The 288,358-nt window shown below is 37.0% G+C and overlaps 1 non-coding gene and 1 pseudogene across 1 annotated transcript; both read left to right on the top strand.

Moving 5' to 3' along the window:
- Positions 1 to 55,998: 55,998 nt before the first annotated feature.
- LOC138989277 (U6 spliceosomal RNA) lies at positions 55,999 to 56,105 on the top strand. The gene has a single exon (XR_011465516.1). It is a non-coding gene; the product is annotated as a U6 spliceosomal RNA (small nuclear RNA).
- A 186,141-nt stretch (positions 56,106 to 242,246) lies between these two features.
- On the top strand, positions 242,247 to 243,838 carry LOC102273883 (phosphatidylinositide phosphatase SAC2-like; annotated as a pseudogene).
- The last annotated feature ends 44,520 nt before the right edge of the window (positions 243,839 to 288,358 follow it).

The raw sequence follows: 288,358 nt of genomic DNA, 5'->3' as shown, positions 1-288,358 counted from the left end.
TAGGAAGGTAAGTGACTTTCTCCAGGTCTCAGAAAGCTGATAAATGCAAAACTGAGATTTGAACACTCCTCTTCCCCCCATTACTCTGTGTCCTCTTTACCTATGAGCATCATATTTAAAAAACTTCAGACTAGTGTACACTAGATTTTGGCTTCCTATAATTAGGTATGAATGATGAGAATAAAATTATCTAGTAGGAAGAGATTATTAACATAATCAATATGCCTTCCCTTTTCAAGATATTCCAGCCATAATGACTCTCTTTCTCTATATCCTACATTAATATACCAAGTTCATCCTTACCCAGAAGGCTTTGTACTTGCTGTTTTAATTCCCCTCTTCTTGGAAAGTTTTCTCCAGACATTTGCATGGCTGGCACATTTTTCATCTTTGAAATCTTGGTCCAAGTGTCTCCTCAAAGAGGCCCCCTCTGACTACATCTAGGTAAATATTTTATTTCCATTCTACATTGCCATAGTTATTTTCTTTCCCATGTTAGATTATATTATTATCTTCATAGTCATCCTTATAAGTAACTGAAATAATTTTGTTCACTTCTACATTTATTATCCTTTTCCTCAAACCAGAATATAAGCTCTTTGGAGACAGACATTTTTTGTTTGTGTTTTTACCAAAGTTTCATAGAAATTTTTCAAATATTTTTTGACTAATTGTGATTAATTAGAAACTTTTCTCAACATGTGCCCCAATTTGTTTTCCATTTTACTTTCATTTATTTTGGAATAATTTTGGCATGTGATTACTTTTCCCTCTTATTTATAAACTTAGTTTTTAAAGAAATTTATTTTGTTTCTCCATGGCTAAGAAATGCAGGTGTTTAATCACATAAATAAGCTCTGAATAATTAGAGATTTTTTTTCTAAGCTATGTAAACTGTTTCTCTTCATTTTAAAATTAATGGTGGACTCCTTGGGCTAGTTTCTATTGTTGAACTTTTGTTTCAAACTTTTATTCTTAATTTTGTTTTTCCTGTGTCTTTTGTGTTGCTAAATAGGTTATAAGCTACCTGTAATGTTGAGGGACTGAGCACAGGGTTGAGTTACTCAATAAACTCTGCTTAGTTGTTTTATTGCAACTTAAGAAATGAAGAGAAGAAAGTCAAATCAACAAAACATTGTTAATAATGATCATAATATCTTTGTAACAAACTTTTTGGAAGAAGGATTTGATGCCATTTTCTAAAATATTGTTTATGTGTTTTATTGCAAAACTTCCTAAATAAGCTGTCTTCATTAATTGAAAGTTAATTCCCTGTTTTCATGGTTTTAAAGGCGTGGTCTCTGTAGGTGGTTGACCTTTATCACTCAAAGGCTTCCAGAATACCTATGAAAGAAAAGCAACTTGGTATAGAAAGACACTAGAATTACACTTCTATTAGTAAATCTTTAACTTTTTTTTTTTTTTTTTTTTAGCAAAGAAAAGCACACTTAGTAAATGTTTCAACATCCTGGTTGAGTTATCTAATTGGAGTTAAATGTATAAATAGGTAAGCAATACTCTTTCAGGAAAATCTGATAGAAAATTACTCTTTTGCTACAACAGAAAGAAATGTCATTACATTACAGCATTTGTGATATGCTGAATTTATTTGCAGTGTTTATAATAGCTCTCATATATTTTATAGAAGTAAGAGTTTTAGTATGTATTTATCAAATTAAAAACTGCCTTAGATTGTTCATTCTGTTTTCTAAACTTTATCACTGATTATAGATACAAGGTACTTCTATCATTTATTTTAAACACTGTTTATTAACTTGTCTTTAGGCTAGCTAAGATTGCATAGTGCTAAGAAATTAAGTGCTTTGGACAATCAGCAATTTGCATAATTATTGTTTTAGAGATAATTCTGTAGGGAATAGTCTGCTTCTATGAATATTTATAAAGTATCTGATTTATAAGCACAGAGACAATGAGTATAAGGTATTGTTATCTAGTTGTTTGAAGGATAATAAAATGTCCACAGAGAATAAATGTAATATCTTTGATATGGTTCAAATGACTTTATCACTAATCATATAATAGAAAAAAGAAAGAGGGTAATGGGAAATTTTCCATTATTTAGCTTACTCTTGTACTTTCAGGACACAGTCCCTGAAATATTTTGTGTAATAGTTTATGTCTGAGTATACGTATTTATGTATGATGACATATTTGTAACAGGAATATGTATTGGACATCATAATGTAAGTAATGAGAATTAATCTAGATTAATGTTGGCAAATTTACTCAGTAGGTCAGTTGAATCTGACCCACTGCCTATTTTTGTAAGTAAGGTTTTATTGGAACACAATGCTAATTCATTTGTATATTATCTGTGGTAACTTTCATGCTATTACAGCAGATTTGAGCATGGCCTGAGAAGCTATGCCCTTTAGAGAAAAACTCATGCCCCCTGATCTAGATATTATCACATAGATGCAGCTGACCCTCATACTCCAGGGTCCCTATGTTGCTGCATTTTAAAGAATTTTTCTCTGTATTCTTTTCTTCCTAACATAATGTGACTACTAAAGAGAGTCTTTAGTTATTGGCTTAAACAAGATCCAAGGAATCTTTTTGATCCTTATTGTCTACCTGTGTTTATAATCATAAGCATTAAAAGTGGAAATACATAAAACACATTAATACAAAAGCCTGAGATTTTGTCATAAAGTGATCTAAATTCTACCAGTGCTTTTTGAATATCCAGGGCTTACTTAATTAGTATCTTGGGAATTGGGAATAAAAGTTAGCAAACTCTTGGTTATGTGTACTGTGATACTTCAAAGCTACTCCTTCCACTGCAAGAAGAGTAGTTTCCAATATTCTCTTTCCTCACTTATCTGTGTGCGAGTGTTAAGTCGCTTCAGACTCTGTGCGATTTTGGACTGTAGCCTGCCAGGCTCCTCTGTTCATGGGATTCTCCAGGCATGAATACTGGAGTGGATTGCTGTGCCCTCCTGGAGGGGACCTTCCTGACCTAGGGACTGAACCTGTGTTTCTTACAACTCCTGTTTTGGCAGTAGGTTCTTTACCACTATGCCACCTGGGAAGCCCTCCTCACTTATCTACCAAAGACAAATGAGGAAAACAAATTCTAGTTAATATACTTTATATCTTGATTTTAAGGTTTCTAATTTCAATAAAAATAAAATATTGGATCAAATAACTTCCAAGGTTTCTTTATAATTTTAAAATTTTGTGATTTTTAAATTTTTTTCATTTAAATTAAAAAGCTAGTATAAGCATTTATCAAAGAAAAATAAATGCATTCTCTTAAAGAATCAATTTAGTTCATCATTAGTAATTAAAATAGCTCTTTTTCACAAGCTCATTCTCTGTAGTTATAAATCATAAGAAAGGAATTTAAAAGAAGAGCTAAATGAGTTGAGCGATATACCATGTTCATAGATTGGAGCTCAATATTGTTAAGATGTCATTTCTTTACAAATACTATAGATTCAGTAAAATCCTCCCCAGTTTTTTTTGTAGAAATTGGCAAATTGATTCTAAAATTTATATGTTGACAGAGAAAGATAAACATCATATGGTATTCCTTATATGTGGAATCTAATGAATAATAGAAGTGAACTTTTATACAAAACAGAAATAGATCCACAGATATAGAAAACAAATTTATGGATACCAAAGGGGAAGAGGGGTGGTTAAATTAGGAGTTTGGGGTTAACATATATACAAGAAAGACCTGTATAGCATAGAAAACTATACTTAACATTTTGTAATAACTTATAAGGGAAAATGGGTTTTCCTGGTGGCTCAGATGGTGAACAATCCACCTGCAATACGGGAGACCTGGGTTCGATCCCTGGATTGGGAAGATCCCCTGGAGGAGGGCATGGCAACCCACTCTAGTATTCTTGCCTGGAGAACCCCAAGGACAGAGAAGCCTGGCAGGCTCCATGGGGTTGCAAAGAGTCGGACATGACTGAGCAACTAAGCACAGCACAGCACATAAGAGAAAGTAATCTGAAAAAATATGTATGACTGAATCACTTTGATGTATACTGGAAACTAACAACATGAAATTAAAAGACGCTTACTCCTTGGAAGGAAAGTTATGACCAACCTAGATAGCATATTCAAAAGCAGAGACATTACTTTGCCAACAAAGGTCCATCTAGTCAAGGCTATGGTTTTTCCAGTGGTCATGTATGGATGTGAGAGTTGGACTGTGAAGAAGGCTGAGCGCCGAAGAATTGATGCTTTTGAACTGTGGTGTTGGAGAAGACTCTTGAGAGTCCCCTGGACTGCAAGGAGATCCAACCAGTCCATTCTGAAGGAGATCAGCCCTGGGATTTCTTTGGAAGGAATGATGCTAAAGCTGAAACTCCAGTACTTTGGCCACCTCATGCGAAGAGTTGACTCATTGGAAAAGACTCTGATGCTGGGAGGGATTGGGGGCAAGAGGAGAAGGGGACGACAGAGGATGAGATGGCTGGATGGCATCACTGACTCGATGGATGTGAGTCTGAGTGAACTCTGGGAGTTTGTGATGGACAGGGAGGCCTGGCGTGCTGTGATTCATGGGGTCACAAAGAGTCAGACACAACTGAGCGACAGAACTGAACTGAACAACATTATAAGTCAATTGTACTTCAGTTTTTCAAAAAATTCATATGGAAATGGAAAGGATTTAGAATAGTTAAAAAAAATCTTGAAAGAACAATGTTGAAGTACTTATATAAAACCCTTGATTTTAAGAGTTACATTAAAGCTAAAGTAATGAAGATAGGTGTCTATTAGCATAGAAGTAGGTAGGTAGATCAACTGAACAAAATTGAACACAAATATAGCAAATTGTGCATGTCAAGGCTGTATATTGTTACCCTGCTTATTTAACTTATATGCAGAGTACATCATGCAAATGCTGGGCTGGATGAAACACAAGCTGGAATCAAGATTGCTGGGAGAAATATCAATAACCTCAGATATGCAGATGACACCACCCTTCTGGCAGAAAGCGAAGAAGAACTAAAGAGCCTCTTGATGAAATTGAAAGAGGAGAATGAAAAAGTTGGCTTAAAGCTCAACATTCAGAAAGCTAAGATCATGGCATCTGGTCCCATCACTTCACGGTAAATAGTTGGGGAAACAGTGACAGACTTTATTTTCTTAGGCTCCAAAATCACTGCAGATGGTGACTGCAGCCATGAAATTAAAAGACACTTGCTCCTTGGAAGAAAAGTTATGACCAACCTAGACAGCATATTAAAAAGCAGAGACATTACTTTGTCAACAAAGGTCTGTCTAGTCAAATCTATGGTTTTTCCAGTAGTCATGTACAGATGTGAGAATTGGACCATAAAAAAAGAATTGATGGTTTTGAACTGTGGTGTTGAAGACTCTTGAGAGTCCCTTGGACAGCAAGGAGATCCAACCAGTTAATCCTAAAGGAAATCCATCCTGAATATTCATTGGAAAGACTGATGCTGAAGGACTAAAACTCCTATACTTCTGCCACCTGATATGAAGAATAGACTCATTGGAAAAGACCCTAATGCTGAGAAAGATTGAAAATGGGAGGAGAAGGGGATGACAGAGGATGAAATGGTTGGATGGCATCACTGACTCGATGTACATGAGTTTGAACAAGTTCCAGGAGTTGGTGATGGCCAGGGAAGCCTGGTGTACTCAGTCTATGGGGTTGCAAAGAGTCAGACACAACTGAGCTACTGAACTGAACTGATAGTAAGTTGATTTTGAACAAAGCCACCAAAGCAGCTCAATAAAAGAAAAGAAAATGTTTAACAAATGGTTCTACAACAACTAGAAAATGCACCTCTACCCCTTCTTCACAATATAAAAAGAGTTAGTTCAACATGTGCCAAATTTAAGAGCCAAAACATAAAGCTTCTAGAAAAATAACAAAGGAGAATCTCATTGTGTGTTTGACATTTGAAGATTTCTTAACAACCTACACCCACACACATGCACACTCTAACCATAAAAGACAAAATATAGATGTATTGGATTGTACAATAATACAATTTTTCTCTCATCAAAAACAAATAAAATAAAATTGTTAAGGAAATAAAATTCAAACTATAAACTTGGAGACAATATTTGCAACATTTATATCTGTCAAGATAATTGTTCCAGAATCCTACAAGTCAATAATAACTATCAATTCAATAAAAAATGAAGAGATGAGAAAAATACTTCAAAAAGAAGAGAAACAAAGGGCCAATAAGCATAGGAAAGGGGCCTCAGCATAATTGTGGAAATGCAAATTAAAATGGCACCTTCCATAGACAGATAAATTTCTAAAATTAAAAATGACAGTATCAAAGATTGGTGGGAATATGAAAAACTGGAACTCTCATATTGTGGGTGAGTGTTTAAAATAGTATAATTGTTTGGAAATAGTTTGGCAATTTCATATAAAAATTATATACAGACTAACTTGGGATCCCAAAATTTTTTTCCTAGGTATTTACCCAAGAGAAATACAAATGCAACATAGTTTATAGTTGCTTTATTCATAATGGGCAAAAGTCAAAGAAACTCAACTGTTCATTAATGGAACAATGAATAAATAAATCACGGAATATTCATACATACTACTCAGCAATACAATAAATACTACTCAGGAATATAAAGAAGCAAATAACTAAAACAAAAACATAGCTAATCTCAAACTTTTATATTGAATGAAGGAAAGCAGACACAAATAACTATATTTAAATTTATATGAAGTTATAACAGGCAAAACAAAACAGGAAGCAATCTAAACATCCATCAGCTGGTGAATAGATAAAATGTGGCATATCTGTACAATGGACTATGAAATATTATCCATAAAAAAGATGAACATCTGATAAACGCTACAACAGAGAAAGCTAAGTGAAAGAAGCCAGACGCAGAAAGACTACATATTGTATGATTCCATATGTATTAAATTTCCAGAAAAGTCAAATCTGTGCTCATGGAATGCAGATCAATGACTGCATGAACTGGGGAGTAGGGGAACACAAACAGGCATGAGGGAACTTTTTGAGTTGGTGGAAATGCGTAACTGGTTCATGGTGATGGTTGTGGAAGTCTGTAAATGTACTAAAAAAAGCAATGAATTGTATACTTGTAATGGGTGAACTTTATTTATTTTAATAAAGCTATTTCAAAGAGAGAAGAAAGAGCAGACAAAGCTAACATTATGATGATAGAAATCAGAACAGTGGTTGTTTCTGAGTAGTGGAAACTGACTGGAAATTAGGAGGGAATTTTATGGGGTGATGGAAATATTCTGTCTTGATTGGCCTCGTAGTTATACATGGATGGTATTTATTGTCAGAATTTATGGAACTCTACAGTTATGATTTGTGTATTTTTATAATATGTAAATTATACCTCAAATTAAAAGAAAACGTTACTACACGTTTGGAGTTTGTTGAATTGGAAGAATGTAGCAGTGACTTACCCACATTAAATTTTGCCCGTTCTGAAGGTTAAAGGATGCAACCACAGAGGAAGATGCTAATATGTTGATTTTATTTTATGTGAAGTAAGTTCTGGGGCAGAAAAGTGGGCAAGAGCATATAAAGAACATCATGTTTTTTATTTACCATTTTTTCTTTCCTGAAATCAGTTTCATCCTCTTTTGCTTGCTTTTAAGGGCATTGGAGAAGGAAATGGCAACCCACTCCAGTACTCTTGCCTGGAGAATCCCAGGGGCTGGGGAGCCTGGTGGGCTGCTGCCTATGTGGTCGCACAGAGTCGGACACGACTGAAGTGACTTAGCATGCATGCAAGGGTATGACTAGAGATTTATTAGGAAACTTTCTATTGTCAACTAAGCTATTATGTCCATTAGTTGTTTATCTCTGACATCAGTTTTTCACCTCATTATTCTTAAAATCAAGAAAATTAGAATTCACCTAAGTGTACAGGAGATAAACAGTAAATTGTTGACAATGTATTCAGTTCAGTTCAGTTCAGTCGCTCAGTCGTGTCCAACTCTTTGCGACCCCATGAACCGCAGCATGCCTGGCCTACCTGTCCATCACCAACTCCTGGAGTCCATCCAAACCCATGTCCATTGAGTCGGTGATGCTATCCAACCATCTCATCCTCTGTTGTCCCCTTCTCCTCCTGCCCCCAATCCCTCCCGGCATCAGGGTCTTTTCCAATGAGTCAGCTCTTCACATCAGGTGGCCAAAGTACTGGAGTTTCAGCTTCAACATCAGTCCTTCCAAAGCACACTCCTTCAGAATGGACTGGTTGGATCTCCCTGCAGTCCAAGGGACTCTCAAGAGTCTTCTCCAACACCACAGTTCAAAAGCATCAATTCTTCGGCGCTTAGCTTTCTTTATAGTCCAACTCTCACATTCCTACATGACTACTGGAAAAACCATAGCCTTGTCTAGACGGACCTTTGTTGACAAAGTAATGTCTCTGCTTTTTAATATGCTATCTAGGTTGCTCATAACTTTCCTTCCAATGTATTATGGTGTTTTATTGTCATCATTATCTGTTATAACGTTTCTAATACTTGTTAAATTTGTTAAGAGCCAGGGTGGAAGAGAACAGAAAATCTATTTTAGGAAGCCATTTCAGCTTTTCTCAGTCTGATAAGGAATTTAGAATGGTTACTCACTCATTTTCAGGTCATTTATATGAAATTGGCTTCCCTGGTAGCTTAGATGGTAAAGCATCTGCCTACAACACAGGAGACCCTGGGTCAGGAAGATCCCCTGGAGAAGGAAATGGCAATCCACTCCGGTATTCTTACCTGGAAAATGACCTTGCCAGGTCATTTATACTTAACCTTTATTAAATATTTTCAAATCCTAAGCAGGTTTCATGCTAAAAGGCAGAGAAAATTTTTAAATGTGTGGTGAACAGAAAGTGTTGTAGATTTTATTCTTTTCATTTTTTTCCTGCCTTATTTTGTATTTCTCATAGTCCTAATGCTGTTTATCTCTCAGTTTTTTTCTTCCATTCAAGCAAGATCTTCAATAATCTAAGTCCACCCTTCCATTTCTGAACTGTATTTGATGCTAACGTGTACTGACCAGAAATCCTTTCATCTTATGATGGTCCTCAGTCTCACCTCAGGACCTTCTCCTTACCTCCAAACACAGTGGTATCATCCAGTTGCTAAAATTTCCATCTGAAGACTTCAGAGTGGGAACTGCCACTGTGGATGCTTCTCACATGTGCGCTCAAGGACCCAGTGAGCACTACAATGTCTTTGCCATGTGCTCTTCCAAAGCCTAGTTTTAATCTTACTTTTGAATTCCTTCATCCTAGTAGTACTCCACTACTTCTAAGGCAACACAAAGATCTCTTTTTTTCTTGCAAACTCATTTCCTTCAGAAGCGAGACCACTCTCTGTTTCTACCTCCATTTGGCATTTCTTGTCTCCTTTCACCTAGGTTTTTATAAGGACAACCATTTTTCTTCTATCCTGTCAGATTTGGAACTTTGCTTAATCTGAGCTTCCTTCTCTTTGTTACAATTTTTACCTTAATACCAAGAAAAAAATTTTTAAACCTGTTTTTTCAAGTGTTTGTACAGAAGTTCCTATTACCTTCAAAAGCCCTAGCAATTATTTCTATTTACATAATTATGAATTTGGTTTCTCTGTGTGTGTGCGCACGTGTGTGTTTTGTAGATCAATTTGCTCAGTTTCTGTGCTACTACAACCAAACCAGAATCTTAGAAAAGATTTCTAGGCACAAAACTCAAATATCTCTTTTCCCTGGAAACAGTGTCCAAGAAGATGGCATCCTTTATCTACCCCAGAACTCATTCTTACTTTTTCATTCCTTGTTGAATTTCACTTTGGATAAATCTGTACTCTGGATTCTCAACATTAGTGACAATACAAGAGCAATAAGTGGATAAAGATAAATAAGTTTTCATGGGAAGATAATAAAATTAGTTTTCAACATTATTATCCTCCTAAAATTTCACTAAGTAGTTTAAAATACAGGCCTGGAACCTGAGAGAAAAAGTAGAACTAGAAAACGATTGGAAAGTTTTCTGCATAAAGCATTTAAAGCCATAAGAGTAGATGGAAGGACATGTAGATTAGAAATAGTATACATCTGAAATCAGAATACCTGGGTTTATTTCTATATCTGTCACATTTTAGCAGAGGGACTTTGGCAAGTTATCTAACACCTGTGATCCTTAGTTTTCTTATTTCTTAAATGGAGTTTGCCATAGGCTATCTCTAAGTTCTGTTTTAGCTCCAAAATTCTACTATTTTAAGAAATTATTAAACATGAAAGTGCAGAAATAAAATACAGAGAGCCGGTAAGTAGTCAGTGGAATTGAGACTTAAGGCAGATTTCAAAGCTGAGAGCACTTAAGAATGTGCATATTTGAATGACATTATTTGTTTCTTGATTAACACATGAACTTTTTTCTTTCCCCCCTGATGGGTGTTAGGACCCAATTTCCATTAAAATTTTCTCTTTGCAAAGTAAAATGCAGTACTGTAAAGGAGATTACCAATAACTGAGACTAATGATGGTTTAAGTATCAAAATTAGAATAAAACTAATGAATTTTAGGGATGATGTTCCTATGATAAAATAGGAACTGATTACAGCCTGAATGTAGTATGAGAGAAAGCAAAGTCAATTGGTTCCCAGATTGCATACCTATGAGATACTGTATTTGAAGATGTAGCATATGAGGAAATGGAAATTAAGGAGTTTTAATCATATGGGTGTCTTTATGGAGAGGTCAGAACATTTTGCAGACATAAAAATTAATCCTTTTTATATCTTTTAGAGGCAGGTAAGAGAATAGGCATTATTTTCAGCGAGAAACTGAGGGCCAGTGTTAATGGGGTAAGCACATGGCATAGACAGAGGCAGTCAAGTTGTCACATCTAAAAGCATGTTGCTGTGCCACTGCAGCCCTACCACACCACCCTTCTGCTGTGTGTCACTGGGCAAGTTGCTTATTTGGGTTCAATATTTTTTCTATGAAATGGGATTAATAACTATTATTAGTGTGGTTGTTAGGATTAAATAATTTGTGTAAAGTGCTTCTAATGGTGTCTGCCACATAGTAAATGTAATCAATATAGATTACCGCTACCACCATTATCTTAACTACAGCTGCTACTATAATGACAGTGAGCATGATACAGGTGATTATTTGTGTGAAGTGTGTGTATATGTAGAAGGGAATTGATGTTTCTTCATCCTTATTTTGGGTTCCATTCTGTAAGTGTGGTCTGGAGAGAACAGAGGACTACGACAGTCCCCCACAGTTCACACTGTGGTCTCTTATCATGTTAATAGTAATGATACAACAACACCTTCATTTTTTTTAAGTACGAAGGAAACTTATTTGACATTTCACTGATGAGAGATGGAAGCAATAACAAATACTAATAATTTTACCCCATTAATTGTGGATGAAAGTGAAAGAGGAGGGTGAAAAAGTTGGCCTAAAACTCAACATTCAGAAAACTAAGATCATGGCATTTGGTCCCATCACTTCATGAGAAATAGATGGGGAAACAGTGAAAACAGTGTCAGACTTTATTTCTTTGGGCTCCAAAATTGCTGCAGATGGTGATTGCAGCCATGAAATTAAAAGATGCTCACTCCTTGGAAGGAAAGTTATGACCAACCTAGATAGCATATTAAAAAGCAGAGACATTACTTTGCCAACAAAAGTCCATCTAGACAAGGCTATGGTTTTTCCGGTGGTCATGTATGGATGTGAGTTAGACTGTGAAGAAAGCTGAGCGCCGAAGAATTGATGCTTTTGAACTGTGGTGTTGGAGAAGACTCTTGAGAGTCCCTTGGACTGCAAGGAGATCCAACCAGTCCCTTCTAAAGGAAATCAGCCCTGGGTGTTCATTGGAAGGACTGATCCTAAAGCTGAAACTCCAATACTTTGGCCACCTCATGCAAAGAGTTGACTCATTGGAAAAGACCCTGAGGCCGGGAGGGATTGGGGGCAGGAGGAGAAGGGGATGACAGAGGATGAGATGGCTGGATGGCATCACCGACTCGATGGACATGAGTCTGAGTGAACTCCGGCAGTTGGTGATGGACAGGGAGGCCTGGCATGCTGCAGTTCATGGGGTTGCAAAGAGTTGGACACGCCTGAGCGACTGAACTGAACTGAATTGTGGATTGTGTTTTTAATGGATAGTGGTAGCAGGAATTATGTTGGAGAGGCACTGTTTATTTAACAGACATTTCTTCTCATAAAAAGGGTCAATGAAAAGCAGAAGCTTGGGAGATTCTGTTCTATACTATACCAGCCAGATAAAAAATTGCTAAGTAGTATTGCAGAAAAGAGGCATGAACAAAGTTGAGTCAATAGCCTGCTGCATAGTCTTTCAGATTCTAGTTCCACTCACACTACTTCAGGATTTATTTCTCTTTCCTTTTAGGCAAACCTTCTACCCTCCAAAATACTCTCCTTCCTTAGCTCATTAATCTGTATCTTTTTGACCCTTATAATACATGATATAAAATATTCTGTTTGCTTCCCCCACTCAGATCACACACTGAATCACTTCAGCATACATATAATAATTGTATTGTTTTAATTTGCAATAATTAAATTATGTATTTCCTTGGAAACCCTATTTTAGTCTGTTTACACAGTGTGAATAGTTAGTACTATTGAAAGTTCCTTGATGCCAGAGACTGTATCCTCTGTTCCATTGCATCTCCCTAGGGTACCTGTCATAATGTGCAGAAATATTTATTAGCCACCCAGTGATGCTTAAGGAATGTTATTGACTGACAAGACTTTCATCCAATTGAGATAGCAGCAAGACATCTGAGAAATTTCTTAGACACAAGCAGAGAAACAGAAGCTAGAGGTGAATAGATCTGAGTTTTATCCATGTAATGAAAGTAGTTTCACCAGACAAAAGTCCTAGTTTTTCTTAAACCTTTCATGCATGTTAGTGTTCCATGTCTTTAAAGCATTTTCAATGTCTCTTTTGGTATACTCTTAAAAAATTTGTATGCCTGTCTCTCCAAGAAAAATGACCCTAATTGAAAGGTGAAAGAACACCATAATTTATATAATGGCATTATATTTTCTTTCTAATATTCTTCAATTATGGGAAGCTTTAAGATTGTCCCTGTTAGCTAACTATGTCATGTTCTGTAATTTTAAAAAGTGAATTCATCTTACCGTTTTTATCTTCTTGTGACATATCATCATCAAATTTTCAACAATGTGTGTGACTAGCATGTAAAAATCTAAAACCATACATTCTTTGAAAAATATGAAATATACTTAAATTGTAGATATAATTTGGTATATATCTGGGTAAAATGTGGAAAGCATTCTGGGAGACATTTGTATGTAAAAATAAAACAAAAGAAATCGAATTTTTCCCAAACTAATGCTAGAAGTGCCAGAGAAAGAGAGAGGATTATATATGCAATGCAATAAATACTGAAGATACATACTTGCAAGGAAATACTGTGGCACATAATTGACTCAGTAATTCTGTACCGTGAAAAGTAATCAAATGATCTTCACTTAAGACAAATCAAATGGACCATATGTTAGATGTAATCACAACATAAATTTTCATGCAGTATTTAGCATTTAGGGTAATACATATGGTAACATCTATGTATGTGTAATATGTGTATATATGTTTGTTTACACATTTATAATGGAGTCTGATTAAAATATATTGTGGAAATGCTGAGAAACCTTTAAGACAGTAATTTCTTTTTAGAAGATGTTCAAGAAAAGAAAAAACAAGGCTAGTGTTATAAGATGAAATGTACTATTTTATGAAAATTATCATTGATATTAATGCTGTCACCCATGGGATATAGTGTATGAAAGAGGACAAGAGCACTGAATGTCAGCAAAACAACATATTCATAGGTATAAGCTCATGTCTGACATTAAATAAATGTGGTCCACTGTACCAAGCATATCAGGAATTCAGTTTCAATTAATTATATTTCAGGGGCTAATATGTAACTAAGGTTAATGGTCCTTGGGCCTCAATCTATTCAGTTATTTTAGTAGCGCATGCCTTTCACTTCAGGTGCTATTGGTAATACGATATTAAGATAACAATCAGATAACCATAGTTAAAATAAATGAGGGCTTATTTGCCTCAGAGTGATTAGAGTGACTTTTTTCATTTGTTTTCACCTGGCTGCTCTCAAGTATCATTACTTTCATTCCCTTATCCAGGTGAACAAGGCACAAGGTCTAATATCACAAGTAATTTTCGTAGTCCCTGATCACAGCTCATTTTGAAGAAATTGTGTATTGGATTGTTTGTGGAGTCTGAACAAGCCATTGAAATGCAAATAAAAGATCCTTTAATTGGAATAGCTTTATGAATTGCTAGAATAATTTTTGTATCTTTTTAGAAGATATTTTAATAGTCCTTCAAATTTTTTGTACAGTACTACTATGAATGAGGTTTATTATTTTATAGAAGAAAACAAGGTAGTCATACATTTTGTTTTATATACTTGGGTTGAGAAAGAAAATTAGCGTCTCTTTCCTCTCATTCATCAGTGTATTATGTGCAATATTATCAAAACCATGACTAGGAGTAACACAAAGTTGTGTGGATAAAAAGCAAAATTGCAAAAATGCTGGTAAAGGTTTGTTTTTGTTGATACTAATTTCTAAACATCTGGAATCTGCCAAACACGTAGTAGTTTCACAGGCAAGTTAATGTGAGAGGGAAAAATATTGAGGAAAATCTTAAATATCCGAAGGGTGTGCTGATGATACCTGGTTTTGAGATAGCTATGGTTTAGAATTGTTCTGTGTTGTTTTCCAAAGCAAAGAGAAATGAAGGAAATGCTTTAAAATCCTACCCGGTATGTTGGTGGTATGGGATATCTCTTGAGAGTCACATTAAGACAAACACACCTGCGTGCAAACCCCTCTCCCCCAACACACACACGCAGAAGCACTTTCTAAAAACTTAATTTTGAATGAGTGGCCACATGGCAAATATCATGTATATCAAAGTATAAAAGCTGAATATATCTATATTCAATTAACTACCTTAAGACTAACAAAATTAAAACATTTATTGTTCTACCCCAGAAGTTTAGGAACACAATGCGTTAAACTGCAACCCCACAGATTCTGACTTAGTTTGTCTGAGGTGGGACTCAAGAATAAGTAATTGATTCACACTCTCCAGAGGATTCTAGTATGAATACAAGGTTGAGAAGGACTCTTTTGTACCACCGACCCTGAAAGAAAGCAAAGACTTTGGGGAGGGTTGTCCCTCAACTGAGCTCCGGGCTCTGCCAGGCTCTGCCACTGTGTGTCCCTGTGCACATTACTCTAAGCATGCTTTCTCATCAATGATATGGAAAATACAAAGCCACTAGATTTCTAGGTGAATTATATTTAATACTTATAAAACCTTCAGCAAGGCTCAAATATACTTGCTCCTTCCTATCCGTAGGCATTTCATAGAGTCTCTCATCACCCCCAAGTATAAGGTCACTTTCTGTTATAATATTAAGGTAAAATTAGCATTATCTCCTCCAATTTATTATGGAGTAAAATTTTCAGCATTTTGGAGATGATGTTAATGTGTGTAATTATTTCTGGTTGTTTTATACTGCTTTTAAAATTATTCTCTGCCTCACATTTTGCTCTTTGTCTCTGACTCCATTTCTACCCTGTTAACTACAGGACACGGTCCCTATTCCTTTGCTACAGAAAGTATTGTCAGCTGTAGTCGACAAAAGGTTTATTATTCAGCAGACAATTTAAAATTTCATCTCAGTTAACCCTTTTCTTAAAAATCTCTCAACTTTCTGGCTCTAAAAATTGTTATTAGTTGTCTCTTCTACTGGGGGTCTGGCCTCCTTTCAGGTTGCTATGCCCTTTTTGTTTCTCCTTCAAATGCTGTCCACATTTTTTCTAGACTATTTTCCCTTTTCTAGATTATTTTCCCGATCCCCAAATGCCTACTTTATTTTTAGTTCTCTCTTTGGTTAAGTTCTTATTACTCAATTTTTCTCTGAGTAATATTCTTTTGCAGAGAGTACCCAAACAAAATATTTTACTAAATAAAAACTACTTACTTCAAAGAATTTTGCCAATCATTAGGAATAATAATTTTCCTCCATATTGTACAAGATTATACAGTTGTAAAATTATAACTGATTATAATTAGCATTATCTTATATTTCTTTTTATTTTTGTTCTCTAGAATAAGTAGCAGGTTGTTGGGTATAAGTATATAAAACTTTAGTGGTCATAAGAATAGCCTAATCTGTTTGCTAATCTGTAGATTCCTGAGACTTGTCCAGAGACTTTGATTTAGTAGCTTAGCAGTTTAAACTTTAATGGGCATCTCAGATGATTCCAAGATGTTCTGTATGTTTCATAGTGAGTAATATAGGCATGATTCGGCTCAGGTAGAACCTAGTTTATTTGGTTCAGCTAGTAGGACAATCCCCTCGAGAAGGAAATGGCAACCCACTCCAGTATTCTTGCCTGGAAAATCCCATGGACAGGGGAGCCTGGCAAGCTAAAGTCTATGGGGTTGCAAAGAGTCAGACATGACTTAGACACTGAGCACAAGCACACACAAGGTCCAGTAATCACCAGCAGTGATCAGAATAAAGTATAAGAAAAAACAGTAACGTCATCATTAAGATCGTATCTTTTGGTTATCAAAAAGAAACTCTGTTAAAAAGGAACCACTTCACCAGAACACCTGAATGGGATCAGATAGGATTTTAGGGAGTGGCTATTTGTTGACTCTAGACGTGGACCTCACCAGATGGTCAACAAACGAAATAGGATTAATTATATTCTTTGCAGCCAAAGATGGAGTAGCTCTATACAGTCAGCAAAAAAACAAGACCTGGAACTTACTGTAACTCAGATCATAAGCTCCTTATTGCAAAATTCAGGCTCAAATTGAAGAAAGTAGGGGAAATCACTAGACCATTCATGTATGAACTCAATCAAATACCTTATGATTATACAGTGGAGGTGACAAAAGGAATCAAGGGATTAGATTTGGTAGACAGAGTGCCTGAAGAACTATGGATGGATGTTCATAACATTGTACAGGAGGCAGTAACTGAAACCATCCCTAAGAAAAAGAAATGCCAGAAGATAAAGTGGTTGTCTGAGGAGGACTTACAAGTAACTGAGAAGAGTAGAGAAAGGCAAAAGAGAAAGAGAGATATATGCAACTGAATGCAGAGTTCTAAAGAAAAGCAAGGAGAGACAAGAAAGCCATCCTGAGAGAACAGTATAGAGATGCAGAAGAAAACAATAGAATGGGAAAGACTAGAGATCTGTTTAAGGAAATTGGAGATACCAAGGGAATATTTCATGTAAAGATGGACACAATAAAGGACAGAAATAGCAAAGACCTAACAGAATCAGAGGAGATTAAGAAGAGGTGGCAAGAATACACAGAAGAACTATACAAAAAAGGTCTTGATTACTTGGTAACCACGATGATGTGGTCAATTACCTAGAACCAGACATCCTGGAGTATGAAGTCAAGTGAGCCTTAGGAAGCATTACTACAACAAAGCTAGTGGAAGTGATGGAATTCCAGTTCATTTCAAATCCTAAAAGATGATGCACTTAAAGTGCTGGGCTCAATATGCCAGCAAATTTGGAAAACTCAGCTGTAGCCACAAGACTGGAAAAGGTCAATTTTTGTTCCAATCCCAAAGAAAGGCTATGCCAAAAATGTTCAAGTTCAGTTCAGTCACTCAGTCGTGTCCAACTCTTTGCGACCCCATGAATCGCAGCACCCCAGGCCTCCCTGTCCATCACAAACTCCCAGACTTCACTCAGACTCAGGTCCATCGAGTCAGTGATGCCATCCAGCCGTCTCATCCTCTGTCGTCCCCTTCTCCTCCTGCCCCCAGTCCCTCCCAGCATCAGAGTCTTTTCCAATGAGTCAACTCTTCGCATGAGGTGGCCAAAGTACTGGAGTTTCAGCTTTAGCATCATTCCTTCCAAAGAACACCCAGGGCTGATCTCCTTCAGAATGGACTGGTTGGATCTCCTTGCAGTCCAAGGGACTCTCAAGAGTCTTCTCCAACACCATAGTTCAAAATCATCAATTCTTTGGTGCTCAGCTTTTTTTGTAGTCCACCTCTCATATCCATATATGACTACTGGAAAAACCATAGCCTTGACTAGATGGACCTTTGTTGGTAAAGTAAAGTCTCTGCTTTTTAATATGCTGTCTAGGTTGGAGAAGGAAATGGCAACCCACTCCAGTGTTCTTGCCTGGAGAATCCCAGGCATGGCGGAGCCTGGTTGGCTGCCGTCTATGGGGTCGCACAAAGTTGGACACGACTGAAGCAACTTAGCAGCAGCAGGTTGCTCATAACTTTCCTTCCAAAGGAGTAAGCATCTTTTAATTTCATGGCTACAGTTACCATCTGCAGTGATTTTGGAGCCCCCAAAAATAAAGTCAGCCACTGTTTCCCCATCTATTTGCCATGAAGTGATGGGATTGGATGCCATGATCTTAGTTTTCTGAATGTTGAGCTTTAAGCCAACTTTTTCACTCTTTTCTTTCACTTTTATCAAGAGGCTTTTTAGTTCTTCTTCCCTTTCTGCCATAAGGGTGGTGTCATCTGCATATCTGCATATCATGCAAAATCCAGGCTGAATGAAACACAAGCTGGAATCAAGATTGCCGAAAGAAGTATCAACAGCCTCAGATATGCAGATGATACCACTTAAATGGCAGAAAATGAAGAGGAACAAAAGGTGATGAAGGTGAAATAGGAGAGTGGAAAACCTGGCTTAAAATTCAGCATTCAGAAAATGAAGATCATGGCATCTAGTCCCATCACTTCATGGCAAAAAATGGGGTAAAAGTGGAAACAGTGACAGATTTTATTATATTGGGTTCCAAAATCACTGCAGATTGTGACTGCAGCCATGAAATTAAAAAATGCCTGCTCCTTGGAAGAAAATGTATGAGAAACCGAGACAGTGTATTAAAAAACATAGACATCACTTTACTGACAAAACCTATACAGTCAAAACTATGGCTTTTCCAGTAGTCATGTATGGATGTGAGAGTTGGACCATAAAGAAAGCTGAGCGCTGAATAATTGATGCTTTTGAACTGTGGTATTGGAGAAGACTCTTGAGCATTTTTGGACAGCAAGAAGATCAAACCAGTCAATGCTAAAGGAAATCAACCCTGAATATTTATTTGAAGGACTGATGCTGAAGCTGAAGTTCCAATACTTTAGCCACATGATGTGAAGAGCTGACTCATTAGAAAAGACTCTGATGCTGGGAAAGATTGAGGGCAGGAGGAGAAGGGGGTGACTGAATGAGATCATTGGATGGCATCACTGACACAATGGACATGATTCTGCACAAACTCCAGGAGATAGTGAAGTACAGGGAAGCCTGGCATGCTACAGTCCATGGTGTCACAAAGAGTCGAACATGACTTAGGGACTGAACAATAACAATTTGTTCCAGAACGATCTTTGTTCTCTGCCAAATGGTTCAGTACTTGTTTATTTGTTGATTTGTATCCATTCTTCTTCCTTCTTACAAAAGATACACTGAATTGAGGTTGAGGGGAATAACTCCATTCTCAGCCATGCGGTTTGAGTGGAGTGAGATTTATTCCATCTTAGATCTTGCTTAGCCCCCTCTCACAGAAACTAAAGAAAGCCTGCATCCAGCAACAAAGATCCAGCACAGCCAAAGATGAATAAATAAAAATTATGAATAAAAAGAAAGTGGGCTGCTAAAGAGCACTAGCCCCCACAAGTGTCAAGCACTTCTAGATTGGATGGAAACTTCAACTACTTTGCTGTCCATAACAAGAGCAGCCTGAGATGAGGTCAACCCTTAGGTATAGGAAAGACAAAAAATGAATATGCTCCTTAACATGTCATTCAGGGAGTACCTGAGGCTAGCCCTTCTTTGGACTTTGTAGATAAGAGAGCCAATAAATTCTCATGATATTTTCAGTTTTTTTTTTTTTTTTTACAATTTGCAGAATAAATGGTTATCTGATACACCTGAACATTCTCCAGAGAAGTAGAACAAATATATAATTTATAATAAGGTATTGGCATATAGGATTATGGAGGCTGAAAATTCTCATGATCTGTTGTCTGCAGCTGAAACTCAAGAAAGTTTGTGGTGGTCTGAGAACCAGGAGTGTTGAGGGTAGGAAGAGATTGATAATTCAGGTTAGAGGGGGGACAAATCCAACCTTCCTCCACCTTTTGTTCTATTAATATTCAGACCATCAATGGATTGGATGAGGTCCATCCACATTGGGGAGGGCCATCTGCTTTACTCAGTCTACCAATTCAAAGGCTAATCTTTTTTCCAGAAACACCTCACAGACAGATGCAGAAATAATATTTAACTAGATATCTGAGCATCCCTTAGCTCAGTCAAATTGATACAAAAAATTAACCATCACACCTTACAAATGATTTTATAGCGTTACTTAATTTTTTAGGATCTTGAATTTCTTCTGCCTTCCAAGAGAATATCTACTGTGAGCCTCAGAAACAATGTCTATAAAGCATAGTGGATAGTATATGTATATTGTACCCCCTCTGCCACATGGGAGTTAAGTGCTGGTGGTACAGAGATGAATAAGACATAATTTCTGTCCTGAGGACCTCACAGTCTACTTGGGGTCAAGGAATAATTATAGTTCAGAGTGGGAGACGGAGAAGTGAAGTGTGCTTGTTGTCTAGGGGAGCAGAATGCAAGAAGTGATGCTGTGCAAGGGAGGTGGTCAGGGCACAGTTTGCATAAGGGGAGGCACTTGGGCTGGTTCCTTAGGGATGTAGAAGTGGGCTAATATGAGAGGATGGAAGACTGGGGGATACTTGTTTCCTTAGTCTTGAGATAAAGGGAAAGATCAAAGATGCACACCAAATTGGAATATGTCATCAGCCTTGGTGAAGTCAACAGAAGCCTATGGGCCAGTTGGACATAGTGATTTATGAAATTAAGCTTGATCAACGTAAGATACTTTTGGGTTAAGCTTACTTAGTAGCTAATTGCATGTTTAACAGTAAAATCAAAACAAATCATTTTTTGCAGTAGTTGTATTTTTCTATGCCTATAAAATATAAATATGCTGATTGAAAAATTATGAAAATATAAAAAAAGGCAAATAAAGAACATTCAGCTGTAATCACTGTTAACATTTTGATGTACACATTTAAAAAATCATTCTAAACAGACAACCATCCTTCAAAAAATGCAATTAGAGAGTGCATATGACTTTTTACCTGTTTCTTCTCACCTAATATATCATGAAAATGTTCTAAAAATAAATATAAATTAATATTTAAAATAAACATAATATTCTATTATGTGGATATGCCACATTTTTAGAAATAGGTTCATCTCTTCTAGTACATTTGAGAACGTTTTCCCTTTTTTCCCTGTTAAATATAATTCTATAATAAATGGTCTTTCAAAGTCATTTCTGTTCACTTCTTTATTTCTTTAGGAGAAATTACCGGGTTAAAATGTATGCACATTTCAGATGCTGTCCAATTGGTCTGGAAGTTTGTGTCATTTTTTTTCTGTTTTCACTAAGCAATGTGTGAGAGTATAACCTAACCAAATCTTATTCTGACTTAAATTGCTTTTCTTGTAAAGGTAACATTATTCTGCTTAGAATAAAACCATTAGTGCCAATATACTTAGGCTCATTATTAAATTATAAATAAGTTGAGAAGAGATCAATAGATCTGTGCTTCCTAATTTATTCCCTCAAGAATATTAAATGAAAGTGCAAAAGACAGAATTGAGTGTAAATAAATTTAATATAATTTTATATATTTATGTAACACTTTCTCTAAAGAATTAATAGATTTATTTAAGTCAGATATGTTATTGGGTTGTCTTGATACTTAGAAGCTTCACATTTTCATGTTTTTCATTAATGAATAATAAGATCATCCTCAGATTTTTGTACTCAAAGCCGATGTTCTTGGTCCCCGAAGAAATTCACAGAATATGTTTTGCTAACTCAGATAACTTTATCTTTCGCTTGAGTAAACTCTTACTTATTTCAGTGTTCTAAGTTAACCCCTGGTAATATAAAATAATTAAGACAGCTTCTCAAAGTGTACAACTCATTACTAGAGTGTTTCAAACTAAACAAAACCAAAAAAAGCCTGTAGGTTTATGAGTGCTTTCATTATTATTGTTATTCAGTATTCAAAGTTGAAAAGAGAACTATGTTAACTTCCCAAGATTTAATAGTAATTCAAAGTTCTATATTAATATATAAATCAATTCTTTATAGTTATGATGCATCTATTGCTTAGCTGTCAAGAGTACTTGGTGAATGAACCATTTTAAATAGCCATTTTCTGAATAATACAACATTTTCACCTAAGAATAAAAGATATTTCAGAATTACGTATTACCCATTCTTGACTTTTCTAAACAAGCCTTAAATAAGTGTTATATACTATCCTGTTTTATTGTCCTCAGGGCCTTATGAATTTTTTGTTGCCCATGCTAATTGATCTCATATTACTTTCCTGACAACTCTTGAGCCTGCTTTTTATTTTTGTTTTCTCATGCTATTTGTCACATTTTTCTGTCAGTGTACTGCTTCCTCTTTTTTATATTTTGCTAGTGCTAATCTGGCGTAAATAACCATGCCTGTTAAGATTATAAAAAGCAAAAGTAGATGAGAGCTGAAAAAGGACATGACAATATCTTTTTGAGTGAAGAATAAACATTTCCCTCTATAAATATTTGTTTTTATTAATATAATGATCTGTTCAGGAGTATATTTTTCTAATTTCTGACTCTGGCTAAATTTTGAATAGATAAACTATTCCTCTTACTCCAAGTGTCCCTCTTAACCAAAACTAAATGTCAGACAAAGTGAGTTTTAGGAAAGGCACAGAACTGTCCTACCTTCCTCCCATACTGTCATCACATTAAGATGTAACTTTGCCTTAAATTGCATCAACTGTATGCAGATTTCCATGATTTCTGTGCTCTTCCAAGCGACGGCTGATCTCTGCCTATGAGTTTCTTTGAGTTTCTAAGCTCCAGGTTTTATTTTACCCCATTTCACCCACTTTCTTCAATTCTGCTTTGATTTTTCCATTTGGTAAAAATTGGAGCATGTTCCAGGGGCCTTAGTGAATTTTTAGCAACATACTAATTAGAAAATAATTCTGTAAAATTTAGCAGAAATAGGCATAATGTATATTTAGGGATATTTGAGAGTTGTACTATAAAGAAAGCTGAACGCCGAAGAATTGATGCTTTTGAACTGTGGTGTTGGAGAAGACTCTTGAGAGTCCCTTGGACTGCAAGGAGATCCAACCAGTCCATCCTAAAGGAAATCCGTCCTGAATATTCATTGGAAGGACTGATATTGAAGCTGAAACTCCAATACTCTGGCCACCTGATGCGAAGGAGTGACTCATTGGAAAAGATCCTGATGCTGGGAAAGATTGAGGGCAGGAGGAGAAGGGGACGACAGAGGATAAGTAGTTGGATGGCATCACCTACTCGATGGACATGAGTTTGGTTAAACTCCGGGAATTGGTGATGGATAGCGACTTCACTTTCCCTTTTCACTTTCATGCATTGGAGAAGGAAATGGCAACCCACTCCAGTGTTCTTGCCTGGAAAATCCCAGAGACAGGAGAGCCTGGTGGGCTGCCGTCTCTGGGATTGCACTGTCAGACAAGACTAAAGTGACTTAGCAGCAGCAGTAGCAGCAGCAGGGAGGCCTGGCGTACTGCAGTCTATGGGGTCACAAAGAGTTGGACACAACTGAGCAGCTGAACTAACTGACTGTATACATATCTCCAGACGGCTAGAATTACTGGGTTAAATTGGACTTAAAGTTCTCTTTTGAGTTTAGTATGCACTGAAATATTTCTTTGTCTAAATGCGAGTTAGTGGACTGGGCAATGCACTTAAAAATGAGGAAAAGTGCTTATAAGAATCACTGATCATGGATATAAAGTTGAAAAAAGTTAGAAAGTATGTCTAATGATACATTATTATAAAAAATAAGTTAAAAGCCCAATCTCCTAACCGATATTTGGTATTGATTTTTCTTTGTTACCTAGTTTAGGGAACATAATTATGAAATAAATCAAAAGAAACAGCAGCTTTAGGGAGCATTAGAAATGACATTTGGGTACTGTGCATGACATTGAAGCTCCTGAACCCTGAGGCACCCCTTTATTTAATTTAAAGACAATGTGGCTAAAGCTGACTAGATTATTTTCTGGTATGTAAGAAGCTGTTTGTTGTTAGAAAACTTGACTAATTTGCTTCCCATTTTTACTAAGAACAGGATAAATCACACATAATATACATTTTATTCACTTAGAATTCTCTTTGGAATGGTGCCTGTAAGAGGCAGGGGACTCCAAGAGGCTTATGATTCTGTTTTTAAAAGACCAACAAAAAAGAATAAAAAGATATGAGCTTTTCTCAACTAAATGATTATATAGAGGAAAACTTTACTCAACTCTAGATTAATGATGTTACTCATTTTCTTCTCTTTGGCAATGCTGCTGATAGGGAGCAGTGACCTCAGACTTTCTCCTTCCTATTTATCTGCAGATATGTCACTTTTCTGTTTCTGAAAGAAGTGCTTAACATATTATATGAAACTATGACAAAGGTTTTACCACTGCTATTTTAAAAAATACTGTGTACATATCCCTGTGGTTTTGGAGAACTCTTTCATTTCAGTTTTATGGCTTTTTGTGAAAACTACAACAGGAATGCTTGTTTATTTGAAAGTATGAGATGTATATTTTAATGTAAGGAAGGCTGATGGTCATGTTTTCATCACTCTTCTTACCATTCTCTTTCATGAATATCTTTGACAAACTGTACGACAGATTATTTTTCTGTAGGAGTAAAGAAGTTCGGTGGCACCCACTCCAGTATTCTTGCCTGGAAAATCCCATATATGGAGGAGCTTGGTGGGCTGCAGTCCATGGGGTCTCTAAGAGTCGGACACGACTGAGCGACTTCACTTTCACTTTTCACTTTCCTGTATTGGAGAAGGAAATGGCAACCCAGTCCAGTGTTCTTGCTTGGAGAATCCCAGGGACAGGGGAGCCAGGTGGGCTGCCGTCTATGGGGTCGCACAGAGTTGGACACGACTGAAGCGACTTAGCAAAGAAGTTCAACCATTACATAGAACATTAGAGCTATTTAATTAGCGGAGTGTTTAATGTACCAATCGTAAATATATTGGTCATCCTAAATTATTTGAAAGTGGAGATATAAATTAAGAAAATAGAACTTTAAGGGTGATTATGCTCCACTTTTTAAAAGACATCTACCTTGAGCACTTCAGATTCCCTATGCAATGTTTCAGTTCAGTTCAGTTCAGTTCCTCGGTTCTGTCTGACTCTTTGCGACCCCATGTACTGAAGCATGCCAGGCCTCCCTGTCCATCACCAACTCCAGGGGTTTACTCAAACTCATGTCCACTGAGTTGGTGTTACCATCCAGCTATCTCATCCTCTGTCCTCCCCTTCTCCTCCTGCCTTCAATCTATCCCAGCATCAGGGTCTTTTCCAATGAGTCATTCCTTCGCATCAGGTGGCCAAAGCAATGGAGTTTCAGCTTCAGCTCAGTCTTTCCAATGAATATTCAGGATGGATTTCCTTTAGGATGGACTGATTGGATCTCCTTGCAGTCTAAGGGATTCTCAAGAGTCTTTTCCAACACCACAGTTCAAAATCATCAATTCTTCCATGCTCAGCTTTCTCTATGGTCCAACTCTCACATCCGTACATGACTACTGGAAAAACCATAGATTTGACTAGATGGGCCTTTGTTGGCAAAGTATGTCTCTGCTTTTTAATATGCTGTCTAGGTTGGTCATAACTTTTCTTCCAAGGAGCAAGCATCTTTTAATTTCATGGCTGCAGTCACCATCTGCAGTGATTTTGGAGCCTAAGAAAATAAAGTCTGTCACTGTTTCCACTGTTTCCCCATCTATTTGCCATGAAATGATGGGACCAGATGCCATGATCTTTGTTTTCTGAATGTTGAGCTTTAAGCCAACTTTTTCACTCTCCTCTTTCTCTTTCATCAAGAGGCTCTTCAGTTCTTCTTCGCTTTCTGCCATAAGGGTGGTGTCATCTGCATATCTGAGGATATTAATATTTCTCCTGGCAATCTTGATTCCAGCTTGTGCTTCATCCAGCCCAGCATCTGCATGATGTACTCTGCATATAAGTTAAATAAGCACAGTGACAAAATAAGCACACAAGCCTTGACGTACTCCTTGCCCGATCTGGAACCAGTCTGTTGTTCCATTACCAGTTCTGTTTCTTCCTGACCTGCATACAGATTTCTCAAGAGGCAGGTCAGGTGGTCTGGTGTTCCCATTTCTTGATGAATTTTCCACAGTTTGCTGTGATCCACATAGTCAAAGGCTTTTTAGTCAGTAAAGCAGAAGTAGATGTTTTTCTGAAACTCTCTTGCTTTTTCGATGATCCAATGGATGTTGGCAATTTGTCTCTTGTTCCTCTGCCTTTTCTAAATCCAGCTAGAACATCTGGAAGTTCACGGTTCACGTACTGTGAAGCCTGGCTTGGAGAATTTTGAGCATAACTTTACTAGCGTATGAGACGAGTGCAACTGTGTGGTAGTTTGAGCATTCTTTGGCATTGCCTTTCTTTGGGATTGGAATGAAAACTGACCTTTTCCAGTCCTGTGGCCACTGTTGACTTTTCCAAATTTGCTAGCATATTGAGTGCAGCACTTTCACAGCATCCACTTTTAAGATTTGAAATAGCTCAACTGGAATTCCATCACTTCCACTAGATTTGTTCGTAGTGATGCTTTCTAAGGCCCACTTGACTTTTCATTCTAGGATGTCTGGCTCTAGGTGAGTGATCACACCATCGTGATTATCTTGGTCGTGAAGATCTTTTTTGTACAGTTCTTCTGTGTATTCTTGCCACCTCTTCTTAATATCTTCTGCTTCTGTTAGGTCCATACCATTTCTGTCCTTTATTGTGCCCTTTTTTGCATGAAATGTTCCCTTGGTATCTCTAATTTTCTTGAAGAGATCTCTAGACTTTCCCATTGTATTATTTTCCTTGATTTGTTTGCATTGATAGCTGAGGAAGGCTTTCTTATCTCTCCTTGGTATTCTTTGAAACTCTGCATTCAACTGGGTATATCTTTCCTTTTCTCCTTTGCCTTTGACTTCTCTTCTATTCATAGTTATTTGTAAGGCCTCCTCAGAAAACCAAAATTCAAATTGTTATTACTGTATTCAAGATTGAGATCTTGGAGATTTAGTTCCTGTGCAAGAAGTTAGATGCTATTACAGAAAAACATGAGTTTTTATTTTATCCTTTGGAATGATTTTGGGAACACTTACTAAAATATATAGCAATGTCATTATGTTACTATTTGCCATGAAATAAAACTTGTCTAAACTGAATGTTGTATTACAGGTGTCAGATACTGAATTACTTGATTATAAAGGGCTTTACTTAAGGCAATATGACATTACAGACTCCAATAATAGTTCTACAGATGATATCACATGCTTATAAATATTCGTGAAGTATATACAAGTATACATGTATATGCATTTGTTTACCAGGATGCTATGACTATTTTGTGGGTTGTTTAATATTCTCTGTTAAGACATCAAAAGTTATCAGTTAGCTCTTGGTATGAGCTATACATGTTCCAGATTCATGGATGGGAATGAATTGGCACGTACTTATTCCCTCTCCTGGCACATAATAAATTAATATCCACTATTTTCCTGAAACCATGTTGAAAATAAGTGAATGACTGTTACAGGAAAATTAATTTCTGTGTACCTTAGTAACAGATATCCAAAGGTACCGCCTTTGAACATTTATAATGAATAAAGTTGACCTACATGTATTTTTGTTCCAAACTCTTGACCATGCTTGTTACTGAAAAATCTGTACTTATAAAGCTAACAAGTGTCTAGAATAGAGATCTCTTCAAGAAAATTAGAAATACCAAGGGAACATTATATGCAGAGATGGGCACAATACAGGACAGAAATGGTATGGACCTAACAGAAGCAGAAGATTTTAAGAAAAGGTGGCAAGAATACACAGAAGAGCTGTACAAAAAAGATCTTCATGACCAAGATAATCACGATAGTGTGATCACTCACCTAGAGCCAGACATCCTAGAATGAAAAGTCAAGTGGGCCTTAGAAAGCATCACTACGAACAAATCTAGTGGAGGTGATGGAATTCCAGTTGAGCTATTTCATATCCTAAAAGTTGATGCTGTGAAAGTGCTGCACTCAATATGCTAGCAAATTTGGAAAAGTCAACAGTGGCCACAGGACTGGAAAAGGTCAGTTTTCATTCCAATCCCAAAGAAAGGCAATGCCAAAGAATGCTCAAACTAGCGCACAATTGCACTCATCTCACATGCTAGTAAAGTAATCCTCAAAATTCTCCAAGCCAGGCTTCAACAGTATATGAATGGAGAACTTCCAGATGTTCTAGCTGGATTTAGAAAAGGCAGAGGAACCAGAGATCAAATTGCCAACATCCGTTGGATCATCAAAAATGGAAGAGAGTTCCAGAAAAACATCTACTTCTGCTTTATTGACTACGCCAAAGCCTTTGATTGTGTGGATCATAACAAACTATGGAAAACTCTGAAAGAGATGGGAATACCAGACCAGCTTACCTGCCTACTGAGAAATCTGTATGCAGGTCAAGAAGCAACAGTTAGAACCAGACCTTCAACAATGGACTGGTTCCAAATTGAGAAAGGAGTTTGTCAAGGCTGTATATTGTCACCCTGCTTATTTAATTTATATGCAGTGTACATCATGCGAAATGCCAAGCTGGATGAAGCACAAGGTGGAATCAAGATTGCTGGGAGAAATATCAATAACCTCAGATTTGTAGATGGCACCACCCTTATGGCAGAAAGCAAAGAGGAACTGAATCGCCTCTTAATGAAAATGAAAGAGGAAAGTGAAAAATTTGGCTTAAAACTCAACATTCATAAAACGAAGATCATGGCATCCAGTTGATCACTTCATGGCAAATAGATGGGGAAACAATGGAAACAGTGACAGACTTTATTTTCTTGGGTTCAAAAATCACTGCAGATGGTGACTGCAGCCGTGAAATTAAAAGATGTTTGCTCCTTAGAAGAAAAGCTATGAGCAACCTAGACAGCAAATTAAAAAGCAGAGACATTACTTTGTTGACAAAGGTCCATCTAGTCAAAGCTATAGGTTTCTAGTAGTAATGTATGGATGTGAGAGTTGGACTACAAAGAAAGCTGAGCACCAAAGAATTTATGCTTTTGAACTGTGGTGTTGGAGAAGACTCTTGAGGGTCCCTTGGACAGCAAGGAGATCCAACCAGTCCATCCTAAAGGAAATCTGTCTTGAATATTCATTGATAGGACTGATGCTGAAGCTGAAGCTGCAATACTTTGGCCACCTGATGGGAAAAACTGACTCATAGGAGAAAACCCTGATGCTGGGAAAGTTTGAAGGCAGGAGGAGAAAGGGACGACAGAGGATGAGATGGTTGGATGGCATCACCTACTCAGTTGACATGAGTTTGAGTAAGCTCTGGAAGTTGGTGATGGATACCGAAACCTGGCGTGCTGCAGTCCATGGGGTTGGAAAGAGTCAGACACAACTGAGCAACTGAACTGAACTGACTGAACTGAACGAATGACTAAAATATTTTTCAGGTTGAACATTTATTCCTTCAACAGTTTTTTTAAACACCTTTATTTGTGCACAGATTTAAATTTGTACGTAGCCAAGCTGATCTTTTTCTTTATGATTTTCTCTTTTTCCTTTAAACATAGAAAGTGATTTTCCTTAGAGAGTTTAAATAAATATTCACATATGTTTTCTACTAAACTTTCGATAGTGTGACTTTTTACATTTAATCTTCCAGTCATCTGGAACATGTTTCAAATTGGCTAATGATACATCCTTAGTAATTTTAAAGAGTAAGGATTTATATACAATGTCTAGAACTAAGCACTGTGCCAACCTTTTGTCTGGTGCTCAATACATTTTTTTGAATTCACCCTTCTCCCATCCTGTAGCCAACCAGCACATGTATTCAGTCAGTGTTTCAAAGAACAACATCTAACTCATGTCAAAGCATTCACCAAAAAGTACAGGAAAAGGAAATGCGAACAAATGATTATATGTTCATTTCCTTTGGTGGAGCAAGAAGACTGAGAAACTTTCAAAGGAGTGGGATCTTACCCACTTTCTGTGTATATAAGTGTGCAAGTGGCATGATTCATTCAAAATTTTTCATTTTTACATATCTGGTACAATTTTTAGAGCATGTATAATGTTTCTTTCATGCAGTTTCATATCTGAATAATTAACAGTCCACAGTACTACAAATTGGTACCAAATCAACTGAATATCTAATTTCTGGTAATGCTCAGATCATGTCAGTCGGAAAGTTTGCCTGAATGTCCCTGTTGATTTAGGTATGGTTCAGTTTCCTTAAATATTTTTTGTTTGTTTGTTTGTTTGTTCAGTTTCCTTATAGAATAGCGATATAGCCTTGGAACGTGGGACAATGCCTTATGAATTACCTTTGCTCTGAGACAGAAAAATTATAATGAATTATGCCAATACCTTTTTGTTTTTTCACAGTTTTTAGAAATGTATTTGACACCACTAGCACTTGTTTTTATTTTTTATAATTTATGTGTTTTGTTTTTGATGCGCTGGGTCTTTGTTGCTATGTCTGGGCTTTCTTTAGTTGTCGAGAGTGGCGGCTACTCTCTAGTTCGGGTGAGTGGGGCTTCTCATTGTGGTGGCTTTTGTTGTGGAGCACAGGCTCTAGGCACATGGGGATCAGTAGCTGCAGCTTGCTGGCTCTATTGTGTGTGGGCTTCAGTAGCTGTGGCACATGAGCTTAGTTGCTCCACGGCATGGAATCTTCCCAGACCAGGGATCAAGCCGGTGTCCTTTGCACTGGCGGGTGAATTCTTATTCACGGTACCACCAGGGAAATCCAGTGTTTACTAAGCAAACGTGGCCTAAGTTATCATCCTAAGCTAGTTAGCATCCTAAGCTAACTTCTCAAGTTATTATTTGGGCATATCAGAGCATTTAGTACCTTCTCTAATTTGTTCTTCTTTAGTTTGGATGCCAATGTGTGGCCTGAAGAGAAGTTACTGGAGTGGCATAAGTGGGGCCCCAGGTGTTTGTGAATGGTGATCTTCAATACCCAATGGTGATAAAGCTGCAAACTGAATTTGCCTGATTTATGAATAAGATATTGGGGACTGATACTACTGCTGCTGCTGCTGCTGCTAAGTCACTTCAGTCGTGTCCGACTCTCTGTGACCCCATAGACGGCAGCCCACCAGGCTCCCCTGTCCCTGGGATTCTCCAGGCAAGAATACTGGAGTGGGTTGCCATTTCCTTCTCCAACGCACGAAAGTGAAAAGTGAAAGTGAAGTTGCTCAGTCGCGTCCGACCCTCAGCGACCCCATGGACTGCAGCCCTCCAGGCTCCTCCATCCACGGGATTCTCCAGGCAGGAGTACTGGAGTGGGGTGCCATTGCCTTCTCCTAGGGACTCTTAAATCATTGAGAACTGAGTTGATAGATAGATTAAACCTGCGACAACTGGTGTTGCATATTAATGTTATCTAATTTATAACATGATGCTGATGAGGCCTTAGAATATTTGAATTATGTACTACTGACCATTATCTTGACAAATATCAATTGCAGTTTCAGATTGATGGCTAAGCCAAACATAAACCAAACTTGTTAAATCAGATAAAGTTTACATATCTAAGGAAGTGCTTTCCAATTATCTTTACTTCATTGAATGCATAAAAGATGATGTATTTGGTATTCAGGGGTAAAATGGAGGATTATTGTAAAGGCATCTAACAGATGATGTATTTGGTATTCAGGGGTAAAATGGAGGATTTTTGGAAAGGCATCTAACATGAGGTTTGGTAAAGAAAAATTGTTTTCTTTATGTTATATATTTATGATAGAAGAGATAAACATTAAGTGTTTTGAAAAATGAAAATTAAATATATGTAAAACTTTCAAATCTTATCAACATTTAAATAAACTTGACTTGCTTTAGTGAACATATAATTTCTGATTAAGACATTTTAATGCTAATCTCTTCCATATTTGGTAGTCATATATTGCAGATAAGAAACTTCATTTTAAACCTCTTATTTTTACAGCAACCCCAATTTTTCAAAAATTAAAACAAATATTTAAAGAATCACATAGCTATTATTTTTCTTTCAATGGCAAATATAATGGTAAAATTTACTGTGATGAATTCAAATGAATTTCAATTACAATTTTACATTTTTATAGCAAAGATTTCAAAACAACAATCAAGTTCTAATTGCAGAATGCATATGCATATTTTTTTACTTTTAGTCAGTTTGAATGCCCCTACACGGGCACAAGCAGACAGAGGTATTGAATCTATGGGAAGACAGAGACTGGAGTTCCCCCAAATCTCTGTAATTCGAGCACATTTTTGCACTGTGGTCCTTTACTTCTTGGGTGTGAACTCTTCTATCAGTTCCATAGGACTCTTGAGCAAGATGAAGAGTGAAAGTGTCTGCCCCAGGATGTTAATGCAGATATCCAGGTAATAGACCACCTCTCTGGGGAAGCTCTTGATGCTATAAAGGAGTGGTAAATGCACACGGTCACATCTTTTGCTCCCCATCTGTGGGCACCACAAGGTGAGCATGATCCTAATCTCTCACCCTTCTCTGAGGAGTCCTGGAAAATGCTTGAACGTGAACGTGAACGTGAAGTCGCTCAGTCGTGTCCAACTCTGCGACCCAATGGACTGTAGCCTACCAGGCTCCTCTGTCCATGGGATTTTCCAGGCAATAGTACTGGAGTGGATTGCATTTCCTTCTCCAAGGGATCTTCCCAACCCAGGGATCGAACCCTGGTCTCCCGCATCGTAGACAGACACTTTACCGTCTGAGACACGGAAGACACGGAAAATGCTTATTGAAGTCAAAAGTCTGAATGGACCAGCATTTCTGCATATTCCTCTACACCACTGGATGTGTGGTAATGCACTACAATTCACCCTTTGGTAAACTCTGATATAAGTCCTATAGAGGATAGTAGTACAGGAAGAATATCAGCAGCAATCTTCAGTGACAGACTGAGGTATTTCTAGGTCTCCCCAAGTTATTTCACACAATTGCAGATGTTAGATCTGGGCTAATAATGATCAGATCAAAACTTCTGGAAGCTTAAATGTTCCCATTACTGCCCAGCTTTAATTATGAGAGGTTAAAACATTTCAGAATACAACTTTGCTGGGATACGTGCTGTGTTTTCACACCCGGGCTTGGCACATCATTAATCTCAGAATCATAGAGTACAAAATGTACAGTGTACAGTGTACTTGGACCTGAGTATACTCCTTGCCCATCATTTTCAGCCTCCCAATAGGACTAAAATTGAGCCAAAAACATCTCTTTCTGTGGCATTTGAGCAAGTGGCAGTTACCAAGTTTTCTGGAAATTCCTTCCCATATTTCCTGCTGCTGCTGCTGCTGCTAAGTCACTTCAGTCGTGTCCGACTCTGTGCGACCCCATAGACGGCAGCCCACCAGGCTGCCCCGTCCCTGGGATTCTCCAGGCAAGAACACTGGAGTAGGTTGCCATTTCCTTCTCCAATGCATGAAAGTGAAAAGTGAAAGTGAAGTCGCTCAGTCGTATCTGACTCATAGCGACCCCGTGGACTGCAGCCTACCAGGCCTCTCTGTCCATGGGATTTTCCAGGAAAGAGTACTGGAGTGGGGTGCCATTGCCTTCTCTGCATATTTCCTGAGGCAAGGCCAATTGTGCAGCATATGATCTGTCGTTCCTGAAAAATTAAAAATAATAACTGGCTAACATAAAACATTAAGTGTAGGCAGTATTTGATAACATTTCCTAGCCTCTCAGACTAAGAGTGTTTTTCCTCTTGTGGAAACAATGAGAAGACGGGGGAATTTTTAACTATGAAGATTGAGTTATCTTTTTTCTTAACATTTAGATGCATGGATTTATTTTAACTTTATTATTTAAAGGAAGAGAATGTCAAGAAGAATTTAGAAGCAGGCGATTATGTGAGATATACAACACTCTTTCCATGGAAATGGCTACTCACAGGACAATGGGAAACCTCATTCCCTGGGGAGACTTCAAAAAAAAGATTTGTCAGATGTCTTATAAATGTTGGTGTCCTGATTCTGAATGCAGCCAGGAGATGCTTCTGGCATGTGTGAAGTTTTAACATTACTCGTCTATAAAGTTGACTTATGCCCTGGAGCCAACAAGGCACATTTTTCTTCCTCTCTCCTCTGAACTTTCTGGGTTAATTAGAAGCTATCATTATCACTGTTTCAGCAGCTGACATGCTATAAAAAAGAGCTTTAGCAATGGATTAATTGAAATGCAGAGAGCTATTTCAGAAATCTTAAGTCAAGAGAGAATGTACTTCCTGGCCTACTAAGATCATACAAGAATCAGTTCACATACAACAAACGTTATTGGGTACACACACAAATGTCTGCCGGGCTATGTGTCTTGGAAACATTGGGGTTTATCCTTCAGTGTATGGGTTCCTTATTCTGATTCTTACCTCAGAGCCAGGAGTCATAAGGAATTGCCAAAGGGCATCTGACATTTAGCAACCACAGTGCAGAATCTTGTAGAGTTCCTACATCTAAAAGATAGGTCCTTCCTTCATTCTTCCTACCACAGCAGGAGGTGGAGCCTACATTTTGAAAATGTGCTAAGTCTTTGCTCTTCATTGGCAAGTGGTATTTATTTTTGAGACTTCTTTTGCAGGATCTTAGAGCTAGTTCTCACTGTTTGGTGAAAGAAGAACCTAATTCTTATTTTTCCCATTTCAAACTCAGGCTAAATGATTTTTGCCTTTGTTGACTTGAGGTTGTAATTCTGTTTTTTGTCCTGTAATTAAGCTAATATGAAGTCATGTTGTTAAATTTCAAAATTCTGCTTTGTTTAGGATGTAACTTCCTAAAGTTACTTTTAGGAACTTTTAAAAAAAGAGGGTTTTCTATTACAAATATCTACCTTTGAAATAAAAATTCCTAAGCACCCCAGGAATCTCCTTTTGATAGAGTAAATTCAGTGTGAAAGGCTTATCATGGTTCTAGTTCCAGATCAAATGTTTATTTTCTTTTTTGAACTTTCTTTAAACTCTCCAGATAAAATCTTTCCCTCCACTGTGCTCCAGATCTATCCTTTGTTCTTGTTTCTGTCATAATATTTGCCACTTTAAATACCACAGTTATTTGTTTGTGTGTGTTGTTGTCTCAGACTGTGAACTCCTAATGGACAGTTAGGAGTATCTCATTATTCTTTGTATCCCAGGGTCAAGCACCCAGAGAGAAGTAAGTGTTGAACCGATAGAAGAAAGGATGAACAAACAATATGTAATAAACCCTAATCAAAGGGTTTTAGTTACTTAAGTATCAAGAAAACTTTAGAGTTATTAGTTAGTTCCTAAGATTATTGCTCTATTGATGTATCAATATTTGTGGCAAATTAAAGCTCTTATTTGGTTAATGTAAATCTATATGCAAATGAAGATATTTGATCCTAAAAGTATATTTATACTGATATTCTTTTGAAATTCTGCCATTTTGATAATATCTTATTTTGCTAGTTATATTAGATTTAGTGCTTTGAATGATTTTCTGATACGTAAATTAATACTATAATATACTGTCATCATTCTACTTAAATAAGACAGAGCATAGGGCTTGGAATTTGGGATTTGACATATTGTTTTTCTAATATTGAATATATTAAAAGTTGATTACTAACCTTTGCTTTTACGTAATTTGGTAAAAATTACTTCCTTGAGATACTGAAGAAAGAACTTTGAGACATCAATTTTTTAAATTTTATATTGACTTCTTCCTGAAAAGCTGTCATAAATAATTTAAATAATTTCTTTAAATTCATAAATTTAAAGTCATAAATTCCTTTAAATAATTTTAAGGAATTATTCAGAATCCAGGCCAAAAATAATGAAAGCAAGTAATTGTATTTTTTCTTCTCCTACTCTGGTATTTGCTTGTGTATAAGATCTTTGACAGATTTCTAGGTGGTTTAATGAAAGAACTGCCAAATAGTAGGGGCTTAATCACCTGTTGTCATCATGAGATAGGCCAAAGCTTTGTATTTCTTTAGGCAAAGATATTACTAAAAGAGCTCATGTTTCCTTTTTTCTGATATTATCTGTTTAACATATGCCTTTATTTTCCATTTTGTTGAGATAATAGTTAACCAAATCATATATTTAGAATGGAGATTGTAGAATTAAGTCAAACTCATCTCCAATATATGCAAGACTACGAATAAGCAACAAAGGGAGAAGTCTTGATCTTCAAAGTGCTTTCAGGGAGAGATTAAAAAAATAAGATGTAGAAAACGAGCTTATGGTTGCCAAAGTACATGGGAAGTTAAAACTAGGAATTTGGAATTAACATATACACACTACTATATATAAAACTGATAGCCAACAGGGACTTGCTTTTATAGTACAAGGAAATACACTCAATATTTTGTAGTGGTCTATAGGGAAGAAAATTTGAAGAATATATATAACTGAACCACTGTGCTATGTGCCTGAAAACAATATAATATTTTAGATTAACTATATTTCAATAAAAAGAAAAGATGTCTAGGTTGTATTACAGAAAGATGAAAATGACCTACTACTGTATGGATCACAACAAACTGGAAAATTCTTAAAGAGATGGGAATACCACCACCTGACCTGCCTCCTGAGAAATCTGTATGCAGGTCAAGAACCAACAAACAGAACCAGACATCGAACACAGACTGGTTCAAAATTGGGAAAGGAGTATGTCAAGGCTGTATATTGTCACCCTGCCTATTTTACTTATATGCAGAGTACATCACGCAAAATGCCAGGCTGGATGAAGCATAAGCTGAAATTAAGATTGCTGGGAGAAATATCAATAACCTCAGATATACAGATGATGCCACCCTTATGGCCAAAAGTGAAGAGAGAATAAAAAGCCTCTTGATGAAAGTGAAAGAGGAAGTGAAAATTTAGCTGGCTTAAAACTCAACATTCAGAAAACTAAGATCATGGCATCCAGTCCCATCACTTCATGGCAAAAAGATGGGGAAACAATGGAAACAATGACAGACTTTATTTTTGGGAGCTCTAAAATCGCAGCAGATGGTGACTGCAGCCATGAAATTAAAAGACATTTCTCCTTGGAAGTAAAGCTATGACCAACCAAGACAGCATATTAAAAAGCAGAGATATTACTTTGTTGACAAAGTTCCATCTAGTCAAAACTATGTTTTTTCCAGTAGTCGTGTATGGATGTGAGTGTTGGACCGTAAAGAAAGCTGAGTGCCGAAGAATTGATGCTTTTAAACTGTGGTTTTGGAGAAGACGCTTGAGAGTCCCTTGGACTTCAAGGAGATCCAACCAGTCTATCCTAAAGGAGATCCGTCCTCAATACTCAATGGAAGATCTTATGCTAAAGCTGAAGCTCCAATACTTTGGCCACCTGATGAGAAGAACTGACTCATTGGAAAAGATCCTGATGCTGGAAAAGACTGAAGGCAGGAAGAGAAGGGGACAACAGAGGATGAGATGGTTGGATGGCATCATGGACTCAATGGTCATGAGTTTGAGCAAGCTCTGGGAGTTGGTGATGGACAGGTGTTGCAAAGAGGTGGACATGACTGAGCCACTGAGTTGAACTGATTGATGAATCATTTTATAACCTCAGATCAGTCCTCTTTCTGGGAAATCTTTCTCTTTTTTATTTTTTAAAATACTCAAATGAAATTATTATGGTGGAATCTGGAATTTATTCATGATAATTCATTCTTAGGTTCCACATAGTAATAAGGAGCTTTAGGCCTCTTTTTCAGAATACACAGGAAAATCCAAAGACTAGGACTCATTGGCTTGGATAAGGTCATGTGTTATTTCTGAATCAAACCCAAAATCAAGGGAATGAGCTACTTAGACTAGCCAGACCTGAGTTACATGACTCATCCCTAGAATAATAGTAGATTCACTTATAAAAGAGGCACATAATTCAGAGTTGGGGCATAAATGATCCCGCATAGAAAGATGGAATTGTAGAATTTTCCAGGATGACTAGAGAGGCAGTAGACATTGGGTGGAAAATACATTTAATTTCTTCTACAAAGATATAATCATTGTTACAAAGATAGTACATAACATCACACATATTTGATGTTAAATGAGTGTATAGAGAATTCACTTTAGGAGAAAGCAGTACTCATTGCAAACACTTCTGAAAAGACTTAGGCTTTAAATGGGAAGGACACTGCATGATACTAGGTGGATATAATGTGAAGATATTGTGTTAAGTGCTTTTATTATTATTTTTTATTCTAGTCTTGAAAATAAGTAGTACAGTAGATATATTACTTTCCTTTTATACATGACAAGCTAAAGTCCAGAGAAGTTAGGCAACCTAATAATGGTGGTGGTTGGTATTTATTAGTGCTTTTTATGTGGGCTTCCCTGGTGGCTCGGTCAGTAAAGAATCTGTCAGCAATGCAGGAGAACTGGGTTTGATCTCTGGGTCAGGAAGGTCCCTTGAAGAAGGAAATGGCAACCCACTCCAGTATTCTTGCCTAGAGAATTCCATGGACAGAGGAGTCTGGAGGGCTACAGTCCATGGGGTTGCAAGAGTTGGACACAACTGAGCTACTAAACCATCACCACCACCATATGTTAGAAAGTGTGAAAAGAGCTTTAGTTAGTTATATTTATGTAGTATCTTCATTATCATCATCATCATCATCATCAAACCTTATTTAAAAATAAAGAAATGGAGAATTAGGGGCTTAATCCTGGTTAAGTTACTTAACACACATGATAAGTAGCATCCCTGGACTTTGAAAGAATTGAATCATGAATCAGTAGGCTCAACCTATACGCTAAACTGCTCTTTTAAAAAAAAAATTATTTTGCTGTACCAGGTCTTAGTTCCAGCATGCAGGATCTTTAGTTACAGCATGTGGGACCTAGTTTCTCCAAACAGGGATCAAACCCATGCCCCCTGCATTGGGATGGCAGAGTCTTAGCCACTGGACCTCTAGGAAAGTCCCTAAATTGCTCTTTTGAGTGATTACATAACTAGTAAGAGATAGAGCTGGAATTTCTATTTCTGACTTGCCTGACTGGCAAGCTTATGATTATTTTCATCTTTATTGTTGGTAAAATTTAGATAGTTAAATAAGAGAGTATTTAAGTTAAAGTGTTAGGGTTGTAATTACAGTAAACTAAAGTTCCCAATAAATGATCTCAGAAAGAGTCATACAGCTAAAAAGGTAGTTATCAATATATTTCTTAAATGATCTGGCTGTTATTGACTCCCATTTCCCATTTTGATAAACAGAATTTTCCCTTTCATCTGTTCCTTTCCAAGTATTTATTCTAGACCCTCCAAAATTCTAGACAGTTTTTGCTCTGGTTTTTTTTTTTTTTTACCAGAGTTTGGTCCTGCTATGTTTTTGTTTTTTTCCTTAACCCAGCTCTCTCTTTTCTAATCTTTAACCTTGGGTTCTTTATATATTCTTGGAGGACAACTAGCTAATCCAAGAAACCAACATATGACGGAAGATTAATGGAAGTTCTACTTGCTAGAAAATATGTATATTCTCTGTGGTCTTCTTAATCATCTATCCAAGAAAATGATTCTAATGGTAAGAATTTTAAACGTGTTTGGAGAGAGCAATCTTATGTCACAGGGTCTCACTTGCTGAAACCATCAGGCCAACCACATCAGATTTTAGGGGTTATTGCAGTTCTGCTTATGGATTTTTAAATAATAAACTTCAATATTAGAAGTAATCCTGCTTTGCTTCCATCAAAATCATGAACTAAAAGTATCGTGAGAATTTTAGGAAGCAAGAGTACCTCTATCCAAAACATGGATTTTCTCTTTAATGCTATTATCTCAGAAAATAGTTCTCCATGTGCCTTTATTATTCTAATTTAATTGTATTTAAGTCTTTAAAAATTTCCTATCCATGTGTTTCTGTGTAAGTGTGATTAGCCATAAGACGGGACAACTTTTGCTGGACTTTGTTTTTTGTTGCAAAATAAAAAATGCTGATATTAAAATTTTCTCATTCCGTTTTTTTTTGTCATTCAGTGATTCTTTCTCTGAATGGATATAGCAAAGTAAATTTAGATGAGGCTAAGTCAGTTTATTGAGAAGGTCCCCTGGAGAAGGGAATGGCAACCTACTCCAGTATTCTTGCCTGGAGAATTCCACGGACAGAGGAGCTTGGTGGACTATAGCCCATGGGGTCGCTAAGAGTTGGACAGGACTGAGTGACTAACACTTCCACCTTTCAAGCTAGTTTATAAGGGACAGTTTCTAACATAAAAGTCTTTACAATCTATTTGAGGATCTAACACACACAAAAAATATAACAGAAGAGAACTGTACAATTTCAATACCTATATTTTAGCTTAAAAAGGACCCTTAAAATACTTAATCAGTTAGCTTTGACTGGGGTTTCTCAGAGCCTTCTTACAGATCGCTTCCAGAGGTGGAGTTTAGGGAGGGGAGAAGGACGGAGCCCTCTGCAGAGCGTCACGCTCTCCTTATGCTTTAGCCACAGGCACTCTACTTTCACCCGTTTTGTAGAAGATTTAGTTTTAATAAAGATTTTCAGGATTAAAAAAGTATGAGACTCACAGGTCCAATACAATTCCTGTTGTTTCACAGATGAGATAGTTGCCTGAAGCCAAGATAAATTATTGGGCTGCCCTACTCTGAAGAACTTGGAGGGAAGGCTTAAGCTGGTTCTATTAATGTCCTGATATTGCTGTAGTGAGTGCCAGCATTTTAATATCAGATATAAAATGTTTTATGTAAATTAGACTTTAACTTGTTATCTAAGATCTAAAATAATTAGCATTTAATTTTTCACCCTTTTTTCTGGTATCTCATATATAAGTAGTTTTTATATAATTATAACTGTACTATAGATATATATTTTTATTTTTTAACCTATTTTATGATAAATATTTTTTCATGTTGCCATAGATTTTATAAGTTCTACTTGTACAATGTCCTTGTGAGTTGATATAGCTTACTTAATTTAATCATTTCCATATTGTTGGACACTGGGGACATTTTCAATTTCCTTGCAATTTTGTTGCATTTGTGTACCTTTTCTCTCTTTTGGATTATTTTTAAAAATAAGTTGTGAAGAGTGGTTTTACAGTATCAAAGCATATAAACATTTTTTGATTTTTGTTACATTGCTTTCTGAAAGGATTGTGTAATTGTCAATTCACCATAGTCTCCTACCTATAGGAATTACCAATATTTTGAAATTTTGTTAGTTTCTTTAGGTAGTACCACACTGATGTTTTGCTTTGTGTTTTGATTATTAGTGAAGATTGTTATTTTTATTATCAGTATAATATAATAAAAATCACTAAGATGAAATTATTGTATTATCACTATAATTAAAAATATACCTATGTGCAAATTATCATCTGTTGAGTGGATAGTTGGTTTATATCCTTTCCTCTTTTATTTTGAGGTTCTCTTAATTTGGTTCTTTTGAATTGTAAATATTTGTATATTTAAATATAATCTTTTTGATAAAAATATGTTCATAGTCATCATCTAATGTTTTTAACCAGTGATTCTTACATGTTAATTCAATTTATCATTACTGTTGCTGCTTTTAACTCACTTTAACAATTAGCATTAAAATGTTTCTTTTCTCTTGCTAGAAACTGTCTTACTTTGATGAAAATGAGAGTATACTTATAATAAAAGAATTAGCTGCATATCTAATAAGCACAGAACATTAATTTTTGACTAGTTAATTTGAGTAAACAATAAAATTTGTAAAACTCAAATGTTTTAAACTCTGCCCTACAACTCATCATATAATACATATGTATTTTCAGCTACTTTTATTCTATTTTTACTAGCAGATTTCCTCTTTTTAAATCAGTTCACATCATTGACAATTTTAATCTTATACTTTTATCATTTATAATTCTAGTTCTCTGTTGGAATCAGTGAAAATTCCTTATTCTAAGAATATCCCCCAAACAAACAATTCATCTAAATAAAATAAGCAAAAAATAAAAATATTCCTATGCAAATAATCATTAAGCTACATGCTTGAGTTGGTAAAGTTCAAAAGGATTCTTCTTCATTTGAGGAAGAATATTCTTATTTGATAAACAATGAGTATATAAACATGAGGCATTATCTTTTCCTTCTTTTCTTCTCTTAACCCTGCAGACAAAAAAGAGAATGTTTTAAAAATTTGACCCTCATGCACATATTATCCCGGTGGTGTGTGAGAGCGTCCAGAAACATTAAATCCAATTGGGATGTTCAAAACCGTATTTGCTTGCCACTGCAACTGGTACAATGAACTAATTTTTCTGAGGTTACTGGCCCCTAACCTGAATTTCTCTTTAGCTGCTTTCATCAAACGGAGTTAGTCTTTTCCGTTGCTGTGAGGTTAATAGCATTTTCAGATTCTAATCTAGTCTCTGGAAAATTGTCTTTTAAAAAAATTAATCAATAATACTCATTTTTACATCAGTATGTCAAACAAGGCAGAGACTACCACACCAGGCATTTCTGCCACTAACTGTCCTATCCAGTAGATATTCCTACATGACAAAAGTCAATAAACTCACCATGCTTGCAGCGTCGCCATTTGTTCGTGCTTTTAATTCACTCATGTATTAAAGAGAGCCTGAAAGACTCACTGCGCAAAGACATTAAATTCCCCTGAAACAAATACTTTAGGAAAAGTCTTAAATATATTTTCATGTCTGTGTTCTGATTTATTCTCCTTGGGGATACTAGACAGATGCTATCTGAAGACAATTTATGTGTATTGCCGCAAAATAAATAACTGATTAATGTATTTATTTCCAAAGTGACCTGGAGGCCACATCAACACAGGTCTATTTAAATAAGGAATGGGAAAGAGTTGCTTTGAAGATTGAATTAGATAATCATATAAAAGCACAAAGTCCAATGTCAGACACATAATAAATACTTGATGTTAATAATAACGAATGTTATTAATTGTTATTACTTCCATTATATTAAAGAACAATTATAAAGTATAATTGGGACTATGGATAGGGCACTATTAAGCATAACTCTCCATTGTTGGTTTCACCATGTTAATATTGAGTGTAATAAAGGTGATGTAAATGCAAACCAGAAATAGGATGTTTCTTTTTGCAATGAGAACCAGGCTGGCCAGAAATAGATTAAACTGTTAATGTAATTATTCATGGGAGAGATTCTTCATTAAACTTATTATGGAGTAGCACTGTTAGTTCAAATTAAACTGACGTTGAGCCCCTGTTAGGGGTCAGGCACTATCCTATATAGGTACAATATGTAACTTTTAGTTCCTGTCTTTTTAAGGGACTATAATCGGGTATCGGAGAAGGCAATGGCACCCCACTCCAGTACTCTTGCCTGGAAAATGCCATGGATGGAGAGGTCTGGTGGGCTGCAGTTTATGAGGTCGCAAAGAGTCGGAACGACTGAGTGACTTCCCTTTCACATTTCACTTTCATGCATTGGAGAAGGAAATGGCAACCCACTCCAGTGTTCTTGCCTGGAGAATCCCAGGGACGGCAGAGACTGGTGGGCTGCCTCTCTGGGGTCACACAGAGTCGGACACGACTGAAGTGACTTAGCAGCAGCAGCAGTATAATCGGGTATCAGATGTAGAAATGTATATTAATTATATTGCAGTGTAGAAAACGAAATAATATAATATGTGGGATATAGCAGAGGACAAAATAATTAACTATTAGCAAGATTAGGAAAGGCTTCATGGAAGAATATCCAAGGTGGACTTTTGAAAGATGTAAAATTAAGTAGCATGTTTATGATAGGTAGTATATCTGTGAAAAAACTTAAGAGTCCAGAAGAAGCATGATACTTAAGGGAAATTGGTATGTCTACAGTGGTAAGTAGGAGACAGAGATGAGTGAAGAGAAGTGAAGCTGCAATACTAAACAGGCCAGATTTTTTTAAAGGGTTTGTAACTGTTATGGAATTTGAACTTAATTTCAAGGTTAACAGGGAACCGTTGAAGGGTTTGAAGCATGAGATAGACCTGACTGATCATTCTTAAATTTTATAAAGAAGCCTCTAATTCTGAAGTGTGAAGAAGGGATGGTAGAAAGGTGAAAATGAAGGCAGGAGCTTGTGCACTTCATTCACTACAATAGAATCTTATAAAACTAAAAGTGATTAAAAAAAAAAAAGCCTATTTATCAATAGATTAATTGACCAATGGTTTGTGGCAATAGTAATACAATTTTTTCTCCTGTCTTTGGAGGACTACTACGGAGATCTTAGCTGGCTGCATGCTTTATTTTTTCTGATTCCAGGAGAGACGTTAGGAGGCCACTAAATGTTTGAGACAGAGATAATGAGGTTTTAGGTTGAGGCAGGGCAGAGGGTAGAGGAGGTAAACTGAAGATAGACACATAGGTGGCTAAGAGGGCTATGGATGTGGGAGCAAGAAATAGGGAGGGAAAATACAGAGGAGCAGAAATGGGTTAATGAAGACAAATCTCCTGAGAATGACACAAATGATCAACTCATTTGCAAGTATGTTGTTTTTCAGTCATGTCTGACTCTTTGCTGATCCCATGGACTATATATATAGCACACTGGGCTCTTCTGTCCCCTGGAGTTTGCTCAAATTCATGTCCATTGAGTCAGTGATGCTTATGCAAATGATATTTTGTTATTTAACTCAATGCCATTATGTATATAGATTTTTTAATAGATAAATTTTGAGCACACATCACACAAGTGGGGCATTAAAAGACATAAGAATGAGTGGGTAACTTATAAAAGAAAACCTCTCAGTAAAGAAAGTCAGATTGCTTGCTGCTTGCCTTATTTAAAATTAAAGTATTTATTAAAAGAATTATTTATATTTGCCTAATATCTCACAACACTTTCTTGGTCTACCAAATATACTAAAATTCAAGTCATAGAAGGTATAATATGATAATTTTTTGTCATCCTCTGACTTTCCTGATACTCAGATTGTTTAAAAGTATTAACATTTGTTTGTCCAGTTAAAATGTGAGTCCTGTTGCTAAATGCTATGAATTGTAATCTGTTTAATAATTAATTTGATTAATATTTAAATGAAACATTTTCTGATGGAAGGAGCCAATGTCATAAAGAAAAGGAAATTCTTTATGTATAACAAGTTGATGAATGACTCCTTTTGATAGGGAGAAAAAGGGACTGTTCCTTGGCCATAAATGCTTTTCTTAGGTTTTTGACGTGTATCAGGTTTTTGATGTGTATCTGAGAGTAGATTTGAGATCTGTGAGGTGAACGACATTACTGGAACCCTTAGACAGGGAGGTACCACCTCATTTCCTTTGAGGCCTGTTTCTTAAACTGGGAGAAGATAGATCACTAACCCAACAAAGGGGAAATTAACCTCAGGCTAAAGAGTCCAGGGTAAAATACAGTGTGTTCAGTTTGGGAGTCTGTAGGGTTAGACTGAACTGCTAATTGTATAGCTAATATTTAGTCAGGCAAGATATCAATTAAGTATCATGGGAAACATTTAAAGCATATTTAATGTTTCTTTAAATAATAATTACATTCCATTTGAAAAGATTTTCAAAAAGGAAATTAGTTCTGATTATAATACTAACAATCTATACTTTAAAATACATGAGCCAGTGGATTCAAAGAACCAGCAGTCCAGCACAGAACCTGGCAAAGAGATTCATAGATTCATTGAATAAATGAATGACGGCTTAGATACTAGGAAATGGAGTTCCGGCTGCTGAGACTACAACACTGAGCACTACCCCCACCTAGTGGCAGTCTACCGGGAGTGCATGGATAATTACAAAGTGAAAACAGGCCCCTCTGGACGGGAATTATACCTGCTTTGACTTTTTGCTGAGTGACCCCTTACCTACATTAAATTATTCTTTCAACATTATTGAACTTCCTGAGGGAAACAGCCCTATAAAATCCAAATCTCAATTTTCTTTGGAAATGTTGAAGATTTTGTTCCTGACATTCATCAGTCAATGTAGTTTAATGGAAGCTATAGTCTTTTTTTTTTTTTAATTTATTTTTTATTTATTTTTTTAAAAATTAATTAATTTATTTTAATTGGAGGCTAATTACTTACAATATTGTGGTGGTTTTTGCCATACATTAGCATGAATCATCCATGGGTTACATGTGTCCCCCTCTTCCTGAACCCCTCTCTCATCTTCCTCCCCATCCCATCCCTCTGGGTTGTCCCAGAGCACCGAAGCTAGTCTTTTATTTAAGAAAATTGTGCCTGGAAATGAAAAAGAAATAGATCATTTATATATTAAAATATAAATTGCCAATAGATATGAACACATTTTCAGCCTCATTAGTAACAAATACACATTAATACTATTTATCCCTATCAAAATAGCAGATTATAAAAAACAATACTCTGCTGGGAAGGAAGAAATGAAGGTACATTCAGCAATTGTTAGTGGCAGAGTAAATTGAAACTGTCATTTTAAAACTTTATATTAGCAAATAATTTTAAGCTTATAGAAAAGCTGCAAGAATGTGATTTGTGTTAAAAAAAAACAGTTGCACAACTTTTTCCTGGGCTTATCTATTATTGATATTCTACCCAAATCGCTTTAAAATTGTTTTGTGGAACTATTTGAGCTGAACACTTCAGAGTATATTTCCTAAGAATAGCAATGTTCTCTTACATATCTACAATACAGTTATAAAATTTAGTAAATTTAATATTAATGTTATTATTTTATCTGACTTAGCATTCATTTTATAATTTCCCCATTGGCTGCATTGGTTTTTTTTTTTATTGGAGTATAATTGCTTTACAATGTTGTGTTCATTTCTGCTGTATATCAAAGTGAATCAGTTATATGTATACATGTATCCCTTTCCTCTTGAACCTCCTTCCCACACATCCCCCCTCATCCCACCCATCTAGGTCATAACAGAACACCGAGCTGAGCTCCCTGTGCTATACAGCAGGTTCCCACCAACTATTTTACACACGGTAGTGTATATATGTTAATCCTAATCTCCCAATTTGTCCCACTGTCCCCTTCTCCGCTGTGTCCATATGTCCATTCACTATATCTGCATCTCTATTCCTGTCCTGCAAATAGATTCATCTGTACCATTTTTCTAGTTTCCACGTATATACATTAATGTATGATATTTGTTTTTCTCTTTCTGACTTACTTCACTCTGTATGACAGGATCTAGTTCCATCCATATCTCTACAAATGACCCAAATTCACTCCATTTTATGACTAACAGTCCACTGTATATATATCACATCTTTATCCATTCATCTGTTGATGGACATTTAGGTTGCTTCCATGCCCTGGGTATTGTAAATAGTGCTATAGTGAACATTGGCGTGCTTATATCTTTTTGAATTATGATTTTCACTGGGTGTATGCCCAGTAGTCATATTGCTGGGTCATATGGTAGTTCTATTTTTAGTTTTATAAGGAACCTGCATACTGTTCTCCACAGTGGCTATATTAGTTTACATTCCTACCAACAGTGCACTTCCCTTGTAGCTCAGCTGGTAAAGAATCCACCTGCAATACGGGAGACCTAGGTTGGGAAGATCCCTCGAAGAAGGGAAAGGCTACCCACTCCACTATTCTGGCTTGGAGAATTCCATGGACCGTATAATCCATGGGGTTGCAAAGAGTTGGACATGACTGAGTGACTTTCACCAACAGTGCAAGAGAATTCCCTTTTCTCTACCTCCTCTTCGGAATTTATTTTTTGTAGATTTTTTTGATGATGGCCATTCTGACCTGTGTGAGGTGATACCTTGCTGTTTTGATTTGCATTTCTCTAATAATTAGTCATGTTGAGCATCTATTCATGTGCCTCCTGACCATCTGCATTTCTTCTTTGGAGAAATGTCTATTCATGTCTTTTAGAATGATTTCTGCCCCCTTCAGTATGGGATCCTCCGATCAAGACCAAGTATTACATTTAGTTTTCATGTCTCATTAGCTTTCTTTGTTGTTGTTCGGTTGCTCAGTCATGTTTGACTCTGTGACACCATGGACTGCAGCACGCCAAGCTTCCCTGTCCTTCACTATTAGCTTCTTTAATCTGGAATATGTCATAGCCCTTACTTTGTCTTTTATGACTCTGACATCTTTGAAGAATATAAGCTGTCCTTTTTTTTTTTTTAAGAACATTTCTTATGTTGTGTGCCTATTGAATGATCCTCATTATTAGATTCTGTATTCTCAGTTTAAATGTCTTTTATGTGATGCATACTTCTCAGACGATTACATCTGAAGGCACATGATGTCCATCCGACCCTCACTGGTAGTGTTAATTTTGTTTACCTGTGAAGAATGGTCTGATTTTGGGCTTCCCTGGTGGCTCAGTGGTAAAAAATCTGCCTGTCAATGCTGCTGCTGCTGCTAAGTCAGTTCAGTCATGTCTGACTCTGTGCAACCCCATAGACGGCAGCCCACCAGGCTTCCCCGTCCCTGGGATTCTCCAGGCAAGAACAATGGAGTGGGTTGCCATTTCCTTCTCCAATGCATGAAAGTGAAAAGTGAAAGTGAAGTCGCTCAGTCGTGTCCGACTGTTACCCCCTGGACTGCAGCCTTCCAGGCTCCTCCGTCCATGGGATTTTCCAGGCAAGAGTACTGAAGTGGGGTGCCATTGCCTTCTCTGATTCTCAGTTTAAATGTCTTTTATGTGATGCATACTTCTCAGACGATTACATCTGAAGGCACATGATGTCCACCTGACCCTCATTGGTAATGTTAATTTTGTTTACCTGTGAAGAATGGTCTGATTTTGGGCTTCCCTGGTGGCTCAGTGGTAAAAAGTCTGCCTGTCAATGCAGGGGAAATGAATTCAATCCCCGATCCGGGAAAATCCCACATGCTGCAAAGCAACTAGGCCCGAGTCACGAGTGCCACAACTATTAAGCCTGTGCTCTAGAGCCCCGGACCTGCAACAGCTGAGCCCACTTGCCTCAATTACTGAAGGCTGTTCACCATAGAGCCCATGTACCACAACAAGAGAAGACCCCGGGCACCGCAACTAGAGAGGAGCCCCCATTCTCAGCAACTAGAGAAAAGCCCATGCAGCAAGGAAAACCCAACACAGCCAAAAGTAAATAAATAAATAAATTTAAGAAGTTCTTTAGAAAAACTTGCTTTAAAAAAAAAGAATGGTCTGATTTCTACATTGCATAAATATTACGATTTTTTTCTGTGGAGAAACACTTTAAGATCACACAAATATTCTATTCCTCATAAAAATTCCCCTGAGATTTAGCACCTGGTTCTGCCTGTTTTGGGCTTCCCTGGTGGCTCAGAGGTCTGCCTGCAATGTAGGAGACCTGGGTTCGATACCTAGGTCGGGAAGATCCCTTGGAAAAGGAAATGGCAACCCATTCCAGTATTCTTGCCTAGAGAATACCATGGACGCAGGAGCCTGGTGGGCTACAGTCCACGGGGTTGCAAAGAGTTGGACATGACTCAGCGACTTCACTTCACTTCACTTCTGCCTGTTTCAATCTCTATTATGAGGGTTGTAAAATGCTAATTTTCAATTTTTGATTTTTTCCCCCCTGGATAACAAAGAAAGGAAAAGAAGAAAAATTGCATTTGTAAATATATACAAACTTTTGTACTTTAAAAACATGTAGCAATATTTTCTGAAAATCATTCCATATCAGTTCAGTTCATAGTGATCTTCCTCATTCTTTTGCATAGCCACATAGCTCTCAATTTGGAACAATTGTCTCTAACAGGAAAGCATATGAAGAATTTTAAAAGTGTTTATATTTATTGACCAAGTAAGTTCAAATTCAGGAAGGTCTCCAAAGGGAATTCTCAGATATACATTTAAAGGTTAATGCACAAAGATGTTCAATAAAGCATTATTTATAATAGCAGAACTTTACAAATAATGTGAACCTCTTATATTAATGGAATGGTTAATGTCCACGTAATGAAGCTTTATGCACTCATTAAAAAACACTATGCCTTAATTTACTATTGTGTTACCTGAAACAAATAGATCTCAAAATTATATACTTTGATCTCATTCATTTAAAATGCACCAAAAAGAGATTGGCAGGAAATATATTGAAATGATTAAAAAATAATTGCTTCTGAGGGTAATATTTTAGATATTTAATTTTTCCTCCATTTTTATATTATTGATACTCTTCAGATTATATTCAGTGAACATACAATCTTATTAGTTTCCTAAAAATTGTAACCAGTGATCTAGTATTATAAGAAGCGTTTTTCCTTATGGAATTGGACTTTTCTTCACTGGGTTTATTATAGGTCTTTATTATGTCGTATGTTGTATTTCTCTTTTTGCTCTGGGTGCCAGGAACCCAGTTTGAAGGTTAATCATGACATCCTATAAAACTTGATTTCTCTTTCTCGCCTTTTATTGATTTTATAATGTCTGTTTTCTTAATGTTATTATGATGTCTCTTGCTGCAAACTATCTCAAATCCTTTTTTAAAAAGAGGTGGAAGTACAATTAAATAGAATATAATGAAATTCCTGCACAATAATTGTCCAAGAACTTCTGAAATAGATATTATGGATCTACTAGAGATTTAGTTAGAATATTTATTTAGATATTTATTTAGAATATTTAGTTAGAATATTGCATTCCACAGCAATCAAATCCTAGAACTGATGGGCATCTGGTGGGGGTGAGGAGGCATTTACTCAGGCATTTACTTTATTACAGATTTCTGTTTAAGTGTGCTAATCAAGTTATAATTACTAAAAACCATCATCTAGACTAGTAACCATCATCTAGCATCAGGGGGGAAATAACCCTGTTTGTTTTGGTAATCATTGTATTTATAGTGCCTGACACACAGAAGACATTTAATATTTGTAGACTGACTGAATGGATGAAATGTTTTGAGGCATTTCATGATTTGTAAAGCAATATTTTAAAAGAGCATTTTGTTTAATTTTCAAAGTTATTTGTAAGGTATCTATTACAAACTCTGGGGATTAGAATTTAAGGTATCTGCCAAAGGTTCACCTAACCAAAAAGTAGTGAAACCAGTGCTTTACCTACTACAGTTTTCTGTGTATAGGCAGCAGTGTGACTTGGAAGGTGAAATAGTCTCAAGCTGCAGAGCAGCCGGGTCCCATTGAGAGTCTGTGTAACAGGTCAGGTCAGGTCCATGGGACTTCAGAATATGGTATGGAAATGTTGGGGGAGTGTGTCATTTCCTCGGTTCTGTCTTGTCCCATCAAAAATTTGAAGTGACAGATGGACCTGTGTTACAGCCCTTGGACAGACCAGTGTTACGGTCCCGTGTAATTTCCTCAGACAGACCAGTGTTATAGCTCCGAGTTACAGATCAGTTTTCTTTAGAAAGCAAAGGAAAATACGTCCTCGAGGCGCGAGGGCTGGCTGATCCAAAAGACGTGAAGAGAAGAGAAGCCCCTGGCCCAATTATGGCTCTTCTTTTTATGTGTTTTTCTGCTCTCCCTGAGCTTGCACTGTGTAAATTGGGGCAGCTAGGAGGGCTGTTTGTCTTACCTGAAGTCCTCACTCCAGTCCTCGGACCTTCCTTTGTTCTATTTTCTCGGGTTTTTCCCTTCTTTGTCTTTTAGCCATTTTTCTTTCTTTGTCTAGCCACCATTTGGGGCTCCTTTTTCCATTCTAACTACCTAACAGAAACTTAGGCAAAATTATCTTCTTGTATATGTTGGTTGCTTGGAATAAACTGATGTCTTTGAGTCTCAGTTTCCTCATCTGCATAATGAGGACAATTGTGATACTAATTCACAGAGCTGATGTCATGAACATAAGGATACAGAGAATGCATGAGTTTGAAAGCCCAATGGAGGCTGTAAAGTGCAGTGCTCTTGCAGGGTGGTGGCACTGGTATAATTACATATTAGTATTTGGCTTAGTATGTGGCTAACCCAAAGTTTCCCAGAGAAATTCTCCTACCACTGACAGGAGGTACTCAATATACCTGACCAACAAATATAATCTAAACTATATTTTTACTTTTAAAGTGATTTCTGTACTTGGCTCCTCTATCTTATCGGCTGTCACTGTCATCACCAAAAACATAAAAACAACTCCTTAACCCACCGCACCATCCCTATGCATTATATTGAGAAGACAAAAGACTTGCATTGCTTTTGGTATAATACCTGCGAGACCATGGACTTTTAATATAAATACAATATTTAGTGGATATTTGCTAATGCTAGTGCATTCAGTGTTTGTTTCTAAGTGTGTTTCAAGGCATCAGTTATTATCTATAAATTCCTAAACAGTTTAGATCTTTTTTCTATATGGACAACTCACTGTAGCGACAGCACTGTGGAAATTAATTCTGAGGTTCATTACCTGGTGACAGGAAGAATTGTGGAGTTTGGTGGAAGCCTTAATTATTCTTGGCAGGGAAATCCAGCCTATTGAGTTTGGGAGCATCTTTACAAGTGCTGCTTGGTGTTGTAATATATGATGATGGCTATTGCTGTTGTGCTTTTTATATTTTAGGTAAATCTTTAATGTTTGCATTTATACCTTCAGGCAGTTTAATCCTGAAATATTTACATATTCATAAGTAAAAAAGACACAGAAATAAGAAAAGTTTTAAAAATGTTTATATAATATGCATGTAACTACACACACACACACACACACACACAAAAATTCCTTTTCAAAATAAAACCCAAATAAAAAGAATAGCAGGCCAGACATTTTTAAAATGACCTTTTATAGTCTACTCTGAAGAGTTACCTTTTCCTATTATTGAGATTATTTATTTATTTTCAAAATCATGGGATTGAGTCTTTAGAAGTGTATTTTTCTCTGTGATCTCAAAATCACTGCCTAGCAAGCCGCTGTTTCTGCCTGAGTCATGTCTCCCAGTTGTGTGGGAGTAGAAATGATGTTTGAGAACAAATGATTGCAAGTAAATATGAGGGTACCATTCACCAAAATGCAGTCTATTTTTCCAGGATGCCAGAAAGAAAGGGAAAAAAATGTGGAAAGAGTATTGTGAATAAAAATGTAGTTTTAGATGGAATATAGTACATTTAAAAGAAATGTTTACTAAAGAAAACTTTGAGGGCATTGTACTAAGTGAAATAAGTCAGACAGAAAAAGACAAATATCATATGATCTCACTTAGATATTGAATCTAAAGAAAAAACTGAAAAAACTGAGTTAATAAATATAGATAACAGACTGGTGGTTGCTAGAGGTGAGGGGTAGGAGGTGGCTGGGGTTGGTGAAGAGGATCAAACGTATGAACTTCCAGTTATAAAAAAAATGAGTCATTGGTGACTATAGTTAATAATACCAAATTGTGTATTTGAAAGTTATGAAAAGAATAGATTGTAAAAGTTTTCCACAAGGGAAAAAAGAAGATCTTTATAACCATGTTTAGTGATGGATGGGCCTAGTTGCTCAGTTGTTTCTGACTCTTTGCGAACCCATGGACTCTTCAGGTAATAATACTGCAGTGGGTAGCCATTCCCTTTCCAGGGGATCTTCCTGACCCAGGGATTGAACCTGGGTCTCCTGCATTGCAGGCAAATTCTTTACCATCTGAGCCACCAAGGAAGTCCAATAGCTATGCTACAGTAAGGTAAACATTTTGCATATATACACATATTATATATGTAACATATATGTATATTTACCATTCTTTATATTTTCTCATGGAATACATTGAAGTCTAAAAAATTTTTTAAAACTTAAAATTCTACGAATAAATTAATTAAATGATTTATTGAGTCTTAAAAATATCACCTACCTTCGAAATAAGCTGCATGATTTCAGCTTAAATATGCAAAGTCATACACTGCGGATGGCCCTTTGCAGTATCTTTGATGAGCAGAATCATTAACTGATGTTCAGTAAAGCAAGATTCTGTTCCACTTGTCATTCACCACACCTGTAAAATCAGTCTGCAAAAGTATTGGCTATGACCCAAGACTTTTCACTGAACTGCCAGTTCATGTGTGGGAGGTCCTTATGTTTGCCCTTTAATATCCTGGGGCTTAAAGAAGGACAGAAAAAATCTGACTTAATCACCAGGTCTGCAGCAGGGCCACCAATCAGAAGAACTGATATTTTTCAGCTGCTATACTGTTCACAGTTTCCTCTGAGATGTGCATGTTCTCAGAGGTAAAACAGTAAAACAGTTCAGATAGGGTTGGATATCACTGAGTACCTATTGTCTTTTTCCTCTAGGATCTTCTTCAACTCAGAAGAAAATGCTTCAGCTTGGCACCTAATCTGTTTCCCCTCGTTGCCTTCTATCTGGCAAAAAGAATAAAAACACTTCTTAAAATTCTTTGACCAAACTTTGCTTGTGATGAAAGAAGCTTCAGTAACTATTCTTCACTCCAGGGGCCGTTCAGGCTTTCTTCTGAGTGTCTTGATTCCCATGAATAGTCACAAACAGGTTAACTATATTTCCATTGTTTACTGAAGTTCTACCCATCACTTGGTGAATGAGTTTTTCATTACTGGAACACTTACTTATGGTGGATCTACCAGTGCCAAAGTTCAGGCTCCCTGTTGGCCTGTTGCGTTCTACACTCTACCCTTTAATTTATTCTAAACTTTTATTTTCAGACAACAGTCATATTCTAAGAATTTGAATTTTCATTCTATTTTCTAGCAGTTAAAGATTTCCTGATGGCCAATATACACAAAGAAGCAAAGTTAAAATCACTCACTTACTCACTCTTAAGTGTTACTCTACTTGTATGAGTAAGTCAAGAGCAAAAAAATTGGACACTGAGATCTAGGTTTACTTGCCATTCAAACAGCTCACTCTTGCCTGTCTGAGGTCAGACCCTTGCCTCTGTAAATCATGAGTGACCTCATATTCTGGACCTATATGATTGTTTGAAATTGTTGAATCCCCCTTGAAGGATAAACTATGGTTGACCCAGTTTGAGATATTAAAATGTTCTGTGGAACAGTGAAATTGTATTTCAAACTTTTTACAAAGTTTCATTCAATTATTGATTTAAATTAGTAGTTATTGACATTAAATTCCAATGTGTGATGAAGGAAATACTTGAGTTGTAGGTGCCATTGGTTTAAGGGCAATTAAACCTAACTTTTCTTAAGTGTTGTGTTTTGTATAGAATGTGAGCTAGGAAATAAGCAATATGATATTTGTATAATTAAGTGAGGTGTATTTTTTCAACTACCTTCTTCCCATAGAAATATGATAAATAATCATTCTGTGATGATCTGTGAACTCAATATTAACACCCTTAAAAATGCTATTTCAGACCTCTGACTGGCAACTGGGTAATGCATGCTTTTGTGATAATTTTTTGAATGGTCATCATTTAACTCCTATTAATTTATCTTCTTTTCCAAATGCCTTCTTACCAATATTATTTATACTACTAATTCATTCAGTTTTTTTGAATCAATGTAAAATTCAACTTTAATCTCAGTCTTAAATGAAAATGCTTTAATGTAGTTTTTTTTCAGGCCTGGAACTTTTTATTTATGATATCATTAAAAAATCATTTCTCATTTGAGTTAAGTGCTCAATAACTTTTGATGGATGAGTTTCTAGTTGCATTTTTGGTGCACTGGGACAACCCAGAGGGATGGTACAGGAAGGGAGGAGGGAGGAGGGTTCAGGATGGGGAACACGTGTATACCTGTGGCAGATTCATGTTGATATATGGCAAAACCAATACAATATTGTAAAGTTAAAAAATAAAATAAAATAAACAACAATGAAGAATCTAAAAAAAAATAAAAGTACTATGAATATCATTTACTTTTTCATAGGAAAAGTACTATGAAAAAGCTTGCTTAAAACATAACATTGTGCTCGCTTCGGCAGCACAGATACTAAAATTGGAACGATACAGAGAAGATTAGCATGGCCCCTGTGCAAGGATGACATGCAAATTCGTGAAGCATTCCATATTTTTTATAAAACTCCTAGAGGAGAACATAGGCAAAACACTCTCCGACATAAATCACAGCAGGATCCTCTATGACCCACCTCCCAGAATATTGGAAATAAAAGCAAAAATAAACAAATGGGACCTAATTAAACTTAAAAGCTTCTGCACAACAAAGGAAACTATAAGCAAGGTGAAAAGACAGCCTTCAGAATTGGAGAAAATAATAGCAAATGAAGCAACTGACAAACAACTAATCTCAAAAATATACAAGCAACTCCTACAGCTCAATTCCAGAAAAATAAGTGACCTAATCAAAAAATGGGCCAAATAACTAAATAGACATTTCTCCAAAGAAGACATACAGATGGCTAACAAACATGAAAAGATGCTCAACATCACTCATTATCAGAGAAATGCAAATCAAAACCACTATGAGGTACCATTTCACCCCAGTCAGAATGGCTGCGATCCAAAAGTCTACAAGCAATAAATGCTGGAGAGGGTGTGGAGAAAAGGGAACCCTCTTACACTGTTGGTGGGAATGCAAACTAGTATAGCCACTATGGAGAACAGTGTGGAGATTCCTTAAAAAACTGGAAATAGAACTGCCTTATGATCCATCAATCCCACTGCTGGGCATACACACTGAGGAAACCAGAATTGAAAGAGACACGTGTACCCCAGTGTTCATTGCAGCACTGTTTATAACAGCCAGGACATGGAAGCAACCTAGTGTCCATCAGCAGATGAATGGATAAGAAAGCTGTGGTACATATACACAATGGAGTATTACTCAGCCATTAAAAAGAATACATTTGAATCAGTTCTAATGAGGTGGATGAAACTGGAGCCTATTATACAGAGTGAAGTAAGCCAGAAAGAAAAACACCAATACAGTATACTAACGTATATATATGGAATTTAGAAAGATGGTAACAATCACCCTGTATACGAGACAGCAAAAGAGACACTGATGTATAGAACAGTCTTATGGACTCTGTGGGAGAGGGAGAGGGTGGGAAGATTTGGGAGAATGGCATTGAAACATGTATAATATCATATATGAAACCAGTCGCCAGTCCAGGTTCGATACATGATACTGGATGCTTGGGGCTGGTGCACTGGGACGACCCAGAGGGATGGTATGGGGAGGGAGGAGGGGGGAGGGTTCAGGATGGGGAACACATGTATACCTGTGGCGGATTCATTTTGATATATGGCAAAACCAATACAATATTGTAAAGTTAAAAAAATAAAATAAAATAAAAAAAAAAAAAAAAAACCCATAACATTAAAAAAATGAAGATCATCGCATCTGGTCCCATCACTTCCTGACAAAGATGGGGAAACAATGCAAACAGTGACAAGACTTTATTTTCTTGGGCTCCAAAATCACTGCCTATGGTGACTTCAGCTAGGAAATTAAAAAATACTTGCTCCTTGGAAGAAAAGCTATGACAAACCTAAAGAGCATATTAAAAAGCAGAGACATTACTTTGCCAACAAAGGTCTATCTAGTCAAAGCTGTGTTTTTTCCCAGTAGTCCTGTATGGATGTGAGAATTGGAGTATAAAGAAAGCTGAGCACTGAAGAATTGATATTTTTGAACTGTGGTGTTGGAGAAGGCTCTTGAGAGTCCCTTGGACTGCAAGGAGATCCAACCAGTCAGTCCTAAAGGAAATCAGTCCTGAGTATTCACTGGAAAGACTGATGCTGAAGCTCCAATATTTTGGCCACCTGATGTGAAGGAGTGATTCATTGGAAAAGACCCTGATGCTGGCAAAGATTGAAGGCAGGAGGAGAAGGGTACAACAGAGGATGAGAAGGTTGGATGGCATCACCGACTCGATGGACATGAGTCAGAGCAAGCTCTGGGAGTTGGTGATGGATTGATGTGCTGCAGTCCATGGGGTTGCAGAGTTAGAACCGACTGAGTGACTGAATTGAACTGAACTGATGAGAGGCATTATAATAAATCTAATATAGTAATATGTATACTTAATTTTATGAAATTTAAATGCCTATCCACATTTTTGTCTGTTTGTTTTGTTGTTGTTGTTGTTCAGTCTCTCAGTCATATCCAGCATTGTGACTCCACGGACTGCAGAATGCCAGTCTTCCCTGTCCTTTACCATCACCCAGTGTTTGCTCAAACTCATGTCCATTGAGTCAATGATACCATCCAGCCATCTCATCCTCTACTGTACCCTTCTCCTGTCTTCAATATTTCCCAGCATCAGAGTCTTTTCTAATGAGTTGGCTCTTCACATCAGGTGGCCAAAGTGTTGGGGCTTCATCTTTAGCGTCAATCCTTCTGATGAATATTCAGGGTTGATTTCATTAGGATTGACTGGTTTGATCTCCTTGCTTGTCCAAGGGACTCGCAAGAGTCTTCTCCAGCACCACAGTTTGAAAGCATTAATTCTTCTGTGTTCAGCCTTTTTGTGGTCCAACTCTCACATCCATACATGACTACTGGAAAAACCATAGCTTTGACTACATAGATCTTTGTTGGCAAAGTGGTATCTCTGCTTTTCAATACACTATCTAGGTTTGTCATAGCTTTTCTTCCAAGGAGTAAGTGTCTTTTCATTTCATGGTTGCAGTCACCATCGGCAGTTATTTTGGAGCCCAAGAAAATGAAGTCTGTCACCATTTCCATTGTTTCCCCATCTATTTGCCATGAAGTGATAACTAATTAACTAACCAACTGATGGGACCGGATGCCATGATCTTTGTTTTTTGAATGTTGAGTTTTAAGCCAGCTTTTTCATTCTCTTTTTCACCTTCATCAGGAGGCTCTTTAGTTCTTTCTTTCTGCCATTAGGGTTGGTGTCATCTGCACATCTGAGGTTATTAATATTTCTCCCGGCGATCTTGATTCCAGTTTGAACTTCAGCCAGCCAGCATTTCACATGATGTACTCTGCATATAAGTTAAATAAGCAGAGTGACAATATACAGCCTTGTTGTACTCCTTTCCCAATTTTGAACCAGTTGGTGGTTCCATGTCCAGTTCTAACTGTTGCTTTTTGACCTGCATACAGGTTTCTTAGGAGGCAGGTCAGGTGGTCTGGTATTCCCATCTCTTTCAGAATTTTTCCAGTTTGTTGTGATCCACCCAGTCGAAGGCATTAATATAGTCAATGAAGCAGAAGTAGATGTTTTTCTGGAATTCTCTTGCTTTTTCTATGATCCAGTGGATGTTGGCAATTTGATCTCTGATTCCTCTGTCTTTTCTAAATCCAGCTTGACATCTGAAAGTTCTCGGTTCGCATACTGTTGAAGCCTAGCTTGAAGAATTTTGTGCATTACCTTACTAGCATGTGAAATGAGTGAATTGTGCAATTTGAACATTCTTAGGCATTGCCCTTCTTTGGGACTGGAATGAAAATTGATCTTTTCCAGTCCTGTAGCCACTGCTGAGTTTTCCAAATTTGCTGGTGTATTGAGTGTAGCATTTTAACAGCATCCACACTTAGAGACAAAATTTAATGGATGGGGTTCAAGTGGAAATTTTCTCATGAATAGTTCCTGCTTGAGCGGCACCCAATACACTTCCTAAAATCAAATAAAAGGAAATATATCAGATGCTGTTCAGCATAAATATTGAAATAGACAATACAGATATAAATTTTGTCCAACATGTAAGTTGACTTAATTTATTACATTTCAATAAATCCTCAAGTATAAAAAGTATCATTCATTTAAAAATGGTTGCTAATTTTCCTGACTTTTTATGTTTAAAGCTAAAAGAGATAAGCTTCGATTCTATTCATAAAAGTGTGTTTTTTGATGGGTTTTGTATGCTTTTTTGTATCTCAGATCATTTTAGTTTCCATAGAAAATGTACTGATGGCACCAAATGTTATAATTTGAGTCACCTGGCAAGTCTATGCCTGTTGACTATGAATATCACTTAAATTTTGCTTAAAGGGACATGATGTGTTTGTTTTTCTTCCTAAACCCTAATTTATAGAAAAGCATGGTGACTTAATTTCTAAAGTGATCACTTAGGGCTATAGATTCTGAGTATAAATCAGAAAATAACATGATTAGTCTTCTAAGGTTATAGCATCACCATTCATCTGTAAATCAGATAGTTTGGGAGATTATGTTCCGTCATAGACTTAACATTTTCTGTTCATCATCTTCTTTATTATATATTTGTTTGTGTACTATTGAGTGAACAAATTGCTGAGACCAAATTAAGATAAGGTGTATAATAATATATTTCTAATTTAATAATAATAATAACAATTGTAACAGCCGACCTTGAGTGCCTATTGAATGCTAGCATTGTTCTAAGCACTTTATAGGTATTAAATTACTGATGCTCTGAAACAATATAATGAAGTAGAAACTATTGTTATCTCCAGTTTACAGTTAAGAAAACTGAGTCTTAGAGAGATTAGATGATTTGTCTAAATTCACAGAGCTGCTAAATAGTAGAGCTGTTTGTGTCTGAGTCTATTTTCATTTTGTTTTGTTTTTACTTTATATTTTAGATTCCATGTATAAGTGAGATCATGCAGTATTTGTCTTTGTCTCACTTATTTTACTTAGCGTAATATTCTGTGGATTCAACAATGTTGTCACAAATAGTGATATTTCATTTTATTTCGTGTTTTATGGCTGGATAATTTTCCAGCGTGGGCTTCCCTGGTGGCTTGGATGGCAAAGAATCTACTGGCAATGAAGGGGACCCAGGTTTCATCCCTGGGTTGGGAAGATCCCCTGAAGGAAATGGCTACCACTCCAGTATTCTTGCCCAGAGAATTTCATGGACAGAGAAGCCTGGCAGGATATAGTCCTTGGGGTCACAAAGAATAGGACATGACTGAGTGACTAACACTTTCACTTTCACAATATTCCAATATATGTGCACTCTATCTTCTTCATCCTTTGATCTGTTGATGAGACCCTTGGTTGCTTCAATATCTTGGCTATTGTAAATAATGCTTCAGTGAACACTGGAGTGCATATATCTTTTCACATTAATGTATGGTAGAATTTAAAATAAAGCCATTTAGGTCTAGATTGTTTTTGAGATTAGGTTTTACATTACTAATGTAATTTTATTTTTATAGGTCTATTCAGATTGTGTATTTCTTCTTGGAGGGATAGAGAAAAGTGCATCTAATGCATCTAGCCAGAATTGGAAGTACTGTATGCCAACTTGTAACTATTATTTACTTTTTTCTCTTTATAATGGAAATTCAAAGATGTGTACAAATAAGGAGAAGATAGCGTAATGAACTTCATGTAGATATCATAGAGCTTCAACAGTGTTCAATATTCTGCTTTTGTGGTTTCAATGTTTTTCCTTCCAAGATACTTTTTTGGGAAGGTTCAGATAATATAAATCAAATTTTATTTAATTCTAAGTTTTGTATGATAGTCGTTGGCTCTTCATTAAATTGTTACTTTATATTTCTTTGTACAAAGATTCATTTTTTTCTTCCTTGAGATGTTTGTATAGGTTATTAATTGAAACTGATTGCACACACATATAATATTCTGAGCTACTAAAATGCTGTCAAATGTGTTTATTGGATGTGGCATGATGAGACTTTGTTGACTTCAAATAAATGTGGTTAATTAAATGCTAACTCTAATTTTTAAAATGCAGAAATGAACATTTTGTCATTATTTAAATAACTCAGAACATTGGTTTGGGGAAGACTTTAATGTAGAATTATGAACTTGAATTCATGAATTATCTGCTTATGTCTTGGTGTTAGACTTTAAAATGAATGCAAAATTTAAAAATTTGCCTGGCTAGCAAAATTTGAGGCAACTATGTCCTGTTCTAAGCAATAATTTTGGTATGTTGCTAATTTATTGTAAGATACATAATTTAGTTTTTAGAATCTGAAATGCAAAAGCTGATTCAACAGAAGTCTAACACTCTGAAGAGTAATAACCATGAAACATGGCTCTCTTCTGCCACTGATCTCACTGTGGAGACTTGGTGTAGACTCAAAATCCTGCACTGTTTTCTGTTCTCCAGAAGAGAAAATACTAAGCATCTTAGTTTGAAAATAAGTAAGAACAAAAAGTGTTACATATCTAGTATAAGGCATAATCCCTTAGAGTAAGTATAAATGACAGTTTGTCCAAATTAAGTCCAAAGTCTCTAGTGGTATCTGAACTCTATTTATCCCAACAATAATGAGAATTTTGTGTGTGTGCCAGGAGTTGTGAAACTAGCATTTTAGAAGAGTTAACAAACTAGTCCACTGCCCTGAAGATTTTTCATCTAAAAATACAAATATAGAACATGTGTGTGATTTAATGGAGGAGTACTCTAACCTCTGCTTATTCTTGCTTTGTCACTTTGTCCTTCCCTTAAAGTTATGTATTATAGAAGATTAGAGGTGCAGACTTTTTTTTTTTTTTGAAATCTTATCTAGACTAAAATATAAAAAAAATGGGTTAATAGAGTTCTGATAGTATCAGTTCAGTTCAGTCGTTTAGTTGTGTCCGACTCTTTGTGACCCCCTGAACTGCAGCACCCCAGGCCTCCCTGTCCATCACCAACTCCCGGAGTTTACCCAAACTCATGTCCATTGAGTCAGTGATGCCATCTAACCATCTCATCCTCTGTTGTCCCCTTTTCCTCCTGACTTCAATCTTTCCCAACATCAGGGTATTTTCAAATGAGTTAGCTCTTCGTATCAGGTGGCCAAAGAATTAAAGTTTCAGCTTCAACATCAGTCCTACCAAAGAACACCCAGGACTGATTTCCTTTAGGATGGACCGGTTGGATCTCCTTGCAGTCCAAGGGACTCTCAAGAGTCCTCTCCAACATTACAGTTCAAAAGCATCAATTCTTCCGTGCTCAGCTTTCTTTATAGTCCAACTCTCACATCCATACATGACCACTGAAAAACCATAGCCTTGACTAGACGGACCTTTGTTGACAAAGTAATATCTCTGCTTTTTATTATGCTGTCTAGGTTGGTCATAACTTTCCTTCCAAGGAGTAAGCGTCTTTTAATTTCATGGCTGCAATCACCATCTGCAGTGATTTTTGGAGCCCAGAAAAGTAAAGTCAGCCACTGTTTCCACAGTTTCCCCATCTATTTCCCAGGAAGTGATGGGACCAGATGCCATGATCTTAGTTTTCTGAATGTTGAGCTTTAAGCCAACTTTTTTCACTCTCCTCTTTTACTTTCATCAAGAAGCTCTTTAGTTCTTCTTTGCTTTCTGACATAAGGGTGGTGTCATCTGCATATGTGAGGTTATTGATATTTCTCCTGGCAATCTTGATTCCAGCTTGTGCTTCATCCAGCCCAGTGTTTCTCATGATGTACTCTGCATAGAATTTAAATAAGCAGGGTCACAGTATACAGCCTTGACGTACTCCTTTTCCTATTTGGAACCAGTCTGTTGTTCCATGTCCAGTTCTAACTGTTGCTTCCTGACCTGCATACAGGTTTCTCAAGAGGCAGTTCAGCTGGTCTGGTATTCCCATTTTTTTCAAAAATTTCCAGTTTATTGTGATCCACACAGTTAAAGGCTTTGGCATAGTCAGTAAAGCAGAAATAGATGTTTTTCTGGAACTCTCTTGCTTTTTCCATGATCCAGCAGATGTTGGCAATTTGATCTCTGGTTCCTCTGCCTTTTCTAAAACCAACTTGAATAAGATTGTTGAAATAACTGAAGAGTTTCTCTTCTTCCTTAATCTGTATCATAATACCTATTATAGCTATCTTCTATCTTCTGTAGTTTCATAAGTAGCTTTTAGTTCTTGGAGTTATTTAAGTTAGATATTCCTGCTTATTTTTCTTCATAGTCTTCTGTGTTACATCCGTATATATTGTTATTGTGGTATTGTGCTTAGTTGCTCAGTCGTGTCGGACTCTTTTGTGACCCCGTGGACTCTAGCCGACCAGGTTCCTCGATCCATTGGGATTCTCCAGGCAAGAATACTGGAGTGGGTTGCCATGCCCTTTTCCATGGGATCTTCCCAACCTAGTCATCGAATCCAGGTCTCCTGCAAAGCAGGCAGATTCTTTACCATCGGAACCACCAGGGAAGCCCGTCAGTATGTATAGTCTGGTTTATTGTACAAGAGGAAAAGCTCATTTCCTTAATGATATTGGCAAACAGTCTGGAACCTAGAGGCTATGTCAGTATCTTTGGATTCTTGACATATAAGCCCAGAGATGGGCTTATGATGGACTTTTAGTCTCATGTAGGTTTTTAAATTTAGATAGGATGATTTGAAGTGAAAGAGAGGAGGGGCAAATGGTTACTGGGATAGGTATAAGAAACAGAGAATGCAGTGAGAAAAGAGTGAGGTTAAAAAGGTCAGAGACAGAATTAACTGGGAAGACAAACCATGATGCTTAAAAAAAAAGAAAAAGATCCGACTCAATGTCTGCACTTTATAAATTTCATGGGTCTTCCGTAGTAGCTCAGCTGGTAAACAATCTGCCTGCATTGCAGGAGGCCCTGGTTTGATCCCTGGGTTCGCAAAATATTCTGGAGAAGGAATAGGCTACCCAGCCCAGTTTTCTTAGGCTTCCCTGGTGGCTCAGACATAAAGAATCTGCCTACTGTATGGGAGACCTGGGTCAGTCCCTGGGTTGGTTAGAGCCCCAGGAGAAGGGAGCAGCTACCCACACCAGTATAGGGCTTCCCTTGTAGCTCAGTCAGTAAAAAACTTGTTTTCAATAATCTTTCATCTCCAAACAAAACAAAGCACAAATGCCCTAAAATGAACATTCTTTTCAGTGAATTTTTCACTATCAACTGAAGTTGTCTCCCAACTGAACACCTATGTTGTAAATAATAGATATAAATATAGTTTAAATACGAGTTAAAGTCAGCCTCCCAGAGTCTCACTCTGTAGGATCAATGGGAGAGTCCTTCTGAGATCTTTCTCTCCTTGCTAAAACTTCTGTTTTTGCTGTCTCCTCTCTTGTGAGCAGGAATTCAATGGGTTTCTTGTGCCCTCTCCCTGCTCCCAATTGTAGCATCTAGAGCACAGCAGAGAAACAGTGCCTATAAATAAGTAGTGGCCAAATCAAGCTTTTGACCTGATTAAGAAAGTATACTGATGTACTTAATAAGAGAAGGAAGCCATATTTTTCTTTAACCTCTATAATTAATAGCTAAAGTAAATTGGTTTTGCCTTTCATCCTTTCTATTCTTGACTTTCTGTTGAATCTCAAGTAGAACAAAGCCTGCTATGCTTTCATGGGACTTTAAGCTAAAAGGAAAAACATAATTGAAAGGAATATTGTGTGGAAAGTTATTCATCATTACTTTTGGAAACCTCAGATGACTTGACTGATTCAACAGAATTTTCTTTCAGTATTATCTTATTCACAAGGGCTAACAGAATCTTCTCTAGTATCCCAAAATGATTGAACCATGTGTAACCAAGGGACAGCTGTATGCCATGGCAAGCAATAATTGAGTGTTAGCACAGGAGCAACACTTGGTGGCCCTGGGGAGACAAATTTGAGTATGTCCCATATCCATATCCTTAAAGACCTCACAACATAGTTGGAAAAAAGATGTCAAAAAAATAAGTGCCAGAGACTTCCCTGGTGGTCCACACTTCCAATGCAGGACACCCGGGTTCTATCTCTTGTCAGGGAGCTAGATCCCACATGCCACAACTAAAGATCCTATATGCTACAACTAAGACTCAGTGCAGCCGAATAAATAAGACAAAATATAAAAAAAACAAGTGCCAGATTAATGGAAGAAGAGTCAAGTGAAGTAGGACTGCATGGGGAGAGCTATCGCTTCTGTTTAGAAAGGCAGGGTATGGTTTGCAGTGTCCATACATTAGAACTGGACAATAAAGAGATGGGAGATGGTGATTCCAATGGAAGAGCCCCAGAAGACTAGAGAAGGCAGTGGTTGCGGACACAGCCTGAAGGATCTGCTGCGCATCTTCTTAGAGATTTTCCAGCACCAAGAACTGATGTCTCACTCACTTTATGTCTCTAGGGGTTGTTTTTGGGTCCCCAAAGTCAACCAACTGTTATAGTTTTAGTTGGAGATCCCCTTAAACTAATGATACTTCCCACTGAACTGTTCTCTCCATCTAGAATCATTCTATTACAATTACATCACATAAGGGGATATTAGAGAACGTGAATTGAAGTTTACTTTTCTCTGCTCTCTGATTCTGGACAGTTCTGAGCTGACCTGAAAAAGCAAGCAGGCAAAATCATCATGAGTGGAGTGATATAATGCAAATATAGCAATGATCTGACAGGATGTGTCCTTATATTGAATAAGTGCTTTCAGGTCTTACAAAGTAATGTAAATAATATTTATATAAGTAAAATCTCTTTTTTCTTCTTAATAAGCTCACCTAGCATAGTGCTAACATATTCTATTTCTCAAGAAATGTTATGTAGTGACTAACTTAAATATTCTACTTTCAGCTGATAGTGTGAGAGATTTTATTCTTAAATAAATCTAAAGGCTGCTGTATTTTGATATAAAAGAGATAATATGTTTTTAGCTTAAAAAATATCAGATACCCACCTTAACCAAGTGCTCAAGGTTATCATAACTAATTATAATACATGTCAATAACATGAACCCCTGAAGTGATGAATTGAAGAAAATATGCTATCCATTCTGTAATATCTTACAGTTCACAAATTCAAGAGTGTCTGCTGCTGCTAAGTCACATCAGTCATGTCGGACTCTGTGCGACCCCATAGACGGCTGCCCAACAGGCTCCTCTGTTCCTGGGATTCTCCAGGCAAGAACAGTGGAGTGGGTTGCCATTTCTTTCTCCAATGCATGAAAGTGAAAAGTGAAAGTGAGGTCGCTCAGTCATGTCCGACTCTTAGCGACCCCATGGACTGTAGCCTACCAGGCTCCTTCACCCATGGGATTCTCCAGGCAAGAGCACTGGAGTGGGGTGCCATGGTCTGTCTAAAAGACAAGGAAAGATGGAGGAACAATTACAGATTGGAGGAGCCTGGAGTGGAGGTGGGCAGAAAACAACAACTAAAGGGATGTGGGCTTCTGAATAGGATCTTGGAACAGATAAAAAGACATTAGTGAAAAAACTGGTGAAATTTTAATAAGGTCTGTTGTTAATGTTTACTGTACAAATGCCAATGTCCTGGCTTTGGTAACTATACTATGGCTATGTAAGATGTTAACAGTGGTATATATATGGAACTCTTTTGTACTGTTTTTGCAAATTAATTTTAAAATAGCTAGGATAGTTAAAAATTGTATATCTGTAAATTCCATCCAAAGAGATAGCTGGAAATAAAAGCAGATTTATTATTTGTAATGTTAGCAGTATCGGCGATTGTCAGTGGTCATTTCGTTTAGAGGTCTTTGTGTAAATACTAATATTATATAGTTTTGAATAAGTTTTAAAAAAATGTTATTCATGTATATATTCAGAAAATTTTAGAGAGGAATAGGTTTTGATTGGAGTTCTTTCTACACTATACTTTCTGCATGTTATGCTAAGTTTTGGCAACAATGCTTATAGAAGATTGTAGTACAAATAATATTGCTTGTTTTGGTCTATGAAAAAAACAAGTACTTTTTGAGAATTGATACACACAAAGCCTATCAGTCCTTTGCTGCTAAGTCACTTCAGTCGTCAACGACTCTGTGTGACCCCATAGACGGCAGCCCACCAGGCTCCACCGTCCCAGGGATTCTCCAGGCAAGAACACTGGAGTGAGTTGCCGTTTCCTTCTCCAATGCGTGAAAGTGAAAAGGGAAAGTGAAGTCGCTCAGTCCTGTCCGACTCCTAGCGACCCCATGGACTGCAGCCCACTAGGCTCCTCTGTCCATGGGAGTTTCCAGGCAAGAGTACTGGAGTGGGGTGCCAGGGCCTAAAAAAAAAAAAATCTAGCATCCTTTTTTAGCCTCCAAACCAGTATTATTCCTGTCTTCTCTACTGCCCTCCAGAGGTAGACTAGAGAAAACTGATGTCATGAACCCTTGTGTATGGTTCAGAGAAAAAAGTAAAAGGAACTTTGAAATTTCTAAAATTGGTGAGATAAATATAGCTTTCTCAGATACATATTTTACCAAGTATCAGTCTCAATTTTTATCTAGAATTTTCAGCATGTTGTTTTGAGATTCATTGTTATTTTGGAATGTGTAAGCCATATTATCCAAGTGTAGTACCTGCGGCATAGTAGACTGTCTATTCACCAAGGAAATGTTATTAACAGAAGGCTTCAGCATCAGTCTCTTGTCTGTGATCTTTCCTCCTTCATCGTACACAGCCCCTTCCCTCAGGTGCCTCAGACTCTTTGTTCCCATTCCTACTATTAAAACCTGCTTTGTTAACTCCTTTTTTCAGAAATAAATGGTAGTTAGACATTAAATGTTACTTCATCTGTTTTTACTTTTGGGGAAAATATAACACACATGTCCTAATAATAATGGATATTTCTTTAATTTATTTGTTCATTTCTTTAACTTTATGTTATCCTCTGGAGTCCTAGTATTAGGACTTGTGGCATCATATTTGCACAACAATTTTTATTTGTTAACTTAAAAAAGCTCAGAAGTTCTTTTACATTTTTAGACATTTAAATTCTGTTAGCATTACTGAGAACATATCTTCTAGAAATATAAGCTAAAATAAAGTTTAAGTCATTTGTTTGAAAAGTTTATATTTTAATTTTTTCTTAAACAAAAGTTTTCTGAAATATATTTATTCTATGTGTATTCTAAAAGTGTACATGGATTAATAAGTTTGGAATTGATGACTCTTGTAGATTAGAAGTTAACAGAGGCTACCTAGACTTGCTAGTTGACTATTCTATTTTTAAAATAAAGTTTGTAATATTATTTCAAACATTAATATTATTATTGCCATTATTGTTGCCTATGAACACTACAAAACCACCTCCATGGGGAGCTAGGTGGTTTCAATAGCTAATGACTGAACTTTTCACCTCAGGCCTTGGTTTGCATTAAGCTGTGATTTTACGTGATTGACAGCCATTCTATAGTAACCTGCAATGAATTGGGGGTCAAAATCATCCAAATGATGGAGAGAAAATGCCCCCATTAGAAAAAAATAAGAGACAGCCATAAACTAACCAGTGTAGTTGAAACTAATTGGCCTCCTTATTGGCAAAGGATTGAAAGGGCACAGGGACTGAATTAATCTCTTGAATTTGGTGGCAGATCCTTGCAGGTTGAGATTGTGAATTGGCAGGTTAACATAAGGGGAGGCTATATCCCCCTCACATGTGATACTTCTGTTCTGTGAATTTCCATTTTGTGGAGCTGTCAATCTGAGGCTTTTGTGAGCATTAAACTTTCTTTAGAAACAACACTACCAAAAAAAGAATGACCCCCACCTCCTAAACTACCACATAAATCAGCTTGATTAGTAATCTCCATTAAGAGACATTGAGTTTTGAATAGACTGGGTATTGTAGGTCTTGGACAGAATGAAGGACTTGGCAAGACCAAATAGGGAAGTTTGAACAACATCTGCCCTGGCCCTTCCTGACACTTCTGTAAGTTTTAAGCGTATTCACAAATGGCCTAAATTATAGAAGTGCAAATTACAGTTCCCCACCAGTAGTTTTTCACATAACATCAAGGAGTGAATGTATAATATTAGTATTTATTAAAGCCGTAGACATCCCACAAAATATTTTATGTTAGAAGATAACAGTGACAGACCTTTATATATGAGTCTGTTAATGCTAGCTTTCTTTTAGCATACTTCCTTTCCTTTGCAAGTGAAGTTTGATCTTGAATTTTTATTCAAAGCTCTGTGAACCAAAGCCACAGATGGGGTATTGCTGTGTCATTTCCATGGCCTTATACAGAATGTATGCAGCCGTCCCATACTCCCTTAATAGACTTTCAGCTTTTCAATACATCTTCCACTGATGGTGTTTCTGTGGATAAACATAATTTCAAAATGAAACGTGCCAGATGTCCTGCAGTGCACTTAGGTACAACAAGGCATTTAAAAAAAAATTGAGCCTATATTATTTACTCATTTGGAGGGATGTGACTTCTGGGATATACATTGAAAATCCAAAATTTGCTGAATGAGAGAGGAACTATTATAAACAGTTTCCAACTCCCTTGTATCTTAGAATTCCCCCAACACATCTTTTTTTTTCAGACCATAAAGAAATCAGTATTTTATATCCAGGCTTCTCATAATTTCTCCCTCTAGGAGGCATAACTCAATCAAAATCTCTGGTTACTACTGAATAGAAATAGTCTTTTTTATTGAGGTTAAAAATTGCTAGATCAGAGATTTGGAATATATATGTTTTTATTTTTGCTTTATAATAACTAATTTTAAGAATGATTCCTCCCAACATACTTGAGTTTTATATTCCCACCACAAGAAAATATTATTTTCAATTTTTTTTCCTGCTACGGGATTAGAACAGGTGATACAAATGAAAATAAAATACTGATGAGAAATTGTCCAGGACCATTCCAATATCACCATTTGATTCTATCATATCAAGTGCAACTTTACTACATACTCAAATGTTTAATTGACTAGTGATGTGTCATTTAAATTTTTTTGCATATGTACCACTCTCTTCAAAGATTGTAAAATCCTTGATTGTAAGGACCATATTTCCTACATGAAAGATATATAATATTAGCATTTATTTAAGGCATAGATATCCCACAGAATATTTAATATTAAGAAGAAAGGTAACAGTGACAGACATTTATAAATGAGTCTATTTATGCTTGCTTTTTTTAAGCATTAGGAACACAATAGGAGATCTTACTCAATGCCTGTTTAGTTAGTGACTACCTTTATATTAGAACAAGGAAATACATATTACGTTTTCCTGTGAGATATTTTGGTTTCATGTAATAGTGCTTGCTTATAGATTGTGGAGTAGAAGGTAAAACAGCATAGAGTAGCTTAACTTAATCGTGGTATTGCTTTATTATTCTTCAAAGAGTTTTGCATCCATTGTCTCTTTTTTTAAAAGTGAGGTTTCTAAAGGCAGATCAAATAATAGCTGATAAAGCTGAGACACAGACTCTAAAATATTCCACTGGTAAAGGAGATTGTACTAGGCAATATTTTGAAGTTTCTTATCTTCCCAGAAATCATTTAAAAAAAAAGTGTCCTTCAATATTTCATAATTACCTATGAAATGTTTATCCTAAGCAAAAACATCATTCCAGGAACACTGGCAATTGTTTAAAATTCCAAAGGTGTGTTTCTTGAGGCTGTATTCTTTTCTGTATGGGCCTCCTCAGAAAACTAGGTTAGACTTTTAATGATTTCTAAAATCATTTAATAATTTTGTGTATTGTCAATTCACATCCTCCTCCTAACAGTAGCACTTAACTACTCTTCTTAACACAAATATACTGCTTTTAGAAAATGGAGACATGTTTCTGGTTTATTTTGCTACTGAGTTTTTAAGAAAATAAAAACCAATGCTTGTAGTTTTCTGTCTTTGATGGCTGTGTGGTTAATTTTTCTGTCCCACAGTATGTAGCTGTCTCTTTTGGTGCTGCTGTGTGTTTGCAGCCATGCTGTCAACATCCACCAGAGAGCAGAGCAGCTCCAACACCCACATCTTTCATGCTAGAAATAGATGGAGACAGTAACACAGTCAGATCCTTGGCCAAACAACATAGATTGCAGTTCATTTCAAAGGTCAGCGCATATTTAAGCTTGCTTCATTACTGCCACCTTTATGCCTGAGATTTTCATTTTTTTGAAAAAATCAGTTTACCCAGGTTCCTTTAGAGACAGAAAAATGAAAGTGCTGAGTCCTATTTTCATTTGGGGATATCAAGCTTTTTATCAAATTATAGAGGTGGCGTCTCAGAATATTTCATATCTGATCAAGAGGAAAAGCCAAAAATAATTTTCTCTTTATTCAGGAGTCTTTCAGGCAGGAGGACTATTTTATTTTTTACTTAGTATTGTGCTCAAGTCAATCATTTTGAATTCAGAGAGAAAACAGACGTTTAAAAGCAATCTATAATAAAAAAATTTTTGACTTCAATATTTTTATTTACTTTTCTTAATGAAAACACAATTTATCCAACTTTTGATATGTTTTTACCCATCGCCTAATAAAATGTTTACATAATTTAATTTTTAATGCTAATGATGGTGAGCAAGTCAATAATTATAAAAAATTTACTTTCTAGTTAAACATATAAATTTTTTGCCTTTTAAGAATAAAACAACGAGTGTTTATCTTATTTTTAATCGAATCTATGCTCTTAGTATTCATAAGATTCTATATACATAGGAAGAATAGGATATGGTATGTATATTAGGAATATTAATATGGCTAGTACATAATTAAGAATTCTGAATAATTTTGTTACATATATGTATTTTAAAAGACAATTTAATTAAAACACCTAATTTTGGGAAGCAGCTTTATATACTCATCACTCTTGAAAAAATAGAAATTTAGAAGATAGAAGAATATCAGTTTGAGATATGACATTTAAGCCACAGAGAAAATAAACTTTCAAAACAGTGTTTTTACAAAGCCCCTTGACATCAAAATGTGAAAAAAAATATCATAAATTATTTTGTTAATTGTTTGGAATTAAACTTCCTATAAGTGTAAAAAATGGTTAGCTTAACATACGTAGTGAAAACTTTTTCAAACTTAGAGACGTTATGACCATTTTAGGTCATGGAAATTCGTATTTTTTTGTGACACACTGTAGGAAATTAATTATGGAAATATTTCAAAAAGAATTTAAAAGGAGTGCTTTAAGACTAAAGCTTTTATAAAAGAAATGCTCACATATTCAGATTATATAGCTGTAAATATGTATATTTACATATTTTATATATGTAAAACATATATATATATATATATATAAATTTTGATGGTAATTTTAACTAGGTTATTTTAATTTTGGCATTCAAATATTTCTGAAATGAATATTTAAAATGCATTATAACTGTGACTATAAGAGGAAAACCATCTATATTTTAAGTATAATAATTTTGGACTTATACCTATTTTGGCTATTTCATTTCTTTATATGCATCATTAATACTTTGATCTATAACTTACTTTAAAATAATTAAGAAGTCAATATATTTTAAAATCTGATCGTCTGTTGTGTACAGACACGGACCACTTAACTCAGTTCTGTAGGTTGGAGTTATTGCTTTCTCATTTGTTTCAGGAGTAATGTCCTACAAAAAGTATTCAAATGGGATCTAGAAAATATGATAATAAGGCCTTAGGATAAATATAAGAAATGTAAAAGGTGAGGAGGAATGGAACCTCATGTCCCTGGGGCCATGCAGGTGCTATCTTTCAATTTGAAAGATAAGATGAACCCATTTTTTTCCTTCCTCTCAGTTTCTGAAATAAGATGATGATTTTACTTGTAATGTGATTTAAGTGTAGGTTCTTTACTTTTTTCTTAAATGCTATTTAAAACAATACAAGGGAAGAGTAAGTATTTATTACAGATTATACTCATATTTTGAGGAGGGCATGGCAACCCACTCCAGTATTCTTACCTGGAGAATCTCCATGGACAGAGAGGAAACTTGCAGGCTGTAGTCCCTGGGGTTGCAGGGTTGGACTCGACTGAGTGACTAAGCACAGCACAGCACAGCATACTCATATTTTAAAGGAAGGAAAAGCATTACCGACGGCTCCATTATCTAATCAGTAGTGCATTGTCTCATTTAACTTCAGCATCACTTGGGAGCCTGGTGGTGCTAGGCCCATTTTACAGATTAAGAGGCTTAAATATTTAGGAGTTTAGTGATTGCTTTAATTACCTATGCAGGGCTTAGTCCTAGGTCTTCTGACTCCAAATCTAATTTTTTCTCCTGGCTATGTTGCAAATTGTGGGCTAAGACAAAGATCCTTTCCTTAAAGGTTAGCTTTCTTAGAGGTTCATGGATTTGGATTGCCAGCAGATAAAAGCGGATAGACCAAGATTAGCTGTGAGGTGAATGATAATATATAGGTGATTCTTATTTTTAGTTTGTGGGTTAGTTCTGTAGTCAGTTATCTACAGTGAAAAAGAACTCCCCAAACTTAGATTGATTTGTTAATTATTCATCCTAACATCATCATTACTTTTACATAATGTGACTTAAACCTATTTTAGCATATGCTGCTGGTAAATTGGTTGTAAAAATGAGAGTTTTTACCTATAAAAAAATAACAAATGCCATTTTTTAAATAAATAAGGACAATCAATTGTATGCCATATTTAAGACTGATAGCTTTAAATATGTCATGACAGTTTTAAGTGTAAATATATAGTTAGGTTGACTTTTTAAAACGTGTGTTAAAAAAGTTTTGTACATGCAGATGTTATGATATGCTTTCCCACCAAAGATTCAAGTCTCAAATACCAGGGACAAAATAAAAGCAAAAATATCAGGGACTAAGAAATCAGATAAGCATAAGCAATTTTTTCCATTCTTCATTATGGTGTCTACTTCCTTGACCCCCAAACTTAGAATGGTCCTGATTAGAAATGATTAACTCAAAAGCAATATTTCAAAAAGTCTTTTTCTTTTGTACAAATGAGAAATCAGGTTTCAATGATAGCTTACAGGTAGACATGGTCTTTAGCCTTTTTTTAGAATTTGAGTCAGGTTTATACCTAAGAGTAAGTGATCTTTAGCCTCTCTTTAGAATTCAAGTTCCAATTTGAAACCCTTTATATAAGCTATATTTGCAACAGTACAGCAACCAAAGAATACTTTAACTGCAGCTATGGACTGCTTCTTTTCTTTATATGCATTTGCTTCTTAATATGAAGATGCTTAACAGCACAGTAGGAAATTTTAAATTAACTCTCCAGAAGGCCGTTAATGTGGATTGTGATAAAATATATATTTCTAAATGATCTACAAACCCGCTATTCTCCTATCCTCAGAAATTTAAAAATAAATCTTTTCGACTTTAAGCAGAATAATTACTTAATATATAAATAAAGATTAATAAAATGTTTTCCTACAAAATGGACATTGTCTTTCACTAAGTTCTAAGAATGCTAGCATTACAGTTCTTGCTACTAAACCGCTGTTAATAGGAACCTGGAGCCCTCTGTGAAAGACTCTCAAGAAATCTGACACAACCAAGATTTTTTCAAAGGCTTGTGTTTTTTGTTGGTATTTGTGCATATTAAAGAGCTTATACTTTATAATGTAAATATTAGGAGGCAAAATTTGAAAGTGCTAGCATGGTTTTTAAGAAATTAATTATATTTTCTGAATTGATTCTATCTGAATTTTTAAATAGATACTAAAACAGGATCTGATCTATCATTATTAGATCAAAAACAGAAGCCCTTTGCAAAATTCAGATGAAAAATTTAGCAGCATCACATTTTTCTTATATTCTTAAAACTTAAGATGAAAATAAAAGCCAGTGCGCAGAGGCTTCATGAGTTTTATTTAATAAGCCACTAGGAACAGAAAGTGATATATATATATATATATTTAAAGAAGAACATGAGAATGTGTTGGTTCTTTTAGATTTTAATTTGTTTTCAGTTATTTAGATCTTTATTATATTTCTGTAAAATTTGGTATTGATTATTTCAGTTTTCTTCTGAGTTCTTATTTTGTTCTACATAAAAAGTACATTTGTTAAAATCACACTGCAGAGTTTTTCATATCTTTATATGTATCTTGTCTTTTTGTATTTATTTGAATGTGGTATTCTATTTAGGTATCCTGATGTTGCTGTTTGTATATTTAGAATTATAGATGATATACTTTATTTTTTTACATATCCCAATATTATTTTAAAATTAATTTTTTATTATAGTTGCTTTATAATGTTGTTTCACTTTCTACTATTCCCAAGATGTTTTAATGATAGGGACTTGTATATGGTGTCCCATATTTATTTTTTGATGGCAGTTTCACATTTTATATTACATTATTGGATCTGTTAGGCTAATAATCTAAAGCCAATCTATGAGCTTTCAAAGACATGCTAAAAGCAAAATACTGTACTCTTAGCTAGAAGCATGATTTTGTAGGAAAATTTCTGTATTGTTTGTGGTTCATATAAATATATTTTGAGAGAAGTTCTTGTACCAAAGTTCAAGGTCCTGATATTTACATAGTTCCTTTACATAGTGCACTATGTTGATTTGTGAGGAAATGAAGGGAATTTAAATTAAAATTTTAGACCATGAATGTAAAATTGCTGAATATTTGCACATAGTACAGGTCTGGGGGAAGATTTTTTTTTAAGTTATCCATATGGCAGCAGAACTTTTAATAAACAATGGTTCTAACATATATTCTTTATGGAAACAGAAAATGGGATTTATGAGGTGACATTTTGAGTATATTTTGAGTGTATAAAGAAAAATGAAATAAGATTAGCTTTATTTTCCTATTTCCCCCCAGCCTCGTGAAGGTTTAGTGGCTGAATTACCACTTATAATTTGTTTTTTATTCCATGCATGCATTTCATTAACCTATTCCTGGCTCTGTAGCCAGCCTGCAGAGAAAAATTCAGCAGAAGAATTTCTGAGCAGATTGTCTACAACATGCTATGTAGTACATATTTCAGAATCCAAGGACAATTTGACAACTTGTACTGTGCTTTACATTAATAATAATAAAAGTTTCATTTTGTTTAAATTATATCTTAGAAAATTAATGTTATTTTATGTTATTTAATAATGTTTAGGTAAAAATTATGAGATATATCATGACATTCAAAATTTAATGAATAGCTCACTGAAATAATTTTGACTGCTTCAGACACAGGATTAAGGTTGATTAGTACTGAAGTTCAGTTCTGGGATTTTGCCACTAACTCAAAGTACTATTGGAATAGTAACAAACGTTTTTGGTAATATAATTGATTTGTCTCTGAAACAGTTATGAGACTCCTGCAATAAAGGCTGAGAGATATTACAAGCAGGTGCAACTGTACAATCTCTGAATGCAACTGAATGCCCCTTTCATTCTTTAAAAAAGTTTTTAATTTAAGGGAACACTCAATTATGTATGTTAATGCAATGGTGCAATTGGGCATAAATAATTAAAATTGATGTTGAAATGCTTAAATTATTTTTCATGGCAAGGTTACCTTTAAAATTATATTTTGCTCTGATTTAAATTTAAACATTTGCATTCCCCAACAGAGAATGCTCAGAATGGCTCAGAATGTCCCAAGTGAGAGGTTGAGATGAATCTGGACTTTAAAAATAGCAGTGACTCTGAAAAGAAAATGTTTAAAGTTAGAAGGCACTTCAGTTCAACTTTTGTCCAATCATTCTCTTATCTTCTCTAAAATCCAGCATCCTCTGATACTATTTTATAGCTTTTTGTTGTTTGAGCCAGTAGCAATATACTCACTATCCTCTGCAAAAGGCAACCTCCTCTAATGTTGGGATATTTTAAGAAACAAGTAGTTTTTTTTTCTTATTTTGAGCTCAAATATGTCCTACAATAGCTTCTATTTGCTGGTTTGTGTTCTGTGATAAAAAGCTATGAGAATGCCACTCATTCTTTATATAAAAGACCACCAAATCAAGCTATTGCTACATTTCTCTGCTCTATTTTATAGCAAAACTCAAGAAAAGAGTAAGTTCAATTTAACAAATATTGTTGGAGCATCTGACACTACTTTAGGGCCTTAGACTATAAACAAACAAACAAACAAAACATAGATCCCTGCCTTAAGGAATATACTCTTCTAGTTGGGATAATAAAAACAAAAACAAAGCAGTAAATGTGCTAAAGGACTTGAACTCATTGTTTGATTCTTTTTGCTTTTCAGGCTTTTGTCCCTGTCCTTCTTCTGAACCACTCCTGGTTAGAGAACTAGTGCCTCATTCTTTTTTCTCAACCTTCATTGTCTTTTATCTTCTTCACAGGATCTGACACAGCAGATCACTCTCTCTCTCCTTTTTGAAATAATTTCATTATTTTCAAGACACTACTGACTCCTGACATATGTTTCTTAATTCACTGGCCATCCTTTTTATTCTCCTTTACCAGCCTTGCCTCCTTTTCTTGGCCTATAGATGTCCCGGGCTCATTCTACTACCTTTCCCTTGTCTGCCTATATTTACTTCCTGTGTGATCTCACAGTTTCATGGCTTTAATGCCTTCAATATTTTTATGTCTATCAAATTCTATATAATTTAAAGAATCTAAATTCCTATTGATTATAAGATGAATCATTATTTTATTTACTACAAAGGAAGAAAATATATGTTACCAAATATGTGTTACAATGAGTTGTAAGACAGCATTGATTGGAAGGCATGCCCTAATTTCAATTAAAGTATGAAAAAACAGTATATTTTCCACCTGTTCTTAAACTTGCTCTTCCTCTAGTCTTCTTCATATTAATAAATGATACATACATTCATCCAATTGTTTTGCTCAGAACCACAAATATATCTTTGAACTTTGGCATAAATCTCCTAATCAACAAGTTTTCTACCTTCAAACAAATCCCTAAATTTGACCACTTTTCACTACCTCTACTATTACTCTTGTCCAAGACACTTTTATCTCCTGCCAGTATTTCTGAAGCATCATCCTAACCGGCCTCCAGAGTCCACTCTTTAGTTGCTAAGTTGTATCTGACTCTTTTGTAGCCCCTTGAACTGTAACTGCCCAGGTTCCTCTATCCATGGGGTTTTCCAGGCAAGAATGCTGGAGTGGGTTGCCTTTTCCTTCTCCAGGAGACCTTCCCAACCCAGAGATCGACCCACATCTCCTGCATTGGCAGGCAGATTCTTTATCACTGAACAACCTGTCAAAGTTGTGTCTGATTCTTTGTGACTCCATGGACTGCAGCATGCCAGGATTCCCTGTCCTTTACTATCTCCTGGAGTTTGCTCAAATTCATGTCCACTGAGTCAGTGATCCTATATAACCATCTCATCCTCTGCCTCCTCCTCCTCCTTTTGCCTTTTTTCTTTCTCAGCATCTGGGTCTTTTCCAGTGAGTCAGCTCTTCACATCAGGTGGCCAAAGTGTTGCAGCTTCAGCATCAATTCTTTCAATGAAAACACAGGGTTGATTTGCTTTATGGTTGATTGATTTGATCTCCTTGCTGTCCAAGGGACTCTCAAGAGTCTTCTCCAACACCATAGTTCAAGAGCATCAATTCTTTGGTGATCAGTCTTCTTTATGGTTCAATTCTCACATCCATGAATGACTACTGGAAAAACCATTGCTTTTACTATATGGACTTTTGTTGGCAAAGTGATGTCCCTGCTTTTTAATATACTGTCTAGGATTGTCATAGCTTTTCTTCCAAGGAGCAAATGTCTTTTAATTTCATGGCTGCAGTCACTGTGCACAGTAATTTCAGAGCCCAAGAAAAGAAAATCTGTCATTGTTTCCACTTTTTCCCCATTTTTTTGCATGAAGTGTTGGGACTGGATGCCAGTATCTTAGTTTTTTAAATGTTGAGTTTTAATTCAGCTTTTTCACTCTCCTCCTTCACCCTCAACAAGAGGCTCTTCAGTTCCTCTTTACTTTCTGCCATATGGGTGGTATCATCTACATACCTGAGGTTGTTGATATTTCTCCTGGAAGTCTAGATTCCAGCTTGTGATTCATCCAGCCCAGCATTTTGCATGATGTACTCTGCATATAAGTTAAATAAGTGGGGTGACAGTGTACAGCCTTGTCGTACTCCTTTCCCAATTTTGAATCAGGTTGTCATTCCATGTCCAAGTTCTAACTGTTGTTTCTTGACCTACATACAGATTTGTCAGGAGACAAGTAAGGTAGACTGATATTCCTATCTCTTTAAGAATTTTCCACAGTTTGTTGTGATCCACACAGTCAAAGGCTTTAGCATAGTCAATGAAATAGATTTTTTGGGGGATATCCCTTTGCTTTCTCTATGTTGCAACAAATGTTGGCAGTTTGATCTCTGGTTCCATTGCCTTATCTAAACCCAGCTTGTACATCTGGAAGTTTTTAGTTGATGTACTGTTGAAGCTTAGCTTTAAGGATTTTGAGCATTATCTTCCTAGCCTATGAAATAAGCACAATTGTATGATAGTTTGAATATTCTTATGCATTGCCTTTCTTTGGGATTGGAATGAAAACTGACCTTTTCCAGTCCTGTGGTCACTGTTGAGTTTTCCAAATTTGCTGACATATTGAGTGTAGCACTTTACCAGAATAATCTTTTAGTATTTGAAATAGCTCAGCTGCAATTTTGTCACCTCCACTAGCTTTGTTCGTAGTGATGCTTCCTAAGGCCCACTTGACCTCAAATTCTGGGATGTCTGGCTCTAGGTGAGTGACTATAACATCATGGTTATCTGGATCAGTTACACTTTTTAGTTAGACTTGTATAGTTCTTCTGGGTATTCTTGCCACTTCTTAATCTCTTCTGCTTCTGTTAGGTCCTTGCCATTTCTGTCCTTTATTGTGCCCATCTTTGGATGAAATGTTCCCTTGATATCTCCAATTTTCTTGAAGAGATCTCTAGTCTTTCCCATTCTGTTGTTTTGCTCTGTTTCTTTGCATTGTTTACCTAAGAAGTCTTTCTTATCTCTCCTTGTTATTCTTTGCAACTCTGCATTCAGATGGGTGTGTCTTTCCCTTTCTCTCTTGCCTTTCATTTCTCTTCTTTTCTCAGCTGTTTGTAAAGTCTCCTCAGACAACCACCTTGCCTTCGTGCAGTTCTTTTTCTTTGGGATGGTTTTGGTCATCACTTCCTGTACAGTGTTATGAACCTCCATCTGTAGTTCTTCAGGCACTCCCTCTACCAGATCTAATCCCTTGAATCTGTTTGTCACCTCCACTGTATAATCATGGGAATTTGATTTAGGTCATACCTGAATGGTCTAGTGGTATTCCCTACTTTCTTGAATTTAAACCTGAATTTTGTAATGAGGAGCTGATGATCTGAGCCTTAGTCAGCTCCCAGTCTTGTTTTTGCTGACTGTATAGAGCTTCTCCATCTTCAGCTGCAAAGAATACAATCAGTCTGATTTTGGTATTGACCATCTAGTGATGTCCATGTGTAGAGTCGTCTCCTGTGTTGTTGGAAGAGGCTGTTTGCTATGACCAGTGTGTTCTCTTGACAAAACTCTGTTAGCCTTTGCCCTCTTTCATTTTTTACTCCAAGGTTAAATATGCCAGTTATTCCAGGAATCTCTTGACTTCCTACTTTTGCATTCCAATCCCCTATGATGAAAAGGACACCTTTTTTGAACGTTAGTTTTATAAGGTCTTGTAAACTATCATAGTACTGATCAACTTCAACTTCTTCAGCATTAGTAGTTGGGAAATAGACTTGGATTACTGTGATGTTGAATTGTTTGCCTTGGAAATGAACCGAGATCATTCTGTCATTTTTGAGATTGCATTCAAGTACTGCATTTTGGACTCTTTTGTTGACTATGAGGGCTACTTTATTTCTTCTAAGGGAGTCTTTCCCACAGCAGTAGATACAATGGTCATCTGAATTAAATTCGCCCATTCTCATCCATTTTAGTTCACTGATTGCTAAGATGTTGATGTTCACTCTTGTCATCTCCTGCTTGACTACGTCTAGTTTACCTTGATTTATGGATCTAATATTCCAGGTTCTCATGCAGTATTGTTCTTTACAGCCTCAGACTTTACTTTCACCACCACAGTCATCCACAACCTAGCATTGTTTCCACTTTGGCACAGCTTCTTCATTCTTTTTGATTTGTGTTATTTGCTAAGTTATGTCTGACTCTTTGTGACCCCATTGATGGAGCCCACCATGTTCCTTTGTCCATAGAATTCTCCTGGAAAGAATACTGGAGTGAGTAGCCATTCCCTTCTCCAGGGGATCTTCCCTACCCAGGGATTGAACCTGGTCCTCTTGCGTTGCAGCCAGATTCTTTACCACCTGATCCATGAGGGAAGCCTTTTTTTTTTCTTCCTGGAGCTATTAGTAATTGCCTTCTGCTCTTCCCCAGTAGCATATTGGATACCTTCTGCCCTGTGGGGCTCATCTTCTGGTGTCATATCTTTTCATACTGTTCATGGAGTTCTCATGGCAAGAATACTGGAGTAGTTTGCCATTCCCTCTTCTAGTGGACCATGTTTTGTTAGAACTAGAGCTGTCAGCTATGACCTGTCCATCTTGAGAGGCCCTGCACTGCATGGCTCTTAGCTTCACTGAATTATGCAAGCTCCTTCACCTGAGCAAGTCTGTGATCCATAAAGAGGAAGCCACCTGGGAATACCTATTATGCTCAGAATAACATTTTAACCCTTCCCTGGGCTTACAAGGCTTTGAATGGTCATCCCCCTGCCTCTCTTTCAGATTTTATTCCCTATCTCTCTTTACTGGGTTCAGACTTCTACAGACACTGAGGTATTTTTGCTTCTTCCTAGACAGTACACAAGTTTCCCCACTATTTCCAGAACATTAGAACATTTCATTCTTTGACACCCCATTGCATGTGTCTACAGCCCATCTGTCTTCCTTCTCCCCTAGTGGTAACTACTTTTCCTGTTACATTCCTATTTGCACCTTTGGCAGTTTTTTTTTTTTTGGGATTTTACATTTATTCAAAGGAGAGTTTTTTCCCCTTGGTTGCTAGTATTTTGTTGGTTAAATATTGTGCAATATTTCCCCATATATTCTTGGTTAACAGTTTAGAGCTTTTACAGTATATTTTGATACTTGTAGTCTTTGATTTTACCATGGAAGGTTACATTTTCTTTTATGAATTGTATTCTTTGCATATTGTATAAGAGATTCTTTCTTATTCTCTCTCTCTTATACATTCTTTGAAAGTGAAAGTGAAGTTGCTCAGTCGTGTTCGACTCTTTGTGACCCCATGGACCGTAGCCTACCAGGCTCCTCAGTCCATGGAATTTTCCAAGCAAGAGTACTGGAGTGGGGTGCCATTGCCTTCTCCAGGGCATCTTCCTGACCCAGGGATCGAACCCGGATCTCCCACATTGTGAACAGACGCTTTACCATCTGAGCCACCAGGGAAGCCCAAGGGGAAATGGGCTCCTCCGGGATTTATTTTCTTCTAAATGGTTTAAAGCTTTGTCTTCCAAATTTAAGTGGTTAATCAATCTGGAACTTATTTTTGTGTTTAGTGGGGCATTGTATTGCATGTATGCTCAGTTGTGTCTGATGCTTTGTAACCCTATAGACTGTAGCCCACCAGACTCCACTGTCCATGGGATTTTTCCAGGCAAGAATACTGGAGTGAGTTGCCATTTCCTACTCCACGGATCTTCATGACCTAAAGATCAACCCAGGTCTCTTGCGTTGGCAGGTAGGTTCTTTACCACTGCGCCACCTAGGAAGCCCAGTTCAGTCCAGTTCAGTCGCTCAGTCATGGCCGACTCTTTGCAACCCCATGAACCGCAGTACGCCAGGCCTCCTTGTCCATCACCAACTCCTGGAGTTTACCCAAACTCACGTCCATTGAATCGGTGATGCCATCTAACCAGCTCATCCTCTGTTGTCCCCTTCTCCTCCTGCCTTCAATCTTTCCCAACATCAGGGTCATTTCAAATGAGTCAGCTCTTCACATCAGGTGGCCAAAGTATTGGAGTCTTAGCTTCAACAACAGTCCTTCCAATGAACACCCAGGACTGATCTCCTTTAGGATGGACTGGTTGGATCTCCTTGCAGTCCAAGGGACTCTCAAGAATCTTCTGCAACACCACAGTTCAAAAGCATCAATTCTTCTGCTCTCAACTTTCTTTATAGTCCAACTCTCACATCAATACGTGACTACTGGAAAAAAATATATAGTCTTGACTAGATGGACCTTTGTTGACAAAGTAATGTCTCTGCTTTTTAATATGCTGTCTAGGTTGGTTACACCTTTCCTTCCACGTAGTAAGTGTCTTTTAATTTCACAGGTGCAGTCACCATCTACAAGGAAGCCCAGTGGGGGGCAGTAATTAAATTCATTAAAAAATTTTTTCATATGACAACCAACTAATCCAGCAGCATTTATTCAAGTGATTATCCTGTGAAATCAGCTCTATCTCAAATCACTCTTTCTGGACTCTGTGTTCTGATCCATTATTGGTTAATTTGTCTATTTCAATGCCAATAGCACTATGTTATAATCGCAATAGGTTTTACATAATTCTACCTATCTAGTAAAACAAATTCCTTGACTGTGTTCTTTTTCTGGAATGTTTAGGTTATCCTTGATGTTTTGATATTCTGAATACATTTTAGAATCAGATTGTCAAATGCAATGAAAAAAATCTATGTAGATATTTGGTTGGAATTTTATTGACTGTATGGGTCAAGTTTTGAGATGCTTGGCCGTACCACTACTAATTAAATCTCTGGACACTGAATCTTTTTTTTTTTTTTTTTGGTTTATTTATTTTTAAATGGAGGATAATTGCTTTACAATATTGTGTTGATTTCTGCCATACATCAACATGAATGAGCTGTAGTTATAAACATATGTCCCCTCCCTCTTGAACTTCCCTCCAACCTCCCACCGCCACCCCAGCCCACCCCTCTAGGTTTTCTCAGAGCACCAAATTTGAGCTCCCTGCATCATATAGCAAATTTCCACAGGCTATCTCACTTTACATATGGTAATGCATATGTTTCAATGCTACTCTTTCAATTAGTCCCACCCTCTCTTTCCCCCAGTGTGTCCACAAGTCTGTACTCTATGTCTGCATCTTCATTGCTGCCTTGCAAAGAGGTTCATCAGTATCATCTTTCTAGATTCCATATATATGTGCTAATATACAACATTTGTTTTTCTCTGATTTACTTCCTTCTGTATAATAGGCTCTAGGTTCATCCACCTCATTAGAACTGACTCAAATGTGTTCCTTTTTATGACTGAGTGATATTCCCTTGTATATATATACCACAATTTCTTTATTCATTCACCTGTTGATAGACATCTAGGTTGCTTCCATGTCCTTGCTATTGTAATTAGTGCTGCAATTAGGGTTCAGTTCAGTTCAGTTGCTCAGTCGTGTCTGACTTTTTACAACCCCGTGAACTGCAGCACACCAGGCCTCCCTGTCCATCACCAACTCCCAGAGTTCACTCAGACTCACGTCCATCGAGTCAGTGATGCCATCCAACCATCTCATCCTCTGTCATCCCCTTCTCTTCCCGCCTTCAATCTTTCCCAGCATCAGGGTCTTTTCAAATGAGTCAGCTCTTCGCATCAGGTGCCCAAAGTATTGGAGTTTCAGCTTCAACATCAGTCCTTCCAATGAACACCCAGGACTGATCTCCTTTAGGATGGACTGGTTGGATCTCCTTGCAGTCCAAGGGACTCTCAAGAGTCTTCTCCAACATCACAGTTCAAAAGCGATTAGGGTACATGTGTCATTTTCAGTTATGATTTCCTCAGGATTTATGCCCAGTGGTGGGATTATTGGGTCACGTGGTAGCTATATTCTTAGTTTTTTAGGGACTCTCCACACTGTTGTCCATAGTGGTTGTATTAGTTTACATTCCCACCAGTAGTCCTAGAGGGTCCCTTTTCTCCATACTCTCTAAAGCATTTATTGTTTGTGTATTTTTTGATGGTGGCCATTCTGACTGATGTAAGGTGATTCCTTATTGCAGTTTTGATTTGAGTTTCTCTAATAATGAGCTATGTTGAATATATTTTCATTTGTTTATTAGCCATCTGTATGTCTTCTTTGAAGAAATGTCTGCGTAGGTCTCTGCCCACTTCTGATTGGGTTGTTTGTTTTCCTGATATTGAGTTGCATGAGCCACTTGCATATTTTGGTGATTAATCCTTTGTAAGTTGTTTCATTTGCTATTATTTTCTCCCTTTCTGAGAGTTGTCTTTTCACCTTGTTTATAGTTTCCTTCTCTGTGGAAAAGCTTTTAAGTTTAATTAGGTCCCATTTGTTTTTTTTTTTTGTTTTGTTTTTATTTCCATTACTCTAGGAGGTGGGTCATAGAGGATCTTGCTGTGATTTATGTTAAAGAGTGTTCTTCCTATGTTTTCCTCTAAGAGTTTTATAATTTCTGGTCTTAAATTTAGGTCTTTAATCCATTTTGAGTTTATTTTTTATTTTTGTATATGGTATTAGGAAGTGTTCTAATTTCATTCTATTACATGTAGCTGTCTGGTTTTCCCAGCACCACTTATTGAAGGGACTATTTTTTTCTCTATTGTGTATTCTTGGGCACTGAATCTTTAATAATATTGTGTAGTAGACAACATTTCACAAATGCTGTTACAATTCTTGCTTAGGGAACTAAGCATGTCTGGTGTGACTCCATTGGAAGAAGAGTCTTGGAAACTCCTCTTGGAAACTCCTTGGAAACATGCTCCTGGTATTCTCAGGACTTCCCTTTGCTGATTTTACTTCATTTCCTTTTAATGTAATAAATTTTAACCATGGTTATGACTACATGCTCAGTCCTGTGAGTCCTTCAAGTCAATCTTGGGTCTAAGAGACCTGTTTTATTTTTACATCATACTTGGAACTTTTCCATGACTTTGTGTTTAGTGGGTGTCTCTTAAGAACTCAGTGCAGCTAGATTTTGTTATTATTTTTGATTCAATCTGAATATTGTCTTTTATCCAATGAGTTAACTAATTACTGTTAATAATGACTGCTGCTGCTAAGTGCTAAGTCACTTCAGTCATGTCCAACTCTGTGCGACCCCATAGATGGCAGCCCACTAGGCTCCTCTGTCCCTGGGATTCTCCAGGCAAGAATATTGGAGTGGGTTTCCATTTCCTTCTCCAATGCATGAAAGTGAAAAGTGAAAGTGAAGTTGCTCAGTAGTGCCTGACTCTTGGCGACCCCATGGACTGCAGCCTACCAGGCTCTTCTGTCCATGGGATTTTCTAGGCAACAGTACTAGAGTGGGGTGCCATTGCCTTCTCTGAATAATGACTAATATTACAATTTGTTTTTACCATTTTTTATTGATTCATTTTACCTTGCTTACACTTCTTTTTTCCCTCTTCTTCTTGTATTCCTTTAGAATACTAACTTTTTTTCTCATTTAGAATTTCCCCTTTCTCTAGTTTGGAGGTCATAAATTCTATTTCTTTTCTTTTAAAGATTGTCCTTGTAATATGGATGTAGATATATAATTTAAATTGAAATTTAAACAGTATATTTTCTCTCTTCATTAATGCCCAGAGGACCTCAGAAAAATTCAGTATAGTTATCTCCTCCCCTCTCCATTATATGAAGTTTAGTTTCAGTCTTTTTCAAAATAATGAAATTAGGTATCTTTATTATTGTTTTTTGGAGAAGGCAATGGCAACCCACTCCAGTACTCTTGCCTGGAAAATCCCATGGATGGCAGAGCCTGGTAGGTTGCAGTCCATGGGGTCGCTAAGAGTCAGACAGGACTGAGCAACTTCGCTTTCACTTTTCACTTTCATGCATTGGAGAAGGAAATGGCAACCCACTCCAGTGTTCTTGCCTGGAGAATCCCAGGGACAGGGGAGCCTTGTGGGCTGCCGTCTATGGGGTCGAATAGAGTTGGACACGACTGAAGCGACTTAGCAGCAGCAGCAGCATTATTGCTTTTTGGTAGTCATTGATTTTCCATATTTAATTTATCCATATTTAAATTTTCTTTGCTTGTCATTTTTTCTTGCATCTCAGATCTTCTATCTGAATTTATTTTTCTTCTACTCAATGAATGTTCTTTATGCTTTAGTGTGGGTCTGTAGATGCTAAACTTTCTCATCTTAGTCTCTCTAAAAATAGCTATTTTGCTTTTTTTTAATTTTAAAAGAAAAATGTTCTAGGTATATTTCTCCAAGTTGAAGTTGTTTTCTCTGAGCGCTTTGAAAATATTATCTTCTGTTTTCTTCTGGCTTTCATTGTGCTGATGAAAAGTAAGCTGATATTCCTTTTAATTTATCTGCCTTTTCTCTCTGGCTGCTTTTAAGACCTTCTTTTTATCTTAGGTATTCTACATTTCTACTCCAACTGTCTAGGTAAGACTTTATTTTTATCTGTTTTTCTTAAATTCAATAGGCAAATTTAAAAAAAACACTCCCTGTTTTAGAATAGTTTTAAATTGCCAAAGAGTTGTGAAGAAAGTCTAGACAGTTCCCATATACCCCACCCTCAATTTCCCTTTTTAATATTTATTACATTATTATAGTACATTTGTCACAACTAGTGAACCAGTGTAGACGCCTTAACTAAAAACTTCATACTTAGCTTTTATTTAATGACCTTTATCTGTTCCAGGATCCCATGTAGGTAGGATACCACATTACATTCAATTTTTATGTGTCTTTAGGCTCCTCTGGACAGTGACAGTTTCTCAGACGTCCTTTGTTTTTGATGATCTTGACAGTTTTGAAAATACCTACTGGTTAGGTATTTTGTAGACTGTACCTCCACTGGAGTTTGTTTGATGTTTTCTCTTGATTAGACTGGTTATGCATTTCGAGACTAAGACCACAAAAGCAAGTAAAAAGATCATTCTTATAATGCATATTAAGGATCTATTTGATCATCATGATATTATTGGTCATATAACCTGGCTCAGGAGGTGTTTGTCAGATTTATCCACTTTAAAGTTATTCTTTTATCCCTTTTCTGTATTTTACTCTTTGGAAGGAAGTTTTTTTTTTTTTTTTTCTGGGAATAATAGATAATAGTAGCTCTTTGATTTTTTCTTTTAAAACTGTGTTTTGCCATGAGAAGTGAGAAATCATGATATGATGATTTCTTGCCTTTCTCCCCCTTGTCTCCTAATACCCTAATATTTATTTATTTATATATTTATATTCCCCAAGAATATTTAGGGAAGTCTCTATACTTGTTTATGTGGGTCCTGGTTATGGAGCTGAGCATTGGTTTATATAATTCTGTTTATGATCTTAGCAGGGCATCGATATGAGTAATATATGAATCCCTTGTATTCATAGAGAATTCAAGTCATAGAGACTTAGAAAAAAACAATTATGAAGGTTTGCTGCTGCTACTGCTGCTAAGTTGCTTCAGTCATGTCCGACTCTGTGCGACCCCATAGACAGCAGCCCACAAGGCTCCCCCATCCCTGGGATTCTCCAGGCAAGAACACTGGAGTGGGTTGCCATGAAGATTTTAGACAACAGGATAAAAGTGGGCCATCTGTAAATTCTTAGGACTTGGCATATCAGATTTTTAGGATAATGAAGGTAGATAGAGACTCAATCAATTTAAGGAATTGACTTGCACTTGGGTTGGGTTCTGAAGAAGAAATTTGGCTCTATTCATATTTCCAGGAGGATTGTAGCAACTAAAACTTCAATTATCTAATATGATTTTTGGTCATGCATGTGAGCATATCCTTAGAAGATTCCTTGATGGGAAGATTTTGTAGAGAAAAGGGGAGACAGCTTAGCTGCTCCATTGACCTTTTAGCACAGACTGGTAACATTTGTTGCTTTCTATATATGAGATGTTATGCTGCGCTGTTTATGTTTGTTATTCTGTTTTATCCTTGTGAAACTGTAAAGTTAAGTATTTAAAAAATAACTGTTTCACAGATGAACAAGCAAGACTCATATTAAGTAGTTTATTTGAGTTCACAAATCTTTTGCCTCTAAAATTTTGCTCTGTTTAATATGCATGCCAATCCCTTATCTCACAGATTATATACAGAATCAATTCTGGAGGAAATAGGTGCCATGTAGGTCTCTAAAGCAGAAGCTTGGTCAGAGGAGGAACTGTTCTAGTTAATGCAATTCTCTAGTATTTGATTGGAATGCTTTAAATTCCTCCATCTCAACTCAGCATAGACGTATATTTCCTAGGAACTGGGACAAAGCTGAAACCACTGGTGAAGATAAAATAGATTCTGTGTGATTTAAGAGACTGGCAAAGCCAACAGCACCAAAAGCTTGTATAAATGTGGAGAGGGAGTCAGAAATGGTTGATCAAAGTTAGGAAGAATTAATAGCAGAAAAAGTTTAAGGTGGGAAAATTTGAATGTCTCATTCAGTAAATGTTTATTAAGTGACTTTGACACTTTGCTTTGAGATAGGTAAAACCAAGATGGGTATGGCACCTTTCCTGCCCTAAAATAATGTGTATTATACAAATTAACTTAATATGATAGAATGGAATAAATAACAAATAGAAGGACATGTAATCTGTGGAATCATAGAGCAATTATGTGACTGGAACATTAGTGAAAGGCTTAACAAAAGAGGAGACACATAAACAAGCTATTAAAAGATAAGTAAAACTTGCAAGTGGCAGAGCAGGTAACAAATTACATGTGAAAACAATATGGGGAAAAGCAGAGATGTGAGTAGCCCACAGAAGTAAGAAAAATGAGTCAATTCTACCTGGGGAAATGACAGACAGGATAAGACAGACACGATTATTTTTGTCCACTGGGTGCTCATGCTGCCTTCCTATAATTATTGAAATAAACGTATTTTACTCTGAAAAACACCATTGCTCTGTGTCTCAGTCCTGATAGTTTCAATGTGCCTGCTACCCAGGCCTAGAAAATTAGCATATTCCACTCCTGACTGCAATGATCAGTTCAAAAATATGTCTCTTCAGTCCAATAAGATTCTATCTTGGGACTTTGCCTGGAATAATTGGGCAAAGATGTCTTTCTGCTGAGGTTACTTTGCTGTGAGGATGTGCCCCTGCAGCAGCCAGGAGCCACTATAAGTGGAGAGTGTGCCTAAGAATGAAATATTCAAAGAATGTAGAGCCAATAGTCAGTCAGTGTCCTGAACTTGCCCTGAATTTTCAGTTAAAAAGTAAAGTAAGTGAAAGTTGCTCAGTCGCGTCTGACTCTTTGTGACCCCATGAACTATACAGTCCATGAAATTCTCCAGGCCAGAATACTGGAGTGGGTGGCCTTTCCCTTCTCCAGGGGATCTTCCCAGTCCAGGGATTGAACCCAGATCTCCTGTGTTGCAGGCAGATTTTTTATCATCTGAGCCATTATGGAAGCCCAGTGAAATAATAACAGGTCCTATTATAAACATGCTATGCTATATATGTAATTCCACTAAGGTATAGTTATTTGATGAGGCAACATGTCATTCCTAAATTATTCCAGTGTTTTTAAATATAATATCTCACTTATTAAATATATAATAAATGTTTGTAATTTTCAGTTATGTTAGCCAGTTACCAATCCCTCTTTTCACTCTCTCTGGCTCTTTTTGCTGGAGTTTATATGAAATGGACATAAATTGTTTGTTACTGAAAAGGATCCTGGCTAATATATAGGCCTTGGAGGCTCCATCTTGAAACTGTGAGCAAAGTTGAATAAGCAGTTGACTTAGTAGAAGCAGTTGAGTCATGTTGAAACTGGTGAGATATGAGATGAGAAATCTCTGATAATACAAGTTGGCACAGGGCTGAGGAGAGGATTTTTCAGTTCAGTTCAGTCACTCAGTCATGTCCGACTCTGTGACCCCATGAACTGCAGCACACCACGCCTCCCTATCCATCACCAACTCCCGGAGTTCACCCAAACTCATGTCCATTGAGTCAGTCACGCCATCCAACCATCTCATCCTCTTTCATCCCCTTCTCCTCCTGCCCTCAATCTTTCCCAGCATCAGGGTCTTTTCAAATGAATCAGCTCTTCTCATCAAGTGGCCAAAGTATTGGAGTTTCAGCTTCAACATCAGTCCTTCCAATGAACACCCAGGACTGATCTCCTTTAGGATGGACTAGTTGGATCTCGACTCTCAAGTCTTCTGCAACACCACAGTTCAAAAGCATCAATTCTTCTGCTCTCAACTTTCTTTATAGTCCAACTCTCACATCCATACATGACTACTGGAAAAACCATAGCCTTGACTAGATGGACCTTTGTTGACAAAGTAATGTCTCTGCTTTTTAATATGTGTCTAGGTTGATCATAACTTTCCTTCCAAGGAGTAAGCATCTTTTAATTTCATGGATGCCGTCACCATCTGCAAAGATTTTGGAGCCCCTCAAAATAAAGTCAGCTACTGTTTCCCCATCTATTTGCCATGAAGTGATGTTGAGCTTTAAGCCAATTTTTTCACCCTCTTCTTTCACTTTCATCAAGAGGCTCTTTAGTTCTTCTTCACTTTCTGCCATAAGGGTGGTGTCATCTGCATATCTGAGGTTATTGATATTTCTCCCAGCAATCTTGATTCCAGCTTGTGCTTCTTTCAGCCCAGCGTTTCTCATGATGTACTCTGCATAGAAGTTAAATAGGCAGGGTGACAATATACAGAGGAGAGGATTTATATGTCAACAAATGAGAGTCATTTCAGTATTTTTTGAGTAGTAGACTGATGCAGTGAAGATATTAATCTTTGTCTCTTTCCTGGGATTCATTTTTTAGTTTTCTGTTTTTTACCTTCTGTACTCCGGTATTGATTATATATAAAGTAATGCTGATTTTATTTTATTTGTTTTTTTATTTTTTGAATCTATTTATTTTTTAATTGAAGGGTAATTGCTTTACAACATTTTGTTGTTTTCTGTCAAACATCAACATGAATCAGCCATAGGTATACATATGTCCCCTGCCTCTTGAACCTCTCTCCCGTCTCCCTCCATATCCCACCCCTCTAGGTTGATACAGAGCCCTGGTTTGAATTCCCTGAGACATACAGCAAATTCCCATTAGCTATCTATTTTACAAATGGTAATGTAAGTTTCCATGTTACTCTCTCTCACCCTCCCCTCTCCCCTTGTCCATAAGTCTGTTCTTTATGTCTTTTTCTCCATTGCTGCCTTGCAAATAAGTTCATCAGTACCATCTTTCTAGACTCCATATATATGCATTAGTATATGATATTTCTCTTTCTGATTTACAAAAAATTAAAATATTTTAAACTATATGAAATGGAAAATGAAATTGCCAAGCATCCTGCTCAACAGGCTTTAGGTTCATCCACCTCACTGCAGCTAACTCAAATGTGTTCTTTTATATGGCTGAGTAATATTCCATTGCATATATATATATATATACTATAGCTTCTTTATCCATTCATCTAGGACATCTAGATTTTTTCCATGTCCTGCTAAGCTAAGTCACTTCAGTCATGTCTGACTCTGTGCAACCCCATAGGATTTTCTTCCTTATGGGTATATTCTATTGTAGAACCTAACATTTAAATTGATCAAGACCTCAGATTTCAAATATTGTGACTCTCTGAAAAGAGACAAAGAGAATGTCCTAGAGACAGTTAACAGTCTCACTGCTGTTGCTGCTGCTGCTAAGTCGCTTCAGTCGTGTCCGACTCTGTGTGACCCCATGGGTGGCAGCCCAGCAGGCTCCCTCGTCCCTGGGATTCTCCGGGCAAGAACACTGGAGTGGGTTGCCATTTCCTTCTTCAATGCATGAAAGTGAAAAGTGAAAGTGAAGTCGCTCAGTCGTGTCCAACTATTAGCGACCCCATGGACTGCAGCCCACCAGGTTCCTCCATCCATGGGATTTTCCAGGCAGGAGTACTGGAGTGGGGTGCCATTGCCTTCTCCTAACAGTCTCACTAGTTACCTCTAAGTTGAAGCTATCTTTTTCTCATCCAAGTCCATACAGCACTGAACTAATACTTCTCTCATGGCCATAAGCCCAGTGTGACTTTGCTGTTGTTATGTGGACACTTATCTTCAAGCTACCTAAGCCCTCTTCCCCTATCCCAGATTGTAGCATCCTTGGTGGGCAGGTATTTAACATAGTCCATATTTTAGAAGAAATTTTTCACAGTGCCAGTCTATTCTCTTGTGTACAATAGGTAGTTGAATGCTTGTGGGGAAAATTTTCCTTTTAAAAATAGAACCACCATTCATTTCTATTAAAGGAGGTATTAGTATCTAAGCTTAGACAATGGTTATTTGTTAGAAAATTTGGTTACTCTTTGAATGGAAGAAATATCTCACAGAAGAGACTGTTTGGATGTTTTGAATATGCACATGTATTTGTCTTAAGAATAGGAGATACTGTTGGACTTCCCGGGTAGTGCTAGTGGTAAAAAACCTGCTTGCTAATACAGGCGATGCCAGAGATGTGGGTTCAATCCCTGGGTTGGGAAGATCCCCTGGAGAATGAACTGGCATGCCACTCCAGTGTTCTTGCCTGGAAAATTCCATGAGTAGAGAAGCCTGTGGGGCTGCAGTCCACTGGGCTTCAAAGAGTCAGACACGACTGAACGCACATGATCTCTATAGTGCCTTGTAGGATGACACAGTGTTGTCTCCACATATCACAGAAAAGCCTTGGATGTTTCTGGGAGTATAATTGTTCTCACTTTTTTATGTCTCTTGTTCTCTCTATGCTGCACTCAATTTTCTTTTTCAAAAAATTATTACCTACTCCTCTACAGGAGGTAGAGATTAATTTTGCTCTTCCCTTTCCCTCCCACATTCTTTCCCCTTAAGGGTGAGCTAGACTTAGTGACTCATTTTCTAAGAATAAAGTAAGGGAAAATAGTAACTTTACAGTGGAGTATCCTGGCAAGCACTATCTTAGCTAAGTGATAAAAGTTAACATCAACAGTGCTGTCATGTGAATAACATGTACCCTTGATGTGATGTGTTGAGAAGGGCACTTCACTTCTGTCATTTCTTCTTCAAAAATCTGTAACTCCAATATGAATATAAGAATAACAACAGAAAAGGCCAGAATAGGGGACATTTCAGTATCTTTGTCTAGCAGCATTAGACTGCCAAGTTCATGAAAAATAAGGGAAGACTGAGAAACTGTCACAGATCAGAAAAGAATGGGGAGACATAACAAATAAATGTGACGTGTTCCCCTGGATTGCATCCTTGAGCAGACATGGATAAACTGGTGAAAGGCAAATAAAGTCTGGAGTTTAGTTACTAGTAATATACCCATGTCAGCTTTGTTTTCTCAAATGTATCGTACCAGTATAAGATGTTAACTAATGTATGATGGGGAGAACTAGGTGAAGGGTGTATGGGAACTTTCTGTACTATCTTTGCAACTTTTCTGTAAGTCTAAAATTACTCCAAAACACAAATTTCATTTAAATAATTTTATGAAGTATGTAAGTAATTCAAAAAGTTAAGAATGTAACTGACATCATGTACCCATGACCCAAGTTGAGAAAGAAAAATTACAAATATAGTTAAAATCTTCTATGCATACCTCCACAATACTGATATCTTTTTCTTAAGAGGTAACTACTATACTATACTAAATTTGTCTTGGTCTTTTCTGTGCATATCTTTATAGATTTTTTATATATTTGTATGATTCTACTTGTTGTTATTGTTCAGTCACTCAGTTGTATCTGACTCTTTGTGACCCCCGGACTACAGCAAGCCAGGCTTCCCTGTCCTTCACCATGTCCTGGAGCCTGCTCAAACTCATGTCCATTGAACCAGTGAGGCCATTGAACCACCTCATCCCCTGTTGTCCCCTTCTCCTCGTGCCCTCAATCCTTCCCAGCATCAGGGTCTTTTCCAATGAGTTGACTCTTCACATAAGGTGGCCAAAGTATTGGAGCTTCAGCATCAGTCCTTCCAATGAATATTCAGGATTGATTTCCATTAGGATTGACTGGTTTGATCTCCTTGCTGTCCAAGGGATTCTTGAGAGTTTTCTCTAACACCACAGTTCAAAAGCAACAATTCTTCAGCGCTCAGCCTTCTTTATAGTCCAACTCACATCCATACATGACTACTGGAAAAGCCATAGTTTTGATTATATGGACCTTTGTTGGCAAAGTCATGTCTCTGACTTTTTAATACACTCTCTAGGTTTGTCATAGCTTTTCTTGCAAGGAGCAAGCATCTCTACCCACTAGATGTCAGTAGTATCTCTCCCTGGGTTATAACATTAAAAAATGCTTGCAGACGTTGCCAGCTGTCCCGTGGGAGGCAAAACTGCCTCTAGTTGAGAACCACTGAGTTGGAGTGCCACTGTAGACAGCTACTTTCAGTTTCAAGGGGCACTTGTGGTGACATCAGCAAAGTAATGTCTCTGCTTGTTAATACACTGTCTCAGTTTGTCTATATATGATTCTATAGACTATGTTTAATATTATGCTATATATTTTACACTTTAATTAATGATACTATATTGGTGTAAATATGATATATATATATATATATATATATATATATATATATAAAAATTCTTTTGGTTTGCCTTGTTCACCTAGTAATGTGATTTTGAATTTCATCAGTGGAGCCTGATACAATCATTCATTCAGCAATTATGTGCTTCAACTACACACCTAGCAGAGTACTGGGTCGTGAGGATTCAGCAGTAAGTCAAATATTCCCGGAAGACACTGTGCTCAAAGATGAATATATAAAAAGTGTTACTGATAAGGCTACAGTTGAATTAGGGAGTTGTCATACTATGTGCATGCTAAGTCACTTCAGTCATGTCCTACTCTTTGTGACCCTGTGGACTGTAGCCGACCAGGCTCCTCTGTCCATGGGATTCTCTAAGCAAGAATACTGGAGAGGGTTACCATGCCATCCTCCAGGGAATCTTCCCTACCGAGGGATTGAACCCGTATCTCCTGTGGCCTCTGCACTGAAAGCAGATTCTTTACCGCTGAGCTACTAGGGAAGCCCTGTCATGCCCTAATAGGCTGTAATATGGGTATTTGTTTCTAACTTCGGTGTTATTTATGAATACTCCCTGTGTTAGATAACTTTTGATGGCCTGAAGATGTTTTGTTTCATCAACTCAATGCCTTTTAAAATTCTGTGTTAGTTCTCAACAACATTTAACATGTAAGGGATATCTCTTAGTGGGTTTGGATTTTCACCATTTCTTAAAAACCCTGGCCTTGCTGGACTGATTCCCACATGGTTACCATGGGGAGGAGCAGAGTAGCTGCTGCTTTCCAGGTCTTTGCTGTCCACTTTGCTCTTTACTTGACTTCCCTGCTTCTAGAACAATCTGGAAGATTTTTGACATTTGAGCTATACAACAGTTATGTGTAAATTCCTCATTACCCACATACAATCACTTAAATGGTGTCATTGATAGTGTTGATAAATACAGGAGAGTGAAAAGATGTATATGTACTTGAATAATGCTTGAACATTTTTCAACTCTGTATGTGCTTTGGCAGTTCCCCACTTTGTTTTTCTAAAAAGAGTAATATAATTTCTTAGGACTACACAAAACTTTTTACTTTACAAGTTGGTTTAGTTCAGTTCAGTTGCTTAGTCATGTCCGACTCTGCAACCCCACGGACTGTAGCATGCCAGGCTTCCCTGTCTATCACCAACTCCTAGAGCTTGCTCAAACTCATGTCCATCGAGTTGGTGATGCCATCCAACCATCTCATCCTTTGTCATCTCCTTCTCCTCCTGCCTTCAATCTTTCCCAGCATCAGGGTCTTTTCCAGTGAGTCAGTTCTTCTCATCAGGTGGCCAAAGTATTGGCGTTTCAGCTTCAGCATCAGTCCTTCCAATGAATATTCAGGATTGATGTCCTTTAGGATGGACTGGTTGGATCTCCTTGCAGTCCAAGGGACTCTCAAGAGTCTTCTCCAACACCACAGTTCAAAAGCATCAATTTTTCAGTGCTTAGCTTTCTTTATAGTCCAACTCTCACATCCATACAAGACCACTGGAAAACTACATCCTAAAAACTACAAGTTGGTACAGTTTTCTAAATTTCATGCTTTTGCTGTAGTTTATTCCACTGTTTCTTGAGGGACTAATGTGTACAGAACATAGTTCTAAACTGTTGAAGTGATTTAAAGGGATACATAGCTAGGCCCTGCCAAGCTATCTTTTTTTTTTTTTTAGTTTAAATCCTTTTTTAAAAAATTTTATTTTAATTGAAGGCTAATTAGTGTACAATATTGTGGTGTTTTTTTGCCATACATTGACATGAATCAGCCATGGGTGTACATGTGTTCCCCATTCTGAATCTACCTCCCACCTCCCTCCCCATCCCATCCCTCAGGGTCATCCCAGTCCACCAACCCTGAGCACCCTGTCTCATATATTGAACCTGGACTGGTGATCTGTTTCACATATGATAATATACATGTTTCAATGCTATTCTCTCAAATCATCCCACCCTCACCTTCTCCCACAGAGTCCAAAAGTCTGTTCTTTACATCTGTGTCCAAGGATCATTTAGGATGGTAAAACACATCAACAATTAACCTACAATTTAATATATTTATCAAGAGCTTGCTGTGAGCTGGGGATACGTAAAGAAAGAAACATGAGTGAATAAGAAATTGTTTTTGGCGTCAGACGCTTTATTATAATTTAGGATGATAGTTCTCAGAGTCACATCTGTGAATGTGGGAATTTCTGAGTCCATGCACATTTCTGAGAACATGTACAAGTTCAGATTCTGTAATTTTGAGGTCTGGCCATCTCCATTTTTTTTTTTTTTTTGGTGGTGCTGGGTTTCCATTTTTACCAAGTATCCCTGGCAGAGGCTGATTCACCATGAAGCTAACAGGGCAGAGCTCCTCACATCATTGGATCTGTTGATTCTGAAAGTTGCTGTGAGTAATAGAGAAATTTGGGTGGAGATAAAGGATCCAGGTTTCTACCAGGAACCATTTCTATACATACACCATTGATACATTTCCAAAAGTGAGCTCGGTTATCAAGACTCCAACAATTTGTTGTGATTTCTTTTCTTGTTCTAAATAAATATTCACATTTTTATCTAGTTTTGATTTGTAATCTTACATTCTTTTTCCTAAAATGGGCTCATTAAATTATATAAGCTTAGGCTAATAGCCTCAGATAATTAAGATGCATGCTGTCCCTGGGCCAGTCTTTGACAGATGCTAATACAGAGTTTAAGGAATAGAATGGGAAATAGAATATCAACAACTACATGTGATACCTATAAGATATCATAAGGATTGTTCCTATAAGAGTCAACGATAATACAAGAGGTGAATATGGAAACAAAATTTAATTTTGACCAGAAAGTTTAGGCTTTATGCCTTTCAAGTCTGTGACCACTTGATGCCAGTTTGCCATGCAGTGGGAATTGGGGTAATTTCACTCGTGTGCTAATACAGTTCCTTCACAGGGATGTGTTAAATGAGTGTCTAATTGTGGGTATCTATTTTTAAAAAACTGTTTGATTATTGTTAAATTGATGGGAATGTTCCTTTACAATTCACCCCTCAATCATTCTGCTTTAGGTCTCTCCACCATCTGTACTTTTTCAAAGTTGAGTTTCATTTTTGAAAAATTGAGTCTACTGTTTTCCCCACTATACCCACCTCCCTGCCTCTCCCTGTAAGGTTAGACTCTCTCCCTTTCAGAGGCAGCCCTCACTGAAGCCGAAAGCATCTGAACAATCTCAGTTCTCAGTTCTAATGTATACATTAGTCTTTCAGTGAAGTCCATAGCCCAGACAGAGTTGGTGGCCCAGCGAAGATTGCTTCATTCTACATCCTTGTTATTTCTCAAAATTTTCCCAATAGCAGACCTGGAGTGCAGGAAGTACATTTTTATGCACTCTGCCTCCATTTCTCTCATTCCTCTTAACCCCCAGAAAAACCTCGCCTTGAGTTTTAACACACCACAGCCCATGATTCAGACTCTTCCAAATTAAACTCCCCAGCATCACAATTCCTATTGATTATCAATGTGTGACTACTGACTATTGATGAACAAGATTTGTTCAGATTATGCTTTTATGGATGGTGTGAAGTTGTTTTCTAAAGAAGTATAGAAACATTTAGCCCTGTTCCCTTTTCATTTGCCGATAATAACCCAGTCATAGCACAACTCTTTAACAGCAAATGGGTTTTGTTAGGATTCTGCTAAAACCAGAGCCCATGAGGTAATCCCCCATTCTTTTAAAGATATAGGTGCCAGGGTTTCTAATTGTCTTGTATAATTGCCTATTCCAGTTTAGTAGGGATTGGAGTAAGAATGAATGAATGATGAGTCCTGATATTGTGAACTGTGAGTTGTGATATTGTGAATTGTGAGTCCTGATAACAGTATGTTATCTATCATTTTTGAGTACCTTTTGCATGCTAAGCACTTTGATGAATGCTTTAAATACATTATTTTATTCTATTAATATTATGCAGGTATCAGAAAACTCATTATATATATAGATGACAAAACTGAGATTTGATGAGAGTATATTATTGCCCAAAGCCACATAACCATAAAGACAGCTGAAATTTGGATTCAGATTTTGGGTACTCCAAATTCACTGTCTTTTAGAAATTGATGATTATATGTCATATAACATTTAAGGTATACTCCTCCTAGGTCTGTATAGTTTATATCTGTGTACAATTTCTACACACATTCTCAGGGAAAGATATTGATAAAAGACTTAGAATCAGTCAGGACCAGTGAAACCAGGGAAAAGGAATCTTTAGCAATGGGTGTCTTTTAGAAACCAAGGAGATTAGGTGTGGCATTTGAGACAATCCAGGGTGAAGGCTTCCCTGTGGCTCAGTTGGTAAAGAATCTACCTGCAAGGCGGGAGACCTGAGTTCAATCCGTGGGTTGGGAAGATCCCCTGCAGAAGGGAAAGGCTACCCACTCCAGTATTCTGGCCTGGAGAATTTCGTGGATTGTATAGTCCATGGGGTTGCATAGAGTCCGACACGACTGAGCGACTTTCACTTTCACATTTTACTTTTTTCAGGGTGAAGGCAATAAGATTTCTTCATATATGCTCCTCAATTTTGTGTTTCTTATTGACCAGGAAGAAACAAGCTTAGTAGGAGTCCTAATTAAACATAAAACTATCGTTTCTGCTAACGATGTTAACTATGACCTACCAAGGTCACATTTGGGTACAACCTAATTTATTTTGTAACAGAAAATCACAGTGTCCAGTAATATATCCTAGGGTTAACATAAAGTATTTTGTTAGTGATTTCTGTAAATGGCAGTTGTGTCACTCACATTTTGTAAAAGTAACACCATCACATTATTTGACTTACCTGCTAAAATGTCCCAGCACTTTTACCTCATGAGATGTTGGGGCTATTGCAGTATAATTGCCCAAAGAACTATAATCTTTGTCTTCTCATCGGTTCTCTTAATATGGAGTTGCCAGTAGTGTTGATTGTGTCATAGCAGCACCAGGAGAAAATGATACAGTCATTTCTGGTGAAATGGAGATGTCATCAAAGACGGAGCAGATCTTTAGAAACAAAACCACTGGCTGTACTTTTAACGCTATGAAACCTGGGAGCGTGGTTCCTAGCGTGTAGCAGTGCTGCTTCTATCCAGTAGTCATGTCTATGGACCTAGTTCATGCTTCTTTCTCAGTGACTATTTCTTACATCACCTCTCAGACTTCTGATGTAACATAACTTGCTGTGGGTCTGTCTTTTTCTCTCATTATGCTTTGAAAGAATACATTTTATTTTTTCTTAGTACAACATAGGATAACTCCACTAAATAGCAGTTGTCTTTAAGTCAGTCAAGTCAGATAATATTTGGCTTGCTTTTCTAGCCCTTTCTCTGTGGGTGGGGGGATAGTGATATCTCAGGAAAGGCTACCAAGCTATTCTGTATGTTTAATAGTACTGCGGTCTCTTAACAAAATGAAAACTATCCAAGGCCAGACATCCTTTGAGAATGTGGATGTGTATCATTTCTTTCTAGATTGCTGGATAACTGTGTTCAATTTTTTTGTTCTGTTTGAAATTTGAAAAGGCAATATTTACTGTCAGAGGCTTTGAAATCCCTAGATTTCAAGCCAAAAAGGATTCATGGGTGCCCTAGGGAACAGGGGTTTCAACTTTCTCCTCCTACACAGTACCTGATATGTAGTAAGCTCAATGGGGGTGATTCACACTAACTGGAAGGCACCTAGTGTGTTTTCTGCTCACTTCTATATGCTGTAAACACTTCCTTTTGATACTGGTTGAGATTTACATCAAGGCATATGTACATTTATATTTACCCGTCTTTCAGGGATACTGCAGCTCCAAGTGCCCTCTGCACGTGTGATTAAATATTAATTAGGCTTCTAATATAAGCAAGTGAATTCACAGGCCCAAGTGTCACATGAATAATTTATGAGGTACCCGAAGGCTCAGCCTGGAAAGCTGATTGGCCACCTTGGATTTGTATAATTACAAAGTTTCATTATTAACAGTAGAAGCAGTGGAGAGATTTGCCTAGCTTGAGGGACTTTGAAAGCATAAGCTGTCTCATTAGGGTAAAAGGGAATAAGGCAAAATATGCAAACTTGTTAGCAGAAAAAAAAAGGGGGTAAAAACTGAACTTGGCCTTTAAATATAACTCTGGTATGTGTGTATTTAAAAATACATAGTAAAATTAGTATTATGATTGATAAGCATGTTTGCTTTAAATTTTTAGCATACCAAGCAATACTTTAAGCATTTGTTTTAAACTGAAGGCCAGAATCTTTAATATTTTCCTGAGAAAGCCACAGGTAGCCTAATGGGCCCTGTGGAGAAAGGTTTGGAGGTAAAAGACTGAAGACAGTCCAGGGCTCTTGCTAGAATGTGTGTTGTGCATGCAATTAAATCTCAAGGTCAAACAATTTACAGACAATTACTTTTCTAACATCTCCAGAAATGCCTGCTTACACGTCTTTAATTTTAAATGATACTGATATTCCAATTCTCCCCAAAGGTTAATGCTGACTAAATCCAGCTGTGACCTGACACGATGCGACAGCACAGTGCCTAATTATCCTCTGGATAGTCATTTACTTGAAACCATTAAAGGAATAGGCTGAGAGGAAGATTTAGGACCCTGAAAAAATGTTAGCCTGACTTCTTTCTTCTTGAAGATGGGATGGGCTGAAAAATAAAAATAAAATCCTGCTAAATGTTAGCCATTTGCTTTGATGGCAGAAAATTGTTCATCCCACTCTGTTTTTTTACAGGTTAAATTGCTAACTAGTTCATTTTATCCATTGCCTACGGCTGGCGCTAAATGTCAGTGACAAATTTTGTACTTGTCTTGAAGAATGAATTAAGTTATGCACAAAAGCTATAGTGCTCTTTTAAGATGAGTGAATTGCAGAGGGAAAAAAGTTGCTCTTTGGAAAAAGGATTATTTTGATTAAAGGCCTTTTCTATTGTAGCAGAAGACAGGTAGTGGTTTAAGATAATTCCAACAGTTACCACCCACAGAGGCTGCAGTCCTTTAGTAGACATTTCTTTAAGAGCACTTGTGTCAGATTATATACTATGATTATTATCATAAGACCATTAGTGACAGTGAAAGAAATTACTTAAAAAGAAAAAAACCCCAAACAACCCTAGTTTTCATTAACTAGAGTAAAAATAATGGTTTTCTGTTGTGGGATTGCATTCCATCACTGTTACATAAACCTTTCACAGTAAGTTGCAGTGGAAATTAAAGAAGGACACCCATGCTTGCCAAAATGTTACAAAAATAAAAGCCTCAATACTTTAGTAACATATAATAGGAAAATATGACAGCAGCTGGTAGAGACGTTCATCCCTCTTGATTTTAGTTACTTGGCAAATGAGTTCTGACTCATCATCTCTCAATAAAACTAGCTATGAGCAGTTATTGATATTACATTGCAAACTAGTTTATTGTCACTAGTTTTTATAAAAGATTTGTATCAGGCTTTTTTCCTGGTTTCATTTTCCTTTGCAAAAAACACTTGCTTATTTAATATACAAAGTTTATAGTAGTAACTTTGTCATAGTTCTGAATTATTCTACCTAAATTTTAACACTTGATAAACAAAATGAATAAGGTAAGTGTGTAACTTTTAAGTAGAGGGTTAGTAGGTGCATAAAAAAGTTTTGAGTCCTTGGAGGGATATTTCACCTCTTGATCAAATTGATGGGCACTTGCTTGGATGGTGACCAGGATTAACTAGGACAAACTCCAAGAATGTGACTCTGATTAGTTCATAATTTCTCTTCTACTGGTCCAAAATGTTTACTTGAAGGATAAAAGATATACTGATGGTTTCTTTGTGAAGTAGTAAGAATACAGGAGTTTTTAGTTAGACTTGTCCTCTCATCATAAAGGACAATTATAACCATGCTTTGTTATAACACACCATTCTATATACTGCAAACTATTAAAGAGAATTTGATTTTAAAGAAAACTATAGTGATTAAATCTTAGTTGAGGAATTGCTTATTTGGAATCAGTTCTTTTAAATTGAATTTAAATTAATGAAATGAGTTGTCAAATCAGCTTTAACTAAATGATAGATAAATGTAGCTGTTTGAACTTCTGTTAAGACCTAGTATTCCACCTTGGCAAGGAATGGCTTATGTGACTGAATGGATTTCTATTTTACCCTTTAGTCCTCCACTTATTCGCTAACCACTTCGACCTGTTCTGTAATTATGACTGATGTGAATGGTCGCTCAGTGGGAGTTGTCATTATCTTCATTATTCCTAGCAAGAGTTTCAGTCTGATGATGTTAGAGCAAGATACTGAGGAAACAGTCCAGGTCTCAGGTAAAAGCAGGCTCCCAGAATGCTGTTCAGGATAAGTTTTCTTGGTGGAGTGGGAAGTGCTAGCTGAAGTGAAAAATTCTATCTATGTAAGAGTTGTTTCCTAATGCTTTCCTGAGTTTGGGCTCCCACCATGTTTTTGGCTAACTCTGCGGTGGCCAGATGCTCTGTCACCAGGGATTATGTGTCTATGTTTTCCAAGAATGATGTCTCAGGAGTTTGGACTCTAAGTAATGGAGATCATGTGGCAGTTCACCTGTTTGGAATAGACTGTGCTGAACTGATTTTGCCCGACTTTCTTGTCTTCTTTTATATATTTTGTGCATGCGTGCTGAGTCGCTTGAGTCGTGTCTGACTTTGCAACCTCATGGACTGTAGCCCATCAGGCTCCTCTATCCATGGGATTCTCCAGGCAAGAACACTGGAGCAGTTTGCTGTGCCCTTGTCTAGGGGATCTTTCTGCCCCAGGGATCGAACCTGCATCTTTTATGTCTCCTGCTTTGGTATGTGGGTTCTTTACCACTGAGCCACCTGGGAAGCCCTTTTGTATTTTATTGTTTGATAGTTTTTTTTTTTTTTACAGTAAACTTTTAGGTTTAAATAAAAACAGTATTTAGTTTTTAATAAAAATATTTGTCAAGAACTTTGCATCTGTAAAGTTATTCTTCTCTTATATCAACTGCTTGTCATGGGTTTCCATAATTTAAAATTTTTATTAAGAAAATAATAGCAAAGATAACATCAGAGAGCTCAGTTCTTCTATCCTGAGTTCAGAGATGAGTGTTTGCTAGATTTTGTCTTCAAACTGTTCCCAATGTGACTTGTTGGCATTAGTGAGGATATTGGAAAGATTGGAGGGAGGAAGAGGGTGCATTCTCTTCTCCCAATGAAAGTCATCTCTGTTGTCTTCATATAGGAGGGTGAGAATGTACATCTACTACTAGAGAGTATTCAATATTGCAGGAGGTATATAGGGAAGCCTAGAGTATTTTGGCATTTTGCTTTCACAATCAGATTTTTGTATAATCAATCCCACTGGGTTTAAAGGTAAAATCTTATTATGCTTTCTTTTTTTCTTTTTATGAAAACAGTGGAATTGGTTGGGAAAGTAGAAACTTGAAGAGCAGGTCTTCCATCAAAATGTAAACTGAGAGCCAAAGTTGTTTGACTCGTGTATAATTTGGAAATAACAAAATATCTTTTTGTGCTTTAACTGTGAATTCTGTCCAGGAACCTGTTGTCACTAGTCAACTTTTTTAGAAAGTGTGCTTTTTTAGTGTAGGTTGACCTTAAACATTAAAAAAAATTCAGGACAGTATTAACAGATATTCATTCAAAAATAATATTACCATCTGAACTTATTTGGTGGGAACTGTAAATTATAAATTGACTTACTATATGATTTAATCTACATCCCTTTCTTATGAAGATATAAAGTTCTTCAATGCAAATTCAAGTAATTGAGCATTTTTGTTTCCTTTTTTTTTTGGTGATATTGATTTGTACCTAACGTTTTATGTAGTCACATATGCAGCAGTTACAAGTTCAGTAGAGAGAATAGAGTATTGATAGATGACTGGGCATCCATGGGTCATTTTATATTTGATTCTATCTTTGCTTTCAAAGTTCTTATTTATATAATTTGTTGTCTAACCCCAAGAGAGTTCCCTCTCCCTTTTACTGCTCATACTATTTCTTTTTCAGTTATTTCACTTTGACCTTATATTGCTAAATATTACACTAAATGTTCTCCTATGAGAACTATGTACTTTTTTTCCACTTTTAAAATCTTAAATCCTGTTTTCTATCCCTGACTTATTTCTAAACCTGCTATTAACAAATTTAAATTGTACCCTTCCCCTCTCACTATGGGTTTTCACACCACAAAGCTTTTCATAATTGATATAGGGCACATATAGGATGAGTCAAAAATATTGAAAAATGACCTCATTTATGTAACCATAATATACATCTTAACTTCATACAAAATCCATAAATTGCCACTGTCTTTCCACTAACTTGGATATTCTAATTGCCACATGTCATGGTTATGGTATACCATTGTCTGCAATGGAATAGTCATGTGAAATTAATTCATGGCTTCCACCCTGACTCAGCTGGTATAGAACCCTCCTGCCAATGCAGGAGACATATCAGACGTGAATTTGATCCTTGGGTAGGGGAGATCCCCTGGAGAAGGAAATGAAAACCTGCTTTGGTATTCTTGCCTGGAAAATTCCATGGACAGAGGAGCCTGACGGGGCTACATTCCATAGCATGGCAAAAAGTTGGACACAACTGTGTACACACATGGTCATGGTCATGGTTATGTGAAATTAATACTTTTCCTACTTAAAAGCTAGCCAGCTAATTTACTCAGAAGATCCAAGGATACTGTCCAAAAATGTGATCATCATTCTGAACTTGCAACCAATATTGTCCAAATCCTATCTTCTGTTCCCCTCTGGTATGTCTGTCTCTGTTTTGACAGAAGCTGTGATCTTCCATAGTTAGAATCAGGCAGTTTGTCAGGGGATACTAGCTGAGAGACCATAAATAAGTATGGATCATGTGTGTCAACTTAATGTTTATTTTTTTTATTTCTTTGTGGGAAATTAGAACTAACTTGGAGTGTAAATATATTGCTTCAAGAAGACCCAATAGATGAAATAGCTTGTTTTATAGAACAAGCAAGTGACTGGTTATTTGCTTTATAATCCTAAGGATAATGACATTAGCAGCTAAATTTTTGAGTACTTACTGTATATTAAGTATTATATTAAGGATTTCATGAGATGCTCTGTTTAATCACCACATTCAGTATACAAAATATTAATAGTTGTAATTTCTAGTTTGCAGATGAGGAAACTGTCTTTCACTACTATGCAATGTTTATTAAATAAGTGAATCTATTACATCATATTAACTATTTTCTTGCTCTCATTTCAGTTTTTCCTGGGTTTAAGTAGAAATACTTAATAATAAAAGCAAATATGAATTATTTGGAGTGAAAATACGTACACATATTTTTCTCATGAAATTCAAATTATGGCTTTAGTTTTTAGCTTTAATCTCAAATTCCTTGGAATATTTTACTATGCACATTGGAACAGGCATCTGTCTATCAAACATTTGTGATCTTCAACCAAATAAGATCACTAAACACCTGTGGAAATATAATTTAGTGTCATGATTTTATTTGGTGTAGGTAACTTAGAAATAGCCCATGTGTTTGGATTATTATTATTTTTATTTTTATTTTTGCAGGGGTACTGATACCTTAGTAAGTACTGGAGAAAATTCTGATTAACTTCATTTTAGGTGCTGTCTCTTAAACCCTTCCTGGGATCTGATTGAAGTTGACACTGTGGGCACTATATAAACAGTATGTTGCAGTGTTTCTCTCCTTGTGCCCCTACTTCCCTCTCCATCCCAGTAAATCCTTTGAAGGTTTTATTATTCAGGGGTGGGAAGATTGGAGTGAAAGCTACAGAATGATTTAACACTGTGGGAACTTAATCAATAAGAGTGTTGCTGCCGAGGGCTCCCAGGAAAGGGTGTTGTTTTCCATCCAGATGATAATGAGGCCGGGTAGCAGCAACCTCTGGAGGAGGAGTGCTAGGGCAGCGATTCTTTGGTGGTGCTTTTGCTGGTTGCTAATTAATAGTTTTGAGGCCAGTGGGGCACCTTTTGGCCTCTTTGACATTTGCAAGCTTTTCTGTGGCTTGTCCCACATGTCTTTCCACCATCAGGGGTCACTCTCAACTGGATTGGAGTCTGACAAGTCTAATTGGCTCGAATCTATGCAGATTTAAACATCTAGCCCACATGCCAAAAATCTGATGTTTTCTCATGCTGCTTCTGAGTTCCTGGCATTATGGGATTGGTGCATGCCTGAATTATTATGTACCAGCTTATCCTTCTGTTAGCATGTTAAAGAGCAATTAGCTGGATGTGGTGTAAGAAATAGGGGAAAGAACTTCAATGCAGTTCAGTTGTAAATGCCTTTTATACTTAAAAAAAAAAAAAAAAAACTGTCAGACCGTTAAGCATTACTGGTTGGAAAGCAGATTGAATTGTATAGTCAAATTTTTTAAAGGGTGAATAATTTCCTGAGCGTTGATTAAGGAAAAAAAAAAGATCCTTGCTGGGCAAACATACATGGATGGTATAATGTAAATCACCCAAACATTTTTTATTTACTTTCGTTGTCCTATTTCCTTTCCTGATATTACACTTCTCTCATATCCTCAACTTTATTTTTTTTTAAAAGAATTTTAACTTCCTTATAACTGGTTAATGGTCAATTTACTAGATATATTTTCTTGTATATTATGTTTTTTTCATCATTGCCATTTCATAGGATTTTGAATTAATGGCAGGATGCTTGGCTGGGTGCAATCACATTCAACCTGAGTCATTTGCATAAGATAATAAATTCTTGATTTCTTTACTGTTATTTCTAAATTATTTTAATTGAGGAAAACAGAATAATACAATAGCTATGCTTATATATTGTTTATAGTTTATAAAATACTTTTTATCGAGACATGCAGAATAATATTAATTATGCTTATATACTGCTTTATAGTTTATAAAATATTTTTAATGTTTAATCTTGAAAAGACAGTAGGTTAAGATAGGTTAATATCTTTAAATTGTAAATAAATTTATAGATTTATAGAAAAATTAGGTGACTTGCCCAGTGTAACTATGGCCAATGTATCTGAGGCAGAGATGATTTTGATTCCAAGATACTTTCATCACAATATGTATGCCTTAAGGTAATTTGTTCATAGATTATTTCATAAGCATCTTTTTGGACTACAGATAGTGTAATTCTTATAAACTGTGTTATCTTAGTTTTAGAACTATTCAAAGAGTTTATGAGAGATACCAAAAAGTAATGAGTAATTTTACCTATGTGCCATTAAAATTTTTCGTAGCACCAAAATGCTCTAGCAACTGAGCTTTCATTTAATTTCCATTTTCTGAGAAGTCTTTATCATTTTTGATAATTCACCAGAAGACATCAATTTTACCACGCTACATAAGGGAAATATAAAATTAATTAGTCTTTGAAAGCCAGTGCTAACAGTAGTTTAAGATATCAGTTCATTGCTATTTTTATCTTTGTCTCAAACACTTGAGAAACCTGAAACTTATTTTTTTCTCTTTTTTAAAATCATAGAATGATGTTCGTTTTTCCTGACAACTCTTCAGTACTTTAAAACTGGTTATATCTTAATTCCGTTGCTCTGTCTCCTCACTATTTACTTGTATTGTAGTGATAGTTTTGAAAAAATGTTATAAAATAAAGAGAAATGTATATACATGTGTAACATAGTGTGATGGTTTTCCAGTAATTTAGAAATTTTCACTTGTCAGTAAAGTTGAATACTTGGAGCATGGTGAACTTCATTTGTTTCTTGCTTTTGGTTTCTATTTGTGTAGTGTTAGACATTTTAAGGGTCATAGTCATGGATGTTTAGAGATCAAACTAGTAGAAAACTTAGATATCGTTAGTTCAGCTTCTCATTATATATTATGTTGATTTTGTTTTCCTGTTTTTTTCCCCTAGAGAAAATTTGGAATTCATTAATATAAAAAGAAATAGGAGGGTAAGCACTTCAATATATCATCTGTGGAAGTAATTTATTATGACATTGTCTTCCATTTCCTATTAAGAAATATATAAAGATTAATTTTAACAAATTTTAACTTTTGGCCAAGGCATTTTAATGAACAATACTTCAATCTTACTATTTCAGATAAGAGCAAAATATCTGGTTCTTGAAGGGGAAAGGAACTAACACTTTTAAAATATCCACTCTTTGTTAGGTTGGGTGATCAGAAATTCCAATATGCACGGAACAGTTTGGTTTACACTTGTTATGGCCTAATTACTAATACTGCTTCTTTTCACTCTCAACTTGCATGAAATATAGGAATTGGACATGTGTTTTCTATCTCTCTTGTGTAAACATCCTCTAATCAAATTAACTCACCAGAAAATTTGTGTTTCTGGTTTGTATTTGCCATTAATTATAATTGTGTGATTTAGGTCAAATTATTTACCTCTCTGTAAATAAATTCTCTCATTAGCAAAATAGGGACAATATACCTTTCCCATACAATAATAATGACAACAGAACTTCTATGGCTAGTTCTTTTAGAGCATAGCCAGAGAGGCCTATTATCAGACCAAGAAATTATTATTTTAAGGGGGTATCAAACATTGTAAAATGCTTAATGGCTGGGCTTACACAAGACTTTGGTTCAAATCCTGGCTCAAAGCTTAACCAAATATGAATTCTTGGAGAATTATGTCTGGACTGTGGAGGTGTATGTGTGTGTGCATTTTTCTTAAATCTCTGAGAATAAAAGGAAAAGAGCTAATACTTCTTACTCTTTGGCACAGATTTGGTAAATGATAAGTAATTAATAAATGTTAGTTTTTTCTTCTCATTGCTTTACAAAAATAATTGAACAAATAAGCTTAGAGTCTTATGAATATGCCTTACCACTGTTATGTAACACTGATAATAATGTGTTCCATCTGATTTTACCTACTCAAATTACTGTGTTTATATCTCCTTGTTCATTATGTTTAAGCAAGTATAAAGGATTCACATCTTGTCTCAGTGAAAAGAATTGAGTATAGCTAGGAAAGATATTGGGCTTCCCTGGTGGCTCAGAGGTTAAAAGCATCTGGCTGCAATGCGGGAGACCTGGGAAAGATATTAGCCACTTGAGCCAAAATGGATGTGGTTTTGGTAGACTTAAATTCTAGAGGAAAGGATGAGTGCAGAAGTCAATACAACTGTCCAGAAATTAGGGGGAAAAAAGCTAGGCAGAGGACCAAGCTAAGATGGGATAGGTTGGGGTAGAATATGAATTGGGATCTAGCTGTATCTATTTTGGCTTTAACTAGGTCTGATTTTGAGTAAATATCAATCTTCTGTTGGATGTAGGCAAAAATGGAGCTGTAGGAGAAAGGGTTGAGAGGAATGGTAAGCAGAGTTAAGGTAATTTCCGTGTGGGCTTCAACTTAGATGCTTTGGATAAGCCCAAGACTTTGGTTGAAATCATTGGCAAATCTGCCTTGTTATGAGCTAGGAAGGAAAGATGTGGGTGAAATAAATCAAGAGCTGATGTCCTAGTTGGTTTCCTTTTGTCAAATTCATTTAGTAGTTTTTCCACACTAAGTACCAATTTTGTACCTAGGCGCAAATGAGTAGATAATCTCAGAATCGTATTTTATTAGAGGACTAGAGCTCTCTATCAAGCAAGTTTTATACTCTAGTTTCCTCCAGACTCTAACAAAAATATTGAGTGGTTAAGAATTATTAAAACGTATTTTCCATTAAAACATGTATACTTATTTTCCCCTTAAAATTCTACTACTAAAGGACATGCTTATAAATGTATCCAGAATGACTGTTTATTCTATGTTAAATTTTTTCTTCTTTTTGTTACTGAGTCAGAAGGATAAATCTCTCAAACCCACAATCTATTGTGACTACATCTATAAAACTAACAGTGGATGTACATTTTCAAAATTGAAAGTCATTATAAAACAATGTAGGGCCTCTCTAAATCATAGCTAAGAACAGTCATAATGGAAATCTTTTATCTATGTCTGATTCACTAACATGTCATTATTCTGAGAACTAATAACTTTTTCTTGGAGATAGGGCCCCAAATTCAATTTTATAGCTCACAGTCCCAGTAAATAGAAAAATTCTGCCAAACCTGCCTTTATAAATTCTAGTGATTTCATGTTTTTACCATATGTATTGAACTAGAAAAAAGGGAAGTGAGGTTTGATGGGTTTTTACTTGGCCAATAAGCTCTACTATATCTATATGAAAAATTTAAAATTAATATTTTCATATTATCTCAGGGATATATAACTAGCATTAATTATTTCAGTAAAATCCAAAGTACTTGGGAGAAATATTTGCTCCTCTCTTAAATCATAATTCAGCCTCAACTATTTGAATAAGCCATCACTCCTCATTTTCTACTCATGGAGCAGCTGGGCTGCAATAATCAACTTCCACCATCGTGTTGTTAGAAGGGAGTACACTGCTCAGTTCCTAGCAGTGGATCTCTCTGATGCTTCTTAGTTCCAAATAAGGAATTTTCTAAATGAGTTACAGTGCACTGAGAAAAGGAAAACAAAAGATGATTCGCTTCTTTCAAACTGAGAAATTATCTTCTCATGAAGAGGTTCAGATTTTAAAGTTAATATTAACTCCTAATGTTATTTAGTCATGTTTGCCAAGAGTTATTTCATTTTTGTTTAAACAACTTTTATTTTTATTGAATTTATTAATGTTATTTAAAAATTAATTAGTACATTTCATTAATCAGATTTTTAGTTGCTCACGAAAGAATCCCACTGGCTAATTTAAAGCTGAAAAAGAATTTGTTAAAAGGATATTATCCAATTATTTGTTATTCAGTCACTCAGTTGTGTCCGACTCCTTGCATGAACTGCAGCACACTAAGCTTCCCTGTCCTTCAGTATCTCCCAGAGTTTGCTCAAACTCATATCCAGAGTCAATGATGTCATCCAACTATCTTATGCTCTGTCACCCCCTTCTCTTTCTGCCCTCAATCTTTCCCAGCATTTATAGGATATTAAAAGAAATCTCTTAAAAAAAAACTAGAGATTCAAGCTTGTAATTTATACTTATAGGAACAAATACCAAAGTTATTTTGCAGAACAAATGATCTATTGGATAGACATATGGAACCTTGCACCCTTGGCAATACTCTCTCTGGACCTTGGGTTCTGTTTTTAGAATCACTGCCTCTGGAATCTGGATATAGTTGCTGCTGCTACTGTGCCTATCTTCACTAGAACTGATTCTACATGTTCACTGTGGTAGGCTAGTGCTCTGCTGCATGACTTTGCTGAACATCTTACCATTACTGGAGACTAACACAGAGATTTAAATAGTGAAAATTCTAGAACAATGTAGTGGGTTGTCTAGTAGGGTTGTGACCTATTCACTGAAAACATTTAAGTAGTGACATGATGAGCACTTAGGATTATTTTAAGGGGAATTTCTTCTTTCCATAGGTTTTTGAACTAGATCTTGTAAATCATAGTTTAAATTTGGGGAAATTTTTTAGATTATCCCACTTGTCATTTTCCTTACTTTCTTTTTCCTCTATTGATCTGCAAGGACATCTGCTAGAATAGCTGTCTGCAATTGTCTTTTTTTAGATGCTATTACAGGTAGAAAATAGGTTAGTGCATAAGAAGTTTCATTCTATCCATTTTACACTGCAAACAATGACGATTTCTCACTTAATAAACCCAGAAATAAAGATAGAGAAACTATTATTAATGTTATGGAGTACCCATTTAATATGTTAGATTTTACATAAGCATTTACATTGGTTCTTTATGAACTCCAATTCAAATGACAAATTAATTAATATATAGACACATTTGGACAAAAAGAATGGGAGAAATAAAGTACATGAGAAATATTCCCAATATTGGAAGATAGAAAGCAGATGTAAAAGTGTTACCTATTTATTTAACTCAGTAGCAAAAAACCAAACAATCCAATTGAAAAATGGGCAAAAGGAGCTTAAGAGACATTTTTCCAAAGAAGACATACAAATGGGCAACAGATACAAAAAAGTGCTTGATGTCATTAATAATCAGAGAAATGCAAATCAAAACCACAATAATATGTTACCTCAGACCTAGGAGAATGGCTACTGTCAAAAAGACAAGCAACAAGTGTTGGTGAGGTAGTGGAGAAAAGGGAACTCTTGTCATTGTTGGTGGGAAGGTAAATTGGTGCATCCACTATGCAAAACAGTAGAGAGGTTCCTCAAATATTAAAAAGAGAACTAATGTATGATCCAGCAATTCCATTTCTGGGTATGTATCCAAAGGAAATGAAAAAGGTCTTCAGGAGATATCTCCACCCCCATGTTCATTGCAGCACTACCTTAATACCCAAGGCATGAAAACAACCTGAATATCCATCAATAAATAAATGGGTAAAAAGAACAAGGTATAATATATATCAGTGGAATATTTTTCAGCCATTAAAGAAGGAAATCCTGCCATTTGTGACAATGTGGATGGACCTTGAGGGTGTTACGCTTAGTGAAATTAGTTAGGTAGAGAAGGACAGACACTGTATGGTCTCACTTCTATGTGGAATCCAGGAAATCTGAACTCAGAGAAGTAAAGAGAAGAATGATGGTTTCCAGGGACTGGGCAGTGGGATGTTGGTCAAAGTGTACCAACTCCCAACTATAACATGAGTAAGTTCCATGGATTAATGTACGGAATTATAGCATGGTGTCTATAATTAATAATACTATATTATATACTTGAAAGTTTTAAGAAAATAGATTTTAAATGTTATCACTACAGACACACACACACAGACTATAAAAATGAGTGGATGAAGGTGTTAAGTAACTGTAGTAATCATTGTGCAATATCAAATAATCACATTGTACACTTCAAATTTAAATATGTTGTATGTCAACAGTATCTCAATAAAGCTGAAGAAAAAGGGGTACATAACTTAGACACAGCAAGAGAAATAAGATGATTGGTTTTATAGTTTCATAGAAAATTTTAGTGGTTGTAGGCACCAGATGATTCTGAAGTCTGTAATGTGGTATGGGAGCCAAAACGTAAGGGATTATTTTTATATAGTATATGGAATATTTGAGATCCAAGGAAAATGGAAACAAATGACACAAATTATGAAAAGGAAAATTTCTATTTTAATGTTAGGCTCAGAGAATGAGAAAGACCATAAGGAATAAGGAGAAAAAGAATCATATCTTGCTAATAATTCAGTGATCCTTTATGAAGAAAAGTCAGCTCAAGTTTCAGAAGATGAAATATTTCTCTTTAAATTTATATATGCTGCCCAGAAGTCTTTATGTTACCAGAAATTAACAAAAATGGGGGTTCTAGATATTTTAGCAAAACCTTTGAAATTCTGTTGTCTCTGCTGAAAATTAGATAGCATTTGTATATTCATTCATGGTTATTCATCCAAAATTATGTATTTTCCCATGATATAATCAGAGGCTGCTAGTACAGTAGCAAACAAATAGGCACAGTCCCTATGTTCATGGAATTCACAATTTTGAAAACAAAGACTAAATTTGGTCTTATAGCAAGTGTTTATTACTCAGAGGAAAAAAGAATATGCCTAGTAATATGACAGGTATTTTACATTTAATTTCTTAGTTCCATGAGGCTTTATTTTTCATCTGTATTAATAATATATATTGTTTTGGGTTGGTGTAAAGACTAAATATGACAATGGATAGCCTTAGTTTAGTGCCAGCCAATAAATAATCATTCAAAAGCAGTTATACATGTGTATACGGATTCATTTTGATATTTGGCAAAACCAATACAATATTGTAAAGTTTAAAAATAAAATAAAATTAAAAAAAAATAAATAAAAACATGAAAAAAAAACAAAAGCAGTTATATATGCTTAATCTTCTTTTTATTCTTGTGATTATGATGTATGCTTTAGGTCTTAATCTGTAGAGATAAAGAAGTGAAATTCAGAGAGGGCAAGTGACATGCTCAATGTCTCTTGGCTATTAGATGGTAGTGGAATCAAGATCTGAATACAGGTCTGTCTCAAGACTGAATGTTTTATTATAAATATTCTTCTAGTGCATTATATTAAATCTACCTTTTTCAGGTGGCTTACTATAGAGATAGTGTTTGTGAAATAAACTTCATAGAAAAATATTAGGTTTTCAAATAAGTACCTTGTAAATGAGCTACTGGAGTATGATATACTTGCAAACAGTGGTTTATTCAGTTATTATGGAATCAATGTATCCATAGTATCTTAGAAAAATTTAGGTTTACATTCTTAAAACTAGCAAAAGTGTTAAAACTTAGTTGATATTCTGATCTTTTCATTCTGCAGTGTCCAAGTGATATGTGAAGGATCTCTTTACACTAGTAGCAGTAGCTACTGCTACTGCTAAGTCACTTCAGTCGTGTCTGACTCTGTGCGACCCTGTAGACAGCAGCCCACCAGGCCCCCCTGTCCCTGGGATTCTCCAGGCAAGAACACTGGAGTGGGTTGCCATTTCCTTCTCCAGTGCATGAAAGTGAAGAGTGAAAGTGAAGTCGCTCAGTCGTGTCCGACCCTCAGCGACCCCATGGACTGCAGCCTTCCAGGCTCCTCCATCCATGGGATTTTCCAGGCAAGAGTGCTGGAGTGGGGTGCCATTGCCTTCTCCGCTTTACACTATAGAAAGATTTTTAAGTAGGGTGACCATGTGTCTTTTTAACAAAAATTTCAACTATGGTCTGAATGTTTGTATCCCCCCTAAAATTCACATATTAAAATCCTAACCCACAAATTGTGGTATTAGAAGATGGGGCCTTTGGTAAGTGATTAGGTCATATAGGTGGAACCCTCAGTATTGAGATTAGTTCCCATATCCCAGAGAACTAGCTTGTACTTTCTGCATGTGAGGATACAATAAAAAGTCGATGGTCTGCAGCTGGAAGAGGAAGTTCAGCAGAACCTCATCATGCTGGAGCCTGATATTGGAATTTCATCCTTCAGAACGCTAAACAACACATTTCTGTTTATTTAATTTAAGTATAACTTATTTATAATAATATATTAGTTTCTGTTATACAGCAAAGTGATTCCATATTACAAAATGATCATCAGGAAAAGTCTAGTTACCTTTTGACACTACAGAGTTACCGTTGACTACATTTCTGTGACATTTATTTTATAACTGGTAGTTTGTACCCTGTATCTCCTCACCTATTTCACTCATCCACTCACACCACTCCCCACTTGTTTGTTCTCTGTATCTAGGAATCTGTTTCTGCTTTGTCATGTTCTTTTTTTTTTAGACTCCACATATAAGTGAAGTCATATGGTATTTATCTTTCTATGCTGACTTGTTTAACTTAGCATGATACTGTCTGGGTCCATCTGTGTTGTCACAAGTGGCAAGATTTAATCTTTTTTATGACTGAGGAATATTCCATTATAGGTATACACCACACCCTCTGCCTGCATATTTTGGCTATTATAAGTAATGCTGCAATGAACATTGTGTTACGTATATCTTTTTGAATTAGTGTTTTTGCTTTTTTCAGATAAATACCCAGAAGTGAAATTGCTGGATCATATGGGAAGTTCTAATTTTAAGTTTTTGAGGAACTTCCATGATGTGACTGCACCAATTAACAATTCCACCAATGAGGGTTTCCCCTTCTCCACATCCTTGCCAGCACTTGTTTGTAGTCTTTTTGATGAGAGAATTTCTGACAGGTGTGAGGTGATAGCTCACAATGGTTTTGATTTGCCTGTCCCTGATTAGTGATGTTGGCATCTTTTCATATGTCTGTTGGCCATCTGTATGTCTTTCTTGGAAAAATGTTTAGGTCCTCTGCCAATTTTTGAATCATGTTGTTTGCTTGTTTTATTTTTGATGTTGAGTTGTAGGAGTTCTTTTTAAATTATAGATAATAACCACTTACAAAATGAAGCAGGGAAAAGGTTAACAGAGTTTCGCCAAGAGAACGCACTGGTCATAGCAAACAGCCTCTTACGACAACACAAGAGACAACTCTACACATGGACGTCACTAGATGGTCAGTACCAAAATCAGATTATTTTCTTTGCTGCTGAAGATGGAGAAGCTCTATACAGTCAGCAAAAACAAGACCTGGAACTGATTTGTGGCTCAGAGCATGAGCTCTTTATTCCAAAATTCAGACTTAAATGGAAGAAAGTAGGGAAAACCACTAGGCCATTCAGGTATGACCTAAATCAAATCCCTTATGAGTATACAATGAAGGTGACAAATAGATTCAAGGGATTAATTCTGATAGAGTGCCTAAAGGACTATGCGTGGAGGTTTGTAACATTGTACAGGAGGCAGTAACTAAAATTATCCCCTCAAAAAAGAAATGCAACAAGGCAAAATGGTTGTCTGAGGAGGACTTACACAAGAAGAGAAGTGAAAGGCAAAGAAGAAAAGGGAAGATACACCATCTGAATGCAGATTTCCAAAGAACAGCAAATGTGACAAAATGTAGGATTTGTAATGGTTTTTGTCTTAGTGTAAGGCTTTAATTCTGGTTTTAATTTTTATCCTAATTTAGTGTGGTTCAACACTTGGACCATAAAGAAGGCTGAGCACCAAAGAATTGATACTTTTGAACTGTGAGGCTGGAGAAGACTCTAGAGAGTCCGTTGGACAACAAGGAGATTAAACCAGTCAATCCTAAAGGAAATTAATCCTGAATATTCACTGGAGGGCTGAAGCTCCAACACTTTGGCCACCTGATGTGAAGAGCTGACTCATTGGAAAATGTCCTGACACTGGGAAAGATTGAGGGAAAGAGGTGAAGGGGACAAAAGAGGATGAGATGTTTTGGATGGCATCACTGACTCTACAGACATGAGTCTGAGTAAACTCCAGGAGATAGTGAAGGACTGGGAAGCCTGGCATGCTGCAGATCAGTTTGGTTCAGTTCAGTTCAGTTGTGTCCGGCTCTTTGTGACCTTATGGACTGCAGCACGCCAGGCCTCCCTGTCCATCACCAACTCTTGGAGTTTATCCAAACTCATGTCCATTAAGTCAGTGATTTCATCCAACCATCTCATTCTCTCTCATCCCCTTCTCCTCCTGCCCTCAATTCTTTTCCAGCATCAGGGTCTTTTCCAATGAGTCAGCTCTTCACAGCAGGTGGCCAAAGTATCCGAGTTTCAGCTTCAACATCAGTCCTTTCAATGAACACTCAGGACTGATCTCCTTTAGAGTGGACTGGCTGGATCTCCTGGCAGTCCAAGGAACTCTCAAGAGTCTTCTCCAACACCACATTCAAAAGCATCGATTCTTTGGCACTCAGCTTTCTTTATAGTCCAACTCTCACATCCATACATGACTATCAGAAAAACCATAGTCTTGACTAGACAGACGTTTGTTGGCAAAGTAATGTCTCTGCTTTTGAATATGCTATCTAGGTTGGTCATAACTTTTCTTCCAAGGAGTAAGTGTCTTTTAATTTCATGGCATCAGTCACCATCTGCAAAGATTTTGGAATATCTTTTTTGGAATACCCAGAAAATAAAGTCAGCCACTGTTTCCACTGTTTCCCCATCTATTTCCCATGAAGTGATAGGACTGGATGCCATGATCTTCGTTTTCTGAATGTTGGGCTTTAAGCCAACTTTTTCACTCTCCTCTTTCACTTTCATCAAGAGGCTTTTTAGTTCTTCTTTCCTTTCTGCCATAAGGGTGGTATCATCTGCATATCTGAGGTTGTTTATATTTCTCCTGGCAATCTTCATTCCAGCTTGTGCTTCATCCAGCCCGGCATTTCTCATGAGGTACTCTGCATATAAGTTAAATGAGCAGGGTGACAGTATACAGCCTTGACATATTCCTTTCCCAATTTGGAATCAGTCTGTTGTTCCATGTCCAGTTTTAACTGTTGCTTCCTGACCTGCATACAGATTTTTCAAAAGGCAGGTCAGGTGGTCTGGTATTCCCATCTCTTTCAGAATTTTCCACAGTTTATTGTGATCCACACAGTCAAAGGCTTTGGCATAGTCAATAAAGCAGAAATAGATGTTTTTCTGGAACTCTATTCCTTTCTCGATGATCCAGTGAATGTTGGAAATTTGATCTCTGGTTCCTCTGCCTTTTCTAAAACCAGCTTGAACATCAGGAAGTTCACGGTTCACATATTGTTGAAGCCTGGCTTGGAGAATTTTGAGCATTACTTTACTAGCATGTGAGATGAGTGAAACTGTGTGGTAGTTTGAGCATTCTTTGGCATTACCTTTCTTTGGGATTGGAATGAAAACTGACCTTTCCAGTCCTGTGGCCACTGCTGAGTTTTCCAAATTTGCTGACATATTGAGTGCAGCACTTTGACAGCATCATCTTTCAGGATTTGAAATAGCTCAACTGGAATGCCGTCAACTCCACTAACTTTGTTCGTAGTGATGCTTCCTAAGGCCCACTTGACTTCACATTCTAGAATATCTGGCTCTAGGTGAGTGATCACACCATCGTGATTATCTGGGTCATGAAGATATTTTTTGTACAATTCTTCTTTGTATTCTTGCCACTTCTTAATATCTTCTGCTTCGGTTAGGTCCATACCATTTCTGTCTTTCATTGAGCCCATCTTTATGAAATGTTCCCCTGGTATCTCTAATTTTCTTGACGAGATCTCTAGCCTTTCCCATTCTATTTTTTCTTCTATTTCTTTCCATTGATCACTGAGGAAGGCTTTCTTATCGCTACTTGCTATTCTTTGGAACTCTGCATTCAAATGGGTATATCTTTCCTTTTCTCCTTTGCTTTTCACTTCTCTTCTTTTCATAGCTATTTGTAAGGCCTCCTCAGACAGCCATTTTGCTTTTTTTTGCATTTCTTTTTCTTGGGGATGGTCTTGCTCCCTGTCTCCTGTACAGTATTATGACCCTCCATCCATAGTTCAACAGGCACTTTGTCTATCAGATCTAGTCCCTTAAATCTGTTTGTCGCTTCTACTGTATAATCATAAGGGATTTGATTTAGGTCATACCTGAATGGTCTAGTGGTTTTCTCCATTTTCTTCAATTTAAGTCTGAATTTGGCAATAAGGAGTTCATGATCTCAGCCACAGTCAACTCCCAGTTTTGTTTTTGCTGACTGTATAGAGCTTCTCCATCTTTGGCTGCAAAGAATATAATCAATCTGATTTTGGTGTTGACCATCTGGTGATGTCCATGTGTAGAGTCTTCGCTCGTGTTGTTGAAAGAGGGTGTTTGCTATGACCAGTGCGTACTCTTGGCAAAACTCTATTAGCCTTTGTCCTGATTTATTTTGTACTCCAAGGTCAAACTTTCCTGTTACTCCAGGTGTTTCTTGACTTCCTGCTTTTGCATTCCAGCCCCCTCTAATGAAAAGGACATCTTTTTTTGAGTGTTAGTTCTACAAGGTCTTGTAGGTCTTCATAGAACTGTTCAACTTCAGCTTTTTCAGCATTACTGGTTGGGGAATAGACTTGGATTACTGTAATATTGAATGGTTTGCCTTGGAAATGACCAGAGATCATTCTGTCATTTTTGAGATTGCATCCAAGTACTGCATTTTGGATTCTTGTTGACTATGATGGTTATTCCATTTCTTCTAAGGGATTCCTGTCCACAGTAGTAGATGTAATGATCATGTGAGTTAAACTCACCCATTCCAGTCCGTTTTAGTTCACTGATTCCTAGAATGTTGATATTCACTCTTGCCATCTCTTGTTTGACCACTTCCAATTTGCCTTGATTCATGGACCTAACATTCCAGGTTCCTATGCAATATTGCTCTTTACAGCATTGGACCTTGCTTCTATTACCAATCACATCCACAGCTGGGTGTTGTTTTTGCTTTAGCTCCATCTCTTCATTATATCTAGAGTTATTTCTCCACTGATCTCCGGTAGCATTTTGGGCACCTACTGACCTGGGGAGTTCTTTCAGTGTCCTATCTTTTTGCCTTTTCACACTGTTCATGGGGTTCTCAAGGCAAGAATACTGAAGTGGTTTGCCATTCCCTCTCCAGTGGACCACATTTTGTCAGACCTCTCCATCATGACCTGTCCATCTTGGGAGGCCCTACATGGCATGGCTTAGTTAATTGAGTTAGACAAAGCTGTGGTCCATATGATCAGATTGGCTAGTGTTCTATGACTGTGGTTTCAGTCTGTCTGCCCTCTGATGCTCTCTCTCAGCACCTACTGTCTTACTGGGGTTTCTCTTACCTTGGAAGTGGGGTATCTCTTCAAGGAGGCTCCTGCAAAGCACACCCTGTGTTCCTTACCTTGGACATGGGGTATGTCCTCATGGCCGCTGCTCCTGATTTTGAACTTGGGGTATCTCCTCTTGGGCCACAGCTCCTGACCTTGGACGTGGGGTATCTCCCCTGGGTTGCTCCCGGCTCCAGGGCCATACAGCCGCAGCTCAAGCGCCGTGCTGTCACTGTTCGCCACTCCAGTGCCATGCAGCCACGTTGCCGCTCCAGCATATATAAAGGTTTCTTTATACAAACCTTATCTGATGTATGTTTTGCAAATATTTTCACCCATTTTGTAAATTGCCTTTTCATTTTGTTGATATTTTTTGTTGTGCAGAAGTTGCATTTATTATTTTTGCTTTTGTTACTTATGCTTTTGGTGTTACATCAACAAAGTCATTGCACATTCCAATGTCATTAAGCTTTTCTCCTATGTTTTCTTTTAGAAGTTTTATAGTTTCACATGTTATGTTTAGGTCTTTAATTCATTTTGAATTAATTTTTGCATATTATGTAAGTATAGATCCATCTTAATACTTTTTTGCATGTGGTTATCCAGTTTTCTTATCGTTAGTTGTTGATGAGACTATCCGTTGTGTAGTCTTGACACTGTTGCTGAAAATCAGTTCACCATATATGAGAAAGTTATTCTGTGATTTCTATTCTTTTCCATTGGCCTGTGTGTCTTCCTTTATGTTGATACCATACTGTTTTGATTACTGCAGCTTTGTAGTATGTTTTGAAATTAGCATGGGTGAGGCCTCTAAATTTTTTCTTCTTCCTCAAGTTGTTTTGGATATTTGAGGATCTTTGAGATGATACATAAATTTTAAGATGATTTTTAAAATTTCTGCATAAAATATTGTTATTGAGATTTTCATAGGGATTACATTGATTTTGCAGGTTGCTTTGGGTAGTAATTTAACAATAGTAAGTCTTGTAGTCCTTGAACATGGGATGCTTTCCATTTATTTGTATTGTCCTTAATCTCATTCAGTAATGTTTTCTAGTTTCTAGTGTATAAGTTTGTCACCTCTTTGGTAAAGCTTATTCCTATTTTATTATTTTGGATGCTATTTAAAGTGCTTCCTTATTTCTTTTCAGATATTTCTTTTTAAGGGTAGAAAGAGGTAATTGATGGTTGAGTGTTGGTTTTGTATTTTGGAACTTTGCTGAATTTGTTTATTTTTTCTAACAGAGTGTTCTAATTGTGTGGAAACCCTATGTGCATGTGTGCTAAGTTGCTTCAGTCATGTCCAACTCTTGCAACCCTAATGTCTGTATCCCACCATGCTCCTCTGTCCATGGGATTCTCTAGCAAGAATACTTGAGTGGATTGCCATGTTCTCTTCCAGGGGATCTTCCTGTCCCAGGGATTGAACCTGCATTTCTTATGTCTCCAGCATTGGGAGGTGAAATTGTTACCACTAGCCTGACTGGGAAACCCTAATGTTTTCTAAATATAAATTACTTTCATCTGTAAAGAGAGTAATTTTCTGTTTTATTTCCAATTCAGACGCCTTTTAGTATCTTTTGTTGCTTAAATGCTCTGGCTAAGAATTTTATTACTATATAGAATTAAAGTGGAAGAGTGAGTGCACTCGTCCTGTCCTTAGAGATAAAGTTTTCAATTTTTCACTATTGAGGTATGATTTGGAATTCTTATACATGACATTTATTATGTTGAGTTTCCTTCTATCCTTCATTTATTCAGTGCTTTTCTTTATAATGAAAGAGTGTTAAGTTTTGTAAGATGATTTTTCTGCATCAATTGAGATGATTGTGTAATTTTTGTCCTTTGATCTGTTAATATGTTGTATTACATTTATTGCTTTTAATTTCTTGAACCATCCTTGCATGCCAACAATAAATCATATTTTTTTCATGGTGTATAATCCTTTTAATATGCTACTGAAATCAGTTTGTTAGTATTTTTGCATTAATATTCAGCTGGGATATTGGTCTGTTTTTGTTTTCTTGTAGTATCTTTGTCTGGCTTTGATATCAGAGTAATATTGTCCTTACACAATGAGTTTGGAAGTTTTCTCCCTCTTCAATTTTTCAGAAAATGTTGGGAAGAATTGCTATTAATTCTTTAAATATTTGATAGAATTTTGTAGTGAATTCATCTGTCCCTGAACTTTTCTTTGCTGGGAGATTTTTGATTACTGATTCAATATCCTTATGGTTATAGGTCTGTTCAGATTTTCTATTACTTCATGATTGAGTCTTGGAAGGTTGTATATTTCTGGGAATTTATACATGTATTCTTGATTACTCAATTTGTTGATCTATAGTTATGCATAGTTGTCTCTATAACCATTTTTATTTATGTGAAATCAATTTTAATTTTTTCTTTTTCATTTTTTCTCTTTTTTTGATTCCCAGCTAAGAGTTTGTTGATTTAGTTGATCTCTTGAAAACAACTCTTAGCTTTGTTGAATTTTAAAATTATTTTTCTATTCATCATTTTATTTTTCTTCTGATCTTTTCCCTCTCTTCTGTTAACTTAGAGTCTGGTTTGTTCTTTTTCTTCCCTAGTTCCTTGATATGTAATTAGGCTGTTGATTTGACATCTTTCCTCTTTTGATTATACTTACATTTTATGCTATTGTCATTTAAAATTTTAACCAGGATTAAAGTTACTTTTGGAGAAGGAAATGGCAGCCCACTCCAGTATTCTTGCCTGGGAAATCCCATAGACAGAAAAGCCTGGCAGGCTATAGTCCATGGGGTCACAAAGAGTTGGACACGACTAAAAACAACAAACTTCCTTTATGCACCACCATTACAGTATTATGACTTCCCTCGTGGCTCAGATGGTAAAGCATCTGCCTATAATGTGGGAGACCCGGGTTCGATCACTGGGTTGGGAAGATCCTCTGGAGAAGGAAGTGGCAACCCACTCCAGTACTTTTGCCTGGAAAATCCCATGGATGGAGGAACGTGGTAGGCTACAGTCCGTGGGGTCGCAAAGAGTCAGACATGACTGAGCGACTTCACTTCACTTTATTACAATATTATGGTATTCTTTATTTGTTTATTCACATTTGTGAATGTGAATATGTGTTATGTGAATGTGAAATGTGTTATATTCACATTTACTGGTGAGCTTTATATTTTTCATGTGTGCATTCATATTACTGTCTAGTGCCATTTTGTTGCAATTTGCATGGCTTTTTCTTTTTTTAGTATTTCTTATAAGGCAGGCTTATAGTGAAAGTGAAGTCACTCAGTCGTGTCCAACTCTTTGTGACCCCGTGGACTATATGTAGCCCACCAAGCTCCTCTATCCATGGGATTCTCCAGGCAAGAATACTGGAGTGGGTTGCCATTTCCTTCTCCAGGGGATCTTCCCGACCCAGGGATCGAACCCAGGTCTCCCGCATTATAGGGTTTCCCTATAAGCTTATAGGGCTTCCCAGGTGGCATAGTGATAAAGAATCTGTCTGCCAATGCAGAAGATGCAAGAGATGCTATTCAATCTCTTGGTTGGGAAGATCCCCTGGAGGAGGAAATGGCAACCCACTCCAATATTCTTGCCTGGAAAATTCCATGGAAAGAGTGGTGGGCTGCAGTCCATGGGGTTGCAAAGATTTGAACATGACTGAGTGCTTGCATACACAAACACATAGACACACACACATACACACTCATAATGCAGGCTTAGTGATGATGAAATACCTCAGTGATGATGAAATGCCTCAGCTTTTGTTTATTCAGTGATGTCTTTGTTTCTCCCTCATTTTTAAAGGACAATGTTGCTGGCTATAGTATTCCTGATTGACATTTAACTTATTTCAGCACTTTATATGTACCCCCCTACTCCCTTTGGTTGGTAAGGTTTCTGCTATTATTTGGTGATAATTTTATGGGAACTATTGTACAAGTTATTTTTCCCTTTTTCTTTTAAGATTCTCTGTTCATCTTTGACTTTTGACAGTGTCTAGGTGTGGGTATCTCTGGGTTCATCCTGGTTACAGGCTTTTGAACTTCCTGAATTTGAATGTCTATTTCCTGCTTCAGATTTGGAGAATTTTTGCTATTATTTCTTCAGATAATCACTCTGCCCACCAGAGTTTTGTCTCTGTTTCTCTTCCTTCTGAAATTCTTATAATGCATATATTGATTTATTTTATGGTATCACAAAAATCCTTTAAAATTTCTTCATTAAAAAATTTTTTTTCTCCTATGGTTTAATAATTTTAAAAGATCTGACCTTGAGTTCACACAGTCTTTCTTCTTCTTGAGAAAGTTTTCTATTGAACTCCTGTAGTGATTTTTTCAATCCAATTGTTATGTTTTTCAGTTCCAGAATTTCTGTTTCAGTTTTCTAATAGTTTCTATCTCATAATATTCTCATTTTGTTCATGCATCAGTTTTCTGATTTTGTTTAGTTGTCTGTGTCCTTTTATAGATCATTGAACTTCTTTAAGATAATTATTTTGGATCCTTTGTCAAGTAAGTCATAGATCTTCATTTATTTGGAGTTGGTTTCTGAAAATTTATTTTGTTCCTTTGATTCAGTAATGTTCACCTGTTTCCTTGTGTCAGTTGTATTTTTCTGCTGAGATTCGTGCATCTGTATGAAAAGCCATGTCCCCAGTATATATAAACTGGCTTAATATAGAGAGATATCTTCAATAATCAGTCCACCTAAAGATTCCTGGGGTTATCTAAAACTTTTTTGGAGGGCTGCCACTCCTCTAGACTTATGCATGTAATTTCCTTGTTAGAGCTATCTGCCAGTTTCTTTTTCCCTAGCTCATAATATCTTGCTCTCTCTGATGCCTGTCTGTGATACTGCAGGTTCTCTGGCTCTATAGCAACAAGATAACCCACTCTCCTTTTGCTTTGGTAGCTCTTGGGCTTCAAATTATGCCAGCTCCATGCCATCTCCCCCAAACAGGTAAGACAGATAGCACGGGGGGGATATGTCACTCTTTGGGCTCCTTCTCCTGTTTGTCCTGAGCTGTGATGTTCTCTACTGTGGTACTGCAGGTGCAGCAGCAAGCCACTCCTCTCCACTCTTTTACTTTCAACAGCTTCTGGGCAGCTTGCAAGCAGAAATCAGTCTGTTAAATAGCCCTCACCAAAGCTAGATCATGTCCTTGAAGAAGAAACTGTGAATCAAGCTGAGCTATGCTGGCACAAGAAGGGGCTATCATATAAATTGAAATGGCTCTTCTTACCTGTTTCAATGTGTCTCGTCTCAGCCCTGTGCTCACCTGGGGTACTACAAATTCTTATTTTGTTTCTAGAGTTCTCATAAAAATGTTTTGGTACATATAGTAATTCAATGTCTCTGTGGGCAAATGAAGGCTGGTGCTTCCTATTCCACTATGTTTCTGATGTCACTCCAGTTATAATGAGAATTTTTATATTAGTTTATGATAGATTTCTACAAAACATTTGATGCAAATAAACTCTCTTAGTTATTTTCCACACCAAAATTGGGTGAAAGAATTCATATGTAACTCACAGTTTTTACTTAATAATTAGTTTGCCATTTAGTTTATGCAGATAGAATATCTGGTTAGTGAGAATTTCTTTAAACTTGATTATTCTAGCTCTATTTGATTTTGAACTTTAATAAAATGAATACTCAAGAGTTATCCATGAAAGATGATTGGTTTTTAAGATTTATAGCCTCTAAATGTCAGAATGAAAAAAAGGATCGTTGTACAAATGTGAAGGAGCAAATATTCATCAACAGGGGGGAAAGAAGATCTTGATTTAGGATTTAAAGATTACTAAGGTTAGTTAAAATTGCTAGAGTTCAACAGCTATTGGAATATTGCTCAAGCAAATAGGGATTTTATACTAGTTATAGGAAAAAGAAAAGAAGGTTATGGAGAAAATCTAAAAATGTAGGATATCTTCAAATATGAACTTATTCTAAAAAATGTGGGTTCTACAGTGACTGAGAAAAAGACTACATGGTTTGACTAATGTATTTCACCTTTAATTTATGCCCTGTTATGCATTTGTGGCCCCTTCACGAATCACTGTCTTGGTGAAGGGGCTTGTGTAACTCAATGAAGCTATGAGACATGCTGTGTAGGGCCACCCAAGACCGATGGGTCATAGTGGAGACTTCTGACAAAATGCTATCCACTGGAGGAAGGAATGGCAAACTACTTCTGTATAGTTGCTGTGAGAACCCCATGAACTGTATATAAAAAGGCAAAAAGGGATGACACAAAAAGATAAGCCCCCCCCTCCCTCCCCGGGTCAGAAGCAAAGCAGAAATGATGCTCAGTTGTGGATGTGTCTGGTGTTGAAAGTAAAATCTGATGCAGCAAAGAACAGTATTGCATAGGAACCTGGAATGTTAGATTGATGAATCAAGGTAAATTGGATGTGGTGAAGCAAGAGATGGCAAGAATGAGCATTGACATCTAAGGAATCAGTGAACTAAAATGGATGGGAATGGGTGAATTTAATTCAGATGACCATTATATCTACTACTGTGAGCAAGAATCCCATAGAAGAAAGGGAGTAATCCTCATAAACAACTAGAGAGTCTGAAATTCAGTGCTTGGATGCAACCTCAAAATTGACAGAACGATCTTGGTTCATTTCCAAGGCAAACCAGTCAACATCACAGTAATTCAAGTCTATGCCCCTACCACTGATGCTGAAGAAGCTGATCAGCTCTGTGAGGACCTAGAATACATCCTACAACTAATGCCAAAAAAGAGATGTTCTATTCATCATTGGGGATTGGAATGCAAAAGTACGAAGTCAGGAGACACCTGGAGTAACAGACAAGTTTGGCTTTGGAGTACAAAATGAAGCAGGGCAAAGACTAACAGAGTTTTTCCAAAAGAACATACTGGCCATAGCAAACACCCTCTTCCAACACCACAAAAGACAACTCTACACATGGGCATGACCAGATAGCCAATACCAAAAGCAGATTGACTAATGCTTTGCAGCTGAAGATGGAGAAGCTCTATACAGTCAGCAAAAACAAAACTGGTAGCTCACTGTGGCTCACATCATCAGCTTCTCAAAGCAAATTCAGGCTTAATCTAAAGAAACCAAGGAAAACCACTAAGCCAGTCAGGTACAACTTAAATCCAATCCCCTATGAATATGTAATGGAGGTGACGAATAGATTCAAGGATTTAGATCTAGTAAACATGTGTCTGAAGAGCTATGGATGAAGGTCTGTAATATTGTATAGGAGACAGCGAACAAATCCATCCCAAAGAAAAAGAAAAGCAAGAAGGCAAAGTGGTAATCTGAGGAGGCTTTACAAATAGCTGAAGAAAGAGAAGTGAAAAGCAAGGGAGAAAGGGAAAGTTACACTCAACTAAACATAGAGTTCCACAGAAGAGCAAGGAGAGACAAGAAGGCCTTGTTCAATGAACAGTGCAGAGAAGTAGAAGAAAGCAACAGAAGGGGAAAGACTAGAGATCTCTTCAGGAAAATTGGAAATATCACGGGAATATTTCACCCAAAGATGGGCACAATAAAGGACAGAAATGATAGAGACCTAGTAGAAGCAGAAGAGATCAAGAAGAGATGGAAAGAATAAATGGAAGAACTATACAAAAAAGATCTTAATGAACTGGATAACCACAAATGGTGTGGTCAGCCACTCAGAACCAGACATTCTGGAGTGTGAAGTCAAGTGCTTAAGAAGCACTGCTGTCCATAAAGCTAGTGGATGCAATGGAATTCCAGTAGAGCTATTTAAAATCCTAAAAGATGATGCTATCAAAGTGCTGCATTCAGTATGCCAGCAAATCTGGAAGACCCAGCAGTGGCTATAGGACTGGAAAAGGTCAGTCTTCATCCCTGTCCCCAAGAAGGGCAATACTAAAGAAGGTTCAAACTACCAGACGGTTGCTCTCATCTCCCATGCTAGTAGGGTCATGCTCAAAACCTTGCATTCTAGGCTCAGCATTACATGAACCAAGAAATTCCAGACATCCAAGCTGGGTTTAGAAAAGGCAGAGGAACTAGAGATCAAATTGCCTATATTCGCTGGATCATAAAGAAAGGGAATTCCAGAAAAGCATCTACCTCTGTTTCATTGACTATGTTAAAGCCTTTGACTGTGTGGATCATAACAAACTGTGGACAGAGATGGGAATACCAGACCATCTTACCTGTCTCCTGAGAAACCTGTATGCGTGTCAAGAAGCAAAAGTTAGAACCCTATATGGAACAACTGACTGGTTCAGGATTGAGAGAGGAGTACAACAAGGCTGTTTGTTGTCACCCTATTTATTTAACTCATGCTAAATGCCAAGATGGATAACATATAAGCTGGAATCCACATTGCTGGGAGATATATCAACAACCTCAGATATATGGATGATACCACTCTAATGGTATAAAGTGAAGAGGAACTAAAGAACCTCATGATGAAGGTGAAGGAGGAGAGTGAAAAAGCTGGCTTAAAACTAAATATTAAAAGAAACAAAAACTAAGATCATGGCATCCTGCCCCATCACTTTATGGCAAATAGATTTCCCCTTCTTGGGTTCCAAAATCACTGCAGATGGTGACTGCAGCCATGAAATCAAAAGACATTTGATTCTTGGCAGGAAAGTTATGACAAACCTAGACAGTGTGTTGAAAAGCAGACATCACTTTGGCGACAAATGTCCATATAGTCAAAACTTTAGTCTTTCTAGTGGTCACATACAGTTGTGGGAGCTGGACTGTAAAGAAGACAGAGCATCAAAGAATTTATGCTTTTGAAATGTGGTGCTGGAAGACTTCTGAGAGTACCTTGGATAGCAAGGAAATCAAATTAGTCAGTCTTAAAGGAAACCACCACTGAATACTCACTGGAAGGATTGATGGCTGAAGTTCCAATATTTTGGTGACCTGATGCAAACAGCCAACTCATAAAAGACCCTGATGCTGGGAAAGATTGAGGGCAGAAGGAGAAGAGGGCATCAGAGGATGAGATGGCTGGATGGCATCACTGTTGAAATGACATGAACTTAGGCAAACTCTTGGAGATGGTAATGGAGAGTTGGACACAACTGGGCAACTGAACAATGAACAATGCTTGTGTGGCAATTAGAAGGTCAATATTTCACTGCTTTTGAAGTGAAGGTCATTTCACTGAAGGTCATTAAAAGATCAATGGAGAAAAAAATAGAATATGATATTTAGAATGAGTTCTAGAGATAAGAACAGAACAAGATAACTCTTTGTATGTTTAATGAAGTTACATTTTAGAATCGAATTTTGAGTTAAATTGAGCAAAGTAATGATATTATATTTATCTGTAATTATTAAATAAATGTTGGCTCTAATTTTTCAAAGCACTCCCCTGTAGAGTGAATTATAATCTCAGCTCCCCTGGGGAGTAATTTAGTCTTTTCTTCAAATATTTCTAAGGGGTTTCTATGTAAAAATCTGTAAGCATATTCTGGTATCATTCCAGGTACATGGAATGGATTAGCAGATTATAAAAAATATCTTCCCAAATGGGTTGTGCATGATAATCTATTTTGGTTTGAGAAGGTAAAAATAGAATTTCCTCAGAATTTTTTTTTAATTAAAAAAACTTATTTGTATGTGCATACATTTAAAAAATTACCTATAATAACACATTAGAGTATAGAATTATTTTAAAAATTAATAAGTATATTGGGAAACATTTTACAAATAAAAGATTGTATTCAATTCAGGTCTGTTGAGATACAAGGAATTGAACTTTTAGGTTCCATCATGGCAATGCCTTTTTTTAGCAGCCTTATTGAGGCATAATTTACATAACATAAAATTAACTCTTTGTAAGTATATAAATCAAAGTGAATTTATTGAGTTGTATATAGATCACAATAAGCCAGTCAGAGTATTTCCATCTCTTCCCAAATTTCTTATGTCCATGTGCAGATAATCTCTATTCCCTTTGTTTTCTGTTTCTATAAATTTACCTTTTTGTATGTTTCATATTTCTTATATTTCATATAAGTTGAATCATCTACTATGTAGTCTTTTGCACCCGACGTCTCTTATTTATCTTTATGTTTTTTAGGTTTACCCATATAGTTGTATGTATCCATAGTTCAGTCCTTTTTAATTGCTTAATAATATATAGATAATACCACATTTTATTCATTTGCTCCTTAGTTTATGGACATTTTGATTGTTTCCAGTTTGGGGCTGCTATGAATAAAATTGCTATGAGTATTTGCCTAGAAATACTTCTGGAAATGTGTGTTTTCATTTTCTTGGTTAGATTCCTAGGAGTGGAATTGCTGGGTAGTATGTTAATTTTATGTTTAACTATCTAAGAGTTTGAGTTTTTTCACATCCTTCCTAACACTTTGTGTTTTCTATTGCTTAGATTATAGCTCTTCTAGTAGGTGAATTTGTATGTGTCCGACTCTTTGGTACCCCATGGACTGTAGCCTGCCAGGCTCCTCCATCTCTGGAATTCTCCAGGCAAGAATACTGGAGTGGGTAGCCATTCCCTTCTCCAGAGGATCTTACTGACTCAGTAGATGGATGTGTGCTGTGTGCTTAGTCACTCAGTTGTGTCCAACTCTTTGTGACCTCATGGACTGTAGCCTGCCAGGCTTCTCTGTCCATGTTGGATTCTCCAAACAAGAATACTGGAGTGGGTTGCCATGCCCTCCTCCAAGGGATTCTTCCTAACCCAGGGACTGAACCCAGGTCTCCCGCACTGCAGGCGGATTCTTTATTGTCTGAACCACCAGGGAAGCCCCCAGTAGGTGAATAGTGGTATCTAGTTGAGGTTTTAACTTGAGTTTCCATGATGAAACTCAATATTATTGAACATATTTTTGCACATTTATTAGCTGAGCACTGAAGAATTGACGCTTTTGAACTGTGGTGTTGGAGAAGACTCTTGAGAGTCCCTTGGACTGCAAGGAGATCCAACCAGTCCATTCTGAAGGAGACCAGCCCTGGGATTTCTTTGGAAGGAATGATGTTGAAGCTGAGACTCCAATACTTTGGTCACCTGATGTGAAGAGCTGACTCATTGGAAAAGACCCTGATTCTGGGAAGGATTGAGGGCAGGAGGAGAAGGGGACAACAGAGGATGAGATGGTTGGATGGCATTACCGACCCGATGGACATGGGTTTGGGTAGACTCTGGGAGTTGGTGATGGAGAGGGAGGCCTGGCGTGCTGCGGTTCATGGGGTTGCAAAGAGTCAGACACAACTGAGCGAATGAACTGATTAGCCATTCACATATCTTCCTTGAAATGTCTTTTTAAGTGGTTTGTTTATTTTTGAATTGTTTGCTATTTTTGAATGGTAAGCATTTTATGTATTCTAGATAAAAATTCTTCACAGAAATATGATCTGAATATACTTTTTTGTGGCTTCTCTTTTTATTGTATTAATTAATACAATACAAAATGTGTTTTGAATCTGAAAAAAAATTAATTTTAAGAAAGTCCAGTTTATCAACTTTTCTTTTATGGATTGTGCTTTTGTTGTCATGTCTAAGAACACTTTGCCTAATGTACACAGATTTTATTATATGTTTTCTTCTAAAGAGTTTATGGCATTAGCTCTTATGTTTAGGGTTCTAATCCATTTTGAGATCATTTGTGTGTGTTGTGAGGTAAGAGCCTAAGTTTATTTTTGACTTAAGAATATTCAGTTAATGGTACCATATGTTGAGAAGACTTTGGCTATTGAAATGTTTTGGAATTTTAATTGAAAATCATTTGGTCACAAATATGTAATTGTTTCTGGATTCTCCATTCTATTTCACTGACCTAAATGTCTGTTTATACTGATATCATATTGTCTTTTTTTTTTTAATTTTATTTTATTTTAAAAATTTACATAATTGTATTAGTTTTGCCATTGTAGCTTTGTAGTATATTTTTAAATCAGACAATCTAAGTCAGTTTTTGTATAAAACTTGTTTTGTCTATTCCACATCCTTTGCATTTCATTATAAATTTAAGAATTAGCCTGTAAGCCTACAAAATTGATTTCTTGAATTTCAATGGCAGTTGGGTTGAATCTATAGATCATTGTGATGAGAATTGCCATTTTACCAATATGAAGTTTTCCAACTTTAAACATGGAATGTCTCCCTATTTGTCTGTTCTTCAATTTCTCCAAGCAACGCTTTGTTTTGTTTCATATAATAGGTTTTTTAAAAAGATCAGTTTTAAATTCATGGCAAAATTGAACAGAAGGTAGAGATATCTCCTTGTCCCAACACAAGTAGCATCTCATGCTATGAACAGAGTGGTGCATTTGTTACAATTGATGAACCTACATTGACACATTATTATTACCCATAGCTCATGGTTTACACTATAGACTTCTCTTGGTATCGTATATTCTCTACTTTGAACAAATGTACAGTGACATGTATCCACCATTATAGTATCATAGAATAGTTTCACTGCCCTAAAAATCCTCTCTGCTCTGCCTGTTCATCTTTCACTGTCCTCTGATCCCTGGTAAATGCTGATCCTTTTACTGTCTCCATGTTTTTTTTTTCAGAATGTCAGATAGTTGGTGTCATACAGTATGCAGCCTTTTTAGATTGGCTTCTTTCATTAGAAATATGCACTGAAAGTTCCTCCATGTCTTTTCATGGCTTCATAGTTCATTTATTTTCAGCACTGAATAAAATCATTGTCTGGATGCACTACAATTTATTTATCCATTTATCTGCTGAAGGACTGCTTGGTGGCTTTAAGGCTTAGACAGTTAGAAAACTTCTATAACCATCTTTGTGGAGTTTTTTTTTTTTTTTAGTGGACATACATTTTCATTTCCTTCAGGTAAATATATCTGGGAGTGTGATTGCTGGATTGCATGGTAAAAATATGTTTACTTTTTAAAGAAACCACCAAATTGTCTTCCTAAGTAGCGAAGCCATTTTGCCTTCCCACCAGCAATGAGTGAGAGTTGTTGCTTCAGAATTCCACCAACAGTTGGTGTTGTGAGTGTTTTGACTATTCTAAAGGTGTGTAGTTGTAGCTCATTCTTGTTTTAATTTGCATTTACCTGGTGATATATAACATAGAGTATCTTTTCACATGTTTATTTGCCATCTGTATATTTTCTTTGGTTCAGTTCAGTTCAGTCGCTCAGTCGTGTCTAACTCTTTGCGACCCTATGAATCGCAGTACGCCAGGCGTCCCTGTCCATCACCAACTCATGGAGTTCACTCAGACTCATGTCCATTGAGTCAGTGATGCCATCCAGCCATCTCATCCTCTGTCGTCCCCTTCTCCTCCTGCCCCCAATCCCTCCCAGCATCAGAGTCTTTTCCAATGAGTCAACTCTTCGCATGAGGTGGCCAAAGTACTGGAGTTTCAGCTTTAGCATCATTCCTTCCAAAGAACACCCAGGGCTGATCTCCTTTAGAATGGACTGGTTGGATTTCCTTGCAGTCCAAGGGACTCTCAAGAGTCTTCTCCAACACCACAGTTCAAAAGCATCAATTCTTTGGTGCTCAGCTTTCTTCACAGTCCAGCTCTCACATCCATACATGACCACTGGAAAAACCACAGCCTTGACTAGACGGACCTTTGTTGGCAAAGTAATGTCTCTGCTTTTCAACATGCTATCTAGGTTGGTCATAACTTTTCTTCCAAGGAGTAAGCGTCTTTTAATTTCATGGCTGCAGTCACCATGAGAGTGAAAAAGTTGGCTTAATGCTCAACATTCAGAAAAGGAAGATCATGGCATCTGGTCCCATCACTTCATGGGAAATAGATGGGGAAACAGTGGAAACAGTGTCAGATGTTATTTTTTTGGGCTTCAAAATCACTGCAGATGGTGACTGCAGCCATGAAGTATTTTCTTTGGTTAGGTATCTGTTAAAATCTTTGATCCACTTTTTGAGTTTTTCTTATTGTTGAACTCTAAGAATTCTTTGTATATTTAAATAGTCTTTTATCAAATACATCTTTTACAAAATTTTCTCTCAGCATGTGGTCTGTCTTTTTATTCTCTTGATGGTGCCTTTCACAGAGTAGACACTTAATTTTAATAAAGTCCAGTTTATGAATTCTTTATTTTGTGGATTGTGCATTTGGTGTTGTATCTAAAAAGTCAGTTTTCAATCTTAGGTCTTCTAGATTTTCTCTTATGTTATCTTTTAGGCATTTTATAGTTTTATATTTAGTCTGTGATCTATTTTGGCTTAACTTTTGTATTTTATGAAGATTATAATGTCTGCCCAGATTTTTTTTTTAATGTGGATATCCACATGTTCCAGCCCCATATATTGAAAAGACTGTCTTTGCTCCACTCTACTGTCTTTACTCTTTTGTCAAGATCAGTTGACTATATTTACATGTTAAGGATTGGTATTGTTTCTTTATTGAATATGTTAGAATTAATCAGTGAAGCCATTTTTTATATTTAAAAAATAAATTCAGTAATGACTTCACATTAAATTTAGAATAAATTGAAAATAAATTAGAAAGGAATTTCCAGTTCTTTACCATGATCTATAAGGACAAATGTATAAGGACCTTGTCTAATCTGACCTCATCATATAATGCTTTCTTATTTGTATACTATGCTCTAACTACATGAATCTTTTTATGTATCTTGAACATTCTGCTGCTGCTGCTAAGTCACTTCAGTCGTGTCCAACTCTGTGTGACCCCATAGACGTCAACCCACCAGGCTCTCCTGCCCCTGGGATTCTCCAGGCAAGAACACTGGAGTGGGTTGCCATTTCCTTCTCCAATGCATGAAAGTGAAAAAGTGAAAGTGAAGTCGCTCAGTCATGTCCGACTCTTAGTGACCCCATGGACTGCAGCCTACCAGGCTCCTCCATCCATGGGATTTTCCAGGCAAGAGTACTGGAGTGGGGTGCCATTGCCTTCTCCGCTTGAACACTCTAGTACCTAGGAAATTTTCAATATATATTTGAGTCATTTAATACCACTTTCCATTTAATAAATTTCCAAAGTACATAATTTACCTTAAAAGTAATTTGAGATATAGCAATTTTGAAATCAGCAATAGAACTTCCTTCTGTTGCTATTTCTTTCTCATCAGTTGTATCTTAGCTCAAATGTAACTGCCTCATAGCATTCTCAGTCCAGTCACCTTCATTGTTATTCCTGTGACTCTTGTCTTCTTATTTTTTTCCAGAATTGCTGACTATTTGAAATTCTTATTTATTTGTATCTCTAGCAGTTATTTTTTGCCTCTTCTCCCTTAAACATAAACTCTTTGAAAAATTCCTGGTCTTTCTCACTCGCTACTTTCTCCCTTAACCTAGCACAGTGTCTGCCGCTTAGTCAAATCTCAATCATTTTATTTGTGTAATAAATGAATCATATTATTTGTGTAATAAGTGAATACACACTTGTTATCAGAGTCTTATTTGAATTTTGGAAAGAATTAGATAGTATGCTCTTCTCTGATAACCCTTAATTAAAATATTTAAGAATATATAAAAACAATCTGATAAATAGAAATCATTAGAGATCTATTTTATTTGGTAAACAGCATTTACAAAAGTGCAGTTCTGGTGTTTTCAGCATTCTATTGCTCATATGAGGAATAAGAAAGCATAGAATTGGTTGAGATCTTCAGATTCAATCCCTTCCTCCCATGATGAAACTAGGTAAACGTGTATTTCCCTGTGCTAATTTTAAAGATCTCAAGAGATAAATACTTCACAAATTATTCTTGTGGCCTGTAGCAACCCTTAAGCGCTTTGAAGCTAGGTTTTCTTTCTTATTTATTTAATTTTTTAGTTTTTTCACTTGTCTAAATATGTCAACCTTTAATGGAAGACACAGGGCTGAATCTCATCTTCAAATGAAAAGATTACCTTGAAGTTTTTAGCTAACTTAAAATCTAGATGAAATTGTGTGATATACACTTACAGAATTTCATTTAGAAATTTAGTTTCCAGGAAAGCAGTAATTAATAAATGTGGGTTTTTTTCCTGTTCCCACATCATGAAATTATTGTATTCAAATTTATCTCAGTGAACTCAGTAATTGACCACTTCAGTATCTTTATCAACATTTCAACCTATTTTTTAAAAAATAGATTTATTTCATTCCTTTTACTTGCCTTCTCCTTTTTTTTTTTTATTTTATTTTATTTTTTTTTATTCTTCCAATTTTATTTTATTTTTAAACTTTACATAATTGTATTAGTTTTGAATCCGCCACAGGTATACATGTGTTCCCCCATCCCGAACCCTCCTCCCTCCTCCCTCCCCCCATACCATCCCTCTGGGCCGTCCCAGTGCACCAGCCCCAAGCATCCAGCATCATGCATCGAACCTGGACTGGCAACTCGTTTCCTACATGATATTTTACATGTTTCATTGCCATTCTCCCAAATCTTCCCACCCTCTCCCTCCCCCACAGAGTCCATAAGACTGTTCTATACATCAGTGTCTCTTTTGCTGTCTCGCATACACGGGTTATTGTTACCATCTTTCTAAATTCCATATATATGCGTTAGTATACTGTATTTATGTTTTTCCTTCTGGCTTACTTCACTCTGTATAATAGGCTCCAGTTTCATCCACCTCATTAGAACTGATTCAAATGTATTCTTTTAATGGCTGAGTAATACTCCATTGTGTATATGTACCACAGCTTTCTTATCCATTCATCTGCTGATGGACATCTAGGTTGCTTCCATGTCTTGGCTAATAAACAGTGCTGCGATGAACATTGGGGTACACGTTTCTTTCCTTCTGGTTTCCTCAGTGTGTATGCCTAGCAATCATAAGGCAGTTTATTTCCAGTTTTTTAACACTGTTCTCCATAGTGGCTGTACTAGTTTGCATTCCCACCAACAGTGTAGGAGGGTTCCTTTTCTCCACACCCTCTCCAGCATTTATTATTTGTAGCTTTTTGGATCGAGCCATTCTGACTGGTGTGAAATGGTACCTCATAGTGGTTTTGATTTGCATTTCTCTGATAATGAGTGATGTTGAGCATCTTTTCATGTGTTTGTTAGCCATCTGTAAGAAATGTCTATTTAGTTCTTTTGGCCCATTTTTTGATTGGGTCGTTTGAGCTGTAGGAGTTGCTTGTATATTTTTTGAAGTTGTTTGTCAGTTGCTTCATTTGCTATTATTTTCTCCCATTCTGTGTCTTTTCACCTTGCTAATAGTTTCCTTTGATGTGCAGAAGCTTTTAAGGTTAATTAGGTCCCATTTGTTTATTTTTTGCTTTTATTTCCAATATTTGGGAGGTGGGTCAAGAGATCCTGCTGTGATTTGTAATAGTGTTTTGCCTATGTTCTCCTCTAGGAGTTTTATAGTTTCTGGTCTTACGTTTAGATCTTTAATCCATTTTGAGTTTATTTTTGTGTATGGTGTTAGAAAGTGGTCCAGTTTCATTCTTTTTACAAGTGGTTGACCAGATTTCCCAGCACCACTTGTTAAAGAGATTGTCTTTAATCCATTGTATATTCTTGCCTCCTTTGTCAAGATAAGGTGTCTATATGTGGGGATTTATCTCTGGGCTTTCTATTTTATTCCATTGATCAATATTTCTGTCTTTGTGCCAGTACCATACTGTCTTGATAACTGTGGCTTTGTAGTAGAGCCTGAAGTCAGGTAGGTTGATTCCTCCAGTTCCATTCTTCTTTCTCAAGATCATATTCAATTTCCATACAAATTGTGAAATTATTTGTTCTAGCTCTGTGAAGAATACTGTTGGTAGCTTGATAGGGATTGCATTGAATCTATAAATTGCTTTGGGTAGTATACTCATTTTCACTATATTGATTCTTCCAATCCATGAACATGGTATATTTCTCCATCTATTAGTGTCCTCTTTGATTTCTTTCACCAGTGTTTTATAGTTTTTCTATATATAGGTCTTTAGTTTCTTTGACCATGCCATAAGGCATGGGGGATCTTAGATCCCCAATTAGGGGTCAAACCCACTCCCTCTACATTGGAAACACAAAGTCCAATGGACCACCAGGGAAGTCTTTCAACCTATCTTTTGAGTCATTTAATAGACCTTTCCAATTAACAAATTTCCAAAGTATATAATCTTACCTTAATAGTGGTTTGAGATACAGCAGTTTTGAAATCAGCATACAATAGTCTCTAAATTCTATTCAAGCTACCAGTAATTCTTTATATAACATTATAAAAGTTTTTATTTCTACTCATTTTGCTGTATATTTGTTAATGCACTGCTTTATATATGTGAATATTGCTTTTGTTTTTGTAATATGATCTTTGTGTGTGCATGTTAGTCACTCAGTTGTGTCTGACTCATGTGACCCCATGGACTGTGTTAGCCCACCAGGCTTCTCTGTCCATGGAATTCTCCAGGCAAGAATACTGGAGTGGATTGCTATGCCCTCCTCCAGGGGATCTTACTGAACTAGGGGTTGAACCTAGCTCACTTGCATTGCAGAAGGACTGTTTACCACCTGAGCCACAAGGGGAGTCTCTAATGTGATCTTTAAGAAGCTTGTTTTCATGGCCATAAACCTGTTAAAATTAGGAGATCTCAATCCACATAGAATTATTGAATCTGCATTTAAAGTTTTGTATCTTTTATTGTTTTTGTTTGTTTAATCACTCTTATGAGTTGACATATTTAAGCATCCCAAATTAGAAAAGATTATAGGCTAATGCATTTTCCTCAAACAACATTTTTGTTATTTGAATAAATATTAAATGTGTCCTTTAATGCCAAAGATTTTGAAAGTGCTCAAATATAGTGCAATTTTCTTTTTCTTTAATGAGATCAGTTGAGTGAAAAATAATGTTTTGAATTTTGCCAGATAGGGATTTTACAGAACTTTTTCTTGTCCTCTAGTTTTCAAACTTCCAGAAATAGAATTTGTTGCCTCTCAGTTTAGTGTAGATTTTTCTCTCCTACCTGCATTTGAAATCTGTTCATAAATAATCACTTTATTTTATCTGATTACTTATTAATATTTTTCTATTAACCATTGTCATAAAGAAAGATTCCTAATTGGCAGTACATTTTTGAAGTAAATTTGAACACTTTGTGCTTTGTGAGAATGTAGGGTCTGTGAATGTTGATATATTTTAAGAAATTGAATGACAGTAGGTCAGTGATTTAACTATTTTAACAATAAAGTGTGTATTTGACCTATTATGGTTAGTGTTGTAGTTTTAAATGTGTGACTAGAATTTTAGTAAAAAGAGGAAATTTAAATAGCTTTATAATTATAAAATATTATTGTTAACAAATCTTTAAGATGGATAGGTCCTATGTAATGCCCATACTGTAAGTTATTGTGCAGTGATTAAAAACATCACATTGGAGCAAGATTGATGTGTTTAAATCCTGATTCTTTCTTTTACAAGCTATGTGATTTCTGAGAAAGTTGTCTAGCCTTTGTGTGTCCCAATATCCTCATATATAAAGTGAGGGTGATAAAAATAGTACTTCTTAGAATTATTGTAAGGATTAGATAAAGTAATTTGACAAATAGAAAATGTCTGCTGCATACTCAACATTATGTGTTAGCTGTTTTTATCATCAATTAATGACAGTAAAATGTCCAGCAGAAGAACATAGTCTTAACACCAGCCCATCCTCAGATGGTAAAGAATCTGCCTGCAATGCACGAGACCCAGGTTCAATCCCTGGGTTGGGAAGATCCCTGGAGAAGGGAATGGCAACTCACTCCAGTATTCTTGTGTGGAGAATCCCATGGATAGAGGAGCCTGGCAGGCTGCAGTCCATAGGGTTGCAAAGAGTTGGACGCTACTGAGCCACTAACACACACACTATTAATTAACTGTCTTTAGATGAGAAATTCTTTCCTGCCAGTTAGACATTTATCATTCATTGACAGCTATATTTGATGGAAATCCAGTTAGCTACAAATTAGACTGAATGTGATAAGGACACCAGTGTTTATTGATCATGTGCTTAGCATTGTGCTAAGAATTCCTTAATCTGTTTTTATTTAACTCCAGACTCTTCTAAATAGACATTACAATTCTGAGTTATCCAACTAAGCTTTAGCTAGTTTAGACTGGTGATTCTCAGATCTGAATGTGCTGATGTGTTACTTAGGGGTCTTGCTCAAGTGCAGATTCTCAATCTGTATGTTTGTGGTTGGCCTGAGGGTCTATATTTCTAACAAGCTCCTAGGTTTTGCCACTACTACTTATCTCTGAATACACTCTGAGTAGCAGCAGCCTTTAGATCATAAGGAAATATCCCATGCAATATTTAGTAATATGCATCTGAAGGTTAAAGTAATTCAGAGCATGCTGTGACCATTGCTTAGAATCTGTACTGATTATTGCTGGCTTCTGTATTTAGGGCTTCCCTTGTGGCTTAGCAGGGAAGGAATCACCTGCAATGTGGGAGACCTGGGTTCTTTCCCTGGGTTGGGAAGATCCCCTGGAGAAGGGAAAGGCTACCTACTCCAGTATTCTGGCCTGGAGAATTCCATGGACTGTATAGTCCATGGGGTTGCAAAGAGTAGGACACCAGTGAGTGACTTTCACTTTCACTTCACTTTCACATTCCTTCTGCATTTAACTTGTGTGCTGAGTTTAATTTGTGGTGGACTTATTACCTTATAGGAGGTTTGTGGTCATATAGATGGTAGCTAGTTTTTAACCTGTGTGTACTCATGTGTATTCTTTAGAAAGCCTTGTTTTTGGTGTCTCAAGGAATCCATTTTCAGGGGTTGGTGTCATAATCTTTGTTTTGACCTAGTGTACTAGAGATCTCTTCAAGAAAATTAGAGATACCAAGGGAACATTTCCTGCAAAGATGGGCTCGATAAAGGACAGAAATGGTATGGACCTAACAGAAGCAAAAGATATTAAGAAGAGGTGGCAAGAATACATAGAAGAACTGTACAAAAAAGATCTTCATGACCCAGCTAATCACGATGGTGTGATCACTGACCTAGAGCCAGACATCCTGGAATGTGAAGTCAAGTGTGCCTTAGAAAGCATCACTACTAACAAAGCTAGTGGAGGTGATGGCATTTCAGTTGAGCTATTTCAAATCCTGAAAGATGATGCTGTGAAAGTGCTGCACTCAATATGCCAGCAAATTTGGAAAACTCAGCAGTGGCCACAGGACTGGAAAGGTCAGTTTTCATTCCAATCCCAAAGAAAGGCAATGCCAAAGAATGCTCAAACTGCAGCACAATTGCACTCATCTCACATGCTAGTAAAGTAATGCTCAAAATTTTCCAAGCCAGGCTTTAGCAATACGTGAAGCATGAACTTCCAGATGTTCAAGCTGGTTTTAGAAAAGACAGAGGAACCAGAGATCAAATTGCCAACATCCGCTGAATCATTGAAAAAGCAAGAGAGTTCCAGAAAAACATCTATTTCTGCTTTATTGACTATGCCAAAGCCTTTGTCTGTGTGGATCACAATAAACTGTGGAAAATTCTGAAAGAGATGGGAATACCAGACCACCTGACCTGCCTCTTGAGAAATCTGTATGCAGGTCAGGAAGCAACAGTTAGAACTGGACAAGGAACAACAGACTGGTTCCAAATAGGAAAAGGAGTACGTCGAGGCTGTATATTGTCACCCTGCTTATTTAACTTCTATGCAGAGTACATCATGAGAAACCCTGGGCTGCAAGAAGCACAAGCTGGAATCAAGATTGCTGGGAGAAATATCAATAACCTCAGATTTGCAGATGACACCACCCTTATGGCAGAAAGTGAAGAGGAACTCAAAAGCCTCTTGATGAAAGTGAAAGTGGAGAGTGAAAAAGTTGGCTTAAAGCTCAACATTCACAAAACGAAGATCATGGCATCCGGTCCCATCACTTCATGGGAAATAGATGGGGAAACAGTGGAAACAGTGTCAGACTTTATTTTTGGGGGCTCCAAAATCATGACAGATGGTGATTGCAGCCATGAAATTAAAAGACGCTTACTCCTTGGAAGAAAAGTTATGACCAACCTAGATAGCGTGTTGAAAAGCAGAGCCATTATTTTGCCAACAAAGGTCCGTCTAGCCAAGGCTATGGTTTTTCCAGTGGTCAGGTATGGATGTGAGAGCTGGACTGTGAAGAAAGCTGAGCACCGAAGAATTGATGCTTTTGAACTGTGGTGTTGAAGAAGACTCTTGAGAGTCCCTTGGACTGCAAGGAGATCCAACCAGTCCATTTTGAAGGAGATCAGCCCTGGGTGTTCTTTGGAAGGAATGATGCTAAGGCTGAAACTCCAGTGCTTTGGCCACCTCATGTGAAGAGTTGACTCATTGGAAAAGACTCTGATGCTGAGAGGGGTTGGGGGTAGGGGGAGAAGGGGACGACAGAGGATGAGATGGCTGGATGGCATCACTGCCTCAATGGACGTGAATCTGAGTGAACTCCAGGAGTTGGTGATGGACAGGGAGGCCTGGCATGCTGGGATTCATGGGGTCGCAAAGAGTCGGACACGACTGAGCAACTGGACTGAACTGAACTGAACACATAGTTTCACTATAGGGGTGGGGGGTGGGGTGAGAAGTGGGGAAGGAAAGCCTCAGGTGAGCTCTGACTGGAGATTGTTGGCATAAGGAAATTGGATGTTGACTAACTAGAAGTGAGCCATCTTGGATGATTGGTTTGGAGTGCGTATTTGACTTTCTCTAGTGACCCTGAGTTGAAAGGGTGGCAAAAATACGGAAACTGGAAGGTACTGAATGAATCCTGACTTTTAGGCCAGTTGTTATAGAGGTTTTGCTTCTCAAGATAGTTGCTCTAGAGTTTATGGATCAGAGTACTATTGTCTTACATGATCTTGCTATTATCTTCTTGTATATGCAGATCCTCAATACTACCAAATTTCCCACATTGTTAACAATTTTGCCAAAACGATAGTATAGTATCACAACCAGGTTATTGACATTGTTACTATCTACTGATCTTAGATTTCTCCAGTTTTGCTTGTACTTGTGTATATGTGTACATTTAGTTCTACACAGTATTATCATGTTTATAGGTTCATGTATCTACACCATAGAAAAGATACGATAGTTCCATTACCACAAGGATCTCTTGTGTTGCCCTTTTATGACACCAACTTCTCTCCCATCTCTAATCCCTTGCAATCACTAATCAGTTCTTCATTTGTAAAATTTTGTCATTTCAGAAATGTTATATAATATAAACAGAATTATACAGTATGTGACCTTTTGGAATTGCCTTTTTTTTTTTTTTTTTGCTCACTTTAATCCTCTGGAGATTTCTTGTTTGCTTTAAAAACTATTTTAATTACTCATATAATACATGAATAAATTCTAGTGAAACATTAAAATTGTAAAAATAAGTTTAAAGGAACCTTTAACTAAAAACACTCTAAAGCCTAGGCTCCGTCCTTGAGATAATTAAATGTTTATTTAGTCATTCTCTTATTGAAGTCATATGTATAAATTTGCATACATATATACACACACCCCAAATTCTGGCACTATAAAAAAGCTACAATGGACATCCTTGTACATGCCTTTTTATTTATGTCTGCCAGTTTTTCTGTGTGTTTGACAACTAAAAATGGGATTGTTGGGTAATAGCAAGTGTACCCAAGATTGAGTAGATATTGCCAAATTTTCTTTAAACTTGCTATACCAGTTATGTACCAAATAGTGGTACCCCGAAATAACTATTCCCTCAGACTGTGTGTGTGTGTTAGTCGCTCAGTCGTGTCTGACTATATTCGACCCCATGGTCTGTAGCCCACCAGGCTCCTCTGTCCATGGAGATTCTTCAGGCAAGAATACTGGAGTGGATTGCCATGCCTTCCTCCAGGGGATCTTCCCAACTCAGGGATTGAACCCAGGTCTCCTGCACTGCAGGCGCACTCTTCACTGTCTGACCCACAAGGGAAGCCTCTCCCTCAGATTACCCAATGTCCAGAGAAATATAAATTAAAACAAAACTGAGATACATTCTTCACTCATACGATTGGGAAAGAAATATAAATTCTAAGTCTATCCCTCAGATTATCCAATGTCCAATAGATTTAGAACTTAAATTTCTTTTCCAATCTTATGAGTGAAGAATGTATCTCAGTTTTGTTTTAGTTTATATTTCCCTGGTTAATAATGAGGCTATTTGAAAAAAAATTATTGTAGTTATTTGTACTATATATAATTCCTGTTTTGTGCTGTTCTCTTCATGTTCTTGTTCCATTTTTTTTATTAGGCTAATTTTGTTTTTCTTCTTGATTTAAAAGAGTTTTTAAAAACAATTTATTCTGGAGGTAATCAGTTTGTTGTTTATACACAAATGATTGTATTCTATTGCTGATCTTAGAATTGCATATGTTGACTACTTGACATTTTAAATTTGATGTTCTGTTTATCTCCTTATCTCTTTTTTGTGTCTTTTTGGGGAAGGTCTTCCTACTTCTCATTGGTAAACTTTCTGTTTTCTCAAAGTGTCAGGGTATTTTGTGTTTCACAAGCTTTGGGACAGGTTTTCCAACCTTAATGTTCTAGTTCAAGCCTACCATGATTCCTGTCTTAGCTAGGGTGTCTTCATGATCTTTTTTAGCTGAAGTGTTTGTCTTGGTTTTGACTGCCTCTCAGAGATTACATTGGAGTAGGAAATGGCAACACACTCTAGTATTCTTGTCTGGAAAAATCCCGTGGACAGAGGAACCTGGTGGGCTACAGTCCATGGAGTCGCAAAGAGTCAGACGTGACTGAAGTGACTTAGCCCAAGCATGCAGCAAGAGGTTATATATATATTTGTTGTCAAAAGATCAAGTTACCTTATATTCTATGCCAGTCTCATTTCTTTATGATTCACATGGACAGTTCTGCTTTCAGAAAAGCCTGGTAACATTGAAAATATATATAATTCCAAATTCAGAATTTTAAAGATATAGAATATATGAATGGTAAATTCTTGAGTAAGATCAATTCCCAAATATCCATATAGATTTAAATTTCTAAGATCAATAAACCCAAATATGATGATTCAATATGTAGTTGATTTTGAACTATTCTCTTAAAGCCAACTTGCTATCTGTTTTTGGTAGGAATGAAAGATTGCATGATTTTTACCATAAATGTAACTTAAGGAAAAATTTGCCCAATGGCTCTTGTCTAACTGTCTGGGGTCAGAGGGAAAACCTTTGGAAATTTCCAACTTTGGCAGATCCCCAGAGTTTAATAACATGAAAGTTTTAATTTCCTAATAAAAGTTTAAAATTATTTAAATTCCCAAATAGATTATGTCATCTGAAGAGACAGAATAATGGCAAAAGGGAATATAATAACCTTGAGAATTTTAAATATTGATTTTGGAAACACTTCACACTGAAATCACTCAATATAATAATTAGTTGATCCAGTTTTTCTTCCTATTGTATTTATAATTCTTGTGGAGGTATTTTAAAGCATAATAGGTTGCCAGCAGGAGTTTAAATAGTAAACATAAAGAATGGATGTTATTATAATAATTTATTTGAAAATTTTCTTCCAACTCTATTTCCATATTCAGTAAGTGTTTATGTGTGCACTTATAGTTATATTCCGGAGAAGGCAATGGCATCCCACTCCAGTACTCCTGCCTGGAAAATCCCATGGACAGAGGAGCCTGGTGGGCTGCAGTCTATGGGGTCTCTAAGAGTTGGACACGACTGAGTGACTTCACTTTCACTTTTCACTTTCATGCATTGGAGAAGGAAATGGCCACCCACTCCAGTGTTCTTGCCTGGAGAATCCCAGGGACGGGGGAGCCTGGTGGGCTGCCGTCTAAGGGGTCGCACAGAGTTGGACATGACTGAAGTGACTTAGCAGCAGCAGCAGCATAGTTATATTCATCACCATACCTTTTATCTAGATTTGTTTACTGATTTCAGATCCAAGTAAAACTGGCTGCTGACACATTTTTGCTGAGAGATCATAAATTTGTTATACTCCAGTTTTTCTGTTTCTGAATTCTCTATAATTTGGTCAATGGTGTCATCCGCTATTCATTCAAATAAGAAATTTTTGGTTATATTTGGATTCTCTTTCTCACCTCCTATATCTAATTGGTTGCCAAGTCCCTTTGATCCCACTTCCTAATTTCCAAAATATTAATCATCTTTTCGGACTTCCCTGGTGGCTCAGATGGTAAAGCATCTGTCTATAATGTGGGAGACTCGGGTTTGATCCCTGGGTTGGGAAGATCCCCTGGAGAAGGAAGTGGCAATCCACTCCAGTACTATTACCTGGAAAATCCCATGGACAGAGGAGCCTGGTAGGCTACAGTCCTTGGGGTCGCAAAGAGTCGGATATGACTGAGCAACTTCACTTAATCATCTTTTCTCTGTCTCTTCTGTTACTACTGCTATAGCTTTGAACTAGCCTCCCACCCTATACTCTCATTCCCACCCTCACCCATCTTGTCTGTCTTCTACTTTATTTTAGTCCAGGTTTTCCCATAAAGATCCTGAGACCAGGATTCTTGTGCAGGTGTTTATTTTAGGAAGTGATCCTAAAGGACAAGAAGGAATACCTGAAAAGAGTGACATAAGGAAGAAAGGAATCATGATCTAGGAGTGTGTTATTAAGCTGAGTTTTTCTGTGGGTATTTAGTGCTCCATCCTGCTAGAGAATCCTAAGGAATCTCATAGAAAATATCTCAGATTTATATATCCAAAGCATAAAAAGGGGAGCATTTATCCCTTGTTTTCCATCTCCCATTGCTCAAGAGTTGCTTGTGCAGGTGTTAATTCCTGCATTTCCAAGTTTAGTTGAATAGATGCCAACATGGGGTCACAGTGGAGGAGTTTGGTTGCACGAACCCAGGGCTGGCTTCATGTGGATGTGATCTGTCAGTGTTCTGTGCAGCCACTGGGGCCCATACTTTGAAGATCCTAATGATTTTGCTTAATGCTGTGCTCTCACTGTTTTGATAATCATAATTATTTATGAACAAGAGGCCTCATGTTTTCATTTTCTACTAGGCTTTGCAGATTATCTAGCCAGTCTTGCTAGCACACAGTGGCCCTGACCGGAGGGGCTTCTGGGTCACACCTGAAGGCACTTGGCTGCCACAGCAAAGGTTGTAGTAAAAAAGTTAGCTAGGAGGATGTGAAGTGAGGCCTAAACAGGTAGCTAGTATGTATTTGTGTCTATTGTATATCTAAGTGTCTATGTTTATACTCATGATGTACTAAGCAGGATGATCCTGCAAAACCTGCGAAGGAAAGTATAAAACTTGTTCTTCCAAATCTATCCAGGGTATGTAAGCCTGTGGCTTCTCTGCTTAGAGAAGTCCCTGAGGGCAACCCTGCAGGCTGGATTCAGGCCTGATGACCATATTGTGCTGGTCATTCTGTTTAAATATAAGAATGAGGTCATGTATGTGTGTTAGTCACTCAATCGTGTCCAACTCTGTGTAATCTCGTGGACTGTAGCCCACCAGGCTCTTCTGTCTATGGAATTCTCCAGGCAAGAATGCTGAAGTGAGTTGCCATTTCCTTCTCCAGGGGATCTTCCCGACACAGGGATCGAACCTGGGTCTCCTGCATTGTAGGCAGATTCTTTACCATCTGAGCCACCAGGGAAGCCCTGGTGAGGATTTTTGAATAAGCTATTCCCCTGCACCTCCCAGTTTTTACTTTTAGTGCTTTTCTCAACATCAGCTGGGATGAGAGTCCACCAATGTAGGGAAGCCCATTCAGATAAGTAGGTTGGGAAGAACACCACTTTTGAATGCTGATTTCTTCTTCTCCTATGTGGTGACTGCTGCTTCCACCCTGGGTTTTGAGGAAAGAAGGGAAATGCATTAACAAAAAGTGGTTTAAGCTATTTCCAGTAAATTTGTCCTTCCTGTAACATCTTCCTTCTACCTTATATGCATTATAATGACCCAAAGGAAAAGTCGAAAAGAGGTCTCTGTGTGGGTGTATCATCTGAAGGGCTCTCTCTGGAAGCAGTGACAGATTTTCTTTTCTTTGGGTCCAAAATCACTGTGGATCTTGACTGCAGCCATGAAATTGAAAGATACTTGCTGCTTGGAAGAAAAGCTATGACAAAACTAGATAGTATATTAAAAAGCAGAGACATCACTTTGCCGACAAAGGGGCATATAGTCAAAGCTATGGTTTATCCAGTCGTCATGTACGGATGTGAGAGTTGGACCTTAAAGAAAGTTGAATGCCAAAGAATTGATGATTTTGAACTGTAGTACTGGAGAAGACTCTTGAGAATCCCTTGGACAGCAAGGACATCAAACCAGTCAATCCTAAAGGAAATCAATCCTGAATATTCATTGGAAGGACTGATGCTGAAGCTGAAGCTCCGATACTTTGGCCACCTGATGTGAAGAGCTGACTCATTGGAAAAGACCCTGATGCTGGGAAGGATTGAGGGTAGGAGGAGAAGGGGATGACAGAGTATGAGATAGTTGGATGTCATCACTGACTCAATGGACATGAGCAAACTCTGGGATGTGGTGAAGGACAGGGAAGCCTGGGGTGCTGCTGTTCATGGGGTTGCAAAGAGTTGGACACGACTTAGTGACTGAACAACAACAACTATGTATTTAGATATATACCAATGGGGCAAATACAAATGTTTCTATGTGTGTAGACATATAAATAAAAATTGGAATTATTCGAGGAGCTGCTGGTTCAAGATGGCAGAGTAGAAGGACGTGTGCTCATCTGTGAGAGCACCAAAAGTACAATCATGTTGTACAAAAATGTTGAACAATCATCAGCAGGAGGACACTGCAACCCATCAAAAAAAGATACCCCATGTCCAAAGATAAAGAAGAAGCTGCGGCAAGATGGTAGAAGGAGCACAATCACAATAAAATCAAATCCCATACCTGCCAGGTGGGTGATCCACAAACCAGAGAATAATAATACCAAAGAAGTTTTCCCACTGTTGTGAAGGTTCTGAGCCCCACGTCAGACTTCCCAGCCTGGGGCTCTAATAAAGGGACTTGGAATCCCCAGGGAATCTGACCTTGAAGGCCAGTGGGCTTTGATTATAGGACTTCCACAGGACTGGTGGAAACAGAGACTCCAGCCTTGGAGGGCACAAACAAAATCTTGCATACACCAAGACTCAGAGGAAAAGAGCAGTGACCCCACAGGAGACTGAACCAAAGCTACCTGCTAGTGTTGGAGGGTCATTGTGGAGGCGTGGGTTTGCAGGGGCTCACGCCATGATGGGCACACTGGCCGCAGCAGTCCTGGAAGGTCCCCATTAGTGTAAGCCCTCTTGGAGGTAGCCATTAACCCTACTATATGGCACGATATACTTAAAGTGATGATAGGGAGCAATCAACAACCAAGAATACTCTACCCAGCAAGACTCTCCTTCAGATATCATGTAGAAATCAAAATCTTTCCAGACAAGAAAAAGGTAAGAGAATTCAGCACCACGAAACCAGGTTTGCAACAAATGCTAAAGGAACTTCTGTAGGCAAGAAACACAAGAGAAAGAAAAGACCTGCAGGAAATGAACCCCCCCAAATTAAGAAAATGGTAATAGGATCCTACATACCAATAATTACCTTAAATGTAAATGGATTAAATGCACCAACCAAAAGACATAGACTGCTGAGTGGATGAAAATATGTGTATGTATGCACTTCCACATACCACATCACTCTGCTTGACCCCTCCCCCAATTGTTTGTAATTATTTTATATGGTTAGGTTAATCATGTTCTTATTATGGCTTGCAATTGTAATTATATTTTATTTTTTGTCTGGCTATTGATTGTGAAAACTGATAAACATCTTTTACTATTGTGAGTATGTAACTATTACTCAATACCATTGTATCATGATTGGTCAACAGAAAAATAACAGACTTCTACATCACCAAAACTACCATTTAATAGAAAAACTTGTGATCACTTTTTAAAATCCAGATGCATATCGGAATTATCTTTGAATTTTTTGAAAAATACAAATAACTGGGTATTGCTTTTTACCTCCAAACTCTAGATATGTTTCTAATGAGCAGCCATGTTTAAAAAAAACTGGAATGTATGATAATTTTTTACTTTTGTCTAGTTTATTTTACTTTTTCTATTTCATATTCAGTGCTCCCATTTTATTTAGCTTATGTTTCCCAATTTCTCCATATCTTTTTTTTTGATATTCTTTTTCAAGGCTTTATCAGGTGTAGTAGAAAAGCTTTTGTAGACATATATATAAATAGTATGTATATGTATTTCAGAAAACATGAATTTTTGCCTAACTAAAAAATCTATGACATTTTGATTCCACAAGTTTGACTTAGTATGACTATAATGCTAGATTTTTAATTAAAAAAATAGGTTTGCAACAAGGAACAGAACTTTACTGTATAGCACAGGGAACTATAGTTAATATCTTATAATAACCTACAATGAAAAATATTCTCCAAAATAATATATGTGTATACATATAACTGAATCACCTTGCTGTGTACCTGAAACATTGTAAGTCAACTATACTTCAAAAAATATATATGTTAAGAAAAACCAAATCAGAAAAAAATTGGAATGATTCAAGTATGGATATGAGATGTTATTATTATTATTTTTTGTTGTTTTTCCTTTTCCAAAGAGGCATACAGCTACACTTAGCTGAACACTGGATTTTTATTTGTGCCGCCATCTAAATTAACTTATTGTGATGATTTCCAAGAAAACTGATGAAAAATTAATTTTGAAAAATTTGGATACATTTTCATCATCATTATGTTCAACTGCAGTGAAGAAGTCCTTTGAAAATGAAGTGTTCTAAATTAATATGCTTTAAAAGTACAGATATCAAAAACCAAGTGAGCAAAACATCCAGCCTTTCAAACTTGGTATGTGAATGTGTCCATTTTTAGTAAGGAAAATGAGGTCAGCATCACTTGGGGACTTTCAGAAGAAGCCAGTGTACTGTATCAATTAGTGACTGTTTTCGGGCCACAGTGACACAGTTCTTCATCCTGCTGCCAGGTGGCGCTGTGCGGCAGTAGGTGCAGTAGGTGCACGGCGTAAAAGGTTTGCTCCTAACTGGACTACTTAATTGCACTGCTGACACTGGTAACTGATTCTATTAGAAGTGTGAAAGTAAACTTTTTTTTTTCTTTTAACAAACATCTAAATCATCTCTATATAGCTGTCCTTAAACGGGTCTTATTCTTCCTTTCAGTGGGAAACTTCTGTGTTTAGAGAATGCATCTTAAAAGACTGGTTAAAAGACTCATGATTTCCAGAATGCACTAATGTCTTTCATTATAACTGGTGCCTCATGCCTTATAAATACTCTGCTTTGAATATAAATAAAGCAGTATTAAAAATAAAACTTTTGTTGCCAATAGAGAGCTTTTTACTTTGAAATAGTCAGAATAGAAGGAATTTGAAGGTGATGAATAGAGGAAATACAGCATTAGTTTAACATGTGTAAGCACATACTTAAAATCATTTTTTGAAAAGAAAAAGACCTCCTATAGCATTTTTTTTCTTTAGAATAAGTGTATTTTGCCTGTTTCTCCCCTCAAGGACAATTATCATCCTCAAAATGGTCAACTTTCTGCCCTTTATTTTTTTCATTTTCAGCATGATGTAATTTGGTGCTTTCTTCTTTGTTATTATAATAATCTGACTTCAAAATCACTGTCAGATTAATTTTCAGAAAGGAAGTTTTCAAGACTAGTGCAGGTGGTATATCTCAGATCCAAGGTTATTTTAAATGTTGGGCTTCTCTTTTTACCACTGCAAATTTAAATCATCAAATTGTGTAAATGTATAAGGTAAATGTGTTTTTTGAATATGAAGCACCTATCGGAAATATGAGTCAGTGTTAGCGTTTAGATTTTTTAAGAAATAGTGTATAAAAGATGTGAGCAATTTTCAATCTCTGGATAAAAGACTTTTTTTCTGTTGCCAACTTTTTTGTCTTTTCATGTTAATCATCTGGGTACTAGAGTGATTAACAGTTTAACTTTTGGATGTATTTTGATTGTATTGATATTTGTGAAGCTCTATAGTTTATAGAGGAAATTTCCAAAGAGGGGCTTATATATTGATAATTATTCAATTTTCCATGAAAAATTTATTATGATAATATAGAGAAATCAGAGTAATATAAATCCCAGATTGTGAATTAGTTTCATAGTATTTGTAAAGGGAAATATTTTAGTTGAATGTTATTTCAGAGGATCATATTTCTTATAGTAGTTCTTGTTGAAAATTCACACTGTATTAGCAGTAAAATCAAATAGAGGTTGGACAGGAGGTGTGGCTTCAAGCAGACTTTAATGAATAATATCAAATTCTAATTCAAGAAGAATGTGCAGAAATAAAGTATGCTTATTGCAGAGTTACTGAAAACAGTGTAAATTATTAGAATAGAAATTAAAAAGGAGTTAAATAAAGTGGCATAGCCCTATGATTTGCCACTTAAAAATAGGTTTTCAATAATCTATAATGTTATGGACATATACTCACCATTTATAATTGGGAGTGAGGGTAGCATATAATGTAATTTATATGAAATAATTGTAAAATGTGTGTTTAAATATTTAAAGATTTTTTTCACCAAATATTAAAAATAATTCTTTCTGGATAGTAGGATTATGACTATTTTTTTCTCTTTTTGTACTCTGAAAATTTTCTTCACTACTTGTATTATTTTTATAATATGAAAAAATGCATTTGACTTTAAAACAGAAACTTACATAAAGATCTTACAACAGTATTAATTAATGTTAAAAGGTGGTAACATAAACACTTTATTGTCTAAATTTTAGATTCTTGCCTTTATTACTATTATCTCCCCATTGTTCCCAAACCAAGGGCTAAATTTTTCATGATGCAATATCTAGCTCATCCTATTTTCTATAATGGGACTTAAAAAAAAAATCTCTTTAGTTGTAATAACCCTTGATTGTTTCTATAAGTAAATGTCTTATATCTAGTCTTAGAGGAAAGTTTAATTCTATAAGTATATATCTTATACTTTGTCTTAGATGAAAGCTTAATTTTGTCTTTGTCATAAGCACGGCTTATGACATATAAGGTAAAGAAGATATATATATATATATATATATATATATGTATGTAAAGAAGAGATGATAGATGGCATGAATAAATGTGGCTAAAGAAATCCCATCATACAATGGTTTCTAGGCTTGGTTATATGACTGATTGAGGTCATTTATTGAGCAGTTACTGTGTGCCAGGCATTGTGATAATAGCATTTTAAGCACTTTATCTTGATTCACATAACAAACTCTATGCTGAGTATTGTTATTTCCATTTTACAGACAAGTAACTGAGGCTCAGAAAGCTAGTGGTTTATCCACAGTCGCAGGGCTAGTTAACTGCAGAGACGCGGTCTTTTAAATCTGAAGTCTTTTCTCTCCTGTCTAAATGTGAATCAATTGGTACTTAACCACACAGATAGATTACTTTTTAAAATCGAAGTATTTCTACAAGATTAGATGGGGTTCAAAGTTTTCCTGATAAAGAATTACTTTTAATATTTCCAAAATCTTATGTTTGTATTTGGGGCCAAACAAGAAAGGGTCTAAGAAGTGGGTAGTGGAAACAGCTTGGAAATTGAAGAGATATACCTTTTAAATTGGGGCTTCCCTGGTGCCTCAGAAGGTAAAGTATCTGCCTGCAGTGCAGGAGACCCAGGTTTGATCTCTGGATTAGGAAGATCCCCTGGAGAGGGTAAAGACTACCCACTCCAGTATTCTTGCCTGGAGAATTCCATGGACAGAGGAGCCTGGTGAGGTGCAGTCCACGGTGTCACAAAGAGTTGGACCCACCGAGCAACTAATATGCATACACACATCTTTTAAATTGCTGGTAGGTGGGAAGTGATTGTGTCTGGGACTTCTTGGTTCTCCAAGGTACAATAAAAAAATAATAATTTGTAATTCTAAGTGTAAAATTTTCTGGCCAAATTATATGGTAATTAGCCTTATAATTGAAAAATATGTGTAAGATTGTTTTTAAAGAGAGCCTATATAACAGCAGTGTGAAAAATTTGTTACAACTGGGAAAGGGCAGAATGACTTATTTGTTGCAAAAAGACCAATAACAATGGAAGGAAACAATTGTCAGGTTAGGAAAACAATTCATCACAGTGAAATAAAGAAATGTAATGAAAGGAGAAATAATACAATCTCATGATGGAAACACAGACTCTATATTTGAAAATATTTTGCTGAGCGCACTCTGTTACTAGAAACAGATGAAGTGAGCAACCTCACGGGGCTTTTCTAATTTTTGGGATTTCATAACAGAGCACTTTGAAGGTACCTTGCTTAGGACATTTCTGGATTTACATTCTACCACATGATGAACCGCTCAATCATTTTGGTTAAAATCATTTCCTTATTATTGCACGAGCCATCTCGTTATTGAATGGAACAAACCCTATGTGCTCCACAAAGCTCAAAACTGGAGCTTGACTGTAATGATTTTCTAAGTTCATTCTGTAATCAGTGGTGTAGTGCTTCATATTCATACCCATAAATATGAAAGGTCTTGGTGATTCCACATGTGACCAATATTATATGCCATTGAAATTTTGTAATTTACTTTTTTAAATTACAAAAAATGACCAGAATGATATAGAAACCATAGAAGGCAGATTTCTTTTTTATTAGTACTTTCCCTCCTCCTCTACCCCAATCTCAATACAGCACCCAGTTTAGGACAAAGACAAAACGAAAGTGTATCTTGAATATGCATCACAGGTTCCAAAAATGAAAAGAAATTGGATTTGGATAGCACTTACTCAATAGACAGATATGATACATGGTAAGAAGGTGCACTGTCTGCCCTGTGATAGATTAAACTACTTTGTAGGAAAATTACTGTGAGCCAGTCACCACCACCACCGTGGCTAAATCTTTAATAAAATTCTCTTCCATATTCAGGAGTGAGGTATGAAGTACACAATAAGCAGAGTGAAGTAGAGTGCCATTTATCAAACACCGGCCAGGTCTGTAATCTTCTGTTTTATCCTTTCTTTGTACTTTATTTGCCTTTATTGTTGCAAAGAGGGATATTCACCCAGAGCAGTGGGCATGAAGCCCTGATAAACCTCCTCTTTCCCGTCTTTCCCTCTCACTTACTCCTTCTTGTCAGCCTTGTCAGTATAATTTGTTTATTTCCTTCTAGGTGGTCTTTTGCTTGTTTGGCATTCTTTTCTCTCTTCCTTTTCTCTGCCTTTCTCTGAAGTGTGAATTCAGGCTATGGGAAATGACACCAAAACTACAGAGAAATGCAGTGGGAATGCTAACAGCTACCGTGAAGGACTGTCCAGGATATATTTGGTAATAATTTTGAATGCCTTTTGGCAAGATATCAGTCTTAAAATGTTGTAGGCAGCCCCTGGGTGGCAGTGCACAGTCAGTCCTGGTGCCAAAAAAAGAATTTTCAGAGTAAAGATTTGTGTATGTATACTAAATAGATACGTGTCTACATGTGATGTGTATATATGATATATATATATGTATGTGTATATGATATATATGTGATAGATGTGCATATATAATGTATATATATATACATTATGTCTGTGTATATATATATGTATACATGATGCATATTTATCCATCTGCTTCCAAACTAACAAATTTTAAAAATGACTTTCTCTTTGAAAGATCTTCATTCTAATTTATCCTATGTTTATTAGGCACAGTAATGATAATATTGCTAAAAATAACTTGTGTCTTTTAAAAAATCTTGTGCTAAAATGATTCTGGGTATCCTAGCCATGTGATGATGTCTGAATTATCTTTAAAATCATGCAGCTGTGAGTACACATGCAGTGGAAGAGACTGGAAGATAGTGAGAGTATGGATGAAGAAGTTTTGTGCCCCTTAGTCTGCACACTACCAGTCTATGTGGCAGTCTTGGGGGTAAATTATTTTTAATACCATTATAACCCTCTTTATTGTTTGAATAGCAGTTTTATGACAAAACATTTATATTCAGACTGCCTTTGTACTTGTCTAAAAGAAAGCAATCATGGAGAGTGATAAGGCAACAATGGTAATGATAACTCCTTTTATTAAGATGTACAGAATTTAAATGGGTGTGCTAAAATAGACTGACAATACTCTCTACCTGAACCTGGAATAGAGATGGGCATGGTTCTTGTGGCAGAGATGTCTTTGCTATTTAGGGGCAGATGACAGTGTGTCCTTTGTTATCATTTCTTCCTTTTAGTTAAATGTACTTGATAAGTGGGTGTAGGGGTAGCAGTAGCAAACACAGAAATAGTCTATGTTCAGATTGACTATTATCATAATTTTTTCAGAGCATGATACAATGCAACTACACCTCTGAATAAACTATATGACTCAAGTATTAGTTTTTAGAAAAATTGTGATTATTTGCTCCTATCTAGCATTTGTCTATTTCTCTGTCTCACGAGAATCTACCTCTCATGAAATATGGATAATTTACTCTGTGAAAGAGAGGTGTCTGGGGAGGAGAAGGGACCTTGTATCTCAAAACAATTGAGCAGCAAGAGGTCATTCTATCTACTTGATACAAATGTTTTCCATGTGTGTTTACGGTTTCTTCAGTTTTCCTTGTTCCTAATGTTCCAACCATGTGTAAAAAAAGTAAAGCTTCATCTGGTCCAGGTATATTCCTTTGTTTTTTATTTTTAAGTATTTTGTAGCATTAAAATAATGGATGTAACAATAAAAAAGGTTGATATTGTGCAATTGCCTTGTGCTGTACATAAAACCAAAACTATACAATGTGGGATAGAAATAGTATCTTCTCTTCACAAGGTATCCCTCAGGTCTCTTAAAATCAGCCATACATTGCCAAAGTCTATATTTTGTCTTCCTTTGCCCCTTCTCTTCTTCAGCAAAGTTAATAACTTCTACATAAGGGAAAAATCCATTTATTTATGTCCCACCTTGATTCAAAAGAAATTAAGGTGGCTTACAGAGATACATAATGTAAATTTAAAACTAAGCAAGGGAAATCAGCCAAGGGAAAGCCAGAGAAGGGAAGGGTAGAGAATAGAGTGTAACTAAGGCAATGGCACCCCACTCCAGTACTCTTGCCTGGAAAATCCCATGGACGGAGGAGCCTGGTAGGCTGCAGTCCATGGGGTCGAGAAGAGTTGGACACGACTGAGCGACTTCACTTTCACTTTTCACTTTCATGCATTGGAGAAGGAAATGGCAACCCACTCCAGTATTCTTGCCTGGAGAATCCCAGGGATGGGGGAGCCTGGTGGGCTGCCGTCTATGGTGTCGCACAGAGTCAGACACTACTGAAGCGACTTAGCAGCAGCAGCAGCAACAGCAGCAGCATGGCACCAAATGCCCACAGTGAAGCTCTATTTACTGAATAGACATGGGTCACACATATAGGCCTCAGCTCTCTAACATCTAACACAAAGATGGAAACAATTCTAAGATGCACATGTTCAGTATCAAGAGAATAAAGTGATTTTTTAGGAGATAAGCTACTATTCCAGGCACATAGTCTCATGGAGAATTTATCTCTTAGATATTCATAGACAGAACATTGTATAATTCAGGGAAATATGTCCCTTAACCATAGCTTCTGGTAAACACACACATTAGTGTGATGAAAGCTAGTTATGTAGCATTTTGGTAAGGCAAGTCAGTGGAAGTCTAAGGTTGTTCATTCATTCACTAGTCATCCTATGCATCATCTGGCACTGCAGCAGGTGGAAAATGGTTGTGAGCAAGACGTGTATTCCTTGTCCTCATCAAACTTAGAATCTTTCCCCAATTGTCATTGACAAATTAGTTATATGTGTATTGTGAGAAGTCATGCATGTGGTCAGTAGAAGGTTCAGCTAATGCCTGATGGTCTAACCTAATCCAGGGATGTAGTGAATGTGAAAGTGTTAGTCATGTCTGGCTCTTTGTGACCCATAGACTGTAGCCCACCAGGCTCCTCTGTCCATAGGATTCTCCAGGCAAGAATACTGGAGTGGAAGCCATTTCCTTCTCCAGGGGATCTTCCCAACCCAGGGATCGAACCTGGGTCTCCTGCTTTGCAGGCAGATTCTTTACCGCCTGAGCCATCAGGGAAGTCCATCCAGGGATAGTTCGTTACAAATACTGGGACTCTGAAAAATTTGGGCAGTTTAGTACAGATGAGATTTCTATGAATGCAGTTTTTAATTTGTGAGAAGTAGTTGTGGGTTCAAAATTGTACTTGCCGATAAGAGTCTGAAAAGTGCTTTTATTCTGTGTTGCCAGTTGCGAGCAAAGCCACATACCTCAGGGATCAGTTGACCTCTGATTAGAAAGACAAGGCAAATTGAATTTCATATCTAGTTCTGTTCTATTTGCTTATAAGAAGGAAAAGAGAATATATATATATATGCCATTTTTTTATATGTGCAATGAGAAGTCATGCATGTGGTCAGTAGGAGATCTATATACATATATAATGGCTGCTTAATTCTTCCGTTTTGAGTTCCTTTTCTTTGGCAATATGCATAGTATTTTCACTAAACTTTATTTTTTGAATATAAATCATATATTAACCTGTGCCTTTAGAATTTTTAAACACAGTTTCTATAAATAGTCACTTCTCACAGCATGTTTCATAAAATAAATTTTTTAGAAAACATAGTTATATACCAGGAAAATGCATACATATATTTGGAAAATAGCATTTTATGACATCAAAGAAATAGTTTATTATTTCACTAATAATATAATTGGACTGTAAATGCTCCTGTTGTATTCTGTTTAGCTTGTTATTAATTAATAGTATTCAGCATAGTTTCAATTTAACATATGAAGATACAACATTTCAGGCAATCTATCTTGTTAATTCTGTGTGTCTCTAAGAATGGTCTTGTTTTTCCAGATCCATAATTAGCTCCTTTCAGGTGATTCGTTTGTTCCAATTTTGGAACTGTTTATGGAAGACACTGGCCCTTCAGTCACATTAAGTGCCCCCTCTTTTTGCTACATTCTCCTATCTTTTTTTACTCGAAAGTAATGGAATAAATCAATTATATCCATTATATTGATCTGAGTTTAGAGGGGTTTAGAGGAGCTCTGTGTAGGATAACAGAACCTATATCCTATATATTACCATTATAGAGGAACCAGGATTTTCTTCTTTAAAGTGGATATTTCTGTAAGAAATGGGGCTAGGAGATAGGCAACAGTTTCGTATCTTTTCTGGATAATCCAGAAATCTTATGACCTTTAGAATTTTCCTAGGGAAAAAGCCTTCAAGCTGTTCTCCATCTCTACCTTACCAAGCCCAACCAACCACAAAGTAAACTGTGAGAAACACAGGGAATACATCCCCCTTCCTCCTTCCCACAGAAATGGTAACATTCTTTTTTATACCTTTACACACTGATTCTGGGAGAACTAACTAATTTAGCTCTGTTTGCCCCTAAGAAAAAAAGGTATTTTTGCTCTGGGCTGTTATCAGTTCAGTTCAGTCGCTCAGTCGTGTCCTACTCTTTGTGACCCCATGAACTGCAGCACTCCAGGCCTCCCTGTCCATCACCAACTCCCGGAGTCCACCCAAACCCATGTCCATTGAGTTGGTGATGCCGTACAAACATCTCATCCTCTTTCATCCCCTTCTCCTCCTACCCTCAATCTTTCCCAGCATCAGGGTCTTTTCAAATGAGTCAGCTCTTCACATCACGTGGCCAAAGTACTGGAGTTTCAGCTTCAACATCAGTCCTTCCAATGAACACCCAAGACTGATCTCCTTTAGGATGGACTGGTTGGATCTCCTTGCAGTCCAAGGGACTCTCAAGAGTCTTCTCCAACACCACAGTTCAAAAGCATCAATTCTTCAGCTCTCAACTTTCTTTATAGTCCAACTCTCACATCCATACATGACCACTGGAAAAACCATAGCCTTGACCTGATGGACCTTTGTTGGCGAAGTAATGTCTCTGCTTTTTAATATGCTGTCTAGGTTGGTCATAATTTTCCTTCCAAGGAGTAAGTGTCTTTTAATTTCATGGCTGAAATAACCATCTGCAGTGATTTTGGAACCCAGAAAAATAAAGTCAGCCACTGTTTCCACTGTTTCCCCATCTATTTCCCATGAAGTGATGGGACTGGATGCCATGATCTTAGTTTTCTGAATGTTGAGATTTAAGCCAACTTTTTCACTCTCCTTTTTCACTTTCATCAAGAGGCCCTTTAGTTCTTCTTTCTGCCATAAGTGTGGTGTCATCTGCATATCTGAGGTTATTGATATTTCTCCCGGCAATCTTGATTCCAGCTTGTGCTTCCTCCAGCCCAGCATTTCTCATGATGTACTCTGCATAAAAGTTAAATAAGCAGGGTGACAACATACAGCCTTGACATACTCCTTTTCCTATTTGGGCATTTTACTTGACGTTTTTTCCTATTTTCCTATTAGGCCATTCTAGTTGACGTTTATTGTTAAATGTATGTCTTTTTTGCGGTTTAGAAACAGTGGAATGAAAATGCATTCAAGAGTTTTGGACATGCATTTAGATTAACTAAAGATGCACATGCAGAATATGAAGCAAAACTTGAAAGCTTTAAGTACATCTATTGGCTGTAGCTGCTGTCAGTTCTCCATGGGCCTTTGGTTTTTAGCTTTCATAAAACTATTGTATACAATGTGCAAATGGAATCCACAGCTACCTGAAGCTTGTGTCAGTTCTTAAAAATGAAAGACATCTGTACTCTGTGGCATAATGTAGTTTCTTTGAACATTAGGGATTCTTGTCTAAACTCATGTATAATTAGTGATACTGTAGAACTAAATAGATTTTCTTTTGGTGGCAGGTTCCTTTCAGGTACATAATGACAGAAATAGATTTGTTCCTTCAGATCTTTTTATTTCCTCTTTAACTTCCTTGCAAGAAGGTTTTTTTGTTTGTTTGTTTGTTTGTTTTTTGCACAATATAATATATTCCTGCTAGATTCCATTGAGGAAGACAAGTGTTAACCATGTTAAGACACTGAGAAATGATAAACTTAAGTTAGGAACAAGAAAATAGAAAAATAAAATGAGAAGTAAAAAGAAAGGAAAAGGAACTAAGAAAGTAGTAAAGAGAAAAGGAAGAGAAAGAAGAAATTGCTCCCAATGTAATTAAAAGGCTAAAGTTTCAATATGACATTGTATGTCTAAAAAGATAAATTTCTCCATGGACATACGTTTCAATTTGTGAGAAAGCAGATGATCTTAAAAACATTAAAAACACTCATCTTGTACCTGTGATGGATTCATTTTGATGTTTGGCAGAACTAATACAATTGTGTGGAGTTTGAAAATAAAATAAAATTAAAAAAAAAAAAACATTATAGTTGGAAAAAAACCAAAAACAACAATAAGCACCTAAGGGGAAAACAAGGATTCATTTGGAAATGTAAACAGTTAACTTTCATCAAACCAAATAAAATAAAGAGAAATTTGGAAAAAAAAAAATAAAAACACTCATCTTTCATTAAGAAAGGCTGCCATACCAAGTGGGATTTAGTAATTTTTTATTTAAAATAGAAAGTTCATAGAATAAGAAGTGATTGGAACAGCAATGCTCTAAGGAGGAAGAAAAGATGCTTTTTTTTTTTTTTTTGAGAAGTAGCCATAGTTGTTACTTTTTAGTTATCCTTTTCTTCCCTAAATATAACTGTGGAGATGTAAGGGATTAGTTGCATAGATAAGCACTGAAGAGTGCAGAAATCTCCGCTTTCTCTGTTTTTTTATTTTGTTTTTTGTTTTTTAAGATGATAGAAGTTTCTTTGGTAGCCAGAAAAACAGTTCTTACTGTTAACCAAAAACTGTGTTACAAACTCAGTAAACGGTTAGGGAATTGTCAAGTAGCAGGTAAGTATTGACATTAATACATCAATTCCTGTTCTTGACCTGTGTCTTTTCTAGTTAAAATGATATCTGCATGCCTTTTCTGTATACTGTTACTTTCTGTGTACATATTGGGTTATGATATCAGCAGTCAAGAGGTGGTGTTACGATAGGCAACATGACAGCATGCTATTTGATCCCCAGGAATACTCTGCATTCTTAAATGCTACACTGAAAAGTTTAATCCCAACAGTTTTGGAAGATTAATTTGTCCGTTGCATGTAATATACTAGCAGTACCAATTCTGGGTGGCTGTGTGGTGGGGATTAACAATGCAGTACGCTGCTGTGGCTCCCCAAAAATGACACACTATTCAGCAAAGGTTTTACAGCAAATTCTTTGCTTTTTTCCTCAGTAAGATGCTTAGGTAGAGCTATTAATGGTTATGAGAGAATAGGTAAAAGTTTGGCAATACACACTCACTGATATTTAACTCAATTCTAATCATAGAATCTTAGAACTGGCAATATTCTTAAAGGTCATTGACTTGCAGCCCTATATTGTAGAGATGAAAAACTGAGTCTTAAAATGCAATTCCCAAGACTCCAAATTATTGGAAGAGTAAATAGTAGAAATCATGTCTTAAAAATTAAACTTTGCTCCCTTTTCTTTCTGGGTTTTGACATCTTTAGTGATGTATTCCCCCCACTTATATATTACTTTATTTGGTTTAGATTGAGTAAAGACATAAAGGTCATAATTCCCTCATTCACAAAATTATTCTTTGACTACGTGTGTAATTAACTTTTTTAGTATTTGTCTAACGTACAACAATTTCTCAGGAGGTAATTCCTAAAAATGAACTTTTGTTTATTTTCACATATTTAAAGTTTACAGAATTGTAGAGATGAAGGTGAAACTCTGATGCATCATTCAGTCCAGCTTTCTTATTTTATAAATGAGGAAACTGAGGCCCAGAGAGATTTCATTTCTTGAGCCAGGTTCACAACCAGCTAAAGCCTGAGCAGAGACTAAAACGCCAGGTCTCAGAACCCAGCCCATCGCCCTTTCTGCATTACATTCACTCTGCTTATATTTTATAAAAAAATTGAATTATGAGCTATTTCAAGCATGGAGAAGAGACAAAAGAGAATAAAAACTAATGCCTATTAATCCTACACTAGTGTCTTTAATATAATGTTTTGCTTTATTTGCTTCAGACTACTTTGTCTCTTTAAAGTGTAATCAGATATGATTTAGCTCTCTCAATTTAGATAAGATTTTGTATCCCTCCCCCTCTCTCTTCCTTCCAGTTTTCTTTTAATCTGTAATTTTACAACTTTTGTTTAGGAAAATTTCAAACATGGAAAAGAAAGAATCTTATGGTGGTCACCATATACATAACTGACATCTAGGTGCTGTGTGTGTATGTGTGTGTGTGTGTGTTCAGTCACTCAGTCATGTCTGACTCTTTGTGGCCCCATGGACTCCAGCCTGTCAGGCCTGTCCATGGACTTTTTCTAGGCAAGAATACTGGTGTGGGTTGCTCCATTTCCAGCTTCAGAGGATCTTCCTGATCCAGGGGTCAAACTTGCATCTTTTACATCCCCTGTGTTGGTAACGCAGGTTCTTTACCACTAGCGCCACCTGGGAAGTCCCATCTAGATGCTACTATTACCATTTTACTATTGCTTTGTCCCACATCTCAAAAAAGGAAGAGAGTTCCAGAAAAACATCTATTTCTGCTTTATTGACTATGCCAAAGCCTTTGACTGTGTGCATCACAAGAAACTGTGGAAAATTCTGAAAGAGATGGGAATACCAGACCGCCTGACCTGCCTCTTGAGAAACCTGTATGCAGGTCAGGAAACAAAAGTTAGAAATAGACATGGAACAACAGACTGGTTCCAAATAGGAAAAGGAGTGCATCAGGGCTGTATATTGTCACCCTGCTTATTTAACTTCTATGCAGAGTACATCATGAGAAACGCTGGGCTGGAAGAAGCACAAGCTGGAATCAAGATTGCCGGGAGAAGTATCAATAACCTCAGATATGCAGACGACACCACCCTTATGGCAGAAAGTGAAGAGGAACTCAAAAGCCTCTTGATGAAAGTGAAAGTGGAGAGTGAAGAAGCTGGCTTAAAGCTCAACATTCAGAAAACGAAGATCATGGCATCCGGTTCCACCACTTCATGGCAAATAGATGGGGAAACAGTGGAAACAGTATCAGACTTTATTTTTTTTGGCTCCAAAATCACTGCAGATGGTGACTGCAGCCATGAAATTAAAAGACACTTACTCCTTGGAAGAAAAGTTATGACCAACCTAGATAACATATTGAAAAGCAGAGACATTACTTTGCCAACAAAGGTCTGTCTAGTCAAGGCTATGGTTTTTCCAGTGGTCATGTATGGATGTGAGAGTTGGACTGTGAAGGAAGCTGAGCGCTGAAGAATTGATGCTTATGAACTGTGGTGTTGGAGAAGACTCTTGAGAGCCCCTTGGACTGCAAGGAGATCCAACCAGTCCATTCTGAAGGAGATCAGCCCTGAGTGTTCTTTGGAAGGAATGATGCTAAAGCTGAAACTCCAGTACTTTGGTCACCTCATGCAAAGAGTTGACTCACTGGAAAAGACTCTGATGCTGGGAGGGATTGGGGGCAGAAGGAGAAGGGGATGACAGAGGATGAGATGGCTGGATGGCATCACCGACTCGATGGACGTGAGTCTAAGTGAACTCCAGGAGATGGTGATGGACAGGGAGGCCTGGCGTGCTGCAATTCATGGGGTCGCAAAGAGTTCGATACAACTGAGCGACTGAACTGAACTGCCCCACATCTATCCATCTATCCTACACTCTTCATTTATTTTTTTGATGCCTTTTAAATGAAAGTACAGACATCAGTACATTTTCCCCTGAACACCTATCATGTATATCATTAATTAGTGTTCAATACTTATTTACATTCTTTCTTTTGATGTACAATTTACATAGAATGAAATGCACAGTTCTTAAGTGTACTTCCTTTGAGTTTTGACATTTGCATCTATCTGTGTAACCAACCATCTGCATGATCATGCTGTAAAATACTATCATCACCCTGGAAAATTCCCTTAAGTCCCTTCTCAGTAGTCCCTGCCCTAAGCAACTTTTAACAGGTACTGTTCTGATACTTTCCACCTCAGATTAGTTTTACTGTTCGGTAAGGAAATATAAATGGAGTCACATAGTATGTCTTGTTTTGTGTAAAACTTTTTTATTCAGCATAATATTTTGAGGATACAGCCATACTGTTGGGTGTATCAATAGTTCCTTTTATTGCCAAGTAGTATTCCATTATATATGCTGGGAGGGATTGGGGGCAAGAGGAGAAGGGGACGACAGAGGATGAGATGGCTGGATGGCATCACTGACTCGATGGACATGAGTCTCAGTGAACTCTGGGAGTTGGTGATGGACAGGGAGGCCTGGCATGCTGCGATTCATGGGGTCGCAAAGAGTCGGACACGACTGAGCAACTGATCTGATCTGATCTGATTCCATTATATGAATGAATCTTGGTTTACTCATATGCTCCCCTTTTTGCAGAATATTGGTTTTCTATTTTTGTTTTCTGTTTAAATAAAACTGCTATGGTGGCCAGTCCAGCCTTATGCTTACAGTTTTAATGATATATCTTTTGTTGTTGTATTGCTGTTCATCCTGCTGACTCTGCCAGTTGTATTGCTGATCCTGTTCGTGTTGCCAATTGTCTTGCTGTTCACACTGTTTTCATTGTCTGCTGAACCCAGAGTAGGCAAGCCATGAGCTAAGAGGCTGGAAGAAGACTTGAGGAACTGTAGGAACTGCAGACATGTTTATTCTCTCCTGGCTGGCATGGCAGCCATAACACAGCCTCTCTCCTGCTGACGCAGCAGCAGTAGCAGCAACCATAACATAACCACAGCGCAGCCATAACAGAGCCATAACATAACCTCATATAACATAACCATGAAGTTGCTCCATTGTAGCCTCAGTGCAGCAGCAGCCAGGGCTTTCATGGTGAAGCTCATACAGGTGCACCACACACCAGCCATGACCAAGCACATACCTCATGACACGCATGCACAGTGCTATAAGTGATCTCAGCTGTTACATAATCATTATTTACAAAACGCGGGGCAAGAATGAGAGGCCATGGGGCAAGAGAGTCTGACCACGCCATCTTGGCTAATTTGCTCTTTCCCTATAGTCACCTATTTAATTTTAAACTATCTGTGTCTTAATATCTGAAATACATCTCATATAGATTGCATAGACTTGTGTCTTGCTTTAAAAAATTATATTCTATCTTTAGTATCTAATTGTAATTATTAATATGCTTACCTTTAATGTAATTCTTGATGTCTTTGTATTTAGGTTATTAAAAAATTAAAAAAAATTTGTTTTCTGTTTTTCCTCTGATTTTCATTCCTCTGTTTTTCTCTTGCTGTCTTTTTTTTTTTAATTTTATTTTATTTTTAAACTTTACAATATTGTATTAGTTTTGCCAAATATCGAAATGAATCTGCCACAGGTATACCTGTGTTCCCCATCCTGAACCCTCCTCCCTCCTCCCTCCCCATACCCTCCCTCTGGGTCGTCCCAGTGCACTAGCCCCAAGCATCCAGTATCCTGCATCGAACCTGGACTGGCGACTCTTTTCATACATGATATTATACATGTTTCAATGCCAGTCTCCCAAATCTCCCCACCCTCTCCCTCTCCCACTGAGTCCATAAGACTGATCTGTACATCAGTGTCTCTTTTGCTGTCTCGTACACAGGGTTATTGTTACCATCTTTCTAAATTCCATATATATGCGTTATTATACTGTATTGGTGTTTTTCTTTCTGGCTTACTTCACTCTGTATAATAGGCTCCAGTTTCATCCACCTCATTAGAACTGATTCAAATTTGAAGTATAGAAATGATTTTAGATTCTCTCTCTTTCTATATGCTGCTGCTGCTGCTGCTGCTGAGTTGCTTCAGTCGTGTCCAACTCTGTGCAACCCCATGGATTGCAGCCTCAGGCTTCTCTGTCCATGGGATTCTCCAGGCAAGAACACTGGAGTGGGTTGCCATTTCCTTCTCCAATGCATGAAAGTGGAAAGTGAAAATGAAGTCGCTCAGTCGTGTCCAACTCTTAGCGACCCCATGGACTGCAGCCTACCAGGCTCCTCCATCCATGGGACTTTCCAGGCAAGAGTACTGGAATGGGGTGCCATTGCCTTCTCCCCTCTTTCTATATATATATATATATACACACATATACATATGTGTGTGTGTATATATATATATATATATATATATATATGCTGCTGCTGCTGCTGCTAAGTCACTTCAGTCGTGTCCGACTCTGTGCGACCCGAGACAGCAACCCATCAGGCTCCACTGTCCCTGGGATTCTCCAGGCAAGAACACTAGAGTGGGTTGCCATTTCCTTCTCCAAAGCATGAAAGTGAAAAGTGAAAGTGAAGTCGCTCAGTAGTGCCCGACTCTTAGTGACCCCATGGACTGCAGCCTACCAGGCTCCTCTGTCCATGGGATTCTCTAGGCAAGAGTACTGCAGTGGGGTGCCATTGCTTTCTCTGATATATATGTATACATATATATATATATAAATATACACACACATATATATTTAATGGTTACCGTAAGGATTATTGGGCTTCCCTGGTGGCTCAGTAGTAAAAGAATCTACCTACCAATTCAGGAGACGTGGGTTCAATCCCTAGGTCAGGAAGATCCTGGAGAAGGAAATGGCACCCCACTCCAGTATTCTTGCTTGGGAAATCCCATAGACAGAGGAGCCTGGCGAGCTCCTCTGGGGTTGCAAAAGAGTCAAGCACGAATTAGTGACTAAACAACAACAAAAATAGAGATTATAATATGCATCATTATTTTTTCACAGTTTTATTAGGGTTAATATTGTATTACTTTAAGTAAAATGTAGAAATTTTGCAACGGTGTAAGCCCATTTACTACTTCCCTATATATATATATGTGTGTGTGTGTGTGTGTGTGTATACATATACATCCAACATACGTATATATGGTTGGATGCAGGCCCTAACTCTGTGAGTAGATTGCCCACATCTTGTTAATAATAGATCTGGTTTGAAGTCTTTTCTAGGTTATAGACTTTCACCAGCCATTTTCACCTTGAGATGTTCTTGAGCGCCTCTCTGATTTGGTTAAGGAAAGACCATGCATATATATATGTATATATACAGTACAAAGGAATACATATATATATACACACACACACACACATATGATTTGCTGTGCTAAGTCACTTCAGTTGTGTCTGACTCTGTGCCACCTTATGGACTGCAGCCTTTCAGGCTCCTCTGTCTGTGGGATTCTCTAGGCAAGAATACTGCAGTGGGTTGCCATGCTCTCCTCCAGGGGATCTTCTTGATCCAGGGATCAAACTCACAGTTCCTGCACCTCCTGCATTGCAGGTGGGTTCTTTACCACAGAGCCACCAGGGAATGTGTGTAATTCTTTTGCCTTATACTACTCAATTTGTAAAGCAGGAAAAATATGATGCAAATCATTTTTGAAAACTCAATTTTGTTTAAAGACAGTGGAGACTAAGAAGAAATTATGGATGGAATGATACAAATGAAATAAAAATTAAGACTATGAAGTAGCATAATATTTTAATAACCTATAATAATAGAAACATAAAATATTTTCTCAAAAATTATGGGAAAATCATATATGAAGTCAGAGACAAAACATTTATATATATATAATCTTAAATCTAATATGCTTAAAAATGCAAAAGGTACATGACACAAACTTTTTTGAGTAACTGATTTATTGAAAGAATAATCAAATATCAAATGAATATTTTCGAATCTGCATCAAGATTCTTTTCTTCCTAGCATGTAGGACTGAGACTGGGTAGAGAATCAAGCCAGTCATGTAGCTTTTTGACCAATGCTTTTGTCTCTTTGTAGTCAGGCAGGAGCACAGGAAGATCTTTGCCCTTTGGGGACTCCAAGACTGATGATGACTATTCTATAACCAGCTCAGTTAGTAAAACTAAAATTAACTGGGTAGCAGTACTTTAGTTATGTTGGGAGGGAACCTGCAGTGGGTTCAGCCACTTTATTCAACTCTTTTTGTGAAGTTAGAAGTTGACTGGCCTCGTGTAGAAAATCAATAAGGTATTTATAAACCTTCATGAAAGAAAAGATTTTTGAAAGAGGAATATGTTGGTTACATGGAGAGACGACCCTGTGTGAAGGTGGGAAGGGCTGGAGTAAGCGGATTAAGCAGCAGTGACTACAGGGAACACACACTAGTATTTTTGATTTATGTTAGCGTTCATGTAGTGAGCACTATCTGGAGAATAGCAATGCTTTTAAAACCCTATTGATAAAGCCTTGCACACACATGGCAGCATTGAGAAGTTGCTGGAGTGTATTGTGCTGAAGGGTTCTGTTTGGGGATAGCTGGTGATCCTTTTATTTCTTAAGGGATGCCTGGTCTAGTTTCTATAGTTTGGATGGATAATATTTTGGATTAAACTTTCTGCTCACACACAGAGTGATCAGTGAGTTTTTCTGTTTAAAATTCTTGCCCAGTCAAATTCACTGTTGTCTTAAAATTCTAGAGTTTGAATGTTTACCTCTCTTCTTCCTTGCGTTTCTCACTTCCACATGATTATTTATGGTGATTACAGTTGTCAAGGACATACTAAGTTATCAAATACATGATAACTCATTTATTTTAACTTTGGTCAAAATTTAGTTAACATTTTAACTCATCTGTGTTTGACAAACACTTTCATACCTTGTAATTTTGGTTTTCTTAATTCCAATGAAATACATTTATTGTTGGATTCAGAAAAATGATACAGTACAAAGGAATATAGGTATGCAGCTATTTTATGAATGCATGCCTCTCTATTGAAGAATGTTTATCATTATACGAATTAAGTATATTTTCTCAAAGTACAAACATGTTGGTATGAGACACTGCACAAGTGGATGGGCCTTTAGGCTACATCTGCCCCTCAAAGCTTGCTTGTTGTATCTTATATGATTTTCACTGCTAAAGCTGCTTTTAATTTGTAAATGTGAAATGGGCTGGATCAAAGTCTTGGAAGATTCAAGGAATCTAATCCAATTTGATGGAGAGCAAAACACAATTTAAAATCTAAATAATTCCCAAACTTAAGAAGCTGCTTTCTGATCTACTTTCTTTTCCAATCATCACAAAGTGAGACTCCTGCTGTAATTCTCTGTTCCCAAGATAGGCATCTCTTCTCTGCATCTCTTTGGAAGTCTTAAAAAAATCACCCTTGCACTGGTTCATTTGATTTAGTGGCCTGGAAATTTGTAAATGAGGTTGTCTGTTAAAGGTGACCTCCTGCAGTGTCTTTGGCAGCATGGGGTGTTCTGGAGCAGGGAGCAACAATGGCAGGAAACCCCCTCAAAGAGCGCTGGTGCTGACATGATTGGGTAGAGCAGCAAAGGCTGATTTCTTTAGACTGAAGCTCTCCTGCCCCAGGCATCTCCCTCTGACTGTCACCCCATTAATGCACAGCAATTGCTAGGCAGTCTCCAAGTCATCACCTTCTGAAAAACAACAGATGGGTTAACTGGCTTGAGGTTACTCAATGAGTCAGGAGCAGATCTGGGGTTAAGTCCCCAGTCTCTTCCTACCCAGCCTGGTGCACTACCAAATATATAGGTTGTGGTTCCATAAGCATTTCTAATGCTTGGGGAACAAGCTCATTAAAACAGTTCTAAACTGATTAAATAAGGTTTATAACCAGTTTCTTTTGCTTCCCTCCTTCCTTTCTTCCCTCTCTTCCTCCCTTTCTTTTAAAAAATATTCTGAATTTATCATGTACCCCTTACTGTTCAAATGTGCAAGGATGAGTCCTAATTATACTGTGTACCTCTCTGTGTAGCCGCCTTATAGCAAATGATAATCTTCCCACATCTCATCACATTTTATCATTAAAAATGTAAAATCTACAATTAAAATGTTGCAAGGTTTACCCTGAGTTTTAGATGAGGAGAAGATTTTTTTCTTAAATGACTGTTCTGATTCCATATGTGAGTTGCCACATTTAAGTAGCAGCTACTCTTTGATTATACATGGGGGAGAAGGGAAATCACATTTATTTGATATCTGCACACAACAGAAGAAGATAGTGTATGTGACAAGTGCAAACTATAGAATTTACAATGAAAGTTTTACCCAAAGGCACTTGAAAGAGCAAAATTAGCCACAGAGTTTAATACTTTCTTCTGACCGGTTACCAAAATGAATTAAGGACATGGGAAAGAGAAAAAAGTTAAAAAAATGGAATTAATTTTGTAAACAATTTGGAAAGATAGATAACAGACTGGATTATGAATGACAGTCTTTAAAAACAGTGGGTTTAGTCTTTTTTTAAAAAGTGGTTTCTGGACCTGGACTCTTGATAAAGTTTGGTTGTTGTTCAGTAGCTCAGTCATGTCTGACTCTTTGTGACCCCATGGACTGCAGCATGTCAGGCTTTAGCAATGCTGTAAGCTTTCTCCCCAGAAACATGCATATGCGCTCATTATATACAATTTTGAATACAATTTTAGGTAATTCTTGAACTCCCTTAAAGCCTATTCAAGGTCACAGGTTAAGAATTCTTATACCTAAAAAGAGCACTTAAGGAAAAAAAGCTAGAATAGAAATTTAAAAACAAACTATCTCTAAGTAATATTGAACTTAAACTAAGGACTTTTAGCTAGATCATGGACATCTGACTCATTTTCTCATATATCACCTTACTTATCCTTAAAGCAACAAGCTGTTACTTTGAGATTCCCTAATCCTCTTATGCTGTTGCTCTATAAAACAGTGCTTTTAATTAGCATCATCACAGAATTAAGCAGCAAAAGGAATTATAAGAAGTTATTTTGAATTTATAATATAACCCTTGGTCATTAGATTAGGACAGATTTAAATCATTCTAAAAAATGAAATTACTATTAAAAATTTCCAAAGAAAATTCTATACCTATACTCAATAATGTCAATTTTCCTGTAAGATAAAGAATTTTTTTCTTTTTATTTGACCTAAATACTTCATATTTCAGATTAAATAGTTATTTTCTTACCAGCTGGTCAACAACTTCTGTGTAATACTACTTGGAGAAGTACCTTATTTTTTTAATCAACTAAAATATGTAGATAATAGGTTGTTTTGATTGTATATTTAGTCTTGATCATCTCCTGAAAGATTTTGCTGTGATTTAAACTCGTTGAATTTCAGCTTACGAACCAGAGTTTCTTTGGAACAAGCAAAACATGTTAAAATAGCAATTACTCTCGTAATTGCAAATAGCTGAAAGTTCCTGGATTTTTGATGCTCTTATTCTAGGTTTGATTTTCAATATGTTTTTGATTGCTTCCCTCAAATTCTTTGCATTTTCTTGTAGTTTTGTTTTTTTAAACCATGTTTATAGTTTTAAGCTCATCAGGAAAAGAAATGGAAAGTCAGTTGGCAGATGAAATAGGAAGGAAGCAAAAGAAAAAATTTCCAGTTTCTTAAGATGCCATATCCTTTTGAAAGGATGAGTATTTTCCTGATAAATTTATGTTTATTTCCTATTAATATGGTAATTAAACTTGCTTGTGGATTATTCCAAACCCAGGCTGAGTTATGGTTAAAGGAGCTAAGCTTTCATCAATGAAAGGAATCAGTTTGGTTTTTGTATGCACTCTACCTCTTTCCTTGCTAAAAAGGGCTGGAAGAAGTTTTTCGTATGTCCATGATATTCTTGTTACTAAGACATTGATCCTATCAAGTGTTCAAGTACAAAATATTCCTCAGTGGGAACTGTGTCCTCAGCGTGTCCAAAGGTTAGTCAGGGTTCATGTGTGCTCGGTCGCTCAGTCCTGTGCGACCCCATGCGACCCCATGCATGTCCAGAGCATGCACTCTGCGACCCCATGCACTATTGCCTGGCGGGCTCCTCTGTCCATGGGATTCTTCAGGCAGGAATACTGGAGTGGGTACCATTTCCTCCTCCACGGTGGCATATACTCTATTCAAAGGCTTTTTCTCCATCCTTTTCTGTTTCCTAATCATGACCTTATATATTGAATTCATGTCCTTAAGCACAACTCCTTTTCCTTGAGACAGTGTGTTTTTAATTCAAGGATCTTTTAAAATTGCTTTAGCAAGACATTAATAAAAAATGGGAATTCTCTGAGTCATTTCTGTACATTTCTCTTCTCATAATTTAACACTTCTTTTTATGTTACTTTTTTCATTTTTGTTTTTTTATTTTAACATTTCATACTTAGTGGTGACACAAGACCACAGTCTCACAAACACACATGATACACATAATACAACAATATTAGAAATCAATAGTGTGTGTTTTACTGTATATTCTACCTAAAATATACAATAGGGCACCTTACATAAATCATTTATTCCCAGTCATGATTGATGACCTCATAACTCACGAGTGACGGGGCAAAGCCGAGCCCCAAACGAGTTATGAAATGTCATCAATAACAAGTGGAAACAAATGATTTATCCAATGTCACAGCTCATTGTATGTTCAGTTTATGCAACAGCAGTTAATGATAAAAACACCCCAAATGGGTGCAGCTTGTATTTTATCTGCAATGTATGCACATACTCTTCCTATACTATTTTACACTAGGTTAGTGCTTATTGGCCATGAAGAAAAGGATCAAGGTTGAAATAGGAATGTGGGTTGATAGAGAAGATATGATCTTTATATATATAAATCCTTTTGGATTCTCTTTCCTCTTGACTAGGTTTCCCCCCTTATTTTTAAAAATATAGATCCTTTTCTAGAAAGGAAAACATTGAAAAGAATCTGCAGCTATGAGCTCAGCTTGTTTCTTTTTCAGTTGACATTCTAGGAGAGAAAAGTTAGAGTGATTTTTTAAATGTAAAAGATGTTGTATGATTTTAATACTAATTTTTTCCCATGTGGTGTTTCCTGCATATACAGTTTAGAAGTTTCATATTTCCATATTTGAATGCAGTAAGAATCTAGTCAGGAGAAGGAACTGACAATCCACTCCAGTATTCTTGCCTGGAGAAGCCCATGGACAGAGGAGCCTGGTGGGCTGCTGTCCATGGGGTCGCACAGAGTCAGGCACGACTGAAGTGACTTAGCATGCATGCATGCATTGAAGAAGGAAATGGCAACCCACTCCAGTATTCTTGCCTGGAGAATTCCAGGGACAGAGGAGTCTGGTGGGCTGCCCGTATATGGGGTCACACAGAGTCGGACACGACTGAAGCGACTTAGCAGCAACAGCAAGAATCTATTTATTTTTATTTTGTAAGCTTATCCCATATATCCTGTATATATTTGGAAATTCTGTGTGTTTCTTAGGGCTTCCCTGGTGGCTCAGATTTTAAAGAATCTGCCTGCAGTGCAGGAGACTCAGGTTCGATCCCTGGGTCAGGAAGATCCCCCAGAGAAGGGAATGGCTATCCACTCCAATATTCTTGCCTGAAGAATTCTATGGACAGAGGAGCCTGGTGGGCTATTGTCCATGGGGTCTCAAAGAGTCAGACACAACTGAATATGTTTCGTATAGAAACCTATTACAATGTTAGAGAGAAGTTATATTATCATTGCAAATTAAGAGATTTGTTTCACTGAGGTTAGGGATATTAGTGTTTGCCAGAAGCCTGTATTTGAGGCTAATTTTGTATGGTTCACATTCCGAACTCTAATAATAGCTTTTATGAAAAAAATGACATTTAAAGAGAACGTCAGATTCATTCTTTTGAACTGAATTAAAAGTTTGTCTCTTATGGCACTGTCCTTTAATGTGTATAATTCTGACTTGCTAAGAACCCCCAAATCTTGTTCGAACATTATCAAGTGAATTGAAGAGACCATAATATGGGTAGCTTGCTGTGATGGTTATTGTGCAAAGTTAAGCAAATCTAGCCTCTACTTGAAATGAATAATTAGAAAAAGGTAAAGGAGCACTTAGGCATGAAAATTTCTTGGTGAGTCTTAGCAGTTATGAAAAATGCATACGTTTGTAGACATTTTAGTAAAGCAAATGTGTGTCAAACACTATACCCTGCTTTTGATTCTTTTGGAATGTATCTCTAAAATATATTATAAACTGCCTACTTCTTCAAATATCTACTCTCATCATTTAGTCTAAGCAAATATCTTTTCTCTCCTGAACTGTCTACCATGGACACTTCCAAACTGATTCTGTATTTCTTCTTGTCTCCCATCATCATATTTTGCATATATGTAGTGCCCTGAATGAGCTTCTAAAAATGCAGCACTCCCTGCTATAGCTCTTCGATGTGTATGAAATACATTTAGAATAAATCCAAAAGCATCTATTTGGATTTCTATTTCATGTATAACCCAATCCCTGTGTAACTCTCCAGCCTCAACATGTTCCACCTTCCCTTTCACTTTAGTCATATATCCTTTTTCAGACCAAAGGGTCTGGCTGAGCTTCTGCTTTGGGATCTTTTCCTGTCCTATTCTGTTTGGAATTTGCCTCTCTCTTAGCTATTGCTTGTTCATGACTCAGGTCTTTCCTAAAATGTCTTTCCCAAAGAAGTCTTCCCTGAATCTTCATCTATGCCCCCAATATAATCTGTCATTCTACTTTTTCCTTCACAATGTCTATCACAATTTTAATTAAACATTTATCTCTGTGATTATATGTTCAATTTATAACTCCCCTCCTTATGTAGGCTTTCAGCTCTATAAAAGAGATAAAAAGGAAGGCATGTATATTTTATTCATTGCTTATCTGCAGTATTTAGTACAGTGCTAGGCATCTAATAAATCCTTAATAAAAATTTTTTGAAAGAAGCTAAGTTGCCATCTAGTCAAGGCTATGGTTTTTCCAGTGGTCATATATGGATGTGAGAGTTGGACTGTGAAGAAAGCTGAGCACTGAAGAATTGATGCTTTTGAACTGTGGTGTTGGAGAACACTCTTGAGCGTCCCTTGGACTGCAAGGAGATCCAACCAGTCCATTCTAAAGGAGATCAGTCCTGGGTGTTCATTGGAAGGAATGATGATGCTAAAGCTGAAACTCCAGTACTTTGGCCACCTCATGCGAAGAGTTGACTCATTGGAAAAGACTCTGATGCTGGGAGGGATTGGGGGCAGGAGGAGAAGGGGACGACAGAGGATGAGATGGCTGGATGGCATCACTGACTCGATGGACGTGAGTCTGAGTGAACTCTGGGAGTTGGTGATGGACAGAGAGGCCTGGTGTGCTGCAATTCATGGGGTCGCAAAGAGTTGGACACGACTGAGCGACTGAACTGAACTGAAGTTGAAAATAACCTAATTGAAAAAGTTACTAGCTTCATTTGAGTAATTTCTTATTCATTGATCACCTACCACATGAAGTCTATAAAACCTAGTATTGTAGAGATTTACTAAAGGATTTTTACCTTTGGAAAATGCATACTACATATTAGTACCCAAAACCAATTCAATTATTTATTGAATGTATATATGAGTAGAGGAGAAGCAGAGCTGATCCTAGAAGCTTATTTGACATTGGTGAATTTGAGCCTTAATTTAAAAATTGGAGGAAAAGAGTCGTGAGAGGGAATAGACTGAACATTGTTATTTCCTATGTTATACCATGCATAGTATTATGAAACACAAATTATGACTAAGTTTATACTTGGCAGTGGACTGATGTATCTTTCTAAAATTCATATGTTGGAGCCTTGTGCTCTAATGTGGTAGTATTTGGAGATGGGGCCTTTGGGAGTTGATTAGGTTTAGATGAAGTCATCAGATTAGGGTCCTCATGGATTGCTATTAAAAGAAGAGACTCCAGAGAGCTTGCTCTCTCACTCTTTTACACACACACACACACACACACACACACACAGGGAGGGCCTTGTGAACACACACCAAGAAAGTAGATGTCTGCAAGCCAAGAAGAGAACTCTCATTAGAATTCAACCATGCTGGCACCCTAGTCTCACATTTCCAGCCTTTAGAACTGTGAGAAAATACATTTCTGTTGCTTAAGAATGGTCTAAGTATTTTGGTATGAGTCCAAACTGGCTAAGACACATTTCTTACCTGAGGGTCTGCTTTTCCTGATTTGAACATTTCTTGATTTGAAAAATCTAAAACTAAAATACAGCTGAGAGGCTATAAAAATGAGAGTGGTTACTTATCAGCAGTGTACCTGGTCGAACTGTGCAACGATGGCATAATCATAGGATGATGGAATAGAAACCGCTTAGATATTTTATTTGCTGTATATTGAAAATGGGTGATACTAATAATTATGATGCAATCTTATACTCTAACAATAGTTGATACACTCTATCAATTCTATCAATGATATTTGAAGTCAGAGAGATCATAAATCTTTTTTTTTTTTTTTTTTTGCTTTTTGGACTGGTTAGCCTTCAACTAGAGTTATGACTTTGTTCTGAGGACCATATTAATAATCCAGGGCACTGATTTGTATCAGAATTTATTGGGAGAAAATTAAAAATTAAAATTTCCAAGTCTACCCCAGAATTACTGGATCATAATCTATGTGAGTGGGGCCTAGAATTTGTTTTTAAGAAAACAAACTCTGAGACCCAGGGAAACATTGAACCATAGCATATTCAAGAACACCTAGGGTTGTAAGAGGCATACAATTATGTCTTAGCAGGAAGATTTGAAGGATTTGGAGATGTTTAGTCTGGAATGTATAAACCACTATGTTTGTTCAATATTTGAAATTTTGTCAGAAAGAAGAATAATATGACTTCATCTCTATCACTCAGAGGGCAAGATTTGGATCAACGTATAGAAAATTCAGGTAGTCTGGTTTAGCCTGAACATGAAGCTTTACTAATTTATAGTGTTGTTCAAAGAATAAGTCGCACTGGTAATTACTGAGATCTCTCTAACTGGAGATATTTAAGTTAAAGCTGGGTAACATCTAATGGAAAAATGTGAAAACCTTCCCAATACATTCTTCCCTCCCAAAGGGGGCGATAGTAGAGTAGATATCAGAGTTTGCCGTCGTTTGAATGACAGAATATATTTTTAAAAAATATCTCCTCTGTACTCTGTAACTACCTTATACGACATAATTAAACTCATGCATGTTCTACGTCTCTTGGTTCTAGAAATTTCTACAGTTAATTATTCCTTTGTCTCAAGGGTTTGAAGATCTCTGATCAAATGAAGGTATCTTATGGGAAGGTAACAGCATAAGCAAATTTCAATTTCCAACTTCAATGGAAATTGCTGAGGGAATATTATACAGAAAAATTTGTGAAACTAAAGAATGGAAATGGATGAATTAAGAACATGAGCTCTGTCCAACCAGTGAAGGTCTGCCAAAATGGGGTTCCAACCTTCTAGAGGATGGAGAGTTGGGTTAGGACACTGACTACCTCAGAGAAAGCAGTATCATATGTGAAAGGGAATTTGATAAAGCACTCATAGCTAAATCTCTAGGCCTCATTTTCTTGCTTAGAGCAGTTTATGATCCTTGCTTTATTCATACTCAGTGATTAGGTAACCCTTTTTCTTTTGCATGTCTCAAACTCTAATCAAACTCTAACCTCTGATTAAAGCTTTTTTCTAATTCTATTACATGTCACAAAGTATAGCTGGTGATGGAATTAGGTGATACCCTTTTAAACTAGATTGGGAATTATTGGTGTCCTCACCTGCAACAGGATATTTGTGGAATAGCATCCAAATCTGGGTTTCCCAAATATCACTCATTGAACCTGTCATATATTACAGGAGTTTGAGATTGGGTAGCAATCTCAAAATCACAAATTGCAGAGATTTGTGATAACTGTCTCTTTCTTGTAGTTGGGCAACTTTTCCTAATGACAGCATGGCAGAGAAAATGGCACCCTTCTTTCCAGGTGCAGAGAGACACCTGAATCCAAAACATATGCACAAAACTGCAAAATCAGAGCAAAGAGCTTCTGTGCTTTTGTCTCTCTACTGGCCATTCAGGCTGCCCACACGTAATCTTTGTCCATTAAAATCATGGTGGTTGTTCAGTTGCTAAGTCACGTCCAACTCTTTGAGACCCCATGGACTGCAGCACACCAGGCTTCCCTGTCCTTCACTGTTTCCTGGAGTTTGTTCAAACTCATTTCAAGTCATACTTTAACTTTAATTTAGGTTCTTTTTTAACCCAAAGGAGAATGTTTGGAGGATGAGAGGAAAAATAAATAGAAAATAGGATTATATCCCTTGTGTCATCTTGGGTGTGGCTCTGAGGACTTTCTCTTGTACAATAAAATGATTTAGTGGTTTGTTTATTTATGACTGATTTCTTGTCTTATTTTAACATGTTGTTGTTCAGTCACTCAGTTGTGTCTGCCTCTTCACAACCCCATGGACTGCAGCACGCCAGGCTTCCCTGTCCTTCACCATCTCTCAGAGCTTGCTCAAATCATATTCATCGAGTCAGTGAAGGCATCCAATCATCTCGTCCTTTGTTGTCCCCTTCTCCTGCCCTCAATCTTTCCCAGCATCAGAGTCTTTTCTAATGAGTCAGCTCTTCGCATCAGGTGGCCAAAGTACTAAAGCTTCAGCTTCAGCAATAGTCCTTCCAATGAATATCCAGGATTGATTTCTTTTAGGATTGACTGGTTTGACTTCCTTGGAGTCTAAGGGACTCTCAGGAGTCTTATCCAACACCACAATTCAAAAGCATCAATTCTTTGTTGCTTAGCCTTCTTTATGGTTCATATCTCACATCCATACATGACTACTGTAAAAACCATAGCTTTGACTAGATGGACCTTTGTTGGCAAAGTAATGTCTCTACTTTTTATATGCTGTCTAAGTTGATCATAGCTTTTCTTCCAAGGAGTGAGCATCTTTTAATTTCATAGCTTAGTCACCATCTGCAGTGTTTTTGGAGCCCAAGAAAATAAAGTCTCTCACTGTTTCCATTGTTTCCCCATCTATTTGCCATGAAGTGATGGGACTGGATGCCATGATCTTAGTTTTTTGAATGTTGAGTTTTAAGCTAGCTTTTTCACTCTCCTCTTTCACTTTTATCAAAAGGCTCTTTAGTTCCTCCCTGTTTTCTGCCATAAGGGTGGTGTCATCTGCATATCTGAGATTATTGATATTTCTCCCTTCAATCTTGATTCCAGCTTGTGCTTCATCCAACCTGACATTTTGCATGATGGACTCTGTATATAAGTTAAACAATAAATACAATTATATATACATATACTATATATATACAATATACAATAATATATAAACAATATACAGCCTTGACGTACTCTTTTCCCAATTTTAAATCAGTCCGTTCAATGTTTGGTTCTAATTTTTGTTTCTTGACCTGCATACAGGTTTCTCAGGAAGCAGGGAAGGTGGTCTGGTATTCCACCTCTTGAAGAATTTTCTGCAGTTTGTTGTGATCCACACAGTCAAAGGCTTTAGCGTAGTCAATGAAGCAGAAGTAGAAGAAGATGGCTTTAATTTATAATGAGGTAAGATACAAGAATAATACAACAAAAACTAAAAATTGGGACAAGATGAAATATAAGTCAAATACAATAGTGATTCAAAATCCTGGTCAAAACCAGAATCTTTTGTTTTCTTTTCATTACATATGGCTAAGCCCTACCCCAGATCATTTACTAAACTCTTTGGAATCTGAGCCAGGGTCATGTGTAGTTTTAAAAGGTAAATTTGATGCATAGCGAGAATTAAGAACAGATTTCTTAAGTCAGATGTTCAGCTAGGTAGTTCTAGCTCAGGGTCTCTCATGCAGCCAGGAAATCAGAGGAGTCTAGTTCTATGATGGCTCGCTCTCATGGCTATTGGCAGAAGGCCTTAGCTCCCTGTCAAATGAGCTTCACCATAGACTGGGTTTTCTTATAACATGGTAGCTGGCTCCCTCTGAGCAAGTGATATAAGAGAAGAAGAAAGTAGGAGCCACCATGTCTTTTGTTACCTAGCTTTGCAATGACAGTCTGCTGGTAAAACAGAGTAACCTTGGTGCAATGTGAGAGGATGCTATACAAGGCTGTGAATATAAGGAGGCAGAGGTAACTGAGTGGTTATCATCTTGCAAGGTGGTTACTGTCTTACAGGTGGTTACCATCCTGCAGGGTGGTTACCACATCTACTGTGACTCATAACATCTCTCAATCCATAAATCAGGAAACAGTTATTGGGATTTTGCTAGCTATCAAGAATGTTTATTCCTACTATCTACTAATGGAATTGAGAAATAGCTACAGAGTGAGTCTGTAGATATACTGGACTGAATTAGATGTAGACTTGAGCCAAAACTTCATTTGTCACGTGACTATCATGAGCCTCTTCTCTGATTAGAGGATTGCAGTGCCCCTCCCCCCATATTGATTTTAGCTCAGTTTAGTTCGGCTCAGTTGTGTCTGACTCTTTGTGACCCCATGGACTGCAGCACACAAGGCCTCCTGTCCATCACCAACTCCCATAGTTTACTCAAACTCATGTCCATTGAGTCGGTGATGCCATCCAACCATCTCATCCTCTGTCGTCTCCTTCTCCTCCCACCTTCAATCTTTCCCAGCATCAGGGTCTTTTCATATGAGTCAGTTCTTTGCATCAGGTGGCCAAAGTATTGGAGTTTCAGCTTCAGCATCAGTCCTTCCAGTGAATATTCAGGACTGATTTCCTTTAGGATTTCCTTTAGGATGGACTCAGAGCCCACGTTAAAAATCTTCAAGAGGTCTTAGTGTTTCTCTTTGCTCAGTGTATGGTCACTGTAGTAAATGGCTGCAGGTACTTTGAGGAAAACTGGGAGGTGAAACATTGTAGGTTCTTCCATATCAGTACCTGGCCTTCTAAGTGATAGGTTTTAGTTTTCTATTAGGCTGACTCAGTCAGGCCTCTCTTCACCATACCTAGAGGTTTTCATTATACAGAAAAAATAAGACTGTTTATTAGTTGTAGGAACCCTGTGGTTAATTAGTTGTTATCAAAGTTCACTCTATGGTCCCTCTAGCTCTCATACCTATAATGGTATCTGTATTCTCCTTGCCTCATGTAGTTAATTCTCTGCCACCCCTCAGATTTTATCATGTACACTGAAATTAAGGAACCCATTTTATTGGCAATGTGTTCCGCCTTACCCCCTGCCTTCAGAGGACAGTTATGACAATGTTTTCTGAGGATATCGGTGCTCCTTTGACAATTTATTTAATGTTTTTGTAAAGGTAGTGTGGTCTGGCCTGGGAGAAATTAGAGGTAGTCACATGTGATCAATTCCTTCTAACTTAAAAAAAAAATCTTTCATTCCTTCTGTCATCTAGCAAGATGAAATCTAGCAAGCAACCCAAATTATTTTAGGTCACCATTGTATTTAGGTATCAGATAAGTAACTGATGACAGGCTGGCATTTAATTTGGATCTGGATGTGGCATGGGCAGTATTGCCTTCCCTTTACAAGTTAGTAGACTCAAGTGGGGTCAGTACCAGTTCTTAATGCAAGATGAATCCTGTTAACTCAGTAGGCTGATGGGATTTGGGGGGTGTTGTATGTCAGTGATACTTCAAAGATCCCAATTGTCACCTTTCTCAATTGTTACCAAAATTTTGAGGTTCTGTTCTTTTTAAAGCTAGCTTCTATGTTAACATAAGAAATACAAGGCTTTGTTGTAATTTAGCAACTAAAGAATCTTATTTTGATTTTTAACTAATCAATCCTGTGACAATAGGAATGAGAGACTTTTCTTAAGGCAGTCAGAGAAACTCTTTGTTTCCTTCTTATGGCTTAAATAAAGACTTTATGTTAGACTCTGCTATTTTTCTTCTTAAAAGTTTTCCATGTAGTTATGAGCAACTGATCTACCTGACCCTCATTGTATTCTTATGCTCATCATACACTGTTTCAGAAACTGCCACTTATTTTATAATAGTTGTGCCTTTGATAAGTTCTTCATTCCAAGTGACCATAGGTGGTAACTGAGGTATCTGTTTTATTGCTGGAGATCATGATTTACCAATATTGAACTCTTTTCAGCAGGCAGGTTCTTACTTCTTTTAAGCAAACTTAGATGTCTATCTTTGAATGTTTTAGCTACAATTATTTCTGATAGCAATCTGTATTAGTCAAGGATCAAGTTGCTGATAGCAGAAACCACTTTAGCTATGCTAAGCAAAAATAAATACAAGGTATTAGGTACTTACAAATGTTGAAATTCTGGAAGGATTAGAAGCTAGACCAAGCTTCCAGGGAGACTCCCAGAATGATGTTGCAGAACAGTTCTGCCACTTTAATTTAGTTTAAATCAGGAAGCTGAGACACCAAGTTTATTGCCAGAACTGTAGACTCCAGAGTCACATTACAGCTACTAGATCTGACCCAGAAAAATTTGTTATCTTTTGTGTTAAGCCTCTGTCCCATTTAAGTAAGCACTGAATTCAGGTATCACGCATCTAATTGGTAACAGTTAATTTGTATCTGATATTCTAGATTTGAGGGAATGCAGAAAATGAGAGCTCTCCAGCCTTTATAATACAAAATTTATTTCTTAGAAATTCATGATAAGATATCAAAGAATGTTAGTTATTTTGTTGTTACAAGTAAAGTTCATCATATGTCTTCTGAATGCCCTGTACTGTTTAGGGTAGACTTTCATTTTGTGTTCTCCTTATTCATGGTCTTCTTTGCAGAAAATGATTGTTATGCACATGGATTTTATATCCAATTGCTCTGTTAACAGGCGTTTTGAGATTTTTGTACCTAGTGTACTCATCGTACTGCAACTCTCACGTAGCTTCCATTAGTGAATAGTTGAACAAGAATTTGAGTTGTTATTTCACAGGTTCTTGTAACAAATTGTACAATTTTTGTTGCTTCTCCGTTTTAAAACCTATATTAGGAATTTAGAAAGATGGTAACAATAACCCGGTGTACGAGACAGCAAAAGAGACACTGATGTATAGAACAGTCTTATGGACTCTGTGGGAGAGGGAGAGGGTGGGAAGATTTGGGAGAATGGCAATGAAACATGTAAAATATCATGTAGGAAACGAGTTGCCAGTCCAGGTTCGATGCACGATGCTGGATGATTGGGGCTGGTGCACTGGGACGGCCCAGAGGGATGGTATGGGGAGGGAGGAGGGAGGAGGGTTCGGGATGGGGAACACATGTATACCTGTGGCGGATTCATTTTGATATTTGGCAAAACTAATACAATTATGTAAAGTTTAAAAATAAAATAAAATTAGAAAAATAAATAAATAAATAAAATGTATGGTAAAAAAAAAAAACCTATATTAGTATTCTGAAGATAATAAAAGATCAGAAAAATATAGTGAATAAGAAAAATGCATTATGATTTGAAGCCTCAAGAAAATGTAATGATATATTCAAAGTATCCTTAGTTTGATATTTGTCTCTGGTCAGTCACAACTTCCTAATTCTTGCTTGGTCTCATAAAGTTTGCCTTGTTTGTTATTAATGTATGTGAAAGAATAAACCGTGCCAGGATTCAGAGATACTTAGGGAAGTAATAATGAAAGTTCATTGATTGTAAATGCTGATTCCAAACCATAATCCTTCTGTAGTGGCCTACATATTGACAAAGCTGTATGGATGTGAAGGAAAAAATAGTTCTAAAAGTGTTGACATTTCATACAAGGTTAGGACTGGAGGGGATCTTATAGATCATATAGTTTAACCTTCTCATTTCATACCTGGAGAGACTGAGAAACAGAGCTGAAGTAAATTGTCCAGAGTCATAAAGTTGGTTAATTTTCAGGCCCCAAATGCAAATCAGTCTGCTTTGAAGTTCAGTCCAGTCCAGGACTTTAGCTACTATAAAATGCCTTTTCTTTTGAATATTCTTAGTATTCATTAGCTAGCTACTCTTGATCCATGTTTCTTTCAAAGGAAATTAAAATGGTTAAATTAGTTTCAGTGTTAAAATCCATTCATTTACAGAAATATTACTGATCTTTTTCTGCTTTTTAAAGGAAGATTTTGAAGATGGCTTGTAAATGTTGTTTGCAGAATAGTTTGCTCTTCAGTAGTCATATATCAACACTTTCTTTTCTAGAGAATTTTTTGTTTATTGCCCAATAGTTGATTTTTGTATTCAGTGGAGTGGAGCAGTGGTGGCATCCAGTGATTAATTAGTTCAAAAAGTGTTAGTTCCCCAAGGATAGCCTGTTAGATTCTTTCCAGGTCATTAAAAAAAAAAAGAAATCTATTGCTCAAGTTTACAGGTGGTGGCACACTGAATTTAGATTCATCATAAGGCACACAATGAATCTGCCACTTGTGTAAGTCTCATTACTAATCCTCTGTTAAGATAATCTTGAGCAATAATCTAAGTTTCCATTTGACAACAGAGATATGAGCACTGGCCTCTTTGATTCTGTATTACATTAAATATTCTTTGCACTTTCTTCTTAGATTCTTGTTGTAGCCTGCACCATTTGGTCAAAAAATGGTTTGGCTTAACGTCCCTGGTGAACTAATTTCAATTTCTTTGTGAATCCTAAATAATTGTGCTAAGTTAATTGAGTGAAATCTGCAAATGGTTGGCATTAGTCCTTGGTAGGACTGTAGACATCACTAGATCAAGTCACCATTCAATTTAATCCCTGAAGTTCTCAACAATTTTTGTATTGGATTAAATTATAAAGTGTACATTGTTCTTTAAAATATTATTATGTTGTTTTCATCCTTGAAAATTACTGCTTGATCTTGGTACTGAAATGGTAAATTAGACACATCTAGTGAAGCTAAGAGATTCTTGGCAGAATCTTGATGGAAAGATAGGGAACATTTATGGAAATGTAGCTAGAGCCTGGGGTAAAGGTATTATCTGATACATTTCATAACAGCTTTGGCCTTTTCTAGGTTTTAGAGCCATTAAAACCTAAGGGCAAAATTTTACTTGTCTCAATATAGGAGGAGCAAGTGTTTGGACTCATTATTAAGATACACTATTATAAGTACTACCTTCCAGGGTACGGTAGTTGAAACAACACATTTTCCTTAAGTACCTGCCATATGCCTAATGTTGTGCAGGGTGCTCCAGGGAACCAAGAGAAGCAGAAATGGGCAAGGCCATGGTGGCCTGCCAGGATAAATTAATACTGGATCTTCTTAATTTAACCTCTTATTAACCATTTTTTCCTTGGCAATAGGAAGAGCTACTTTGTAGTGCTGAGCTGTAAGATACACTCCAAACAATTATGAATGCTAATGTTCTGGTTCTCAAAAGCTCAGAAAGTGACTATCAGTGAAAGCAAAATGAAGCCTTTATCATATTTTCCTTTTTTTTTTTTTTAACTATCTAAAAGAAAGCTCATGGGTAGAATGTCACTTTTAATCCTTTACTGTGTCTATTATGGATTTATTGAGCTTCTTTAATTGCAATCTTGAATGTGTCAAGTAAATAGATTAAAGATTGGCAGTATTAATTTTTAAGTGCTTTACTGTTTCTAAATGTTTGAGAACTTTTTTCCTTCTCCTCCTTGGAAAACAAAGGCAATGGCTCAGTGTTTTAATTTGGCTTTATTTTTCCACTTAAACTCTGGTTAGTTGTTGTAAATATAGTGCAAATTAACTTAATAAAAATCTACTTTTGTACTAAAAAATGAACTGAAAGTCTATCAGTGATCTTGATAGTTAATGCTTGCATTTCCAGGTTGAGAAAGTTTACAAAACTTATCCAAAAATTATGATTTTTTCCTCTCATTACTCAGAGTCATAATTATTACCATAGGCTATTTGAAAAATCATCAATCAGGATTCAGCTCTGTGCTGTGAACTTAAATTGCTTATTTACTGACTTGTATATTAATACTGCCTTTTTCACCCAGAAGAAAACTGTCTTATGCCATAGAAACTAGTAATGAATTGACTACCCTGCAACCCTAACCTACATAATGAAGTAAAATATTTTATTAGTTAACTCCTCCATCGTTTCTCCTCCCTGTCTTTCAGTGGGCAGTTTTCACCAGGAGGTAGAGCAAACTATTCCAATATTTGGCGGGTATTCAGTTCTCAGGTAAAGGCTATTGCTATCCTTTCCTCCTATTCTTCACAGCCTCACTCAGAGGATTTCAGTTAGAACTACTAAATGACCAAAACCATTAAAATATGCAGAACAATGATGTTTTTTTTAGTTTAGTTTTTTTCTTTAGAATAGCAAAAGCAAACAAACAATTCTAGAAACTTCAAGGTTTATTCTGGCTCCTGAGTCCTTGAGGCAGCATGACAGATATTCATCTGCATATGGCTAAGGTTTGCTCTCTTAAAGTGGCACCTAGGGGCCTGGCAGGCTCCAGTTCATGGGATCTCAAGGAGTTGTACATGACTGAGCTACTGAGTACACACAGCGCCAGGTTAAATGATAAAGAAGTTGCTTCTGAGTCCAAGAAGCTGCTTTTGTGACAGCTGGTGGATGATATTCTTTTGACCACCATGAAAGCAGTCTGAGAATTTCTGTTGCTGACTTCATATCTAATCCTTTGAAAAGATACAATGTTCTCTGAGAAGTTAATTGATAAACATGGTAAGTTTGGTGAATTGGTTGCTTGGCAAATGGATCTTCAGGTAAATTGCCACAGAAAATTTATTTCAGGTTATTTAATTTTTGTTTTTTTTAATATAAATTTATTTATTTTAATTGGAGGCTAATTACTATACAATATTGTATTGGTTTTGCCATACATCAACATGAATCCGCCATGGGTGCACACTAATATAGAGTCAGCATCACCGATGCAATGAACCTGAATTTGGGCAAACTCTAGGAGATGGTGAGGGACAGGGAGACCTGGCATGCTGCAGTCCATGGGATCGCAAAGAGCCCAGACTGGGAGACTGAGCAACAGCAGCAATAACAATATAGAGTTAGACTAAGCCACAAAGTTTGCTAACTTCTTGCCCTAATATAATAATAAACTTGTCTTTAGGGTTCCATCTGTCATGCTCTCCTACCAGTTCACTCTGTGTCTTACAGCCAGAGTAATATTTCTAAAAACATCAATCAGATGTACTGTTCTCCTTTAAACCTTTTAGTAACTCCTCTTTGAACCTGCTCAGATCACTAGGCACCTGCTCCCACACTTCTCGTGCCCCAGTCACTTCACTTCTCCCCAGACTCTCCTTTCTTAGAGCTTGCACACATGTCTTAGCAATTCGCTCAGAAATCTCCCCACCATTTTCTCTGGTTCAGATCAGATCAGATCAGATCAGTCACTCAGTCGTGTCCGACTCTTTGTGACCCCATGAATCGCAGCACGCCAGGTCTCCCTGTCCATCACCAACTCCCGGAGTTCACTGAGACTCACGTCCATCGAGTCAGTGATGCCATCCAGCCGTCTCATCTTCTGTCGTCCCCTTCTCCTCCTGCCCCCAATCCCTCCCAGCATCAGAGTCTTTTCCAATGAGTCAACTCTTCGCATGAGGTGGCCAAAGTACTGGAGTTTCAGCTTCAACATCAGTCCTTCCAATGAACACTCAGGACTGATCTCCTTTAGGATGGACTGGTTGGATCTCCTTGCAGTCCAAGGGACTCTCAAGAGTCTTCTCCAACACCACAGTTCAAAAGCATCAATTCTTCAGCGTTCAGCTTTCTTCATAGTCCAACTCTCACATCCATACATGACCACTGGAAAAACCATAGCCTTGACCTGATGGACCTTTGTAAGCAAAGTAATGTCTCTACTTTTTAATATGCTGTCTAGGTTGGTTATGACTTTCCTTCCAAGGAGTAAGCATCTTTTAATTTCATGGCTACAACCACCATGTGCAGTGATTCTGGAGCCCAGAAAAATAAAGTCAGCCACTGTTTCCACTGTTTCCCCATCTATTTGCCATGAAGTGATGGGACCAGATGCCATGCTCTTAGTTTTCTGTTATAATAAAATTATTTGAATAATTGTTATCTGTCTTCCCCACTAAAATGCAAGCTTCAGGAGGATAGGTATTAACAGCTATCTGGTTCAGTACTGTACACTGGTATTTCTTCAGTAATAGAAACATTCTCTAATATTCTGCATTATTCAGTATGGTAGCCATGAATGACATGTGGCTATTGAGCCCTTGTAGTGTAGTTAGCATGACTGAAGACGTTTTAGCTTTGTTTAATTCTAATCTATTAAAATTAAAATTTAGATAGTTATGTATGGTTAGTAACTTTGAACAGCATAGATCCCACTCACCATTGTATTTCAAGTTGCTAACATAGCACCTGGCATAGTAGGTATTCAGATAATATTTGTTAAATTAGCAATTTACTGGGGTTTGTATTGTTAATCTTATTTTTGGATAATAAAATGGAAGGATAGGGAGACTCTGACTATCATTCACAAATACATATATACATACATTAATTCACACTTTATCTAATGCTTGCTTCCAGTGAGATATGATTCTGTGGTTTGGTAACTCTCTTATTCACCAAGACTCTGTTTAATTATAAGTTCTGGTGTGTAATTATCTATTATTTGATTTATGTTTTTATTTTTATTTATTTTTAAAATTTATTTTATTTTATTTTAACTTTACAATATTGTATTGGTTTTGCCATATATCAACATGAATCCGAACCCTCCTCCCTCCTCCCTCCCCATACCATCCCTCTGGGTCATCCCAGTGCACCAGCCCCAAGCATCCAGTATCGTGCATCAAACCTGGACTGGTGACTCATTTCATATATGATATTATACATGTTTCAGTGCCATTCTCCCAAATCATCTCACCCTCGCCCTCTCCCACAGAGTCCAAAAGACTGTTCTATACATCAGCGTCTCTTTTGCTGTCTCATATACAGGGTTATTGTTACCATCTTTCTAAATTCCATATATATGCGTTAGTACACTGTATTGGTCTTTTTCTTTCTGGCTTACTTCACTCTGTATAATAGGGTCCAGTTTCATCCACCTCATTAGAACTGATTCAAATGTATTCTTTTTAATGGCTGAGTAATACTCCATTGTGTGTATGTACCACAGCTTTCTTATCCATTCATCTGCTGATGGACATCTAGGTTGCTTCCATGTCCTGGCTATTATAAACAGTGCTGTGATGAACAATGGGGTACACGTGTCTCTTTCAATTCTGATTTCCTCAGTGTGTATGCCCAGCAGTGGGATTGCTGGATCATAAGGATGATTTATGTTTTTAAATCTCAAATTTCTAAGTCTCCGTTTCCTCTTCTGTTAAATCGGGAACATAATAATTACTATCCTTTCACATTAACGTCTAAATGAGATAATGCATGTTTTACAAAATATATGAATGTTTGTAATGCTGAATATGCTATATGGGGCTTCCTTGAAGGCTCAGATGGTAAAAAATCTGCCTGCCAATGCAGGAGACTTGGGTTCGATCCCTGGGCCAGGAAGATCCCCTGGAGAAGGAATTGGCTACCCACTCCAGTATTCCTGCCTGGAAAATTCCATGGACAGAAGAGTCTGGCGGGCTACAGTCCATGGGGTTGCAAAGAGTTGGACATGACTGAGGAACTAACACGTTCACATGGTATATATACTATCTTTATAATAAGAAGATATTTAAAATTATGTAAAATTTGTATGACTACCAAATGGCATTATCTTGCCTTTTAACCTGTGAATGTGCCCACTTCTCTATCTGACTTTGATATCAGAATTGAAATACCCCCAAGTATTGATTCTTTGAGATTAAAAACCTGTCCTTAGTGTCAAGGAAACTTTCCTTGTTGAAGTATATGTCCTACTAGTACAATTAGGTGAAATAAGAATAGGCAATAAACTTTCTCAAATCTTGGAAAGTTTTCTTTAGGTCATGACAACATGAATCATGAATAATACCTAGTGTGTATAATTCAGTGTTTATGTATTTTGCATTTTGCCTACGAACTCTTAAGTGCTTCACATATATTAAAACAATTCCTGTTTCTTTATAACTCTATAACCAAAGATTAGAGACAATTTTGCTTTGAACAGACAGGAATTCTGTTATTCTGAAAGAGTAACAAATGTCAGGTCTTGTAGATTTTGAATAAAACTTGAACTAGAATTCAAATTTCTTCTTTATCTTGGTTTGGTACCAGATTATATTTTCAAGGAAAGACCCCGAGTAAAACTTGGCATCAGAATGTTGTTTTTCAGCATATGAAGAGTAATACCTGATATAATTATGTAAAAGCTATTAGTATTTGAAAACTCAAATTTATAGTTTTCAAGTGGCAGGGGATATGTTTATAGCTAAGAAAGTTAGTATGATCGCTGCTGTGTTAGTACATGTATGATTTCATAGTTTTACTTACTTATTGTTGCAAAAGGGATACAAATTAATTTCATGCTCTGTTTCTCAAATAGTTTTTAATGCTGTGAGCAAATGCCATCATGCCAGCCAAATAGTAGTTCTCCAAATTTAACACTGGTAAATATGAAAGGTTTAGAACTTAGATATTCAAGTCATATGACAATAGCTTTTTTTCTGAGAAGTTCCCTGGATTTAAATTTCTCCTCAATATTTAATACATTGCTCACGAACTATGTTGTATACCCATAACTAATGTAGTATTGTAAGTCGACTATACTTCAATTAAAAAAAAAGATTTCTCATGAAGACTTGCCCAAGAAAACTAGTCGATTTCTCTCCTGTTACTTAGCATCGAGAATATGAAAAAGAGAAGGGAATATGTTAAAGCCCATGTATAGAACTGTTCTTAGACTATACTGTACTTCAGGTGAATTTGAAATAGTGCACTCAAAATTTCCCAAGTGGGAGTATTAAAAATATGCACAATTATTTAGTTAAAGCATAAGTATAAAAATTATACTATTATTTTTTAACTAGAGAAAACTTTATTATAAGGTAATGAGTTTGAACTCATATTTAAAACACAGATATTAAAATTTAATTTCTGCCAATTTACAGATGGGCAGGTCTATTTGTAAATGATCTCATCCCTAACAAACAATTAGCTTAATGGATATTAATGTCTGCGTGACTTCCAAAATAAAATCTGAAAACCAGCCACAGTGATTTCGCATTTGAGTGCTTTTAGCTAGTACAATGCATTTCCTAATTGTTTATTTCAATGTTGTATTCAGAGAGAACATAACTTCTTTGTATATGATATATTTTCAAGTGCTGATGCATTTGAATAGCAGGAATTAAAAAGGTGCTTTGAAGTTGTAGGTTTATTTACAAACTAATATTATTTAACATTAATGAAAATCCTACATTTAAATCACACATTGCAATGTCTTCTTGTTATGAAGGCAGTGCCTAGAGCTACAATAAAGTCCAGATAACTGACAGATAGCCTTAAAACTTGGACATATATAAGTTAGAAAATTATTTTTTATAAAAATACTCAATTTTTGGCAGTTGTAGAGGGAATCTGAGTTGTACGACAGGAGATAGAGTGCAGAATCAGAAACAGCTGTTTATTGAGAGCCAAGGTATGTAGGTTCCTGTCCCAGTCAATAAACTAGTTGTTTTTTAGTGGCTCAGTTGTATCCAACTCTTTCAACCCCATGGACTGCAGTGCATCGGGCTTCTCTAGTTAGTACGTGTATGATTTCATAGTTTTGTTGTTGCAAAAGGGATATAAATTAATTTCATGCTCTGTTTCTCAAATAGTTTACTATCTCCCGGAGGTTGCTCAGACTCATGTCCATTGAGTTAGTGACACTATCTAACTGTCTCATCTTCTGTCTCACCTTTCTCTTCCTGCCCTTAATCTTTCCCAGCAACAGGATCTTTTCCAATGAGTCAGTTCTTCACATCAGGTGGCCAAAGTAGTGGAGCTTCAGCTTCAGCTTCAGCATCATCCTTCCAGTGAATATGCAGGGTTGATTTCCTTTAGGATTGACTTGTTTGATCTCTTTGCTGTCCAAGACACTCTTAAGAGTCTTCTCCAGCACCACAATTTGAAACCACCAATTCTTCAGTGCTCAGCCTTATTAATGGTTCATCTCTCACATCTGTACATGACTGATGGGAAAAGCCGTCAGTTCAGTTCAGTTCAGTCGCTCAGTCGTGTCCGACTCTTTGCGATCCCATGAATCGCAGCACACCAGGCCTTCCTGTCCATCACCATCTCCCGGAGTTCACTCAAAGTCACGTCCATTGAGTCGGTGATGCCATCCAGCCATCTCATCCTCTGTCATCCCTTTCTCCTCCTGCCCCCAATCCCTCCCATCATCAGAGTCTTTTCCAATGAGTCAACTCTTTGCATGAGGTGGCCAAAGTACTGGAGTTTCAGCTTTAGCATCATTTCTTCCAAAGAAATCACAGGGCTGATCTCCTTCAGAATGGACTGGTTGGATTTCCTTGCAGTCCAAGGGACTCTCAAGAGTCTTCTCCAACACCACAGTTCAAAAGCATCAATTCTTCTGTGCTCAGCTTTCTTCACAGTCCAACTCTCAGATCCATACATGACCATTGGAAAAACCATAGCCTTGACTAGACGGACCTTTGTTGGCAAAGTAATGTCTCTGCTTTTCAATACGCTATCTAGATTGGTCATAACTTTTCTTCCAAGGAGTAAGCGTCTTTTAATTTCATGGCTGCAATCACCATCTGCCGTGATTTTGGAGCCCCAAAAAATAAAGTCTGACACTGTTTCCACTGTTTCCCCATCTATTTCCCATGAAGTGATGGGACCAGATGCCATGATCTTAGTTTTATAAATGTTGAGCTTTAAGCCAACTTTTTCACTCTCCTCTTCCCACTTTCATCAAGAGGCTTTTGAGTTCCTCTTCACTTTCTGCCATAAGGATGGCGTCATCTGCATATCTGAGGTTATTGATATTTCTCCTGGCAATCTTGATTCCATGTTGTGCTTCTTGCAGTCCAGCATTTCTCATAATGTACTCTGCATATAAGTTAAATAAGCAGGATGACAATATACAGCCTTGACGTACTCCTTTTCCTATTTGGAACCAGTCTGTTGTTCCATGCCCAGTTCTAACTGTTGCTTCCTGACCTGCACATATGTTTCTTAAGAGACAGGTCAGGTGGCCTGGTATTCCCGTTTCTTTCAGAATTTTCCACAGTTTATTGTGATCCGCATAGTCAAAGGCTTTGGGAAAAGCCATAGCTTTGACTATATGCACTTTTGTTGGCAAAGTGATATCTCTGTTTTTTAATATGCTGTCTGGGGTTGTCATAGTTTTCCTTCCAAAAGGCATGCATTTTTTATTTATTTATTTATTTTTTAAATTTGATTTTATTTTTAAACTTTACAATATTGTATTAGTTTTGCCAAATATCGAAATGAATCCGCCACAGGTATACCCGTGTTCCCCATCCTGAACCCTCCTCCCTCCTCCCTCCCCTCCCCTCCCTCTGGGTCGTCCCAGTGCACCAGCCCCAAGCATCCAGTACCGTGCATCGAACCTGGACTGGCAACTCGTTTCATACATGATATTATACATGTTTCAATGCGTTTCTCCCAAATCTCCCCACCCTCTCCCTCTCCTACAGAGTCCATAAGACTGATCTATACATCGGTGTCTCTTTTGCTGTCTCGTACACAGGGTTATTGTTACCATCTTTCTAAATTCCATATATATGCGTTATTATACTGTATTGGTGTTTTTCTTTCTGGCTTACTTCACTCTGTATAATAGGTTCCAGTTTCATCCATCTCATTAGAACTGATTCAAATGTATTTTTTTTAATGGCTGAGTAATACTCCATTGTGTATATTACCAGAGCTTTCTTATCCATTCATCTGCTGATGGGCATCTACGTTGCTTCCATGTCCTGGCTATTATAACCAGTGCTGCGATGAACATTGGGGTACATGTGTCTCTTTCCCTTCTGGTTTCCTCAGTGTGTATGCCCAGCAGTGGGGTTGCTGGATCATACGGCAGTTCTATTTCCAGTTTTTTAAGGAATCTCCACACTGTTCTCCATAGTGGCTGTACTAGTTTGCATTCCCACCAACAGTGTAAGAGAGTTCCCTTTTCTCCACACCCTCTCCAGCATTTATTGCTTGTAGACTTATGGATTGCAGCCATTCTGACTGGCGTGAAATGGTATCTCATTGTGGTTTTGATTTGCATTTCTCTGATAATGAGTGATGTTGAGCATCTTTTCATGTGTTTGTTAGCCATCTGTATGTCTTCTTTGGAGAAATGTCTATTTAGTTCTTTGGCCCATTTTTTGATTGGGTCGTTTATTTTTCTGGAGTTGAGCTGTAGGAGTTGCTTGTATATTTTTGAGATTAGTTGTTTGTCAGTTGCTTCATTTGCTATTATTTTCTCCCATTCTGAAGGCTGCCTTTTCACCTTGCTAATAGTTTCCTTTGTTGTGCAGAAGCTTTTAAGTTTAATTAGGTCCCATTTGTTTATTTTTGCTTTTATTTCCAATATTCTGGGAGGTGGATCATAGAGGATCCTGCTGTGATGTATGTCGGAGAGTGTTTTGCCTATGTTCTCCTCTAGGAGTTTTATAGTTTCTGGTCTTACGTTGAGATCTTTAATCCATTTTGAGTTTATTTTTGTGTATGGTGTTAGAAAGTGTTCTAGTTTCATTCTTTTACAAGTGGTTGACCAGCTTTCCCAGCACCACTTGTTAAAGAGATTGTCTTTAATCCATTGTATGTTCTTGCCTCCTTTGTCAAAGATAAGGTGTCCATATGTGCGTGGATTTATCTCTGGGCTTTCTATTTTGTTCCATTGATCAATATTTCTGTCTTTGTGCCAGTACCATACTGTCTTGATAACTGTGGCTTTGTAGTAGAGCCTGAAGTCAGGTAGGTTGATTCCTCCCGTTCCATTCTTCTTTCTCAAGATCGCTTTGGCTATTCGAGGTTTTTTGTATTTCCATACAAATTGTGAAATTGTTTGTTCTAGCTCTGTGAAGAATACCGTTGGTAGCTTGATAGGGATTACATTGAATCTATAAATTGCTTTGGGTAGTACCCTCATTTTCACTATATTGATTCTTCCAATCCATGAACATGGTATATTTCTCCATCTATTAGTGTCCTCTTTGATTTCTTTCACCAGTGTTTTATAGTTTTCTATATATAGGTCTTTAGTTTCTTTAGGTAGATATATTCCTAAGTATTTTATTCTTTCCATTGCAATGGTGAATGGTATTGTTTCCTTAATTTCTTTTTCAGTTTTCTCATTATTAGTGTATAGGAATGCAAGGGATTTCTGTGTGTTGATTTTATATCCTGCAACTTTGCTATAATCATTGATTAGTTCTAGTAATTTTCTGGTGGATTCTTTAGGGTTTTTTATGTAGAGGATCATGTCATCTGCAAACAGTGAGAGTTTTACTTCTTCTTTTCCAATTTGGATTCCTTTTATTTCTTTTTCTGCTCTGATTGCTGTGGCCAAAACTTCCAAAACTATGTTGAATAGTAATGGTGAAAGTGGGCACCCTTGTCTTGTTCCTGACTTTAGAGGAAATGGTTTCAATTTTTCACCATTGAGGATAATGTTTGCTGTGTGTTTGTCATATATAGCTTTTATTATGTTGAGGTATGTGCCTTCTATTCCTGCTTTCTGGAGAGTTCTTATCATAAATGAACATTGAATTTTGTCAAAGGCTTTCTCTGCATCTATTGAGATAATCATATGGTTTTTATTTTTCAATTTGTTAATGTGGTGTATAACATTGATTGATTTGCGGATATTGAAGAACCCTTGCATCCCTGGGATAAAGCCCACTTGGTCATGGTGTATGATCTTTTTAATGTGTTGTTGGATTCTGATTGCTAGAATTTTGTTAAGGATTTTTGCATCTATGTTCATGAGTGATATTGGCCTGTAGTTTTCTTTTTTTGTGGGATCTTTGTCAGGTTTTGGTATTAGGGTGATGGTGGCCTCATAGAATGAGTTTGGAAGTTTACCTTCCTCTGCAATTTTCTGGAAGAGTTTGAGCAGGATAGGTGTTAGCTGTTCTCTAAATTTTTGGTAGAATTCAGCTGTGAAGCCATCTAGACCTGGGCTTTTGTTTGCTGGAAGATTTTTGATTACAGTTTCAATTTCAGTGCTTGTGATGGGTCTGTTAAGATTTTCTATTTCTTCCTGGTCCAGTTTTGGAAAGTTGTACTTTTCTAAGAATTTGTCCATTTATTCCACATTGTCCATTTTATAGGCATATAATTGTTGATAGTAGTCTCTTATGATCCTTTGTATTTCTGTGTTGTCTGTTGTGATCTCTCCATTTTCATTTCTAATTTTATTGATTTGATTTTTCTCCCTTTGTTTCTTGATGAGTCTGGCTAATGGTTTGTCAATTTTATTTATCCTTTCAAAGAACCAGCTTTTGGCTTTGTTGATTTTTGCTATGGTCTCTTTTGTTTCTTTTGCATTTATTTCTGCCCTAATTTTTAAGATTTCTTTCCTTCTACTAACCCTGGGGTTCTTCATTTCTTCCTTTTCTAGTTGCTTTAGGTGTAGGGTTAGGTTATTTATTTGACTTTTTTCTTGTTTCTTGAGGTAAGGCATGCATTTTTTAAAGTTCATGGCTACAGTCACTGTCCACAGTGATTTTAATAAAATAAAATTTTATTTTAAAATAAAATCTGTTACTGTTTCCACTTTTCCCCATTCTATTTGCTCTGAAGTGATGGAACCAAATGCCATGACCTTAGTTTTTTGAATGTTGAGTTTTAAGCCAACTTTTTTACTCTCCCCTTTCACTTTCACTAAGAGGATTTTTAGTTCCTCTTTGCTTTCTTCCATTAGAGTGGTATCATCTGCATATTTGAGGTTGTTGATATTTCTCATGGTAATCTTGATTCCATCTTGTAATTCATCCAGCCTTTTCACATGATGTACTCTGCAGATAAGTTAAATAAGCAGGGTGACAATATATAGCCCTGACATACTTCTTTCTCAATTTTGAACCAGTCCATTGTTCCGTATCTGTTTAATTCATTGCGCCATAGTTTAATTGTTGTTTCATGGCCTACATACAGGTTTCTCAGGAGACAGGTAAGGTATCTAGGGGAAATCATTGCCCCCTTTGGGGCTTCACTTTCTCATTTGTCAAATAACAGCTTCTGACTACTTGAGTACTAAGTTTCATTTTCTTTAAATTCTGAATACTAAAACCTGAAGAGTGAAGAAAAAGAACACAATTCTACATATGAATCATAGGACTAGATTGCCTATGACATTTTTATTTTATTTTTATTCATGTGTGTGTGCTCAGTTACTCAGTTGTGTCCAACTCTGCAACCTCCTGGTTGCTGCCAAGATCCTCTGTCCATGGGATTGTCCATGTAAGAATACGGGAGTGAGTTGTCATTTCCTACTCCATACTTATTTTTATTCATAAAAAAGTTTAATAATTTTTATTTACAGGGTTATTGGGTTTTAGATTCAAATCTAAACTATCCTGTATCTCTTTCATAGAATTCTCTCCTTTTTTAGAGCCATATATTGTGCTGTCTTGAGCCCCATATTGAAGTCGAAGGTGTAACCCTTCTCTATGCTTGCTCACACAATATAGGATAGTGATGACTAGATTGATGTATTGAGCTTACTTTCCTAGACATGATGCCATACTTGACTAGGGTGAACATATAATTTATCATTCAAATTGGCACAGTTTTGAGATTGAAAAGGACCAGTATTAACAATTACATTTTGACAGTCACTATTAACCAGGACTGTGAGGGAAGCATTTAAGGGCTGTGAAGGGGATGATTTTAATGTGCTGTATGTAGCTTTGCATGCTCTCCTTTACTTATTATCCACCTTTTTTGAGGCAGAGAAAGAAAAAATTTAGGTTTGAATAAAGGTAACAGTTTGATTCAAATAGGTAAATTGCAGGTTTTGCTTTTCATATGTAAATCAGCATGAATTACCAAATAGGAGGGCTCAAATTTAGCCAGAAATTCTGAAAAAGACAATTATTCAAAATCCAACAAACCCACGGAAATATGCAGTTCAGTACCTCATCTTGCTTACCTTTCCATGAAAGGTCAAAAGTACCTCCTACTGTGATATGTCGGCAACCCCTGAAAGATTGATTAAATTTCTATATAATATGGAATTGCTGAATCTAGTGAACCATAGCTTATGTAATTTGTATTATACTTTATCAGTCACCTTTAAAAGTGTTTAAGAATGAAAGTTTCCCTTGTAGACAATGGAAACCTGAGAAATACTTTCTTTATAGTAACTTTAGATGTTTGTTTGACTTTAATAAGTCAAACAACGTGTAGACTTCTTTTTCCATTTTGGCCATGTGGGATGTGAGATTTTAGTTCCCTGAACAAGGATGAAACCTGTGCCCCCTAGAGTGGAAGTGTGTAGCCATAACCACTGGACCAGCAGGGAAGTTCCTGTGTGGACTTCTTAAAGGGTGGATTTCTTAAAGGGATTCAAATGTAAAACTTCCCTTATTTTTAAATGAAATATCTGCAGATAAACCAGATGAATTTTATATTACATGGGAAAAAATGGGAAAAATAATCTTTTCATATATGGTGAAAAATTGGCTAAATATAAATTTGAGAACTTCCTTTGCTGACTCTCAATTCAAAAGGTAAAGTACGGGTGGAAGTTACAGAAACTTGTCTACTCTTGGAAAAATGGGTTGCCATTTCCTTCTCCAAAGGAGCTTCCCCACCCAGGGATCAAACCCGCATCTCTTGCAGCCCCTGCATTGGCAGACAGATTCTTTACCGGTAGCACCACATGGGAAGCCCTGAGTTACGCTTGTTGTTGTTCATCTGCTCAGTGCGTCCACTCTTTTATGACCCCATGGACTGTAGCCCACCAGGCTCCTCTGTCCTTGGGATTTTCCAGGCAAGTATACTGGAGTGGGTTGCCATTTCCTTCTCTAGGGCATCTTCACAATCCAGGGATGGAACACACATCTTCTGGGTCTCCTGCACTGGCAGGCAGATTCTTTACCACTATTGCCTCCTGGGAAGCCCTGGAGTTATGCTTAAATAGGCCCTATTCTTTCAGCAGGGGAGTTGAGAAAACCCTAGATTAGGATTTTAGAGTTGAAGTATATTCCATTCCCGGGCATATGGATAATTTCTTCTTTCTTCTTCTCTGTTCTTTACCCCTATTACCCTCCCCTCCCCTTCTAATTCTTAACTCATTTAAAAACTTGACACATGGAAATGCTCAAGTAGTCTATGCTCTCCAAATAAGTCTAAATGGTAGATCATTCTAGATGTCCAGTGAAAGATCATGGGCAGATTAGGATGACTCTATGTCCTCTGAATAGCAGAGTCCATGCTTTCAAGAGCTCCTTGAAAGCTGTAGAGCTGCTACTGGAGATCCCTGGGACAGAACTCTACAGTAAAAGAGATACCCCCTGAAAATATATGGACAATATTTCAATTGCTGGAAATAAAATCTTCACTCAACATGGTCTTCAAAGTCTTATTTATTCACTCCATTGTGCTTTCCAGCCCCATTTCTATCATATCCCTCTTATTTACTACTCTAGATGTCTATATCTCTAACTGTCATGCTCCTTTTAACCTGAAGCCTTCTAAAGATTCTAAATAAAAATCCTCTATGTCTGATTTCCCTGCCACTCCCCGCCTCCCATCTGCAGCTCTCTTCTGGTTAAATTATACTTATTTCTAAGATCTTAGATCAAACATCCCTTCCCCATAAAGGGGAAGATACTCCTTCTCTGACTAGGTCAACTCTATGTGCTATATACTTATACTTGTGTTTCTATTGATGCAAAAACAAACAAACAAACAAACAAAAAACACCACAAATTTAGTTACTTAAAGTTACACAAGTTTATTATCTCACAGTTTTCCTATGTTAGGAGTGTGCACATGGTTTAGCTGAATCTTTGCTCCTGTGTCACAAGACTAAAATCAAGAGATTGGCTGGGCTGCTATTCTTATTTGGGACCTAGGATCCTCTTCTAGGCTCACTGGCTGTTGGTAGAATTCATTACCCTGAGGTTGTATGACTGAGGCTCCTTTTCTTGTTAGCTATTGACCAGCGACTGCTGTAAGCTCCCAGAGGCAGTCTGCAGTTCTCCGGCACACAACTCTCATAGGGAGGTCGTAACATGGCTGGTTTCTTTCTTCCAGGGCAACAGGAATGGATATTTCTGATGCTTCACCTTCTTTTAAAGACTCCTCTAATTAGGCCAGGCCCACTCAGACACACATAGTTAATCTCTTTTTTATGAACCCAAGTTGACTAGTAACTTTAACATAAGAGTGATTCCCATTATATTTACACATTCAGACCATAATATGCTCAAAGGGAGCTTATTATAAGGGCATATGCACTAGGGGAATTTAGGGGATCATTTTAGAATGCTGCCAAACTTAATACTCTCTCATGACATATGTCTCCTCTCTTTTAGCACAAAATGCTTTCAGTTGTACGTTTGTTTCTATGACCCTTTGATTAATGTCAGTCCTCCAAAGTAGCATGTAAGCTTTGTAGGAAGAGGGAGTACCATTTTTGGGGAGCTTCTCTTTGCTTATATTATGTGTGCTGTGCTTAGTTGCTCAGTCATATCTGACTCTTTGTGACTTATGGACTGTAGCCCTCCAGACTCCTAGTCCATGGGATTCTCCAGGCAAGAATACTGGAGTGGGTTGCCATGCCCTCCTCCAGAAGATCTTCCCAACCCAGGTCTCCCACATTTACCATCTTAGCCACCAGGGAAAGGGATTCTGCCAGGCCAAGTAGCCTTGGATTATTAGCATAATGTTCAACATACTATAGGTACTCAACAAATGTTTAAATAATTGAGTGACTTTTGTTAATTGAATAAATGAAAGACTGAATGAAAATTTTTCTGTGATTATCTGGCACAAGGTAGTCATTCTTAGACCTATTCATTACCTGATGTCTATGCACTGAAAGATGGCTGCTATTTAATAGGATCAGTGCAGTTCAGCTCAGTTGTGTCTGGCTCTTTGCAACTCCATGGACAGCAGCATGCCAGGCCTCCCTCTTGATCACCAACTCCTGGAGTTGACTCATACTCACGTCATTGAGTTGGTGATGCCATCCAACCATCTCATCCTCTGTCATCCCCTTCTCCTCCCACCTTCAATCTTTTCCAGCATCAGGGTCTTTTCCAATAAGTCAGTTCTTCGCATCAGGTGGCCAAAGTATTGGAGTTTCAGCTTCAAAATCAGTCCTTCCAATGAATATTCAGGACTGATTTCCTTTAGGATGGACTGGTTGGATCTCCTTGCAGTCCAAGGGACTCTCAAGAGTGTTCCAAACACCACAGTTCAAAAGCATCAGTTCCTCGGCACTCAGCTTTCTTGATAGTCCAACTCTCACATCCATATGTGACTACTGGAAAAACCATAGCCTTGACTAGATGAACCTTTGTTGGCAAAATAATGTCTCTGCCTTTTAATAGGCTATCTAGGTTGGTCATAACTTTTTTTTCAAGGAGCAAATGTCTTTTAATTTCATGGCCGCAGTCACCATCTGCAGTGATTTTGGAGCCCAAGAAAATAAAATTTGCCATTGTTTCCATTGTTTCCCCATTTTTGCCATGAAGTGATGGGACTGGATGCTATGATCTTAGTTTTCTGAATGTTGAGCTTTAAGCCAACTTTTCCACTCCCCTCTTTCACTTTAGTCAAGAGGTTCTTTAGTTCTTCTTCACTTTCTGCCATAAGGGTGGTGTCATCTGCATATCTGAGGTTATTGATATTTCTCCCGGCAATCTTGATTCCAGCTTGTGCTTCTTCCAGCCCAGCGTTTCTCATGCTGTATTCTGCATATAAGTTAAATAAGCAGGATATTTAATAGGATAATAGATCTCTAACCTGAGGTTATTAGAGAGACTGACTTTAAAAGAAGTAGCTTCTAGGTTCCCAAGCCTGAGAAAAATTTATTTATGTTGCAAAATTGCCTGGCATTATGTATAGAGATTTCCTTTTAGAATCACTTTCAGAAACTGAACTTTTATCAACTCTTACCAAGGAACCAAAATTACCTACAGTACATCTAGAACTAGATACTCAGGCATGAGGTAAGGAAGAAGTGGATGGGTAGAGCTGGCATGGTGAGACACAGCCCCAGATATTAGAACTGGACCTTGTAAGGACCTTGGGACACAAAATAATTTAGGAGGTGAGTTAGTAGGTATGGGGCCTAAACACAGCAGAATCAACAGTAAGCTGACTTAGTATTGAGTTACTGGCTCAACTTTCTATAACTCCTCTCTAATTTGGAATAGGTAAGTTGATAAGGTGAAGTTGCTCAGTCATGTCCGACTCTTTGGGACCCCATGGACTGTAGCCTACCAGACTCTTCCATCCGTGGGATTTTCCAGGCAAGAATACTGGAGTGGGTTGCCATTTCCTGCTCCAGAGGATCTTCCCAACCCAGGGATCGAACCCAGGTCTCCCACATTGTAGACAGACACTTTACCGTCTGAGCCACCAGGGAAGTCATTTGGAATACTGGAATTTGGAATAGACTGAGACTTAAATACTGAATTGGAGCTACCTCTGCCAGTGGCATTAGAGAGACTTCAACTGTGGCAATGGATTTTCTACCAGGCATACATTATTCAGTTACTCAGAAGATAGTATCCCACCATCTTGGAAGCATTCTGAGGTGCCCAGGGAAGATGGGCTATTTTCCTCCTAAAGTGCACAGAAGGAAGGCCAGGACCGAAGGGCTACACAGATTGGGTGAAACATACAGTTAACAGAGATGAAAATCTAAGGTCGACGAGATACTTCAGTCAACCTCTTTCAGAGCCATGGAGAAAATGCTTCCTTGGATGCTTTCCGGGTTCCTTTATGACATCTTAGTCCTTGGACCTGACCAGATTTCTTGCCCACCCACCTAGTTTGACTTACTTTCTCATACTTCTGTAGTATGCCTTGTGTTCCAACCACCTAGTTAGAAGCTCTTTTTGCCAGTAAATGATAAATAGATTCTGTAAGTTGGAGAAGATAATTATGGTAAGGAAAGAGACTTTTTCTCAGGTTTTGAATAAATTCAAGCCTGTGGGAAAGTTGGAAGAAGAAAACAACAAACACCCTTGGAACTTTCATCTGGACTCAGTAATTATTAATATTTTGCCATATTTGCTATTTATGTTTACTTATAGGTATTTGCATATATATGTGTATATATATATATATATATATATATATATATATATGAACAATTTGAAAGTTATTTGTAGATTTTCCATCCCTAAATGCTATAGGCTTTGTCTTGTGAACATACATTCTCCTACCTGATCATGGTACTATTATTATGTTGAAGAAGTTTTATATTGATGCAATAAAAGTATCTAATATATAGTCTATATTCAAATTTCCCAGTTGCCTCAGTAATATGCTTTATAGATGATTTTTATAGTGAGTTTTTAAATATCCAATTTTGTGAGGCATTTAAAAATAAAACTAGGAACATAAGATTTCTAGGGTACCTTGGGAAAATGTGTAGGGTGTTTGTTCAATCTTCTCAAAAAAGTAATTGTTCCATCTTTCCCCTGATAGGAAAGCACAATTATCATTCAAGAATATGTCAGCAAGTTTGGATACAGAGTAATGGCTTTTACTTAACAGAGTTAGAATGAATTTTCACCTTTAGTTAAAAGTGAGTCTTTGCTTATTGGATGCTAGCTTTCATATTTAAATTGCATTTGTACTTGATCTTTTGGCCAAAGCAGCAAGAGACCAGTTAAAAAAATCTACTCCTCTTAATTTAAAGGTGGTGATTAAAGGAGATTCAGAGCTTTGAAACTGTTGTGAGTATTCTACTTAAGAAAATAAACACTAATTGAAAGGACTAATCAAAAGCTCATCATCCTGAAGGGCACTTGGATGATTCACAAGTGTGCAGCTTAGGTAGACAAGGTGCTTTTATGAGGACCTTATCATTCTAAGTACTGGGACTTTAAGATGTGTATTAGATGAGTCCTATAGTGAGTGACTGCTTATGATGAGAACATATATCTGCCATTAGCTTCATTCATAATTTTGCACATAGTTTATAGAAATAATTTACCCTTAATCAGTAATAGAAATTTATATATTTCCTTCAAGAAAGTCTTTCCTTTGCCAATCTGCAGTCTATGTACATTTAATTTTATCACATAATCTCTACAAATATTTGGGCAAATATTTAATCATTTCTAATACAGGGGTGCTCTTTAAAAATACATGAATAATCAAACATTGTCCTCTTTATTACACTCACATAGGGGTTTTACCTTCTTTAGTAGAGATACCTTCAGAGGTTAAAGCATTACTCCAGGGTGCTCACAAAAAGCCAGAGGTGAAAAATGCACTTGAGGGTTGTTTTTCTGATAATTCTAGATGATTCAGACAATTTCCTAAAGAGTAAAGTGAAAGTGAAAGTCGCTCAGCTATGTCTGAGGTACTTGCAACCCTATGGACTATATAGTCCCTGGAATTCTCCAGGCCAGAATACTGAAGTGTAGCCTTTCCCTTCTCCAGGGGATCTTCTCATCCCAGGGAGCAAACCTAAGTCTCCCATATCGCAGGCAGATACCAGCTGAGCCACAAGGGAAGCCCCTTAAAGAGTAAAACTTCCTGTAAATGGAATTTTCTCTTTATCAAGATGATAAATCAATACTTGTTGGTTCTAATGAGGAACTGGTGATAAAGGAATTCTAACACCTATTATCTGATGAGAAGATCACTGTTGGGTTGATAGTAGGAAGCTTATTTCTGAGATTACTCCTCCCAGTGGAATTTTGTTGGCCGGTACCTGAGCATGTGTAAAACCAGGTAAAGTGAGCAAGGCTGGAAAGCATTTGAGTGTTATAGTCCAAAGAGTATGATGTAGATATTTAAAATTATTATGAAAAAATTCATAATTAGTGTGCATATAGATGTTGCAAAATTTGCAGGAAGAATTCAGTTTTCTTCACTGAATGCTAAATCATTCATTTTTAACTGCTTCTATATTGCCTTCTGTTTGGCACTCACATTTGCCTTTTCTCTATTATCATATTGCATTCAATATGAGGATGAAATTTTGTTACTTTTGTCAAATTTGAAAATTTTTCGATCATTAAAAGTCCCTATAGACAAAGATATGGTTTCTCCATCAGTCATGTACAGATGTGAGAGCTGGACCTTAAAGAAGGCTGATTGCTGAAGAATTGATGCATTCGAACTGCGGTGTTGAAGAAGACTCTTGAGAGTCCCTTGGAGTGCAAGGAAATCAAACCAGTTAATCCTAAAGGAAATCAACCTTGAATATTCATTGAAGGACTGATGCTGAAGCTGAAGCTCCAGTACTTTGGCCACGTGATAACAAGAGCCAACTCAATGGAAAAGATTTTGATGCTGGGAAAGAGTGAAGGCAGGAGGAGAAGGGGATGGTGGAAGATGAGATGGTTGGATGGCATCACTGACTCAATGGACATGAGTTTGAGTAAACTCCGGAAGATGGTGAAGGACAGGGAAGCCTGGAGTGCTGCAGTCCATGGGATCCCAAAGAGTTGGACACAACTGAGTGACTGAACAACAACAAATACTTTTTAAAAGGTATTGCTCCACTCAGTTCCTTAATAGGAAAGGAGTCCAGAGTGGGGATTCATCTTCAAATCTCATTATGGTAAACTTTAATCAAATTCTTTCATCTTATCACATTCTTCTTTCTTTTGGCCATACCACATGGCTTATGGGATTTTAGTTTCCCAACCAGGGATTGAATTTGGCCCTCCACAGTAACAGCGTAGAGTCCTAAACACTGGATCACCAGGAAATTCCCTCATTTTATCAATTCTTTATATTTGATCCTTAGCCAAAAGGCTGGGAAGTGATTCAAATTCTTTTTAATGATTTCTAAACTGGATATAGAAATTTTTGTCATTATATATCTTGTAAAAATATATCTCATAAGGTTTTCTGACTAAGAACCATTATTTCCAGTTTTCTTATCTATCTGTAGGGAGGTGTAAACCTTCTAAGTCTCTGCTGCTAGTGTTCGTTCTATGCTCACCTGTTACCATGTCTCCCAATGAGCACACTCCATAGAAAATGGATTTATTAGAGGATATATCACTGACTCTTTCCCAAATAATTGTCTTCAGAAATCCAAATAGGACACCAAAGTTATTTAAGTAGAGCTTTAGAAAGCACTTCCAAGACTGCCATGACATTAATATCAACTCATCTGTTAAGTTGAACTACATGAAGCTGCTGTTTTGTGCATAAAAAGAATACTTTATTATCCAATTGGCACACTGAAAGGAGGAACTATTAATAATTAAGATAGGTATAACTGATACTATCCAAGCAAAGGAAAATATATGGTCACCCAGTAATAGCAGTACCTACTCTGCAGAGTTCTTGTGAGATTTCAATGGCAAATGTGTGTAAAATACTCAGCTGTTATGTGGGAAACATTAAATAAGTGATATCTGTTTATATTGTTATTTTTCATACTTTCTACTTGGGCCAACAAAGCAATGAAATCATAATGACTTGCTTATTCTTTTTCTCTCACTCTTTTTTCTTAGCTAATGCTACCTCTAGCAATGAAAGGAAAAAAAAAACTTTATTTAGTTATTTCTACTATAGTTATTCTCCCCCCAAATAAGAGAAATTTGTTTTAAAATAAAAAAGATATATCAGACACCCTATTCTGTATCCTCCACACACCCAGCTCCCAATCTTGATAGTGATTTCCACCAGAAGCTACTTATACTGAGTAGACTATGTCATAGCTCTTAGGCTTTTTGGGGCAGAAAAAATTAATAGCTGATTTATTAGATTACTAATTTCTTGAAATTAGTGGTTTTTCTATTATTTATTCCTTATGCTTATCTTAGTACCTAGCACATAGTAAGAACTATTAATAGCATCTTCAATATATATTATATAATATCAATGAATATTTGTTCAATTAATGAAAGTATGAATAAATGCATCTTGGCAGCTGAAGATCAACATTATGGGTCATCAGCCTCTAGTGTTACTCTGTATCCAGTACTCTGTTATGACAAGGAACTTTCCTAAGCTCCAGGTAGAACTTGTAAGATCGTAGGATCAAGGAAATCACGGATTTCTTAGCTGCAGTTGGTGCCAAGTCTGGAACTGTTGGCTACTTAGATTCGTTTCCTGATGTAATTGATTGTAAAAGAAAAAATAAATAAAAATAATCTGCCAATTATCTCAGTAAGGCTTCCTACTGCATATCCAACAAATTTGAAACATGGAAGTGTCTTGTGCAGCTTTAAGTGCTGAATGTGATATCAAATTTATTTATTAGTATTCAACATCTTCGTTCAAATATTATTGAGAATTGCATACTTGTTTTATATGTGAGAATTTGTTTTGCAAATCTGTTGCACATTTGTTTTACATGTGAGAATGTGAGTAATCGTATTTACCATTTCTATAGTATAGAATTCTAAAGGCCTCATGTTAACCCAGTCATCCTGGCACTTACTGTCACTTTAGAGCTGGTCTTGGGTCACTATGTAGGTGTATTTGTCTTTTCCTATCATTCTTCTTGTCATGAGTACAGGTTAGTTAAAATGAAGTTTGCAGATGGCCTGGGCTTCCCTTGTGGTTCAGCTGGTAAAGAATATGCCTGCAATGAGGGAGACCTGGGTTTGATCCCTGGCTTGGGAAGATCCCCTGGAGAAGGGAAAGGCTACCCACTCCAGTATTCTGGCCTGGAGAATTCCACAGACTGTATAGTCCATGGGGTCACAGGGAGTCGGACATGACTGAGCAACTTTCACTTTCACTTTCTATTAATATTAAAAATTTGAAAATCAGGAAAAATATATGTTGCATCATTTGCAACTTTTTCCTCCTTCAGGGATTGCATGTTGTTTTAGTTGCATGGCTGTTCAGACCTGGGGACCCCTTCTTCACTCCAGCAAATTTGATTTCTTCCACATGGATAAACCACCTATCACATATGAGGGTCTAAGTTGCTACCCTTGAAACGTACAGATTGATAAAAGCCTATACCTTTTGCTGGTTGGGTTTCCAAGCAGAGTGATCAAAAATGCATGGGTGAGCACCCATGGCACTTGGATCAGGGAACTACATGACAGGGAGGCCTCGCCCATTCCTGAGCTCTAGCTGAATCAGAGACTAGTATGATATTGGTAACTGCCTCCTGGAGCCAAAGAAACAAGAAAGGCTCTTTGTGCTCACAGTCCTTTCTTTCTTTCCCTCACTTGCATATGTAAAACTGTTTATCCATCTTAGTAGTTCTTAGAGAAAAGAGAGACTGGAAATTCACATTTTAAAATTTATCAAATAAATGATGATGTATATTAACATAATAAAGTTTTCTCCAACTTCAGATTCTCAGGCTAAGGAAATGAGTTAACAAAATCATTTACTGTCTGTTACTTAAAAATTATGACATTTGTGTATATACTATGAAAATGGTGTAGCATAGGAAAACATAAATAGTCAAAATGTCATAAGCATATCCAAGGGAAGGGTTACATGAGATGAATGTAAACCAATAGTACTATGGAACTGATAAAATATAGCAACACTTAAGGTCAGGTAGCAAATCTGTGCTCAGTAAAAGCAAGTCTCTTCTGAGAGGATGGGTGGGTATCATACATGGCTGATGGAGATTTGTGCATTTTTTTTCTGGTATGAACCATCTTTTCCAAGTGCTGAGGAATTCAGTGCTGTCTTCATACAGGTGGCATAATATGCTGCACTCATTTTACACTGAAAAAGTTTTGCTTAGGCAGAAACAGGAATAGTATTACATATCACCGAATTAATCATCCACAGGTAGTTTCTATTGGTAAAGACAGTTTAGTGTACAAGCCACCAGAGTTATAGAAAAGCCAATACTGCATATTGGATACTGTTATTAATCTCTCTGTTTGACTTAGGGACCAAAACAAAGAAATACCTCTAAGGCTGTGTAGGTTCTAATTCCTGCTTCAGCTTCCTGCATTCTTTGACACTATAGCCATTTCCTCACTATTTCATTTTCCACATGTATAAGATTAGGGAGCAATATTGGATAATTGCAAAGCAAATATAAATATTGCATTCATGGTAAATCATCTTTTAGAAGTATGTGAACAAGATTAATACTAATTTAAACATTTGATCAATAAAAAATGATGGATGCTGTTTTCTATTGTTTTGTTCATTGTTACAAGTAAAGGGCAATTACATGCCAAGAATAGTAGAAAAAATACGACTGCGTTAGACATATTACTGGTTTAAGCAGTGAGATTTCTTATTAAGGAAAGATACTAGAATGCTTTATGAAGTTTATGAACTTGTAATTTGCTCCTGTAATTAGATGAGACTGTCAGACCCATCCTTCTACAATGTCATAATTGAGGGGCTTCTGCCTACGATAGAGTGTTCAATCAGATATACATGTACTTAATGTACTAACTATTTTAAAGATTGGCTGTGGCTTATGTAAAATAAGAACAATCGTTAGAACATTTTAAAGGCTTCCTGCCACAAATTGCTTTTGCAATTTTCATTTCACTTTTAACTATAAAGTTAAGGCATCTTTAGTTATTTTTATTTTAAATTGCTCCTGCTGCTGTTCTCCTCCCAGGAAGTAGCCACTATTCTTTTTCCTTTCTCCTGGCCATTGTAATCTTTCTTACTTGAATAAAAACAAAGTGGTTTATTTTTAAAAAAGAGTTTTTAAATCCTCCCTTGCAGTTGTGTGGAAAATGCCTTACTATTATCAAATTGAAAAGGGGATAATGTGGTGCAGTGACAAGTGAGTTTTATCAATGAGTGTTTTCCTTGGTGTTCTCGTTTTCCAGAAATTCTTTCTGCTGCATCCTTTTAACATCTGTGGCTGCAAAAGGTAATTCTGAAAACAAAGTAGCTGTAGAAAGGCAGGTGATTGATCAAGGCAAAAATTAAAATTGGGTACCAGTGGCATAATTTCTTACTTTTTAGGCCCACAGGAGTCCTGATACAAATTAATTGTTTCTGTGATTCTTAGACCTTCATCAATCAGATGTAAATTATACCATGCATGATTGGCTGCCTTTCCATTCTCAAGTTCCCCATAGAGAGCTTTGGCTGCCAACTGCTACAGAGGCACAGGGGAGCAGCAGCCTGCCCATGGCCGCTCTGGGATAACAAACAGAGCAATGGAAGTGACTTAACCACAAAAGCATGCCTGAGGATGCAGCCTGTACCTTTCCAGGGTAATTTTTGTTTAGAGCACCAGAGACATTTTTTCAAGCCAGGTATAATGTTACCAGCCTTATGTGGCCAAGGTTTGATCTTTACACATGGTTTCAGATCAATTTAAGAAGAATGTTAGAGCACCTTGCAGACAGCAGGATTGAACATGAAATTAATCTCAAGATTGATTAGGGAAAAACAAATATATAATGCTCTCAAAAACAGGTTTCCTAAGATACTTTATGCACCTTTAGAGGCAGCAGTAATAATAATAGCTGAAACTTAATTAAAGGAACATAAAACACCTCAGCAAGGAGACCTTGTGACCACATTTGTAGCTGAGGACTGAATTTAGCCTCAAGAAATATGAGATCTACTTTTCATCTCATAGCAACTTACCATTTCAAAAACTCATATTAAAGAGGTGCTTAGAAGCCACAGAGTTGCCTTACTCCATATGTAAAGAAAGAAGGGTTTGAAAATGTTGAAGGGCACCTTTTCAAAGAAACATCACAATTAAAATTTTAAACATACATTGGAAAATGAGAAAATTGGAATGACCTGGATACATGAAATGTAGATTTTTCTTCTTAAAGCATTCATTCAGATCCTCTTGGACTTGTTTTCACTGTAAATTATTTGTGTTTTGAATTATATATATATATATTTCACACACACACACATATCTGACAAATGCTATTTGAAGAGGAAAGTGAATTGACTCTCAGGGGCCCTTGGAATCAAGGACTAAGATTGCATGGATTCAAATCTTGGCTGGGCCTGTGTGTGACTTTGACAAATTACTTAATCTCTTCAGTCTTTGATTTCTTTATCTATAAAATGGACATAATAGCAGTTTATATTTCAGTAGATTGTGCAGAATAAATGAACTGATTTATTTCTATCCGTGCCTGATGCTTAGTAAATGTTATTGATAAAGGCATGTTAATTATCATTATTATTTTTTATGTATCATCTCTAACTCATTTAAACCATTAAAAAAGTGAAAATTTCCTTTTTAAGAAATCAATTCTTAGTTGAAATTGTGAATATCTTCTTAGATAGGAATACCTTGTAGGTTTCTAGGAACATATATAACTATAAAATACAATTTCTGCTTCTGTAGCTTATATCCACTTGCTATCAAGGAATTCTTCTCTGATCATATTTTCAACTCTCATTTGTGGTTAATAATGTTTATTTCACAATGTTTGAGAATTATAGAAATAAAAATTTGAATGAGATGACATCTGAAATGCTGAGCAGAATTTGGCTCACAGTAGGTTCCAAATAATTATTAGCCTTTTAGATACACACTTGCCTTCTGTATAGGAAAGGGAATCAATGTTTAATGTTCCAAACAAAAAAACCCTAGTTTTTTTTTTTTTTTTTTAAACCATCCCATTGAAGCTTGAGATATTCCTATAAACTACATGAGAATTTCTTCTTAAATTTTTCTCTTTTTTACCCATGATAATTCTCTCCCAAGCACTCTGGGGCCACTACTTGAAGATACTTGAGTGGTGGTATCCACTACAGTCTCTTACTGGGACCTTACAATGTGTCAGTAGAGATAACTGGACTCTGAGAAAGGCAGTAGAATATGTAACATGCCTCCTGTGTGCTTGGGAAATCTTGCTATTATTGGCTAGTTGTTGGGAAACAAGCACCTATGTTGCAAAATCTCACTTGGCAAGGAATTACATGTGTCTTCATAGGGCTAATGGCCGCCTCCAACCTAGAGCCAACAAGAAAATGAAACTCTCAGTCCTACAACTGAAGGAAACTGAATGTTGCCCCGAAACATGTGATCAGGGAAACAGATTCTTCCCCAGACCAGTTGCCAGAGGAGAACACAGACTTATGAGACCAAACAGAGGATTCAGTTAAGCCATTCTCAGACTTTATACCCACTGAAATTGAGAGATAATAAACGTGCTTTTTTTAAAAAGTCACTAATTTTGTGGTAATTTTCCACATAGCAATAGATAACCAATACAAATTTTTTAAAACTTTAATCTTAAGACAGAGTCTGTTTCAAAGGAAAGTGGCTTTTAGTTTAGCACCAAGGATTTATTGGATTGAAAATTTCCAAGGTGTACCAGGCACATACACATCTGTAGAAAGTACCATGGACTGTAGCCCACCAGGCTTCTCTGTCCATGGAATTTTCCAGGCAAGAAAATACTAGAGCTGGTTGCCATTTCCTTCTACAGGGGATCTTCCCAACCCAGGGATCAAACCTGGGTCTCTGGCATTGCAGGCATATCTTTACCAACTGAGCCACTAGGGAAGTATCTATACCTAAAAAGATGAATTTGAATCCTCATTCTGTCACTAAACTATTTGTTTAGATATATAGAGTCTCTCTGAGACTCAATTTCATTGGCCATAAATTGGTAAAAATACCATTTTTTTTTTAAATTATTCTAAGGATTTTCTGAGTTAGCCAACAAAAAATGTTTAGCATAGTACAAAATAACAGATGCTCAGTAAATAACTGTTGTTTACTAATAGTATCTTGGACTACCTTGTATCCTTAAGTTTTGCAGAATGCCAACATGTAGGGAATCAAGATAGGTGTGAAAACGGTAACCATTGAATCAGATCAGATCAGATCAGTTGCTCAGTTGTGTCTGACTCTTTGCGACCCCATGAATCGCAGCACGCCAGGCCTCCCTGTCCATCACCAACTCCCAGAGTTCACTGAGACTCACGTCCATCGAGTCAGTGATGCCATCCAGCCATCTTATCCTCTGTCATCCCCTTCTCCTCTTGCCCCCAATCCCTTGCAGCATCAGAGTCTTTTCCAATGAGTCAACTCTTCGCATGAGGTGACCAAAGTACTGGAGTTTCAGCTTTAGCATCATTCCTTCCAAAGAAATCCCAGAACTGATCTCCTTTAGAATGGACTGGTTGGATCTCCTTGCAGTCCAAGAGACTCTCAAGAGTCTTCTCCAACACCACTGTTCAAAAGCATCAATTGTTTGGAGCTCAGCCTTCTTCACAGTCCAACTCTCACATCCATACCTGACCACAGGAAAAACCATAGCCTTGACTAGACGAACCTTTGTTGGCAAAGTAACATCTCTGCTTTTAAATTTTTTGATCATGAAGAATTTTTGCTTTATAATGAAGAGATTTGATCCATTGATGTTTAACATACTGGCACCATGTAATTATTCTAGAAATGGTTGTATTTAAATGTGAAAAGCATAGTATTGTTAAGGAAACTTTGCTGTGTGAAAATCAAAACCATGATGGAAAAAAAAGACAAAGATGGTTAATGCCTGTTTACAATATTCATCAAAAACTTAACATTCTTTTTGAAAGACTCATCTGTTCTTTCCCTTCTATACCAGACACTGCTTCAGATCAACTTTTACAAGAACTTCTGACTTTTCTTTATTTCGTTCACAAATAATGCAGCATAACTTTTGTACATTCTACGTTTGAAATGCCAGGGGATTTGGTTTTCACTTATCCCCGAAATAAGCATTTTAAAAGTCTTTAAATGGCCTTTTCTTTGGATTCTAATGTAACTAATTAAAGGTCCTTTCTTTTAAGAAATAAGGTCAAATTTGTTAATCATAATAATAATAATTAGTTGCTGAGTTGTGTCCTACTCTTTGTGACCCCATGGACTGTAGCCTGCCAGGCTCCTCTGTCCATGGAATTCTCCAGACAAATCTCCAGGGCATCTTCCCAACTAGAGATCAAACCTGGGCCCCTTCATTGTAGGCAGATTCTTTACCTTCTGAGCTACCAGTCAGCCAATAAAATATCTAGTCAGTTACTTCTTCATTTACCCATCAATATTGTTGAGTATCTACCTCCTGCCACATACAATCCCAAAATCTAGGAATATGGTCATAAAATACTCAAAACCATAACTTGTACCAGTGTCTTAGAATTTAAGCACTTTGAATTTAGCAGTAGTACATGCAAGATGAAATGCCTTTGATTGGCTTGCAGAAAGCACTAAGATGAGACATTCAGAGCTGCAAGAAGCATCTCTGGATGTTGGTTTCATTTACTAATTTTCCTGAAAATCAGAGCTGTGTGTGTTAGTCACTCAGTTGTGCCTGACTCTTTGTGACGCTATGGACTGAAGCCCACTAGGCTCCTCTGTCCATGAGATTTTCTAGGCAAGGATACTGGTGTAGGTTGCCATTTCCTTCTCCAGGGGATCTTCCCAATCCAGGGATCAAACCCAGATCTCCTGCCCTGCAGGCAGATTATTTACCGAATGTTTAGAATTTAAGCACGTTGATTTCAACAGTAGGACATGTAAGATGAAATGCCTTTGATTGGCTTGCAGAAAGCACTAAGATGAAACATTCAGAGATGCAAGAAGCATCTCTGCATATTGGCTTCATTTATTAATTTTCCTGAAAATCAAAGCTGTGTAGGATAACGTAATAAAATATAAACAAGTTGTACTATGCAAATAAATATGTATACAAATACTTAATTGACAGTAACAACTAGATTTTATTAATTAAGATTTTGCTGTAAAAATTCTTTGTTCTTCTCATTTCCAAATAAATATTAGCCACCCTTGCAAGGTGTCATGATAATCAGTCTTTAAGTTCTGCGTGTTTTTGGTCTTTAGGCACATGAACCCATTTAATTTTGAGTTAGGGTTACAAGAAAGGTAAAACTCCATACCCATAAAATGTACATTTACTGCATATTGGTATGTAAGTATATGTGAATAGAAACAGAGATGCATCACACATATTTCTACAGAGTAGATGGCCAGAGGGGTAAGTGGATTCAAAGAGGACTGAAGGACATTGTGGTAGATTGTATATTCTCAAAATTATCCATTCCCTTTCCTACTGGCCCCTTCCTGCTAGAGAATTTACTTTTCTACTGCATTGATGTTAAGGCTTAGTTTGGGGCTTCCCTGGTAAACACCTCAGACAGTAAAGAATCTGCCTGCAATGTGGGAGACGTGGGTTCAGTCCCTGGGTTGGAAAGGTCCTCTGGAAGAGGGCACCCACTCCAGTATTCTTGCCTGGGGAATCCCCATGGACAGAGGCGCCTGGTGGGCTACAGTCATCTGGTTGCAAAGAGTCAAACACGACTAAGCACAGCACGGCACGGCACAGCAACAAGTTAGTTTTGGATTTGCTTTGGTAAATGTAATGTGTTGAAAATGATGTGAATCACCTGCTTCCTAACTAAAGCTTTAATAGCCATTGTGCATTTCTGCATTACCCTTTTCCCGCTGTGTGTTTCAGTTAGCAGTTATTCTTTCAAAGCGGGCCTTTCAATGAAGAGGTTATTGAGCAGAGCTGTAGCCAACCCACAAATGATAAATAATGTGAGCAAAAATAAAATTTTGTTGTTTGAAGTTATTGAAATTTGAGGTTTTATTTTTTGGTTACTTCAGCCTAACTTAGTCTAAGCTAGAGTTTCCAGACAACTACAATAGTTGAAACTGAATAGTTTCTGTGGGCCAAGAATGGTATCTGTTACTTTCATACTTGTTTCACATAAACTTCACAATAATTGCATGGTGTAGAAATGACCACATTCCAATTCACAACTGGGGAAACTGCAGATCATCAAATTAGCTCAGGGTTGACTAATAAGATATATGGAATATGAATAGGAGCATAAGTCTGGCTCATTTCTGAGTTTCACCCACAAAGTCCTGTCTCATGGACCGTTAGAATTAGATATCATATGGTGCAATATGTTCATTTTACTAAAAAGTCATCTCAGATCCTCAGTTGTCATATAGATATAAAACTGAAACTTAAAACATTAATCACTATGAGCTAGAAATCAAACCTATAGTATCACAGTTTAGTTCTCCTTTGTGGGTGTTACACACACATATGTAAAATTGTACTTTGTAAATATGGAAAATAGAGTACATATGTCTTTTTTATATTAGAACAATAAACCTTTAGATTAAGAATTAATTTGTAACATTATTTTTACCAATATGATAGTATAGTACATAAATAAATAATGAAAAAATCTGAGTTATTATTTTATATGCTATAAATATAGAGCAATTTTGATTTATATTTTGTGGACTCGATTATGATATAATGTCATCTACTCTGATTTTCCTTTTACTTAGGAGTATAAAAATAAATAGGATTATTCCATTTCTTAAGCAGACTTGAAATTTGATCTTTAGTTTCTTCCTTACTTTGTCATTAAAATAGGACATTCTATTTTCATCCAGTTAAAAATATAGTTCTACCATATTTAGAAAAATAGTTTAGCTTTATTAAATGAAATATATAATTGTAATTTTTCTGTTATAAATATCTGCTTAAAAACAAAAGTTAAAAAATTCCATTTATAAAATCTTGCATTAGCAAACCATGTAAATATATAAATGTGCCATAAAGCCTATTAATAGACATTTTGTTTACATATTTTTATCTCAATTATCTATGCCCATAGGACTCATTCAATCAATTTTTCACTAAGTAGTTTTCAAAATATAATTACTCTTATGGGTAGGCCTATGAACAGCAGTGTCATTTATACTATAGTTCACTAATTGCACTTCGAAGCCATTATAATGAATTATACCCGTACATTCTTCAAGAAGATCAGTTAATGCTAATCATTTGTATCACATATATCACTTAGGAGAGATCTATCCATAAAAGTCTTTCATTTACAGCCTCATTTCTTTTTAATTCTCTTGTAATGCAAGTTATAGGTGTAAATACATACAGCATGTGTTTCCTTTACTTGTGAGCCTATGGACTTTCATCCTAAGCATTGAAATCTAGAGATAACTAATATTTTATGTGAGGAACAAAATTATTTACATTGAGATTACATTGAGATCCTATGTAATAATTATTCTTATGTAAGTCATGGCTACATATAGTGACCTCTATTTAGATCAGATTTCAAAAGCTTAAATAAAATCTCATTTCTGCTAAATTTTTTTATTATCCTTTTCAGTGTTCCCAGATCATATTTTTACATTTCTTTCTGTGTTCAACAAAGCTGATATTTAATGTGTCTCAGTTGAAAATAAGTGACAAGAATTTTTTTTGTTTTTAAACATACATATGATGGGAATATTTTACAGATAATGAAGATATATACTAGATAATAAGCATGTTGTTTTATCATAAAATAATGATAAAATCATTTGTAGACCCGGTATCATAACAGAAGATAACATAAATACATTGACTAAACTGTCAAAAAAAACCTTTAAAATATAATTTTTTCCCTAAAATGTACCTATAAGTGGTATTTCTGTAATTACTATAGAAGTTGAGAAAGATTTTTATGGGAATAATTTTTGTAATTGTCACATGTATTATAATGAAAAAGTAAGTATACTTTGAACACTGTAGAAGCTGATTCATTATGAAGTATTAATTTTTTATTCAAAATAATTTTTAGAAATAATATAATTTCATCTTCAAAAAAATTTATGTTGTCTGTTGTCATAATTTGAATTTATGACTTCATCTTATAAAATCAGGAGTATAAGAGAAAACAAATGGCTTTGGTGAGACTTTATGAGCTATAGTAAAAGCTGACAATAACATTTGGCTGATACTGTGTAAAGTTCAGATACCATACAAGATTTTATTTAGTCCTCACCCAAATTATGCTAGTGTTCCCATTTTATAAATAATGAAACTGAGGCTCAGAGAAGTAACTTGCCTATTATTACACAGTTGTAAGAGATAGCACTGGGCTTTAAAACCATTAGTCCTGTTCCAGGATTGTAATCTCTGTGCTATAGTGAATTTTGGTGCATGCTTGAATATTGAGATGTGGCTATAGCAGATACAAAGCCTACTCATAATACTCCATTTTGCTGTACAGAGTTTTACCAATATACAAACACATCTGTTTGTGTTTGCCTGACATTTATTACACTTATACAGAGGGAATGGACCAACTTTCTTTATCAACTCTTATAAACACCCAGCACTAAGAAAATATTTAGCAATGTTGTCTTTAAATATCTTGTCCTTTAAGAAAAATGAACACCTTGAAGTGTTACTTTCCAGTTGATATGCTTAATCATACAGTAAAATCTCACTTTAAAATGTATCAACCGTGGTTTTAAACCAGATTAGTGCCCCCCAATACCTTATTCTAGTAAAAGACCAAGAATAGAAATTCTGTCTTCTAACACCAGCATTATATTTTATTTCCTTGAATTTCTGTTGCTATTACCTTATTTTTTAAATATTGGGATTTAAGATATATGTTGGGTTGTTTTGTTTTGGTTTGGTTTGAAATTCAGAGAACTATTTTATTCAACAAATAGAATGCTTGACATGGAACTCAGGATTTCAGTTTCCAAAAATGCAGTTACAGGGTCTAGATTTATCCTTTCATCTTAACTGAAACATTGAACAAAATGTATGAAACAACGTTTTCACAAATTTTGGCAACAGTCAGCACAGGATAATGATTCTTGAAAGAGGGGGAAACATCAAAGAGAACGCTGTGATTTTCTCAGCTTATTGATTGGAGACTATTTCCAGGCTGCAGACCAGGTAAGAACAATCCAAATCCTACTGGTCTTGCTGAGCTGAGGAGACAGCTCAGCAAGAGTCAGGGAGCCCAAGATAGCTATAAATAGTGGGGCAAAATACAGCACAAGGAAAATGTATTGAGTACTGTTCTATGTAGGTAGGTGAGAGGTAGCAACCTGAAGACAGAGAAAGAACCACTAGGAAGGAGCAGGCAGAACAATTTTGAGACTCAGCTCACATAGGTCTGGGAATAGTTTGCATCCCTTCCAGCCTGAATGGAAAGAATCCTAACATGTGAGGTATGTTGAGTAGAGTCTTCACAATACTGCTACTGCTAAGTCACTCTGTCGTGTCCAACTCTGTGCGACCCCAGAGACGGCAGCCCACCAGGCTCCGCCATCCCTTGGATTCTCCAGGCAAGAACACTGGAGCGGGTTGCCATTTCCTTCTCCAATGCATGAAAGTGAAAAGTGAAAGTGAAGTTGCTCAGTCGTGTCCGACTCCTAGTGACCCCATGGACTGCAGCCCACCAGACTTCTCCATCCATGGGATTTTCCAGGCAAGAGTACTGGAGTGGGGTGCCATTGTCTTCACAATAGTATTGCCTTAATAGTGGGTCCAAATTGGCCCTAAGCTAATGGCTTTGCAGAACCCATACTATACAAAACTGAAAAGCAAGACTCAAAGAATCAATCTGATTTGAAATACTTTGTGTCCTGGAACAAAGCTCACCTACATTTAAAGGACTAGAATAAAATCTGGAGCCCAGAAAAGTAAAATGCAAGATGTCTTGTTTCCAGAGAAAACTTATTAAGCATGCAAAGGAACAGGAAATGATGACCAATAACTGGAAGAAAATTAATCAACAAAAGCGGACTAAGAAATGATAGATATGGTAAAAAATAGTAGACAAGGTTTTTAAAATATTATGAATAAAATTTGTATGTTTAAAAAGGTAAAGGAAAGCATGAACATGACAAATAGATAAAATGATTATATAAAAAAGACCCAAACTTCTAGATGAAAATTTTAACATCTGAAAAAAAATACTCTAGCAGGAATTAACAGTAGAATGGACACTAGAGAAGAAAGATCTATTGCTTGAAAATAGCAATAGAAACCATCTAAAGTTAAACACTTTAACATGGAACAACAGACTGGCTCCAAATAGGAAAAGGAGTATGTCAAGGCTGTACATTGTCACCCTGCTTATTTAACTTATATGCAGAGTACATCATGAGAAACACTGGGCTGGATGAAGCACAAGCTAGAGTCAAGATTGCCGGGAGAAACATCAATAACCTCAGATATGCAGATGATACCACCCTTATGGCAGAAAGTGAAGAACTAAAGAGCCTATTGGTGAAGATGAAAGAGGAGAGTGAAAAGTGGCTTAAAACTCAATATTCAGAAAACTAAGATCATGGCATCCAGTCCCATCACTTCATGGCAAATGGGGAAACAGTGGAAACAGTGAGAGACTTTATTTTCTTGGGCTCCAAAATCACTGCAGATGGTGATTGCAGCCATGAAATTAAAAGATGCTTGCTTGTCAGTCCAGGCTTGATGCATGAAACAGGGCACTGTGGGCCGGTGCACTGGGACGACCCTGGGATGGGATGGGTAAGGAGGTGGGAGGGGAGTTCAGGATAGGGGACACATGAACATCCATTGCTGATTCATGTCAATATATGGCAAAGACCACTACAATACTGTAAAGTAATTAGCCTGTAATTAAAATAAATAAATTAATTAAAAAAAAGATGCTTAGTCCTTGGAAGGAAAGTTATGACCAACGTAGATAGCACATTCAAAAGCAGAGACATTACTTTGCCAACAAAAGTCCGTCTAGTCAAAGCTATGGTTTTTCTTGTAGTCATGTATGGATGTAAGAGTTGGACTACAAAGAAAGCTGAGTGCCAAAGAATTGATGCTCTTGAACTGTGGTGTTGGAGAAGATTCTTGAGAGTCCCTTGGACTGCAAGGAGATCCAACCAGTCCATTCTAAAGGAAGTCAGTCCTGAATATTCATTGGAAGGACTGATGTTGAAGCTGAAAGTCCAATTCTTTGGCCACCTGATGTGAAGAACTGACTCATTTGAAAAGATTCTGATGCTAGGAAATATTGAAGGCAGGAAGAAAAGGGGATGACAGAGGATGAGATGGTTGGATGGCATCACTGACCCAATGGACATAAGTTTGAATAAACTCTGGGGGTTGGTGATGGACAGGGAGGCCTGATATGCTGTAGTCCATGGGCTTGCAAAGAGTCGGACACGACTGAACGACAACTGAACTGAACTGAACTGAAAGTGAAACACAGGAAAGAAAAAGACTGAAAAAAGTAGCAGAATATTAATACATATGGGACAACACCATGTAGTCTAATATACATGTAACTGGACCCTCCAAAGTAGAGAGATTGTAGCAGGAAATGGCAACCCACTCCAGTATTCTTGCCTGGAGAATCCCAGGGACACAGGAGCCTAGTGGGCTGCCGTCTATGGGGTTGCACAGAGTTGAACACAAATGAAGTGATTTAGCAGCAACAAGTAGAGAGATAATAGGGCTCAAAAATATTTGAAGGCATGATCATCAAAGTTTTTATAAAAATATTAAACCCACAGACCTCAGAAACTCATTGAAGCCAAAATAGAATATTTGAAATATGAAATGCATGGACATTTGGAGAAGGCAATGGCACCCCACTCCAGTACTCTTGCCTGGAAAATCTCATCGATGGAGGAGCCTGGTAGGCTGCAGTCCATGGGGTCGCTAAGAGTCGGACACGACTGAGGGACTTCACTTTCACTTTTCACTTTCACGCATTGGAGAAGGAAATGGCAACGCACTCCAGTATTCTTGCCTGGAGAATCCCAAGGATGGCGGAGCCTCGTGGGCTGCCATCATGGGGTCACACAGAGTCGGATACGACTGAAGTGACTTAACAGCAGCAGCAGCAGCAGACTTTGTAATAAATTATGATCTCTTTATTCTAACGAGTTATTTGCATTCTATTCCCATTCTGAAGTCCAGTGAGGAACCTGAAGTCCAGAATGTCGATTTTCCCACAGTCCACAGTTTGTCTCTCAGGTCCTGGTGGTCAGAGGGCATCCCTCCTTATCCTGGGCTCAATTGTATGAGGTTTTGAGGTGCTGATTGGTAGACCACTATAGCCTTTCAGTATGGTGCCTACAGATTCCAGAGGTCAAGAATATGTAGCTCTACATAGTTTGGGAGAATTTCTACATGTATTATGACCTTTTGCATGGAGAACTGACACTGTTCATACAGGATGCTGAGTGCTAATGAACAATTAAGAATTGGGGGATAAAATTATTTATAAGTAATATTTGACTTGGAGTCTATGAGGGAAAAATAATAGAATAAGTAGGTGATGAAGAAAACTGGGATTGTTGTTTGTTATGGATGATAGAGAAGAAAACAATTTGAGAGCAATCAGTTAATTGAGGAATTACATTAAAATCAACAAAACAAATGATAACAACAGTATGTAAAGATAAATTGGTATATAAAGTTCAAAATCTTTGTAACTAGGAACCAAAAATAAAGGGATGATTAACTTAGGCAGCTGTTTTTATAGCGGTGTTTTCCCCATCCTTTTACTATTCAGTTTTCTAACATCTCCTGTCTAAACTGCATAGCATTATCACTTCTCTCTTCTAATCTCTCTCTTGCTGCTTAAAATTATCAGTCTCTTGTATCAAAATGTGGCTTCTTACCTTCGATCCACTAATTGGCTTTATTGCCCTCAAACCCTTCTCCTTCTTGCCTTCTCTGTACTGTCTGATGACTGAAAAAAGAATCTATTCATTCCATTTTTTCCACACTTCTTCCTCCCATTTATTCTCCTTTCCTTTGGATATTTAGAGCTGGAGAGTGCAAAGTTTCTATCTCAAAGAGAAATTTTAGTTGTTTCAAGTATTGGTCTTATGAGACCCCTCATTAAATGTTGACTATATAACATAACTTTTGGAACAAGGATGTTATGCCATGAGTTGTTGAGATTTATGGGATATAGGAATTCTACTTCTATTTATTTATTTACTTTTGTGTGTGTAAGAGTCAAAATTCTAGAAACTTAAATAAAACCTCCAGTATTTTTCTTTTCCAATCACCTTAACACACCAACTTTTCCTAAAATCAGGATTTTAAAATGTGGTGTTCACAATGGGTATGTGTATAAAACTTCAAACAAAAATCACATCTTTATTTTCACCCATATGGAATGAGACTTAGTATTTCCTTATGAAATTTGGCAAAAAGCCACAGTAGTGTTAGTAGTACTTACGACTTTAGCATTAATAGAAATCATTGATATTTTCATATATAATTATGCCTAACTCAAAAATTATTTACCCTCATCACTGTTTTCAATTGATGTTATTAGAATTATGGCTAGATATTGTTATTTAATGAAGTAATAAAAAATAAAACTTAATCTTTTAATAGATAAGTTTTTGGCACTGATATTGATGATGGTTTCATGAAAGTATACTTATCCCAGACACATTGAGTTGTATGCATTAACTATCTATAGCTTTTTGTATGTCAGTCATATCTCAAAGCAGTTAAAAGACTGTTTTGATATCAAAATTTTAATATATTTGGTTTTCTATGTATGTATTTCCCTTCATGAATTGAAAAACACTGAGGAGGAGGAAATGGCACAAAACAAACTGAATCTCCTCTACTAGGTACAATAAAACTCCTGTCCTAGATAATGTACAACATGAAGAAAGTAGGGAAGACCACTAGACCATTCAGTGGTTTTGATTTATGGCCTAAATCAAATCCCTTACAATTATACAGTGAAAGTGACAATTAGATTCAAGGGATTAGATCTGATAGAGAGAGTGCCTAAGGAACTATGGATGGACGTTCCTGACATTGTACAGGAGGCAGTGATCAAGACCATCCCCAAGAAAAAGAAATGCAAAAAGGCAAAATGGTTGTCTGAGGAGGCCTTACAAATAGCTGTGAAAAGAAGAGAAGTGAAAGGCTAAGGAGAAAAGGAAAGATATACCCATTTGGATGCAGAATTCTAAAGAATAGCAAGGAGAGATAAGAAAGCCTTCCTCGGTGATCAGTGCAAAGAAATAGAGGAATTCAATAGAATGGGAAAGACTAGAGATCTCGTCAAGAAAATTAGAGATACCAAGGGAACATTTCATGCAAAGATGGGCTCAATAAAGGACAGAAATGGTATGGACCTAACAGAAGCAGAAGATATTAAGAGGAGGTGACAAGAATACACAGGCCAACTGTACAAAAAAGATCTTCACTACCTAGATAATCATGATGGTGTGATCACTCACCTAGACCCAGACATCCTGGAATGTGAAGTCAAGTGGGTGTTAGGAAGCTTCACTATGAACAAAGCTAGTGGAGGTGATAGAATTCTAGCTGAGTTATTTCAAGTCCTAAAAAATGCTGTGAAAGTGCTGCACTCAATATGCCAGCAAATTTGGAAAACTCAGCAGTGGCCACAGGACTGGAAAAGGTCAGTTTTCATTCCAATCCCAAAGAAAGTCAATGCCAAAGAATGCTCAAACTACTGCCCAATTGCACTCATCTCACATGCTAGCAAAGTAATACTTAAAATTCTACAAGCCAGGCTTCAATAGTACGTGAACCGTGAACTTCCAGATGTTCAAGCTGGATTTAGATAAGGCAGAGGAACCAGAGATCAAATTGCCTACATCTGTTGGGTAATTGAAAAAGCAAGAGATTTCCAGAAAAACATCAGCTTTATTAACTATGCCAAAGCCTTTGACTGTGTGGATCATAACAAACTGTGGAAAATTCTGAAAGAGATGGGAATGCCAGACCACCTGACCTGCCTCCTGAGCAGGTCAGGAAGCAACAGTTAGAACTGGACATGGAACAACAGACTGGTTCCAAATTGGGAAAGGAGTATGTCAAGGCTGTATATTGTCACCCTGCTTATTTAACTTATATTCAGAGTACATCATGAGAAATGCTGGTCTGGATGAAGCAAAAGCTGGAATCAAGATTGCTGGAGAAATATCAATAACCTCACATATGCAGATGATATGGCAGAAAGTGAAGAAGAACTAAAGAGCCTCTTGATGAAAGTGAAAGAGGAGAGTGAAAAAGTTGGCTTAAAACTCAACATTTAGAAAACAAAGATCATGGCATCTGGTCCCATCATTCATGGCAAATAGATGGGGAAACAATGAAAACAGTTAGAACCTATTTTGGGGGCTCCAAAATCACTGCAGATTGTGACTGCAGCTATGAAATTAAAAGATGCTTGCTCCTTGGAAGAAAAGCTATGACCAACCTAGACAGCATCTTAAAAAGTAGAGACATTACTTTACCAACAAAGGTTCATCTAGTCAAAGCTATGGCTTTTCTGGTAGCCATGTATGGATGTGAGAGTTGGACTATGAAGAAATCTGAGAGCCAAAGAATTGATGCTTTTGAATTGTGGTGTTGGAGAAAACTTTTGAGAGTCCCTTGGACTGCAAGGAGATCTATCCAGTCTATCCTAAAGGAAATCAGTCCTGAATATTCATTGGAAGGACTGATGCTAAAGCTGAAACTCTAATACTTTGGCCACCTGATGGGAAGAACTGACTCATTTGAAAAGACCCTGATGCTGGGAAAGATTGAAGGCGGGAGGAGAAGGGTACGACAGGGGATGAGATGGTTGGATGGCATCACTGATCCAATGGATATGAGTTTGAGTAAACTCAGGGAGTTGGTGATGGACAGGAAAGCCTGGCATGCTGCAGTCCATGCGGTCTTAAAGAATCAGACATGACTGAGCAACTAAACTGACTGATCATTAGGAAGAAAGGCCTGTTTTGGTTTACCTGAGGCACAAGTGCCTGAGGCTACAAGTAATCTAGTGATTTTCTTCTAAGGTGGTCCCATTCAGTGCCTCCTATAAAAGTATTTCCTCAGTTTAATATTATTTTTTATTGGAGGGAGACTGACAAAACAGCTTTCTGCTGCACTGTACTGACAGAGATCCAAATTGGGAGACAGAAGCAGAACATTCAAGTCTGGGCTCAAACTCTGGGTAGGTTATCTTTTCTACACTTAATGTTTTCATCCTTAGAAATAAAGGAATGTTTTTTTTAATATATTTAAGAGGCCTTTTCTTTTTAAATCATGTGAATCTTCTCAAGAATACTGCTGCTAATCATGCTTTTGAGCATTTAGAGAAACTTCTTTATGATCAGGATGAATCTGCCCGGATGACTCCATCCTGTTCTAGTCCTCCCCTTCCTTGAAGAATGTACCTATATAGTCTGTCACATTGTCTCTGTATGACTATAGGTAAGTGGCTTGATTTCATCTATTCATCCAATCTCTGCCTTTGAAAATAATAATAATATTAATAATAATGACAATAGCAGTAATAACCTCCAAGAACAGTAAGGAATAAAATATCATATGTCATACACCTGGAATGGGATCTGGCACATTAGAAGGTGTTTAGTCAACCTTAGACCTCAGTTCTTCTTGGAACAAAGGAAAACTAAATATTTCACTGAAGATTGGACCCCAGTACTTTTAAACTTTCACATTGTTCTGTTTAATATTGAACTAGCAGGCTTGAGTGAGTGGATTATGTGTATGTTAACATTTGTCCATAATGGAAGCCACAAGTTCCTGCTTAGAATCTATCTCTTAGTGATTCAATTAAAAGAATCATTAGCTTCTCATCCTTTAGCATCTCTTCTTTTTGTTCTCTCTCTTGAACTTCTGGAGTTTAAAAATGCTACTACTATTTTTTTTTTTTACACGGTCTTAATTTTTTAAAAGACTTTGACTATGTGGATCACAATAAACTGTGGAAAATTCTGAAAGAGATGGGAATACCAGACCACCTGACCTGCCTCTTAGGAAACCTATATGCAGATCAGGAAGCAACAGTTAGAACTGGACATGGAACAACAGACTGGTTCCAAATAGGAAAAGGAGTACGTCAAGGCTGTATATTGTCACCCTGCTTATTTAACTTACATGCAGAGTACATCATGAGAAACGCTGGACTGGAAGAAGCACAAGCTGGAATCAAGATTGCCAGGAGAAATATCAATAACCTCAGATATGCAGGTGACACCACTCTTATGGCAGAAAGTGAAGAGGAACTCAAAAGCCTCTTGATGAAAGTGAAAGAGGAGAGTGAAAAAGTCGGCTTAAAGCTCAACATTCACAAAATGAAGATCATGGCATCTGGTCCTATCACTTCATGGGAAATAGATGGGGAAACAGTGGAAACAGTGGCTGACTTTATTTTTTTGATTTTTCCAAAATCACTGCAGATGGTGACTGCAGCCATGAAGTTAAAAGACACTTACTCCTTGGAACGAAAGTTATGACCAACCTAAAGAGCATATTAAAAAGCAGAGACATTACTTTGCCAACAAAGGTCCATCTAGTCAAGGCTATGGTTTTTCCAGTGGTCATGTATGGATGTGAGAGTTGGACTGTGAAGAAAGCTGAGTGCCGAAGAATTGATGCTTTTGCACTGTGGTGATGGAGAAGACTCTTGAGAGTCCCCTGGACTGCAAGGAGATCCAACCAGTCCATTCTAAAGATCAGCCCTGGGAGTTCATTGGAAGGACTGATGCTAAGGCTGAAACTCCAATACTTTGGCCACCTCATGCAAAGAGTTGACTTATTGGAAAAGACTCTGATGCTGGGAGGGATTGGGGGCAGGAGGAGAAGGGGACGACAGAGGATGAGATGGTTGGATGGAATTACCAACTCGATGGACATGAGTTTGAGTAAACTCCAGGAGTTGGTGATGGATAGGGAGGCCTGGCGTGCTGTGATTCATGGGTTCACAAAGAGTCAGACATGACTGAACAACTGAACTAAACTGAGCTGAAGTGAATTGTTTAAAAAATGATAGCTCCTGATAATGTCATTCAGTATGATGAATAACATGGTATGGGAATTGTCCCTCAAAACTCTATTTCTTTGGTGCTGGTAGAATATTATATTCATACACGTATATATTATATACATGGACCTGTGTGTGTGTGTTCTTAGTCTCTCAGTAGAGTCCAACTCTTTGCAATCCAGTGCACTGTAGCCCACCAAGCTTCTCTGTCCATGGAATTCTCTGGGGAAAAATACTGGAATGGGTAGCCATTCCCTTCTCCAGGGGATCTTCCTAACCCAGGATCAAACCCGGGTCTCCTGCATTACAGGTTGAATCTTTACCATATGAGCCACCAGGGAAGCCCTCCATACACCTATGTATGTGTGTGTGTGTGTGTGTGTGTGTGTGTGTGTGTATATGTATATGTATATATATATATATATATATGTTCTAATTAAACTTTCTTCAACTTGCAATCAAAAATAAAATAATTTCATTTTATCAGAATACACACTGAAAGCATTCATGACAGTTGTTACTGAACCACACTTGATTCTGCTCACTCAGTGAGCAGAAAAGCCAATCCACTGACACGGATTTGTGGTGAAGAAACATAGTGTTTACTGCAGGGCACCAAGTAAGGAGAACAGGCAACTCATTCTCAAAAGACCTGAATTCCCCAGGGCTTTCAGGGAAGAGTTTTTAAAGACAGTGTGAGGGAGAGGGTCATAGGGTACATGATCAGCTTGTACATAATTCTTTGGTTGATGGTGAGGTAATGGGGTAAGGTTTCAGGAATTTCAATCAACAGCCTTCTAGTTCTAGCCCATCTGGGGTCTACATATTGGTGGTCAACATGCAGTCAACTTCCTCCTCCTGGCGGGGGTTTTAGTAGCTACAGAGCAACTCATGAATATTGCTCAGGATTTTATTTGTAGTCCTTGAGAAGGAACTTAAAAAGTCCTTGACCTTGTTTTATGGCTAAACTATTATTATTTTGTCTTACTTGACTGCTTTTCTTTGTTTCTGTCTTTTTTCTCTTCTCTGATTAAATCTGCTGTTTGGAACTCAGGGAAGGCCTAGGAGGCTAAAGCTTTTCTACAAATAAAAGAAAGATGGGAGACATTGGTGGTAGAGACTCTATCCTCAGGAAGACCCTGTAAGGTTCTACTTTGTTTAACAACCTAAAAATGTAAAAATGCCTGTAGTGAATTTCCTTACCTTACTGTTTGTCAGACTATATCCTAAGCAGATGATGTAATCTAATTGTATTGGCCTACAAATATATAGGATGTGAGAGTTGGACTGTGAAGAAGGCTGAGCGCCGAAGAATTGATGCTTTTGAACTCTGGTGTTGGAGAAGACTCTTGAGAGTCCCTTGGACTGCAAAGAGATCCAACCAGTCCATTTGAAAGAGATCAGCCCTGGGATTTCTTTGGAAGAAATGATGCTAAAGCTGAAACTCCAGTACTTTGGCCACCTCATGTGAAGAGTTGACTCATTGGAAAAGACTCCAATGCTGGGAGGGATTGGGGGCAAGAGGAGAAGGGGATGACAGAGGATGAGATGGCTAGATGGCATCACTGACTCGATGGACGTGAGTCTCAGTGAACTCCGGGAGTTGGTGATGGACAGGAAGGCCTGGCTGCTGCGATTCATGGGGTCGCAAAGAGTCGGACACGACTGAGCGACTTATCTGATCTGATCTGATCTGAGAAATATATAGAATTTTATTTTAATATTTGAAAGGTCAGTACCTTTGGAACTTAAAATTTTTCCTGTCTTCTCTGCTGAAAGCTCATTATCAAGGGATTAAAAGATACCTTTAATAAAAAGTAGAATTTTATAAACTTAAATTTAGTTATGCTTTTCCATATATAGTTAAATTATTTCAATGAATACTCCCTAAATATATGGGAAAGCAATATATACTTTATTGAATGAGAAGTTAAATTTATAATAACATTCTTGATGTGGACATAGATTTCTTTTGAGGCAATTTTTGAACTTTAACTATCATTGAACATTATATATTTTTATCACTTCCAACCTTATTCTAATATTTTATTGCTTTACTTCAACCTGAAAATGGTCAAGTTCTTGAATAGTATTCTACTAGCTACAGAATGAAACCCTGTTATTTTCTGAATTCAGCTTGGATTTTTTAGAACTTTGTTATCAGATGAATTGTAATAAAAAATTAAAAATTACCCATTATATTCATGGCTCTGTGCTGATCATTTAAGGGAAGATTTTTTTCAAAAGGAATTCTTTCTTTTATTTAGCTTCTAACTTGAGAATATAAATGTATTCCAATAAATAAATATCAGAATTACAAAGTAGCACATCAATGAGTTTAAAACAAAGAAGTAAAAATATGTAATTAATGTTATTAAGATCTGGGACCAAATGAGCTTTTTAGTAATGGGAAAGATTTCACTGGGAGTTATGAAGAATCTCCTTGCTTTTTGTTTAAATGGAGAATAAAAATTGCTCAGAGCAGGAGAAACATACTGCTAAGGGTCACTTAATAGCTAATGCTAGAGCTGAGAATATAACTCAAATATTTTGACTCTTAGTTTAATGTCAGATTTCCTGGGAGTCTGTGTAAACTGGACATATATTTCGATGTTGGGTCAACCCATATAAAATTACTTGTAAAATGATCATGTGAAAGAGACTGGCCAAATCACATTAAGCTCTGAGAAGGAAGAAATTTGAAATTTCTTTAATATAGATAGGCTTATTTAGCACTTCTGTTATAAGAGAGATACAACAATAATAATGCCACTATTATAATGCCATTTTTGTAATAATAGCACTTCTGTTATAAAACACCATTATTATAGAAATGCTGTTATAAGAAAAGCTCTGTTATTTAGAATTGCTTCTGCAATAAAACTGCTAAAAAGTCTTCTTATATTATAGAAAATTATTGCAAATTTTTCTTCCTTTGCAATGAAATTTTCATTCCAAATCTTATTTGATTCTCCTGTAAAATGGCTCTCAGATTTTATTCTGATAACTCTGCGGTCTGGGCCAGATTGCTGTTTAGGACAGGAAATTGCTTGACAGCCAAAGTCGCTTGGTCAAATAAGTCCACTTTCTGTTTGTCAGTTTCTACGAGGTCAAGTGCATCTTCTTTGCTTTTTCATTCTCAAATACTATATTCTTTTACTGTCTTTCTCAAAATACTATCTGCTACCTTTATATAGAGGGTTCAGGTAGTTTTGCTTCACTGAAGTTAGATAGCTACAATCTTGCCTTTGCATTAGTTCCATCAAACTAAACAAAAAGAGTGTAATCGATTAGAACAATAATAATTTAAAGTTTAAATTATAACTCACTTATAATTTATAATGAACAGGGTGAATTTTAATAACCCTACATGCTGCAGATATGAAGTAGGAACTGATGGAAAGGCACGTTTATAAATATAGAGATGCATTAAAATACATATGCTGTTTACTTGCTCAGTCATGTCTAACTCTTTGTGACCCCACGGACAGTAGCCCACCAGGCTCCTCTGTCCATGGGATTCTCCAGGCAAAATACATATATCTCTTACTAAGTATTGAATTACTATGTGATTGCTTATGTTAGGGCTGTTGGTTTTTAGAAAATTATTTATAGGACTTGGTAAAGACCAGCTAGAGTTTTCTTACAGTAAACACTATATCACATAAAATCATGGGCTTTAAGGAATCTTCATGATTATGTCAGTGGTTTCCACACACTTAAAAATCAGAAAATACATTTTAAAAATGAAATTTTATTCAGAATCCCCAGCATCTAAACAGATAAATGATGTTTTACTAGCCTAAAGTATCATCTATGTTTACAATATTTTCTTATTATAAAATCAGTCAGTGAATCTTTTTTGACCTGATGACCATACATTCGAAATTGGAAGATATGTGTGCTGTTCCTCTCCTCTGGCTGCCTTGATATATAATTTAGTTCTGTATTTTGACTTGGTTGCGCAGTATCAGACTATACTAAGACAGATAGATAAGTAGTTGCAAATGATAATTTTCCCATAAAAGAGTGCCTTGAAATGTTTCATTTTCTTAATTGAATAGATAAAGAAATTTGAAAGAGTAGAGGGAAGGATTTTTGGTTTCAAGAATGAATATAACTATACCTCAAAACAGATCACAATCTTTACCCAGTCAGAGAATCAGCACCTAGAACTTAGAGTCCTAAAATTATCTCTATGTTTTCAGGACACACTTTATTATATATTCTCTTGTTATTGTACAGCCAACTGACGGCTATCAGAGAGTGTGTGCTATCTGACACACCATGGCAGCGTCTAGCAAGTAGCTGAATGTGTAGCACACATGTGCTAGGGAAAACACCTGTCAGAAAGATACACAAATGGGATAACTAGTAGCAGAGGAGAACGCACTGGTTCATACATAATATTTATACTTATATTTCAGTTTGTTTTTGAAGTTAAAGTTGTGAAAATAAATGAACAAGTGTTTTCAAGATTAAATTTGAATCATAAGGGCAAGGTAACTGTTAAAACACCAAGTTCTTCAATTAAGTATTTCTAAATTATTAGCCAAATCCAATGATCCATTCAATATTTTTTTACTAAATAGTTACCAGTACCTTCATTAACATCCCTGTGTGTTAGCACAGAGTTTCACAACTCTGACCATGAAAAATATTTGTTTTTACAGTGAGATGAATCATGTTTTCCTGAAACTTCTAACATACTTCAAGTTCTATTCCTTGGGATTAGACTGAACAAATTTGCATTTTGCCTTTAGGTATTAGAGGATGATTTTTATTTGATTTTTTCCATCTGAATGCCTAATATTCTTAGTTCCTTTAATTGATTTTCACATAACTTGCTTTGATTGCCCTTCCTTGTTTCCTCTCTTCCAAATGAATTCCATAAGCCTATAGGCCCTTTAAGAAACCATTCTTAGACCTGAATATAGACTTAGATGTTGTTTGACTTCATAGAGATTTGTGACTAATTATTACCCTACTCTCTCTGGATATGGAAAACAAAATAAAAGTTTTAATAAACTAATAAGATTCTATTAATTATGCTAGCATGCATGTGTGCCAAATCACTTCAGTCCTAGCCAATTCTGCAACCCCATTGACTGCAGCCTGCCAGTCTCACTGTCCATGGGATTCTCCAGGAAAGAATACTGGAGTGGGCTGCCATGCCCTCCTCTAGGGGATCTTCCTGACCCAGGGATTGAACCTGCGTCTCCTATGACTCCTGCTTCGCAGGTGGACTCTTGACTGCTAAGCCAGCAGGGAAGCCCATGTTATTTACAACATATGATATTATTGCCAAAAAATTTCACAGTTTTTCCCCCAAAAATATGTGTATTTTGATGTTTATCAAAGCAAATTTCCTGAATTTGCTTTTAGGAACTGGAATGGAAGATTTTGAATTTAATTCAAATAAATATAACAGACTCATTCTACCCTATAATTTTTATTTTTGGTTCTGTCATCCACTGTATTTCTTTTAAAAAATATTTATTGTATTTATTATTTATTTATTTGCCTGCTCTGCATCTTAGAGGTGGCATTAATAGCTCCACCACCTATGCGTGACTCAGCAGTATTGCCTTGCTTCCATGGCTGCCTGGCTTTCCTCCACAGGCATTTCCCACCACAATCTCCTCTCTCTTGTCTCCCTCTGTCTGTCTCTCTGCAGTCAACAGCAGCCCTCACCCTGGGATTGCTCCACAATCCCTATGCTCCAGCTCCTAGCTGCTGCACCTTCTAGGGGACCTGCATCCCTGTCCTGGATACGTATGGCTGTCACAGGACTGTCTGATTCTTATTCCATTTAGGCTGCCGCAGATCAGCTACTTCACTCTCAGCCTTAAATGTTTCTCCTCTGACCCAGACAATTGCCCTGATGTGGGGATTGGACCCCTACTTCAGTTCCCCCACCAGCTGAGGGCAGGTCCAGTCCTACTAACACTCCTGTTTCCCCCCTTCATCCTACTGAGTTTGTGTGGTTCTATATATTCTTTTCCACTGATCAGGTGCTTCTGTCTGCTCTCAGCTGGTGTTCTGCTTGCACTTCTGTGTCTGAAGGTGTGTTCCTGATGTATCCGTGGAGAGATGTACTCCACATCCACCTACTGCTCTGCCATCTTGTTTCCCTTGCTGTGCATCTTAGTTGCAGCATGAAGGATCTCCAGTCTTCACTGTGCATGCAGATCCCTTGGTTGTGGCATGCAGACTCTTAGTGGTGGTGTGTGGGATCTGATTTCCCGACTAGGGATTCACCAGAGGCTCCCTGCACTGGGAACACAGAATTTTAGCCACTTGACCACTGGGAAGTCCCATCCATTGTATTTCTTTATGCGGCCTTGTGATCTGAAACTGTGAGAAAATTATCTAGTTTTGTTTAAGGGCTGAAGGAGAATTTTAAAAATCACTAAGGATAACTCTTAAGTATCACTGTTTTTAAAGATAGGTACATTATATCTATCACATTTCTAAAACCATTCCACTTTAGTAACTTTATCATTAATTTTTAAAATTATACTCATGTTATTTATCCAACATACTCACAGTCTATAGTTTAATTCTGGAATTTTACTTGGGATTGATGTTTAACTTACACTGTATTTGATTGCAGAAATCTCTTGACCTGTTTTTTTTTTTTTTTTTTTAACTACTTTTTCCCTGTTGGATTACTGCAACACTTCTAATTTTTTGATGCTAATGAAGTAAAAAAATAGTGGCTGGTGAATTTTGGTGGGTCTAGGAAATGGCTTACTACAGTCTGCCAGTAGTTCAGGAAGTAGAATTTGGCTTAGTGAGTTTGCCAAAATCCTATTTCTGTTGTTTACATTTGTGCATACTGTGAATGGGTCTGTTTCTCAGAAGTGAACTTCCACTAACCAAACTCACCAGGGACATGTACAAACAAAACTGTCACCCTATCAATTTATAATGATATGCAACCTCATGGGAGACAAAAGTATCCTGAATATAGATTGATGTAACTTTGACATTTTACTCAGAGGGTTAGCTTGTTAGGCATGAAATTAAATCTAGTATTCAATTGCAGGAAACAGTTGCAGCAGTTTCCTTAATTTAGATAACTTAGGTTAGGAATGAATTGTTCAAGTCTGTGAGCCAGAATATCCTTTTTCTTCTCTTCTAGACTCAAACTCTGGTTATTCTTGTTCCAGGCATACTAATCTCTTTTGGATTGACAAGTCTTTCTTTGGGTATATTAATTCATTCAATCAAGCCTTGTTATCTGATAGCCTTTCCTGTTCTTTAGATGACTTTTGATCTCTGATTCATTCTAATATATGTCTAATATATGTTACAATTCTACAGGAAATATTACTTATTTCCAAGTGGAAGAAACAGCAAACATCTGTATAAGTTGGTGGCTGGCTTTTGAATCTGGCATAGTATAGGTGGGATTTTATCATCTGATGTGTGTGTGTGCGTGTGTGACCTGTAAATACTTTTTAAAGGCAATATTTCCATTAGAAGTCTGGATTTTTGACTGATTTTAGAAGTCTTGATTTTATTTTTCATTTTTAAGAGCTCCCAGGTAAAACCCAAAGCCTCTCATCCCATCAACAGACTGTAACCGAGTGGTGCTGCTCACTGTGGACAGAGCCTGTGCTCCCAAATTCACTAGTTCCCTGCTAGCTACCTCACTGCTTTATACTACCTGAATGACCCATAGAGGCACTTGAGTTGTGAAACTTGAATGGTGTCTCTAGTACCATTTTCTTCCTCACTCCTTCCCAAGAACACCTTCCAGCCTTTAGCCATTTCCTTAAATATTGCCAACTGAAGTTCAGAAATCTCACTTGCAAGCTCTCTTAATACCCTGAGATTAATGTGTCAAGATAAAGACATTTGGACTCATTGGGGATGGCTAGATATGTTTTTACAGTCTCTTTAATTATGATTTTTCTTTCCATTTTCTATTCAGTAATATTAATGATATATCTCAATTTAACAATATCAAGCAGTGTGTCTATTCGTTGTTTAATCACTGTTTAAATCAATGTTCCATAACAATAGTGAAATGTTTAACTCAATGCAAACATTTGCTATTATAAATAATTGTAGTAATCATTTTGTACTTTATTTTGTATAAATTTGTTAATAATAAAATATATAATATTGCTTTATATTGCCTAATAAAAATTTGAGAGGAAATATGACAATATTGCTAGAAATCTTATGTTGCAGGCAATACATATGAAAAAAAAAACTAGATTAAAAAAATCACTTGCTGTGACTAAGGGAGACAAAGGAATGAAATAAACAGAGCAGGTCTACCTAACAATGTTTTGTTGTGATTTTGCAAGGATAGAGAAACCAAAAATGGAGAAATGCTCTATGGCTTAGCATAAAGATGGGCTTGGCTCTCAAAGAGCTGATTTCAAATGCCGACCGGTTTAGCCTCGAGAACCTGGGCAAGACTTTTCTGAATTGAACCTCAGTTTCATCAACTATAGAAATAAAATTAAGAAAAGAAGAGTTTTTTCCTTACTTTTTAAATCTCCTGTCTTCAGCACCTTTGGGGGTTCTAGAGAAGATGGAGCATGAGTACATTCAGCTTGTAATCTCTGTGTATCCCATAGGCATCTGTCCTTAAATTTCAAGGCATCCTTTTTAATACCTACATTTATTTGTTTTTTATTATGCATTTACCTTTACATTTACGATATCTTCTTTTGTTGGTTTCTTTTTGCTAATAGGTGTAATGGAGCCTCAAAATAACTTTTTGTTAGCAGGATATAAAAATTATAAGTCCAGAGATAGGTACTTTATATTTTGCTTCAGTTTTGATCAATTTAGTGCTGGGAAGTTGAGGAAAAAAAGGTTTCCAATACTACGTGATCTTGAAACACTTAATCTGAAGAATGATTTGTAACACCTTAGCAGAGAAATTCTGTTGAGTAATATAAGACATACTTTTATTGGAGACAAACAGAATGGCTAAATACAGAAAAATATTACACTTAAGTATATTGAATGGTTTTGGTATTTTTTCAGTAATATAATAATGTTGATTTGTTACACAAAGACTGTAACTGTGTATTTGTCTGTGAGTGGATTTCCTTGGAGCAGTTTAGGAAATGTGTTACTTTCTTATCTGCTAGTGACTTACCCTGACTATAGTCTTCAGCCCCTAAATACCTTGTAATTCCTCCTAAATCAAAAGTGTAAAATAACTGTTTTTTATTTTGGAAATACAGGGTAGTTTTGGTCATATAAACCTGGGTTCAAAACCTGAGTATAGTACTTATTAACTCCCAATTATTGAGTAAATTATATAAAACTCTTGGCCTTGGTTTCATCATCTGTAATATAAGGAAAATAATATTTATCCTAGGGAATGTTGTGAGAACAATGTGAAGTTATAAATATTGTCACTTACAATTTATTCTGTGAATATTAGTTTTTCTCTCCCTCTCTCCTTGCTTTCCTTTCTTCCTTCTCTATCAAATGCTGCTGTTGTTGTTTAGTTGCTAAGTCGTGTTCAATTCTTTTGTGACCCCATGGACTGTAGCCTGCCAGGCTCCTCTATCCATGGAAGTTCCCAGGCAAGAATACTGGAATGAGTTGTTGTTTACTTCTCCAGGAGATCTTTCCCAACCCAGGGATCAAACCCTACATTGGCAGATGGCTTCTCTACCACTGAGTCACCAGGGAAGCCCATATCAAATGCACTTTAATACATACATCATATGTATTTCTATGATATTATTTGCTTTTAAAAGTTCAACCCAATATTTTTAGAGCACCTCTCTGTGTTGGGCTTCCCTGGTGGCTTAGTTGGTAAAGAATATGCCTGCAATGCGGGAGACCTGTGTTCGATTCCTGAGTTGGGAAGATCCCCTGGAGAAGGGAAAGGCTACCCACTCCAGTATTCTGGCCTGGAGAATTCCATGGACTGTACAGTCCATGAGATCACAAAGAATTAGACATGACTGAGCGACTTTCACTCACACACACACTGTGTTAAAGCACTTTGTTAGATACTGGGATTCAGAGATGAGGAAGAAGATAATGCTTTTGTTTTCAAAGTGATAAAAGTTGAAATATAAGTAAGCCAACAATTATGATACAGTGTGACATGTTCCACTTTTAGTAGGAAGTGCTGTAGGGACTCAGGTCAGTCTGGAAGATCAGGAAGGCTGTCTGTATGAGTATGCACTTCAGCTTTCACTTAACTAGGAGAAGGAATGATCCAGGCAGATAAGGAAGCAGTTCAGGCTGAGGCCTAAGAGGATCTAGGCTGAGTTCAGGCTAAGGCATGTTTAGGAACCTGCAAATAGACAGATGAGGCTGTAACTCATGGAATGGAAAGGCCCATGAAGGGAGCAGCAAATGTGATAGTAGAGGCAGAGACGAGACAATAAGAGGCCTTGTGTGCCATATTTAGAGATTACACTATCTTTTACCTGATCTTCAGTGGCACCCCACTCCAGTACTCTTGCCTGGAAAATCCCAAGGACGGAGGAGCCTGGTGGGCTTGCAGTCCATGGGGTCGCTAGCAGTCGGACACAACTGAGCGACTTCATTTTCACTTTTCACTTTCATGCATTGGAGAAGGAAGTGGCAACCCACTCCAGTGTTCTTGCCTGGAGAACCCTAGGGATGGGGGAGCCTGGTGGGCTATGTGGTCGCACAGAGTCGGACACGACTGAAGTGACTTAGCAGCAGTACCTGATCTTCAGAATTATAATTTTGAATGGCTGCATAATATACACATCATTCATATATTCTACTGCTTGGCTTTTTTCCTCTCTAACCAATAACCTTATGGTTCTGGCTGTTAACCTTGGCTACATATTTGAATCACCCATGGTGAGGTTTAAAGTTGAATGAAACCTCGACCCATGATTGGGAGATTCTGATTTAATTGTGTTGGTTTGGCTGGGGGATGTGATATCTTTGAGTGACTACTGCCTCAAGTAATTTCAGTTTTCTCTTTGGACAATTCAACATTTGTTCTTGTTAGGGGTTTCATCATTCATTCTTTCCTATATATTACTTCAGGAGTTGCTTGAAGGATCTTCCTTATAAAATCATCTCGAGCTTCGATTAGTTGACGAACGGAGGGGACAGACTGACTGACTGACTAGATGCCCCGCTCCCACCGGCCTCCTAGGACGGCTCAGAAGCAGGCGAACGCCACAGGCAATGCCGCTGGCAACGCTGCCCTGCCCAGCCCAAGCCCGAAGGCGGCAGCCTGGCGATCTCTTTCAAGATTTTTCTCCTTTTTTGCAGAACTTATGGTTAAAGTTCCTGTGGGGTTGTATTTTTCCGCAAATTGCTGCTTTTCCAAAGCTTCCTGTTAATGTCCCCCGATGACAGTGGCTTTTACGCGAGTACTGTCGCGGTGGTGGGGCTGCATGTGGCGCTGGCGGTGTTTGTGTTCATCTTGTGAAAGGAGGGGCTGCCTGACGGGCAGGAAGAGAAAAACGAGTAGCGCAGCCCTTCCCTCCGAGCTGCAGTCATGGGGCGGGGTGCACCGAAAGGTTTTCTTTCTTTTGTCTCTGTTTAAAAAAAAAAAAGTGGGGGTTAGGTTTTGTTTATTTCTGTTTAAGTGGGGCAGAGGGTGGTGTGGAGGGAAATTAAGTATTTACTGCAGCTTATACTTAGGTAAAAATGTGGGTGGGGGGAGGGCCAACATCTTTATCCATTGTCTGTGACGTGCCAAGTGCTTTTCGTTCTAGACATAATGCTTTTGACTGAGATCATGTTTGACCAATGTAAATATTAGTGTCAAAATAGAAGCTATGATAAAGTAGCACTACTTAGTAGGTGTGGAAATTTTCTTCATATTAAACTATGTGTCGTGATGTAATTTCTATGGCTTGGCTCAAGCGACAGTTTAAGAGCAGCCTCATTGATGTGGATTTGCTGTTACTGCTTTCTAACTCTGCCTACTACGTGGTCTATTATGATGATGAAGTTGACAAAGTAAACCAGTATCAAGGACTAAGTCTAGAAGACCTGGAAAAAATAGAAATAGGTCCCGAACCCACTCTTTTTGGTAAAGCCAAAGTTCTCCTGCATGCGATTGCACTACAGATATAAAGAAGCAAGTGGCTATTTCCACACACTGAAAGCTATAATGCGTAACCCAGAAGAGGATGGAAAAGATACCCTTCAGTGCATTGAGGAGATGCTGCAGATCACCAAGCAAGCCATGGGATTAGATGTACCTATAATAGAGAAAAAGCTTGAGAGGAAGAGCAGTAAACCTCATGAAAACATCATTGGCATCAGATCTCAAAACCAAGGCTCTTCGGCCCAGGGAAAACAATTTTTAATGAGCAAAATTTCATCTCTAAATCAAAAAGTGAAACAGACCAAATCCAGTGTAAACATTGGTAATCTATGGAAGCTAAGAAACTTCACAAAACTTGAAATGAGAGTTAACTTTCTAAAACCAAACTTAAAAGTAAATCTTTGGAAATCACATAGTAGTCTTGAAACCATGGAAAATACAAGTGTGATGGATAATAAAGCCCAGGCAGAGTCAGAAAGGGAAAAGTCTTCAGATAATGACTCGTATCACTCTGATGAATTTCTTACAAATTCCAAGTCTGATGAAGACAGGCAGCTAACTCTTCAGAGAATGTAGTGCCAACAGACTATGTTCTTCCTAGTTGTGGTATCATTGCTTCAGCACCTCGATTAGGCAGTCGATCCCAGTCTATTAGCAGCACTGGTATCAGCATTCATGTTCCTTCAGAGGTTACTATTGCTCAGAAAGTGGGCTTGGAAAAGGCCCTGAGTCTTCTTTGAAGAAAAGTCCTTCCCCTGGCAACATACACGCATTGACTGGCTTTGCCAAGCCTGTGGATGTGTACTGCTACAGATTTGTTCAAGATGCACACAACAACAACAACAACAAAAAAAGATGCACACAACAAAATGACCCACCTATCAGAAACCAGATCTGTTTCTCAACAGGCTAGTGAGGAAGGAAATCAAATGACCAATCAAGTTTCTAGCAAAGAAACTCAGTTTGAATCCATAGAACAGATACCTTCTCCACCTTTTCAATTAGATGTGTCTTTTCCTACAGCAGGCCCACAGTTTTTGTCAGTTGAACCAGTGCATTCAGTTGTATCTCAAAAGAACCCTGGCTCTGAGTCTGGCATGCTTGAACTTGAGAGAGAGCTTCATGTAACTCCTTCTCCTTCTCAGAGCCGTAGCAGCAGAGCAGTCTCTCCTTTTGCAAAGATTTGAAGTTCTATGGTCCAGTGGTCCAGTTTGCTAACATTACCCAAGCTGGATTAACCCAAGGGATAAACTTTGCAGTGGCAAAAGTTCAGAAGAGCCCTGAAGATCCTGAAGTAGTTAATGAAGTCCAGCAAAATGAACTTAAAAATATGTTTACACAATGCCAGACTCGAATAACTGAGATTTAGTTTTTAGTCACACAGAATCCTGTGGCTTTTATTCAACCCCCCAAAAAAGAGGTGTCACAGAGCCTGTACTGTATGTGAATCTAGGGATCACAAATTTTTTTCTTTTTAATATAAATTTATTTATTTTAATTGGAGGTTAATTAGTTTACAATATTGTATTGGTTTTGCCATACATCAACATGAATCCGCCACGGGTATACACGTGTTCCCCATCCTGAACCCCCGTCCCTCCTCCCTCCCTGTACAATCCCTCTGGGTTGTCCCAGTGCACCAGCACCAAGCATCCAGTTATCATGCATTGAACCTGGACTGGCGATTCGTTTCATGTATGGTATTATACATGTTTCAATGCCATTCTCCCAAATCATCCCACAGCAACAGAGACACAAATTCTAATTACGTTAATTTGGAAAGGTTTTAAAAGACCGAACCTAAGCAGATTTCCAAATTTGAGATCTAGGACAATGGAAGTGCATCATCCTAGAATAGGACCTAAGTAGCTTATACACTACAGAGCAGTTTGTCTCTTCACAAGTAATTCAGGAATAGATTACCTTGGGACATAATAATCTGAACCTTTTTGGAGTGGGGTGGATGGGCAGAATGTATGAAGTAGACTCAAAGAGTGGACATGGGTCCTTTTAGATGAGTAGCATTTTTCATAATTGTTACTGTTCTGTCAGCTTATTTCTGTGTGTTAACCTCTACAAGGTCAATTCTTAGTTTAGTGACTCTTCAGTGTTACTAGTATGGAGAATCATTTTAATATAAAAACTGTTGGTTTAATTTTTGATGGCTTAACCATTCCCTATGGAGTTAACAAGGCTAAGGGCACTGGGGTCAAGGAATGTATGCCCATTTGATCCTAATTTTCCCCACATTCTATTTAAATTTAAAATATTCCTCCCTTGTATACCCCAAAGTCTAGGAGCATTAAGACCTGCCTGCCATGAAACCTGAGATATCAGGTGTGAATACCATCACCTATTAATTTTGTTCTCTTTTCAGAAATGTTAAAAATATACACACTGGATACTGGTAAAGCTTGAAAGAAGTTTTCAAGTTGTAACTTTTTGCAGGGTATAGTCCATAACATCTTGTATAGGCTCTCAAAACTACTGAAAATTTTAGTCTGAAGCATGACTGTAACATTGACCATATGGAACCAAGGCCCTGTCTGTAAGCGCCCATGCAGTAAGAGAGTTGTACATCTTAATCCAAACAAGTTCTGCTTTGTCTGGTATCTTTAGAGCCTTACTCTGTTGAAGTGATTCTCAGCTAAATATTATGTCTGTTGTAACTTTGATAAGTATTCCACTTGTTTTATTTATTAGTGCTATCTTTTTTTGAAGTGTCAGATGTTGTGACTATTTAAAATAAAATATAATCTAAAGTGAAAAAAAAAAAAAAACCATCTCATATGTAACAAAATTCCAACAAAGTTAAGACCCAGAGCAATGACCTTAAGATTAGGAAGTAAAGACTAGAGGGGCAAAGCAAGAGTTTTGAAGTACAAAAGTTGAAATAAGGTAGGGTTAGTATAATAATTCTTATTATGAAGAAACAAAGTTTTACTTATACTTTGCTGCTGCTGCTGCTGCTAAATCGATTCAGTCGTGTCCGACTCTGTGCGACCCCATAGACGGCAGCCCACCAGGCTCCTCCGTCCCTGGGATTCTCCAGGCAACATCACTGGAGTGGGTTGCCATTTCCTTCTCCAATGCATGCAAGTGAAAAGTGAAAGTGAAGTCGCTCAGTCGTGTCTGACTCTTGGCGACCCCATGGACTGCAGCCTACCAGGCTCCTCTCTCCATGGGATTTTCCAGGCAAGAGTACTGGAGTGGGGTGCCATTGCCTTCTCCGGTACTTATCCTTTAGCCCTAGCTAATATTTCTCATCTGGGCACTACATTAGATGGTGAATGCTATAGTGAATGCCCACATACACAAGTGTTTTCATGTCTTTTGGGTAGTATTTATAGCAGAATTACTGGATGAAGAGCCTTATAAATCTAAAATGTATTGGTTTACATTGTCACCAGTAACAAAAGAAAACCCCCCAGAACCCTAGAAGTGAGGTAGCATGCTATTGTGAGTTTTCTCAGTATCTCAGATTTCCAACTGGAGACAATATACATCTAACACAACAGACTAGTTACACAGGTTGGGTATCTTGGAGATAAAAGAGCATAGAAATCGGAATTTCTTTGGAGAATGAGTTGTTTGTATGCTTCCCCAGTGAGGAAGAGAGTGGATACTTCTCCATGTCTTAAGAAGATGGAGGAACTTCAAGAGAACTGTTCAGAGAAACTGTTCAGAACTGTTCAGAGAAAGTGCTCTGTGTTCCCTGATGTTTAAAGGACACAGGGATTGGTGCCTAACCTGAGTCTAAGAAGTCCAAAAGTGACAGCTTGGGACCACCAGGGGAGAGGAGCTGGCTGTATTACCCCAAAGGGGACAAAGGTGCTTGAGTTTTTCTTGGTCTGGGTGGTCTAGGGAGAGAACTCAACTATATCATCTTGAAAAGGACCCTGTTCTGGGAGACTGCTTCCAGGAGCAGCAAGTCTTCTGGAGGAGGGGAAACTTTCCTGTATTTAGACAATGGGTAGTATGAAGCCTCAGAAACAAGGGACTGAGCTGTTTTAAAAGCCAATAGTAAAGAAGTTGTTTTAAAAGCCGATAGTAAGAAGACTTCTACATAGAAGAAATCTGGAAGTTCCCTGAAATATCCCTATCAAGCTACCAACAGTATTCTTCACAGAGCTAGAACAAATAATTTCACAATTTGTATGGAAATACAAAAAACCTCGAATAGCCAAAGTGATCTTGAGAAAGAAGAATGGAACTGGAGGAATCAACCTACCTGACTTCAGGCTGTACTACAAAGCCACAGTTATCAAGACAGTATGGTACTGGCACAAAGACAGAAATATAGATCAATGGAACAACATAGAAAGCCCAGAGATAAATCCACGCACATATGGACACCTTATCTTTGACAAAGGAGGCAAGAATATACAATGGATTAAAGACAATCTCTTTAACAAGTGGTGCTGGGAAAACTGGTCAACCACTTGTAAAAGAATGAAACTAGAACACTTTCTAACACCATACACAAAAATAAACTCAAAATGGATTAAAGATCTCAACATAAGACCAGAAACTATAAAACTCCTAGAGGAGAACATAGGCAAAACACTCTCTGACATACATAACAGCAGGATCTTCTATGACCCACCTCCCAGAATATCGGAAATAAAAGCAAAAATAAACAAATGTGACCTAATTAACCTTAAAAGCTTCTGCACATCAAAGGAAACTATCAGCAAGGTGAAAAGACAGCCTTCAGAATGGGAGAAAATAATAGCAAATGAAGCAACTGACAAACAACTAATCTCAAAAATATACAAGCAACTCCTACAGCTCAACTCCAGAAAAATAAATGAGCCAATCAAAAAATGGGCCAAAGAACGAAATAGACATTTCTCCAAAGAAGACATACAGATGGCTAACAAACACATGAAAAGATGCTCAACATCACTCATTATCAGAGAAATGCAAATCAAAACCACTATGAGGTACCATTTCACATCAGTCAGAATGGCTGCGATCCAAAAGTCTACAAATAATAAATGTTGGAGAGGGTGTGGAGAAAAGGGAACCCTCTTACACTGTTGGTGGGAATGCAAACTAGTACAGCCACTATGGAGAACAGTGTGGAGATTCCTTAAAAAACTGGAAATAGAACTGCCTTATGATCCAGCAATCCCACTGCTGGGCATACACACTGAGGAAACCAGAAGGGAAAGAGACACGTGTACCCCAATGTTCATCGCAGCACTGTTTATAATAGCCAGGACATGGAAGCAACCTAGATGTCCATCAGCAGATGAATGGATAAGAAATCAGTGGTACATATACACAATGGAGTATTACTCAGCCATTAAAAAGAATACATTTGAATCAGTTCTAATGAGGTGGATGAAACTGGAGCCTATTATACAGAGTGAAGTAAGCCAGAAGGAAAAACACCAATACAGTATACTAACGCATATATATGGAATTTAGAAAGATGATAACAATAACCCTGTGTACGAGACAGCAAAAGAGACACTGATGTATGGAACAGTCTTATGGACTCTGTGGGAGAGGGAGAGGGTGGGAAGATTTGGGAGAATGGCATTGAAACATGTAAAATATCACGTATGAAACGAGATGCCAGTCCAGGTTCAATGCACGATACTGGATGCTTGGGGCTGGTGCACTGGGACGACCTGGAGGGATGGTATGGGGAGGGAGGAGGGAGGAGGGTTCAGGAGGGGGAGCACATGTATACCTGTGATGGATTCATTTTGATGTTTGGCAAAACTAATACAATTACGTAAAGTTTAAAAATAAAATAAAATTTTAAAAAAAAATAAATAAAAGCCAATAGTAAAGAAGTTGTTTTAAAAGCCGATAGTAAGAAGACTTCTACATAGAAGAAATCTGGAAGTTCCCTGAAATGTGAGGGAGTAAACAAACAAGCTGTGTTGTTAGACACAGCTCATAATCCATAATATACTGTCCCTTTCCCATAATCCACCTTCCCCAGACCCAACTTTAGAGAGAGCAAAATGGCACCTAGAGCAAAATATTCACCTAGTGAATAAAAAGTAAAGAAGCTGCCTACTTTCTTAGAAATTTCTGAAACTAGGACGGACCCAAACAGAATTTCATTAGTTGATGCTTTGGAGTTTTGATATTAGACCAGACTGAGCTTTTACTTTGTGCAAGTTATTGCAAGTAGTTTTCAGACCACATTAGTCAGAGACAGTAGTGAGAAAGAGTAAGTTGGTTATTGCCTGCATGTGTGCCTGCTAAGTCAATTCAGTCATGTCCAACTCTCTGTGATCCTATGAACTATACCTTGCCAGGCTCCACTGTCCATGGGATTCTCTGGAGTAGATTGCTATGCCCTCCTCCAGGGGATCTTCCTGACACAGGGATCGCATCCAGGTCTCCCAGATTGAAGGCAGATTCTTTACTGTCTGAGCCACCAGGGAACCTACTATATTTATGGCTAAAATCCAGTACTCTTTCAATAAAAACCATTACACCATTTTCTTCTACATGTGCTTTTTATTTGTATTACTATTTTTCATTAATTGGAAGTTTTATGTGATTTTGAACTAAAATCTGTTGATCTTTCCATCATTATTTCTCCTTTGTGTCAAAGCTAAAAAGGTTACTCTTTCAGTTATCCTATTCTCTTTTCTTCTCATTTTCCAGCAGTTGCATTAAAAAAATTAGCTATTACATCTCACTGTGTGTATTTTGGTATGTAGTGATTGTTATTCAGTCACTAAGTCGTGGCTGACTCTTTGTGACCCCAAGGACTGGAGCACACCAGGCTTCCCTGTCGATCACTATATCCCAGAGTTTGCTCAAACTCATGTCCATTGAGTTGATGATGCTTTATAACCATCTCATCCTCTGTCATTTCCTTCTCCTTTTGCCTTCAACCTTTCCCAGCATCAGGGTCTTTTCCAATGAATTGGCTCTTTGCATTACATGGGCCAAAGTGTTGGGAGTTTCAGCTTGGGAATGGCAAACAACTCCAGGATTCTTTGCCGTGAGAACCCCATGGAAAATATGTAGTGAAATGTTTATTAAATTCAAGTTATCCTGAATTACTATCCATGTCTGAAACTTGAGTAAATTTTATTTATTCACTTTTTGCTTAAATGTGGACCTGAATGATTTTTCACTTCTCAGAAAATTGGAGGCATACTTAGAAGTTTATTTCATTCTTGAATCTAAGGCTGAAAATAGCATAAGAAATTGTTTTGGACAGTGGGAATGAGTTTAGTGTACTCCAGGTATCATTTGATACAATTGGCCACTTTTTCTTTTTAAAAACTGACCCTTCTCTTGCAAGAAGCTCAAGAGGCTACTCTCTTCATTTTCTTCTACCTCTTTTCCCATTTGTTTGGCCAATTTTCCATTTCAGTCCTAGCACTAAATATGAGAATTTCTCTGAATTTGGTTTTGAATCTGCATTCCTTTTCTACACTTTATTCTCAGACAACTCAAACACTCAAACAGTTCAGTTCAGTTCAGTCGCTCTGTCATGTCCGACTCTTTGTGACCCCATGAACCGCAGCATGCCAGGCCTCCCTGTCCATCGCCAACTCCCGGAGTTTACCCAAATTCATGTTCATTGAGTCAATGATGCCATCCAACCATCTCATCCTCTGTCGTCCCCTTCTCCTCCTGCCCTCAATTTTTCCCAGCATCAGGGTCTTTTCCAATGAGTCAGCTCTTTGCATCAGGTGGCCAAAGTATTGGAGTTTCAGCTTCAACATCAGTCCTACCAATGAACACCCAGGACTGATCTCCTTTAGGATGGACTGGTTGGATCCCTTTGCAGTCCAAGGGACTCTCAAGAGTCTTCTCTAACACCACAGTTCAAAAGCATCAATTCTTCAGCACTCAGCTTTCTTTATAGTCCAACTCTCACATCCATACATGACTATTGGAAAACCATAGCCTTGACTAGAGGGACCTTAGTTGACAAAGTAATGTCTCTGCTTTTTAATATGGTGTCTAGGTTGGTCATAACTTTCCTTCCAAGGAGTAAGCATCTTTTAATTTCATGGCTGCAATCACCATCTGCAATGATTTTGAAGCCCCCCAAAATAAAGTCAGCCACTGTTTCCACTGTTTCCCCATCTATTTGCCATGAAGTGATGGGACTGGATGCCATGATCTTAGTTTTCTGAATGTTGTGCTTTAAGCCAACTTTTTCACTCTCCTCTTTCACTTTCATCAAGAGGCTTAGTTCTTCTTCCCTTTCTGCCATAAAGGTGGTGTCATCTGCATATCTGAGGTTATTGATATTTCTCTTGGCAATCTTGATTCCAGCTTGTGCTTCATCCAGCCCAGCATTTTGCATGATGTACTCTGCATATAAGTTAAATAAGCAGGGTGACAATATACAGCCTTGACGTACTCCTTTTCCTATTTGGAACCAGTCTGTTGTTCCATGTCCAGTTCTAACTGTTGCTTTCTGACCTGCATACAGGTTTCTCAAGAGGTAGGTCAGATGATCTGGTATTCCCATCTCTTTCAGAATTTTCCACAGTTTATTGTGATCCACACAGTCAAGGGCTTTGGCATAGTTAATAAAGTAGAAATAGATATTTTTCTGGAACTCTCTTGCTTTTTTGATGATCCAGCGGATGTTAGCAATTTGATCTCTGTTTCCTCTGCCTTTTCTAAAACCAGCTTGAACATCTGGAAGTTCATGGTTTACGTATTGCTGAAGCCTGGCTTGGAGAATTTTAAGCATTACTTTACTAGCATGTGAGATGAGTGCAATTGTGCAGTAGTTTGAGCATTCTTTGGCACTGCCTTTCTTTGGGATTGTAATGAAAACTAACCTTTTCCAGTCCAGTGGCCACTTCTGAGTTTTCCAAATTTGCTGGCATATTGAGTGCAGCACTTTCACAGCATCAACTTTTAGGATATGAAATAGCTCAACTGGAATTCCATCACCTCCACTAGCTTTGTTAATAGTGATGCTTCCTAAGGCCCACTTGACTTCACATTCCAGGATGTCTGGCTCTAGGTGAGTGATCACACCATTGTGATTATCTGGGTCATGAAAATCTTTTTTGTACAGTGCTTCTGTATATTCTTGCCACCTCTTCGTAATATCTTCTGCTTCTGTTAGGTCCCTACCATTTCTGTCCTTTATTGAGCCCATTTTGCATGAAATGTTCTCTTGTTATCTCTAATTTTCTTGAAGAGATCTCTAGTCTTTCTCATTCTATTGTTTTCCTCTATCTCTTTGCATTGATCGCTGAGGAAGGCTTTCTTATCTCTGCTTGCTAGTCTTTGGAACTCTGCATTCAAATGGATATATCTTTCCTTTTCTCCTTTGCTTTTCACTTCCCTTCTTTTTATAGCTATTTGTAAGGCCTCCTCAGACAGCCATTTTGCTTTCTGCATTTCTTTTTCTTTGGGATGGTCTTGATTCCTAATAATTTAATGTATGTATTGGTAGTACTTAAATTTAAATCTTTAACCATGACAACTTCTCTGTTTTCTAAATTCATATGTTCAACTTTCCCTCATTATGGGAGAAATGGATAAAATTATCTAAGCAAGTTGCTAACTCATTCTTGACTTTTTTCTTTACACTCTCTTCTTATATCAAATTTATTAACAAAGCAACCAATCCTATATTTTTCTCTACATGTCTATTTTTGCTGCTGTACTCCAAGTGGCTAATTGCTCTAGGACATTTGTAACATCGTAAAAGACCCCTCTGTGGTTTTTCCTGTGGTCACGTATGGATGTGAGAGTTGGACTATAAAGAAAACTGAGCGCCGAAGAATTGATGCTTTGGAACTGTGGTGTTGGAGAAGACTCTTGAGAGTCCCTTGGACTGCAAGGAGATCCAACCAGGCCATCCTAAAGGAGATCAGTCCCGGGTGTTCATTGGAAGAACTGATGTTGAAGCTGAAACTCCAATACTTTGGCCACCTGATGTGAAGAGCTGACTCATTTAAAAAGACCCTGATGCTGGGAAGGATTGAGGGCAGGAGGAGAAGGAGACGACAGAGGATGAGATGGTTGGGTGGCATTGCCGACTCAATGGACATGGGTTTGGGTGGACTCCTGGAGTTGGTGATGGACAGGGAGGCCTGGTGTGCTGTGGTTCATGGCGTTGCAAAGAGTCAGACACGACTGAGTGAATGAACTGAGCTGAACTGAAAAGACCCCTCTTGTCTTATGGGAGTCTATTCTTTTTTTCATGTCATTTAGCACAATAGAAGTTATTTATTGGTTTCTTTGTAAACTTTCCTTTCCACTATATTGTAAGATTACAAGGAAAACTTGACTGAAAAAAAAGCATAAGAGCTGTTGACTGAAAAAAAAGCATATAGTAAGAGCTGTGAATTCAGTTTTATTTGGGTACACACTGAAGACTATAGCCCAGGAGAAAGCCTCTTAGATAGTGCTAATGAACTGCTCTGAAGAGATAAGGGTAGGTGAGGTCTACCTAAATATATAAGCTAAATATATATATTTAGCTTCCCAGGTGGTGGTAGTGGTAAAGAAACTGTCTGCCCATGAAGGAGACATTAGAGACACGAGTTCCATCCCTGAGTCAGGAAGATCCCCTGGAGGAGGGCATGGCAACCTACTCCAGTATTTCTTGCCTGAAAAATCCCATGGACAGAGGAGCCTGGCTGGCTGCCATCCATAGGGTCGCAAAGAGTTGGGCACGAATAACATACACACACACGCGCACGCACAAACGCATATAATTTGGTGAAGGAGGCACATGCTGTCAGACATATATGTCTCAGTAGAAGGTTGCTGCTAGTCATGAGGAGCAGATGCCTCTGTGAATGGTTTGAGTGATTTTCTAGGTATGAGAAGATATAAGAATTAGGTTCATAAAATTTTCTCCTGGAAATGTCTATCTGAAGGCCTGTTCTATAAGGTGTTAGAGCACAGAATGCCTCATTCTGACCTCCGCCCTGAACTCCTTTCAGGTTGTGTTAAAGGTCAGTGGTTGCAGTGGCTAAAAACCTAATCCTTGTGGTGCCAGACGGGAAGTGACATATTTCAGTTGTAAAGGCAGGAAGAACCATGTTTGATTTGTTGTTCATGCCTTCAGTGTCTAGCACATTGCCTAGTACACAATAAGCTCCTTATAAAGAAAAGACAATTCCATTAACAATCATGCTGTATTAAATTTGTTTTCCTTTTTCATACAGTTTTATAATCTTACTGTGGGTAAGACCCTTAAACTCTTTAGGACAGGTTTTTAAAAGAAGTTTGTCTATGGAAAATGCAGTATTAGGTAATCAAAAGATATAAAATTCTTTGCTCTTGCTATTGCCTAATTATTTGGTCAGGTACTTGATTTAGTAACTAAAAATAAACTTTATTTTCAGTTTTATTATTTTATTGATTATGTATTTACATGTTTCCATGCTCTTAACATATGGAAATCCACTTACTTAATATAATATTATTCATTATTGATTGCCTTCTTTTCCTGCACATTAGCATTTTGTAGATCTATTTTATCCTCTGCATTATAGTGTCTCTTTTCTTTTCTTTATGATGCTAGTTCTTGCTTGTTTCCTACCACTGTTTCTACTGGATACCATCTGTTGATTTGAACCAACAGCAATCTCTGTTGAAAAATCTTCTAAGGATTCCTGACTTAAACTTCTTTTCCTTTTTATGGCTGTAAACCTTTAAACTTTGCAGCTAACACTGTGTGTGATAATAATTACAATCCTATTTTTGTCTACTTCCTTTTACTTTCTGTATTTTCTTTGGATTAAGTCATGTGTTTTGAAATAATAATATTGCCTGTTACTAACAGTGTCTTAAAAATGCACTTTAATGTAATCATTATACAGTGATTATTATTGATTTCATAAATTTATAATTCATTCAATAATATTTATTGTTTATCTACTATGCATTAGGCCATGATGTTAAATAGGTATTTGTTATTCATATTGACATCAGATCATAGGGATATTGTTTTAATTAATTTTTTAAGCTTTTATCAATTCCATTAAGTTCAAATAATTGGAATTAACTTATGGGATTGTAGTAATTTCCTTATTTAAATTTCAATTTTCATATAGATTTTTGTTTTCCAGCACTATGCACCAACCACTGAGCTATGATTTTTGTACAGAGAGGTTTTCAGTTGATAATTCTTAGTTAACAATACTTGCTGAGTCCTTACTGTATGTTCTGCATTGAGCAATAAAGCAATCATAGCTCTTTCCTCATGGAAACACATTTCTGAAGAAGACAATTTTCTAGTAAACAAATAAATATGAATTATAAATTCTGATAAATGATGTGGAGAAAGTAATGTGTATTGAGAAACAATAGCAAGGAAGAATTACTTTTGTTGATTTAGCTCAATATGTTCAACCTCTTGCCTCAGTTATGGGCAGACAGGTTTCTCTTTCTGTTGTATTTTTTTTGTTGTGTGTTAACATGTGGTGCCTCAAACTTAACATCTTCTCCCTCTCCTCTTTCCTCTTCTCTTCCTCCTTATTCTTCACCTCTTCTTTCTCTTTCTTCTTCCTATTGCCTACTGAAAATTCACTTTCTGCCATAAGATGTGGAGGGAACTTATAAATGGTAATTCCATACATTTAAATCGCAGGGTAACTATTCATATTATTGTGCACATTTTACTAATAAGAGAACTGAGTCTTTAAATAGTGAAGTAGCTTTTTTTGATCACTTAATAACAAATCTTCAAGCAGAGATTCTAACTCAGGTTTTCTGATTCCAAAGTTCATGTTCTTTATTCTGTGATGCCATCTTCCCAGTACTTATGTGCCCACTCTGTGTTAAGATTATATGCATTTCTTTGTGTAATTTTATAATAACTCTGTTAAGTAGACATTACCTTCATTTTACACATGTAACTCAGACACATTAAATAACTGTCCCAGTGTCACATAGACTGAGAAGAAACTGAAGTAGGATATGAGCCCAGATCCTTCAGAATCTAAAGATTATGTGCTTTGTTGTTCACTATGTACCATCATTTCCTATGATAACACAAGAGTGTGTTGCTTTTTTTTTTAATCTTGCCTAATAAGACCTTGTGCTATAGAGGAAGTCTTAAGCCTCTATGAGATGAGCTCTCAGTAATTGTACATTAAATGAAAGATTCTATAGGTAGCTTATTTAATGTTATTAAAATTGTAAGAAATGTGATTATAATGATTTTATTCATTTTGCAGCTAATGATTCACCCTGTCCTTGTTTTCAGGCTATAGTGTTTAAAACAATTTGCTTCAGCCAGGCCTGTAACTCTGTAGATGCTGTCATCCTGTCAAAACACACTCCAGCTTCCTCTATGAAATTAAGTTCAAATGAGAGAGGTGATTTTCATATCACATTTATTCATTAATCCATCCAGCAGATATATGAGTATCTATTAGGTGTCTGGAACAATACTAGGCACTATGAATGGCAGGGAGAGACTCACATGGATCTTGCCTTATGGACAACTCAGTGATGGAGAGATACAAAAACCAAATAGTAACACAGATAAACATAAAATTACAAACTGAAATAAATATGCTGCATTCAATGCTAAAAATGTGTATCTGTCACTAAAGAGGTAGGCCTGATATTGTGGGAGCAGTGAATTTACGGGGGCCTATCAGGAAGCATTCCCTTTGAGATAGGATAAGAAGTTTTAAACTCCATATTTTTATGCCTTTAGTACCTGGGAAGGAGTGTAGACAGTATATTACTAGAAAGTGCTACCATTAGTTGTTCTTGCATACTCTTGGAATTTAGCATATACTATAAAATATAGTTTTTCTTCTCATTGAGGCACTTATCAGGCCACAAAGAGCCTCCTGTAATTGGCGTGTCTCATACTTCTCTCTTTTCTCTCAGAGTGCCACTAAAGTTTCTCTACCCATTCATCTTCTTGCTAGGGTCCCAGATCTGTCCTATAGATCCTGAATGCCTCTGGGGATGGCTTTATGGGAGAAAGGAGGAAATAATTCCAGGTAACTTGAACAGAATAGATGATCTTCTTGATTGTGAGAGACAGAGAACAGCACACTCAAGAAACCAGGGAGGGAAGAAGGGATAATTACTATGGCAGGAGCACAGGGAAAGAGTAATTTGAAAAGAGGTTGTAGAAAAGGTGTAAGTCAGACAAAGATTTGAACTTAGAGTTCAGCAAGTGCCTCAAGTGGGAAAGGAATAAAGAATGTTGGGCTGATTTTACTACATTTGTCTTTCTCTAGAATCTTAGACCACTCAATGTTGTCTGTTTTGGTTAGTCCCACACTCCAATTGTTTTTCTCCTTATCTCTGAGACTGAAGAAAGCTCTTGAATATCAGGATATCACTTTTTTTTTTTTTTTCTCTGCCTTTATGGCCTGTGCTGAAAATCTGTAGATTCCTGAGGGAAAAATGAGTGAAGTATGTCTTCACTCAATCAAACAATCAAACAAATGTCCTCAAATTCTAGCTTCTATGGTTACTTTTTTTTATACTTTTAAAGCTTAAAAAAAATTTTTTTTTTATTGCTCCAAAGAAGCATTTATTAGACTGACATTTGGCTTCTAAACTGAAACACTAGAAGCCAGAAGCACATTCCATGGTATCATGAGCCTTAATACCAAAACCTGATAGATACATTATTGTAATTATAGTTTAATTCACTCATTGTAAAGAAAATATTATCCAGCAAAATATAAAAAGGACAAGATATCAGGACTAAGTAGAGTTTATTCTAGGAATGCAAGGTTGATTTAAATTTTCAAAGTTATTTAAAGAAATTCACTACATTAAAAAATGGAGAAAATCACATGACTAACTCAGTAAACAGAAATCTGTGAAATAATTTAACATTCATAATATATACTCTAAGCAAACTTGGAGAACTTCCTCAATCTCATATAGTATATATTGAAAAATTATAGGAAAATCATACCCTAATGGTGAAATGTTAAAATACTTTTGTTTGAGATTGAGTGATAAAAATGCTTATTTCCTCACATCTATTCAATGTTGTAATATTTTATTTGTAGTACTGAATGAAAAAGAAAAATAAAGAAATAAGAAATAAAAATTTAAGGAATAAATAAAAAGTTTCATGTTTAATGTGTTATGATTGGGTATATATCAGAAAAAGGTCTATGAAAATATTTTTAGGATTAATAGATACATTATAAAGATTACAGAATATCAGATTAATATAAGATTAATATTGTACTTCTATGTACCAATAAAATGCAACAATCTCTACATAACATAAAATATTAAATAACTAGACACATATCTCACAACTGTAGAAGACCTATACAGTAAACTAGAAACTATTGAGAATTGCTAAAGTAGACCTAAATAAATGGAGGACTATGATATTTTTGAAAGATTCTATATTGTAAAGATATTAATTCTTCCCAAGTTTGTTTGTGGACTCAGTGCAATTCAGTTCAAAATCCCAACACATAATCTGTGGGACTTGAAAAGCTCATTCTAAAATCTACATGTAAATACAAATTGTCAAAATAGATAAGGTAGTCTTGATGAAGAAGAACAAAGTGCCAAGACTTGCTCTACCAGATATCTTAGTTTACTATCAAGCTGTAGGAATTAAGACTGTGTAACAAGAATAACAAGGATGACAACACCCTTATGGCAGAAAGTGAAGAGGAACTAAGGAGCCTCTTGATGAAAGTGAAAGAAGAGAGTGAAAAAGCTGGATTAAAACTCATCATTCACAAAACGAAGATCATGGCATCCAGTCCCATCAGTTCATGGCAAATAGATGGGGAAACAGTGGAAACAATGAGAGACTTTATTTTCTTGGGCTCCAAAATCACTGCAGATGGTGATTGCAGTATGAAATTAAAATATGTTTGGCAAAGAGAAGCTATGACAAGCTAGACAGACTATTAAAAACAGAGACATTGCTGAAAAGGTCTGTCTAGTCAAAGCTATGGTTTTCCCGTAGTCATGTAGGGATGTGAGAGTTGCACCATAAAGAAAGCCGCTGCTGCTGCTGCTGTCGCTTCAGTCATGTCCTACTCTGTGCGACCCCATAGACGGCAGCCCACCAGGCTCCCCCATCCCTGGGATTCTCCAGGCAAGAACACTGGAGTGGGCTGCCATTTCCTTCTCCAATGCATGAAAGTGAAAAGTGAAAGAGAAGCTGCTCAGTTGTGTCTGACTCACAGCGACCCCAGGGATAGCAGCCTACCAGGCTCCTCCATCCATGGGATTTTCCAGGCAAAAGTACTGGAGTGGGTTGCCATTGCCTTCTCCAAAGAAAGCTGAGCGCCGAAGAATTGACACTTTTGGTTGGATGATATCACCAATGGCATCATCAATGGGCATGAGTTAGAGCAAGCTCCAGGAGTTGGTGATGAACAGGTAAGCCTGATGTGCTGCAGTCCGTGTGGTCGCAAAGACATGGACACAACTGAGTGACTGAACTGATGAGTAGATATTGATGAAGGTATAAAATAAAAAAAAAAGATGGCTGCCTTTTCACCTTGCTAATAGTTTCCTTTGTTGTGCAGAAACTTTTAAGTTTAATTAGGTCCCATTTGTTTATTTTTGCTTTTATTTCCAATATTCTGGGAGGTGGGTCATAGAGGATAACCCTGTGTACGAGACAGCAAAAGAGACACTGATGTATAGATCAGTCTTATGGACTCTGTTGCAGAGGGAGAGGGTGGAGAGATTTGGGAGAATGGCATTGAAACATGTATAATATCATGTATGAAACGAGTCGCCAGTCCAGGTTTGATGCACGATACTGGATGCTTGGGGCTGGTGCACTGGGACGACCCAGAGGGAGGGTATGGGGAGGGAGGAGGGAGGAGGGTTCAGGATGGGGAGCACGGGTATACCTGTGGCGGATTCATTTCGATGTTTGGCAAAACTAATACAATATTGTAAAGTTTAAAAATAAAATAAAATTAAAAAAAAAGAAACAAACAAACAAACAAAAAGATGGTCATTTTTAGAGAACAGCAAAAGAAGTACGATTGGGAGTTGGCATGTGGGGGATTTCTAAGTGCTGGTAATATATTATTATAAACTAAATGTCTAGGCAAATAATTGTAGAACATTCCAAACATAAAGACAGAGAAAAAAATTGGATGAACTTACAAATACTTACTACCTAGTTTTAAAATTAGCAGCTTATTATCTTATATAATTTCTACTATCCTGTACTCCTACCTACAATATGGATAAATGGGCCAAATCCCATACATCATATCATTTCAATGTGTAAATATTTTTATGTATCTGTAAGAGATAAGGGGTGTTCCCTGGTGGTGCAGATGGTAAAGAATCTGCCTGCAGTTCAGGAGACCTGGGTTTGATCCCTGGGTTGGGAAGATCCCCCGCACAAGGGAATGGCTACCCATTCCAGTATTCTTGCCTGGAGAATTCTACAGACAGAGGAGCTTAGTGGGCTATATAGAGTACTACAAACACATTTGCAATACCCTTATCACATGAAGAAATTTAATTTTTTCACATCATAAGTTATCCAATCAATATTTAGGTTTCTCTGATATTCTCAGTTTTTTTTAAACACTTGGTTTGCTAAGATCAGGACTCTCAGAAAAATCAACCTATTTTATTTGGTTGTTATGCCTCTTGAGAGGTGTGACTCCACATTCTAGATTGTTGGAAGAATCCCATTTCAATAGCATTCCCTTTCACTGTCTAAAATATCCTGGTTTGGTTGAAAAAGTATACGGTCACTCTACAATTTAGTCTTTTTTTTTCTTTTAATCTTTAAGCACCTAGCCCCTCTCTTTTCTTTTTCTTACTTGTTTTTTTGTTTTAGTTGTTGGAAGAAACTGAGATATTTACCCTATAGTATTTTCTGTATCTTGATATTTGCTAAATACATCTCCCTGGTGTTGTCCAATATGCTCCTCTGTCCTCTGTATTTCCTGAAACCTGCAAGGTAGAACTAGAAACTTGATTTGTATTGAGTTTCATGAGGGTAGTGGAGAAGAATAGTTCATGGGTGATTTTGTTTACTTTTGGTAGAAAGAATATAGCATCTAGTTGTTTCTCTTTCAGGAAGGTTAGCAGCCATTGAAATTCATTGAGTAGATGTATTATTTCAAAAAGAGTTTTCCAAATGGTAATATTAAGATTCTGTTTCTTGATCTAGAAGTTACTTGAGGGGATTTGCTTTATAATAATTTACTCAGCCATTTATGGACTTTTCTGTATATGTTTTCTTTCATGAAAATAATTAAAAAATGTGTTTAACTACATATATGCATCACTATGGGGGGATCAACAGATGAAATTGGAGATATATTTCTTAAATTATAATTGTTAAATTAATATGTTCACATATTAAGCAGAAATTCATTGCAAAAAGTAAATTTCCTCAATAGTCTGAGTATTGAAGATAAGATTTACATTATAATGGTAAATGATATATTATTTAATTGTTTAAAAGAATGTCTTAACATTCTCTGTTGGACTGATGTAGGACATGTGGTAAAAGTGAGATGTGATGATGGTGGACAGAAAGAAGGCTGGATATATCTTCATGAGGGTTAAATCAGTTCTTGAGAAGAGACACATGTCTTTTAAATAACATCTATTGATGAAGATTATAGTCTTTAATGAATAATTACAAGATATATCATCTTAAAAATAACTTGTTTGGGCTTCTTTACATCAAGGAATCATAAATGTCTATTCAGTTTTATGATTACAGAGTTATTTATGTCTTCATTACTCTGTATTCTATTTGATTCTAGATACCGTCTCTCAGGATAGATTGACCAAAGAAATACAGCTAGATTTAAAAATATACAAAAGTAATAAAGTCCCTCCCAGCTGGTCCTGGGTGTTTATTGGAAGGACTGATGTTGAAGCTGAAACTCCAATACTTTGGCCACCTGATGCGAAGAGCTGACTTATTTGAAAAGACCCTGATGCTGGGAAAGATTGAGGGCAGGAGAAGGGGATGATGGAGGATGGGATGGTTGGATGACATCACCGACTCGATGGACATGGGTTTGGGTGGACTCCGGGAGTTGTTGATGGACAGGGAGGCCTGGCGTGCTGCAGTTGATGCGGTTGCAAAGAGTCGGACATGACTGAGCGACTGAACTGAACTGAACTAGAGGTGAAAGAGGAAAAATTTAATCTCATTGGTTCCTGGGAAAATATGCCATTGTTTTCTTTGTTGCTCTGATTTATATTTGGGTTATATTGTTTACTAGTAGCCAACAAATTTCAGAACCTCTGGTATGTTGATTGGTATTTATTGGGTACCTTGCATTTTATTTATGATCTTCTTTCTGTAGTCTTACTGATGACACATCTATTTCCCAACTCTCACTATACTTTGGTTTCCATTACTTCAGTGATATTTCTTATTGGTGGTGGTAGAACATGGAAGTTAAAAGACTGAATTCTGAATACAGAATGAGTTAAATCACTTCTGGCTTTGTGACCTTTGGCTAGTTTCCCAACTTCCTTGTGTCATTTCTGTCACCTGTAGAATGAGAATTATAGTATGTTCCATCTGTTTGTTGTAATGATGAATACATATAACACCTTTGGCATTAGGAAATTTGCAGCAAATCGCAATTATCACCTTGTGCTTCAGCAACTTATTTACTTAGTTCCATAAATGGATCTACCATTCAGATCTTAAACCATAAAAATATCTACTCTGTTTATAACATTCTTGCTTTTAAAATGCTGTTTTTCTCATTCTCTCATTAATTTCTTGAATTCTCTCATGCTCTTTTGCTCCAGTTCCTTGAAATATCCTTATATCCTAATTCCAGTGGTTTCCAAATTTCTGAAACTCATGGGCCAGAAAAAAATTGAGAGACCAATATAAGATTTTCAATTTATTGCCAACTAAGGATGCTAAAATAACCCACACCATCGTAAGTTGAAATTATGAAATTATTTATGTAATTTAAAAAATATTTGTCTTTCCTGATAAACCATATATTCTCATATACTAGACACTCATCAATATCTACCCTTGTCACTCTGATTAGGCAGGATTTAGTGCTGAGCTTGTGATATATGATTGAATAAGCAAAGACTTTTTAAAATCAATAAATGAGACCTCTATTATTTAAAAAAAGATATTTTAGCAAAAACTGAAAGTCCATATACCAAGTATATGAAAAATATTCAGTGACAAAATATCAACATTAAAATGATGTGTTTGTTGATACAAATTGTCAATTTGTTGATCTATATTCGGTAGTAAAATACAAAATGATGCTTACATTTCTAATTTTTTCTGATAATTTGTTCTTTATGCTACAATTAATACCAATATTCTAGATTCAGAGAAGTGTGTTACAATTTCTCACAGTTCAGAAAATTTTGGCTAGGATCTGGCTGCTGCTGCTGCTGCTAAGTCGCTTCAGTCCTATCCGACTCTGTGCGACCCCAAGACGGCAGCCCACCAGGCTCCCCGTCCCTGGGATTCTCCAGGCAAGAACACTGGAGTGGGTTGCCATTTTCTTCTCCAATGCATGAAAGTGAAAAGTGAAAGTGAAGTCGCTCAGTCGTGTCCGACTCCTAGCGACCCCATGGACTGCAACCTACCAGGCCCCTCAGTCCATGTGATTTTCCAGGCAAGAGTACTGGAGTGGGATGCCATTGCCTTCTCCTAAGATCTGGCTGGGTCAGGTCAATCATCAGGTCAATATCTCAGGCTACTAATTTTCAGTTCAGTTCATATCAGTTCAGTTCAGTCGCTCAGTCGTGTCTGACTCTTTGTAACCCCATGAATCGCAGCATGCCAGGCCTCCCTGTCCATCACCAACTCCCAGAGTTCACTCAGACTCACGTCCATCGAGTTGGTGATGCCATCCAACCATCTCATCCTCTGTCATCCCCTTCTCCTCCTGCCCCCAATCCCTCCCAGCATCAGTGTCTTTTCCAATGAGTCAAGTCTTCGCATGAGGTGGCCAAAGTACTGGAGTTTCAGCTTTAGCATCATTCCTTCCAAAGAAATCCCAGGGCTGATCTCCTTTAGAATGGACTGGTTGGATCTCCTTGCAGTCCAAGGGACTCTCAAGAGTCTTCTCCAACACCACAGTTCAAAAGCATCAATTCTTCAGCGCTCAGCCTTCTTCACAGTCCAACTCTCACATCCATACCTGACCACAGGAAAAACCATAGCCTTGACTAGACAGACCTTTGTTGGCAAAGTAATGTCTCTGCTTTTCAATATGCTATCTAGGTTGGTCATAACTTTCCTTCCAAGGAGTAAGCATCTTTTAATTTCATGGCTGCAGTCACCATCTGCAGTGATTTTGGACCCCAAAGAAATAAAGTCTGACACTGTTTCCACTGTTTCCCCATCTATTTGCCATGAAGTTATGGGACCAGATGCCTTGATCTTCGTTTTCTGAATGTTGAGCTTTAAGCCAACTTTTTCACTCTCCTCTTTCACTTTCATCAAAAGGCTTTTTAGTTCTTATTCGCTTTCTGCCATAAGGGTGGTGTGTCATCTGCATATCTGAGGTTATTGATATTTCTCCCGGCAATCTTGATTCCAGCTTGTGCTTCTTCCAGCCCAGTGTTTCTCATGATGTACTCTGCATGACTTAAATATTTGTTTGACACTATATAGTAGGATTTTATAGGGATTTTGAATTTCTCTTAATAAAATTTGAATGCCCCTTACTTTAGTATCTTTGTTAGTTATCTTGATGTATTCTTCTTTGAGTTCCCTCAAAATAAAACTTCACTTACACATGAACATTAATGAATAAAGTAGAATTTAAGAAAATCAAGTCAAATTCTTTTCATCCTCATAGCCACTGTGATCCTTTCTTCCAAGTGTTCTCTGACCTTCCTGGACTCTGCCTCCAGTAACATCTTCTTTGATTATTTCTGAGTGTTTTTTTTCCCTCTTTATCTTTCCTAATCCAGAAAAAATAAAGGGGTGCAAGTTGACTCCCTTAAGTAGATTGAATAGGTATAGTTTTTAAAATAAAGTAATCCTGGACTGGGTGTCCCAAACAAGTGTTTCAAAGTTTCAGAGGAAATGTAGACATTGGTGTAGAGGAGTAAGAGAAGTTGTAAAGTTCCACATGATCACCGGCTTGTTAGAGTTCCCATTGGCTCCAAGAAAAACATCAAAGTCATTAATCTAGTAAATATTTACTGGGCATCTTGGTGTCTTTTTTGTGCAGGAATTCTGTGAAGTATTGTTATTAAATTGTGGAGGAATTGGCAGAGGGTAACAGTAGGATAAGCAGACAATCTCAATTCAAATTTGATTATATTTATATCAGTACCATTGTGATTCTCATCAAATAATTGCTCTGAGCTATAAATTCTTCATCTGTAAAATGGAAATAAAATAATACTTACCTCCAAGGCTGTTAGGATTCAGTACTCGCTTCAATGCTTAACACATGGTAGTTATTCTATTGAGCATAATACCCCATTTCCATCACCTCTAGTCTCCATACCCTTTCCATAGCTAGGTAAGCTAGATAGCTAGTGGGAACTTAGTGTTCTATATAGCACAGGGAGCTCAACTGGGTGCTCTGTGATTACCTAGATGGGTGGGATTTGGAGGGAGGGAGTCCAGGATGGGGAGATGTATGTATACATATAACTGATTCACTTCGTTGTATAGCAGAAACGAACAGAACATTGTAAAGCAATTTTACTCCATTTTTTAAAAAGAGAAAGAGAGAGAGAGTAGGAAGAAGACATAACTCACTTGTCAAAGGAAAAGAAAGTTGAAATCTGGCATTCTTTCTTTGAGGCACAGAATTTTTTTTTCCCCCAAATTCTTATTATTACACATGCAATCCTCCACCACCCTTATCATCATCACATTGTGATCAACTCTGTTCCTAGTTTCTGTCCCAATTACTGGACAGTCCTACATTGTTTTTAATTGATTTGTGTCTTGCCAGACTTAACTCTTACTGCTACTGCTAAGTCACTTCAGTCGTGTCCGACTCTGTGTGACCCCATAGATGGCAGTCCACCAGGCTCCCCCGTCCCTGGGATTCTCCAGGCAAGAACACTGGAGTGGGTTGCCATTTCCTTCTCCAATGCATGAAAGTGAAAAGTGAAAGCGAAGTCGCTCAGTCATGAACGACTCTTCGTGACCCCATGGACTGCAGCCTAACAGGCTCCTCCATCCATGGGATTTTCCAGGCAAGAGTACTGGAGTGGGGTGCTATCGCCTTCTCCGAGCAAACAAATGTGATATCTGGATAGAGACTTGCCACAGGAATTTCACACACATCGTGTGCTCTGTATTTTGCTGCCACATGTACTCAGTTGCTGCAGTTGTGTCCAGCTCTCTGGGACCCCACGGACTGCAGCCCACCAGGCTCCTCTGTCCTTGGGATTTTCCAAGCAAGAATACAGGAGTGGCTTTCCATTTCCCTTCTCCAGGGGATCTTCCCAACCCAGGGATCAAACTGATGTCTTTTATGTCTCCTGCATTGAAAATGGCAGGCAAGTTCTTAATTTTTTTGTAAGAAGGAAACACCAACATTAGCATGGCATTTAAGAACAATGGATGACAGTCACAAATTTTCTTTCATTTTTTCCCAAAATAAAGGGTAAGAGGATCATTAGCTATATATATCTATTTATCTATTAACTCCATATATTTATATATATGGAGTGCAAGGGTGGGGACGGTCTTCAAGTTCACAAAGATCAAAGAGACTTGTAGAATATCACTTTAGAAGTTTAAACTGACTTGGTTAAAAAGAGACTGGCGTCCACTCAGGAGATCTATGAAGATATCCTAGGAAACTTGTGGATTTAACACTTCCCTTCTCTAGCCATCAGTGGGTTATTTTTTTAAGGACTCCTGGCTATATGCAATATTATTTACACTTCCCCATTGAATTTTAGAAGGAATTTTTGTCAAGAAGCAGGTTAAAAAGGAGAGGGCAGTGAAAAGAAAGATTCCACACTTCCACTTCCACTGAGCCATCATTGGTGTGTCTATGTGTATATGTTTTTATTGCTATAATTTTAAAAAACTTTCATTATCTTAAAAAGGGTATTGATTGACTTGTCTTAGAGCTGCATAACTTTGGAAATATATGAACATATGGTAAGAAATGTTAAAAGTTACTGCTTTTAAAATTGGGGAGGACTCAATATTATCTGTTAAAGTAAATAAATTAAGTAGAGTTTAAATAAGATATGTTAATGTAGAGGATGGTAAAGATGTGATAATAGGCTTGTAATCTTAAAAATTACATGTATAAACCCTCTGTGCCCATGCTTATGTATTATTTCTGTTTTCAGAAGTTGATTTATTTACTGAGAAAACTATGTAGCTCTTTGTGCAGTCAACTCCAGTTACAATTATATAATTTCAAATCCAAAAGTTATCTTTTACTGTCTTTCAGTTGTGATTTTTCTTCCTGTTCATTGGCCTAAATAAACTTATTTAGAAATATTTTTTCTTGTCTATAAGAAAATGTAAACAGTATCCTAAAATAGCACACAAATAAGTGATGACTATTATGGATAATTTAGGTACAGACAGAGGGACTGACAAGTGTAAGGAAGTCTGTTGACCCAAGGTGACTCTGCTGACTTCTGAAAAACCTTGGGCTGATAGGAACAGCTTCAGGTAATTTACTTATCTTAAAGAGTCAGACATGACTGAAGAGGCTTAGCACGTATACACAACATATTTACTGTTCTACCACCTCAAATCATCTCTCGCATACTTGGGAAACAGGCTTATTAGCTTTGATTGTGACATGTCTTCAGTTAGCTAGACCTAATCCCAAAGAAAGGCAATGCCAAAGAATGCTCAAACTACCGCACAATTGCACTCATCTCACACGCTAGTAAAGTAATGCTCAAAATTCTCCAAGCCAGGCTTCAGCAATATGTGAACCATGAACTTCCAGATGTTCAAGCTGGTTTTAGAACAGACAACACAGAAATACAAAGGATCATAAGAGACTACTATCAACAATTATATGCCAATAAAATGGACAACGTGGAAGAAATGGACAAATTCTTAGAAAAGTACAACTTTCCAAAACTCGACCAGGAAGAAATAGAAAATCTTAACAGACCCATCACAAGCACTGAAATTGAAACTGTAATCAAAAATCTTCCAGCAAACAAAAGCTCCGGTCCAGACGGCTTCACAGCTGAATTCTACCAAAAATTTAGAGAAGAGCTAACACCTATCCTGCTCAAACTCTTCCAAAAAATTGCAGAGGAAGGTAAACTTCCAAACTCATTCTATGAGGCCACCATCACCCTAATACCAAACCTGACAAAGATCCCACAAAAAAAGAAAACTACAGGCCAATATCACTGATGAACATAGATGCAAAAATCCTTAACAAAATTCTAGCCATCAGAATCCAACAACACATTAAAGAGATCATACACCATGATCAAGTGGGCTTTATCCCAGGGATGCAAGGATTCTTCAATATCCGCAAATCAATCAATGTAATACACCACATTAACAAATTGAAAAATAAAAACCATATGATTATCTCAATAGATGCAGAGAAAGCCTTTGACAAAATTCAACACCCATTTATGATAAAAACTCTCCAGAAAGCAGGAATAGAAGGAACATACCTCAACATAATAAAAGCTATATATGACAAACCCACAGCTAACATTATCCTCAATGGTGAAAAATTGAAAGCATTTCCTCTAAAGTCAGGAACAAGACAAGGGTGCCCACTTTCACCATTACTATTCAACATAGTTTTGGAAGTTTTGGCCACAGCAATCAGAGCAGAAAAGAAATAAAAGGAATCAAAATTGGAAAAGAAGAAGTAAAACTCTCACTATTTGCAGATGACATGATCCTCTACATAGAAAACCCGAAAGACTCCACCAGAAAATTACTAGAAATAATCAATGACTATAGTAAAGTTGCAGGATATAAAATCAACACACAGAAATCCCTTGCATTCCTATACACTAATAATGAGAAAACAGAAAGAGACATTAAGGAAACAATTCCATTCACCATTGCAACGGAAAGAATAAAATACTTAGGAATATATCTACCTAAAGAAACTAAAGACCTCTATATAGAAAACTATAAAACACTGGTGAAAGAAATCAAAGAGGACACTAATAGATGGAGAAATATACCATGTTCATGGATTGGAAGAATCAATGTAGTAAAAATGAGTATATTACCCAAAGCAATTTATAGATTCAACGCAATCCCTATCAAGCTACCAACAGTATTCTTCACAGAGCTAGAACAAATAATTTCACAATTTGTATGGAAATACAAAAAACCTCGAATAGCCAAAGCGATCTTGAGAAAGAAGAATGGAACGGGAGGAATCAACCTACCTGACTTCAGGCTCTATTACAAAGCCACAGTTATCAAGACAGTATGGTACTGGCACAAAGACAGAAATATAGATCAATGGAACAACATAGAAAGCCCAGAGATAAATCCACGCACATATGGACACCTTATCTTTGACAAAGGAGGCAAGAATATACAATGGATTAAAGACAATCTCTTTAACAAGTGGTGCTGGGAAATCTGGTCAACCACTTGTAAAACAATGAAACTAGACCACTTTCTAACACCATACACAAAAATAAACTCAAAATGGATTAAAGATCTCAACATAAGACCAGAAACTATAAAACTCCTAGAGGAGAACATAGGCAAAACACTCTCTGACATACATCACAGCAGGATCCTCTATGACCCACCTCCCAGAATATTGGAAATAAAATAAAAAATAAACAAACGGGACCTAATTAACCTTAAAAGCTTCTGCACATCAAAGGAAACTATTAGCGAGGTGAAAAGACAGCCTTCAGAATGGGAGAAAATCATAGCAAATGAAGCAACTGACAAACAACTAATCTCAAAAATATACAAGCAACTCCTACAGCTCAACTCCAGAAAAATAAACGACCCAATCAAAAAATGGGCCAAAGAACTAAATAGACATTTCTCCAAAGAAGACATACAGATGGCTAACAAACACATGAAAAGATGCTCAACATCACTCATTATCAGAGAAATGCAAATCAAAACCACTATGAGGCACCATTTCACACCAGTCAGAATGGCTGCGATCCAAAAGTCTACAAGCAATAAATGCTGGAGAGGGTGTGGAGAAAAGGGAACCCTCTTACACTGTTGGTGGGAATGCAAACTAGTACAGCCACTATGGAGAACAGTGTGGAGATTCCTTAAAAAACTGGAAATAGAACTGCCTTATGATCCATCAATCCCACTGCTGGGCATACACACTGAGGAAACCAGAAGGGAAAGAGACACGTGTACCCCAATGTTCATCGCAGCACTGTTTATAATAGCCAGGACATGGAAGCAACCTAGATGTCCATCAGCAGATGAATGGATAAGAAATCAGTGGTACATATACACAATGGAGTATTACTCAGCCATTAAAAAGAATACATTTGAATCAGTTCTAATGAGGTGGATGAAACTGGAGCCTATTATACAGAGTGAAGTAAGCCAGAAGGAAAAACATAAATACAGTATACTAACTCATATATATGGAATTTAGAAAGATGGTAACAATAAGCCTGTGTACGAGACAGCAAAAGAGACACTGATGTATAGAACAGTCTTATGGACTCTGTGGGAGAGGGAGAGGGTGGGAAGATTTGGGAGAATGACATTGAAACATGTCAAATATCATGTAAGAAACGAGTTGCCAGTCCAGGTTCGATGCACGATACTGGATGCTTGGGGCTAGTGCACTGGGACGACCCAGAGGGATGGTGCGGGAGGGAGGAGGAGGGAGGAGGGTTCAGGATGGGGAACGATGTGTATACCTGTGGCGGATTCATTTTGATATTTGGCAAAACTAATACAATTGTGTAAAATTTAAAAATAAAATAAAATTTAAAAAAAAAAAGAAAAGGCAGAGGACCAGAGATCAAATTGCCAACATCTGCTGGATCATGGAAAAAGCAAAAGAGTTCCAGAAAAGCATCTATTTCTGCTTTATTGACTATGCCAAAGCCTTTGACTGTGTGGATCACAAGAAACTGGAAAATTCTGAAATATATGGGAATACCAGACCACCTGATCTGCCTCTTGAGAAATGTGTATGCATGTCAGGAAGCAACAGTTAGAACTGGACATGGAACAACAGACTGGTTCCAAATAGGAAAAGGAGTTCGTCAAGGCTGTATATTGTCACCCTGTTTATTTAACTTATATGCAGAGTATATCATGACAAACGCTGGACTGGTAGAAATATAAGCTGGAATCAAGATTGCTGGGAGAAATATCAATAACCTCAAATATGCAGATGCCACCACCCTTCACCAGAAAGTGAAGAGGAACTCAAAAGCCTCTTGATGAAAGTGAAAGAAGAGAGTGAAAAAGTTGGCTTAAAGCTCAACATTCAGAAAACTAAGATCATGGCATCCGGTCCCATCACTTCATGGGAAATAGATGGGGAAACAGTGGAAACAGTGTCAGACTTTATTTCTTTGGGGTCCAAAATCACTGCAGATGGTGACTGCAGCCATGAAATTAAAAGATGCTTACTCCTTGGAAGGAAAGTTATGACCAACCTAGATAGCATATTGAAAAGCAGAGACATTACTTTGACAACAAAGGTCTGTCTAGTCAAAGCTATGGTTTTTCCAGTGGTCATGTATGGATGTGAGAGTTGGACTGTGAAGAAGGCTGAGCGCTGAAGAATTGATGCTTTTGAACTGTGGTGTTGGAGAAGACTCTTGAGAGTCCCTTGGACTGCTAGGAGATCCAACCAGTCCATTCTGAAGGAGATCAGCCCTGGGATTTCTTTGGAAGGAATGATGCTAAAGCTGAAACTCCAGTATTTTGGCCACCTCATGCGAAGAGTTGACTCATTGGAAAAGACACTGATGCTGGGAGAGACTGGGGGCAGGAGAAAGGGATGACAGAGGATGAGATGGCTGGATGGCATCACTGTCTCGATGGACGAGAGTCTGAGTGAACTCTGGGAGTTAGTGATGGACAGGGAGGCCTGGCGTGCTGCGATTCATGGGGTCACAAAGAGTCGGACACGACTGAGCAACTGATCTGATCTGATCTAATAGCAGTCTGAGTACTGAGAGAACTGTTCTAGATGTTTTTGTGAATCATTTTAAAAAGTTGAGGTGAAACCCACATAACATAAAAATAACCATTTTAAATTGTGTAGTTCAGTGGCAGTCCACAGTATTGTGCAAATATCAGCTTTATCTTATTCCCAAACTGTTCCGTCACTTCAAAAGAATACACTGTTTGCCCATAAAGAGTTGGGATCATTCTGCTACTGCCCAGGAACCATTAATCTACTTTCTGTCTATAGATTTACCTATTCTCGATATTTCTTATAAATAGAATCATACAAAATATGACCTTTCGTATCTGGCTTCTTTCTCTTTGCATAATTTTAAAGTTAATCCCCACTGTCACCTTATCAGTACTTCATTCTTTCCATGGCTGGGTAGTATTTCATTTTGTCTGTGTGCCATATTTTGTTTACCCAGTCTTCAGTTGATTGACATTTAGTTTGTTTCCGCCTTTTGGCTACTGTGAATAGTGCTACTATCAACATTTATTTACATACATGTGTTGTATTGTATGTGTTTATCAGCTATATGATTTGCAAATATTTTCTCCTATTCTGTAGGTTGCCATTTCACTTTCTTGATGGTGTTCTTCTATGCCCAAAAGTTTTTAACTTTGATGAAATCCAACTTATCTATTTTTTTATTTTGTTACTTGTGCTTTTGGTATAATATCAGTTGATGCAGGAAAAGGATTTTACAAAACCCAATACCTTTAATGATATGGTAAATACATTCAAAAATAGTGAATAGATGAAAATTTGATGGTAAATAAACAAGATAAAGGGCATTTATTAGAAATACATAGTCAAACTTATACCCAAAGCTAAAAGACTTAAAATTTTCCATCTAAGGTCAAGAACAAGATTCAGATGCCCACTTTCACCTTTTCTATTCAGCACTGTATTAGAAACTCTAGCCATAGTAATTAGACAAGGAAAAACAATGTCCAAATTTAAAAGGAAAGAGCAAAATTATTTTTGCTTACAAATATCATGATCCTACATATAGAAAATCCTAAATAACCTTCAAAAAGTCTATCAGAGCTAATAAACCTGCAAAGTGAGTAAGAGTGGTTTTTAAGTATGTGTGAATTTTGAGTTAATGGGGACTAAGATGAAAACAATGACTCTCACATTTCTAAACACATGGGTTGGTGACTGTGCTAGATTTAATCTTTACATCTCCATCATGAAGTAGGTACTAGTGTTCCAAATTTTGGGCTTCCCAGGTGGCACTAGTGGTGAAGAACCCACCTGTTAATGCAGGAGACATAAGAGACATGGTTTGATCTCTGGGTCAGGAAGATCCCCTGGAGGAGGACATGGCAACTCACTCTAGTATTCTTGTCTGGAGAATCTCCATGGACAGAAGAGCCTGATGGGCTACAATCCATAGTGTTGCAGAGTCAGATATGACTGAAGCAACTTAGCACACATATGTTCCCATTTCACCTTTAAAAATCAGGCTGCAACTCAACTGATGGTAACTCTTCAAAGCTTGTCTTAACTATTATGTTTATTATGTTATATGGTCTTAAGATGTTCTTTCTGTGAATGAATTAAAGTTCTAGTTATAAAATTCATGAAATGTTTGAATGAATCTTCACAAAAAGCCAACACCTTGTCCTAAATTCTATTCCTCTTGAAATGAAAACTGAGACTAATAGAAACAAATTACAGAGTTAACTTTTTAGATATACAAAAACTGGTTTCAGAAAACAATGCTTTTTTTTTTTAATGAAATCTTGAAACATAGCAAAGTTCATAAAAAATGGACTTGACTCTCTTGGTACACTCAGAGTTTAAAATTCTCAAAGTTGCTCCTGTTTTTACACAGAATCTGGAGATGTTAATTTTTTGTTTTGGCTTCTAAATGTCCTTTGTGTGTACCCTGTGGAATCCGGTTCATCTCCAATCTGTCAGATAGCGTCAGAAGTGGTTTTGAGTCCTTATGTCCTGAGCCTGTGAACAAAATATGTGAGTACGCTGAAATAATAAGGTCAAATTTACTGCTGTCAAGGGCCATCTGAAGTGATTTTATAATGGTTCTTCCGGAATGAATTTACCCTGTAGTTTCAGGTGAAGTAAGGAAGGACAATGTTTTGTTAAGTTTAGAAACTTTCTTTATTGAAATTGTCTCATGTGTGTAGGTTCGAATTAAATCCAAGTGATTTAACTCGGTGAGAAGCAGAGATTTTTTTTTCTGTATAGTTATTAAACGGCTTAAATATTACCAGATGATAGACCATATCTTTATTCACAAATGAAATTTTACCATAGCAGACTAGCATCCTTTTCATTTAGGTTTTAAGATGATAACATGTTAAAGATCTCTTCTTTTTGCCCGTAAGGTAGGTTTCTATTATCTCAAAAGAAACCCCAAACTTGGAAAGATTCACTAATTAAGCTAGTGGTTACATCCAAAATTTAAAACTTTCAGTGACTCAGGGAACTACTTTTAGTATTATTGTATATATCTGTACCATGTGAACATTTGTTTAAATGATTATTTTTACTTTTGAGGTCGGTTAATTTGGAGAAGTAAAATGATTATTTATTCTGGGGAGAATATTAGGATTTATGTGTTTTTTTTTTTTATTTCTAGAGATTTAGATGGTGACTTCAGATGTAAGTTTGTAAATTTAGAGCCAATTGCATTTTCATTTCTTTGAGATGAGCATTTGTTTTTTTTGTTGCAAACTGGAAGGGGGCTGAATAATAAGCTAGTCAAATTTATTTCATTGGGTAAATGGCACCATTTGACTAATTCCATGTAAAATTAAAGAGATTATGTTTGAAAATAAGGGGGTTACTTACTGTTTTTTACTAAATAACTTTGTTTCACTTCTTAGCTGAACACCCAGCTTATTATACATTCCTGGCCTACTATGTAACTTTTTGTTTTTATCCTCCTTTATTTAACCAAAGTACAAGACCAGTTTCCCACAATAGCCAGGCTTCTTAATGAATTTGAGTTCATAAGCTAGTATGACTGAAGAGCATTGGAAACATTTGAGTTGAGGCTAGAATAAGGTGAAGTAGATTCATTTTATACTTGTAGACTCTACCTGTAGGAATGAAAATGTAATTAAAGAACCATCACCAAATAGCCAAGTTGAGGAAGTTTCTCATGAAATTGTGTTCAGTTTATATGGCTTATATTTTATTACACATACCAATTAGGGATTCTTTCAGGGAATAGGTAGCCATTCAAATTAGCCCAAGTTAAAGTTTTATTATAAGACATCTAGTGCATCTCAGGGGACCTAACAGTTATGGCAAGACTTTTAATTTCTAGCCACTTTTAATTTTAGGAGAAGGTTATACATGATAGCTCATTCTCCTATTTTGCTGCACAGTTTTTATGAGATAGGCAGATTTATGACATTTCTTTCAGTGATTAGAATCAGGTACAAAATAGCACCTTCAATAGGCAACAATCCTTTCTACATAATCTAGCTATCACTGAAGAGGTATGTCAGTGTATATCAAGAGCTTTCAAATAAATCAATTAGCAAAACTTTGTTAGTGGAATTGGTTTAAATTATTTCTTCTCTTAGGGTTTCCTGTAACCATGCTTTAAATATTTAAAAGTGATGAAATCTTCTTTCAGATCAGTCATTGAACTCATTGAGTCACTTTTTTTTTCAACCTCCAAATCTTCCCTCTTTGATAATTTGTATATTTATTCCTCAGCCATCACCCTTTTCCATGTTAATGCATCAGATATATTGAGTTTACTTTCTGCAAACAGGCACATCTGTGTTAAGTGAATCAGTTCCCTGTCAGGTTTTTCAGACGTTATTTTTTCTTGCAAATATCCCTCCTAGAGCCCTCACCATCATCCTGGGACATTCTTTTTATTTTTTCCTGTCTCTTTCTTTTCTGATTCTCTTTCTTGTTATACTGCAAACTTTTCAGTGAAGTTCATTATCTAGAAGATTCCTGAAGAGAATACATAGGAGGTAAATATTTTGTAGTCTTGAATATACCAGAATTTTCTTATTCTATAAATATACTTGATTTCTGCTTATATTCTGTAAGTACATTGGCTAGCTATTGAATTTTATTTTAGAAATAATTTCCCATCAAAACTTTCAGATCTTCCTTCATTATCTTTTAGTTTTCCTATTTCTATCCAGAAACCTGACTCCATTCAGATTCTAGAGTATATGTTTTGGTTTCTCTCTTTCACGCTAGAAGATTTCTCCATGTGATCGGTTATCCTTGGCAATCCTATACTTAAGAATAAGAGACCCCATAATTATTTGGAAAACCATTATTATAGGGATGTATTAATTGGTGAGGTTTATTATAATGTGATAAGATGGCTTTTTAATTGAAAGACCCTAAATCTCATATATGCACATGCTTTCTCAGGGTTTTTGTTTCTCTAGAGAAAACTTCACCAATTTTATGCTTGGAAGGTTAAAACCTAGTGGTCTGTGTTCTGGGAAGCAAACCAGAAAATGACCTGCGGGTCTCAGCATTCAGCACAGGGATTTGCGTGTCGTCATCTATTATTCAGTAGAATATCTCACACTATCTTCTGAGAATGTCTAGCACTGTCTTCTGCTGTACAAACTTCTACAGAGTGCACACTTCAGATCTCCTGTTGGGGTCAGGGAAAGGATCTACCATCTAAGTTTTTAAAAGATGAATTTTCAGCTAATTCTCTTGTGTTATGAATATGCCCTTTCCCTGCCATATTAAAGTCTCACATTCAGAGATACCTGATATTTTCATATCCTAAGACTTTCTGTGCTTTTGAGGTAAAATTGGGAGCTTCCTATTGGCTTCTTTCAACTCAGGTTGAGGTTTCAGCTTTATCTGCTTTCTAAGTAGTTACCATTCATCCATCTATCTTCCAACACTTCAGAAATATTTTTGATATTGCTTATCTGGTAACTTTTCTCCTATTCTTTTCATCCTTACAGATTTGTAAGTTTAAAATTCACTTACTGTCAGTTTAGTGTTGCTTTGTAAAGGTGAGGAGTAAATAAATATATGCATCCTCTGTCATGCTTAATCAAAAGTTCATAAAATATCTTAAAGCAGATATGCAAAAGATAGGATACCTCCATGCTGTGACATTAATACTATTTAGAATATTATCAATTTATCACTACAATAGCTGCAAGTAAAAGACAGCATAAATACTCTAGTAGAGGCCTGCCTTTCTTGGCTCTCATGCTGTTTTCTCAGTAGAAGAGCTAATTCACCTGAAACCTTTACAGAGCCTCCTGTCTGAGTTCTCCAAGTGCACTTCACAGATCCTTCTGTTTTAACACTTGCTGCATTTCCCTCTATCTGTTTGTTTATCTTTTTCTCACTAAGCTTCAGCTTCTTGAAGGCAAATATTAACCCTCATTCATCTCTGTAATCCCTGGGCTGAGCACACTGCTGAGTATGTAGTAGGTGCTCCACACATCTTTACTGAAAAATGCTGAATGAATACGCTAATAATTTACCTACATCTCCAAGAAATTCTTAACATCTCTTGCATGCGTGTGTGCTAAGTCGCTTCAGTCTTACCTGACTTTTTGCGACCCTATGGACCATAGCCCACCAGGCCCCTCTGTCCATGGGATTCTCCAAGCAGGAATACTAGAGTGGATTGCCATGCCCTCCTCCATGGGATCTTCCCCACCCAAGGATTGAACCCACGTCTCTTTTGTCTCCTGTATTGGAAAGCAGGTTCTTTACCACTAGTGCCACCTGAGAAGCCCCTTAATATCTCATATCTAAAGTAAATACTCTCCAGTTTTTTCCCTCTTCTCTGCTTCCTAGCTCTCCCATTCCCAACAAGCAAAATTTACTTTTACTCATCACTTGAACTAAGTATAGATATATTTCATATATTTCTATTACTTAATTTTTACAATTTAACTGAGGCTGTTTAGTCACTTGAGGTGTTTTACTTTCGAAACAGGGCTCCCTGGTGGCTCAGACGAAAATCTGTGTGCAATGCAGGAGACCCTGATTCAATCCCTGGGTCAGGAAGATCCCCTGGAGAAGGGAATGGCAACTTACTCCAGTATTCTTGCCTAGAGAATTCCATGGACAGAGGAGCCTGGCAGGCTATAGTCTATGGGGTTGCAAAGAGTCGGACATGACTGAGAGACTAACACTTTCACTTTCACAACAATTTTCTCCAGAATTAAGCAATATTGTTTTTTTATTTGTTGGTCATTTATGGACATTTATCCAGATCTATTTGCCTCTTAGGATAATGAGGGATGGTATGAGTTGGTGGCCAACCTTGGACACAATGGTTAATTTAATTCAAGAGTTATTTACTGCTCATGTGTTATCTATAGGACATTGTACTTAGTACTATTTGTAAGTCAAAATGAATAAGAAAAGATTCCTGACTTTAATAAGCTTACATTAGTGTTGATATATATATATTTATGTACATACATACATGCACAATGGAATATTAGTTAGCCATAAAAAGAATGAAATAATTCCATTTGCAGCAACATGGATGGACCTAGAGATTATTATAATAAGTCAGATAAAAACAAATATTAATACCATATGATAACACTTATATGGGAATCTAATAAAATAATACAGATAAACATACTTACAAAACAGAATAGACTCACAGACATAGAAAATAAACATGGTTACCAAAGGGAAAAAGGAAGCAGAGATGAATTGGGAATTTGAGATTAATACACAAACCCTACTATATATAAAATAGACAACAAGGACCTACTGTATAGCACAGGCAGCTATATTATATATCTTGTAATAATATATAATGGAAAAGAATCTGAAAAAGAATATATATGTGTGTGTATAAACATATATTCAGATATAGATTAAAAATATAGAATGATGCCCATTAAAAGGGTAAAAAATAATGAGTGCTAGGAAATTCAAAAGAGGCAGAGCTTACAAATGTATGGAATCATGAAGGGTGTTTTGGGGGTAAGTAAAATTTCAAATGTCCTTTATATAATGACAGAAATGAAAGACTCAAGTGGAAAGGGATGAGAAAGTAGACTATGAGGTAGAAAAAACAATAACTATATGTGTTTAGAAATAGGAAGTAAATAGTTTATTTGGCTAGAGAGTAGAGTAGAAGATACGTACGGATATAAGGAAGGGAGAGCTAGAAAATGGAGGCTAAGATATTTTGCAAAGGACTTTACTGTCAGGCTAAAGTTTTTACTCGGTGGAGTAGCCAATCTGGAGACACTGAAGGTTTTAAGTTAGGGAACAGTATTATTTGAATTATGATATAAAAATGTTAATGAAGCAGATATACCAGAAGAGAAATGAGAAAATGACAGCCCCATTTCATGGCTACTTTTGTAGTCTGGGGAGAACAAAAAAATGAGCTTCTGAAAACAGACAATAAGAATAGAACATAACTTTTTATATGTTCATTACTGTCTATTTGTATTACTCTTTAGTTGTTTACTTATACATTCTTTGTCCCCTTCCACTAGAATATAATATCTCAAGAGCAAGGAGATCTTGTCTATTCCCTTGAGCCCTGATCACCAATGTCTGAAGTAGGGCCTGCAATATCTTAGTTGTTCAAGAAAGGCTTCTTGAAGGAATTAAGGAGTCATACAAAGAAAAAAGAGAAAAAAACATGAATATGTCCATCTCAGGTGCACAAATTAAGTGAAATATATTTAAAGTCAGATAATCCCAACTAATGAAAATAGAGTGAATTCTATTTAGAAGAAAAAATGGTCAGATCCAATTAAAAAATCCCAGTTGTATGCTATCTAAAGATTCATACTTAAAACATAGACAGAGCAAAGATTAAAGTAAAAGTATTTATCCCAGATAAATACTAACCAGAAGAAATCTAGTATAATTATATCACTTTTGGGCAAAATATGTATAAATTAATATAAAGTTAAATGGAATATTAAAACATATGTTTATGGATTTAGAAATAACACATGTGCATGCTTAGTAGCTCAGTCGTGTCCAACTCTTTGTGACCCTATGGACTTTATAGCCTGCCAGGCTTCACTGTCCGTGGGATTTTCCAGGCAAGAATACTGGAGTGGGTTGCCATTTCCTCCTCCAAGGGAACTTCCTGACCCAGGGATCAAACCTGTGTTTCCTGTAGCTCTTAAGTAATATTATTTTAAAAATAGAAGGCATAAGTGTACAGAATTATATAGAAGATTGACAAACTCACAATCCAAAAAGATTTTAACATATTTCTCTCAGTAACTAACACTAGCTTCATTTAGTATATATAGTATTTACATAGAAGTTTCTTTTTAAGCACTAATGGAATACTTAGACTGAGTGGGGAAAACCATAGAATTACAGATTGGAAGAATAGCATTAAGCTAAAGAACAAAGATGAAAAAGAAAATTGCTGATACACAGAGAGCATGAGCGTTGAGTGGAAATGAGGGTAGGAGAGGGGAGAGACATACATATAGGTGGCTGACTGCACGAGCATCAAGGTTTCTAGTTGGAAAGGAGCACCATCAGACTATGGGGAAGACCATTTTGATGAGAATGTGGAGGAGTGGAGAATGGAATGTAGAATGTGGAACACATAGGAAAGCTAGGATAAAGGAGACTTAGTTGGGAAACCATTGTTGAGGTCCTGAATTAAGTCAGTATCAGCAGAAATTGAGAGGAAGATGCAGCTTTGGTCAAAGTTATGGAAATATAATTGTCAGAACAAGTGACTTATTGAGGGAGGAAATATCAGTATGGCTCCAAGATTCTGAGATGGGTGGATGTTCATGCCATTAGCAAAAACAGGATTTATAACAGGGGGACAGGTTTTATAGGGGACATTCTTGTGATACTTGAGGTTTAGAATATATTTTTACTTAAAATTAACTTTGTAATTTTAAATTGTATGTGATAGTACAACCATGGAAAATTTCATACTCTTCTATTGAGATTTTTTTCTCATGTAACCAGGTAATATGGTATCTATGAATTATGAGTGTAAAAGTCACTGGAGATATCTTTGTCTAGAATTGACAGATCTGAGCTTAAGTCCTGGTTTTGTTGTTGCTCTGTGACCTTGTTTATATCTTATGTGCTAGGTTTGTGATTTTGTCATTTTGTTAACTTTTTGGATGGGGTAGATTTTCCAGTTTATTCCTTAAAACCTTCATCTCTAAAAACCATCCCATTTTAGTTGGCCTCAAATATGCATGATATGAACCAGTGAATATATTATCTATATTGGATTCAGTGCAGTTCACCAATATTTGATGGACTGAATGACATATTTCAAAATTTCTTGCTTCATGTTTTGTATTCTTTTCCTATTTCTAAGAACTAATCTTTGAAAAGTCAAACACTTGACAATAATTATAGTGTTGATGATGACGATGATAAAAACCAAGAGCTTCTTGTGGCTTAATTAAGCATTTGAAATGCAATTCTTAAAATGACATCACATTGCCATATTTTATATTTGAGAAATTGAAAGTCTGAGAAGTTAAGTAATTTTTTAGGGGTCACATAGCAAATAAAAAAGGGAGGCTGGAAAGTATTTCCATGTCTCTGATTTCAATGTTTGTATTTCTAATAATTGTATGAAATGCTATGGGGTATTTGACTTGGATTTGATTAATCAAAAATGTTATTTATAAAGTACCTTCCTGTATTGAGAATGTCTGCGGCTTTGGATTTCTTAGACAACACTGTATTTCTTGCAAATTATGCAATAATCTTGCAGCTCATGGACAGCAAGGAGTTGTGTCTATTGTAGAAGATAAAAATGTGTTTGAAACACTTATCCTCTTTCATAAATATGTTTTGTTTTTGTCTTTTCATCAATACAGTTATTTGAGAAGATTTAGTAATGACTTTTTATAGTTTTCCTTTTATCTATTATTGTTATTTAGGTGGTAAACTGTAGCAATATAATATTCCTTGGAAATTTCTCATTAGGAGATAAACGGAATTATATGTTAATTCTTAGAACTGAAACAAATTGAAGTCACTGATGACTGTTTTATAGTGTTCAATCACATATTGTCTTCATAAAAGTTAACCATGACTATATGTTTTCTAAGGTGCTTGAAGAATTTGATGACATAATTACCACTAAATGATAGGTTATCTAATAATGACCTTAGTGGATGTCATAGCTGTGTTGGGCTGTGTGCCAAAAAAGGATCGGCTTCTGAGAATCCAATTGCACATTTTTGATTTTGTTAAATTAAAAATAATCTACAAATTGTCCTTAGCCCTTTCCATGTTCTGGGAAAGGCTCCAAAGTTTCTGTCAGATCATATGGTGTACTTTTTGCTTAATATTAATATTATTGTAGTAGCAACAATAATAAGAGCTTACACTGGCTATGTACCATGTGCCAGGAATTGTGCCAAGTTGTTTGCACATTATACTTAGTCCCCAGGCAGCATTTGTGTGCTAGATACAGTTATCCCTACTTTACAAATGAGGATCCTGAGGCTCAGAGAAGTTACATAACTTGCCCAAGGTCACCCAGACAGTATATACCAGAGCTGAGATTTGATCACATATTCTGCTAAAATGTGTTCAAAGACTCTGTGAGTGGAATTTGCAGTTTCAGAGAACAGTGGTGGCACACTGAATGCCTGTTTGTTTCTGTGGCCTGACACCTGAGTCATCACTCACGACAGCTTGATGCACACTTTCTGATTCCAAGTGTCAGCTGAGAATGGCTGATGCAATGGCCTCATAGCACTCAAATTTGTTGGAAAATTCCATGTTGATCTTTATTTAAAAAAAAAAAACAAACCCAGTTGCCTAAGCTTCCCAGATTAGTTTTTTCAGTTATGGGAGATAATTTGAGTGTTGGGGAGTCGGCATGCCTGAGGTGTGAAGATGATGATGTACTTCCTGTAGGCATGAAAGCGCTCAGAAACAAAGCACGGCCATGGAACTGTCACTTGTTGTTCTTCCTACTCAGGCTTTTAAAAAAGAAACTAAGGTCAATTAACTGGGAAGCTTAGCCTCACTTAGCTCGTCTTTCTTTGCATAGGATTTTAGCCTTTTAAATCATTTTTCTCTTCTCTCCCTCCCCACCCCCTATCTATTTTGAACACATTCTTGGATTTCTCATGCTGGGCCTAAGGAGCAGACTGCTTATATTCAAGAATGATTTGGAGGGGATAAAGTGTGCAAGATTTTGAATTCTTGCCATAAGTCCCTGGCAGACAGCCAGACAGCCTCAGAGGAATAAGGCTAATGAAGGGAGGGTAAAGAAGATCCGGGAGCGCGGCTGGTAATGCAGTATTCATTTAATTGGGAGCAGGTACCGGTGCAAACTTCTCCATTTTAATTGGAAAAAGGGAAGGGGATTGTTAAGGAAGAAGGAAAAAAGAATGCATAAAGTTTTCGAGCTGAGGAGCCAAAGGCAGCCCTGTGTACGCCAGAGAAAGAACTCAATTTAGGGCAATTTGCTCTGCAAGCTGGGCTGCAGCCTCCCCTGGGAATAGGGATGAGGAAGAAAATGAAACCAAAAGAGAACTTGATAAAATCACCTAGCACAGACAATCTCAGTAGAATAGGTTTTACTGAGTTAAATCTGCCCCAATCAATATGATTCTTTTCATATAAGTTACAAATAAAAAGCCACAAGATTACAATAAAAATCGAGACTGGAGCGCTGCTGATGTTGCACCTGGGAGTCTTAAGAACTTGTTATAGAATATATGTTTTTGCAACTCTGATGTTTGTTTTTCTTTTCACCCTGGTCATGCGAATCAACTCTTTGCTTTCCCTCCCCATCTATCCAGTTTAATATATTGTTTTCAAAAACATTGGAGGCAACTCTTTCTGCTTAATTTCTCTTGCACTGGAGGTTGGTGATCGGTGGTTTCTTTTTGTCTGGATATGTGTTCAATTTAACATGGGCCTGATTTCTCATGCAAATAATAAAGAGATTTCTTCCCATTGTACATTTTTCTGATATAGAATTTATAATGTTAATGTATTAGTAGAACAATACAACAGAGGAAAGTCTTCATATAAGAGGAAAGCAATTTTTTTTGATGTATATAACAGACTATTAAGCATTCTGTAAATTCATGTTTAAAACTATCAGTTCTTAATAATCTCTGACTGTGTTTTATAAATAGGAGTTTTAAGCAGCCGATGATTTTCCTGTATTGGGTTAAAATTTTGATCCTCAGTAAATACGGAGGCAAAACACTAAGCAAAACATTTTGGTCTTTTTGCTAATGTGGTTGGACTAATCAATGAACTTGGAGAGAAGGGTCTTTATTTTAGTACATAAAAGCATACTTTAAAGATAAATAGAGTTTATTTAGAACTTAAGTTTGTTTAAGCTCAATTTTTGTCATTAAATTTCTTAAGATGATTCACAATGGGCAATATAAACAAGATCATGTTGCCTCATTTAGATTCTATCTTATATATAATCAGACATATACTCAGTATTGGCAAACCTGATGAAAGGAGAGGGGACTATGAACATTATCTCTGATAATTTTCCTGGTTGATTGGAAATTTTTTGCTGTCAAATTCTAGCAGAATATAGCCTCCTTATAGAAGAGAAGAGATTTTCTAGACAGAGGAAATAGTATCACACCTTAAAATGTTCCTGAATAAAAGAATCAACCTATATACCAAAAATATTTATTGAGGACCTCTCTGTCCTAGGTACTGTGGAAGATACAAAAATGAAAATAACACAGATCCTGTCAAAAGACTTATTTTGTAAATGGAAAAGCCAGACAAAGCTCAAATGAAAAATCAAACAATAGAAGAAAAGATATTCCCAAACAATAGATAATTGACGAAGTCTCAATTAAAATTATTTTTTTCAGTTTGAAATGCATGATATATGAGTATGGGCAATTTGTGGTATGTTTTTAAAGGATCAGTAGATCCAGGTAGTTTATGAAAATCTGTGAAGGATTTCTAGGACTGATGGTGGCTGAGATGACCTAGTTTGTATTTAAAAGGGCCAGAGAGGGAGTGAGAGGCTATACTAAGTTCATGAAGTGATATACTTTGATTAAAGATCAGGGGCTGGAAAAAAAGAAAGATTAGCGCATGTGTTTGGGAGAACACACTGATCATAGCAGATTCTTAGAGAAAATTAATGGGAATTTGTTGAAGCCATATTTTGGAAGACTGTGATTAGAAAGCTTCCTTTATCTTACAGTACAGAAATGTCTACAGATTTTTGTTTTTTCTTTTTAGATGAAAAGATTATCTGGGAAAAGCTGATCCAGTGGCCGCATGTGGTAAAATTAATGGGATAAGACCTCACATGTGCTCACAATCCCATTTTTTCCCCCATGTGACCAAATAGTTTTTCTCTCCAGTGTTATTCTCCATTCAAAATCTCCACCCATTAAGAAGCTTTACAAAGCTGCACCTCCTGACTGGGCTAGCAGTAGCCCTTTTGTCTTTCCTGGGTATGGTTGCCCACAAAGCTTCTGGCCTTCAGAGTGCTATAGAAGTGCAGAGTGGAGGGGAAACATTAGAGAGAGAGATTTTTCCCCCCAACTCAGGATTTCACTTGTGACAAGTAACACGAAGACTCTCATGAAAACATTCAAGTATATTCTGTCTTTTAAGCCCTCTAAGAACAACAGTAAATCTCATAAGATGGTTCTATCACATCCTCACCTTTAGCTCTGGAACCTCAGGTCCTCATACCTGGATGGGTTAGGCAGGGAGCAGATGCCATTTCCTTCATTATTCTCATCTCCCCTCATTCTGTAGTGTGAGGCTCCAAATAAAAGTTTCTTTCCTTTCTCAGTTATGAAACAAACATCCACACAGATCAATGGTTACAAATAGAGACTGGTGTGTGTTTGATATGAGTAGGTGGGTGCAGATGACACCACACTTATGGCAAAAAGCAAAGTAGACTAAAGAGCCTCTTGATGAAAGTGAAAGAGGAGAGTGAAAAAGTTGGCCTAAAACTCAACATTCAGAAAGCTAAGATCATGACATCTGGTCCCAACACTTCATGGCAAATAGATGGGGAAACAATGGAAACAGTGAGAGACTTTATTTTTCTGGGCTCCAAAATCACTGCAGATGGTGACTGCAGCCATGAAATTAAAAGACACTTGCTCCTTGGAAGACAAGTTATGACCAACATAGCATATTAAAAAGCAGAGACATTACTTTGCTGACAGAGGTCCGACTAACCAAAGCTATGGTTTTTCCAGTAGTCATGTATGGATGTGAGAGTTGGACTATAAAGAAAGCTGAATGCTGAAGAATTGATGCTTTTGAACTGTGGTGTTGGAGAAGACTCTTGAGAGTCCCTTGGACTGCAAAGAGATCCAACCTGTCCATCCTAAAGGAAATCAGTCCTAAATATTCATTGGAAAGACTGATGCTAAAGCTGAAGGTCCAATATTTGGCCACCTGATGCAAAGAACTGACTCATTTGAAAAGACCCTGATGCTGGGAAATACTGAAGGCGGAAGGAGAAGGGGACGATAGGATGAGATGGTTTTATGGCATCACCAACTCAATGGACTTGTATTTGAGTCAACTCTGGGAGTTGGTGATGGACAGGGAGGCCTGGCATACTGCAGTTCACGGGCTTGCAAAGAGTCGGACATAACTGAGCAACTGAACTGGACTGAATGAGGTGGGTGAAGGAGTCTGCTCTATGGCTCAGCCACTCAAGATACTCTGTTTTTCATTCCAATCCCGAAAAAGGCAATGCCAAAGAATACTCAAACTACCGCACAATTGCACTCATCTCACACGCTAATAAAGTAATGCTCAAAATTCTCCAAGCCAGGCTTCAGCAATATATGAACTGTGAACTTCCTGATATTCAAACTGGTTTTAGAAAAGGCAGAGGAATCAGAGATCAAATTGCCAACATCCACTGGATCATGGAAAAAGCAAGAGAGTTCCAGAAAAGCATCTATTTCTGCTTTATTGACTATGCCAAAGCCTTTGACTGTGTGGATCACAATAAACTGTGGAAAATTCTGAAAGAGTTGGAAATACCAGACCACTTGATCTGCCTCTTGAGAAATTTGTATGCAGGTCAGGAAGCAACAGTTAGAACTGGACATGGAACAACAGACTGGTTCCAAATAGGAAAAGGAGTACGTCAAGGCTGTATATTGTCACCCTGTTTATTTAACTTCTATGCAGAGTACATCATGAGAAACGCTGGACTGGAAGAAACACAAGCTGTAATCAAGATTGCTGGGAGAAATATCAATAACCTCAGATATGCAGATGACACCACCCTTATGGCAGAAAATGAAGAGGAACTAAAAAGCCTCTTGATGAAAGTGAAAGTGGAGAGTGGAAAAGTTGGCTTAAAGCTCAACATTCAGAAAACGAAGATCAAGGCATCTGGTCCCATCACTTCATGGGAAATAGATGGGGAAACAGTGGAAACAGTGTCAGACTTTATTTTTCTGGGCTCCAAAATCACTACAGATTGTGATTGCAGCCATGAAATTAAAAGACACTTACTCCTTGGAAGGAAAGTTATGACCAATCTATATAGCATATTCAAAAGCAGAGACATTATTTTGCCAACAAAGGTCCGTCTAGTCAAGGCTATGGTTTTTCCTGTGGTCATGTATGGATGTAAGAGTTGGACTGTGAAGAAGGCTGAGTGCTGAAGAATTGATGCTTTTGAACTGTGGTGTTGGAGAAGACTCTTGAGAGTCCCTTGGACTGCAAGGAGATCCAACCAGTCCATTCTGAAGGAGATCAGCCCTGGGATTTCTTTGGAAGGAATGATGCTAAAGCTGAAACTCCAGTAATTTGGCCACCTCATGCAAAGAGTTAACTCATTGGAAAAGACACTGATGCTGGGAGAGATTGGGGGCAGGAGGAGAAGGGGACGACAGAGGATGAGATGGCTGGATGACATCACTGACTCGATGGACATGAGTCTGAGTGAACTCTGGGAGTTGGTGCTGGACAGGGAGGCCTGGCGTGCTGCGATTCATAGGGTCGCAAAGAGTTGGACACAACTGAGCGACTGATCTGATTTGATCTGATCTGATATGTGCTGTGTTTTAACCTCTGAAAAAATAGCAAATTTGCCTTCTCATGCCCACTGTTCTGTATCTGCACCTTTGCCCACTGGAGCACATTGAAAAGAGAAGCAAATTATTAAAATAATTTGAGGGTTGAACGGACTTTTTATCACTGCTGCTCTTTTCTGTAGGATAATATACTGTTAGCACCTTTTTTTGTTATATTTAGGGTAAAGCGACTGGGGATCTTTCTGCCATGACATGTCTCAAAATATGCTGCCTCAAAATAGATTACTATCTGCTTCATTCATGTACAAGATGACTGTATTCTGACAACTTGGGCATATTTATATAAAAAGGGGGAACCACAGGGGGTTAAATTGATAAGAGGTAAAATTATTTTTAGGTATATTTATATATTTGGAATGATAAGATACTTTATAATGTTTTAATTTCAGTAATACTAATGTCATAGCTGAATAGCTAGTAGGAAAACACATTAATTAAAAGCCTATTTGTGGCTCAATTATAAATCGAATTTCTTATAGTTTACATATGACTTTTTGCCTATTTGAGAGCTGTCATTTTATGCAAATTTATTTGAAGACGTATCTCTACTAGGAAGTACATACTCATGAATTCAATGTATCCTCTCTTATAAACTGCACCATGTCTATATTAATATAGAAAGAATCAAGTTTAAGTATCAAAAATGTGTTACAACATTGCTTCTGTTAGACAATAACAGGCTCAGGTCAGTTCAGTTCAGTTTGGTTCAGTTGTTCAGTCACATCCGACTCTTTGTGACCCCATGAACTGCAGCACACCAGGCTTCACTGTCCATCACCAACTCCTGGAGCTTGCTCAAACTCATGTCCATAGTATCGGTGATGCCATCCAAGCATC

The sequence above is a fragment of the Bos mutus genome, chromosome 9 (genome assembly GCF_027580195.1).
Source record: "Bos mutus isolate GX-2022 chromosome 9, NWIPB_WYAK_1.1, whole genome shotgun sequence".
Taxonomy (NCBI): Eukaryota; Metazoa; Chordata; class Mammalia; order Artiodactyla; family Bovidae; genus Bos; species Bos mutus.
Note: the sequence above shows the minus strand (reverse complement) of the source record. Positions and strands in the feature narration are given on the sequence as shown.